The sequence below is a fragment of the Ursus arctos genome, unplaced genomic scaffold (genome assembly GCF_023065955.2).
Source record: "Ursus arctos isolate Adak ecotype North America unplaced genomic scaffold, UrsArc2.0 scaffold_4, whole genome shotgun sequence".
Lineage (NCBI taxonomy): Eukaryota > Metazoa > Chordata > Mammalia > Carnivora > Ursidae > Ursus > Ursus arctos.
In genome coordinates, this window is record NW_026623056.1 from 68,602,539 (window position 1) to 68,890,896 (window position 288,358).

Below are 288,358 nucleotides of genomic sequence, written 5' to 3' on the forward strand. Positions count from 1 at the left end.
GATTCATATGAAAATAATGTCAAAACAAATTCTGTTGCTTTTCACAAATGTTCTACAAGTTTGGCTACCATCTTAATCAAGGGTACAAGGTGTGAAATGATGGAATATTTCATCAAATGTATAGTTAGTCAGTGTATAGGGAATACCAATAGAAATAGCAAAATTTCCTATCAGGAGTCTGTATCACAATTTACCAGTAAAGACAAAAGATCAAAATATAGGTTGAACTTTTAAAGAATATTTATATTAAAATGTCAATTGTTATTGAGATATAACTGACATACAATATTACATTAGTTTCAGGTATACAATGTAATGATTCGATAATTGTTTCCATTGCAAAATGATCACCTCAGTAAGTCTAGTTAACATCCATCCCCATGGATCACTACAAAAGTTTTTTCTTGTCATAAGAAGTTTAAGATCTACTCTCTTATCAACTTTCAAATATGCAATACAGTTTTGTTAACTATAGTCACCATGGTAAACATTACATCCTATGATATTTACTTTATAACTGGAGATTTGGACCCTTTGATCCCCTTCACTATTTTGTCTACCCTCCAACCCCAGTCTCTGGCAACCACCAATCCTTTCTCTGTATCTATGAACTTGGGGTTTTTAGTTGGTGGTGGTTTTTTTGTGGGGTTTTTTTGCCCTTTTAAAAAATTTCACATATACATGAGATCATATCGTGTTCGTTTTTCTCTATCTGACTTTTTAAACTTTGCATAAAGCCTTCAAGGTGCATCCATGCTGTTGCAAATGGCAAGATTTCCTTCATTTTTATGGCTGAGTAATATTCCGTTGTATATATATACACTACGTTTTTATTATCCAGTCATCTATTAATGGACACTTACGTTGTTTCCACATCTTGGCTATAGTAAATGATGCTGCAATGCACATGGGGGTGCGTATATCTTTTCAAGGTAGTGTTTTTGTTTTTTCTGGTAGGATTGGTGGATCCTATGGTAGTTCTACTTTTAGTTTTTTGAGGAAACTTTATACTGTTTCCATAGTGACCGTACCAGTTTACGTTCCCACCAATAGTGCACAAGGGTTCCTTTTTCTCCGCATCCTTGCCAACACTTGTTATTTCTTGAAAACTTCCATTTCTTAGATTACTTTTTATTGTATTCTACACACATACACTGTTTAGAGATGCTTACTCAAGTTCAGTTAGGTGTGGTTTTTATGTTTTCAGCCAACTTGCTGTTAAACAGTGTTCATGGTAGACATACTTATTAACTTATCAAATTAATAGTGTCAAGTAACAAGTAGGTCACTATTAATAAGAACTATGTATATTTTTTCAATGCTTACTGCATCTTTTTGAAATTAAGCTTAGAATTTCATGCATTGCTGTATTAAATACATCCAACTATTTTAAATTTAAGAAAGTAGGTAAAATTGTTTACCAGAGTTTTCTAACTTCCAGAGCATTTTTACATGATTTAAGTTTTAAAAAGTAAAATTATAAATAATGCCAAGTTCCTTTTGAGAACTTTAAGAAGAAATGCACATAAAATAGTAAAAGAGAAATCAAATAGACTAAAAATCAGGGAAAAACTCTTTCCCATATAAGATGGACATGGTACTCTAAAGGAAGCAGAGAAGCAACTGGAACCAAACCCTGGATTCCACAGGACAAGTTGATAGGAAAGAATATAACGTAGGGTGTTCCTACCATGAGCGCTGATATCAGTTAGAATATTGTGCTTGCAAATAATAGAAAATCCAACTTAACGTGACATAACAATTAAAGAAGATGTGTTGGCTCATGAAACCCCAAACCCAAAGATAGGACCGTTTAGGACAGACTTGAGCTACAGGTGCAAGAGCCTCACTAAGGATCCAATTTCTTTGCCCTGCCAGCCTGCCTTCTGCCAAGCTGGTTTCATTCCAAAGATGACTCTTGTTATAATACCATGATGGAACCATATGGATCCACCTCTCCACCCTTCAATACCACCAAAAAAAAAAAAAAAAAAAAAACCCCAAAAAAACAAAAAACAAAAAAACCTGAGACCATGGGGAATGGGTGCTGGGAAGGCATCCAACAGATGCCATCAAAATAAACACATTAAATAAACATAATAATTGGTGTCATGAAAAATGTTCTCCAGTCATAAACATTTCACAAGATTTTGATCATTGGATATTAAATATTAAATCTGAGTATTATGAGGATGTTAATTATGCCTATATCAAAATATGCAAGTTGATAGAAAACACAAAGTAATATTTAATTAATAAATACTCTGCCAGCACAGCATGTTTTCACTGGTTATAACTACTGATATAACTAAGTAGCACTCCCCTGTACTCAGTGTTCTGCCAACAAAAATTCAATTATGAGGAAACATGACAGTTAAGGACTTCTATTTGGATAAAGGTTCTAGGAAACCCTGAAGACTTCTAAGTGGAATGCATTTGAAATTAGAATTTTGGAAGAAATATGAATTTGTGGTGAAACTATCAATAAAAAGTGGTTAGGACATTTTAAACAGATTAAAGAACACAGAGTACATCTGAAATCTATATGTAAGAAGGACAATTGGTAGATAATAGTTCTTGCTTGAAAGAAGGGTTGATGAAATTAACCTGAGGACAAAAATAAAATTTTTACATGTAGAATTCAGAGTAAAAGATGAGGACAAAATATTTTCACCCTTCTTTCATATATAAACTTAAAATAAAGTAATAGGAATAATGAACACCAACCTTGTGAATCAGAGCCATATCCTCTCAGTTTATTTATTTTTTTAACTTTTGTTGAAGATTCATTTATTTTAACAAGAGTAAGAGCACAAGTAGGGGAAGGGGCAGAGGGAGAGGGAGAGACAGAATCCTCAAGCAGACTTTGAGATTCAGCGTCATGTTGTTTCATAAATAAAAACTAACTATTAAATGCTTTCAGTGGTATCATTTCTCTATTGGGTTATATACATGCATTTGCATAAAGACCAATAATTTCCAAAACATTTTTAAGTGAAACTAAGTTTAAACCTACAGGCACTTCTGGCTAAATAATATGCTATTAAACAATGAATGTGTCAACAAAGACATCAAAGAAGAAATAAAAATTTCATGAAAATAAATGAAAATGAAAATACAATCCAAAATCTTTGGGATGCAGCCAAAGTGGTTCTTCCAGGGAGGTTTATTGCAATATAGGCCACCTCAGGAAGCAAGAAAAATCTCGAGTAAACAACCTAATCTGCACCTAAAGAAGCTGGAAAAAGAAGAACAGACAAAACCCAAACCCAAACAAGCAAAGGAAAAAAAGAGGAAGAGAGAGAAAAACCAAGAAATAGACTCTTAACTATAGAGAACAAACTGATGGTTACCAGAGGGGAGGTTGGTGGAGGGATGGGGAAAACAGGGGATGGAGATTAAAGACTGTACTTACCATGCTGGAAAAACAAATAAAATAAAACGATTTTAAAAACCATGGCACTCGTGTCCTTGAAAATATATCATCCTGTTGTATCATTGTGCTTTATTAATCATGATTAGAAAGATGCTTGAAAAATCATTGACATATACGTGGTATTAAACAGCTTTTAAATAATACATGTTTGGGGCACCTGGGTGGCACAGTTGGTTAAGCGTCCGACCCTTGGTTTTGGCTCAGGTCATGATCTCAAGGTGGTGAGTTCAGGCCCAGAGTCAGGCTCCAAGCTCAGCTCCGAGTGTGCTTGAGATTCTCTCTCCCACTCCCTCTGCCCCTCCTGCTTGTGCTCTCCTTCTCTCCCTAAAATAAATAAATCTTTTAAAAATAAAAATAAGTAAATAATACATGTTCATTTTTAAAAGTTCCAATAGTACCAAAGTATATGCACTGAGAAGTGAGTCTTCCTTCACAGGAGCTTGCAAAGTCTTGCACAATTTAAACTTAACTTAGCGACTGCCACCCCCCCCCCTTTTCCCGCAAATCCTTGGGAGAACTCATTATTCAGAATCCAACACTCCATTCCAGTGAGTACTGGATCTTTCAATCCTTCCCTTCCTATCGGCGGTGGTGATGGAGGGGTAGGGAGGTGGAAATAAGGGCAGCTGTGGTTATGTCTGCCAGATTTTATATCTTGCCTCCTCACCCACACCCAGTGCCATTTCCGTCTTGTTACAGATGAGGAGATAAAAACTGAGGTTCTTATAAGAAAACCATGAAAAACTTTTACTTATAGTAGCTGGTAGCTATGTCTAACTTTCCACATCTCTGAAGTTGCATGACATACCTCATGAGGAAATTTACAGAAGGTTGAATTTGTATGTCTACTTGTGCAAGCAGAGGGAAATGCTGTATAGATTTTTTTTTTTTAAAGAAAAAATACCTATACCACTGTGGAGAAATGACAAAGATTTTAAAACCGCTTAGGGTGGAACTGGATAAATATGCCAAAAAGGAATTTCAGGGGCGCCTGGGTGACTCATTTGGTTAAGCATCTGCCTTCGGCTCAGGTGGTGATCCCAGGGTGTGGAGATGGAGCCTGCTTTTCCCTCTTCCTTTGCCCTTCCCCCTGCTTGTCCATGCTCTCTCTTTCTCTGTCAAATAAACACATAAAATCTTTTTTTAAAAAAAAAGAAATTTCAAAATAATCTGTAAGTTGAAAACATCTCACCTTCACAGAAAAATATTCTGGGAGAAAGAAAAACTATAATAATTCATGTATTATTTTCTCATCAGAAGAATATTATAGAGTTCATATTTATTCCTGGGTTACTGAACTTTTGGATTTTATATTACATTTATTTTTCTACTCTGTAGCATTCAGATATTTTACGTGGTGCCACGTGGTAAGAGAGATTCCATTCCCTGGGCTTCTTAGCTGGAATTTGTAACCAAACTTATGGAGCCTTAAAGACTTAGTGGTATGGTGAGCAATTGGTTGCATCAGCTACAGGACTTTTGATGTTGTTTTCATACGTAAGTATTTTGAACTTTAGTTGCTCTGTATGTATGGTTTACACCTTCAAGTTAAATTATGGATCCCGGCGCTCAACACAGAGTCTGCTTAAGATTATTTTCCTCTCCTTTTGCCCCTCCCCCTGCTCACACTCTCTAAATGAATGAATGAATGAATGAATGAAAAATCTTTAAAAAGAAGAAAAAAAAATTACAGCTCTCAATGCTCACTATCATGATTGGAGTTGGCTATGATGTAGCCATTCTTGCTTTATCATAATAGTCATAGAACAGTTATACATTTTTTCTATATTTTTATCACAAATATAATATCCTGACTATGCCATGTATTAAATAGGCTTCTGTAGGTTAGCCCGGGGACTAGAGTGTTTACAGTAAAGTAACAGGTCCTTTGTTCCAAATAATCAGTTTAGAAGTTTACCTTTAAAACATAGCTAATTGATATGCTAACCTGCCTATATCAATGCACAGTTGTAAAAGGGATAGGTTTATTACTGCGTTACAGTGCTTAGCAACACTGAGCACTCTAAATCAAATTAAATTCAGGCCTTGTTTCTTTATTACAGATATTTTTAGCTGTTGGACTCTCTCTCACTAGTGCTACTTTGTTTCTTCCAGATTAAATTAAATCAAAGGCATGACAAAATATTTTGGCAAATATAATACGTTTTATTTATTTCTGAAGAAAAAGATATATTTCCCCTTTGGAGTTGCAATTGATGCCTCCCCCTGTCATCTAGCTTATTCCCTTATCTCAAAAGCATTGACACATTCACAGAGGAATGATTCTGTATCAACCGTGTTACAGATCCCCCTAGAGGAACCGCATAAGGAAGTAAAAATTGAGTCCATTTCTGTTTTTAGTAAATTAAACTGAGTCATGTTTCCCTCATGATCTTTTTTGTTTTCTGTTCCAAAATGATAATTCAGTCAACTAAAGGATCTTCCATCTAACACACATACAGATATGCTTTATCTTCTATGGGAAGGATTTTTTTCTTCCGTTTACATCTCTAGTGAGATTTAACCATTGATAGGAGGCTGTCTTGAATGCACTGAATGGAGTCCTTTCAAAAACCAAGTGATCCTTTAGTGCTTATTGGTTCTTCACTCTAGTAAGGAGAGAGAAAAATATTTCACCAAGATGCATTTACCGAGGCTAAATTATTCATTAAGATACAAACTATGTATTGAATATCTTAATGTGCAAAAATAGCACATTGTAATGAAAACTTCCTGAGAAATGCAATTTATGTGCAGAGATCCACAATACGTAATCTACAGTATGCATAAAGGAAAAAGCATTTAATCATGAAAATATTCACTACTGAGCTCAAATCTTTTCCTTAGAGTTAATTAATTATAGTTAATGTTTGTCATTAATGAATTTAATGAGGTCTTCGTGGATCTCTTTTGAGCTGTGTCTATAATTTAACAAAGTTAAGTAATTTAAGATTAAACTGATCTCATCAACACCAATTGTGAATGAAAATTTTCTTTTTTTTAAGATTTTTATTTATTTGAGAGAGAGAGCAGAGCAAGAGAGAGAGCACAAGCACTGGGGAGGGGCACAAGGAGAGGGAGAAGCAGACTCCCCTCTGAGTAGAAATCCTGACATGGGGCTTAATCCCAGGACCCTGTGACCATGAGCTGGGCCACCCAGGCGCCCTGTAAATGAAAACTCTCAAATGATTTTTTTCCATCTTGATATGAAGAGGAGAAAGTAAAATTCAAGATTATTCATTCCGGTTTTATGTCTGTTGCTATTTTAAGCAAGGTTTCCTTAGGCCGCCATAGCAAAGTACAACAGATTGGGTACTTTAAAACAACAGAAATGTGTTCCCTCACAGCCTTGAGGTTCTGAAATCAGGGTGTTTGCAGAAACTTGCTCCCTCTGAAGCCTCTAGAGGAGGACTCTTTCTTGCCTCTTCCAGATTCTGGTAGCCCTGGATATTCCTTGGTGTGTGGCAGCCTAACTCCAATCTGCCCCATCTTCACATGGCCATCTCCCCTGTGTATCTCTTCTCTTCATCTTATATTGATGACCCACCGCACTCCGGTATGATTGCATTTTAACCTAGACCAAGTAAACCTGCAACCACCCACCTGCTGCGTAGGGTCACGTTCTGAGGTACTGAGAGTTGGGACTTCAACGTATCTTTTGAGGGGACACAATTCAACTCTTAAGAGGGAGCTACCAACATAACACATTTGTTTCCCACATGAGTTCTGAACCAATGGAAAAAGAAATCTAAAGAGACGACAAATGGTGAGCAAAATATCACTTTTATTGACGCTAAAGCTCATTTTGGAGAATCTGATTTATCTGAAGGCAGATGAGCACGGTCCCCCGAAACTCTGAAATCACATTTACTTCACCTGTTCAGTAGCAGATAGCATTGGACTGTCACGGATTTCTTCATGTGATTGCTTGCCCAGAAGAACGAATAGCACGGAGGAACAGAGCAAATGTGTCCTCTCTGCAGCTTGGGCTAGTGGATCCACAAACCCACCAGAAAATAAAAGAGAGAGAAAGAGAAAGGAAAAAACTCATGTGTCATGTTAGTATGGCTCCCCCCACATGAAAGAAACATCAGGAGTAGGGAATAAGCTTCCCTAGGACAGTAATTGCGTCTGCTTACCAAGACAGTTTCATGACTGTGAATAGCCATCAGTAAGGCTCAGATCTTTTTTCGGGGGGCTTGATCTTAAAGATTTTTAAATATTCATATTATGAATGTATATATATTCTGTTCTATCTGTTCTGCAGAATTTTATGTTCTGTTTTGCAGAATTTTAGCCTAAGTTTAAAATAAGGCTGTCTATAGTATTTTGTGTAATAGAAAAAAGTTTGGAACCCCACAGCACTAAACCCATTCTATATTGAATAACTTCGAGCTTGTCACAAGAAAGTTTACCAGGAGGATCATTTGGCTGAAACTGCATGTTCATGAAGGGCCTCAAGCTTTGACTTTCATATATTTTCCAAAAGGAGTAACATAAACTCTTACAGGATTAAAAGAAACTATGTGTCTCATAACTTGAAATTTGTATCAGTACTAGACCATACCATATATAGTAGGCTACTAATAGCTTTTTGTAAATTCTGAAATTAGCTTGTTAAATAGAAAAATATATACATATTTGCATCCTGAAAGGGTTAGGTTGTATAATGTAAACAAGAAAGGTAAATTACAATTTTATTGACTCTTTGTATATACCTTTATTTTTAGTATGTTACAAGTGTTAAAAATAAAAAGAAGGGGGCCTTCTTCTCCGAAACTCTAAAAAGTACACAAATTTTTAGAAGGCTTTTGTTTCTGAGCAGGGAAATTTCTATCGAGGGCAGGATGTGGTAGGCAGCCTCTAAGACGACCACGTGTGAACCCTTGAGCACAAGCTGGACTTAATGACTTGCTTCTAATGAATAGAATGGAGTCAATCTGATGGGTATCACTTCCAACATTACATTGTAAAAGAGCATGGCTTCCTTCCTGTTGGCTCTATCATACATTCTCCTGGATCGCTTGCTCTCGGGTAGCCCTGTGGGAAGATTCCTGTCGTGAGGGAGCTTAGAAGATTTCCTCCTAGTTGAGCCTTCACAGGAGACTGCGATCCCAGTCAACAGTTTGATTACAACTTCTTGAGAAGCCTTGGTCCTAAGGTACGCAATTGAGCTATGCGAGGTTCTGATCCACAGAAACTGTGAGATAATAAATGTTTGTTCCAGGCCTCAAGCCACTAAGTTGTGAAGGAATTTATTATGCAACCACAGATAACTAAAAGGGGAAAAGCCAAAGATTCTGGTGTCATTTGCTGTTAAGATTATGGGTTTAGAAGTCAATTTGTCCAATAACTTAGAAACATTTTAAGTAATACGTAACATTTTCTTGTCAAAAAATTTCAGATATTGAAGAGATATAAACAATAGAATTCAATCTCCAATCTCCCTAAATTCACATCCCTCTTCTGAATTAATCATTATTTTTCCAGACCTTTTTCTCAGCATTAACATTTTCAAAATACATGGAGTTTTACTTCACAGAAATAAAAAAGAATATTCATGTTTTTTTAGTTAAACTTGTCCTAAAGATCTTCCCACAGCTGCACGTTAATATCTAACTTAGTCTCTTACCTTCTAGAGTAATCTATAATGGAACCATAGCACAACTTTATTTAATCCACCCCCTGCTGATGCATTTGAGTTATTTCTAGTATTTCACTTTGACCAACACTGCGGCAAGTACTTCTCTCTTTGTGCTTATGAACTGATACATCCCTATTCTAGACTTGCTTTCAAAGGACATGGGCATGGGATCTCATGTCAACTACAATTGAAATATATAGTGATTACCTAGAGCCCAGATCTTGGTCCTAAAAAATATGACATTCCTTAGAGATATGACTGAATCCACAGCTAGTACAGGGGAAGTATGAGATGGACCTGGAACAGCTTGGTACAGAAAGTATGGAAGCACTCAAAGAAGGATGGGGACATGCCAAGCCACACAGGAGCTGGCTTGAGTTTTTTGGATTTTAATAATTATATATCCTTCTTAGAAAATACACACTGGGTACTTAGGAGTCAAGCCGCAAGATTTCTGCAACTTGCACACAAATGGTTCAGGAAAAGTTGATTGATGATAGATAGGTAGATAGATGATAGAATGATAAAATAAATGTGACCACATATAAACAGTTGATCAGTCTGGGTCAATAATATATGGGAATTATTCATATGATTCTTGTAACTTTTCACTAAGTTTGAAATTATATCAAAATATAATTTACCCAAAAAACCAAGGTTTAGAACTTGTTTCTCATAATATTAGTAATTAACGTTCTTTGAAAATGGAATTTTTTTTTTCTCGAAGCATTTTGGCTATAGCTGTGTCTCTTAGATACTTAATTCAGCACAAAATTCACCATTTAATTCTCTAAAAAAAAACTTGGGAGCTCTTTCCTACAGTTAAATTTTCATTTCATCTTATGATTGCTATGAAATTTATGATTTATAGGTTTCAAATTGCTGCAAATCACAAATGAAATTAATTAAGAGTGTTCAAAATTAGGAGACTAGAGTAATATTCTAAAGCCCTGAATTTTGTTCTTCTGTTTGAACACCAGGCAATATAAATTAACCCTACTTTATTCATATGAATACTATGACTCTTACTGTTCTTGAACTCTTTTATACTTCTATTAACTATTTTTAATTACAATTCTCATTGCATATGTTGAGTTTTAATGTAGAAAAGAAAGTAAAACTCCTCCAGAAAATAATGGTGAGGAAGATACACATGTAGGCATATTTTTAGTCTTTATAAAAGCAACAGAAAAAGAACAGCCCTTCCTAGTCCACTCATTGACCAGCCTTCCTTGAAACCTCTGTTTTTTTATGCATGATAAAATTCAGAAAATAATTGGGAGAAATATCTCATTCTATAAAATATTAGTTTCAGTTTTCATTCAGGTTCAAACGTGAAAAATGCAAACCAGAAATATTATTTGTTCAATATTGTTAATTAAAACATTCTGTATCGGTGAGCTACAGTTTTCTGTGAATTACGCTTTCAGAGATCCAAAACAACAATGGATACATAGAGTATCTTTTCAGAAATGTAGTTTGTTATTCAAAAAGAGGAGAAATTTTGACATAGGCAATTTTGAAAATGGATAGATCATACCGTGTGAAACTGTATGGCTATGATTCTGAATATGGATGCAATTCATTACATATAAAAATAGTTGTGAAGAATTACTCTTCAGTGGAAAATATGATTTAGAAATTACTATTCTTTAAACATCATTTGCTGTTACTAAAGGTACTTGTGATCTTCTTTAATAGTCTTACAAATTCAATCCCATCTACAATGGCAATGTAAAATGTCTCTATTACCTAAATTCTAATTTAAGAAGTTGACAGAGTATTCGTGCGTTATACGCTGGTGATTCACAACCTTAAGATCTTTGGCCATTAAAGGAAAATAGGCTCTAAGCAAAGCCTATCATGAAAGGGTTAACCATACTATACAGGTGATTCTTGTAAACTGAAGCATTAGCTGCTCTAATGTGAAACGTAAATGCACTTGTCCGCAAGTGTTTTGAACAATTATTTGGGTAATAGGGTGAAATAAGAACTACAAAACCATTCTGTTTTCTAAATACTGTTTGGTAAGTACTTGGATTTAGAAAATACATTCCAAACTTAAAAATCTCTAGCCACAACCATAACATGATTTCAAAAAATGGCTTGTGGAGAATGGCAGTTACCCCACGGAATACCTTCTTGTGTAAGAATTCTGATTCATTTGCAGTATTCATGTGTCGAGTTGCATTTTGGTTCCAAGAACTTCAGCCCAGTTCCATGGCTAGTGTCCTGATTCAAGCAACTAGAACCTTTTCCTAAGGCAATATCCTCATTGATCTCTCTCCATCTTCTCTCACTCAATTTTAATTTATTTTCCATGGCAACGCCAGAGTAATTTTTTAAACATTACGTCACTGCCGCTCGAAACTCACCTGTGATTTTTCAATTGCCCTTAAAATACCAACCTCCATGATCTGGCCACAACCTCCCACTGTAGCTTCGGGCCATCTGGCTCTCTTTCTGTTTCTCTGTTACGCCAACATGGTTGCTGCCTTCAGTCTTCTGCATTCCTTATGCCTTCTGCTCCTCCTCCAGCTCTTTGCAAGGCATTCCTCCCAACATTTGGATCTCAGCCCAAGTGTGTCCTTTCTAGAACAGCCTTCCCTGTAACTATTCCAGTACACCCTCACACTGTCATCATAATATTTATCACTAGCATTCATTACCTTGTTAGTTTCCCCTCCTAAAAACAAAATCCATGAGTGTAAGAACATTTGTTCCTAGGAGAATGGGTGAGGATGCCTAGCATAAAAGAGGAACTCAATAAGTATTTGTTTTGTGAATGAATCTTCAAAGTAGGTATCATTTTTCTTCTGACGAGAAGCTGTTCACTTTGGTGAAACCCTGAAGTTCTCATAAAGTGCCTCTTGACTGTACATCGAAAAAGAGTTTCTTTAAAACTAAAATAGAAGTCTTCAGTTTTGTTTAATGTTTATATTCTCATTCCTTTTAAAATTAAATATATATATATATATATAGGTAAAATCTGTTTTGCGGGTTTAGGGGAAACATCAAAATGTCTGCTTTGTGTTCACATCCAACTGCAATGGAAACGTTATGGCTCGAGTGTTGTAAAGTGTGCAGGTATTATCTTTTAAGCATTTACATAACACAGATTCTTGTCATTGTTGAGTTTGCAAACAACACTTAGTTGAGAGGAAGAGGTGGCCAAGGCTCTGTCATGATTCACTGAAGTGGAATACTATTTATCTATCCTATTGTTTAAAACACAGAGCAGGCAGTCCACACAGATGTTTATCCTGGAAATGACATGAGTCAGATACTAACCTTGCCCTGGCTGCATATTCTCCATTGGAACCATAGTTCAGACACAAATGAAAACTGTGTGCAAACCTATCTCAGGTCACTTGAGCAGTCAGCAGGGGGTGTGTACTGGGCTCAGCTGCCCAAGGAGAGGAGCCCAGCCAGGTCCACACCCATATTTCCAACACCTGGCAGAGTACCTAGTGACAAATGAAAAATGAATAAACATATCATATGGGTAAGAACTGATCAGCTTCACATATGACTAGTTACCAATGAATTAAAAAAAAGCATTGTTCTAAAATTGCATTTCCAAGTCAGCCATTTTTGTATTAGAAAAGATGTCCCTGGTTCTAATGCTAGCTGTCTAGGCCCATTAAGAAAGCAATTTTTCCTTCGTTCCTTCATCAATATTTATCAGATGCTTTCTCCTGTGCTAGGCAATATGGGTACAGTGTGGGGGAAATAGACGTAAACCTGCCCTCATGAAACATATGGTTAATTAGGGAGAAAAAGTGTGGTCAGACAATCACCCAAGTATGTAATTATGCCCTGTGATAAGTGCATTTGAAGAAGCTCTGAGGGTACGCCTGCGTGGCTCAGGCAGTTAAACGTCTGCCTTCAGCTCAGGTCATGATCCCAGAATCCTGGGATGGAGCCCCGCATCAGACTCCCTGCTCAGTGGGGAGTCTGCTTCTCCCTCTGCCCCTCACCCCACTTTCCTGCTCTCTTTCACTCTCTCTCTCAAATAAATAAACAAATAAAATCTTAAAAATATATAAAGCTTTGAGAGTGCATGGCAAGGACTCACGATTTAGTCTGAGGAGTCGAAGAAGGCTCTCAGGAGATCATGGCTTTTGAGTTGAGATTGGGAAAATGATTAGGAATTAAAGTGAAGTGTTTGGGGAGAGTTGTATTTACAAAAAAGAAAAGCACCAACACAGGCCTGTGGTGGGAAGGAGAATGGGATATTGAAAGAACTGAAAAGAATAGCAGTGTGGCTGGAGATGAAACAAAGAAGGAGAGAGACTGCCACAAGGTGAGACTGGAGGGCGAGGCAAGAGGCAGACCACGGAGGGAGGAGGTCCTCGCGGGCGTTGTCAAGGGGACTTTGACATGCTTTGTACTAGATAATAGGAACAGATTTGTTGCACTGTTGTTCTGGCAACATGTTGGATGTGGAACCCTGCCAAATGCAAGGTTTCTACTGAAGGCTCGGAACCTCTCAGGCAATGACAGCAGCAGGAAAAGAAGCTAGCTAACGGCATCTGACCTCTTGATCCTATCTTTTCCCGGTACACGGATCAACAAGTCCTTGCAATAAGATAGTGGAAGCCGAATTGGAAACATATGCTTGGCCTACACACTCGGAAAATACACAGTTTTTCACGATCATGGAGTCATCGAAACAGAATTGTTTCATAAGGCCATCAGCAATTGCAAATAAAACTCATAATCTTAAGGTCTTGTCATTTTATTTGGATTTTCACTTCCAAATAATAATTTTAAAGAATTTTCTCTTTGCTCCGTAAACCAAGATTTAGTAAGTACATTATTTTGCTATATTTAATTTATAAAGGCATAGAATTCAACCATTAGATTCTACTGTGACCCTTAAGGTCTCCTATGACTTTGATGCTTGAAATATGGTCCAGGGACCAAGAGCATTATCATCATCTAGAAGTGTAATAGCAAGTTAGACTCTTAGAATCAGCCCTACCTGAACCTTCTGAATTAGAATCTGCATTTTAATAAAATCCCCATATGATTTGTTTGCACATTAAAGTCTGAGAAGGATTGTCTTAGAACTTTAGTCACATCCAGTATAGAAATCTCTATTTGAACAATATAAAGGGTTTAGACATAGGATGTTTAATTTCATTAAGCATAATACTCTGCCTTTTCAATATGTAGGTCTTTAATGCTGAGTTGTAAGAGTCAAACTGGAAGAGTTTGGGGGACAACTACAGTGTAATATACACAAACATATTTTAACATCTTCCTGGGAAAAAGATATTATTTCTAGAACCATTTGTTGGACAGGGTATTTGTGACAGAAATGAAAAACGTTCCCATAACTATGGTAAGAGAGCCTGAACAGGAGAGGGCTCTTTCCCATTTTCATCAAAAGGATGAATAGCTATTTTGTAAAGGAAAGTTTGTTAATGTTCATTTTAATTTGGCAAAGAAGGTCCCAGAGCTCAGGCTGCAGCAGATTTTGAGTAAAAGATTTAAGATATTTCCCATTAAAGTGAATTTGGATTTGTTGTCTTGGTTTTTGTATTAGTGTTCTATCTGTTACTGTAATGAATTATGACAAACTTAATGGCTTAAACAACACAAATTTATTACCTTACAGTTCTGTAAATTGGAACTCCAACATCTTAGGGAATTAAAGCCAAGGTGTGAGGAGTGCTGAGTCCCTTTCTAGAGACTCCAGGAGAAAATGCAATTTCTTGCCTTTTCTAGCTTCTAGAGGCCACCAGTATTCCTTGGGGCCCCTCCCATCTTCAAAGCCCTCAGTGACCAGTGGAGTCTTTCTTAACATTACATCACTCTGACACAGACATTGCTACCATCCTCTTCATTTTCGAAGTCCCTTGTGGTCACACTGGATTTTCCTAGATAATCTGAGATACTCTCCCTATTTTAAGGTCACCTGATTTGCAGCCTTAGTTGCCCTTTACCATGTTACATAATATATTCACAGATTCCAAGGATTAGAACATAGACATCTTGGAGGACCATTATTCTACCTACCACAGTCCTTGGTGGGAGGGGTAAGCTTCATGGCATGGAGAGAAAAATAAAGAAGTAATTTGAGGGAGAGAGAAGGCAAGGGCAGTTGCAAAGGGTGGCATATTGTGTTCTTATGAGAAAGATATCCAGTGAGAATTTCCCTATCTTAGGGATTGATTGTCAATGAGAATTTACACTGGTTTTTACCCTGCTTTTTAATATCCTACTTTGTGTTTTTTCCTTACGCATTCCTGCATTTCTCCATTAAGTCCTAATGTGCAACAAAAAATCTCTTACTTAAGATGACTTTTGGAATGAAGAGAAAGGATAAGTGGAGCCATGTATGCAAAACCTGGATGGAGTAAAGCCAAGTTCAGGGAGAAAAATAGCTACAGGGCAAAGACGATTAGAAGGGTTAGTGAATCAAGCAAGCCAAGACAGACATTCACAGCGAGAGGACAGGGAGATCACCTACTATCTCCACATCCTGCCACTCAACAGTGTTCATAGGACGTATGCATATGACAATTCATTTAAATAAGCAGAAGTGACTATTAGTTTAACAAATACAAACCCATGGATGAGGCTGTGAAATACAAAGGCAATTAAGATAAGCTTCTACCTCCAAAGTGCTTGCCATCTAAAGGAAGAAACTGAGGAGTAAATGCCTATTATCGGACAAAATATGCACAGAGCACTGCAAAGGGAGCATCTGGGAGCACGAGGAAAACTTCTAACGCAGACTACACATGCCAAGGAAGTCTTTCCAGAAATGCTGTTTGAGTTACATATGGGAATATGGCTGGGAGATATGTGTACTTGGAGGGAGGAAACTGGGTATTTCAGAAACTGCAAACAGCAATGTATAGAAACGTGCAGTTTTACTATAGACCCCAGAGACATACTCCAATTTTACTTTTGTTGCCCATTAATCCTTCCTTATTCTGTCACAACGGGGCAGAGTTTCTTTTCTTATAAAAATGAATCCCATTCGACCTCATCTGCTTCCGCCCAGGGGTTTTTCTGCTGTACTGGTTATCCCTTCTCCCATTCGAGTCTTCAGTCTTTCCCTCTCTTCTCTATCCTTTTCTGTACATAAGCAAGCTCTCTAATTATGTTAGTAATTTTGTAGTCTTTGTTCTAGCGCCATATCTCCATTCAGCTACTGCCTCCTCTCTCTCTTTCCCCCACCAAATTTCTTGAAAGGACTCCCACCACTAGATTTTTCTGCTTTCTAACATCCTGTTTGCCTCCAGCCGCCAGCTGTCTGCGTTCCAAAGGCTCCCTGCAAACCTGCCTAAAACTGCTTTCACTGAAGATACCAACTTTTGTTGAAATTAAATGGTATTTTTCAGTCCTAAATTTTCTGAACACTCTGACACATCTGAAACTGTCTCTAACTTCCTTCTGGGAATGTTCTCTACCTCTTTCTTCAGGGATGACAAGATTCTGACTTCCCACCTCCTTGGCCAAGCCTGCATCTCTTTAAGAACCAATGTTCTAAGGTACATTCATATACTTTAAAAAAATTATTTTAAAGAATATTTAATGAAATCGGTTTCTTGTTAAACAAATATTTGAAAGGTGTCTTAGAATTTATTCTAATAAGATTCAACCGATACAAGGTTGCTTCAAATATACAAATATTGCTTCATAGGGCTGACATTGTAATTAGAAAAACAAGTGAAATCTACAGAGATTGCAAATAGTTTTGTTATAAGAAATAAAGTATGAGAAATATGATGGTTTATGCTTGTCCCCAGCCATATTTTCTCTCAGACATTTCTATTACCTCTGTTTTATGAAAGCAAATAGGTCAACTTGACTTGGAAAATTCTATTCAAGAGTGTGGGCACAGAGGAACTTAGGGAAAGGGAGGGGAGAGGAAGAAATCAGAGAGAGAGACAAACTATTAGAGATTATGGACTCCAGGAAACAAACTGAGGGTTTCAGGAGGGAGTTGGGTGGGGGGATGGGGTAGCCGGGTGATGGGTATTAAGGAGGGCACGTGTTGTGATGATCGCTGGGTGTTATACGCAACTAATGAATCATGGAACACTACATCGAATACTAATGATGTACTATATGTTGGCTAACTGAACATAATAAAGAAGTGTGGGCAAAAAAGAGTGTGGGCACAGGATAGTACAACGTAGAGGAGAGACTAAGAAGTAATCATGGTTATGAACTTTAATTTGAAGTACTTAATGAGTTGCATAAGAATAATCAAAAGTAACTAGCTAACAATATTTAAATTTAACCCCTATTTTATTTTATTTTTTTAGTGAGAGGCAATTTTTCAGAAGAAAATATTAAATCACCAACTTAAAAAAAAAAAAAACAAAAAACCCTGCCATCCCTCATTCCTCTCAAATGATTGAGGTTGATTTTTTTTAAACACAATACATCTTTTTTAAAAAGTCCAGAGGATATTTTCTGGCATTTAGAAACATTTTACTACGTATAAGACTCTACCACAATTCTCTGCTCACATAAAATGTGGTTTTGAAATAAGAGTTCATTTTTTAAAACATTTTATTTATTTATGAGAGAGAGAGAGAGAGTGCAAGAGCACAACTGGGGGGAGGGGCACAAGGAGAGGGAGAAGCAGGCTCCCTGCTGGGAGATGTGGAGCTCCATTCCAGGACCCTGAGATCATGACCTGAGCTGAAGGCAGATGCTTAACCAACTGAGCCACACAGACACCCCAAGAATTTATTTTCTTGAGAAAAATAAAGTGCTTATACAGAGCTAGCCAAAACAAGTCTCTACAGATTAGATAGATTAAATGGTTGGGAGTACTGTAACTCCAGAGTGCCTTGCATGGGGAATCCAGTGTGAATGAATGGAGACCCTGGGCTTAAGTAATGGAGCATTACTCTTATGGTTATGGAGTTATTCCTCATGTGCTATAGCAACTTGATTTTGTAGGTATATCCCTGTAAGTGGAGATACTATAATCAAATGGTGTTTCCATTTTGACTTAAATGCTATAGAAACGCAGCAATTACACTAAAGATAAATGGCATTTGCCTAATTGCTGTATTCCCCAAGTTGGGTTGGTAAATTGAAATTATGTTTTTTAAGATTTTATTTATTTGAGAGAGAGAGCGAAAGTGAGAAAGAGAGCACAAGCAAGGAGAAGGGGTAGAGGGAGAGGGAGGAAGCAGACTCCCCGCTGAGCAGGGAGACTGACATTGGACTTGATCCCAGGACCCCAGGATCATGACCTGAGGCAAAGGCAGATGTGTAACTGACTAAGCCAACCAGATGCCCGGTAAGTTGAAATTATTTTGTGAAGGTCATCATTTTTTTAATATTCCAGATAAACTCAGTATTTTATGAAAACATTGATTCTTTTGAAATTTGAATTTGTTATATCCCTTTCTTTTTAAAGATTTTATTTTATTTATTTGACAGAGAGAGAGAGACAGGCAGCGAGAGAGGGAACACAAGCAGGGGGAGTGGGAGAGGAAGAAGCAGGCTCCCAGCAGAGCAGGGAGCCCGATGTGGGGCTCGATCCCAGAACGCTGGGATCACGCCCTGAGCCGAAGGCAGACGTTTAACAACTGAGCCACCCAGGCACCGTTGAATTTGTTATATACTAACATATCTTGTAAGTATGAGTTTTTTTTATGTCTGGCTCAAGCTAAGATTTCTTTTTTGTACTTTACAGTGGAGTGAAATTTTAGGTGTGAGCTCGGTTCTGGAGTGAACTTGAGATGTGAAAAATTACATGTAGTCAACATTGTCCTTGAAAATCCCTTAAATTGCTAGTAAAATAGACTCCATGGTAAACCATATTAGAATATAACCTCCCATATCTAGAGTCCAGTGCAGTCAGTTTTCCTTTAGCTTTGGACTGGATTTTTGTTCTTCAAATAACATAGTTTGCTTAAGTTTGAGACCACATTGTAATAAAAATATTTATATTTAAACATTTGAATCACAGCTCAATGAGGGAGATGCTTACAACTTGAGAGGGTCCTGAGAACAAAATAATTGAGGAAACAACAGATAAAATCAAGCAAACTATTTTGGAAGGGGTGCTATCTTGTACAGTATCTATTAGTTTGCTAGGATTGTGATAAAAAAGTCACATAGGCTGGGTGGCTTGCACAACAGAAATTTATATTCTCATATCTAGAGTCTAGAAGTTTGAGGTCAAGGTATCAAGAGGTAGGTTTCTTCCGAGGCTTTTCTCTTTGGCTTACAGATGACCCTCTTTTTTCTGTGTCTTTACATGCCCTCTCTCTGTGTATATCTGTGTCCTAATTTCCTCTTATAAGGACATGAGTCATTGGATCAGAGCCCATTAATTACCTTTGTAAAGACCCTCTCTCCAAATATAGTCACATTCTGAGTTACTGGGAATTAGAACTTTAATCGATAAGTTTGGGGAGGATATAATTCACCCAATAAAATAGTAGAATTTAATTATATTGTGTCTGATTGTATTAGATACATTTCTTTTTTTTTTTTTTTGATTTTTTGTTTATTTATTTGACAGACATAGACAACCAGCAAGAGAGGGAACACAAGCAGGGGGAGTGGGAGAGGAAGAAGCAGACTCCCAGCAGAGGGGCCTGATGTGGGACTCTATCCCGGAACGCCGGGATCACGCCCTGGGTGGAAGGCAGACGCCTAATGACTGCGCTACCCAGGCACCCCGTATTAGATACATTTCTGATGCACTAAAAGATCAGGTAGCCTAGTAATCAAATAGGTTCTTTCTATGACTTGTGGAAAAAGGCCACCATTACTATTATCTATCTATATCTCTAGGCCCGCTACCACAAACATCACCATCACCACCATCATCTCCTTCATCAAAACAACATGGCCACCATTCTACTACCATCACCATCACCACCACCATCACCCCATCCCCACCTGATAAAAACTACTCTGGATAATTCAGCCTTAAATTCTAAAAGACCTCAAGTAGAGGTTTAAACCAACTGTTGACCAAGTCAAAAAGTTTCCATGGAATAGATCAGATACATCAGGTCTTCAAATTGAATTCTACAATAATACAGATAATATCTCTTGGTTAGTGATAGCTTTTCTAAACATAACACTAATATCATAAATTATAAAGGAAAGTACTCACAGATTTAATAACATAAAATCCAGCATCCTTGGCATGTCAGAAATACAGCAAATAAAATTCAAACAATAACAAGTCTCGAGATTTTGCTTGTTACACATATGTGAGAAAGGGTTAGTAAAGTACACTTATAGGTTAGATAGAGTAAGGATGCCTGGTGCTACAACTTACTGAGATGGAAAATCTTGGAGACAATTAGGTTTGGGAGAGAGACCAAGCATTTTATTTAGGGAGTACTAGATTTGAGTACTAGTACCACATACAAGAGATACTGCGTAGATAATTGTGTATCATATTTATGTAACCCAAAAGGCATTCAAATTGTTATTTTTTGCTATTAAGATTTTACTTTTAATATGCCATGAAAATCTTGATTTTATATTTTTCAAAATATGTTCCCAGATGCATCTCTCAATGCTCCAAAGACTGCTCCCACTTTCTTGAGGCAATAGAAGATGCTGGATATAGTTCTGTCCTTCTCTTTTTATAATATTAAATATAACTTTAGTTGCCATATATCTTTATGTGATTAAAAAAAAAACAGTTTACAAATGTTAGAATCCCGGTTTTGAAACATTTCCATTGTTTTTAACCCACTCAGCATTTTGTGGGTTTTTAAAAAAAAGAAGACAGCAGTTTGAACTCAAAGCTTACTAGTCAATACATTTCTGCTGAAGGAAGGGTAAGATTGAAGAAAAGTAACTGTTCATTTCTTCACTGGCCTCAAAAGTGTACAATACCCAAAAGGATACATCAAAATGAAACCCACAATGATTATTTTGAAACTTAGACAACTACCAATTTTTACCCCAAGCAAACAATGTGAACAAGACACTAACTATGTTTGCATATAGTAACTATAATTGTACAGCTTCTTAAATCATCTAAGAAGGGTCTTCTAGTCAATAATCAAGAAATCATTCTAAATTAGTAGTTATTTTCATTTAAAAAGGTTTCCCTTTTTTTCCACAAGTATTCCTCACGAAAGAATGTGTTTTCTTACACAAATGTCATACATATTTGAAGCAGCAACAGTAGTCAGCAAAAATGTGGCATTTCTGTTTACAGTTGCTCCAGAGTATGTTTCGATTTCACAAAGCCATTATCCAGTGTGGCCGTAAAATAGACACTGTAGATTCTAGGGAGCAAAGATTATTTCTAAAATCAATGTTAAGTCAAAGAAATACAAAACAGGACATGACCCTAAATTTCTGAATCTAGTCACTAAGAATAAACACCTAAGAAAAGTTTCCTGCTATTTTCTCAAAGAAATAAAGACCTGAAAGGGCTTGTTTTTGATTGAACAATATTCTATGTGCTGTATGGATATGGGTTTTTTTTTTTTAAGATTTTATTTATTTATTCGACAGAGATAGAGAAAGCCAGCGAGAGAGGGAACACAAGCAGGGGGAGTGGGAGAGGAAGAAGCAGGCTCCTAGTGGAGGAGCCTGATGTGGGGCTCGATCCCATAACGCCAGGATCACGCCCTGAGCCGAAGGCAGATGCTTAACCGCTGTGCCACCCAGGCGCCCCTGGATATGGAATTTAAATAGACATACATTGTATCTGTCTCTGCTCTATTTCCTGATAGCTCTCCCTTTCCACCCCCAACAATATATACTACCTTTTACCAAGTTACAGACATGAACCGAAATCATCCCACATGGTCCAGGGGAAGAGTTAATGTAATGCACTGATGTAAAATGTGAGGGGAGAAAAAGTCCTTTTCAAGCTTCTCGAAAGCAAAATATATTTATATCACAAGTCCCTCAGGAAACACTGATGTCTTTAAATTTTTTGGTAGTATCTTTTTCCTGATACTATACTTAAATGTAGTTGTCTTAGTCAGCTTGGGCTGCTACAGCAAATTACCATAGAATGCATGGCATATAAACAACAGAAATTTATTTCTCATAGTTCTGGAGACTGGAAGTCCAAGATCAGGATGCCAGCATGGTTCTGGTGAGGACCCTCTTCCGGATAACAGGCTGATGACTTATATCCTCGCATGGTAGAGAGAAGGCAAGAAATCTCTCTGGGGGTCCTTTCATAAGAGGTACTAATCTAATTCATGAAGACTCCACTCTCATGATCTCATCACCTCTCAAAGTCCTCACCTCCTAATACCATCACTTTGGGGGTTAGGATTTCAACCTATGATTCCTGGGGGGACACAAACATGCAGCCCATAACAGTGGTTCCTATGAGGACTTCCAGTTTCTGCAGCTCTTCTCCCACCACTTCTGCCCCTTCTTCTTGAGCACCAGTTTCTAGAACTCGTCCACTTAACATCTGAATCAATATTCCTAACATTGGCTAATTTGCTGAAGTCTTTGAAGATTTTCTTTCTTTTTTTTTTTAAAGATTTTATTCATTTATTCGACAGAGATAGAGACAGCCAGCGAGAGAGGGAACACAAGCAGGGGGAGTGGGAGAGGAAGAAGCAGGCTCATAGCGGAGGGGCCTGATGTGGGGCTCGATCCCATAATGCCAGGATCACGCCCTGAGCCGAAGGCAGACGCTTCACTGCTGTGCCACCCAGGCGCCCCTGAAGATTTTCTTGACCTGTCTGTTGGAGGTAGCCATACTGGAAGCAGTGAAAGATTCTGCTGATTGATGTATCTTATCTCATCCAAGGTTGAGTTCATAAAAATTCAAGGGCAAGTCCTACAGAAGTTGCAGCTGTAGCCACTGCTCAAAACTGAGGACACCAGTTGTCACTGCTAAAGGAGTCAGCCATAGCCTGACTTTCTCTTTCCAGCCCTTCCCATGAAAGGATACTTGTGTGGTTGCAAAGAAGCCACAGACTGGGAGAAGATATTTGCAAATCATGTATCTGATAAAAGACATGCATGCAAAATATACAAAGAACTCTTTTTTTTCAAAGATTTTATTTATTTATTTATTTATTTAGAGAGAGAGTACACACATGAGTGGTGGGAGGGGCAGAGGCAGAGGGAGAGAGAGAATCTCAAGCAGACTCCACACTGAGCACAGAGCCCAACTCGGGGCTGGATCTCACCAACCTGAGATCATGATTTGAGCCAAAATCAAGAGTTAGACACTTAACTGACTGAGCCACCCAGGCACCCCTATAAAGAACCCTTAAAACTCAACAACATGGAAAGAAATAATTATAAAGTGAGCTAAAGGGGCACCTGGGTGGCTCAGCCGGTTAAGTGTCTGCCTTTGGTTCAGGTCGTGATCCCAGGGTCCTAGAATTGAGCCCAGCGTGAGGCTCCCTGCTCAGTGGGGAGCCTGCTTCTCCTTCTCCCTCTGCCACTCCCCCTGTTTGTGTGAGCTTACTCTCTCTTTCTATCTCTGTCAAATAAATAAATCAAATCTTTAGGAAAAAAAAAAGTGGGCTAAAGATCTGAACAGACACCTCACCAAAAAGATATACAGAAGGTAAATAAGCATTTGAAAGGATGATCTTCATCATATGTCATTGGGGAATTGCAAATTAAAATAATGACGAGATACCACTACACATCTGTCAGAACAGCAAATATCCCAAATACGGACAAGACCAATGTTGGCTAAGACGTGGAGTAACGAGGACTCTCATTCACTGCTGGTAGGAATACAAAATGGTATGGCTGCTTTGGAAGACACTTTGGTGGTTTCTTACAAAGCTAAACGTGTTCTTATTATATGATCTAGCAAGTGCACTCCTTGGTATTTATCCAAAGGAGTTGAAAATGTATGTTTCCATAAAAACCTGCACATGAATGTTTATGGCTGCCTTATTCATAATTGGCAAAAACTGGAAATAACCAAGATGCCCTTTAGTAGGTGAGTAGATAAATGAATGGTGCTGCACTCAGACAATGGAGTATTATTCAGGGCTAACAAGAAATGAGCTTTCAAGCCGTAAAAAGACATAGAGAACCATGAAAATGTATTACTAAGTGAAAGATATCAGTTTGAAAAGTCTTCATGCTGTATGTTTCCAACTATATGACATTCTGGAAAAGGCAAATTGATAGGGACAGTGGAAAGATCAGTCAGAGAGGGAGGAGGAATGAATAGGTGGAGCACAGAGAATTTTTAAGGCAGTGAAACTAATCTGTGTGATACTGTAACACTGAATACATGACTTCACACATTTGTCAAAACTCACAGAACAGTACAACATGAGGGAACCCTAATGTAAACAAAGGAGGCTAGTTAATAATAAGGAATATATCAATATCAGTTCATAAATTGTAACAAATGTACCATACCAGTGCAAGAAGTGAATGGAAACCATGGCAGGGAGAAGAGAGGTATGGGAACTCTCTCAATGTTTGCTCAATTTCTCTGTACACCTAAAACTGCTCTAAAAAATAAAGCTTATTAGTAATTTTTTAAATATTTGATAAAGTAAAAACGTACTTTACTGCTCTCTCAGGGTTGTTGAAATCAGCTCATTGACAGGATTTCATTGCCAAGGATTCATAAGACCAACCTGTTGCAAGTGCTCTTTTTGCACTTCCAAAAGGTTTTTACTGAGAATTCCCTAATGTGCCATTAGGTTGGTATTGGGCTAGTGGTAGTCACTGGAGTCTCCACTGGCTTCCATGTTTAAGTGCACAAGGAGATGCAGGTTCAGAAGATCCTGTCCGTGATGTTGGAGCAATGGGTACAGATCAGAAGTGGGAACTGAAGCAGAGACAGCTGGTGGACTTGAGCTAGAGCTACTACTGTGGATGAACCAACTGGAACAGTGGTCACAGGATTTGGTTTCTGAGTCGTAGCTGGGGCTGGTATTATATCAGTGCTTTGGGATTTGTCATCAGAACCATCAGGAACTTTTCCTCATCTTGATTATATTCTTTGGGGGCAGTTAATATCATTAAGAGTATTATCACCATTAAGGGCTTTGTCTACAGAAATTGATTTTTTCCCTCTGCTCTAAATGCATTATTCACCTTCAGTGCTGTTACTACAAAGCTGCAGCCAGCTCCACAGGGTCTAGTTGCCTGCACTTCACTGAATTCTGGAACCAAGGTCCTGACTGAGACTGGAGCCCGCAGTCCTATCACATTCCCAGAGCCAGACTCCCCAACTCCCCATCTATAGTACATTGTCCAGACCTCTAGAAAGCTCTGTTCTCAGACCCATTCCTGCACACAGCCCAAAGTATCCTTTAAATGGCAATAGAATCGGTATTTCTTGGTTTAAAAAGAAAAAAGGAAGAAGGAAGTCCTCTGTTAGCATGTTAATTTTCATCACCTTAAAATAAGAGAAATTTTCAGTTAAAGGAGCATAGTTCACACTGGAGAAATTATATCATACTATATTTTTAAAAACAAATTTTAACTATTAAAAATGGTTTTAAAACTACCTTTCTGTTTTTTGGCATTTAGAACCTGGCAAATAATAATACCCAAATGCATACAGTGGAAGCTTAGGGAAGAACAGATCTAATCAAGAGTTGAGTTTAAGACAATCTATACGTATGGTACTTGTAGGTATCCACATGGAGTTGTTGAGTAGGTAGACATTGATTTTAAAATTGTTACACAGATGGCATGAAAGCCATGTAAATAAATGGCATTACCTAGACAGGGAATATATATAGAGAAAAAAATTCTCTGTGGTAGACCAATGTAGAGATTACTAGGACAGAACCAGATCTTACAAAGGAGACCGGTAAGGAGCGGCCATTGAGATAGATGACAATCAAGAGCAAGAAGTCCTTGGCAGGGACTAAAGGAAGTGTTTCAAGAAGGAAGGGATAACCATTTGTGTCAAAAGCTATGAAATCATTTGTGTGAGTCAAAAGGTGCTTCTAGGTAAGGCAGCAACAGGACTGAGAATTGACGGATTTGGCAGTATGGAGGTCACTGGTGATTTTGAACAAACAGTTCTTGTGGGAGGAAAGAGACAGAAACAGATTTGGAGTAGATTCAAGGGAGTGTGGGAAAACAGGAAGTGTAGAGAATGAGTATAGACAATTGTTTTCAAGAGGTTACACTGCAAAGGGAAGCAGGGAAATGGAAAATGGAGCTGAAGGAGATGTAAAATCAAGAGTTTATTGTCCTGTTGTTGTTGTTGTTGCTGATGGAAGAGAGAGGGGACAATTGCAGGCATGAAGTCTCTGAGCAGATGAGAGGTGATGAGATCAGTACAGCAGAGGAAGAGTTGACTTTACGACAAAGTACTACCCATCCTGTTTAACCACAGGAGGTAATATAGGATATATGATTATGGATGCAGGCTGGCAGATTGATATTTTTCCATGAAATGAGAAACAAGGCCATCAAGTTAAGAATGAGGAAGAGAGATGAGGTGTTGAAGTCTCTTGTAGAGAGGAGAATGTGTGTAATAGCTTTGAAAGAGGGGGAGATTGAACTGACTCAGAGATATCTCATGCACTCTCCTCTTAGGCAAGTAACATACCTGTCTCGAGGGTTCTCAGACAGATAAAATAATTTGGGGCCTTTCGGTAGAATTTAATTTCATAGGAAAGAAGTGAGAAATCCCAATTTGTTTCCATTCTTCATAAACTGTATCCAAAAGTTCTAAGCCCCAAAATTTGCTTTCTTCATTGTCCTGCAGAATTTCAGGGTTGTAGTTTACTTCAACTAAGAATACAACACCATTTAAATTTATTTCTATTTAAGCCTATACTTATAGAGCAATTCAAGAAACCAGAAACCATGAAGGTGAGTCATTCAGAGGCACTTTGCTTCCCAGGACTAGCTGATTAAAACCACAGTCTTAAACAAAGTATCCCATCTCTGATCTACAATTGGCCCGGCATAAGACACAAGATATCACAGCAACTTTTTTCATGACACATCTTCAAAAGCAAGAGAAACAAAATAAAAAATGAACTTGTGGGACTTCATCAAGATAAAAAGCTTCTGCACAGCCAAGGAAACAGTCAAAAAAACTAAGAGGCAGCCCACGGAATCTGAGAATATATTTGCAAATGACACTACAGATAAAAGACTGGTATCCAAGCTCTACAAAGAACTTCTCAAACTCAATATACGAGAAACAAATAATCAAATAAAAAAATGGGCAGAAGATAGGAACAGACACTTTTCCAATGAAGACATACAAATGGCTAATAGACACATAAAAAAAATGTTCAAAATCATTAGCCATCAGGGAAATTCAAATCAAAACAACCTTGAGATACCACTTTACACCAGTTAGAATGGCAAAAATCGACAAGAAACAACAAATGTTGGAGAAGATGTGGAGAAAGGGGATCCCTCTTATACTGTTGGTGGGAATGAAAGTTGGTACAGCCACTTTGGAAAACAGCATGGAGGTCCCTTAAAAAGTTAAAAATAGAGCTGCCCTATGACCCAACAATTGCACTACTGGGGATTTACTGCAAAGATACAGACGTAGTGAAGAGAAGGGCCATATGCACCCCAATGTTCATAGCAACATTATTCACAATAGCTAAATTGTGGAAGGAGCCGAGATGCCCTTCAACAGACGAATGGATAAAGAAGATGTGGTCCATATATACAATGGAATATTACTCAGCCATCAGAAAGAATGATTACCCAACATTTGCAGCAACATGGACGGGACTGGAGGAGATTATGCTAAGTGAAATAAGTCAGCCAGAGAAAGACAATTATTACATGGTTTCACTCATTTATGGAACATAAGAAATAGGAAGATCTGTAGGAGAAGGAAGGAAGAATGAAGGGAGGGTAAACAGAAGGGGGAATGAACCATGAGAGACTATGGACTCTGGGAAACAAACTGAGGGTTTCAGAGGGGAGGGGGGTAGGGAATTGGGATAGGCCGGTGATGGGTATTAAGGAGGGCACATATTGCATGGAGCCCTAGGTGTTATATGCAAATAATGAATCATGGAACACTACATCAAAAACTAAGGCTGTACTGTATGGTGACTAACATAACATAATAAAAAATTATTATTAAAAAAATAAATAAAAGTTAAATTAGGCATTTGAAAAAAAAGGTATCAACTCATCATAGAACCATTCCAATGAGGAAATCTTCCTTATAATATGCCAAAATAATGATTATTTAAATTGGGAGAATATTGTTGATTTGTTAAAATACCTCTCAGTGACCACCTCACACTAAAAGAGAGAGAGAGAGGGAGAGAAATAAAACTTTATTTGTAATGTCAGGAAGAAAAACGATCTTTTTCCTTCTACCCATCTAGGTTTTTGGCTGGATCTCACAGCAAAAGACAGGTTAACAAGAGAAAAGCATATACATTTATTTAATATAAGTTTTATGTGACACAGGAGGCTTCAAAAGAAAGTGAAGGTCTGGGTCGCCTGGGTGGCTCAGTTGGTTGTGTCGGACTCTTGATTTGACTCAGGTCATGATCTCAGGGGGTGGATTGAGTCCCATGTCAGGCTCTGGGCTCAGGAGGGAGCCTGCTTGAGATTCTCTCCCTCTCCTTTTGCCCCTCCCCACTCCACATTCTCTCTCTCGTTCTCTCTCTCTCTCTCAAAATAAATAAATCTTGAAGAAAAAAGAAGGAGGAGGAGGAGAAGAAGGAGAAAGAGAAGAGGAAAGTGAAGATCCAAGGAGGCAGTTAAACCTGAATGTTCTTATGCTAGTTTTGATGAGCAGTGACAAGTTGTGGGAAAATGACGAAAAGGGTATTAGCTAAGTATAGTAAATCAGGGGAAGCTTAGCAAGACCCATTCATTCACAGTCAGAGATAAGGATACTTCTTTCCTTTGGGTGGTGGGGGGGACACCTCTCACATGAGGGTCTTATGACATGCTTCAGGGAAAAGAGTGAGAATCGCTCCAGCACCTGCTCTTTCTCAAATTCTTTCCGCTTAAAATATTCAATCTTCCAGGGGCGCCTGGGTGGCGCAGTCCTTAAGCATCTGCCTTCGGCTCAGGGCATGATCCGGCATTCTGGGATCGAGCCCCACATCAGGCTCCTTTGCTAGGAGCCTGCTTCTTCCTCTCCCACTTCCCCTGCTTGTGTTCCCTCTCTCGCTGGCTGTCTCTCTCTCTGTCAAATAAATAAATAAAATCTTTAAAAAAAAAAATTCAATCTTCCAAAGTGCCATATTTAGGGATAGCATGTTCTGAACCCTATCAGTAACAATACTCTCCCTTTATTCCAAGAAACTTCAATAAAGAGAATAATTCTTAGATTGTGACACTAAATGTAATTTTAAAAATATTTTAGGTTAAGAAACCAGAACAAATAGTTTCGTAAATATAAGGTGAAATGCTGAACTCAGAGCATCAAGATATGATTTATTTAAAGAAATGTATTAATACTCCAAACAAGTAACAAAAGAAGAGCAAATATTATTCGATTACCGGGAGTATACATCATGTAGCCTCTGAGGAAGAGTTCATGACGTGGCAGATTAGGATTGCTATATTTGTTCACTGAGAAGCAATTGTTCTATAAACGAACAAAAAACAATTTTCACTATCAACAATAGAAATTGCCAAAAATTAAAGCATTCATTTTAATATTAAATATTAATACTAATTTACTAATATTCAACATGGACAGCCTTTTTAAAATAAGCCTTTTTAGGTTTTAAAATATACTTAAATGACAAGATATGTAGTCTGGACAGAATACTCTAAAATCTTGAATTACATTCGCCTACAAGTTTAGAAATATCCGATTAGAAATAACTTATAATAACTTCTATGCTCCCAGCTTCAGCTTTGACATGTGAAGAACTTGGACGTTGTTACTGCTATCCTCACAACATGAAAAAAAAACTGGATAAACTGACATTCACGACTCTTCTTGAACTCCTCAGAGAAGTGAGGCCTCAGGGCAGATTGTCCCCCAGGAATCTGAACAGACAGGTTTATCCAGAGACACGCAGCTGACACTTGCTGATCGGAACAGAAGCCTCAGGAGCAGAACACAGGTAGGAACACTGTCACGGTAACTCTGGTGAATGGCTAGAAGCTGAGCAGGGACCAAGGTAAGATTGAGAACCGTCTGGGGCTGGAGTCTTAAGAGGGTCCCCCATTTTCATGGGCTTTGATTCTCCTGCCTGTACTAGGTTCTCACTGTGAAGATCCAAGAGGGATTGTCGTGGTCCTGGCAGGGAAGGGGCAGAGTAAGCACCATGAAATAAACCGCCAGTTTGAACCACAGTGAGGGACTGCTCTCCTGCCGGCGGAAGGGAATTCCTCCTTTCATTGCACCCACCTCTGGCCTTCCTGTTTCACCTAAAGAGGCAAAAACAAAAACCAACCCCCCCCCCAAAAAAAAAGTAGAGTCAACAAGGATCAGGACTTGAAGGAAATAGATTCCTACAGCTGCAGCCGTGGAAGGGAGTCCGGGGTGGGAGGTGGGAGAAGCTCTACCACTAGGGAAAAACTTGGGAAGGTCACAGTCCAAGGACAAAGGCCCACTAACACCCGGAAATGTAAAGATTATGGAATGCTTCCCCTTGCCCCCATCACACCGCTACACCAACAGGTTTCCAGTGTAACAGTGGATGACATCAGTAGGTTCTGCCAGGAACAGGCCTTTCCGGCGGTGGCGTACTTAGGGAAGCCCAGTGTCAACAGGGAAAATAAAACACAGACACGAGAGGAATTTGAAGCTTCTGGCATCTACAGCTACAGCAAAAATTAACATAAAGCCTCACACGAATGGCCTACTTAGCTCCGTTTTCATTATTCATGCATAGCATATTCCCCTTTCAACAACAAATTACAAGACCTACCACAGGCAAGAAAAAACACAGTCTAAAATGACAAAGCAAGGGGGCGCCTGGGTGACTCCATCGGTTAAGCTTCTGACTCTTGGGTTCGGCTCAGGTCATGATCTCAGGGTCATGAGAAGGCCCGAGTTGGGCTCCGCGCTCAGCAGGGGATCTGCTTGCCTCCTTCTCCCTCTCCCTCTGCTCCTCCCCCTGCTCACATGCACCACCCCCCCCAAATAAATAATCAATCAATCAATCTTTAAAATGACAAAGCAAATGTTAGAACCAGCTTCAGATATGACACGGACTTAGGGATTATCATGCAGAGAATTTAAAGTAACTATGATCAGCCTTCCTGTACTATCCAGAAAGGTCCATACAGCATTGTTCTGGGTTCCAGTTGTAACTTAAAGGGAAACTTTCGTAGTGTCTGGAGCCCTTGACATCTTGCAGATAAAGGAGGAGGATGCCCTCAGGTTCCATGCAGCAAGAACCCACTCCGTTGGCACTGACCTTGACTTCCAAATGGAAGGGTACCTCTACAAAAGGAGAAGTGATGGCAGCTATATCATCTGAAGAGAACCTGGGAGAAGCTTCCGCTGACGGCTCATGCCATCGTTGCCACTGAAACCCTGGCTGATGGCAGTGTCGTGTTGTCTGGGAAAACTGGCCAGCGAGCTGCGCTGAAGTTTCCTGCGGCCATTAGAGCTACTGCTGTCGCTGGTCTCTTCCTCCTGGAACCTGGACCAGATCCAGGCAGTCTTCCAGGAGCCCAGACTTCTGGTGGTTACTGATCCCAGGGCTGACCACCAGCGTCTCACAGAAGTGTCTCATGTTAACCTGCCTGCCACCGCTCGGTGTAACACAGACTTTCCTCTGCTCTGTGTGAACGCTGCCATGCTGTGCACTGAGGGCGCTCACTCAGTGGGTCTGAGGTGGTGGGTGCAGGCCGTGGAAGTTCTGCACATGCGTGGCACCATCTCTGGACACCCATAGGAGGTCATGTCTGATTTCTCCTTTTATAGAAATCCTGAAAAGAGATTGAAAAGGAGGAGCAAAGGGGTGTCTGGGTGGCTCAGTCAGTTAAATGTCAGACTCTTGGTTTTGGCTCAGGTCATGATCTCACGGGTCGTGAGACTGAGCCCCTGCGAGGGGGCGAGGGGCTCCACACCCAGCAGGGAATCAATTTGAAGATTTTCTCCCTCTGCCCCTCCCCCCACTCTCTCTCTCTCTCAAATAAATAAATCTTAAAAAAAAAAAAAAGAAAAAAGAAAAAGCAAGTCACTGCTGAGGCTATGTGACTAAGGAGGAATTTCAGGGTGAATGGACTGTTTCAGCTCCTAAGTTCACTGCTACTCGACCCAAGGTCACAGGCTGGTCCAAAGGCACGCAGGTGTCCTCTGTGCCCACCCAGCAGTTATCCACTAAAGACTGGAGCACTCCGCCTGCCACTTAGGACTGGTTGGCAGCTCCCACTGCTCCGGTCACTCAATGGGTAGGAACACTGAGTGGCCTTAAGTTGTTCATCCACAGACTCTCAAGCAGAAAATGGAAATAAGGTTGATAGAATAAAGTTTCTTAAAAAACTTCTTCAATAAAATAAAATAACTGATTAATATTGTAGCTGGCCAGTGGAAAAAATGGACAATGTGCAAGAACGTAGAGGTGATATAAGCAGAGAAATGGCAAATCTAAGAAGGATTGAAAAAAGAAATGTAAGATATCAAAAACACTATAACGTAAATGAAGAATGCCTGCTATGGGCTCATTTGTAGATGTGACATGACCGAGGAAAGAATCAGTGAGCTTGAGGATAGATCAATAGAAATAATTGGAAGAATCTAAGGGTTAAAAGAGACATTAAAAGTTGTCTAATATATTTACTCGTTTTCCTTCTGAAAAATTGGATTAAAAATTCATTCTCTTTCCTGATGGGATGTCAGTGATATAAACAATCATCTAACTCTTGCTCTCGGGACTTCTGCAAATAGAAGCATATAATTTAACAGAACTAGCATAGATGAAACAACTTTAGGCATTTAAATATCATTTGCCTCTAAAATGCAATGCAATACACGAGTTACAGGCAGTTGTGATTTAATTAAGAGAGTTAGAACAGGATCCTGCATTTTTTCCACTATTTTATAGCATCCTGACCAAAAATTTTTAACATATTTGCATTGTCATTGTTTGACTAAATGCCCTGCATTCTTTATGCTGTATCCTTTACACTTATCTACTGCGACTTTGATCCTTTCTGGGATTAAGGATTGGTTGTCAAACATTGAAACTAAAAGCTCTTATTAATGGCCCCGTCTCTTTGGATTTTAGTATTTAACATCCCTCCAGTCAGTGTTCAGTTTCAGTTCTGCTGTTCCTGTTTGCACTTTTTCAAAACTTGTTTCCAAGGATTCATTATGTTGAAACACTGAAGGTCAAGTTACTGCTAAGTGGATTTTTTAATATATATTGTAATGTCAGAAGAATAGTGCAACAGTTTAAGATTATTAGCTTTACCTACTTTCAGTGACTGAAATTAGTATTTGAGCTCACATTTACATATTTCTCATTCTTGTATTTCATTCCTCATATATGTAAAATTCTGTGCTGGTGTTGAGGTGGCTAAGAAGAGGTTTCCCTGTCTTCAAGGCATGATTAGGCTATAACTGTATATTAGAATTAACTTGGAAGCTTTTTAAAAATTCTGTCATTCAGGCCTATTTGAAGTGGGGCCTGTCTGAGTTGGGGTCCAAGTACTAATATTTTTAAGAGCTCCCCAGATAATGTATAAGCAAGATTAAAATTATTGAAAAATATAGTAAGAGAAATATCATACAGATAGATTTGAAAGTGATAGATAAGATTTTCGCTTACACACACATACTCATGAAATCTCAGAGGATGAGGAGTTCATTTCCAATGTCGCAATCAGCAACAAGGGTTTCTGAGCTTAAAGGGCTGTAATGATTTTGGAGAGTATTACCTGACTGAATGGAGATGCATGTCTGGCAGGAGGGCACTATGACTGAAAGAAGACAAAGAACTACTGGGTGTTTACCCCAAAGATACAGACGTAGTGAAGAGAAGGGCCATATGCACCCCAGTGTTCATAGCAGCAATGTCCACAATAGCTAACTCGTGGAAGGAGCCGAGATGCCCTTCAACAGATGACTGGATTAAGAAGTTGTGGTCCATATATACAATGGAATATTACTCAGCTATCAGAAAGAACGAGTTCTCAACATTTGCTACAACATGGACGGCACTGGAGGAGATAATGCTAAGTGAAATAAGTCAAGCAGAGAAAGACAACTATCATATGATTTCTCTCATCTATGGAACATAAGAACTAGGATGATCGGTAGGGGAAGAAAGGGATAAAGAAAGGGGGGGGTAATCAGAAGGGGGAATGAAACATGAGAGACTATGGACTATGAGAAACAAACTGAGGGCCTCAGAGGGGAGGAGGGTGGGGGAATGGGATAGACCGGTGATGGGTAGTAAGGAGGGCACGTATTGCATGGTGCTCTGGGTGTTATACACAACTAAAGAATCATCGAACCTTACATCGGAAACCGGGGATGTACTGTATGGTGACTAACATAATATAATAAAAAATCATTAAAAAAAAAAAAAGAAAGAAAGAAGGCAAAGAAATATACTTGACAATGACCTTTTTGGATGATGTAGAAAAAAGATGGCTTCAGAAGAGAACACTGTATGGAATCGTGGAAAATAGCTGAGACAGAGATCCCAAACCGTGAAGACCTTAAAAATTTCAGGGTGACTTACAGGTTGGTATCATTATTAGGTATTTTTTAAATAGGTTTTGTTGGTGGGTTTTTTTTTTTTTTTGGTATTATGTAAGTGTTCAGAAACTTAAATACGTGATCCTGTTAATACTTAGCTCAAAAATTAAACATTATCAATGCAGTTGAAATCTGAGTACTTCCTTCCCCGATAATAACTGTCCCACCCTCTGCAGAGGTAATTATCATCCTAAATTTGGTATTTATTATTGTCATGCATTTCTTAACACTTTAGAGACATAGGTGCTTATGTTACCAAACAAGATATATTTTCCAAGTTAAAAAATATATTGTAAAGTATGGAAGAGAATGAATATGGCACGATGAAAAAGGTGTTTCAGGATATTGGGCCCAGCAGCAGTATAGAGGAATCATGAAGGAAGGGCTGGTTTCTGGGAGAGTAACTATTGTTTTGTGGAATTGGGCCCTGTTGACCATTCCCTCATTGCTAAAGCACTCTCCTCCCTAGCCTTCTCCTGTACCTCCTTTTTGAGTTTATTTCTACCTCTCTCTTCTTTGTCAGTCTCTTCCATGGCCTCCATTTTTTTTTTTTTTTTTTTTTTTTTTACCACTTCTTACAGCTCTTACTTTGCTGGGTAGACTTCCAGGTCCTTAATACACAAATACTGATGACTTCCAAGTCTCTTTGGTCAACATGTGTGTCTCCTCAGCTCCAGGCCTGGATTGCCAATTGCCTGTGGTTATCTAGCTCCAAAACCATTTCCATCATGTCCAAAATCAATCTCAGTGCCATCTTACTCTCCTCCTGCTTTATTCATCTCCTTTATGACATATTTCCTTTCCCTTTACTTTCTATCTCTGCAAATGATCCCCCAAATTAGTCTTTTTACCCAAGCTAGAAAACTGGGAGACTTTCCCACACTTCTCCCTAATCATCAGTTGTGCTCAGCAATTAATGGCACGTCTTGCCAGGTCAACCTCCTTAATCATACTTGTATTGTCCCCCTCCCCAATTCTCTCCACTGCCCTAATCTCAGGGTCTTTTTGTCACTTTTCTACTCTGAGTCTGTAAACTTATCTCCCCAGCCCTCATTTTGTCCATTTTATCTGCCTCTCATCTGCTCTCAGAGTGATTTTCTTAAACACAAATCTGCTTATTTTCCACTCCAGGTAGAAAAACAAAACAAAACAAAACAAAACAAAGAACAACTCCTCTAGCTTCTACAGAGGCTTCCCATTTTGTTCTTTTGAGCCCTAAGGATTCTACAGAGTTGACTCAAAGATATCCAATGGTACCGAGTTAGGGCAGATGAATCTTTTGGGGAGACGTAGAAGAGTTGGGTTTAAAGCACAGACCCTTTTTACTCCTCTTATCTTCATATCCTGCTGCTAAGTAATTCATTCACCAAATATTTTTTATTTGATAAATTTCACACATAACAATTTGTAAATTTAAGGTGTACAGTGTATTACTTCGACATACTTATATATTGTAATTTGATTACCATTGAAGCAATATTTATCACATTACATCATTATAGTACAGAATTATTGACTATATTCATTATACTGTTTATTAGATTTCTGTGGCTTATTTACTATTCCTTACAACTCTGTACCCTCAATCAATATTACCTCCCACCTACTTCCCTAGCTGGTAACCAACATTTTACTCTTCCATTGTGTATGTATATCACATTTTTTTTAATCCATTCATCTGTTGATAACCACCTGAGTTGTTTCCATAGCTTGGCTGCCATTCACCAAATATTTATTGACACCTACCATGTGCGAGACACTCTTCTCTGTGCTATTTATATTAACTCTTTTAACTTTTACAACAACTCATGGATGTAGGTAATAGTATTATTCCCATTTTGCAGATGAGAAAACAGTGGGTATCAAATTACCCAAGGTCATAGCTTGGTACAACCCAGAATGAGGACTTGAACACAGGAAATTTGACTCTAGAATTTTGTCACCCAAAGTGGGGTCATTGGACCAGAAGAATTGTATCACTGGTAATATTATTAGAAATGCAGATCCTATGCCCCCATTCTAATCTTACTCATCAGAATTTCACTTTGTATGAGATTCCCAGGTGATGTATGGGTTCATTCATGTTTGAAAAGGACTTGTGTCTGAGTCTGGGTTTTTAACCATTATATTGCCCCCATATATCAAAAGTTACTCGTTCCTTCTTCTTCACCTCAGTTGGTTCTTTTCATGGGCCTGACAAAGACAGAAATAACAATCCCCAAATCTTGCCCCTTTTACTTTTCACTGAAGGGTTGATAGCAGGGTGAATGTTATGTGTGTGTGCTCTGAAGGTGAGCCCCCTGGAACTGAGCTAAGCCTCCTCCTTTCGGGGCTGCTTCTTCATTTGTCCTCAGTCTGGCATTTGATACTTTCAACAGAGCTAAGACGGGAAATTAAGAAGCTGGAACTTTTCTGGCCAGGGGAAATATGAGCTTGTATCCCTAGTAGTTATTATCCTAATCAGTTCTTGGTGTAGGTAAATTTTATAGCTCCTAAAGAGGGTCCGAAGGACTGACGTTCAAAATAACCCCTGGTCCCTTCATGGTTGTCCACAGTTGGTACGAATTCAGTACCAGTCGCTAACCAAGCAGGAGGAAGAGGTAAAAGCAGCTACGACTTGGAATCCAAGTAGCAGGGAAAGCTTGAGATCAGATGGCAGTATAGCCCTAATTAACAACACAACCATAACAGTTAGTCAAAGCGACATATATCTTCTAAGTTAATATGGCAGGAAGGGGTGGGTTTCAGAATAAACTCTAAATCACTCCATCTTCCAAAACTCACTCCTGGAGTCTTCTTGGCCAGCCTCACCCTTGGCTCCTTATCTACCTGGAGGCTGTTTTCAGCATGTTGTTGGATCTCTCACAGAACACTCAACACTCTGTCAAGCAGTAATGAGAAATGGATGGTTTGTTAAGGTTTTGCAGAGAGAAGGAGAATGTGTCATGTTACATACCACCCTGCAGAAACTTAAGCAAAATCTTCATTAGACATAAGCAAAATCTTCATCAGACATTAGACATTTCTGTTTTTCTTTCTCAAATGCTTCCTTCCCAATCTAAATAGTTTTCCCTCTTCTCTTTCTTTCCTCCTTTCTTCTTTCACACAGAATCTAGCAAACCTCTGTTTTGTTACTTGCATCAACTGCAATCCCAAGTTTAAAGAACTGGAACAAAACATAAACTGGAGAGTTCAGAGAGTAATGCATTTCCTAGCTGGCTTCACTAGCCACTGCATCCAACCTCATTCTCAGGACCCTTTCAAACAAAAGCAGGTCTCTTCCCAGGTGGGGGTAGAGGTGTCTAAATTAACAATAGACACCTTCCCCATATGGCTTCATTCTCCCCTCTTGCAGCACTTCTTCATGTTTTTTATAGAACTGGGAATAAAAGTCTTTATCCTGTTGGCAAAGGGCTGAGTGGACATGCCATCTTCAATGTTCAAAAGACAAGGTGCCTGCTCTTTGAACATATGTATTTATGTAACAAGCATTTGAAATAGGTCTTTGTATCACTATAGTGACTCTGGACACCTCGCACTCAATGAGAGAGGCCTCACTTAAGTATAATTTTATACATTGGCTTTCTACATGATTTCCTAGGAAAAGGAGCTCCAATTCTAGAAGTAGTTCTAAAAATATTGGAAACAAGTAATAGACAACATAATGTCTTACAAGCTTAACCTTCTTTTCCTGGTGAAAGGCTCTACATTTCCTGGCCTCTACCAGCCTTCCCAGCCTTATCCCACCATGCTTCAAACTGCCAACCAGCACCCTTGAGGTTCCCAGAGGGCACTTGATGCTTCAAGTTTCTGTGCCTTTACTTGTGTTCTTCTGTCCATTCACCCGGGAGCACTTACACCCATTTGGAGTACAATTTCTCTCAGTGCTGCTATGAAGACTTTACTCTCTTAGTCTGTTTTGACTGCTGTAACAAAGAGTCATAGACTGGGTGGCTTAAACAACAGACGTTTCTTTAATCACTGTTCTCAAGCTGGAAGTCCAAGATCAGGTGGTCAGGTTCCAAGGAAAGCATTCTTCTGGGTTCAGGCTGCTGACTTTCATTGAATCCAATGGTTGAAAGAGGGTGAGCGAGCTCTCTGAGGTCCCTTCTATAAAAGCATTAGTCCTTGCCTGAGGATTATTTCGTTCATGAGGGCTCTGCCCTCACAACATAATCACTTCCCAAAGGCCTCCACTTCTTAATACCATGACAAGGAGGATTAGGATTTCAACATATGAATTTTGTTGGGGGACACCAGTCCACCGCATTGATCTTCTCCATTTGAAGGGATCACATCTGCCTTTGTTACCTTGAACATATTCATTTCATTGCACCTATCCTCACTTTGTATTTACCTGTTTTGTCTCTAGTAGAAAATAAGCTTTTTGAGAGCAAGGACTATTGTCCTTATTTGCTCTTGAACCTCGGCCACTGCCTGGCTAATGTAAATATCCTTTGACTCTTTGGCTGAATATTCATTTGAGTGTTTATTTCCAAACTTAAATGGCAGCAGGCTTTGATGAAAGAAAAATAGTGTAGGTGTATAGTCTGCGTTAAGGCAGACTTCTGCTTGAGAAGAGCTAGTATGTCATGGGCTCTTTTTCCCCCCACTTTTGTATTCTATTTTTAAAGTGTGTTGGGTAAGTATACAACCTTAGTAGTTTAGTCAGAGCTAGCATCAATAGTGTATTACAGGATGAATGTGTGATTTTCAACTACTTCTTAAAGTCTGAGATGGCTCTCTAAAGTCTGGGGAAGAAAAATTGAATGGATCCTAATTTAAAACAAAGTTTCCTGGAAGTCTCCATTCTGTTGACAAATAGAATTGTTCTTATTAAGAATAATTTCATACACCTCCAGCTATAGTGTTGACTTATTAAAAAAATAAACAACCTCTCCACTATCGGAGTGTAAGTAAAATTGGCATCTATATGTATAACATGATAATTAGCTGGCAGCTGTCTTCTAGAAGTGTCATTAATGATCTAATAAATTATCAAACAGAAGGGCAATATTTCCCCTGTGTTACAAAAATCAATTTAAACTTTAAAAATATGGTTGAGATGCCAGGAAAAATTGATAAGCAATAAGAAAGACTTCTAAATTAAATCCCATTCTAAAAAATAGGACATACATTTGAGTTTGAATGTATGTCACTAAAATGGAATGCCTCACAGACAAGAATTTTGTGAAAAATTATCACTATCTTTTAAAAATGAGAACAGCCTGGGGCGCCTGGGTGGCACAGCGGTTAAGCGCCTGCCTTCGGCTCAGGGCGTGATCCCGGCGTTCTGGGATCAAGCCCCACATCAGGCTCCTCCACTATGAGCCTGCTTCTTCCTCTCCCACTCCCCTTGCTTGTGTTCCCTCTCTCGCTGGCTGTCTCTATCTCTGTCAAATAAATAAATAAAATCTTAAAAAAAAAAAATGAGAACAGCCTAAGCTAAGGCAATAAATCATTGCAGAACAGACCACTTATACCCTGGAATTAGCATAGACCTGAATTCAAACTTTGAGATTGTTAGAATTCTTTTTCAATTGTGGTGAAATGGGACAAATCTATTTCTAGCCCTGTGATTTATTCATATTCGTTGTATGACTCACATTTATGATTAAATTTAAGGCACTGGCTGGTTATTCATCAAGATACAAAGAGAAGGGGAAAAAAAGTCTGTTGATCACCTTAATAGAATTAGTAAAAAAAAAAAAAAAACCCAACAGATTAAGATGTGGAAAATGAGCAACTACTAATATGCTATTTTTCCAGAATATGAAAGGAAACTATTTAACTTTGTAAATCCAATAAATGTTTGTGTCACAAAATATAGGCAGAATATACTCACCCAAATGCCAACTTTATGTTCAGGGAGGACCAAAATAACAAAAAATAATAAGATATCTGAAAAATCTTTATACCTCCAGAGAGAAGACAATAATTCCCAACCATGTACATTTTAGTTGCATTCCACAACCACCTAGTTTAAGAATGAGAAAGTGTACTAAGTTTTTATTTAGCTGAGTTCAGGAATAAGAATATGTCAAATACCCTGGATTTTTAGTTATCAATCTAAATATAGTTTATATATCTTATTTTTGGCTTTGAGAACGTCCCTGAGTGCAACTTTTTGTCATTGTTTTCTTTTTCTTTTTCTTTTTCTCAGTTGTTCCCAAAGAGAATATCAATATTGAAACTCAGAAACCAATTTCAATTTGTTTTAGTGCATGCCTAGTATCAGAGAGGATTTCTTTTTAATATTTAAACACATTAATAAATATTTAAAGAACAAAGTACTTGTGCCGGGTAAATTCTAACTAAAGTAAGATGGAAACTATTTTACTGTTCCAGTGTTACTAACCATAAGTTGGGGATTCTCAGATATGAGGCTTTTTGATGTTTGTGTGCATGTGTGTGTGTGTGTGTGTGTGTGTGTGTGTGGTCCTTGCAGTCCATTCAGTGTAAAATATTTTCCACCTTAATTTTGGCCCAAGTTGAATAAACAATATAACTAGTTGGAAAATTAAGATGGCTCTTCTTAAAACTTTTGTTTAGCTATATGCTTTTGAACAAAATACAAATTTCAAGGGGAAAGAAAAATCCTTTTTATATTGAAATTTGTAGTTATTGATATTTAAGTCTGCTTTTTTCTTTTGCTTATTTTTGATAATAAATTAATATCTCACCATCAAGTATATAATTTAGACTTTAGAGAATAAAAGTTTGCAAACAAAATCCTTTGCAATTCTGTTAACTGTTCAGACAAATATCAAAAGTGGGAGTCATAAGAAGGCTAGTACTTTATAAGGGATAGTTATTTCCTGGGTCTTTAGGATCAAGGTCCCAGTGTACCAGCCAGTCCTGTAAGAATTCTGTATTTCAAATGAGCAATAAAACAAATCACAAACTTAGATTGATAGGTAACAATAAAGAGAATGTGGATTAAATGGGATTTGATGAAATCAGTGTGCCTCTAGTACAGAATTGCCCCCACTGAAAGTTGGAAGAGCCTAGCGCACACCACAGATTTTTACCAGTGTCTTCAATCTATGGAAATGCTTTGAAAGTCTGTGTGGGTTTTTTTTTCTCTTTATCTCTTCTGCTCATCCCCCACCCACCTTCCCTCTGGCAACCGCCAGACCTAATCACATGGGCCCTGTTCCAGAGGGTTAGAGCCTCTCTCCTTCCTTCCCCTCTTGAAGAAGGAAACTGCCAGCCTTGGGGCAGCCACACGGAAATGGATTCTGCCAACAACCATGGAAGCGTGGTCGAGGACCTCCAGCCCAGTGGAGACCCCAGTCCTGGTGACTCCTTGCTTGCAGCTGTGTGAGACCCTGAGCAGAGAGCCCAGGGAAGCTGGCCTAGACTCCTTGCTCACAGGACATGTGAGATAATACAATGAGTTATTTTAAGCCACTGAGTTTGTGGTTACTTATGATGCAGTACAGAAAACTAATGCCCAAGCCTCTGGAATATCATAGGTAACTATGACAGCTTTGTGTCATTATATTTTTACATATCTCTATTTTCATTCACTTCTTGAGAGCTGGACTCCTCTTTGGTTCTCTCTGTGTTTTCCTTCACGTAGACACAAGCATTCTTTGAATATTCCTTGAATGAATTAATTAGTGGATGAGTTCTTTCTTGTAGTATTCTGGTTCTTTTTATGTTCAACCCTGCTAAGAAACTGCTCTGCCCATCTCCTACTTTTATTCCTTCCTCTGCCTGTTCACAACTGGAGAATGAGTTGTATCCATTAACCAGCTATGTTTTGGTTATAATTAGCAAGCATCGGAATTGCAAAGTCTAGTGAAAGTTTATCCCCTTGGGTTTGGGAGTCCAGCTACTCAAATCAATGCATCTTTCTTCATATTCAACATAAAGACATCCTTCCTTTGGGATGCCATCACCTGTCACTTAACAATTGTTAAGAAATTCTTAAAATGCATTTTTTCATAGAAATTTTCCAATTAGAAGTACTACAAGATGCAATTACATTATACATTCTGTTACTTAGGGAAAACTGGGCCAGTTAGGGCTCCTTGTTATAAGTGACAGAAATCAATTCTGCCTTTAACAAAAAAGTGTGTTGGAAACCTACTTGGCAGCTGACAGAATAAAAGGTAGCAGAGAGAATTCAGCTTGGAAAATGAATAGGAACTAAGGTGTGGGGAAGGTTAGAACTCCAGTTAAAGAGATCACCTTCAGGCCACTGAGGTGTATTGCTACGTCCTTGGCTTGATAGTAGACACTATTCATGAAGCACTCATTATGACCACCACTTTCCATTACCCTCAATACTCCCACCATTAGAAAGAATTCTAAATTATCTCTTTCTTTGTCTCACTACCTAGAGATTCAGTGAGCCTGGGGGAACATCTGAATGGCAGAGTCCATTCTGCGGCTCTGAGATACCAAGTATCTGTCATTTTTGGTTTCTGTGGCAGTATGTGGGGCCCTACCTCTCACCAGGACACAATGGTCAATTGTCCAAACATGGGGGTCGGATAGTGGGCTGCCTTTACATAATGCCTGATACATCCAATACAAAGTGTTGGCATTTTCAAGAAATAGGCTTAGTTTGATTGTATTGTTGATAAAAATGTGAAGCAGATATGATTCGCAAGAAAGACTTGAAATCAAGTCAGAGGATTTTATTTTATTTTATTTTATTTTATTTTATTTTATTTTATTTTATTTTATATTTTATTTTATTTTACTTTACTTTACTTTAACGTAGGCTCCACACCCAACAAGGAGTGCAACATGAGACTTGAACTCATGATTCTGACATCAAGACCTGAGCTGAGATCAAGTGTTGGATGCTTAACCAACTGCACCACCCCGGTGCCCCTAAACTCAGAGAATTTTAAAACATAACAGTAAGATTATTTAATGGCCAAGTGTATGGCCATTTTTGGGCAGTAGTTACATGAAGAAGGAAATAACACAAAAGGGTTCTGGAGACTTCCTGTCTTCCCAGAAGTTGCTATTCATATACACAGCTGTGAATGATTCCATTTAATTGAAATGATGGTTCTGCAATGTTCAAGAAGTATGATTGCCATTCTTGAGGGTATCTCCTGTCCTTGTCCCCTACTCACCAGCTTAACTGTTGTAGAGACTCTGTCAACAGGATTTCCTGCTCAGCACATGTGGGTAATTGGATTAAAAAAAAATTACAACAGGTTCATGATCTTTTACTTCAAGTTTCTGTGAGGGAAAGGTTAAGTTTTTAGTAGGCTGGGACCTGAGGATCCTGTTGTCAATTACTTCTACTTCATTCTTTTTCCACAATGCCTATATCAAATGTCACCTCTGTGAAACCTTGCTTTATTTTCTCAGACTGAATCCATTTCTCCTTCCTCTGACTTCCAGTAATTTGTAAATAAATTTGCTTATTAACATCTGGTATTCTGTTATCTATATTCCTGATTTTCTCATCAGATTGTGAACTGTGTCAGAGTAAAGACCATCTTATTAGCAAGAGTTGGATTAATCCTATTCCTAGTTTCCTCATTACCTTGTACACTATGACACTGTGTTTGTAGCTGACTCCCCATCAGGCCATAAGCTTTTTGGGGGTAGAGATTGTTTTCTTTCCGTCTTTGTCCATGGTACTGAAATTCTAAAGAGCCAATAGGGTGGGATCATTGGTTTGTCTTAAATGGACTTGTCATAAACAAGATGTATACTAGGGGCGCCTGGGTGGCACAGCTCAGGGCGTGATCCCGGCGTTCTGGGATCGAGCCCCACATCAGGCTCCTCTGCTATGAGCCTGCTTCTTCCTCTCGCACTCCCCCTGCTTGTGTTCCCTCTCTCGCTGCTGTCTCTGTCAAATAAATAAAATCTAAAAAAAACAAAAACAAAAAAAACAACAAGATGTATACTAAACTACCATTTATTTGGCAAAATTATCATACTTTTGAAATTCCAGTGAAACTCATGTGTGTGTGTGTGTGTGTTCCTGTTTTTTTAGAAGTTAATCCTAACATGCCATGTGAAAGACAGTTAGCATTACATCACTAACTCTTTGAAGATGGAAAAAAAATAAATTTGAGGATTGACTACAAGCCCTCAATAAACGAATGCATATCATCTTCATCTGTTATTGCTCTCCTGACAAAGATCTCCATAAGTGAGTTCTAAATGAATACCCACAATGTGCCTTTTTGAATTCATTTTGAATAGTATTGGCAAGTGAAGCAGTGTTGCAAAATACATTGCCCTGAGGTAAGACACTGGACTAGGAATTAAAAGACCTGATTTTTTAATTCAATAAATATTTGTTGATGTATTATGCTAGGTAAAAATTTTAACACAACCACATACTTGCTGTGTACTCTTGGTAAGTCACTCAGCCACTCTGAGACTAGGTTTCCACATTTGTAAAATGAATATAGAGTAGGTCCTGCACTGTCTCCTATTACGGCTAGTGAGAGTCATACTGTATGTTCAAGTGACTTATATGTGGTAGAACACTTAAATGCAAAATTATTTTATTTATTATATTTGTTATAACACATATAATATAGTAATATATTATATTAGTGCAATAAAATTATATTTATTAAATAGCACTATGGTTATCTTCTAAAGCCAATTCCTAAGTACCATCATTTGATTACTACCAAAATATTATATTATAATAACTTATAACAATATGCATTTGAATCATCTTTTACCATTTTCAGGCCACTTTGAAATAATTCATCTTCGATCCTTTCAACAACAGATACTTCATTTTTTCACCCACACATTTCTAGGGCTCTAGTTTTCTGCATGGTAATTTCTAAACCTAGAAATAAACTAGTTTTTGAATTGTACTTGGATAAGTAAGAAATTTTGATTCAATTTAGTTCTATTTCAATTTCTTGAAGGATCACAATAGTGATACATGATCCCTGAGAGACATAAAGAGCTGTCAGATCAGTTTTATTGCTAGTTCTTCCAAAATGACTGATGACGATGGAAATCTAAAGCAGTGAGTCTCAACATTTTTGATCCTAGGACTGCTTTACATGCTTAAAAATTATTGAGAATCTCAATGAGGTTTTATATCTGTAAGTTATATCTATCACTCTTTATGGTATTAGAAGTTAAAACTGGGAATTTTCAAACATTTATTATTTCATGTAAAACCAAGAAGCCCATTACATTTTAACGTAAATATTACTTTTATGACAATAACTATATTTTTCAAAATAAAAAAGATCAGTGAGAAGAATAAGACTGCTTTACAGTTTTGCAAATGTTTAATGTCTGGTTTAACAGAGGACAACATAATTCTCTAATCTGCTTCTTCGTTCTGTTACCATAAATTGTTTGGGTTGAAGTATAAGAGGAAAATCTGTGTATATATACACAGATATATAGTTGGAAAAGGGAGAATCCTGCCAGCCCCCTGGAAGGGTTTTGAATATCTCCAGGAATCGATCAGCTACACTTAGAAAATGGCTGGTCCACAGTGTAGGGGGTTTAAATGCTGAAGTTTTGAAGTCAGACAGACCTCCCACCTGGGTTCACACCAGGTTAGTATGTTTCGGTTGTGTGTGCTTGGGCAATTTACTTAGTAAGTCACAGCTTCGTCCTCTGTGAAAAGAGTGTAATAATTCCAATTTCATGGGGTTGTTATAAAGATTAGGTTGTTTGAAGTGTGAAGTACTTAGCATGGGTCTTGGCACATAGTAAGTATAGAAAGAGTAGTAGTTGACTCTAAAGTATCATAGACTGTTTCTTGTATTCCCCTTAAAAGAGAAGGCCTAGAATAGCCGTTTCAACTCACCTGGCTGTGTGGCCAGTCTTGGAGCAAAGGTTCTGAAGTTGAAACCAATAGAATCTAATTTTAAAACATCCTACCCTGTTTTTATTTATACAGCATTTATTCCCAGTCAGTATTTCCATACAATTATGGATGTTTATAATATGATAACCCAAACTGAAAGCTATGGTATATTTGAACAGTACCATTTAACTACCATATGTTGTTCTTGATGAAAGACAGACCAAACTAATATGTTGAGACAATAGATTATTATTTACATCTCATTTTATAAAATGATATCAGATATACTAAACATACTAAAAACATTTCCCGAAAGCCTGAAAAGTGTGAAAGGAGATTTAAAAAATTTGTTTTCATTTTTGTTTATAAATTCTTTTCAATTACACATATTGAGCACCCTTTCAGTATGTCACTGTGCAGAACCAAAAATGAGTAGCATTTTGGCCTAATATTTAAGTTTTTCCCTTTGTTCTGTTTCTACTTGCTAATAATATTGCTCACCCAAAAATAAATTTTGATTTGCCGTATCTCTAGTATGTATTTTTAAAAATTAAAGGCGTTTACATCTGACCTTTGTGTCTTTTCTACTATCCAAGAAAGAATACAAATAATCACTAAGTGTCTGAAACTAGTGGTAAAGTAGTTGCCTAGGAATAACTAACCAGGTTCTTTTGTACATGATTTGATATGAAATTATTACAGAAATGTCAGTGAAACAGTCTCTTCTTAGACTGTAAGATTTTGTAAAGTGACCTCACTTAACTCTGCTTCATGTCTTGTTTTTCTAGACTAAGAATATTCAACCCTAGTTGAATATTCTTTTTGGTGCTCACCTAATGGTTTTAACTTCTCAATGTACAGGTCACAAGGAAAACCTAATAATAATAGTTATTATTATCATTATTATAAAAGCAAGAACCTGCTTACTTTTACTATGCACTCACTTTGTGCCTTATGGTGTTTTAAATACTTTATATGTACTTAATCATTTAATCATCAAAATAGCCCTATATTATTATTCTCATTTTATAGATGACAGAACTGACCCAGAGAACATATGTCAATAAAGTTCATGTCAGAAAAACAGAATACTCCCTCAATATTTAAATCAAGGGATACTTAATCCAAATAATTGGTTATATCAGTAGTGAAAGACCTAAGAAGCCAAACAGGGACAGGGAGTTAAACCAGTTTGGCAACATCGAGAAATCATTATGACTCTTAATTTGGAGGGTGATAGAAGGAGGCAAGATTTCCAGGGCTCAGGGACCTGCCTCACCAGGAGGACCTTGAGCCAGGGTAGGCCAGTTTGGTGGGAGCTGGACCCACCAAAGAGCTACAGCCCAAGGAGAAGCCACCCAAGGGGAGAGGGAGAAGGAGAAAGAGAAATAGCCTGGATTCTCTTTTTCTCTCACCCTCCTATACCCCACCTATGCCAAATCCCTTCTGAAGCCAGCTGACCTGAGAGCATAGGATATGCAAGGGTAGTCCTTTCTGTGATTCAGAGCAAAGCAATGAAGTGCAAGAAATGTACTGAAAGCAAATAGACAAGGATTACGCAGAAGGTTTAAGCAATCTGCCGAGATTACAGAGCTGTCTGTCTCTGGGTTGTTCTTTGGGATTTGTATATACGCAGCAATCATGTGCTCTGAATCATGTACTCTATCCCCTGTGGGATACAGGTTTTAGGAAGTGACATTAATCACTTTTGACTACATACTTTCCTCTGTCCATATACATGATAGGATACCTTCAGGGAAATGTGTGCCTACCACCATAGAAGCAGAAGAAAGGTAAGAAATGAGGAAGGGTCTGGGAACTGTAAGTCATTTTCAGTGTCAGAGTACGCTTTTGGGCTTGTTCAAAGTACGGGGAACAAGTGATTCATGCAAGAAATCTGTACTTTGTGCTGGCTTTCTGTTGATAAAGTCTAGTTTTTTTCTCCATATTGACCTTACTTTCAAAGTAGATCTTGCAAAGAAATAGTTCATATTAGATTGGATTCCTTTTTCAATTCACAGATCTTGTTCCCTCAAAACTACTCCGACTAGAAGTGTGAATATTGACAGAAAATGTGGAGGTACTATTCTTTAATGTTTTAATGCATTTCTTATTAATCTAAGGGGTTAGGAGATGGGGCAGGAAAAATGGTATTTGCTAGTACATAGGTATGAAGTGCAGGATTAAGTGAAGTAGATTGAGTATGACTGTTATGGGCTGAATTGTGTTCCTCCAAAATTCATATGTTGAAGTCCCAATCCCTAATACCTTAGAATATAATTATTTGGAGATAAGTTCTTTAAGAGGTGGTTAAGATGAGGCTGTTCGAATGGGGCCTTAATCCAATATGACCTTATAAGAAGAAGAACATACACCAGGTAAGTGTGTGCACAGAGGATCAACAATATATGAAGAGGCAGCAAAATGGTGGCATCTGCAAGTCCAGAAGAGATGCTGCAGGAGAAACCAACCCTGCTGGCACCTCCATCTTTGACTTCCAGCCTCCTCAACTGTGAGAGAATACATTTCTCTTGGTTGAGCCACCCGGTCTGTGGTATTTTGTTATGGCTGCCTTAGAAAATGAATATGCTGACCAAAGAAGCAACATCTGGAGACTCTCAGTGTATGAGGTACCACTGAAAGCTGGAAATACCAATATTGATATGCCTTGTCAGATAAACAATATGGCTGCTGGGACCACAGAGCTGTCCAGCTGGAATGAGAAGTTAGAGTTAGCCATGCCTTACAAAAGCATAAATAAACTTGTTTTCTCTCCTTCATGACTACCCATTTAATTCAATAGCATTTTATTGTACATATATTAGGCAGATAGTACTCTTACAGGTTCTAATTTATGAGTACCTTATCAGTGAATGGTACCATTGTGACATCATCGAAACCTCCTCTTTCAATGATTGTTTATGGTTCCCTTATTGGTGGAAATAAAATCATCCTTAGAAAGTCAATACACCTAAAGAAGGAAAATAACTCTGACTCTCCTCAAGAGGAGAGTTAGGAACCAGACTTTTGTCAAGGAAATTGTTCAAATCTACACTGCGATTGAAATGTTTCTCTCTTACTCATGGCTTACAAATGTGCTTTGGCAACATGTTAGACTTTTGGTGTTCAGAAATGGATATTCAAACTCCTTCTAAACAAAGAGAAATAAATAGTCAAGATAGAATACCAATTGCCTTGGGTCACACAAGACATAATATGGAATATTGTTAGAAACATCATTCTGATCCCACATAGAAAAACAGACTTGGTGTTAAAAACTAAAATTTTAATTTAATTTAATTTTTTAATAAAGATTTTATTTGTTTATTTCAGAGAAAAAGAGAGAGAGCACGAGCAGGAGGAGGGGCGGGGGGAGAAGCAGACTCCTCGATGAGCAGGGAGCCTGACTCAGGGCTCGTTTCCCGGACCCCGGGATCATGACCTGAGCTGAAGGTAGAGGCTTAACCAACTGAGCCACTGGGGAGCACTTAAATTTTTAATTGTAATGAATTCTGTCGCTTTAAGTGTTAACCTGCATGTCAAAAATCCAGATTAACACAATTTAGGAATTATTAAATAATATCATAAGGTTATATGCTTCTAATGACCATACATATTAAGGCCGACTCATGAACAGAAAAACTGACATTGGGAACTATTGTTGAAATGAATTAGGATATCTGGCAATGTGTCATATGTGCAAATTTATCTCAAATTTTCGAATTTCCGTCCTCTATTCATTCAAATAGGCTTTGTAAAAAAGAATGCCTATAAGGACACTTGAAATTTTAAAATTTTAAAATAAAGATTTTAAAATTTTCAGTAGGAAACCATCAAATGATGGTGGGCAAGTATGACTATCAAAGTGGGCAAGTATGACTATCCTCTAAAGAGATTTATCTAATTAATATCTGGTAACCGCTGGTAAAATAATATTTTTGTGGAACTAACAATTTAACTCAGAGGAACATTGCCAAATTCTTGAAACTTAACTTTAGTATATGGCAATATCTTTTTTTTTTAAAATCACAGTACTAGATTTTTGTTAAATTTAACTTTCTTGTATTCACATGTCATGAACTAGATAGAGTTCTTTTTTTTAAAATCCATAATACAGAGAAACATGAAGATGATATGTTGGAAAGAACTTTGGTCTATAAATGAGGTAAAGTGGGCTCTAGTTTGCTTTCTCTGGCAAGTAGCCTTCTTTGGGTCTCAGTGTTCTCACAACAAAATTGTGCATTCTATCAGGACTGTTGCATTATTCCTAAAATTCTGTATTTCCAGCCACTTCACAACTTTTCAAATTCCTCTGGCAAAAACATAGGATATCAAAAAATAAAAATTTGTAATATGTCAAAAATCAAATGAGCAAATACATATGAAGAATCAAGGGAAAGATCTCAAAAGGTGGTTGAATATATCTGAGGTGCAGAGCAAAGAGGGCTGTAAAGTGCACAGATTTGTCACAAAACCTTAAGAATCACTATGATCCATGATTATTATATAAAACCAGATAGTATTTCAGTGATCATTGCATTTGTGACAATATGCACTGATTATTCTGCCCCCCTCGCTGCCATACCCTCACCTCCTAGCCCCAGATTAGCTTGTGAAGCTAAAGATTTTTTTGAGGGTAGAGATCGCTTTCTCGTTGTAAAGTTTTTCTTATGTTTCCATATACGGTCAAGTATTCCATGCAGGAAGGTTAATTGCTAATTTTTTGGCAACTAGTATATTAGAATTATGTACCGTCTCGGCAGTGGTAGTTCTGTTATGTTGTATAGACCATATTCCATTTTTATCAAATCTTAGGGAAATAAACCTTATTTCTCCAGAGCCTCGCCGCGATGGGCACGTGTTTGAGTGAACGCAGTAGACGGAGAATGTCAATATTCATTTATGTAATGATTAGTTAAGGAGAAAAGTACATTCCAGCGTAAGGACTTGTGACAGCCCTTTGCTTAAATCACAATTGACTTTTCCCTTCGGGCAAGTTTACTGCTTGTGAAATTCCTAGAAAGGCGAGAGGAGAGGACCGGAGACATAAAAAGGAGCCGGGGTTCGGGACCCTGCACGGTTTTGGGACGTTACCAGACTCAAAGGGAAAGGTTATGTCTTGGAGGAGTTCGGAAAGCTGGCGATCCAAGTCCTGGGCACAGAAAGAACGCTGTCCTTGGGCCTCGGCTTGGAGCTTCACAGAGCCAAGGGCAGGCATCGCGCAACCTGCCGCAGGGGCGGCTCCGAGGCAAGGCCCGCGGGGCGCGCCCTCGCCCCACCCCGAGAACGCGGGGCCCGCGCAAGGCGGGGCGGGGCCGGGATTGGGGGCGGGGCTCCAAGGCGGCCCGGCCCCGCCCCGCCGCCCCGCGGGTCACAATATAGGGTTAGGGAGGCCGGCGGGCGGGGATCGGCGGGGGAGGAGCCGCGGGGCGGGGGAGGTGACGGCGGTTGGGGGAGGGGAGGGGAGGAGGAGTCGGGGAGGGAGGAGAACAGCGCCATTCCGGCCCGCCGCTCCCTCCGTTCCCTCTCCCTTCCCCGCAGTGGCCCGCGAGCCGCCAGCGAAGGAGCGCGCGCGCGTGACGCGGCCCGGCTTGCTTGCCCCCTCCCGCGCCCCAGTGTCCGCCGCCCGCTCATGGTCCCGGCCGCGGCGCACCAGCCGCGTTGAGGCGGGCAGCGTGAAGTCGTGGGGCCGCCGCCGTGGCCCTCGCTGTCCGCGCCTCGCCGCCAGCCCGCGGTGCCCGCGCACGCCGGCCGCCATCGCCTTCGCGCCTGGCTGGCGGGGGCGCTGTACTCCCCGGCGGTCCGCGCCGCTCCCTGGAGCTCGGCGGAGCGCGGCTGCCAGGGCCGGCGGAGGCGCGAGGAGCCGCACACCGCCGCCTGTGTCGCCGCTGGCGCCGCGGGGGCCATGACCGTGGAGCAGAATGTGCTGCAGCAGAGCGCAGCGCAGAAGGTGAGGCGAGCCCGGGAGCCGGCGCGGCCGGGCCCCGCTCCTCCTTCCGACGTGCTGTTCTCACCCGCCTTGGCCGGGACCTCCCCGGCCTTCCCCTCCACCCCTCGGGCCTCGGCTGCCCCGGGCTTGCTCCCCCGCCGCCCGTCGCCTTTGGGGGCGTCGCGCCCAGTGCGAGGCTGTGTGTGGGAAGTGGGGTGTAGTTAGTGGGTTTCAATCCACTTCCTTCTTGCCGATTGTTTTCCTGTAGCAGACAGTGCCGGCTGTGTATTGAGAGCGACCCTCACATTCCTACACTCCTCTATAGGGCTTCTGAATTAAACTTTATTCACTTCGTCCCCCCCCCCCACTTTTTTTTGAAAAATAGCCAGTTGTCATCTTTTGTGCACACAATTTGTATTTCGAAGGTGGGAACATTCCAGGCCTGCTATTTTGCAAAAGGGGTCGCCACTAGAATTGAGTTGCCCGCCTGGCGGGGCAGGTACATTTACCAGGTGGACTTTTGTAGAAGTAGAGAATTTGGTTTGTTCTTTTTCCTTTTTCTGTTTTCTTTCTGAGTATAGAAACTGTCCCTAAGAAAGGAAACCTTTCTGGCCATGTTTATTCCAGGAATCTTTTGTCCCCTAAGTTTGACCTTATTCCATCCTTCACCCTGTACTCTTGCCTCAGTCACATATTCAAATGGTCACTCACTTAAGTAAAAAAATAAAATCTGTGAATGTGAAGCTTCAGGTCTTTTAGAGTGAGTGGTGAGAGATGTTCCTTTTATTGGAGATTCTGTTTTCAGAATGTCAAGTGCACTATCATGGCTTGCACCATATCCTGAAGAGTTGTTGGCTATGACTTTTTTTTTTTTTTTTTTTTTTTGTTATTTTGTGAAAAGCATTTTGGGCAAAAGGAAAACATTGCTTTAGTCGTCTTGGAATTTGGGGGGGTAACTAGGGTTTACTGTGAGCAGCTGTCAAAGCTGTGTTTGGTTTATCTGGGTGAGTAATGAATGCCCCACCCTGTTGTAATTTTGGCGTAGTTTGTATCCTACCTGTGCTTGATTTCAGAATAAGGCCTGCTGTCCTAAAGCGGACTGTCTATACACTCACTGTCTGCTAAGTTTTTGCTTTGAGATTATTTTTAGAATTCTATGATAGTACTTGAGGTAATTGAAGATGCTCAGGAATTTTGGAAAGCAAGGATAGTGCATTGTTATTTTAGGCACTTTGAGAAAGTTGTCTTTGGAACTCTTGTGTAAGTTAGTTAACTGTTACCGGTAAATTCAGAAGATTGTTGCAGACTGCAATTTATTTACAGTGAAATAATTCTAGATTTAATAATGGGAGTTTAGAACAGTTTATCTCCTAATCCCCTTATTCTATTTTGAATACCTTAAACTTTAGTTTTTGATGTTAAGTATGTGATAAAGTGTTAATACCTAGAGCAGGATCTTGTGTTCATATGTATGCTAAGCAGTATTTAATAGGTTTGGTATCATTTTTGTTTATAGTTCTCTTCAGTGTTGAATATTAAAGCCTGATTGTTTGAAAGTGGGAAACGTGGCTCCTATTTTTCACATCTTTTAAGTTTGAACAATGGCAAGAAGTTTGCATTGTTTTTTTTTTTTTTTTTTTAGTTGATTTTGACTGAAGTACTTTTTAGCGTAGCATCAGATAATGCAGATCTGCCTGGTTCAGAGGTTTATGCATAAAATTGTAAGGTCTAGAATCAAATTACTGAAAATGATCTTGGCCATCAAATCCAGTTTCCTAGTTTAATGAGTACCCTCCTTACATAAAGGGAGTAGTTGTTAATCCAAAATATTACCATTATGATGCTGTTGTTAGTGTGTGTGTCAGATCATTTTAGAGATACTGGGGAATTTTTTTAGAGCAATATTATGCATTTATTTTTATACTTTCATAATGGTATTTATGGGTTTTTTGAAAAGAAACATTGTGTTTGTTTGCTTTTTGCATTAATATACTATTACTTTGTTACTCATATTAGAACTATTTAAAAATATTTATATAGGTGTAAGTACTTTAAACCATCCAGTACAAATAAATTGATAGATTAAAATTCACCAAATTAGAAACTAGGAAGGGGACTACAAGCTAGTAACTAGGAAGTGAACTTCGTACTTCAGAAGAAACAAAAGTGAAACTCTTTGTTTTCACTTAGAAACTTTATGAATTATCAGGAAAACAAGAAGTGTCTAGTGCATATTGCATAACCAAAATTTTAGCCTATTTTCTGCTGTCCTTAAAAAAGTTATGTATGTGAATGCACATGTGTATTAGTTTTTTGTATGTAGTTCTATTCTGGTGTTTGGAATAGTTTCCTGTATTTTCAAGATTCTATTTTTCTTTCTTCCAGAAGGATGATTAGTAATATATACACACACACATACACACACACACACATATGTATGTATTTTAAAGCAGCACAACACAAAGTTTTCATAGGTCTTTTGTTCACCTGCAAAGTAGCTTGTCATGGTATAAGGTAAGGGGCTGGCAGTCTTTTCCTCTGATGTGTTCTTTGCTTGATTACTGAAGTTTGGCCATGGCAGGGTGTTATGAGATGTAGTAAAACTGCAGAAAGGTCCTTTTCTGAGGTTTAGGCTATCCAGATTAGGTAGAGTTGGTTAAATCCTGTTCATAATTTTGGTCTTGAACAGTTATCTTCAACATTTGTGCTTGATATTTTACCTAAGTGTAGCATCCTTAGATCTCAAAAATTGGATACATACATAGCTTCAGGTCCCAAATGAGGATTCTTTAGGACAGCAATAGAAGGCTTGTTCCTAGGGACCAAATTGATTTATAGAGGGAAATGAGCTGGGTACTGTTACATTAAATGCGTCCAAGATTCATAAAGGCAGTATTTTGCCTATTTTGTTTCATCCTAGAGCTTAGAATGGTTTCTTGCACATAGTATGTTTCAGTAAATATTTGATGAGTAAAATAATGAGCGAATGTTTTCTAAAAGGAATGTAAGTGCAGTAATTATTTTAGTTTCCTAACTGAATCTCAAGATTTAATTATTGAGAAACTGTGGACTACTGTTGGAATATAGGCTGTGTAGTGAAAAGACTGTAGGGTGTGGTTTGGGTCTAAATCACCATTCTATGACCTTGGGCAAGTCATTAATTGCCTCTGACTCTTCCCTAAAAGCCTTAAAGTTAGTATGATTAGACACGAGCAACTCTTTTAGATCTGAGGGTTTAGTGGAGCTAAGCACGCATTTTTTTCTGGACAGGGGGCACAAAAAAGAAATAGTAGAGGATGAAGCAGAAGCAATTTTACGGATCAGCGATCAACTTTCACTTAATTACAGTGGGGGGTCAGGTGGCACAGATGTCACAGATCAGCCAATTTAAGAATTAAAGCAAAACTTGGAAAACAATACAAGCTGGATCCAGGGTAAATTTTTTAGTTAAATTATGTAGTATTTTCTAATTTAGGTATTATTTAAAGTTGTAAAAATGCAATATAGCATTTCAAAGGACAGTGAACATTATGTAAATCACTGTAAACATTGCATAAAAGGGATATTCCTTGGTACTAAATAGTTGATTATGTTGTTATTAGCATAAGACTTGGTTTGGGCAAAGAGACGGGGATCCAGCTGCTTGTTCGCTTATTCCTTCTCTTTCTCACCTAATTTTGATTTGTGTACTAACATTGTATCCAGCTGCCTTAATGAAGTCTCATCAGTTTTAATAAATATTCTGTTGATTTTCTTTGATATTTTGTGTATATAGTTCATGTCATTTGCAAGTAATTATCACTCTGATTTATTCCTTGTTAATACTCAGACTTTTTTCATTTTTTTGTTGCTTTAGCTAAGATTACAGAATACTGCTAGGATTAGTGTTAGTTTCTGTTATGTATTGTTTCATTATGATATGGAGATTTCCCTATAGTCTTAATGTTTTGAAATGTTTTGAAATCAGATTTAGATGTTAATTCTTTTTTTATAATATTTTTTTATTATATTATGTTAGTTCTTAAATGCCTTTTTCCTTTTTCAATTACTGATGTGATAATTTGTCAAAAAATAAACACAAAAATTGTAATAGATAATATATATGGAATATATTATATATACGTGTGTTAAGGAATTGTGCTTAGATTTTTAAAAACTTTTTATTCATTTAATCTTCCCAAACACATTATTATTAGGTGAGCATTTTTTTTTTTTTCCCTGCATGTTGTGGTTGAGGAAACAGTATTAGAGAAGAACTAAAGGAACATTTCATTGCTAGAATGTGTTGGGGTGGAATTTAAACTCAGGGTCTTGAGACTCATGGGCTCTTAACCATTATGCTATATTGCTGTCTGGTAAACTCTCATTTAGTCTTGATGCCTCCAGATTCAATATGCTAAATTTTAATCTGGAATTTAGTATCGGTATTCTTAAATGAGATTGGTTACAAAGTATGCTTTTGTGCATGCGGGCTATCAAGGGAAGGTTAGCTCATAAAATCATTAGAAAGCTTTTTAGGTTTTCCTTTGCTTTTGGAATTGTTTAGTGTAAGATTAGGTTAAATCATTCAAAATTGGTGGTATTTAGCCATGTTTTATTGTTTAACTTCAGTACTTATTACTTTGAAGATTTGGTGGATATGACTATAGTAGGCTGACCATTTATCTAGAGCAAGTTTTAGATAAGCTTTCCACATTTTGATAATTGACTTTTAGGTATTCTACCTCTTCTGGAGTCAGTTTTAAAATTTAGATTTGATTTCATTCAGATGTGTATGTATGTATATATGTATTGGTCTGATGTTTTCTGTTAAATCTGTCTATGTAGATAGACTCCATTCTTATTCCTGATTGTTTTGTTTTGTTCTCAGTAATGTTTGCCAGATGTTGATCTATTTTACTCATCTTTCTAAAATCCAGTTCTTTGTTTCCTTTATAAGTTCTGTTTATCTTCTAATTTATTAATTTTTGCTTTTCTGTTTAATATTTCCACCTTTCTACTTTTTTTGGGGTAGTTATTGTTGCTCTTTTTATATGTGAATTCAACATTTAGTGAGTTTCCCGTCATGTATTAGTAACAAGCATTTTGGGCTGTGGGTTTTCATCTGATTTTGTTTGGGATTTGACTTCATTTTTCTTTCATTGTTTAAAAGATTTTTTTTTTTTTTTCTGGTATACTACCTAAGATGTTGTATTTTTTAAATTGTTGCTTTTTAGTTTCAATGTATTGTTTAAAAAACATGATTTGTAATAGTTTTAGGAATTAAGATTTTCTTATGACTGTGAGGTTTTAATGAGCATATGAAAAAGATGTGTATTTGAAAGTTAGAGTTCTATATGTATTAAATGAACACTTATAGTTTGATTTGAATATTTCATGTTTTTTTTCTCTTGTCTTCTTAAATTCCGAGAGATGTTGATTTAATTTTAATGTAGTTTCATCAAATTCTTTTATTTCTAATGGATCTACTCTAAACTTGGGTGCTTTTGCTAGTCTTTTAGTAGGATTTCATCATTTATGTATGTGGTGGTAACTGATAAAAATAATTCTTTTGTCATCTGAGTTTCTATTAGTTTTGTTTTGCCCACTCACTTTTGATGGATTGATGAAGTTTTCACGTATCACCTCCCCCACCCTTGCCGCTTTATATTTTCTATGATTAGTAAATCTCTTTCTCCTTTCTCCTTTTTAAATTTTAAACAAATATATATCTAAATCTATATTTTTCTGATAGTGTCAGAATAGTTTTTCTCTCTTTCCATCTGTCCCCAATAAGAAAGGCTTTATAGCATATTTTTATTTACAACATTCCTGATTTTGTTGGGTTAATATGGAATTGTATTCTAAATGATGGCATTTTAAATTTCTTAAGATACACCTTACATCAAAAATATTACTTGCATTATAGGCACATTAGTAGCCAATTGGTTTTTAAAAATTAGGTACTTAATTTTATGTTTTTCTGGAAAATTTAATACTGTTTGATGTTACTCTACTTCTTTTTTATAGATAAGTTGTTAACTCTTTGTGTAAGCTTGTAAGATTTTCTCTTTGGTTTTAGAATCCAGAAATTGTGTGTGTTTGTGTGTGTGTGTATCTTCTTCTTCTTCTTCTTTTTTTTAATTTAAAGATTTTATTTATTTAACAGAGAGAGAGAGTACAAGCAGGGGGAGCGGCAGGCAGAGCAAGAGGAAGAAGCAGTCCCCCTGCAGAGCAGGGAGCCAATGTGGGGCTCAGTCGCAGGACCCTGGGATCAGGACCTGAGCCCAAAGCAGATGCTTAACTGACTGAGCCACCCAGGGGCCCCTGTGTGTGTGTATCTTCCTAACAGTTCTGCCTAGGATTTTTGGTCTGAAAACTTTCACATTGTTCTCAGGAAAAAGATACATATTTTAAAATTATTGTTACTACTCTATTCCTTCTCACCTGCCCTCCTTCTATAGTGACATTATTTGAATATTAAATAGCATTCATCTCTTACTTACTACAAATTTTATTTTATAATTTCTCTCCTTTTTTGTCCTACATGTTGAGATAAATTTTTAGTTTGATTGTACAAATTATTATTTTTGTAATGCCAGTTCTAAACGTACTACTTCCATGGATGGTCATATACTTTTTTGAGGGTTTGTTTTAGCAATCTGCATTTTAGTTGTGAAATAAGCAGAATTAGATTAATCATAAATATTGGTTATGATCAGTTTTCCATGCAAATATGTTTTCATTTATTTATAAAATGCTTATTAATTTTTAATACTCATGAATTTTTACTTTTTAATAATAAACACATGAATCCTACTTAAAACAAAAGCTATAACTTTGAAAGTAACCTATATCTAACCAAATAGTCTCCTTTTCATTTCCATCCCTCTATATTCATTTGAGATTGTAATAATCTAAAATCCTGTGTTTATCCTCCCTCTGATTTCCTTTTTATTGCAGCTCTATGAGTTCTTAAAGGTGTATAAATTTAATTTTCATTGTTTTAACTTTAGAAACTTTTCTCTACCTTCATAGCTAAAAGATATTCACCTGTTTTTTCTACTGAGAGTTTTAAAATTATGTTTGCAACATTTAGACCTTATTCCATCTTCGGTTGCTTTTTGTAGCAGGTGTGAGGTGGGAATCCAATTTAATTTTTATTATATATGATTTCTTGTTTTGGTGTTGTTAGTTTTACCTCATTGAAAAGTTAATGCTCTCCCCCACTGAACTGACATGCCATTTTTATCATATACAAAAGCTTTCCATGGTGCTCTTTCCCCCCTTGCACTGTCTCTTGTTTCATCATTCATTTGTGAGTACCATCCTGTCTTCATTGCGGTAGCTTCATAATAATCTCTAGTACTGGAAAAGTAAGTTTGCTTTTCTTCTTTCAAAGTGTCATGAAACTTTATTTTCCTTAGAAATATTAGAATAATTTTACCAATTCCTCTGAAAAACGCTTGTTTGAGATTTTTATTAATTCAAGTGGTTGTGTAGACCATTTTGGGATCATTAACATTTATGGTATTGAGTCTTTCTGTCCTCGAACAGAGTATACTTCTTTTATTTAGGTCTTCTTTAATATCTCTTCAGTTTAGAATTTTAACTGTAGAATTTCTGTACATCATTTATTCTAAATAGTTGGTAATTTCTGATAATAATTATATGGTGCTTTAAAATATTTGTTATTTGTTACTGGTGTGCACACATACAACTGGCTTTTGTATGTTGGTCTTGTATCTAGCCATCTTGCTAAACTTTTCTATTTTAATACTTTTCCAGAGATGATTTTGGATTTTCTGTGTAAAAGATTATATCATGAGTAAATTATGATAGTTTTATTTATTTCTAATTTTTATGCCTGTAATTTTATTTTTTTCTTTTTGTACTAGGTAAGACCTCTTAATGTTGCTTAGAAGCGATGATAATGGATATTGTCTTATTACGGATTTTAAAGGAAGTTCCCTACTTTGGTATCTAATGAGTTTTTACATGCGTTAGTTGTATAAACTTACATGTTAAAAAAAGAGTTCTGTTTCTAAAGAACTAAAGAATATTGTAGTATTTTAAGTTTTGATGTGTGCGTATACTTTTTCCTTTGAGTCCTGGTGACTCGTGAAAGTTTCACTCCAGGCCCCTGGGAGATAGTTGGTTTGTCAGGAGGTAGTTGGTTTGTCAGTTACTTACTTCTCTGTCATCCTGCCTCCTGTAAAATCAGACATGGTGAGTATGGTATCATAGCTTACAATCGTCATTAATGTATATAATATATGAAAGATCAAATTTGGCTTGTGAAAGCCATTTTGGAATGTCACTACGCAATGTGGCTAAGTAGAGGAAGTGAAAGTTGAACTTATAAAATGACCACTTGTGTTTATTTTGGCAAACTTGTCCTAATTTTCAAGATTATTCTCCTTGTCAGGATATCTTGTTTTATACATATGATGGGTAATTTTTGAAAGTTCTCTCCTTTTCTTCCTTCAATTAACTGTTTTAGCACAGTCTATCTGCTTTTTAAAAATTACTTTGTCTTAATATTTAAAAATGTCCAGCAATATTTTCCTTGTCTTTTTAACCTTGTGGATATAAGTTTAGATCAGAGTTTCTTATAGTGTGGTTTGTGGACTATTCATTTCCTGTAGTGCTTGCTAAAACTGTAGAATTCTGTGCCTCACCCCAGACTTATTGTTTCAAGCCCAAGGGTTGGACTAGGGCATTCTTAATGGGAATCCCAAATGATTCTTCTGTACTTAGAGTTTGAGGACCACTAGTTGAAATTAATTAGTATTCTTACCTATGAGAACTCTTTAGCACTTGTGTAAATTGACATGCAGGGCTCCTCCAGGGGTTGAATTATTACAATACACCCAATTTAACAGCGGAGCAGTCTCTGAACATAAGGCTTTCTTCTATTTCAGGTGTTTCTCCCCATCAGTTCACTGATATGCTTTCCTGTTGTAAGGGAAATGCCTCCTGCCTCAGGCTTTCATGGCCAACCTCTGTATGGAAACCCAAAGCTCTAGGTGCATAAGTGGGACACTTGCCCCGCACTCCCAACCTCAGTAGGGCACATTTAGTCTTTCTGTTAATTGACTCACACATCAAGGAGTTGGGAAACAATTGTACATGCTAAGGTTGCATGTCTTCCTGTTTTTCTCCTTTTTGGGGTGTGTGTGTGCGTATGAATCATTTCTGAAAGTTTGTGTGTGTGTGTGTGAACCAAAGCATATGAAAGCTTATATATATCTTAAAAAAATATAATAACATTACTACCCTTTGTACCATCTTAGGCATAAAATAGAACATCCCTTTATTCTGGAAATTTCCTTTGTGCCTCACTCTGCTGGTCCCTGGTCCCTTCCTTCCACATCCTGCTAGCTGCTATCATGACTTTTCCAAGTTAATGTTACTTTGGTATAGTTTACAAAAAATAAAATAAAAACACCCGTTTAAAATATATAATTAGATAAATTTTGGCAACTCCAAAAGATATCCTTGTGTCACCCTATTTAGTTTCTCCACACTCCTATTCCAGGTAAGCATTGATCAGATTTCTATCACTACAGGCCAGTTTTGGTGGTCTTAGATCTTCACATAAATGGAATCTTAAAATTCTTCCTCTTTTTTTTTTTTTTTTGCATTTGACATTTTTTTCTCAGCAAAATGCTTTTGAGGTTGAGCCACATTATTGCATGTATTAGTAATTTCTTTTTAATACTGAGTAATATTTCATTATATGAATATTACAAACCATAAACATGTTTTAGAAGAAGCAGCTCTGCACAGGCCTCCTGGGGTCAGTGGATACTCTTTGTGCCTATTCTAGTCATACCATATGGATTCTCAGAACTGACTTCTGGGCTTCTTCCCCAGTGGGACCAGGACTTCAGATCAGTGATAAAACTGCAGACCTAACAGAAAACTGACAGTATGTGTTTCCATTCTTGTTGGCGGAATCAGAGTAAGGGCACCCTTGCACCTGAGCATGTTACAGCTCTGGCTGGATAGATGAAGGCAGCATGTGAGATGGCCACGTTCAACTCTTGGTAGGAAGTCTAGATTTCTAGGGATGTGGGAACCAGAGTAGCCCCCTCAGGACATGGGGTCCTGTGTGAGGAGGTACGGTCCTAGGTCTCTGTGAACATTGATTCTATTTGGTGTTGCCATTGGCTTGCTCTTGGCCATCTTGAGGTTGGAGGTTGGCTCAGGCAAACTTTAGCCTCAAGGTTTACAGTTTTCTGATGGAAGCGAATGCCTCCTGTGCATTCTAGGCCGTGCCTGTGGTGATCAGGGACCTTCTACCACGTGTACTGCTGCAAGAGCTGGTAGAGTTCATAGAGCTCTCTCTGGGTTTAATGTACAAAGGGAGGGGGCTACCAACAGAACCTTTGTTCTTCCTCTTACTCCTCCATTAGGATTTCAGGGGGCTCTCAGTAGAGAAGAGGGAGTGGGGCTGTGGGCGGGTCTGGAGTCAGGCAGGGGGTGTGGTGGGGAAATACTGGGAACCAGCTGCCTCCATGTTTTCCTTATTGATCATTTTTATATCATGTACAAATAATTTGTATGTTGCTATTGAGTTGTAGGAATTTATATATTCTGAAAGTGTCTTTCATTATATGTATATATTTTTTTCTTAATGTGTATGTAGCTTGTTTTTTTATTTTCTTATCAGTTTTTCTGAAGGCTCAGTATTTTAACATTGATGTTAATTGTCCCATTTTTTTCTTTCACAGTTAGTGCATTGACCCAATTTTCTTGAACCTTAGTTTATAAAAGTTTTTTTCCTGTGATTTCTTCTAAAATGTTTTATTAGCATTTACATAGGTCTGTGATCTATGTAGAGTTTACTTTTGTGTGTGTTCTGAGGTGTAAGAGTCAAGGTTCATATGAAATAAATGAACCTTTGTGTTGTAGTTCATTTATACACCAGAAGTGTTCTATTGCTGATAAGTTATTCATTTACCTTTTTATGTTTATGGACCATTGCGATTTTTTTTTTTTTGTGGAATTCACATTTGTTTCTTCTTTTGGGTTGGTTTTACCTTTTTTTTTTTGTCGATTTGAAGGAGTCTGTTGTAGTCTAAATACTTTTCTCCCCCCATTTACGTGTTTTAAGAGTATCTTTTCCCATTTTCAGGAGGCCTTTTTTCTCTCTTTATGGTGCTTTTCATGAACAGAAGTTTATTTTAATTTGGTCTCATATGTAATTAGTTTCCTTGAACTTCCATACCTTTTTTCTTTTTTAAAAGATTTTATTTATTTGAGAGCCAGAGAGAGTGAGAGAGATCAAGAGGAAGAGGAAGAGGGAGAAGCGGACTTGCCGCTGAACAGGGAGCCGGATGCAGGGATGCGGGCTTGATCCCAAGACCCTGAGATCATGACCTGAGCCAAAGGCAGACGCTTAACCAACTAAGCCACCCAGGCGCCCTCCCCCCCATACCCTATTTTATAAAGATTCTCGCTTTTATTGTCCTCTGCCATTTTTCTTGTTTTGCCCTAGTATTTAAGTCTTATTCCACTTGGATTTGCATTTTACACATCGTTTGAGTATGTGGCCAAATTCACCTCTGGAAGAGCGGCAACTTTATTGAAAAGTTCGTCTTTCTCCCCATTAATACTCCATCCACCTAATGACAAGATTTTTATTCTTGACTTGAGACCTTCTTTAAAGGAAAACTGATCTTAGGGACTCTCAAAGTTTTTTTTTTTTTTAATTATAGCTTTACTGAAGTTTGCATAAATATAACTAGGCATAAATTTATTATGTTCTATTGTATGGCTCTTATGCACTAAAACCAAAAACCAACTAATAAATTAGATTAAGCAAAGCTAGAAAATTAGTAAAATTTAGATTAACACAGTTAACTTGACAGATGGGAGTGTTTTACACAAGCTAACTTAAGCACTTGCAACTCAATCAAGGAAATTAATAGATGTGTATCAGGATATTCTTGTAAGATATTATTCTTCAACTTTGGAAGTAGGTTTTACTCTGTTGTCATCCACATTACTTTTGTGACCCTGTTAGTCAGTTGATAGCCATTGTCCTAGAGTGGTGTTCTCCGCCTTTTTGTTGTAAAATCTTCACAGATGTACCTCCGTGTTTGATCCCACTTTAAAGTATTTTTGTCTTTTTATTTTTATTTTTTTGCTAACGCTCTATAAATGTAATTATTGCAGTATCTTTGAAGCAGAATGTTGAACTGAACAGGTTGTGTGATTTTAGTATAGAGTGGAGTATACTTCCTGTGAATCAGAGGTAACAATTATAGCTTACTTTTAAGTTAGTGCCCAATAAATATTGTTTATTAGAACCCGTGAGTACTTTGCCTTCAGAACATATCTTAGGGCCTGGACAATCAAGAGGATGCGATACTGCTGTGCGTGTGATAACTGCTTTTGCAGACACCTTGAGATAATATTATATACCGGAGGAATAATGTGTTGTAATTATTGCTACCTGCCTTAGGGGTTGTTGTACTTTCTCATGGTGAAGGTTTTAAATCTTTTCAAGTGTGCTGCCAAAAATATTTAGTGTCTGAATGCATATGACAAACACAAAAATGTTGAGAATTATTGGGTAAAAAGACAGCGTATAGGCCCAGCTATTGGGCAAGATTTCTGTGAGTATGTTAGTTTTTGCTAAGTGAGCTGTCAGTACATGTATATAAACTGTTCACATTTGGGCTATGTTGTACAGTAAAATTTGGCAGCTAATACAATACAGTGTGTTTGTACATGTTAACTGGGGGGATTTTCTAAGGTTTAGTCTTTGATTTTCTGCTCTCTTCCTTTGTAAGCTGTCTTTGAGAGATCATGTACTTTCTCACTCCAATATGTTCATTACACTGAGTCTGTATATTCAAAATTAATTAAATGTTACACGCTTGCATAAACTCTAGTTTCAGAATGTCAGTTGCCTATTGTACATTTTTGTTTAGATATTTAGTCATCTCATTATCATGTCCATGCATTCAGTTATTCTTTCTTTGTTTTAAGTAGATTGAGAAGTAAGTATTACACAGAAAGCTTATAGTTTGGTGGTGGTGGGAGCCAGAAATGCATATATGATATTAGAAGTTAAATGAAGTATTTATAAGATGTATTGGCAGGACTAAGAAGAGGATCTAAGAAGAGTAGGAAAGGCTTCGTCAAGGAGGGAGTGGTTGAGGGGCCCAGGGCGTGATGCCGGCGTTCTGGGATCAAGCCCCACATCAGGCTCCTCCACTATGAGCCTGCTTCTTCCTCTCCCATTCCCCCTGCTTGTGTTCCCTCTCTCACTGGCTGTCTCTCTCTCTCTGTCAAATAAATAAATAAAATCTTAAAAAAAAAAAGAAAAAAAGGAGGGAGTGGTTGAAATGAAAGGAAGACTGCTAGATAAATTGATAGTATTCTAGGCAGGGAAGTCCATGAGCAAGGGAAAACAAACAGAACAATTTGGTGCCTTCTGTTATCTACCAGTAGCTTCATGTGGCTAGATATGGTAAATAAAAAAATATTTAGTCTTTTTCCCTGGTTCCTGCCACAGAGTTTCTAGAATCCTTGGAATTTGCTGTCTTTTATATGCTAATGAGTTGACTCCCAGTTGGGAGACTAGGCAGCTTCTGGTGTTGGTTCTAAAACCAACCTCAGAAAACCAGCCACTTGTGATTAATTAGAGGGTTAGAATTTTCAGCCCACTCCCCAGTCCAATGGCCAGGAGAAGGGCTGACGATTGAGTTCAGTCACCAATGGCCAATGATTTAGTCAGTCATACTTATGTATTGAAATCTCTAGTGCCTTCCATACTTTTAATAAGTACTCAGTTAAAAAAAAATGCTCAATGGTAGTTCTAGGCTAGAACTTAGTATATATGGTTAATTTTTCCTTCCTAATTGTTTTTGAGACTTATTCCCTTAGAAATACAGAATTACGTCATTAATATATTGTTAGAATATGAAAATTGCTTTTAAGGAAGTTGTATTAATAAGGGTCCAATTAGGATACAGAAACCACACAGTAATTTGAATAGGGGAAGTTTAATATAAGGAAGTATTGACCAGTAACATATGATTGGCTACAAAAATGTAAAGAGAACTCTAAGAATAATGGAAGGAGTAAATTTGGGAGAGGTCTGCACTCAAGACTGAGTTTCAGTTCTTGCTGTAGATGTTGTGATCAAGGCCCACTGGATGGGCCACATGTTCGCTGAGGTGCTGAAGACTGGAACATTTCTGCAGATAGCTTTATGGGTCCGAGAAAGAAAGTCGTTTAGAGCATATGCTTTATTAAACTTAGCACTATGTCTAGGTGATTGGAGCTCCTGGTAGTCAGTAGGGTGTATTATGTATGTAATTAGTATGACCAAAAACTATATTTGCTTTAACAAAGGAATTAATTGTGACACATATAGCTGTGAGGAATTATATAGTATTCTTGTTTGAGAGTTCTATGTAGAGCATATTATACTAATAAAACAAAATATTGTTTTATTTTTGGGCTGCAAGCTCCTTATGAAAGTTTAAGTGAGAAACTAGTGATAACATGATTATATATTTTATTTAAACTTCAGATCTTATAGTTCAAAGATACGATTTCATTCACAAAGCTTTTGTTTACCCACATGTTTTCCAGAATATAGGCATTCTAATTTAAAAACATTGTCTATCCCAAAAGATTGGGATAGTTGGGGTTTTGGAATGCATGTTCCCATAGAAGTCATGTTTCATGGTATTGGGTTCTTATTTGTCCTGGAAATGTATTTAACTCTATGAACTTAGATTATAGTACTGTGTACAATATTTTTGGCGAAAAATGCATTTAGAATTTCTGTTTATGATGCATTTCTATTATCTGCCAGTTAATACGGAGGGGGACTTTTATTAGGGGCATGGACATCAGGCAGCTTTTAGATTGGTTGAAGAGTTGGGGTGGCAGGTAAGAATATGGACTGAGGTGAGGAAGGATGGAAAAAATCAACTGTATTGGTTGCTCTTAGCTACCTATCTCATTTCTTTTCTTCTTCCTCTTTTTTTAAATCTTTTAATTTTATTACACAAGTGCTTAAGATTGTTAGTGGCCCTGGGATTCTATAAAATGATAGGGAAAGTCTTTCTAAGCTCAGAATTTCTGGAATATTTAAGCCTAAATGTAAATAGCGAAGAATGAAAATGCATGCCTTCAGATTTATACACCCATAAAGGTATATGATTAATTTTGTTTTAAAGGTTTTATTTATTTATTTGACAGAGATAGAGACAGCCAGTGAGAGAGGGAACACAAGCAGGGGGAGTGGGAGAGGAAGAAGCAGCCTCATAGCAGAGGACCCTGATGTGGGGCTTGATCCCAGAACGCCGGGATCACGCCCTGAGCCGAAGGCAGACGCTTAACGGCTGTGCCACCCAGGCGCCCCTGATTAATTTTTTTTTAATGCCAAAGTGCTGTTAACCCAAAAAGATTGAGATAAGCCTTGACTGTGTGATGTTAGAAAATACAGCATAACCCCAACCATTATGGAGTTACTGTCTAGATTATTTGCAGTTGAAAGTTTTAACAATATTTTACTGTATACTCATGTTCAGGTAGGATTGACAGGACCAAAACTAGGAAATGAAGCTTTCTGTGGAGTTCTAGATAGACTGTAAGGGGGTCTGGAAAGTTTGTTTAGTAAGTGGGCCTGATTTATGTGTGCTTCTTTTTATCTCCAATAATCAGTATGTTCTTTCCTGTGGATGAGTTCAAGGCCTATGATCTGACCTACTCCAATTTATTTCTGCATACTCTGCTATAGTCATTTATTCAGTCAGTATTTCCTGAGTGCCTACACATGCCAGACACTGTACTAGTTATGAGGAACACATTGATGAGCAAAATAGTCTGTGCCCTCTTGAGACTTAGAGTCTGGTGATTAACCATGGTATATTATGATGATCTGTGGTAAGTTCCAGGAGACCCTCCAAACTTAACAGAAGGCAAGTGGTACGTAAATTTGGGTTGGTAGAGAAGGATAAAGAGAATGTGGAATAGGTGGTATCTTTTGAAATCAGTGTGGTTCTAGTACAGAACTGCTCCCATAGATTATTGGAAGAGCCTAGTGCACGTTGAAAGGTTTTTACCAGTGTCCTCAATGTATTGCAGTCCATTTTGTTTTGTTTTGGCTTATATAACTGGTTAGAGGCAGAGGCAGGTTTGGGGCTCACAAGCCCCGAGATGGACAAATTTATGTATTTGGAATTATCTGCCTAGTAAGTTTGGGGATTTCTTGTTATGGGAAGAGATAACATGAACATGGGCAGCTTAGTGTTATCAGGTAGATCCAGAAGGTATTTGCAAAAGTAGATGTATACACGTATGGTTGTGTGCCTTGAAGGTAGTGGTATGATTGATCCTTTCATTGATAGATGACTGAAATACCACATGGTGCCTGGCAGTGCTTTTTGGTGAATGTGATCCTGAAGTTTAAGAATGCCTTGGAATTTTCTATCAAATTAGGATTTTTTTCCTCTTTTTCTTAAAAAACTTGAAAATATTTTTAGAGGTCATTCTAAGAGTTGTCTTTTTTTTTCCTCCTGAAGATGGAAACCTTTGACTTTCTTTCTTTTGCACTAAACCAAATTTTATATATACTTGAAAATCCAGGAGCCATTGGCTTATGAGTCATTCTCCCCTTACTGTAGAAAGCTCTCCTGCCTTGTAGTCAGTGGTGTTCCACTTTTTTTGTGCCATTATTTAAGTATTTTACATGAAGATAATACTGGATTTTTGCACCAAGTTTTCATTTTTCACTGAATCTTTAATCTCAAAATCAAGTATAGAGAAAATTTGGAAAGGGCACAGGCCGCGGAATTTGAAAAACCTCTTTTCATTCCTGTCTCTGTACTTAATAATCTCTTGAAGCCTTTGTTAGCCATGAAATAAGAGTAACTTTTTGGAGGGTGTGTGTGTGCACGCATGTGTGCATGTATGCGCCTATTAAGTGAGATTATAAACTGGCAGCACTTAAAACACTTGGCATACAGCAAGAACATAATGAATGCTTACCTTCTTTCTTTGGTCTAAGCCAGTGATTCTTTTTTTTTTTTTTTTTTTTTTTTTTTTTTTTGCATTCTCAAGAAGTTGTACCAGTGTTAAATATGCTGTATATTTACTGAAACAGATTTAAAACAGACCCAACATTAGGTAGGGTCAATTGGGGAGGAAAAGAATTTCTGTAGAACTCTGATCTTAATTTATATTGGAATTACTGATGCTTCCTTTTCCCAGAAGTGTGTATACTACTGTATTTTGCACATAGTGGGCACTTAGAGATGTAATCATGCAATAAAAATAACATTGAGGAAGGAATCTGAAGGCCTGTGTGAAGTCTTGGCTTGTTAGCTTACTGAGCTCTGTGGTGTTTGCAGCTGCTGAATTTCTTTGAACATTGTGTCTTGCCTTTCTTGGTCCAGCAGTGTGAACAGATTGCATCCTCCTCCTTATATTTTAGTATATAAATTCATACAAAAAAGACCTCAGAGCTCAGAAAAGGAGCTCTAGAGAGGGAAGTGGGTTGGATCCATCTTGGATCCAAAGTTTCTAGTCCAGGAGTGGAGAACCCATATGCAGGACATTTTTAGTCGAGGAGCAGGGCATATGCAGACCGGAAGTGTGATAAATAGAAGGGTGCAAACCTTGAAAGAAAGACCAGGGTCTTAATTACAACAGAAATAGCAACCATAAAGACATATAATTGTAGGAAATGAAGGTGCAGGTTTTCAAAGACAGGAAAAGCACAGCTAGAAGATCCCAGTAACAAAGGAGAAAACTACAAATGAGGTGGCTTCTGTGCCATAAACTTAGAATTTTCCTCATAGCTCACCTCTTCTGATCTCTCTCCCATTTCTTGCTAACTAAACTAAGAAAAAATTTTTTCACCTTTTCTCCTTCCCACTCAGTCTTCTTCTCCACCTGTCATTTTCTCCTCGTTTCATTTTTTTGCCCAAATTCCCGAGATCATGAACTATGCTAGAGATACGCCTGGGGGATTATTTTTTTTTTCTAATATATTTAGTTGACTTTATTGAAAAGATAAACAAAACATCAAATTATAGCTACAGGCTATAAAATTTCAAAGACGTTGCTTCTCTTTAATACAATACTAAGTAGCTTATTAAAATTTAAATAATTTTAAATATAAAAATTGCAGTCTCTATCAGTCAACTCTCACCATAGCAGGCTACTCAAAGTTAATGGTGTACCACAATACTGTCATCATATTCGCAGATTTTCAGGTTGGTTGGGGTGGCTCTTCTCCACACGTGCCTCATTCTTCTGGGGCAAGTGGACTACCCAGGGTCACGTTCTTTGTAAGGAAGTTAAAGAAGTTCAGGAGGGAAGCGCAGTCATGCAAATACATTTCATATCTCCATGACTGTCTTTAATATGTCATTGGTCAAAGCATGTCACATGGCCTAGCCCATCATCAGTGCAGCAAGGAAATTGTCTCTCTAGTAGGAGGAAGTTAAAAGTGGCAAAGGGTATGGATACAGAGATGAGAGAATGGGAGTCTAACACCAGCTCTTTTCATGTTTACATTTTACCTTATAGTCATTAATGTGTATATATACTACTTTGTGTTCCATCACTTTAGCTAAATAGGATTTTGTGAAGGTAATTTCTATATAGGTTATATATTTGCTGTTTAAAAATATGCAGTTGTTTGCTTGACTCAAACTGTGCCTTTAGGTCTGTCTGTATAAAAATGACCTGAGATCCTTATTAAAACTGCAGATCCCTTAGCCTTCAACCCTGACCCCTCTGGAATCAGTCTCTGGGGCTGGGGCCTGAGAATCTTGATTATTCTTGAACTCATCAGGTTATTCTTCTGCACACTAAAGTTTAGGACCACTTCCTTAGTGGGAGGACATTTGTATTATTTCCATTTTTCCAGCATTATAAATAATAGCTGGTAACATTTGTATAAATGACTGATTTGGGGGAGATATTCAGTAGTTTTTCCCTGATCCATGACCAGGTGATTTGCAGTTGAAGGAAGTAATGCTCCGTGTAAAGAATGGAGTTTGGAGTGCTGGTTGTGGTGAGATTAGAGAGAGGCATATTTCTAAGTTTTTTGTGTTCAGTAAAATGAGACTTTAGATAAGAAGAATTTCTGTAAAATTTTTCTATATCTTTAATATTATGATGTTCAGTATTGAGTACCTTAGTCATGTTACCATTGGTAGCTATTGGTACTATTTTAAATGAACATAGGAAAGTTGACAGGTTTAAAGAGAATTCTTTTTTCACCTCTGTAAGTTTGACAATTTGATTTTTTTACTCAACTATTTTATTCTTCCTGGCATTTTATATGACCTTGTTTATATACATTATTATTTTTATTTTATTGTTAGATAGTCTTGGTTATTTCAGCTCTTTAATAAGGTTTTTGGAAATGAAAATTCATTGATGGCATGGTGGATACTACCCATGCTTATCTAATACACATTCTTTACTTTTCCTCACGAACAGAACCCTGATTTCATTTTCAAAGTGGCTTTTTGCTTAGCTGAAAAATACATTTCCCGGCCTTCTTTGCAACCTTGAGTGGCCATGCAGTTTTGTTCTGCTCAATGAAGCTTTAAGTGGAAGTCACTAGATGGGTCTTCTTAAAGAAGTCAGAATTTCTGTATTGGCTTATGCCCTCTGTCTTGTGCCCTTCCTTTTATCCTACCTAGAACTTGGACGGGATGCTTGAGGAGACCTGGAGTGACAGACGTTTGATGAATGTCACATGTAAGAGTGTTCAGTGGGAAGACAGAAGGCGCTTAGATCTTTTTTAACATGTGGGAGGCCTTATCAGATCTGGATTGCCCACCTCCAGTCTAATTATATTAGAAAAAAACAGACACTGCAGCACGTCGAAGCTGCTATTTAGATGGGACTCTGTTACATGTAGTTGAATATAATTTCTAACTTATACATGTGGTTTCTATAAAAGATTTTTAGATGTAGGTTACCTCAAACCTGATTTTCAAATGGCTCTTTATTTTTTCATTTCATTTTGTAATTTGTTTAGGACCCTTCAACTCTGAAAGTATATATATTATGCATATTTAAATTGTCAAGTATGTTTTGAAACGCACATTTTACAATTATAACATTAGCAAATCTATATACAGAATATTTTAAAACCTTATTTTGAAGTAATTTTAATTTAAAGTTGCAGGGTTGTACAAAGAACTTCTACAAGCTTTTTTTTTTTTTTTTTTTAAGATTTTATTTGTGTATTTGACAGACAGCCAGCCAGTGAGAGAGGGAACACAAGCAGGGGGAGTGGGAGAGAAAGAAGCAGGCTCCCAGCAGAGGAGCCTGATGCGGGGCTCCATCCCAGGGACCTGGGATCACGCCCTGAGCCGAAGGCAGACGCTTAACGACTGAGCCACCCAGGCGCCCCTACAAGTTTTTTTTTCTCTGAACTGTTTGAGAGTAAATTGCAAACATCATGCCCCTTTAAAACTTCAGGGTGTATTTCCTAAGAAAAAAGATATATTTTTACATGCAGTTCTAACTATAATGCAGTTATCAAATTCAGGAATTTAATATTAATAAATATTATTAGTAAACAATTCATACTCTTATTTCTCCAGTTGTCCCAGTAATTGTCCTGTATAGCATTTAGCGTTAGATGCAGTTTGTTTTTCAATTTGTAATTGAATTTGGTAATCAATTACATTTGATTATCATGCCTCTTTTGTCTCTTTTAATCTGGAAACTCACTCTTTATCTTTTATGACATAAACATTTTAAAGATAACAGAGGAATTACCTGTAAAATGTCCCTCAGTTTGGATTTGTCTGATGCTTCCGCAAGTTTAGATTCAGGTTATTGAATTTTGGGCAGGAATACCATAGGTGATGCTGTCGTCTTGGTGTATCACACAACGTCAGACGGCATATACTGTCATTTTATCCCATTATTGGTAATATTAAGTTTGATTACTTGATTGAGGTGGTATTTGTCGTGTTTCTTCATTATAAAGTTATACTCTTTCTCCCTTTATAATTTGTAGGAGTTTGAAACTGTGTAACTCTCCTGTTTTTCATCAAACTTTTACCCCGTAGTTTTATCATCTGTTGATTCTTGACTGATTCATTACTGAGATGAACGTAAAACATCTTTGAGAAAGATTTCAGCAGATCCTTTTATTCTAGTGATGACTTCTTTTCCATTTCATTTCCATTGAGCTTTCTTTAGTTTTACAGTTTTGGGGAACTTGTTTAAAGAAATACGGAGATGGAGGAAGGAACACGGTTGTTAATTAGGCATGTTCAGGGCAGCGTTTGATAGTGGAATCCCATCCCCTTTTCTCTTTTTCTCTCCAACAGAGTATAATAGGTCATAAAGACCAACAGATCTGAAGCAAATAGGGGCAAGTGATTAATTCTGTGTAGTATCTCTTATGACAGATTAGAGAGTGAGATGATCTTTTTCCTCAAATAGATTTTAGGATCCCCGTGATGTAAAATGCATCCCTCGTGCATGGCCTGTCCTTTGGCGTGTCTTTTTCAGACATCCTAGGTGACCAGGTGTTGGCTGACCCAAGGGGGCACAGGGAGATGCTAGAGCAGCCAGGATGTCATTTGGGGGCCTCAGCCCCTATTGAAAGTAGCCCATGGATAAAACTGGTTTCCTTAATTCTTCTTAGGCTTAATCATTGTGCATATCACTCCTTTTCTTGTTGGGAGGAATAAATTAGTCAGTGAGGAAGGGGCCAGAAGCCATGAATTCAGTAAGACTTCTTGGGAAGTAATGTAGAAGTTCCTTTTTGGAAACAGGAGAATGAAGTAAGGGCTCCCCACTGCATGGTTTATTTTTCCTGAAATAGTGAAATTTGTTGAGTCTTTCGTCAAGTTCTATATTTTTTCTTCTCTATACTAGTTTATTTTGTGTTTTCTGTTTTTTTTTTAACCCAAAGTTCATTTATTTTCTTATTCTTGTATATCTTCAGATTTTAAAAGTGTAATGGTTTCGGTTTTTCTCCTCTAGCACCAGCAGACGTTTTTGAATCAGTTGAGAGAAATCACTGGGATTAACGATGCCCAGATACTCCAGCAAGCCTTACAGGTATGGCCTCTGTTTCGCGGCATGCAGTTGAAGTTGCACTCTCATCCCCACTGCCTACGGTATATTTGAAAGGTTTTTAGTTACATTTTCTGGTGTAGTAATAGAGATAGAGGAAAGAACTTTTATAATGTAAGAGACTTACTTAGGCTGTAATTTTGAGCATGTTTGTTTTTAGCAGCCTAATGTTCCGAGATAACCTTGGAGTGACAGATAATCTTTCTCCATGTGGAACACTTTTCATGCAAAATGGAGGGATAGGAATCCAAATGCAGTGGCTGATTTTACTCAAGAGCTATGATGTTAGAGTTTAAATGGGGGTAGAGAGTGGGGTGGGGTAGAGAAATACGGGGAGGGAGAGGAGGAGAGAGAAAATAGAGGGTAAGAAGCTTACATTTTTTCCTTCCAAGGAGAAATAAAACTTGGCTAACATTGAACTGATTGCACCTTAAGAACATTCAACAGCAAGTTGAATGTTAGTATATGCAGTAAATAAAATGCCTCCTTTTGGTTGCATCTTCTGATGGTCCCTCATTTCCACATGAAGAAACCCAAGATGAGTCAAATCACATGGATATGCCCTCTTGAAAAAGATCAAGTGAATAAAAGATGTTTAAGAACTACGACTGCAGGGGCACCTGGGTGGCTCAGTCAGTTAAACCTCTGATTCTTGATTTCAGCTCAGGTTGTGATCTCAGGGTAGTAAGACCCAGCCCTGCCTTGGGCTCATTGCTCAGTGGGGAGTCTGCTTGAGATTCTCTCTCTCCCTCTCCCCCATACCGCCTTTGCTCTCTCTCTTATAAATAAGATATAAATAAATCTTAAAAAAAAAAAAAACGAACTGGAACTGCATTTTAAGGTTATTTCTATATTGCTCCTGAGGACTAACAGCAATATAGTATTTTTGCTGTTTTAAGGCATACATACAACTTCAGTCCTTTGGAACTTGCTCTATGAGATGAGTTTAATTATGTAGTTTTTGATTCTTTTTTTTTTTTTTTTTAAAGATTTATTTATTTACTTATTCGACAGAGAGAGACAGCCAGCGAGAGAGGGAACACAAGCACGGGGAGTGGGAGAGGAAGAAGCAGGCTCATAGAGGAAGAGCCTGATGTGGGGCTTGATCCCAGAACGCCGGGATCATGCCCTGAGCTGAAGGCAGACGCTTAACCGCTGTGCCACCCAGGCGCCCCGTAGTTTTTGATTCTGAGCCAAAAGTCCTTCATTTGTTTCTAGAAATAATCTTATCTTTTAGATTATTGTAATCAGGATAATAATAACTAGCGGTTATTAAGCTCCTATAGTACTGGTGCTGTTCAAAGTATTTTATGGGGCTAACATCCTCCTGTTAAGTCTGTTGAGGTAGGTGCTGGAAGAGCTGGAATAGAAACCAAGCAGCCTGAGCCTGGGTGCCACACTGAATTTCCACTTTTACTACAAGCTTTGCTTCATCTTTTTGTCCTATCAGGAAAATGATGAGACAGTACTGTTTAGAGCATTAATGCAGGGTTTATGAAGCAACTGTATTTGGAGAGGAAGCAAAAATGTCAGACCTCAGTTTTTATGATTATGACATTTAGATGATTGCCAGCCCTTTCTTTATTCTGATAAATATGACTCAGTCACTCCATGTCTGTTTTCAGAAAGTGCCTTTACCATTCTCCATTTCTGAGTGTGAGGCTATACCCATCTCTTGTCAGGGCAAGTTTGGGGAATTCCCTTTTTTTAACTTGGGAAACATGTAAAATATGTTCAATTAAATGAACATAAAGAGTTAATCAAATGAACTATTGTCCACATTTTCTTTGAGGTAAGTTGTGTGCTATAGTTTTTTTTTTTTTTTTTTTTTTTAACTTTGCTCTCAGTTACCAGTAGTTGGTGGAGGGGGGGGGGAGTGGTCAGTGTACTTAAACCTTAACCATCACCCAGTATAAATTTGTAAGATGTTTAATAATGAGTTGACTTCCTCAGTAATATACTGACGAAGAATCTACTTTTGGGAAACACGATGTCATTGATTTCAGTACTTTTAGTTTAAGAATCTATTTTTAGCCCTCCAAAGTAAGTGATCTTCAAGTTGTATAAATCTCTGTTGCATCCAATTTATTATTATTATATAAGATAGTATATAAAAAGCACTTAGCACATTTCTTGGCATGTAGTAAGTGTTCGATAAATGTAGCCATTGTTATTGTATGTTACTTTACCGCTATTTTACTTATCTAGCTATAGATTGTATTATATCTATATTTCTGGTGAGTCATTAAGAGTCTTATAATGGTTGTGATACAAAGTTTAAAGCAGTGGTGCTTTTCCAACTGCACTCTTACTTTTTTTTTCCTCTCTTCCCTGGGTAACTAGAATTGGAATTGGGGTGGGTTGGGGACCTCATTCTTCCAGTTGCTCAGGTTTCAAATCTTGGAATCATCCTGATCTTCCTCCTTGTGCCACCTTTCACATTTAATGTGATAACAAATAATGTTGGACTCTCTGCGTTAGCCCTTTCTCGCCTATTGTCTATTCTCAACACACAGCCAGAGCGATCCTTTTAAAATGTAAGTCATACCATGTCATTTCTGTCCAAAACCCTCCACTGGCTTCCTATTCCAGTCTCTGTGTATGCTAAGGTTCATAAGGCCTGCATAGTCTTAGGTGTTCTGGCCTTCTGTTACAAAGATCACTTCATTATTAATATCTCGTTTCCTAATATCGTTTCAATTAGCTGTCCTGGAGCTACTGTTATATTTATTATTAACTCTACAGAGAATAAAGAAATAGAACTGGTCATGTGTCTTCTCATTATTTTGCTGTTATAAAAACTCTTGGTTTTCTAATACCTGCTTTCTTCTAAATTAACTTCAGAATAATTTTGTCCAGATATGCTTTTGATGAGAACTATGTTAAATTTATATACTTAATTTGGGTAGGATTGTCACCTTGACAGGATTGAGTATTTCTGTCTAGTTCTGTGTGTCTCTCCATACTATCAAGCTTCAGAATGTTTTGCTGTTTTCTGCCTACAAGTCTGACATTTGCTTAAGTTTGCCTCTAGGTATGCATTCAGCAACCATACTGAAGTTTATAGTTCTTTGCAGAAGTACTGTTTCAGATATTCATTCTCATCCTTTTGTATGGCAAGTTCCAAAAAACATTTTTTAGTTTATTTGTTCAGAAGCATAAGTTTTGTGATTGACTTTAAGGAGAAATGAAAGTAATGGGAAACTAAGAAATTATAGAATTGATTCTTATATTAGTAGTCTTAATAGAAAAAGGAATTACTACTGATAGATTATACTTTGTTTATGATCAGTTTATAAAATTAACATCACATAGAATGATTTCAAATCTAAAAGTGATTTTTGCTATTAAGTATTTGTTGTTATGGAGAAAATTAAATAATTCATGTGAGAATGTGTGGAGTTATTCCAAAATGTTTGATGTTCCATTCTTGATATTTGAAGGATAGTAATGGAAACTTGGAATTAGCTGTGGCTTTCCTTACTGCAAAGAATGCCAAGACCCCTCAGCAGGAGGAGACAACTTACTACCAAACAGCACTTCCTGGCAATGATAGATACATCAGTGTGGGAAGCCAAGCGGACACAAGTAAGTTTACTTTTCTTTCTTAATATTTAATAAGAATGTAATCAAAAACTTTCCTTGGGAATATATTTTGTTTAAGCAGAGGTGAAGGACAGAGAACCACTTTACTTTAACCTTGGTTCTTTTTAGTGTAGTTGAAAAGAGTATATGTTTTTATTAGCTGCATTATTGTTTTCTCCAATTCAAGCGTAAAAGATTGTATTTATGTGTCCTTTCATAGAGCATTTCACTTAGTATTCATTGTTTTGAGATACAGAACAGCTATAGGTGTTACTCATGAAAGCAACAAACATTTCCAGGATTTTAAATGGGCACAAACATTTGTTTTATGGGTTTTAAGTGTTGGTAGAGGCCTTAGTAGTATTTTTGAAGGTAAGCTATTGTTTCTAATTAAGTTTACCACTTAACAGAATTTCCCTTCCCTTAACCCTCGCCCCTCCCCAAAATGAAGATTTTAGATAAAAGTGCGTTACCATGTAACAAAGTAAACACACACACACACAGACATATACACATATATGTGGAAAGTTTTATGTGGGATTCTAGTTTTTCTTTATAATGTGAATGGTTCATGCTTACATATAGTGCTGAATTTTTCAAAATATGTTTAGTTACTTCTGTATCTCATTATGATGTAATAACTACACTATATAAAATGTATTTATTTTATAAAATTAAAGGTATTTATTTTTATGCATTCTGTATTTAAGAAGTTTGATTACCAACTTGTTTGAAGAGAATTTCCGTTTTTTTTTTTTTTTTTTTTTTAAGATTTTATATTTAAGTGATCTCTACACCCAGGATGGGGTTTGAACTCACAACCCCCAGATCAGGAGTTGCCTGCTCTACTGACTGAGTCAGCCAGGCACCCCTCTGATTTTGTTGATAGACTTTCTCAGAGTTCGGAAACAACTAGGAAGAACACATTTACATGGTTGTTTATAACTGTTGTCAGTAAAGATTATTTTAATGTTTGTTGATAAAATATTTTAATTTTAAATTTTCAGGTTAATCTTAATATTTTTGTTCACAAATGATCTTATGTGCCAAAAGCTGAAATAGTCCTACCTCACATGGGTTATAGGTGATAGAAGAAATTTTATGTATGTGAGACAGACCTAATTGTTTATGTCTACGTTCAAGACAAACTGTGGTTTGGACCCTGTCTACATCTCTAACTTCATTTTCTACTGTTTTTCTCTTCTTACTTTATAAAACTGCGATAATTCAGGATGGCTTGGAGTTCTTTCCCATCCAGTGCTATTTAATTTCTTTGGTCTTTACACTTGCTGCTCCTTCTGTCTGGAATCCCCTCTAGCCTTTACCCCCACGTTAATTACCTCTGGTATTGTAAGAGTTAGGTCAGGAGCTTCTGGCTTTAGAATTTTTCTCCTGGCTTCTATGTTAGAGCAAGTGTTTCTCTAGCACCCAGAGCATACTTGGGTCTTAATAAGTACTGTCTTTTTTTGAAATTATTTGCTTGTGCCTTTCTTTCTTACCAAACAGAAAGCTTAACAGAGCGAAAGGCCATTGATGTGCTTATCATCATGCTAGAATAGTTTGCATAGTTTCTCGAAAAGTGTTCATTGAATTATTTTTGATAATTTGTGTAAAAAGCTGTTTCAGAACCAACGAAAAGGAATGAAGTTGAGAAGCTTGTTGCAAGAAGTTAGAAAAAAGAGAAGTAGTATAAATAGTGGAAGAATTAGTGTGTGAGAATAACATCTGTCTTTCAAGGTTCTGAGACTTGGGGGAAAATGAAATTAGGTAGAGAAAGGAAAAAAAGTTATTGACTGAAGGCAACTGGTTGAAGTGAAGGAAACAGGAAATTGACTAAACATGGTTCACTGTTCTAGTGGAAAGGATGACAAACTTTTAGACTGATAGCTGTGAATTCTTAATATAGATGGTAGACTTTGTGACATGAGGTAGTATATATAGGTAGGTGGGGGAATTAGGATTTATAAGACTTTCCTAAATAAAAGATGTCTGATTTGCTCTGTAAAGTCAGAAAGTATTGTTTAAGCCAGATGTTAACACCTCTTCAAGACTTTTGACAAAGAATAGTGAAAATGTTATGACAAAAGAGATTTGAATAGATGCTCTTAGGGAGAAGGCAAACCTAATATCAGAAGGTGTGTGTCCCATATGAATGATAATTAAAAATTGTGTGTGTGTCTTTGTGTGTATAACTCTTGAAAAATATTCATTAAATAATTTTTTATAAGATATATATTTGAGAGAGAGAGAGAGACTGTGTGCCCGTACATATGCGAGGGGGTTGGCAGAGGGAGAGGGAGAGACTCCACATTGAGCGCGGAGCCTAATGTGGGGCCCAATCTCACGAGATCACAAGATCACGACCTGAGCTGAAACCAAGGGTCGGTCGCTCAACCCGCTGAGCCACCCAGGTGCCCCTCATCAAGTAGTTTTATTTCACTTTAAAGAGATGGTAGAGAAATGGAGTTTCTGGTTTCATTACAACTGATTATCATATTGAGCAAATTGTGTGCTGTTGTGGTTTCTTTATCAATAAAATGTGCTATCCTTCTCACCAAGGTGCTAATTTATACTTAGTAATTCAATAAGTTGGATGGTGTGTCCATAAAGTTGTTTGCAGATTATTGAGAAAAACCCTTGTAAAAATATAATGTATCGTATTATACAATTGTATAATAACAGTATTGTTATTGTATTATAATAGTATCAAACTGAGAAAAAAATACCTGATGGGGTAACATTCTTTTCCATTTAACAGATTTGTACCATAGTTCATGAAGTTCTAAGTACAGTTGCCTTTAGGAAATAAATCAGCATTTAAATCTGGCAGTGTCACTGTAGTGGTATGTGGTGTAGCAGTGAGAAAGTAAGGAGATGTCATGCACTCAGCAGATACTTTAAATTACTGTGCTGTTAGTGCTAAGAAGAAATGAGGTCTTTGTGCATTTTTAATTCTTGGAAGGAGTGGTAAAACATGTGAGGAGGAGAGATAGGAGATAATTACCAATATATATTCAAACACAGACCTCTATTGAGAAAACTATGTAAGTGCTACAGGAGTGTGGTGTATTGGAGCAATCAGAGTGTGAGGAAGTTCTCAAGGGATTGTTCTAGATATAAAAATCCTTTTTGAGCATTTGCTCAATTTTATATGAAATACATTGTTATTTGAAAGTTGACCATAGTTTAACTTAATTTTTTCAAATATGGCATGTTTTTAATTAAAAAATTTTTTTTTATTCCTTTTCTTTTTTAAGTATTAAGTCTCTTAAAACCAGGGCTAAAACATAAAGCTGTACTAACTTTAAGTGTGCCATCTGTTGGTTATGGTGCTGACAAAAAACATCTATATTTTGAAATAAAAGTCTCTAATGCTAAATACATAAGATTCCTTGTTGATGTAAGCCCCTTAGAAGGAATAAAATACATCTTTTTTTTAATGACTAGAAAAGGTTAGCTTTTAAAGTAATATCCTATAGAAGTCTCATTTGGGGCTTGTGGGGAAATTTTCTGTTATACATAACTAGATATGTCAGAAGATAAAATTATATCACTTTATAAAGTTTCTTTTTTTTTTTTTTAAAGATTTTATTTATTTATTTGACAGAGAGAGAGAGAGTCAGCAAGAGGGGAACACAATCAGGGGAAGTGGGAGAGGAAGAAGCAGGCTCCCAGAGGAGCAGGGAGCCTGATGCGCGGCTCGATCCAAAGACCCTGGGATCATGCCCTCAGCCGAAGGCAGACACTTAACGACTGAGCCACTCAGGCGCCCCTCACTTTATAAAGATTTAACACGTATTTGTGAAGCTTCATTTAATATTGAAAATATAATTACATTTTCAATAGTAGGACTGTGATTATTCTTTCTACCTTTCATTTTTGAGAGAAAAAGAAAACATTTCAAGGAAAGCTTATACTCTGCATAAGAAGGAATTAAGTAGTGATGTACTTGGTGTCTTGTTATGGCATTTGTAATTTTCCGTACTCTACTGAATTCTGAGGAAAGGCCCAAATCATTTGTAATAATAGTAAAAATTTTAGGCATCTGTTTTCACTACTTAGATCTCTTGTCCAGAATTGGATATTGTGGATTGTCAAATGAATGCTTCCCACCTCCAGCTTAAATTGGAAATAAAATTGTGTTGGAGTTTTGCAGTAAAAAAATACTAATGCAGAGCGGACTAGGATACAATGCAAGATGTTGAGGTACCATAGGTATATGCTTAATAGATTCTGCTAAGTTTTTGTGTCATGGCCAACTCGGTCATAGACATGACCATGGAAGGCTTTTGCCCAATTTGAAATCAAATAGTAATATTCTTTCTTTCATGACCATTAAATTCTTTTGAACTTTTTTAAAACAGGAAAAAAACAGTACATGCCCACCAGAACAAGATGTACTACAATTGAGCAATCAAAGTGTGGATCAAAAGATGAGAGGGATTTGGGTAGGTAATTTTAACACAGAAAGTAATTCCACATATTAGCTTACGTTTTAGAGAAATTGGTATAACACATCAGAATGACCGTTAAGTGGTTGACCCTTCACAAATTTAGAATCAGTGTATTTTTTTCCCCCAAAAAGGAATTGAATTATTAGGTAAGGATTGCATAGAAAGTGAGAGGCTCTGTCTTAGAACTCTGGTTTTGGTTATATTGCTTGGCCAGCCTAACAGTGATTTAAAGCTCAAATGATAAATAGATCCAAGTCTAGTGCATTCGTCTCTAAGGGTAATTGCTTATGTTAAGCAGTTTAGGATTTTATTAATTGAACGCTTATATTTTTCCCATTCTTCAAATAATGTTAAACGAGTAATGATGGATAGAAAAAAAAATCAATGCGAAGAAAGTTAAATCTCTTTTTCCACAGAGATTTCTTTTTTTTTTTTTTTTTAGATTTTATTTATTCATTTGACAGAAATAGAGACAGCCAGCGAGAGAGGGAACACAAGCAGGGGGAGTGGGAGAGGAAGAAGCAGGCTTCCAGCGGAGGAGCCTGATGTGGGGCTGGATCCCAGAACGCTGGGATCACGCCCTGAGCCGAAGGCAGACGCTCAACCACTGAACCACCCAGGCGCCCCTTTCCACAGAGATTTCTTTCTTTTTTTTTTTTAAAGATTTTATTTATTTATTTGACAGAGATAGAGACAGCCAGTGAGAGAGGGAACACAAGCAGGGGGAGTGGGAGAGGAAGAAGCAGGCTCACAGCAGAAGAGCCTGATGTGGGGCTCGATCCCATAACGCCGGGATCACGCCCTGAGCCGAAGGCAGATGCTTAACCGCTGTGCCACCCAGGCGCCCCTCCACAGAGATTTCTAATGCATAAAACTGTTTTGATGATTCCCCAAAAGTCAAGGTTAAGCTTACAAATGAGATGCTACAGTGGTATGAAAGTTACTTGTAACTGGTTGGATGCAAGTAGGTTAGGTTTCTATTTTATTCTAAGCATTCTGTTAGACATGTACTGCAAAGTGACTTTATGAATTTTCTTAAATTTGATGGCAGAATGATAGCCATGGGCTATAGCTTTTGTTGACTAATACTGAACATTAACTTTAATTTTTTTTCACAATCCAAGTTGGAAAACCATAAAGTTGATGACAAAACTCAGGAACAGCTCCTTTACTATTCACTTTTCTTACCAATGCTGTCATTATAATTTCAGCAGCTATTATTAATTTATTTTTTTAAAGATTTTATTTATTTATTTGTCAGAGAGAGAGAGTAAAGCAGGGGGAGTAGCAGGCAGAGGGAGAAGCAGGCTCCCCGCTGAGTAAGAAGCTGGATGTGGAACTCAATCCTAGAGGCCTGAGATCATGACCTGGGCCGAAGGCAGACACTTAATTGACTGAGCCACCCAGCACTTAATTGACTGAGCCACCCAGACTTCCCTCAGCAGCTATTATTAGAAACAGAACAAGACCATTTAGAGCTGAGCTGTTCAATATAGTTGCCTATAGTCACATGGCAACTTAAATTTGAATATAAATTAAAACCAATGCTAAGATTTAGTTCTTCTGTTGCACTAGACACACTTTCAGTGCTCAGTAGGAGTCTCATGTGGCTGGCGGCTACCATGTTGGACAGTGCAGACTAATAGTGTATTTCCATCATCACAGAAGGTTCTTTTGGACCTCGCTGTTTGAGAGAATCTGAGTTCAGCAGTGAGAAGATTGGAAAAGTGGGAACATCTTTAGAGCTGACTGGGAGCAGAGGAGAATGGGAGAGTGGAGTGGAAACACAGTTTACATCGTGTATGTCTTCTTGCTTTTAAGTACTGTTCTTCTCTCATGATACTTTATCACGTTGTTTGTCCTTTAACTTACTAGAAAAAATTTTAGGTGGAAAAGCATATGTTCTTAAGTCTTATAATTAGTGCCACTGTGAAGATGATTCACTCATTTTTATCTCTATTCCATTGTCTAGATTTAGCCTTTATTTGTTTAACAAATATTTACTGATTGCCTCATCTGTATCAGGTAGTTTTTTAGGCCATTAGAAAACAGAGTCTCAGTTTACATAGGGGAAAGACAATAAACAATAAATAAATAATGTCAGGTAGTAGTAAGTTCATGAAAAACAGTAGAGGCGGGTAAAGGGACAAGAGGGTGGCAGGGATGTGGTTGAACGTCAGGCAGGAGACATACTAAGAGAGTCGATCGGGGAATATCTCTTGGACCAGTTTACATGTATATGGATACCTGAGTGAAGTTAGGGAGTAAACCTTGTGGGTGTCCGAGGCAGGTGCGTCCCAGGCTATACAGGATATGTTTGGCTCAAGAGATGAGTGGTGTGGATACAGCCATGGTGAAGCAGAGTGAGTGAGGGTGAGAATGGTAGTTTTCTTGTTTCTGATCTGCAGACCATCTCTTCATTCATTTTGCCTCTCTCTCCTAAGGGCATCCTCATTCTTCTCATGGCCCAGCGATTTTTTTTTTCTTTTTTTTAAACAAGCTCTACCTATTCTCCCAAAATAATCATTTAGTTTGCATTTCTGTCAGTTTTTGCATACTTTCCCTTCAGTTGCTCTTGCCTGGTATATATTATTACAATTCTTGTCAGACTCTTATTCAGTACTTTAACTGCTAACTCCCCAAACAGTTCTTTCTACTCATATCATTCCCCTGCCTAGAAATCTTTGCTGGTAGTAAATATAAACTTGACTTATTGGGGGGAAAAAAAGGATTTCCCTTAGGTTTAACCCTATGTAATTAAGGAAAACAGTGGAAGACCTTTTTTTTTCTCCTAAAATCAAAATCTTTACATGTGTTGTAGTTTCAACTATATTATGGGCTAAACTGACTTTTGTAAACTAACTTGGAAGCCTCATGTCATTTAACATACTGTTCTTATGGAAAAATTAATTATGAGTTATAAATAATGCATACATTTGAAGTCTAATTCATTGTCAAGTTCATGACTGCCTATATTTTAGAGTAAGCAGAGAAATGTTTCATAGTTGGTATTTAAGTTTTACTCAAATGGTCATTCTTTGGAGAGTGAAAGATTTATTAGGGTGAATGTTCTGTTTTGGTATATATATTTCTAACTTTACAGAAAAGAATGTTTTAACTTGGGCAGACTTGAAAATGATGGAGGCTTTTGTAACATGAGACTTTGTATAGTGTTACTCAGCTAACACTAACACATTTGTGCCCTTGAATTGTGTTCATACTAGTACTAGAGGGAGGGTTGTTTGAAAGAAAGTTTGGTGTTTCACTGAGGTCCTCCCTTGATACAGGTATAAAAATATTCATGGTACTCTGGTATTTGGATGGAATTTTAAAAAGACTAAATTTTTATAATTGAAATTAGAAATTGTTTCAGTTAGAAATAATTTATAGCCAAGTGCATTCACTGTTCCTTTTCGAGTGTAAGCATATAAGAAAGTCATAGAAGGCTAGTCTTCATTGTGAAACAAATATTCATTACATATTTCATGTTTTAGGAGAAATTGTTCTAACTCCAGAAAAAGAAGAAACTCATGTTTAACCATTCTATTGAAATAACACTTAATTTGTTAATATGTGGTCTTAAAATCATATGTATTTGGTATATGAGTAGGTTATAATAGTCTTTGAGGATTGCTGTATTGTTTTTAAATATCCTATGGAAAGAAGAAGCTTTATGGAGTAATGGGAACATCATGGAGAAAGTTATTGCAATTATAATGAAATTAAAAATAATAAATAAACCTCCATTGCTTAAAGGAAAAAGCCCCAGCTTTTCGGTTAAGGACCAATAATCTCTGATTAACCTATCATTCTAGCATTAAAGAATACTATTGCTTGTTTCTTCCTTTGCTTACACTCAAAATACTTCTGACACCAGATGTGTGAATTTTCCCACGCCTGACTGATTCTCCACGAGCTGGGTGTCCTACAATTCTATTCAATTCTGACACTCTCTGACATTAGCTTCAGATTCTATAAGCTAAGGGCTCTCAGTCCCACAAGACTGCCCCCACTTTAGATGGCAGGCACAAGTAGTGGGTCCCCAGGTTACCCACTCTTCCGTCTGACTTGGCTACAAATTGGGGGTTCCCACAGCCTCCTCCTCGAGTTTGATAATTTCCGCTAATGGCTCTTGGAACTCAGAAAAACACTTACATGGACTGGTTTGTTGTATAAGAAGAATATGATAAAGGATACAGATGAACAGCCAGATAAAGAGGTACGTAGGGCAAGGTCTGGAAGGGTCCCAAGCACTGGAGCTTCTGTCTCATGGAGGTTGGGTGTGCCAGCCTCCCAGCATGTGAATATGTTCACCAACTCAGAAGCTCTCTGAATCCTGTACTCTAGGGACTTTTATGGAGGGTTCATCAGGTAGGCATGATTGATTATTAGCTTAATCTCTAGGCCTTCTCCCTCCCTGGAGAAAAAAAGTTCCTCTCAAAGTTCCAAGCTTCTCATCATGGTTTGGCTTTTCTGGTGACCAGCATTCATCCTGAAGCTATACAAGAGTCCACCAGGAGTCATCTCATTAGAGCAAAAGATGCTCCTGTCACCCAGGAAATTCTAAATGATTTAGGAACTCTGTGTCAGGAAATGGGTCAAAGACCAAATATTAGAAACTTACCTTGCTCTTTGAATGGATTTAACTATGCTTGCTTTTATCATACCATGGAAAAGATTTCATTCTAAGTGTTGGAAGAATGTCTACATTATAAAACAAATCAAAATTATTAATATCACTTGATTTCTCCAGAAAAGCTTTTAGATGTCGGGAAGATGTGTGCATAGTGGTAGAAACAAGTTTTCCAAAGTTACCATTTTTGCTTGAAAAGTCCACATTATTCATTGGCAACACATACCATTATTTGTTCTCCCGCAGGTGACAGGCTCACTTTGTTTATTCTTGAGAAAATATCTGCCAAATTCTGAAGCTTGAGTAATCATAGTTTGTAGTTTGTTGTTTTTTTCAAGTAAAAATAGTGTTCCATGAAAAAAAAAATGCTTGCAACTCAAGCATTGCACTAGTGTTTTCTCTTGAGCGCAAGCTTACTTTGGATGCAGCAGAAGTACCATGCACACTTCCTGTTTTGTCATGTAGAATTAAAAGAACATGTAAACGAGTGTTTGAAATTTAATAAAATAAAATTTTCCTTTTTTATCAAAGATCTAAGAGAAATTGGCTTTTTTTTTAGTAGTGAGTATGCATAGCTTTAGTACAGTGAATTGCCCAAACAACTTGGTGCTACTGCCTCGATTTGTGCAAAGATGCCATTGTTTTGCATCATCAGTGCAAGTATGATATGGGAGAAAAGGCAAATAACATCTTAGTATTTTTATGAGAATATTTTTTACTTATGGAGCTCCCTTCTCTCTTAGGGTCTTAGGGGAATCCCCAAGACTCCATTGACCACTCTTGGAGATCTGCTAGTGTAGAGGAAAGATTTAATAGTTAGAAGACTTAAATTTAAAGCCTGTCCACGATTATTCTTAATGACGGTATACTTCATTTGTCACAACTTCAGTTTTTTATGAAATAGGGTTAAAAACACCTTGCCTTGTTTTTTGCTTTTATGTTGCTTGAGTTACAATTAAATTATGAAAAGCTCTAATTATAAGTTGTTGCTATTTCTAAATGAGTTTCTGCTCTAGCCAGTTTCTTTTACTTGTCAGACATGAAACAGTAAACACTCCAGATAGTTTCAAAGAAGAAATTTAATACAGGGGATTAGGTTCTTAAAAAAAGAAAAATCACTGGATAGACTGGAGGAAGGATCCCTAGCTCAGTCTTGTGAAATGAGTCCCAGATTCTTGCAGGACTGGCCAGCCAGGGAAGTTGCTCCCTCTGCCACTATCAGGAAGGTAGTGGATCGGGAGGCTCCTCTGGGACTACCGAGTTCAAGAACATACTTCTGGAGCTGCAGCCCCGAGAACAAGCAGGCAGGATTAGGTAACTGCCACTGAGCTATGGCTGAACATTGGAATGCAGAGTCTGGTTGCCACTTCTACTCTCTATCTCTTGACATTCCCGATTCTGGAAATTGGACACTGGAATGCTGTGGGGAACAACCTGTATCTGTTCAGTCATGCTGGAGAAAATAGCCCAAAGCAGCGGGGTAATGACATCCCCCTCACTTTGCCTTCTGTGTCCCCTGTTAGTGCATCAAGCTGGGGGAACCTAAATTCTATTCAGAACCATAACTGTAAGTGAACTGGGAAAATAGATTTGTTTTTTTTTTGTTTTAATCTTTCTACCTTCTGTAGTTGAAGAAAGCACACTAGGAGGATGAGGGAATGGAAGCTGAGTGCTAATTAATCATATTCCCCAAACCGGTTTTTCTGCTTCTTTGTGATTTTGGAATTATTTTTTTTACTTCCATTATTCTCTCTTGACTCACTTTTCTAGTCATTATTTAATAACTAAGATCATTCTCATTTTTTGAGGCGCATTCATGCCTCTCTGTCCTAGCTTCTTGATCAGTTTTTAAGCTGGACGGGATGGCTGCACCCAGGTGACATCCATCCCCAACTGCGATCTAGGTGGACTTGGGTCTTGTAAACAAGCAAGACTTAGGACACCTGCAGCCTGCTGGTATAGGGAGGCGTGCTCCATCATTCCAGTTACCTTCTTGTATTCTGTTCTACATTTTACTGGACTGAATTTTTTCGGACCCTACTTATTACATTTTCAGGAGGTTTTATTATACTCTCTAAAGACATAAAAAACACCTTCCATAGCCAGCTGTTATTTCTAATATTTTTAATATTCTTTTGTAAGCAACTGTTCAGAGAAAAAGTGTGGATAACAATAGAAGTAGACTTTTGAAACTGTCAATATACATTATGTCTTGCATATTCTTTTTGAGTAACTACATATAACCCTGGAGTCAGATGGTAAAATGCAGGCATTTTATTTTTCATCCCCTACCCCTTTTTATGTTTCTTTCCCCTCTTGCAAATTTTTTTTGCAAGATTACAAAGAAAAAATTTAATTTTTAACATGTCTGAAATACAAATAAACAAAATGAATATAAAACGTACCCAAAATACCTGTAAGCATAAGCCTAACCACGCAAAGCTATAGCATTCTGTCTTATTATACTGTTTTGTAATCGTCTACTTAGCAATATATTATTGTTTTTATGGTAATGGGGGTATTATTGCCATCTTTTGAGTGAAGGAAATTGACCAGTATATATTGGGAAATTAGATTAAAAAGTTTTTTCTGAACGTAGTAATAGCTGTAGCCTCTGTTCTTTGTAAAAAGAATACTTAACAGCATCAAGACTATTTTCTTTCTAACAAAAGAAAATGGTATCATTTATTTGTATATTTCTTTTTGTGAAATGAAAAGTTTTTTTAAATGGAGAGGATTGCATGTTCATTCAACAATTCGGATGGTAGAGAAGTGTTTAAAATAGAAAGTGAAAGGTCCTGATACTTCCTTCCTCTTCCCATAACCCTCCTCCTCAAAATTAACCGCTGTTAACAGTTTAGTACATTCTTCCAGTCTTTAAAAAATGTATACATAAACATTTGTGTTCATGTACTTATGGTCAGTTAGTTTCTGAAGCATAATTTTTGAGATCTCAGTTATTATATTTTGTTAGATAATGTCTAGGTAGTAGTATGCATGAACTGTAATGTGTGTATATTGGGATTAACTTCAGAAAGCATAAATGTAAATGTTTAATATGTTGATTTCAATTTTTGTTGGTAAAAACCTGTCTTTAGTGGTTTTTCTGCTTATCTTTTAATCAGAGGCTTCATAGTAAATATTTAGATTCCGGTGCAGTGAAAAATGTTTATGATCTTAATGCTTTAGGCATATTCCCTAGGGAAGAACATTAAGTTTTAAAATATAACCAATTTAAAATATGTTTGCATTCTCTTCAGAGAGGCCGTTATGGAGAATTATGTTGGTGCTGACTTTGGTTTGAGAGGATATGTTGGGTATAAAATCCCCATGATAAGAATTACCTTCATTTTGTTTGACTTTTAATTTTGAGAAAGATAGTTTTGCTTTTCAGATGTGATTGATCTCACTGGAGATGATAAAGATGATCTTCAGAGAGCAATTGCCTTGAGTTTGGCGGAATCAAACAGGGCATTCAGGGAGACTGGAATAACTGATGAGGAGCAAGCCATTAGCAGGTAAAAACATAATTTGTATAAAGTAGCTATAAGTACTATTTATAATAGAAATAATTGGCATTAATTTCAAGAGTCACAAAGATATACTTTGTTATTCTAAATAAACCCATTAATAAACTTTAGTATTGTTTTTATACTTTCTGTAACCAAAGTTTCATATTCTAGTTCCTATTGCATTTGGAGCTTAGATTTTTAGGATTTTGGAGTAGCATTAAGAGGCATTTAATTTAGGTGTATATTTTAATATTTTTTTGATTTGTTTTTTCTTTCCTCATCTCTTTTGGACACATTGTCCAATTCAGTGTCGTCATGTATAGCAGGGGTCAACAAACTTTTTAGTAAAGGGCCAATAAATATTTTAGGCTTTGTTGGCCATTTGGTTTCTGTCACGGTTACTCAACTCCAGTATAGTAGTGCCAAAGCAGTCATAGATAATACATAATTTAATGAGCGTGACTATGGTCCAATAAATCTTGTTTTAAAAAACAGGCTGCCAGCTGGATTTACCCCATGGGCCATAGTTCTCTCCATCTTCTGATCTATATAATATAATAATACTATGTTCATAGGGTTTTTTTTTTTTTAAGTTTTTATTTATTTGACACAGAGAGAGAGCACAAGTAGGGGAAGCAGCAGGCAGAGGGAGAGGTAGAAGCAGGCTCCCCACTGAGCAGGGAGCCAGATGCACGGCTCCATCCTGGACCCTGGAATCATGACCTGAGCTGAAAGGCAGCCCCTTAACGACTGAGCTACCCAGGTGCCCTTATAGGTTTTGTTTTGTTTTTAAAAGAAATAGGCAAGATTCTAAGATGTGGGATAGAATGCATCTTTTGATTTAATAATGAAAACTTTTTAGGTTGAAACATTTTGATTCGTTTATGGATCAAATAAAAATAAATTTGATTTTATCACGAAGCAATGTTCATTTAAAAAAAATCCTTAAAATACAACCATAATCTTCTAAACAACCCTATGAAGGTAGTGGTAACTATTTTATTGAAGAAGAAATTGATCTTTTAAGAGGTTAAATGATTTTCCAAAAGTACACAGCTAAGGTAAATCTTGTGACTCCATTGTTCTTTTCCCTATAACAACAAGTTGTTTGGAATGTACCAGCTTTCTCAGATAATTTCCCTTGGTATGGTATCAATAGTATACTTCTTTCTAAGTAATCCGAGATTAGTATATGGTAGGAGAGGTCTCAAAATGCTGTTTAGCAAAGGCACATAATTTTTCTTAGTAATACTTTTTAATGTCTTTAAGTGTTACTTTGGAAATGTTACTTCGTAAGACATTATAATAAGATGGAAAGACTTACATTAAAATTCATTGTCCTTTTCAGTTGGGATAATATCAATTAATGCCAGTAATTTTAAATGAAAAAGCAAAAATTTATACATTAGCTTTAGACATTGTAATTAGGCTTATTTTGTGAAGGATTTAGAGAAATTGTAAAATTAGTTTTGTCTCAAAAAATGGGTTGGAATGAAATAATTGTCTTGAATAATTATAAAGGTTGACTACTTAAACTTTGATGAGAAATATTTTAAACATGAAATACATGAGTTGGATATCATATTTAAAGGAAATGATCTATTATGTGTACAAGATTATAAATAGAATATATGCCATATCATATTTGTATATTATATATATGCACATAAATATATACCATAATATATACCAGATCTTGTTTTTAAAGGTATATGTATATTTTTGTTTAAATGAATTTATGTTAGTATACAAATAGAATAAAGTCTGGAAGCTTATTACCAAATAGTGTCGGTAGTTTTGTATCATGTGTTTTCAAGTTAAAACTGCATATACTAATTAATTAATAAGTAAAAGTAACTTGAAAGTTAAAGGATTAAAATTATTCTTAATCTGTTATTAAGTTTAATGTATATGTTTATATTGTTTTAGATGTTCATTTTTGTCCAGATGAAAACAAATATCTCTTAAGATAATGTTCTTTTTTATTCTTGATCTTCTAAATTTTAATATACTCTTAAAATAGTGAATACTTCATAAATATTTTTATTGTACATAACATTGCAAAGATTTGGTGTAATGTAATATGCCATAAAATGTTATGTAAAATTATGTTCTGTAGAAGTAAAAAGTCATATTAATTTAATTTACTGTTGCAAAATGTAAATTTTTTGTGGTACGTATAGATTTTATAATTTACAGTTAACAAAAAAATGTTAAATATAAAATGTGCAGTTAATAAGCACATATGTAAATCATTGTGTCAGAAAAAAGGAAATGTAAGAATTCCAGCTAAACATTTGGCAAAGAGATATTTGTTCCTATGGGTTTTATTAATAGGCTTAGGATTCTAAATTCAAACGGGAAAATGATGTATTTTTAAGAAAAAGTTTATATATCATGCTTAATATGAATAAATAGTTAAATTTATTCATTACTTAGGTTCACATAACAAAATTTTGCCAAATTCCTAGAATCATATGAAGATGGTTATATTTTAGCAGGCATAATTTAATATGAATTCATACATTTGGAATACTACCTTATAATTATATGAGTTACAGCCTGTCTTTTTGTATCTTACAATCCTCTGTTCAAAGTACTCATAAATTTCAGGGTGAAATTCTTAAGAAATTGAACATTTTTAAAGTGTGCTTCTTAATATAATTATTCCTTAATGTCAGGATTGAATGTATTAATTATAATTATCTCTTGGTTACTAATGCTTAGGTAGGGAACAAGTGGAATATGGATAGTTGAAATTTGCTAATAAACTACATTGTAATTGATTTGTGTCTGTGATGTGTTTGTTGTGAAAATGACTTGCCTCATGAAATGATTTTGAATTAGTTGGGTAGAAGATTGGGCTAGATTCTAGTTAAAGTTGTTACATACAACTCCAACTATTTCAAGAAAAAATGTGGTGGTATAAGGAACTTTCTAATGGAAGCAGCCAGAATGTATTGTTTGTTGAATATGAAATATTTTAAGATCTTAAAAGTATTGCAGTATTAAGATAGTAAAGACTAAAATCAGACTAAATCAAAGTGAAAGCAGGAACCCAAAGAATTAAGTTCAGAACACTGAAAGTCATTTTTTGACATGATATTTACTTGTGCATATAAACTTGAACTTCAGTTAATGATATCCTTGTTGAATGTGGGAAAAAGAAGTCAAAGGCCGTTGCCTATCTAAGGTGGGGATAATAGGAGATCATTTCCCTTATTAAGTGGTTATGTCAAAGGATGATGTATTTACAGTAAGGGTAAGGTCTAAGTATCCCCCCTTCGAGACCCTAGAGCACTACAAAGATAGTTTCTTTGGCTCTGACTACAAAGACAGTTAGAGGTGATGGGACTTGCTCCTGAAAGGTTGTACCGTGGTTTTGTAGCTGAAATTTGTGTTGATTTAGTGGTCTAGTGAGTCTCAACTTGGGAATTAAGCCTCCAAAAGCAGTTCTGAAAGACTGAATATGGGATGGTTGCACTGCCCCTACTGCTCCAAAATCAGTACGTTCCATTCCGGCAGTGGTAATTTTACCTTTTTTTAAAAAGATTTTATTTATTTAGAGAGAAAGCACATGAGCAGAGAGAGGGTTCAGGGAGAGGGAGAGAGAATCTCAAGCAGACTCCCCACTGAGTGCAGAGTCCAACATGGGCTCGATCTCACGACCCTGAGATCGGGACCTGAGCTAAAATCAAGAGTCGGATGCTTAACCGACTAAGCCACCCAGGTGCCCTTTACTTCTTTTTGTAGTAATTTTCTACTTGAACCTGACCTTTCATCCAGAAGGGTAGGTACAAGAAGGGAGAAAAGCATTTTTACGGAATTTGCAGGGACTCATTGTGCCTCCCATTTTGGCCTGCATGGACCACTGTAGAGGAACTAGGTGAGCAGTGTGCTCAGCCAACTAATCATTATCTTTACACTCCAAGACCAGTCCAACAAGGAAGTCCAGGTGTCTGAACTGGAGTTAAGTTTGGGAGCCACCTGGGGGTTTTCCCCACCAGAATGGCCTGGAGTTGTCATTAGGGCAAAGAAAATAGCATCATGTCCAGGAATGGTTAGGGTGGGATTCTGATTTTTAAAATAGGTTTTATAGCTCCCACCCTTTCCATCCTGATCATTATTTAGAAAGCTGTTATGAGGGGCACCTGGGTGGCTCAGTCAGTTAAGTGTCTGCCTTCAGCTCAGGTCATGATCCCAGGGTCTTGGGATCGAGCCCCCCGTCAGGCTTCCTGCTCGGTGGGAAGCCTGCTTCTCCCTCTCCCTCTGCCTGCCGCTCCCCCTGCTTGTGCTCTCTTTCTCTCTCTCTGTCAAATAATAAATAAAATCTTTAAAAAAATAAAAAAAGAAAGCTGTTATGAGAGGAAACTGCCTTAAGAAGATGTGTTGAACAAGAGTAGGTGAGGGAGGCAATTACAGATCTTTTTAAGTTGATTTGTGAAAATAATTCTAGGGCTCAACACTACCACATGCCTATGAATTATTGAAAATCCATAGAATGCTTATTATTCCATTTTTTGAGTGGCTCTTATGATAGAAAAGTATTGCACTGTCAGATTACAAGTGGTCTGGAAAAATTGAAAATATGAAACTAACCTGTTTCAAGGGCTACAAGACTGTGGCCAGAGTTGACTGATAAGACTGGAATAGCAATGCTGTAACTTGAAAAAATGTCAATAATGAGGCACCACTGATAGTTCCAAGAAGGGTTGGGGTGAGTAAGGGGAGAGTTGGGTGGTCAAAGTTCTATATAGTCAGTCTTCCAGAATTGGGCAGGAGTCACACCACGTACGGTGTATCCTTCCTCATTATGGTTGGCTTATTTGGCAGGGAGTGGTAGTCTCTGTCAGAAACACAGAGTCTCTTAATTTGTCCTCAGCATATGACTGGATATGTTGTTGCCTTGCTGGGTATGATGGTAGATTGCAGCAGTGGCAGTCATCTGGGTAGTGCATACTTGCTGAGCCATCCCATTAGAGAACATCACAATGGCTAAAATGAAGAAATACCAAGTGTTGGTGAGCATGTGGAGTAACTGGAATGGTCATTGTTGGTAGGAATGTATAATGGAATTACCACTTTGGAAAACTGGGAATTTCTAATGAATTTCAACTTATACTATGCTAATACTTAGTGTTTCCACCTCTAGGTATAGACCCTTGAGAAAGGAGTACATAGTAGCTTTATCGATAATAACTAAAAACTATAAACAATTAAAACTTGACACAAAAGAGTAATTGCTGTGTGATTCCATTTATGTGATGTGTAAGGGCACGCAAAACGATTTTGTGGTGATAGAAGTCAGAACGTTGATTTTCTGGCAGGTGGAGGGGACACTGTTGGCTGAAAAAGGGGTATGAGAGAATTTTCTAGAATAATGGAAATTTTCTATATCTTGATCTGGGTGGTGATCACATGGGTGTATACATATGTACAAAGTTTCACTGAGCTGTACATTTAAGACTTGTATATCTTATCATATGCAGATTATCCCTCTACAAAGTACTTTTTCCAAAAAAAGCATGTTTTGAGCTGTTTGATAATCAATATGCAAAAACTGTATTTCTATGTATAAAAAAGAATGATAGGGAGAAATTTTAAAAAGCTACCATTTATAACATAAAACTGTGAAAGACCAAGAATACATTTAATGAATGTGCAAAAACTTCCAAGAAGATTAGAGGATATCGTTGAGACACATTAATGAATATGTAAATAATTGGAAATGTATTTCACAAATTGGAGCACTGAACATTGTAATTTTTTGAGAGGGGGAGGGGCGGAGAGAGAGGGGGAAGGAGAGAATCTTAAGCAGGCTCCATACCCAGTGTGGAACCCCACGTGGGGTCAATCTCACGACCCTGAGATCTTGACCTGAGCCCAAATCAAGAGTCAGACTCTTAACTGACTGAGCCACCCAGGTATCCTGGAAAACTGAACATTGTAAAAATGGTCAGTTCTCTGTGAACTAACTCATGCATTTAGTGTGATTCTAATATATTTTTTTGAAAAAAGGAAATCAACAAAATGATTCATTCCTTCCTTAATTCCTTCCATCCCTCCCTCCCTCCTTCCCTCCCTGTTTGTCTCCCTTCCCTTCCTTCTTTCTTATTTTCTTTTTTGTTGGTCTCTACAGCTTAAATGATATGTATGTTTTTCAGTTAGTATGATGTTTCCCTAAATGTACTTAGATGATCTAAAGTGGGATGTTTTCAACATTACAGCTATAATGCAATTTAAATAATTTATATTTAAATAACAACACAAACATAATACAACTAGCATAAAAACCCAAAAAACAAAATCAGTACAATAAGAATTTAATGAGAAGGTGAACATTTATCATAAGTAAGTGCTTTAAATATTCTGTATAGAGTGTGGAAGGAAAAGAGCAAAACATTTTGTCATCCTTTTATGTTGCTGTATGGTCATGACTAGTGTTGGGAAGATAAGAAAGCAGATGATGGGTAGTGGGAATTGGTTTTTGATTTGTGGCTTTTGGGGTTGCCTCTCTTGGCATGCTATATTTTGTTATAAGCTATTTCTGAGCTCTCTGAGATTTGCAGTGTTAGTTTTGTTGTTGCTGTTGTTTTCTCTACTGACAGACTTAATACCTGGATTTGTAGCTATTGCATACTTTATACTTCAAAGCCTGGGCAGTATCAGTGGCTTCACTTCGGTGAGGCCGGGGAAGGAACCCTTATGCAGCACTTGGCCTTATAGAAAGTTTATATTCATTTTGGCAATACTGGACTACAGAAAGGGATTGGGGGCTTGGGAATAGAGTAATATTTGGGATAGAGGTTGGGCTTTTGGTAAAAAAAATAGCAAAGAGGTAGCAACATCTAATATCTTAATCATTCATTTCAAACTTTGTTTAGGCCCTAGTATTTATCATGTATGCTTTAGGAATGAAACAGCTCTGTGTTTCTACCCTCCAGATGCTGAGTAGTAAATAATTTTGATGCAATGTGATGAATGTATTTACAGATTTTTAGGAGCCAGGAAGAGGTGGCAGGAAACTCTTGTGTGTTGTAAGTTCCTGGTGATACAAAACTTTGTTATAAGCTCTAAATCAAGAAGACCACAAAGTCATGGCATTCTTCAATCCACATCTTTCAGTATGGTAGTTCTGCCATATGGTATGGTTAAGGAATATTACAATAAACCAGTTTTTGAAAGCCCGTATTATAATGAATGATGAGCTCTACCATATGACTGAATTGAAGATATCTTTTATATATGACCACCGGTGCTAATTTTTCTGTCCTGTTTGTGGTATTGTTGCTACTTTTCCCAGAATGCATGGCTTGTTTTAGTTCATTCATCTCTAATTACCAAGGTGGAAATAGTTTTCCCTTATTTATACTTCTAAATGTACATATACATTACAAAAAGAACAAAATCGTCAAGTGAAAATACTCATTATAGAAGTCAATAAAAAATTAAATATACCTTCTTATATACAGCAGTCTTTTGTGTGCTATTTGCCTTCGTATACTATGTATCCACTTTTCTCTTTTGCGCATAAACTAGTTGCCTTGTACAAAATCAGTTTTTTCCAGTTTATTCTTATGATATTATGCTGAACTGTACAACTTGAACAGTAGGAAGTCTTTCAGCTTGGCTTTTTGACTTTTTATCTTCCTCTTAACGTTCTTGAAAACTTGGTAACAGTGGGATGTTCTAGGTAAATTCTGATTTTCTTCTGCTCCAATTCACCTAACTAAGTATCTTCCATGGAGTTGTGGTACCTTTTAGTGGTAAATGGCTTATAAGAAAAAGCCTTCTAGGGGCTGTGGTTGCATGTGAGAGCTGATTTTTGGGTATAGAACTGCTGCTAATGTTGGGCCACTTTTAATAGTTTACAGAGGTGTAAATTGTTCATTTTTAAATGTGTGAATGTACTTTGATCTTTGCATTATAACATACCATGTTGTTCTTACCTGCTATTTTTTTGGGATGTGGTTTCATTGATTCCCAAAGAAAGGCTCTATCCTGTATTCACATAAGTTATTTTAAATAATGATAAGTTTGAATCCTATTGTGTGGTATCTAACATCATGTTGAAAATAATGCTGTTAGAGATAAAAATATAATTTACTTTTTCCCCATAATTAAGGAATATAGCTATATTAATTTGACATTAATCTGATAGGCCAAATCTTTAAAATAAGGATGATGTAGCATGAATGAGATTTTCTTAAGCTAAAATGTTGGAAAAACTCATTCATGCTGAGATTTTTAAAATTAACACAAAATTGATTAAGACACCCGAATATTACTTATGCTTATTTAGAGTAGCTAATAACATATGCCTTGAGCAGGCAAAATCCTTTGTTAGTTCAAATGTGGGAATCAGGATTTTCCAGCATGTTGCAGCATGTTTAAGAGCAAGAACAGCATGTAAATGCTACTTGAAGCAAAGTCGCATTATTCGTGCCATGTTGAGATGTATTTAAGATATTCTGTAGGTAAGCTTATTTTGAAGAGGTAAACCTTTTATTATTCTGATATGTATGTAGGTCAACTTTTGGGTGAAGAAGTAAACACATAAATATTCTCTTTAGTTAGATCTCTAGAACTGAAAGGAACCCTAGAATTTACCATAGCTTTTTTTTTTTATAGTAAAGGAAATGAATGGTCAGAGGAGTAAAAGAGCAGTTTGTTCAGTTTTTAATGTTTTCCTGATGATTCAAAGCAATTGTTATAAAAAACTAGTCATTATGTTATTTTGTAAATATTTACTACAGTGATTTCTTAGAAAACTTACCTAGGTGCTATATTCCTGGTATTAAACCTCAAATTTGTTGAAACATCATTTAACATATTTTCTGTTTTTATAACACTGTCTTTTTGCATTTGAGATTTCCTTTTTTCTTAGGAAAAAAGGCTACATGTCTCTTCATCTGTTTGCCACTGCTATATTCTTAAAGAAAATTAACTTCTGCTTGAGTCAAGTTAGTGTTTAGTAGTACTTCCCCAAATACATTATCCAGAGCTTATGTAATTAGAATCCTGTTTGTGGTTGGTGTGTTATTTCCCAGGGTATGGCATGAAATTAATACCGTATTTTTCTTTTTTTCATCATTTTCTCCCCATTGCTTAAGAGTTCTTGAAGCCAGCATAGCAGAAAATAAAGCATGTTTAAAGAGAACACCTACAGAAGTTTGGAGGGATTCTCGAAACCCTTACGATAGAAAAAGGCAGGACAAAGCTCCTGTTGGACTGAAGAATGTTGGCAATACTTGCTGGTTTAGTGCTGTTATTCAGGTAAGGATCTTTACAAAGATCTTACTTGGTGGGCATGATAGCAGCGGAAGGTGGGTTGTGGTTGTGTTTCTTTTAAATTGTGTACTTTAAATATAAGTGCAGGCAAGGTTTTAATATGCCCTTCTGTCTAATGAACTAATTTGTGGATTGTAGGACTCTTCACCTGTCCCTTGTCCTTACCCCCAGTATGGAGTTTTAACAGTAGAGCACTGCCTATGCCTTTCACTTATTTGGAATTAATCTCTCCTCCTTCCTAATTGTTGTGCTAATTATTAACAATTAACAATTGTGCTAATTGTTGTCAGAGTGGAAAGAGTGAAAATGTTTTTGTATGTAATTCTCCGCAAACTTTGAGAAGGAGATAACCAAGATATAAAACCAGATCTCTTCTTGTTGTTGTTGTTATTATTGCAAATTAAATCAGGTTTATTGTATAAAATGGCAAATGTTATTCATAGAATTATAGTTATTTAAATACTCTTAATATAAGGAGGCATTTTGTTTGAGGAGGGTTTAGATTGACATAATTCTCAGTGCATATGTGAGAATGATGTAAAGAAAATATATTGATAATCTTTTTTTTTTTTTAACTTGGAAGGCCCTTATGAAATGTTTCTTGAAATCCTTATTCTAAAATGAAATTTTTTGTATGCATAGTTATGCATCTTCTTAATGTGGACTAGTTTTCTTTCTTGTGTTTTTAGTTCTTTATGAGATATGACTATTGTCATAATTCTTTACCATTTTCAGTTAGACACTGATAATGTTACCCATCAGATTACAAAACATTGAATTAAATGATCTCCTTAAAACAATCTATGAATAATAACATCCTCTTAATTTTTATTACCCTTTAGGAAAATATTTTGTTTAATTTTCCTAACACAGTTGAATCGTAGCTTATTATTTAGTATTCCTGATGAGTACTACTTAAATCGTTTTGTATGCCATTTCTTCAAAATATCTCTTCATTCTGTAGCTTTCTAAGCCTGTATGTATGATGGCATAAACTTCTTTGTGATATTAAAGCAGCTAACTGGTTATTTTGTTCATTAGATTGTTAATTGTGTTCTCTAGGTGATTAATCTGTAGTTTTAAATTTTTTTCTACTTCAGTGTTATAATTTCCAACTTTCCCCCCACTTGTTTGCTTGGCACATAATACCGTTCAATTTGATATCCTTCGGTTTTCTAGGTTTATGTCTCACTCTTTAATATTCTGTGATATATACTAGTTAGTAGTATGCTACGCTATTTATTTTTCAGGCTATTAAAATGTTAAGGAATACCTGAATTAATATAAATCTATAATAATACCTTTGTTCCTATCCTTGATTAATTATTAATGAATACGTAGATATTCATAATATCTAAAATTTTATTAGTCTCTTTGTCTTGCTTTACTTGCACTGTAAGAGTTTTTACGTTTATTGTCCAATTTAAATTTCATAATTTAGACAATATTTAAAAGTATGAAGCACAGTTTTAAGGCTGTGATGTGAATCTTCATGAATACACTTTGCTTCTTGTATTTGGACAAGTAGATGCCAGCTCTATGCTATAATGGCCAATTAGTGAGGCTTATTGATTAGAAGCCTCTTTCAGAAAACTGTTAGAAGAAGGTACTTACAAATAATCAGTATTTGTTAGTTAGAATAGGTGCTTTTTATTTCTCTACACCATATTGTAAGAAAGGCCTGTTTGAAATTATAACTAAATTCATACTAACAAATGGGGATAACCACTTTATGTTTTCATAGGATAAACTTCTTTCAGTATCTTAGTTCAACTTTGAAACAGCTGTACATCTATTTCTACTCGAAGTGGTGTTTGCTGATCTTAGCTTTTGTTTTACTTTTCAAATTTTTGGTGTTTTTTTGGTGGGGAGGAGAATAGACTGGAAAAAATTGTTTGTTCTATTTAAAATTTGAAGTAATTTTACTGATTTCTAAATTTTACCTTAAATTAGTGGCTGTTTAACTGGTATAGCATCCTAACATAGGCTAGGATAGGGTTCTTGGGATTATTGTTATTAATATATTTTTTAATTTTTTTTGGAGAAATCTGGATACCTGGAGAAGTGACCTTTAGCCTTGAAAAACTTGGGTTATAGTGAAGTATTAGATCATTGGCTTTGGGTGTGTGGAAATACATTAAACTTCAGGTTTTGGAAAATTGTAGGTGGGAAGAAAAATTTGTCAAAAGATCACTTCAGGTTTTTTTTTTCTTAGTGTAATTTTACTGTATTCTGTTTAAGTAGCTTTTCATTTTCATCTCTAGTAATTAAAATCTTTTCTTTTTTTCATTTTGTGACGTTATTGTTTAATTTCACAGATACCATCTTAGATATAAAAGTTTATCATCATAAGTGGAATTTTTCACCTATGACAGAAAAGTTGGGCAGGAAATTTCTGTTAGTGTTGGAAGTTTCTTATTGTATTTTCCCAAGTGAATTGGAACTTGTTCAAACTATGATGTAAATGTACTGTAAAGTTTCAATTACAAAATTTTCTCAGGGGTGGAATTTACTTAGTTGGCAGGACTAGTGTGATACAATTGGGACTTCTTTTCCTTGTAAGTCTATCTGCCAATTATAGAAATTTACTTGGATAATAAAACTCTAACTGCAAAATAGGTAGCAGGGATAGGCTACAGAGGGTACAGCTTTATACTTGTTTTTTTTAGGTACTGGGACCAATATTTTGGGAGAAAAGGGACAGTATCAGAAAGGGACTATAAGCAAGGAGACGATGGGACAGAGGATGGCTTAAATCATCTTTTGGATGCTAGCAATATTCGCCTGACTGTCCTAGATTGGGCATTAACCCCTTATCTAGTCAGGAGTATTTTTATCCCAGAACTTAACATCTAGAAAGGACTAGTGGGGGCTGCTTTTTCTCCACCAGGGTATCAGTGAATGAGGTAGCTACTTAGAAGTATACTCCTCTCTTGCTAGTTTGGGGTATAATTCATGGATTCTCATGATGACCCTTGGTACCTTTCCCATTTGGATGCCTCTGAGATGCTCAGAAGTAAGGTGTTCATCCTTCTCAGTTTGCTTTGTACAGCTCCAGTTTATTTTTATCGTAGATGTACTGGTGCCTGTTCCTAAGTCGTAAAGCTCTCACACTCAAAAGGGTTGTGAGTTGGAAGATAAAGGATATGGTCACCTTACTTATAAATCATTTAACTCCGGGTTGACTAAAGTATGAGCATTCTGAAGGCGGAGAACACATCTTCTAGGTTATTGTTTTATATGAGTATGTAATACAGTGTTTGACACATTGAAGAAAGGAGGATATATTATTTATGGTGGAATTGACGACTTAAGATGCTTTTATCATTCTAATGATGAATGAAATTGAGAAAATGCTGCGTTTTCAAAAAAATATGAAGATATCATTTAACATGTTTATTCACATTATTTGCTCTTATCCTTAGTTTTCATTAAAGTATTTAAGTACCCAGTTCAAAGAGAAAATAAGTAATTCCATAGCGATACAAGGCTTATAATGAACAACAGAAGTGATTTGCCCCAAACCTCCCTCCTTCACAGTCCTGCTTCTTAATAGCAACTACAACCAGTTCTAGCTGTTTTTCCTTTTATCTTCATTTTTCTAAATGGCATGCCTTCCTGATGAGATAAATGGGGATTTAGCTGTCTCATTTCATATACCTAGACTTGCCTTTTCCTTCATTTCCAACATAGTTATATAACAAGTTTAAAATAGTAGTCAGTGTTTACCTTTTCTATGACTTTGTAAACGTTACAGTGATTTACTGAGAGTACCCCTTTGGAATCCTTTGTTTTCCTGGTGTTGTCAGGAAAACACCTTTTTTTCTTTCTATTTTCTATATACTTACTCTTAAAATTTTCTAAGTACTCTAACGTCTCTGTTATGGTCTTAATAGTATGTTCTATATGTGTAAACATATTAACTCTCTTTCTTTCTTTTTAAATTTGGTTCCCTTTACCACGGAAGGTTTTTCTCTGTCTCAAGTCCAAGCTGGATTCCTATTCTTTGTGTTTGAAGCACGATTGCTGGCTTTCCAAAGCAGACCTAAGAGAAAGGAGATTGTGGGAAGGTTGACTGGGGATCACTTGGCAGGATTTTTACTTAATCCTCCTATTTGTAGCCCTGAATCTTATTCCCTCTCACACACACTATGACTGATTTTTCTGAGCCCGAGTTAGTTCAGTTCAATTATATCCGAAGACTAAATATCGTATATCCCGCAGAAGGAGGTGGTATTTGTCTACCTTTCTGTATCTGGGAAGGACATGGGGATTTAACTGCTCTGTATACAGACTTTTATCTTTTAATCATGCCATCTGTTTTCAGTCCCTTCCTTACCTTGAACTTTAGTGATACTATTCCTTTTTTTTTTTTTTTTTTTAGTCCAGCAAGGAGAATTGATCTTGCTTCTCCTCAGTATCTTCATTATAGGAAGTTTATATCCCTTTGCTCTCTTATCATCACTCTTTGTTTTCCACAAGTTTTTGAAATCTCATCTCTCGTAGCTTTCTGTTATTAGCAAGAGTTTAGCCAAATTCCATTTTACCAAGTGCTCTTCAAAATATACCTTTTAGCTTTGGACCGAATGAAAGGATACTTGTTTTCAGGGTGTATCAATCACAAACACAATTTAGGCAGTAGTGACAATTACCCTTTTCCATCTTTCTTGAAAAAAATATGTTGACCAATACTATTATGTGATTGAGGATATAAAGTGTTAATGACTTAAAAACATTAATTTCCATGGTTTATCGTAATGGTCACAAGTTCTACTTTGGGTAATAGCTTATTAGGTTGTTTTAGACTGTCTACCTGGTCATATTTTGCTGGAAACTAACCCAGCCACACCAAAACAACAACAATAAATCAACTTTTGAAGACTATGTCACATAACACTAAAGCAGTGTGGGATTTTGAGGCTAAGCTCTGAGAGAACAGGATTTTTAGGCTAAGCTTCATTTGTTGGGTTGATTTTATCCTTGAGCAATTCCAGAAGTGGCCGCTGAGTGGCTAGGAAGGTAAGCAAAGTTTCATACAGACTTGGAGTGTTAATAAACACTTCCATTAAATTCTAGAGGGCTAGAACCTTGGATTAATGAGAACTGCAAATAGGCCAGGCTTCATAATTTTTTAATCCCAGCATCATCTCAGAATTGTTTGGATTAAGTTGATCTGGGATTGCAAATGGCCCCAGTTTTGCTGCCTGCCAGAAGGAAATGTAAATTCTTTTAGAAGGTAATATTATCTAGAACTTAGAATTTTCTCCACTTTTCACATAAAAATAAATGTTTAGCACTCAAATCAGTCATAATCAATCATACCGAGAAATAAAGTGTGTCTAAAAACACCAAGATAAAATAACCAGCAATGTGAAACCTGAAAATTGAATTGTTATAATAACTATTAATATGATCAAGGAACTAAAAGTAAGATTGAGAATTTCAGTAGAAAAGTAAACTATTAAAAAACAAAATAGAAATTTTAGAACTGAAAAAATAAAGTTAAGAAATTAATGGATGACTTCAGCAGTATATTTGACATAGTTGAAGAAAGAATTAGCCAACTGGACAATTGGTCTGAAGAACATTTTGAGACTAAAGCCATGAAATACAGATAAGAGCAAATAAGAGATATTTTGGGCATGGCGAATAGTTCTAACGTAGTGTATTTATGGTTCCAGAGGGAGAGTAAAAGGGAGCAGGGCAAAAAAAAAAAAGAATTGAAGAGATGATGAAGAATATTCCAAATTTGATAAATGAGATCAAGCCTCAGATTCTGGAAGCAGTAGGACTCGAGTAGTATAAATATAAAGAATACTGTGCCAAGGCACATCAAAATAAAATGGAAAAAACTGTAGACAAAGAGAAAATCCTAAAAGTAGCCAGGTGGAAAAGATGTACAGGCATACCTTGGAGATATAATGGGTTTCGTGCCATACCATCACAGTAAAGTGAATATCTTAACAAAGTGAGGCAAATGAATTTTTTGGTTTCTCAGTGCATATAAAAGTTATGTTTATGCTATTTGGTATATAGTAGCATTACATTTAAAAAAAAAACAATGTACATACCTTAATTTAAAAAATTTACTGCTAAAAATGCTAATTATTATCTGAGTTTTCAATGAGTCATAATCTTTTTGGTGGTGGAGGGTCTTGTTTCAGTATTGATGGCTACTAACTGACTAGGGTGGTGGCTGCTGAAGGTTAGGGTGGCTGTGGCAATTTCTTAAAATAAGATGGCAGTGAAGTTTGCCACATCAGTTGAATCTTCCTTTCACTTGAACACTTAGGAGCCCTTGTAGGGTTATAAATTGGCCTAATTTCAATATTGTTGTGTCCCAAGAAATAGCAAGTCCTGAGGAGAGTGAGAGAGAGAGAGAGAGAGGAATGGACACATGGTGGAGCAATCAGAACACCTACAACATTATCAATTAAGTTTGCAGTCTTTTGGGGCATGATTTGTAGAGCCCCAAAATAACTACATTAGTAACATCAAAGATCACTGATCATCGATCACCATAACAAATGTAATAATAGTGAAAAAGTATTCAGGAAGAAAGAAAATGTTCCTCAGTGGGAATTTAGAGCTAAGAAGTGGGATTGGGATTATCCTATTTTGTCATTATTCTCTTTCCTATTTAAATTTCTCCTAAAAACAGTCCATACTTTGTTCCCTTTTTAGTCTTTTTCTTCAGTACTCATTTCTTGCTCTTCTTCTTCTACCATTCTTCCCAATTGCCAAATCCAAAGATTATTTTTTTGCCCTTTATTGGATTTGGCAATATTTGAGTGTATAGATGGCCCCCAACTTGTTGTGGTTCAACTTACGGATTTTTGACTTATGATGGTACAAAAGTAATATGTATTCAGTAGAAACTTTACTTTGAATTTTGATCATTACCTGGGCTAGCAATATGTGGTACAATACTCTGTTGTGATGATACTGTGATCACAGTATCTCCTGCCCAGCCACGTGGTCGTGAGGGTAAACAACTGATAGACTTACAACCATTTTGTACCCATACAACCATTCTGTTTTTCACTTACAGTACAGTAGTTAATAAATTACATGAGATATTCAACACTTTCATTACAAAATAGGCTTTGTATTAGATTTTGCCCACGTGTATGCTAATATAAGTGTTCAGAGCACTTTTGAGGTAGGCTAGGCTAAGCTATGATGTTTGGTAGGTGAGGTGTATAAAATGCATTTTCAACTAAATGATATTTTAAACTTAAGGTGGGTTTATCTAGATGGAACTCCATCGTAAATCAAGAAGATCTGAATTGCTAATCTTGTCCTTCTTGAAATTTGCCATTGATTCTTTGATGTACTTCAGAGTTTTCTGTGGTACTTTATATCTTTGTTGAGAGGCTTCACAGGTATTTTTTGAAGTTCCACAATTACTCTGATACACAGCTATGTTTGAAAGCACATGCTTTTCGATTCCTTTTTCTTTTTAACTGTATACTCCTCACTTCCCATGCTATTCTTATTTTGTCAGAGACTCAGTATGTTTTATTTTCTGCTGCCTCTCTTGTGTCTGCATGTAGTCGGTGCTCCATAAATATTTATTAAATGACTGAATAAATGAATTATCTCATGTGTTCATATTGTTTAATTAAGAAATGCTTCCAGATTACAAGATAACCAAAGTATTTTCCTGCAGTTTCTGTTACCAGCTTTATGATTTTTCCTTTCATATTTAGGTCTTTAAACCACATCCATATGTATATATGTCTGTATCTGATTGTATTTCTTTATGTATAGTGGGCCAGTTTTCCCAACACCCAGCTCCTAAACAAAACTTTGTTTTATCATTGATTTGTGTTGCTACCTTTATCTTCTTTCATGTTGGCTCATACAGCTTTGCTAACACCTCGTACATTATTGCCTCCTCTATAGTGATTTTCAAGGTTAAGTTGTGACTCTCAAAAGGGAATACTTTTTACATTGTAAAGCACTTGACACGTATAGGTATGTGTAAAATATGTACAATGAAAATTTTGCAAACAATATTCTGTGGTGTATTTACCATTATGACGTCTTTTAAAATTTTCAATTTTATTTTATTTCTTTTTTTTTTTTTTTTAAAGATTTTATTTATTTATTCGATAGAGATAGAGACAGCTAGCGAGAGAGGGAACACAAGCAGGGGGAGTGGGAGAGGAAGAAGCAGGCTCCCAGCAGAGGAGCCTGATATGGGGCTCGATCCCACAACTCCGGGATCACGCCCTGAGTAGACGCTTAACCGCTGTGCCACCCAGGCGCCCCATTTTATTTCATTTTTTTAAACAAATATTCATCATGATGATAATGTGTTACAAGCTATAGTTTAAAAAACAGTTCTAGGAAGCCTTTCCATGGGCGTCTTTCATGTGCTCTCATACCCTGTGAGATCAGTATTATTGTATGTTGGAGTCAAATTTCTGTTGTTATAATATCTGTGTCCTTTCTAGGCTGTGTCTCCTTGAGCATAGAGATAATACGTAATTTCTTTATGTCCCTTTCACCTAGCAACTGGCTCATAAATTTATTTGTACTATATTTTTGTAGAATTGATACCTCAAGATAACTCAGTGAACATGTCTAAAAAGTTCTAGACTGCATTTGTGTACCTTTTATTTTAGGAAACTGCCTATTAAGCACCTAAAGAAAGACAGCTTTTAATAATATGAAATATAGTAGGTTTTTTGAATTGTCCACATATAATTTTCTGCTTTCCAGTATAATAAATATTGTTAATGATCAAGAATAGTGTGTCAGTATATAAGAAATTTGACGTTTTCTCCAGGAGAAGATAGGTCTTGTGCTAGTGGTAACAATCCTGTGAATAAGTAGTATAATCAAAAATAAATCTCTGAGGCCAGTCATATTTTTATAGTTCTGTTAATAGAATTTTCCCTTAGGTTATCTTAAATTTTTGTTCTTTTTCAGTCATTATTCAATCTTTTGGAGTTTAGAAGATTAGTTCTGAATTACAAGCCTCCATCAAATGCTCAAGATTTACCCCGAAACCAAAAGGTAAAATTATGAAAGATTTTTAAGCAGAGTATATATATACACACATATATACATATGTATATATGTATACATACATATATACATACATACATATATACACATGTATGTATATATGTATGTATAGGTCATCCTGTCCTTTTATCTGTGCTTGGTTTTAGGGCAGTTTGTCTCATCAAATCTAGAACTTTTAATTTTGAATATCAATCCATTAATCTCAGTTACTACAGTAACTTTCTATTCTTCATCAGTATGTTATAAATATGAATTTTTCTTCACACGTGTGTCAGTAATATGCCAATTTTTTGTGTCACTTTAGTAATTGCTTTTTTCCTTTTTTTTGGACTGTCAAATTTCAGTAAACTTTATAGGTTTCAATTTATAATTCAAGGTCTTTCTTCACTTGTCTCCTGAAAAATAGTGTGGGAAGAAAAACTTTTTTCAACTGTTTGTGTAGATGAGCCTTTTAAAGGATTAGTTTTGCATTGGCTGTCTTTGCAGTGCAAATCTATAACTTCTATTTTGTAAATTAATACTGTTAGGCAATATAATGTGACAGAGTGCACAGATAATCAGGGCTAGATTGCCTGGGTTTTCTGGCTGTGGACCTAGGGCTTGACCTGTCTGTTTAGTTTCCTTATCTGAAAGGTGTAAATAATAATAGTGATTATTTTATAGAGTTGTGAGAATGAAATGAGATAAAATGTACAAAGAGCTTAGAAGTGCCTATTGCATAGTAAGCAGCTCAGATGATGTTAGTTACTGTATTCATATTAGCTTTTCAGATGCAGAAATTTATGCTTAATGGAAAAAGTTAATTATGGGGATGATGTATGTGAATGGTTAGGGCTTTAGGGATCTTGTCATAAAGAAATTGTAGCCCTAAAGGTGACTGGTTGCACAAAGAAGTTAAAGTTTTAGGTTTCAGTAAAGTGTTGAACTTTGTGTGACTTACTGTATTAATGATACATAATTAAATCATGTTTCTCTTTTAATGTGTAATTTGAGAACCACTTGTTTGCAAACATGAAACATTTATAATGCAAGCTAGTGGGAATATAACAATTTATGGCTTGCTTTTTCAGGCTATAATCTTTGAGCTGTAAAGTATCAGACTGGTAAACAAGCCATTTTCAAAAGGGAGTCAAGATCACTTGACAACCCCACAGACTTCCAGAGAAATTAAGCAAAACCCCTTCACTCATTACCATTTTGCAGTGAAACTTTTTGGAATATTGCTTCTCTTTATTGCAACTTGTTAATAATCACTGTTCTCTCTTCTGAGATCTCAGTTGAAGTAGATTTATAATTTACATGTCATTATTTGGGAATATTGCTTCCAATTAGGTATTCATATGTATCTTGACCTTTTCTTTTTTTGTTTCTGGATTTTAGTGCTTTACAGAGTTAGTTTATTTTATTCTTCAAACTGTTGAGTAAGACTAAGTCAGCTTTATAATCCTATTTAAAAAACAGTTTTATAATCCTGTTTAAAAAACAGTACCAAAAAATGGTACATCCTTAAGTACCATGTACTGTATGTACTATAATTTTAAGATTGTTCAGCTGAGTACTAGGGAAATATGTAAATCCAATCTTTAGCACCTTTCTAGAGAAATTTGTTTTCTTGCAATGGAAGGGGCAGCATGTCCAGGGGTTCCTTTAGGTTAAGGAATTAAAAGGATCTCTACTTCCGTTCTGAAAAGGACACTTATTTAGAAGAATTCTGTGCAATTTTATAAAAGGTGGTTCCACAAATGAGGTTATTCTTTAATCTGGCATGGTGATATCAATACATAATATAACTTGACATTTCTGAAGCAAACATGTGTGACTTAGAGATAGTTATCAGCCACTGATTGGTGCTACATTCAGCTGAGATGATAAAAGACACAGGTTTTTAAAAAGATGTCAGTGTGACTTCTTGCTACTTATTATTTCATAATGAATTTATATCCAATTTATGTAATGTTTACTGCTACACTGAGTTTGAAAAATAATGTGCTAAGATACCCGATACCCTTGGGGATCACTTTGGTCAGATCACAGAGATGTCATTTGCATGCATTGCTAATCAGGATTTTTTTTTTTTTTTTAGGATTTTTTTATCAGCAGGTAAATCAGTCATAAATATTACATACTTATTGAGTGAGAGAAAGAGGTGGAGTTTTTGAAATCAGTTTGTATTTTAGGTAGACTTGGTTATTACTTATAGAAGTTGAAACTAATTTTATACATAAATACTTATTGTACTGTTTGTAATTTTAATGTCTAGGAGAATTGTGAGGTTACTAGAAATTTAAAGATGGATTCTCATTGTAAACACCTCATCCCTTCCCACTCCCACACATAGTGTCTTTTGGCTTAAAAAGCCACAAACTGATGACAAAACATGTTAAATGTTGAGAAAACAAAGATGCATAAGTTCATAATAGAGGTAATCTCCATATAAATAGCTAAAACCTTATTATTCATAAGGTTATATTAATTAAAGTCTTGAATTAAGGGCAAATATTTCCAAATAAACAAGATTTCCACACTTTCCACTACTCAGAGATGAGAAGCATTTGAACAGGGAATGTGTTTAGTTGAATACCAGTGAGCGAATACCTGAAGGAGTTTTGAATTTTATGAATAACAGAGGCATTCTGGAATTTCTGTCTTTAGCTATGAATAAAGTACAAGATTGGATTTATAAGTTTCAGTAAATCTTAAAGGATTCAGAGCATACAAAGTATGTTTTCTGACCACAGTGGAATTAAGATGGAATTTGACAACAGAGATATTTAGAAAATCCCCCTGAGAGTAGGGGAATTATGTAATATACCTTTAAATAACCCAGAGGACAAAGAGCAAATCAGAAGGGGGAAATTTTAGAATATTTTAAACAATAAAAATTAAAATATGACATAGCAGAATTAGAGGGAGGCAGCTAAGGCAGTGGTTAGTGAAAAATGCATGAACTAAGCACATTAGAAAATAAGAATGGTTTCAAATTTATGACATCATTTGGCACATCAAGAAATTAGAAAAAACACATTAATATTTGAAAGTAGAAGAAAGAAAATAATAAAGAGCTAAGTCATTGAAATAGAAATGAGAAAGACAGTAGAGAAAATTAATGAAATCAAAAGCTGCTTCTAAAGGTCAGTAAAATTAGTGAATTTCTAGGTAGACTGAGCTAGAAAAAAAAGGGAAGAAACAAATTAGCAATATAAAGAATGAAAGAGAGGGACATCACTACATATTCTCTAGACAATAAAAGAGAATAGTGGAATATTATACACAGTCAACATCCTTATATCACATTAAAAAAAATTGAATGTTTAGTTAAGAACCTACTCAGCAAAAAATTCAACAGTGAAGTTGTTTACTGGTGAATTATACCAAACATCTACGGAAGAAATAATACCAATTCTCTACATGTTTTTCAAGAAAGTTGAGAAAATATGAAACTTCCCAATTCTTTCTATGAGCCCAGCATTACCCTGAAACCAAAATAGAAAAAGATGTTTCAAGAAAAGAAAACTAAAGACCAGTATTCCTCATGAATGATTGCCAGATTTTTGGCAAATTGAATCCTGAGATATCAATAAAGGATGCTACTTCATTGGCAACTGGGGTTTATTTAGAACTGCAAAATTGGTTTAGTGTTTAAAAATCAGTGTCATTCACCATGTTAACAGAGTAAGAAGAAAAACCATCTGATCGTCTAAGTAGATAAAGAACAAGAATTTGACAAAAGCTAATGTATCTAAAATCTCACAGAAACTAGAAATTGAAGGAAGTTTTCTTATCCTGATAAAGATAGTTTATGAAAAGTCTACAACTAACTAGTATAATGCTTAATGGTGAAAGACTGAATGCTTTGCCCCAAAGATCAGGAACACGCAAGGATGTAATCCCTCACCACTGCTGTTAAACAGTGGCCTAGAGGGAATGAATTCAGCAAGGTTACATGAAAGAAGGCGAACATGGAAAAATCGATTATATTTCTAAATACTAACAACACACAATGGGAAATTTAAATTAAAAAATATTTATGTACAGTAGCATAAGTGTGGACTATTGGGGTAAAATTTTATGGAAAAATCATAAAATATTGCTGAGTAAAGAAGTAGATATGTTCAAGGATCAGAGGATTCAATATTGTTATGGTATCAGTTATCCCCAGTTTAATCTATAGATTCAGTGCAATCCCAACGGTAATCCCAGCAGGCTTTTTCATAGGAATTGACAAATTGATATAAAACTTATGTGGAAAATCAAAGAATATAGAATAGCCATCTTTAAAGAGAAAGACAGTGTTGGAGGAATCAACTCTCAGGCACTCTTATTGGTGAAAAGATAGTTCTATAGATAAATGGAACAGAACAGAGTCGAGAAATAGACCTATACATATAGGGTGAGTTAATTAAAATTGACAAAACAATTCATAGGCGAAGGAGAATCTTTTAAACTAATGGTATCATAGAAAGATAATCCTCAACCCTTATAGAACATATTCATTTATTTTTCAAATATATGAAAAAATAATGGATTATTGATCTAACAGAAAACTAAAACTTTAAAAATTTTTGAAGAAAACAGAAAATTTTATAGTTTTGGCTTAAAAGATTTAAGTGGGACTAAACAAGGGCACAAATCATAGAAGAAAATGTTAAATAATTGGACTTCATCAAGATTAAAAACTTGTAATCTTGAAAAAATTTATACAAAATTTATACAAAATTTTCTCCCAGCCACAACTGGGAGAAAATATTAGCAAAACATATATCAGATAAAGGAACTGTGTCTAGAATATATACAGAAATTGTGTAACTCAATAAGATAACCTATTACTATATTGGAAAAAATACTTGAACAGATACTTCACCAAAGAAAGTATGCAAACTAAATAACTACAGGAAAAGGTGCTAGACATTATTAGTCATAGGAATATGCAAATTAAAACTAGAGGTCCCACATTGGACTCACTGGAAGAACTGGCGAAAAATACAGTCCATATCCAAATATTGTAGAATGTGGATCTAGAACTTCCATTATGCTGTCGGTGGGAATATAAAATAGTATAACACTGTTGTAAAAATAGTGTGTCTTTGGTTGTGTCTTAAAGACATCTACAGGCCCTCTCCAGGTTTTTACTTTAGAGAAATGAAAACATATGTCCACACAAAGACACTTAAAGTAATATCCACAGCATCTGAAATAGGTCACTTGATAAATAAGTGTGGGGCATCCATACAGTGGAATACCACTGAGCAACAAGACAGAATGAATCGTCATGTACACAATCATGCGGATGAACCTCAAAATAATCACTTCTATTTTAAGAAACCAGATTAAAATGAGTACATAGGGTATGGTTTGATTTATATAACTTTCTAGAAGATACAAAGTGACCATGGTTGCTTTGGGATGTTCAGGGAGGGGAGTAAGCGTTGAAGAAACTTGTGGGAGTGATGGATAGTTACATTATCTTGACTGTGGTGATGCTTTTACGGCTGTCTACATGTCTGAAGCTCATAAAATTGTATACTTTATAATGTACAGTTTATTGTGTATCAGTTATACCTTGATAAGTCTTTAAAAAAGAAAGACTAAGCATGTGGTTGTATTTTCATAGTTTAGCCGTATGCGGGAGCTGCATTTAACATCAATTACAATTTAACATTTGAAATTCAAAAAGATTTTCTAGCCACGGAAGTTGGCTGAGAGCAAAAATGTTTCATTGATTTATATATATATATATATAACATTACTTTTCCAGTATGCTTCTGAGCAGAAATTCAGTTATTTTTCAAAAGTCATTTATTTCATCCTTGTTATTTAGGAAGGAATGTCTCAACTGCACTGATGTAGGAGTGTTAAAAGAAAGAGAAATTGATCTCAGGAAATTAGGGATATTTCTGAAATTTTTTCAGAAAATTCTGAAATAATTTCTGAAAATTATTTTTAGGATTAAAATTCTTTGAGTTCGCACTCTTAAAATCCAATATTTATGTAAGGCAATTGTGGGGGAGTAGAAAGTACAACAGAAAAATCATGGATTAGTTTTCTTTCATTTAGAACTTTTAAACTTTATCATTGATGATGGAATTTTTTTTAAAAAGATTTATTTATTTTAGGGAGAGAGTGAGTGCGGGGATTGGGGGGCGTGAGGGGCAGAGGGAGAGACAGAATCTCGAGCAAACTGCCCACTGAGCATGGATCCCTTTGCAGGACTTGATCTCAGGACGCTGAGATATCATGACTTGAGCCAAAACCAAGAGTCGAACACTTAACTGACTGAGCCACCCAGGCACCCCGATGATGGAATTTATTATACTTACATAAAATCCATGTTTTTCATAAATTAGTGATTTCATTCAGACAATGCACTTTGTGATTGCTGTAATGTTATATCATTTTTGGATCAAGTGACAAGTATTTGGAGTCAAATGTTTTCCTTTACACCTATTTTTTTCAGGACTCTTTTTTTTTTTTTTTTAATGCATTCTAGGAACAACTATTTCTATATTGATTATATTATTCTGGACAGCAACTATACTAACATATACACACACCCCTACAGTTTTATGATGTTGAGAACACCAACCATATACTTTTGGAAATTTTTTTCTAATATTTAAATAGATATATAAACTTTCCCTGTTAAAATTGTTATTGCAAGAGCTAACTATAGTAAGAACTGCTTGTTTGATTTGTTACCATAAATTATTTCACTGAGGTATGTGAATTACATTCTTTATAAAAGTCTCCTTGTTTTAAAATAAATTGTTCATGATTGATAATATTGGATTGTTGGTTTCTCTAAGGGTTTGATGAAATGAGATGTTCGTAAGAATTGAATGCCTGGTTTGTGTAGCAGAAAGTTATGGAAGAAATATAGAAGTTCTTGTGTTTGAGAAGTTTACAGTCTTATTGAGAAACAAAAGTTGAGATTTCACAGGAACACTAGAAGGGTGATACATTCGTTTAATATTAGTATCTAGACTAATCTTGTCTGATAATTAGGATTGTCCCATGACAGTGCCAGTTGGTGATTCATTGCTGAGTGAAAGACATTCATTTTAGTAGATGTGGAGTGTGAAGGAATCATTGACTTGGAGGGGTCTGGGAAAGCTTCATGGAGGAGGAGGGATCTTTGTTTAAATGGGCTTATTGAGGAAAAGTACTTAAACAGTGCCTGGCACCAAGTAAGCACTCATTGAATGTTGGCTGTTGTTATTGCTGTCCACAGCAGCTGGGCCTTGCTGAATGGAAAGGATTATAATAAATAGACTTGAATGAGGAGAGGATATTTTTGGCTGGGTAATAATATGATTAGCTATGAAAATGCGGCATTTGTGCTGAAATTGTGAGCTAAGCCTAGGTCTTCTGCTGTTTTCATCCTGGACTCCTTTGAAAAGTGTCCTAGGTCACAACACTCTTCTTTAATAATGATGTAGGAGTGCTGGACTCCTCCCTAATCAATATTCGTTAAATTTTTGGTTTATTAAAATGAATATCTAATCTGTTTTCCAGTAAAGATTTTGTTAATCTTCACCTAAGTGTTGTTTTCCCCCCAATAGGAACATCGAAATTTGCCTTTTATGCGTGAGCTAAGGTATCTATTTGCACTTCTTGTTGGTACTAAAAGGAAATATGTTGATCCATCAAGAGCAGTTGAAATTCTTAAGGACGCTTTCAAATCAAATGACTCCCAGCAGGTAGGTTTTCTTTATTTACTTACTTATTAACATTTGTATTTTATTTAATCTGATCATTCCTTAAGCAGTTTTATAAAGACACAGGACAATTGAAGATGTTGTTATTCCTCTTTATTAAAAATAAGTTGTAGCCATTTAAAACATTGTTTATTTGGAAGATTTACTTCTAAGTTAAGAAAAAAGTAACAGTGATCTTGGAAAGTGTTAAGATAAATGAAGCTGTAATTTATATTGTGATAGAAATTAATAAGTGAAAACAGTGGGTAAAATTAGGAATGTTCACAAATGTTAGTTATAAATCCTCACAAATATGTGATAAACCCATGGCCTATGTAGTATACATGTCTTTGGTATGCCTATTTTTGTTGGCGCAAAGTAGGTCCCTTAATTACTCAGAACTCTGAACTACATTAACTTTGTTATTGTTGCTTTAATTTTCCAATCGTTTTGTAGAATCTCATGTTGAGATCCTTACCTTAATTACATCTTCAAAGACCCATATTCTGGGGGCGCCTGGGTGGCACAGCGGTTAAGCGTCTGCCTTCAGCCCAGGGCGTGATCCCGGCGTTCTGGGATCGAGCCCCACATCAGGCTCCTCCACTATGAGCCTGCTTCTTCCTCTCCCTCTCCCCTGCTGTGTTCCCTCTCTCGCTGGCTGTCTCTATCTCTGTCAACTAAATAAATAAAATCGTTTTAAAAAAAAAAAAAAAGACCCATATTCTGAATAAGATTACATCCTGAGGTCCCAGGTGGACATATATTTTGGCGGGCCACTATTTAAACTACAACAGTTGGTATGGATGGATTTTTGTGCTGAGTTTAGTTGTCTTTAACTATATGGCTTTGGAACAATTTCCTTAAGCTTCTTAGATCCAAATTTTAATATTTTAAAGGTGAGTGGATTGACCCAGCTGCTCTTTAGAAAACTTCTAGCTGGAAAAATATATGATAGTAAACTTGTTCAATTCTTGGGGCTATTTTAGTAAATAAAGGCAGATTGCTTGCACTGATTCATCTGTCTTTGATGAACCAGTCTTATTAGTAGGATTGTTTTTTTTTCCTCCCTGGGTTCTGGATGAACCTATTTTCTGTGTTCCACCTCACATTATTGAAAGAATTATGGTAGTTGATGAATACAACTGCCACTGCCTGTTCCCATTTTCCCATGGTTGGGGAACTAGCACTGAAAGAAGGGATGGCGAAAGGTGATGCAGGTGCTAGTTCTGAATGGAGAATTCGTTTGAAGGTCATGAGATGGTGGACTCGGTAGTCAGGAGTCAGTGATTGATTAGACTAAACCTGTCCAGGTTAACATATCTTAGTAAAAGTGGATGTGGCATAAAAAGTTGTGTGTAAAAGTTGAATTAAGAAAATGAATTGCTGAAAAACATATCTTCCTTCTAAGAAGCCAGTAATAATCTTTATATAATGAAGAGCTCTTTGGTAATGTGGGTCTTTCATTTTATAAAGATTCGTTTGAGAACTCTTTTGGGGGTGATAATTATTTTTAAAAATAACATATGTAAGTTAGAATTTATATATTTGTGTGTATATATAATGTTGTATATATTATATATAACATAATGAATTTATGTTTATTTTCTCATAGTGAAACCCAGTCACTCTGATTATCGATATAATGCTTATTTTTCTCAGATACTGATTTTATTCTCTGGTTACATTATAAATATTTCTTGCATATGATGTGAAACATTTCATACGATATTTTTGTGAGGAGTGAGTAATTCTATGTTTGATGTGACTGGCTGTAAGTTTTATGTTGCAGTATTTGGTATTTTTATTAGTAGGCTCAAATATCAAAAAGACTTTTTTTTTCTTTCCACAGCAAGATGTGAGTGAGTTTACACACAAATTATTAGATTGGTTAGAAGATGCCTTCCAAATGAAAGCTGAAGAAGAGACGTAAGTGACCATGAAATTTAGCGATGGGGTTTTAGGAGACTGATAAATAACACTCATTTTTTCCCCTTTTATGTATCAGTGTCTATGGAGAAATAGAAAACTGAGAGATGTATGGGAACCCAAACGTTACTTGTATTGACAAGTTGTTTAAAATTTGTGGCCTAAATGCTGAGTAGCTTTAGATTTCTATTGTAAGATTAGAATCTTGCCAGAAAGATCTAAAAAGCAACCCATAAAATGGCTAATTCCACATGCCCAGTTCTTTCCCTTGGATTCAACAGTCTCTTTTTCAGGAGGAAGAATGAGTTAGTGGTGGGACAAGATTCCAGAAGTATTACTTCTGATGAAGTCCTTTCAGATGGAATCACAACGACAAGGATATGAAGTTCCTCCTTAACATTTTCTAGCTTTTTATTTTCTTTCCATTAGCTTGAACCAATAAGACTTTGGTTATTCAAGATATCTGCACACTTTCAGGATGGTCCTAGTCCCATTCCCAGGAGGCCACTCTCCTAATACCAACCCCTGGTTTTTTGTGTATCTTTATAAAACATTGGTTGATCATTTAGGACTTGCCACTATAGGCTCTGATGTGGTCCAAGAAGATACACGTAGAAGACCTGCCTAGAAGGTCTTCTACCAAGAAGACAGGTGGAAATCCAAGGCTGAAAATTCTCTCCCTTTTCTTTTTTCTTATTTTTAAATTATAGCCAGCTTTATTGTTCAGGAAACATCATTATAACAGGTCTGCAATGAGACTAAATTAAAATAAAATATATTCTACTTATACAGTGTTAATCAATAAGAGATACCCCCAAAAGTTAATATAGATATAGATATAGACTTCCTCCTTTCGTTCTCCAATTCTTAGGGGAAAAGTAAGTTTCCCATATCCCTTGATCTTTTTTTTCTTTTTCTCCTGAGAGAGAGAGGGAGGGAGAGAGTGAGAGCAGGGGGAGGGACAGAGGGAGAGGGAGAATCTTAAGCAGGCTCCACACTCAGCGTCAAGAGTGTGACACTTTCAGGCCCCTGGGTGGCTCAGTCGGTTAAGCGTCCAACTCTGGATTTCAGCTCATGTCAATGATCTTCAGATCATTCTATGATCACCATGGAATGGTGAGATCCAGCCCCTTGTTGGGCTCTGCGCTCAGTGGGGAGGCTGTTTGAGATTCTTACCCTCTGCCCGTCCCCTTGCTCTACACTCATGAGTGCTCTCTCTCCAAAATAAATAAAATCTTAAAAAAAAAAAAAAAAAAAAGAATCGGAGACTTAACCACCTGAGGTTCCCAGGTGCCCCTTCTCTTGATGTTTTAAGGTAAAGTGCAAAGAAATTTTATATTTGAAAAATCACATTTTTTTTGCCTTTGTGGTTGCAGTCTAAAGAAAAATAAAAGTCACTTCTGAGTTTCTAAGTTTGTTCAGTCTCAGCTACAGGCATGTTATTTCTGTGCCTGCATAGAGCTGGGATTCTGCAGCCGGTTCCCTCATGGGGGTGGGTATAGTTCCTTCTGTCCTTCTGATGTCAGTTTCATGCGCTTGAATTCTAGATTTCAGGGGGTTATTAGGACACACATGATTAACACTGAATGGTCTCTTACCTTTGAAATTTTAGAATTAAAGCAAAACTTCAGCCCTCTAGCTCTCAGTCCATGTATATAATATTCCCGGAACTTTGTGCAGTCCAGACTCAAGTTGTTGCCAAAGTCTGTAGCAGAAGTTTTAGGAGATGTCGTAAACAACAGATCAGTGGTTTAATTCTGCCTGGATGCCTGTCGTTGAGGGCCAGTTGCTTGCCAACAATTATATGTGAACTTAAACTAAGTTGGGAGAGAGATCTGAAGAGATTGATTATGGTGCTAAGTTTACAGTGTTTGAGGAAAAAAATTCTATTTTTGGTAAATTTTGTCTTAGAATGGGGCATTTGAATGCTGCTTTCTTCTTGGTGTGTTTGGAAGCTTATGACGCTGACAGCTCTGGTCCTCAGCTACTTTCTTGTCCCCAGAAGTTTTAGTTGCGTTTTCCTTAGGAGCTTCTTCAGTTTGTGGCTCCGAGTGCTGCACTGAGTGACCTACTTTTGTGCCACAGGGTTGAGCCCATTGCCTTTGGCCATGGAATTGTTTAGGCCTGGGAAACCTGCCTCTTAGGTTACTTCCTTCTCTTGTTAGCTTCTCACTTCATGTTCCTTTCATCTGGAAAATCGCCCCATCAGATTCCTGGAATGAATCTGCTGTTGCTGCTTGTGAAAGCTGGGTCCCAGCATCCCGTGAAGATACACTCTGTGCTCAGCTTTGGCATGTTCTAGGCCTAGAGTATGTCTCTCTCTGCTGCATTGTTTTCTGGGTGGCACATGCCTCTAAAGTTCACATACATTATATATATTTTTTATTCTTCTTTTAGGAAGGTTTGGCTGAATTTTCAACAGTATAACGTGCTTCTTAGCCTCTATCCCATGCAGAGCCAGCTCTGTTCGATGGATATGTGTCTTTTCTTCCTGTTCTTTGGGTTTGTTTTCTGGCCTTTACATTTGTTTTTCTCTGACTCGCTCCTCTGATACTGTCTCGATAGGTCCCTCATGATGAGAGTTAGTGATTCACGAATGACAGTCGTCCAGGCTGGTTCCTCTCTAGTACAGCTCATGTCCCTTGTATCTTTCCTGAGAGTTCTGATATCAAAATTCTTTGTGTGTTTCCTCAGAGTGTGAACAGTATCTGTATCCTTATCTGTGATAATGGAGTCTTTGAGGTTCTTTCAGTAATTCTTTGAATGTTTCACCCTGAAATCCCTAGTTCCTCCTCTCAAATCTATCCAGATTTTCTATAAGCACTTCATTTAGTTTATCCTGTCTTCAGTACATGACCCCCATTGCTTTTTATCTGTAGCCTCAGAAGAGTGCCTAAATCCATGTTCCTTCTGAGGGGGTCATTTTATGCTGATTTTGGAGATCTTGCTTATTATTTATCTACTTGTTAATTTTCTTTGGGTTCTAGTCACCTCTTCTGATCTAGTAACTAACAAATTATCTCCCTTTTTTCCTAACACTGTTTTAAAAGAAGCTAGAACTTTTCCATTCTAGTTCATCTGAAATCTTAAGTTTATTTGAAATATGTTCTCCTTGTTCATTTCCCCATCATTTTCTATCTGTTCTTTACTGTTTGTGGAGCTAAAACTGTTTTTGAATCTCTGTGCTCTCCCTGTTTAGAACAGAGCTTTCCAGTTGGTGTGCCATGGTTAACCAGATTATGGATTGTGGAGATACTGATCCTATATCTGTGATCATGAGAAAGTATATCTTTTTATCTCAAAGTTCTCTGCATATTATATATATGTATACATATATATGTACACACACAAATGTATACATATACATATATATATATATATATATATATATATATACATACACACACACATGTACAAAAAGATATATATATATATACACATACACCAATGGTATTAAAAAGATTGGGAAGCTCTAACCCAAAGCATTGTAGTTTGCTTTGTCATCTCCCCTAGACCTTTGAACTTCTGTGCCAGACTAATTCCCAAGGTAAGATGTCCCTGATACAAGTTTTCTATAGTGATTTCTTTTGGTTTTTGTTATTTGTGTCAATCTATCTTATCTACCGCTTTCATGTAAGTGGTGGTTCTCTCATTTTTTTTCTTTTTTTTAAAGGTTTATTTAGAGAGAGCGCGAGTGTGTGCACGTGTGAGGGGGTGGGTAGAGGGAGGGGGGTAAAATCTCAAGCAGAGGAGCCCAACGCAGGGCTCAGTCTCATGACCCTGAGATGATGACCTGAGCCAAAACCAAGAGTCAGATGCTCAACCAACTGAGCCAGCCAGGTGCCCCGGTCTCTCATTTCTATTATAGGAATCTCATGTCTTTTTAATTGCTCTTCACTTGTATTCCTTATATTTCTGTTAGCATAACCAGTCTGGGCCCCTGAGATTCACAGTTTAAATATAGGGCAAAGAATAGGACCTCTGAAAGGTTGGAAAGAAGGACAAGGTAAACAATTTCTAGAAGATTCCTATATGACTGTTTAGGGAAGGTCAGTGTTTCACAGACCAGTGGAGAGGAAGCGAAAATTCAGGCAGGAAGATTTGAGGAGAGATTTGGAAAGAAAATTCAGAATTCGAAGAGCCACTCCATATCTAGTTCGTTCTGGCAAAGTCACCAACCTCTTTCCATGGGGTATGTGTCTAGCAGTATGGAATGTTGATTTTCTACATAAAAATAAGAGGCCATGGGAAGGAGATTCCCATTAATATTTATATCTAAAGATTCATAGATTTTTACATCAAAAGAGAGAATCTTTAGATCGTTCTTCTAGCCCATGTCATTCTCAAGTCCTTTTTATTCTCACAGTATAAGATGTATAAGGTATGAAATAAATTTTTCCCATAGAGTTAAAATGCCCAAAGACTAAGTATATGTAGTGGGAGAGGATACATTGATTTTGGAGTCAGATTTAAGTTCACTTTGCAGCTTGATTTCTGACCAATTGTGTGAATTTGGACAAGTGACTTAACCTGCTCTACAGCTTTATATTCAGTGAAGTAGAAGTAATTGTACTATCTGTTATCAGTTAGCGTGGGCTAGATAGTCCAGTGGCAACAACCCCAAGACTTTGCAGGCTTATATTATATTGTTAGATGATGTGTCCAGTGCGTGTGAGCAAGGGGCTCTGCTCATTCTTTCAGTCAGGGCCCCAGGCTGACAGACGCTTCCCCTCATCACCACTTCTGGGGTTACCACGGCAATGAAAGTACACTGGCTCTCAAAGTTTCTACCACACATCACTTCTGCTCACATTTTGTTGGGCAAAGCAAGTCATGTGGTCTGCCTAACTTCTAAGTGAGTGGGAACACCTTACACCCATTAGGATGGCTACTATCAAAAAACCCCAGAAAACTGCAGGTGTTGACAAGGATGTGAAGACATTGGAACCCTTGTGCACTATTTGTGGGAATGTGAAATGGTGCAGTTGTTTTGGGAAACATCATGGTGGCTCCTCAAAAGATTAAAAATAGAATTGCTATTGGAGGGAATCCTTTCACAATGTATATGTATATCAAATCATCATGTTGTATACTTTAAACTTTGTCATTTATACCTCATGCAGCTGAAAAAAAGATCGACCATATGCTCCAACAATTTCACTGCTGGGTATATATTAAGAATTGATAGCAGGGTCTTAAAGAGATATTTGAACACCCCTGTTCATAGCATTATTCACGATAGCCAAAAGGTGGAAACCACCCAATGTCCATGGATGAATAGATAAACAAAATGTGGCATACATACAGTGCAGTATCCTTAAAAAAGAAGGAAATTCTGACACATGCTACCCCATGGATGCTAAGTAAAATAAGCCAGTCACAAAGAAGACAAACCGTATGCCACTTACATGATGTGTCCAGAGTTGTAAAACTCAAAGGAACAGTGAGTAAGAATGGTGGTTGCCAGGGCCTGGGGGAGGGAGAAATGTGGAGTTGTTCAGTGAGTGTAGAGTTTCAGTTTTGCAAGATGAGAAGACTGGAGATTGGTTGCACAACAGTATGAATATACTTAACCCTACCCACCAACCATTTAAAAATGGGTAGATGGTAAATTTTGTGTTATGTATATCTGACCACAATTCAAATTTTTAAAATTTAAATACAGCGTGAGTGGGAAAGTACGTCTTAACCACATACTGGAAGTAGAGGGCCAGAAATCTTTTTGAGTTATCACTACCTCAGAGCATTGTTGTGAGGATAAAGTGAAGTAATTCCCACCAGTTGTTTTAAGGAGTAAACAATGATGCATGTACTATATTTATAAAGAGGCATGTCTTTCCTTTATTTATTTATTTATTTATTTATTTATTTATTTATTTATTCGTTGATTGATTCATTCATTCATTATATCAGTTTTACTGGTTTAAACACAAAATTCATGAAGATAAATTCTGTACACAGTTGTGGATACCACACACTTTTATGTAGTAATGCCAAGATAAACTGTTTTCAGACCACAGAGAACAGAACATAAAAAGAAGAAGAGGTTCAAAAATTGTTAACTTCTGTTTGCCTCAATCGAAAAAGGAAAAAAAAAATAATGTGCATGTTAAAGAATTTGGAAAATTCACAAATGACTAATCGTGCCTGCAGCATGAAGGGTGGACTAGCTGCTGAGCTGCTTTGGGTCAAAGCTGGAGTTTTGCTCCTTCATTGGTGACAGCTGCTATTTTTGAATGGTCTGCACTCTCCTATTTAAATGTGGGAAATGACATGTTAAAGTTTTATGGAAATTTACTCTGATTAAGAGTGGCTTTTCTTTCTTCCTAGCAAGTCCAAATATAATCTGTTGCTCCAGACTAAAAGTGTGAGGTCGAAATGAACAATAATAATAGTTCACTCCGTGAACACAGACTGTGTCAGGTCCTCTTGTAATGTTGTCCCACGCAGCAGCTCATTTTAACCCTTACAGCAGCCCTTGGAGTTCAGTTGCTATTATTGTCCTCAGTTGACAGGTGAAAACATGGAAGAGTAAATGTAGTAAGTGCCTTGTCCAAGGTAATGTCAGTGAGTGACAGCCACATCAATGTCACCATCTTGGCAGGTATTAATGTTCTTTGAATGCTCTATTACTTACGAGTCCAAAAATTATAACCACATTTATGGTTTTTTTTGCCGTGCTTTAGGGATGAAGAGAAGCCAAAGAACCCCATGGTAGAGTTGTTCTATGGAAGATTCCTTGCTGTGGGAGTACTTGAAGGTATGGTTACACATGTTTGTGACATTTGAAGAGATATTATCTAATCGCTTTTGTCTTGATAGTGACTCCTTGTTGAATGGTTTTTAATTTTAATTTGATTTACTCTGTCTAGTAGCCTGTTGTATTGCTACTACTAATCATTTATAAGAAAAGATTGAATTGAGTGATGAAAAGGAAGGTACAGGGTACATTATCGCATGCTAATTGATAGTTATCCTGATGTTCTTTTCCTGAGAAAGCTTCTGTGATTCTGTGAATTGTTGGGGTATAGGGATTAAGGAGGCAATTGGTTTTGAAAATAATGTTGGAGTTGAATACTGGTTTGGGTATGATGGTTACTGTTTTTGAGGGTTTCAACTCTATGAATGTTGAAAGCTGCATTTAACAATTTAGTGTGGTGAAGGTATTACACTTTTCAGGTGATTATAAAATTCTTTAGGCTCTAGTTTTCAAGAAAGAATCGTACTCTTATCTTTTAAAAAATCATTTGAGAGTGATACTACTCCATCTATCCTAAATGCTTATTACTTAAAATCTGGGTCTGACCAGTTATTCTTTCATTTTCCTAATAAGGGAAGGGAACTGACTCATTAAGTATACTTCAAATAATAATAATTACTAAATCCCAAAGCATGAAGTTTTGAAAAAATCTGAAGCATTTGAAAAACTTTACAAATTTTCCAAATAGCCCAATGCTTCAGCTTTTGGAAAGTTAACCCAAATCACCTGAAGTATATAATTTGGAAAATTGGTTTTCCTCCAGGATTTTAAGTAATTGGTTGCTATGAAGTTTTGTTTGAATACAACTTTTAGAGTTTGGGATTCAGAAAAAGGCAGATAACAACTCAGGATTTAGTCAGCCATTTAAAATGTTACACTGAAGTGTTTGTACATTTCTTTTTTTGCCTCAAATACTAAATATTCATTATATAATGTCCTTTCCAGTTTGGGGTGTCCATACTGTCATACTGATTTTTACTTGAAGTAGAACAATATATTCGAAGCAGTAGAGTAGCTCTAATCAGGTGGTGACTATGCAGTATTTATACCCTTTCTACTTGTGTTACTTGATTATTTTTTTAAAAAATTTTTTATTATGTTATGTTAGTCACCATACAGTACATCCTTAGTTTTTGATGTAGTGTTCCATGATTCATTGTTTGCATATAACACCCAGGGCTCCATGCAATATGTGCCCTCTTTAATACCCATCACCGGCCTATCCCAACCCCCCACCCCCTCCTGTCTGAAGGCCTCAGTTTTTTTCCCAGAGTCCATAGTCTCTCGTGGTTCATTCCCCCTTCTCTTTATCCCCCCTTCATTCTTCCCTTCCTTCTCCTACCGATCTCCCTGCTATTTCTAATGTTCCACAAATGAGTGAAACCATATGGTAATTGTCTTTCTCTGCTTGACTTATTTCACTTAGCATAATCTCCTCCAGTCCCGTCCATGTTGCTGCAAATGTTGGATAATCATTCTTTCTGATGGCTGAGTAATATTCCATTGTATATATGGACCACATCTTTATCCATTCGTCTGTTGAAGGGCATCTTGGCTCCTTTCACAATTTAGCTATTGTGAATAATGTTGCTATGAACATTGGGGTGCATATGGCCCTTCTCTTCACTACGTCTGTATCTTTGCAGTAAATACCCAGTAGTGCAATTGCTGGGTCATAGGGTAGCTCTATTTTTAACTTTTTAAGGGACCTTCATGCTGTTTTCCAAAGTGGCTGTACCAACTTGCATTCCCACCAACAGTGTAAGAGGGATCCCCTTTCTCCACAGCCTCTCCAACATTTGTTATTTCTTGCCTTGTCAATTTTTGCCATTCTAACTGGTGTAAGGTGGTATCTCAAGGTTGTTTTGATTTGAATTTCCCTGATGGCTAATGATTTTGAACATTTTTTCATGTGTCTGTTAGCAATTTGTACGTCTTTATTGGAAAAGTGTCTCTTCCTATCTTCTGCCCATTTTTTGATTCGATTATTTGTTTCTTGGGTATTGAGTTTGAGAAGTTCTTTATAGATCTTGGATACCAGACTTTTATCTGTAGTGTCATTTGCAAATATCTTCTCCCATTCTGTGGGCTGCCTCTTAGTTTTTTTGACTGTTTCCTTGGCTGTGCAGAAGGTTTTTATCTTCTGAAGTCCACAAGTTCAGTTTTTCTTTTGTTTCTCTTGCCTTTGGAGATGTGTCATGAAAGAAGTTGCTGTGGCCGATGTCGAAGAGGTTACACCCTGTGTTCTCTATGATTTTGATGGAGTCCTATCTCACATCGAGGTCTTTCATCCATTCGGAGTTTATCTTTGTGTATGGTGTGAGAGAGTGGTCAAGTTTCATTCTTTTGCATATAGCTGTCCAATTATCCCAGCACCATTTATTGAAGAGACTGTCTTTTTTCCACTGGATGTTTTTTCCTGCTTTGCCAAAGATTAGTTGCCCATAAAGCCGAGGGTCCATTTCTGGGGTCTCTATTCTGTTCCATTGGTCTATGTGTCTGTTTTTGTGCCAGTACCATGCTATTTTTGTGATCACAGCTTTGTAGTATAGCTTGAAATCAGGCAACGTGATGCCCCCAGCTTTGTTTTTCCTTTTCAATATTTCCTCGCCATTATTATTCAACATAGTACTAGAAGTCCTTGCAACAGCAATCAGACAACAAAAAGGGATAAAAGGTATTCACATCAGCAAAGAAGTGAAACTCTCTCTATTCGCAGATGACATGATACTCCATATGGAAAACCCAAAAGACTCCACCCCCAAATTATTAGAACTTATGGAACAGTTCAGTAATGTGGCAGGATACAAAATCAATGCTCAGAAATCAGTTGCATTTCTTTTTTTTTTTTTTTTTTTTTTTAAAGATTTTATTTATTTATGTGACAGAGAGACAGCCAGCGAGAGAGGGAACACAGCAGGCGAGTGAGAGAGGAAGAAGCAGGCTCCTAGCAGATGAGCCCGATGTGGGACTCGATCCCGGAATGCCGGGATCACGCCCTGAGCCGAAGGCAGACGCTTTAACGACTGCGCTACCCAGGCGCCCCAGAAATCAGTTGCATTTCTATACACGAACAATGAGACTGAAGAAAGAGAAATTAGGGAATCGATTCCATTTACAATAGCACCAAAAATCATAGGATATCTCGGAATTAACTTAGAGAGGTAAAGGATCTATATTCTAGAAACTACAGATCACTGTTTAAAGACACTGAAGAAGACACAAAAAGATGGAAAACATTCCATGCTCATGGATCGGAAGAATAAACATAGTTAAGATGTCTATGCCACCCAGAGCAATCTACACTTTCAGTGCCATCCCGAGATCAAAATACCAATGACATTTTTCAAAGAACTGGAACAAGCAGCCCTTAAATTTGTGTGGAACCAGAAAAGGACCCGAATCGTGTTATTTGATTCTTTAAAGTGATTCATTGAAATAATTTGTTAGTCAATCAGTGCTGAAGTCCTTGTACTGGATATTAGTTGTTTCAAACAATTGTGCTACATAAATGTGGTTTTAATACATTTCCAGGTGAACTATGTATTTGCTTCAGTAAAAATGATTTGCTTTCAAGCTCTTTGTTAATCACTTTTACAAATATTTTCCTAATGCTTTCTTTTAGACCAACTCTCAATTGGAGGTGATTTTCGTTTGTTTACTAAAGTGCTCTCATTTCAAAAGTTCCTCAACTTTTCCAGAACATCTAATCCATTGACCCCTTCATTTTGTTCCTCTTGGCCCTTTTCTTTTCTTTATTCTTTGCCCATTATGACCACTCTTACAAACCTCTAACACTCCCCTTCCCCCGCCCCCCCACCCTGTAACTATTCTCTGACCACCACTGAGCTATTCATCTTCTCTCTCTGTGCACCGAGTACCTCAATATTACTGTAGAAAAATCACTCAGATGGGCTAACTGTAAATGGATCATGAATTTGTAGTAGATAACTAAGCTTCACTGGTCCAAATCCTGTAACACTACTGGCAATCATACTTGTTTTGTTAAATCACTGTCTTCTATCCCATTTTCTGCAATAATGATTTTTATCTTTTCTGCTTCTAACTTCACTGGCTCTTCATTCTCTGAGAAAAACCTTCCCACAGATTTTATGGATTTGCCATGAAGCTAGTGAAATCTAGCCATAGGTCCTGTGTAAGGTCCTGAATCTAATTTTGTGTTTGTAATTTTGTATCATAGTACGTAAACACAACTTTCTCAAATATGTGAGCTTCAGCCTCCACAACCTCGATCCATTCCTACCTCTACCGCATTCTTTTTATTTGTCCCTCCAGATAATACAGAATTATTCAGTTTTCTATCAGAAGGCTATTGTTTATATGTCCTCAGAATCTCATCCCCCCATGCTTTCACTCAGACCTGACTCCATTATCTTGCGTTTTTCTTATATCTTCAGCTTCCCCTTCTGTCTTCCTCATCAGTTTTTAGACATGGTCTTGGTAATTCACATCTTAAAAAAGAACTCCCTTCACATAGTCTTTTTCAGTTAATCTTATTCAGTTAAGCCCCTTTCAATAGAGGAGTTTGTTTTTGCCTGCTAAATCCCCATTTATTCAACCCATCCCACTTTTGCTTCTGACCCCAGGCCTCTTCTAAAAGGGATCTTTCTAAGGTTATCAATTTCCAACATGTGTTCAAGGCTGCCGGGTCCCACTCAGTTCTCATACTAAACTCTTTATCAACTATTCATGCTATTTACTCTTTCTTCCTTTTCCTCTTTCCTATATTCTGTCCTTAAAAACACTTCTCTGGCTATTGTGGCACCTTATTGTCTCTCCCCCCCCCCCCCCCGCCCTGCTTCTGTGGGTACTTCTTAGAAGTTGTAGTTAAAGCCTCTTCTTTTACCTAAAGGTGGGAGATGGCTGGGACTAAGCTCCTACCCCCTACCTTTTCCTGTCTGCCAGTTCCCTTGGCAATCTCATTCACTCCCTTGATTAACTGCTGTCAGTAGCCAGCGATTCTCTCATTTATAGCTTCAGACCAGAAGATTAATTTTAATTACAAACTCATATCCAGCTCTCTTCTCAACTTGAAATCCCACGGGCCATTCTAAAACAATGATTGCTGCTACTACCTTAAAACAAAAGGAAAAAAAAAATCGCTGCTCTTTTTTTATTGGAGCCCCTTTCAAGGCAGGTGTTGATGATAGAAATCAAGTATCATTCTTGATATCTGCCTTATTCTTCTGCCCCCCATCCTGCCAGTGAGCCAGCCACCAGGCAATCATATTTACTCCTTCTGGATATACGTATAAATGTCTATCTGTGTAATTTCATCTCCTTTTGTACACTTTTACTATTTTTTTTTAAGATTTTATTTATTTATTTGACAGAGATAGAGACAGCCAGCGAGAGAGGGAACACAAGCAGGGGGAGTGGGAGAGGAAGAAGCAGGCTCATAGTGGAGGAGCCTGATGTGGGGCTCGATCCCACAATGCCGGGATCACGCCCTGAGCCGAAGGCAGACGCTTAACCGCTGTGCCACCCAGGCGCCCCTGTTCACTTTTACTATTAACTCCATCTTCCACACTACCTTTATTTCTGGATGGATTCTATAATAATCTCCTATCACCCACTTAACACAGAAGCCATAAGGATGTTTCAAAGACATAAATCTGATCCTATTATTCTCAAGTTTAACTATTCAGTGACTTTGTTATATACAGAATATACTCAGAGAAAAAATTCTTAAGGGCAACTTTTTGGATTTTGACTCCCTACCTCATTCTTCATTGTCATCCTTCCATTGCTCCCCTAAGTTATAATGTCCTCCCCTTAGTTCTTCAAACCGGCCACGTTCTTTGCATCCTTAAAGCCTTTGTGTGTATTATTCCTTTGCCAAGAATTCTCCACAGCACCCTGACAGTCTGGCCTGGCTAACTCCTACTCACCATTCAAGTCTCAGTGTGAATGTCATTTTGCTATGGAAGTCTTCCCTGCTCTACCCTCCTGCTCTAAAGACTATGTTAGTGCTCCTTTTTATACCCTCTCACAGCACTGTCTCATCACACATTTTATAACACTAACAAGGATAAATAATTTTTTGTTCATAATTATATGTACAGTTAGTGTACATATAATGTAATGTACATGTAATGTAATGCTTTTCTTCCAAAAGAGGCTGAGAGTTGCTTCAGCTCAGGGACCATATATATCTCTTCTGTTTACTGCTATACATATTCTCAATGTTTAGCATAGTATCTTGTCCTTAGGAGGTATTTTTTGAAAGAATATATATACACACACACATACATGTGATTACTTACATACATGCAGGTGTGTAATTAATACCTACGGCTGGATGTGAATGTGCATGTAGTGCATGTATAAACCAAGGAAATGACAGTGGTAACCCTGTGGAACATAGAGTGGTGGTTTTCAGGCTCAGGAGGTAATTCATATACACACTTATTTTTAGTGACTAAAAGGCCATATTGAGTAATGATTAACTTTCCCTTCACCTATAGGTAAAAAATTTGAAAATACTGAAATGTTTGGTCAGTACCCGCTTCAGGTCAATGGATTCAAAGATCTACATGAGTGCCTAGAAGCTGCTATGATTGAAGGAGAAATTGAGTCCTTACATTCAGAGAATTCAGGAAAATCAGGCCAAGAGGTGAGTTTAACATCTTCATTATTCCTTTCTGCTCAGGTCTTTCTTACAGTGCAGTAAAGCACAGTTTAGAGCTCTAATTACATAGCTGCCTAATAACTGGGAGAATACTCGGAGCATGTGTTTGGATTTAATTATGGTAGTTTAGACATTTGGGAAACCGACACAAACAAGTCTGTAATCTATGTTAAATTCTCACGTAACAATTTAGCTTAAAATTTTCTGTTAAAATCCTCTTTTTTTGTTGTTGTTAAGTCTCTTTAGACTTTTTAGGGAAGGTACCAGTCACTGCAGCATGCTAGTCCTGGAAGTAAAAAAGAAAAGCACTGATATTAGGGTGGAATTTTATATAGACGTATGTTACTTATATCAAATAGTGTTGGGATTTGTCTAGATTCCTTAAATTTTTTTTGTAAAATTGCTGTGTAATTGCATGAAGGGCAGATAGAAGAACTTGCTTTCTCAAGAAAGATAAAACTCGAAAAATATAAACCTGTTTATTTGTTTCTACTGCTCTCTGTCTTGCCACCCATCTCTCTCTCTTTATTCCTGTCATTAGCCCCGTCTGCATATCCATCCACCCATACATATATTCATCCTTATGTGTTACTCTAATGCAAGGCAGAGGACAGATCATTTGCTCCAAAATCAGTTCTCATTAAGCAGTTGCTGATAGTTGTCTACTTGTAAGCTCCATGCATGAGGGTAGAGATCTTCGTCTTTGTCATTCTCTGTTATATTTCTAGTGGATAGTATGGTGACTGCAAATAGAATTACATAATACGTATTTATTGACTGAATGAATGAAATGTCTCAGTGTTATCAGAAAAGTTTCTGGGGACTTTATCCCCAAATGGGTGCTTAATCAATGTTAAGTGATGATACCTCTGTGTTTTTCTTTTTTTTTTTTTTTCAAAGATTTTATTTATTTATTCGACAGAGATAGAGACAGCCAGCAAGAGAGGGAACACAAGCAGGGGGAGTGGGAGAGGAAGAAGCAGGCTCATAGGGGAAGAGCCTGATGTGGGGCTCGATCCCATAACGCCGGGATCATGCCCTGAGCCGAAGGCAGACGCTTAACGGCTGTGCCACCCAGGCGCCCCCCTCTGTGTTTTTCTAAACAGGGACTGAATTCTTGTGTTTTTGAAAAGAAATTGCTTTTATCTGAATATGTGTTTTTCCAAAAAGATGGAATTAACTCTTTCCTGTTGTAACTTCATCCTCATTTCCTTCTCTTCCCTTATACACCTCCCCCCCAAAATAAATAAATAATACTTACTCTTTCCTGGCCTTTTTTTGTTTTAAGGGGGGGAGAGAACGGGAAAGAGAGAGAAAATATTTGAGATCGTTTTTCTCTCTACCTCATAGATCATCTACTTCAGTGATTCTCAGCAGATGCCTAGACCATACTTCAAAGCTGTCAAATCAGAATCTAGGGTAGGAATGTGGTACGTGGGCCTAAGAGCTCCACCAGTGAGTCCCAGATAGACCTCCAATTAAGAATATTTAAATTAAGCTTATTTATTTCATTGATTGGGACTAAAGATTGGGACTCTCTCAGGACCCCATAATGGAACAGGAAAGCAGACCCCTTGCCTAACGTGTGATTTCTTTTCTTTTAAACAAAAGGATGATGGGTTTGGGCAGGAAAAGGAGAGATGGCACTCTCCTTACACTATCACAGTAGCTTGTAAGTGAAATACACATTGGTTTATTGGTAAATAATTTAGTAATTAATTGGTAAATAATCTTTCTTACGTATTCCCAGCTTTTAAAAATGTGTTTTCTTATATTGAATCTGAATATCATTATTTATTTAAAAAATTCTAGTTTGTCCTCTATCTTTGGCTTCTCACTTTGAGTGCCCTATGTTGCATGTATATTTTGTGTCTAGGTTTTTACATCCAACCTAACAGATATAGTGGTTTGTCTCCGTCTCTGAGTTCAGCAGTTTGTAAGCGGTCTTAATAAGAGCAATTCAGTTACCTGTATTCTTATTACCAGTTGCCTAGATTTGTAGGACACAATAGTTTCAATAATAATTCAGCCTGGTTTAAGAGACTATTACTGGCTAAAGTAGACTATCTTAAAAGTTTTTAATAGTGTACTTAAATTATGGTCTTATTTCTTAATGTCCTTCAGGATAACTGTTCTGTTTCTTCTTAAGTATCTATAAACACCAATGAGTAACATTTCAGGCTTGTTTGTAAATTGACATAGTCCCTGATGATAACACCTTTTATCTCTTACACTATTATTTCGTAAAAGTTATTGATTTTACTTTGATACAGGAAGCATCTCTTTTGCTGAAATAGCTCTGGTTAAGTAATTTAGGGAGACCTCTAGTCTCCTGAATCACTCATGTTAAAATATCCAGTGGCCTGTAAGAGTTTAAATTTCTGGAATGCTATACCAAGAGACAACTGAATAAATTAAAAATGATTATATGTAAGATAACCACTTACAAAATATTTTTCTAAATCACAAATTTTAACCAAATGGAATGCAATTTATAGGTGAATCAAACTTTCTAGGAAACCCAGAGATTTTTTTTGATTGCCTATTGGAGCAAAAAAATTTCCAGTAGTAAATACTTTACTTCTCGTGTGGGTATTCACTACTACTAATGTGTTGTACATTTTCTTTTAGACTATTGCTATGTACATATAAGTGTTTGTATTTGTTCATACTGTCCTGTGACTTGCATTTTTCACTCACCAGTATATCACGAGCATGCTTCCACATCAGTATATATGGCTCTACACCATTCTTTTTAAAACCTGCATAGTATCACATAGCCTGTATTTCTAAAATTAAATTTACTTAATTCTTCTCTGAGACAGTAGTTGGACAAAGAATTATTTCAAGGAATGTCTTTCTATAAATACCCTTGAGAACTTAGGAATGAAGGATAGTCAGAAGTGGAATTTTTCGGTCACCAGGCGTACTCATTTAAAAATATAAGTACTGCCAAATTTCCCTTCACAAAGTTGTACTAAGTTATAGTCAAAGTGCTAACAGAAACTTTATGGAACTTCAAAAACTAAAGTAGAGAAACAGTACCTACATGTAGTGCCATATTAGATATATGTAGATGTTATATGGGAAATTTATTTTTTTGAGCGAAAGGGTAAATGGGTGAACCCAGTTAAATGACAAAAACTATTCGAGTTGGGATAGGAGCAGTTTGCTTCTTGTGCTTGATTTATATCCTGGTTTTGTTTGCTGTTCTGTGGGAATTTGAAATGGTAGGTCTGATTTTTCTGTCCCTTGCTTCCTGCATTCATGTAATCTCAGAAAAGCAAGGAACTTAAAATATATTAATAAAAAATCAGCTATTACAACTCATAAAGATGACTACATTCTCTCTTGAAAATATTTTTGCTAAGTTAAATAAGTTCAAGATCACTTTTGTTGCCCATGTTGATTATGTTTTTTATTCACTAACTGCCCTAATCTATTACTTCTGTAGGTTCATTATATAATATAATATGATAATAAGTAATAATAAAATGTTAGAGACATGGAAACTATAAGCATTATTTTTACCTTTAATGATCTATGTCTCACAGCATGGCATACCAGTTAGAGAAGCAAATATAGTTTTTTATTGAATGGAAAAATAATATTTTGAAAGAAAAACATCTCGTTGTATATTTAAAATTCTAGTTATATACTGCTATACTTATAATCCTAAAATCACAGAGCTAGACAAACCCATAATATTTTCCAAGATGAATTAAGGGAATGTCTGGCTGTCTCTTCTATCCCCATCAGCTTTAGAATAAGAAAGTGAAATCCTTCCACTCCTGTAGGAAAAAACTGTCACTGCTGTTAAAGGAAATACATTCACAACAGAGACATACTACATAATTATTATGAACATTCTTTCTTAAGGTATGGAAGTTATTTCCTGGACTTTTCATGGTCTACCGAGAAGCATACCCCCAATTTGGGTGATTTTATTTCTATTGACCATGGTAGGTTTCCATGAATTAAAGTATGTAACTATTCAATTTTAATGGTGACATTTAAAATACGGCAATAAAATATGAAAGTGATAGTTCTTGAAACCTACTTACTTATTTTAGTATCATAAAGTATAGTAGAGACTATTATCCTAAGGCATCGAAAGTTTCCTTTGTGATAGGTATGGAGTATATTTTAATTCTTAATAGTAAATTTAGGTGTGTATTAGAATTAAGTAAAATTCTTGCCAGTGCCATGTGAGAACAAAATAAATAAGCAGACTTTGCTCAAGAAATTTTAAGACTTAAGAGATTCTTCTGATACTAGATCTTTTATAACTTTCTCTAGTCAACTTCAGTTTTAATAGCCATATAAAACACATTTCTTAAACTTCAACTTTTGGTTAAAGATAAACCAAGTCTAACTCAGGAAATTTCAGTTCGCGTAAGCTTTAGCATTTTGGGAGGGAGAAATAGTTTTGAATAACCATTTTTATTAGCTTTATTTAGAGAAAAATAGCAACTTGCAAGAGCTTAGTCAAATCCAGTTTGCCAAATGTGCACTATTACTGCTTTTTTTGGATGTTTGAATTTAAATTAATGTACTCTTAGCTAATTGATATTTGTGTGGTGGCATTTTGTGGCACTTGAAAGTATCACACACAATGTAGTGTATGGCAATTACTTTTTACAGTAGTACATGATGTGGTTTATAATAAGCATTTAAAAATATTTGTTACATTATTTTATACTTCCGTATTTGGTGATTCATGAGTTTTGTTCATTTCTCTTTAAAAATACGTTTGTTTAAAAGTGAAATATTTTTTATGCAAATAATTCTCTGTTGTAGTTTTGTTACAGTGCATGCTTAACTGAACAGTTGCCAAGTTTGTGGAGGAATTGACTCATAGCAATGAGACATTTAATTCTTTAAACACTAGTCATTTAAAAACATTTTAAGTATAGTTATCATTAGTATAAACTCCATGTTAGTAATAGACCTTTTTCTTAAATTACTTAGAATTCTAGGAGGAAAGTTAAATTTAAAACAAGGGAATATCAGTTTCTAGATTTTAGTAAGAATTGTGATAATTTATGCTATAAAAATATATATGTGTGTGTGCGTGTGTGTGTGTGTGTGTGTACCGTATCTACAAGTTTTGTTGTCAAGGGTTTTGAAGTGTGGTTGATTAATAAGTATATGTACCATTCCTGGTAGTAATAGTGATGTAGTATTGAAGAAGCCAGAAAATTTGAGCTACTGAGCCATAATTTTAACTAATGTCTGTCACTTTAGGTTAGATATTTTAATGTAAAAAATTATTGTGGAATAAGGAGAGTTGTTAGAAGATTTTTTTTCTTTCCTGGTTGGGTATTATTCCCATCCATGGAATTTTCAAGAGGTGTGGAAAACTTTTGGGAGGAAGCTGGACTTTAACTAAATTGTGTACCTAGTCATGTACTTGTGGCGTCAGCATTGTGATGATACATATAAAAATGCCAGTGCTGACACCATGTGTCTAGCACTGCAGTGGAGAAAACAAAAAGGTGATATTAAGGGTTTTTGTTACTGTTTTCTTTCAGCATTGGTTCACCAAACTACCACCTGTGTTAACATTTGAATTGTCAAGATTTGAATTCAATCAGGCATTGGGAAGACCAGAAAAAATTCACAACAAATTAGAATTTCCTCAAGTGTTATATCTGGACAGGTATGGTTTGGTATACAGCATGACTTAGTTTTGAAACTGTTTAGTAACCAAGTAAAGAATTATTATTGTGTTTAGAGAAAGGTTTTGCTTAATTTCTTTAGAATTAATCTTTACCTTTATGCACAATATGTCTAATACTGTTTGTCAAGGAAAATTAAGTTCTCTTTCTATTTAGAAAAGTGTAGTTACTGGGAATAATGTTATAAGGAAGTTAAATTAATTTTTGTATTGGTATTACAGTTGTTAAGAATTTTAAGGAATACTCTCTTGTGTTGTCTATTTGACTCTAAAATTTTAGATGAATTGATCTTTTGTGGTGTTGGCTAGACTTAATATTGTATCTATTTCCATGATATTTAAAATGGTAATGATATTTTTCTTTTTCCTGATAGATATATGCACAGAAACAGAGAAATAACAAGAATTAAGAGGGAAGAAATCAAGAGACTAAAAGATTACCTCACAGTATTACAACAAAGATTAGAAAGGTATTGTAACTTTTATGAAATTATGAGCTAACTATAGGAAGTGATATTTTTAGTGACTGTCTGGAATCTTTCATTTTAAATTTGCTTTGGGTGATTTATAATTCTAGTAGTAATGACTCTGGATTCATATTTTGCGTGAATAGTTTAGTTCTGAGTTTTGTTAGAAACTAAAATAGTTCGTAGTTGGCATTAGTGATTATTTTAGTGTTTAAAATTAAATATTTTCATTGTCCACTGGTAATGCTCATGGTGCTGAAAATAGATACGAAATTAAACTAATCTTAAAAAAAAATCCAAAAATAGGGCCACCTGGCTGGCTCAGTCAGTAGAGCGTGCGACTATTGATCTCTGGGTCGTGAGTTTGAACCCCACATTGGGTGAAGAGATTCCTTTAAAAAAAAAAAAAAAGTTAAACTAATCTAAATTTTAAGGTTTCTTCTTGTATGAGACTAAACATCACTCTTGAGATTTCCATTAAAATGAATGGTGACTGAGTTTTTCTCCTTGATACAGAAGATACAAATTCATATGCCTACTAGGGCCTCATGGAGACTTTACAAAGAAGGGACGCAAGTCAAGTGTAAGCTGGTGGGCGAGGGGAAGCCTAGAGAGCTTATCTGCACTAGTGGGTGGTACCACGTGTGAATAGCTCATTGTTTTTGATAGCTTCCCAAAAGACGCCGGAATCTAGACAAATATTCTGTAATTCACACAGAAGTCTACAGGCTGGAATGTGGCTTGAGAGATCCCAGTTTGCAACCTCTGATTAATCTGTTTTAGTATTTATTTCAGTATTAATTTGAAAATTAAAAGCTCCAAATGTTTTAAACAAAAATAATGTATTATATTTCAATAATTTTTATTTCTAAAAGGTATCAGTAATCATATTAAAAACTAATCAGAGGTAAAATGTAGGAGGATAATATTAGTTACCATCCTAATCATGAGACCAGATGACAGATCTAAAAATAAAATCAGTCTCAGGAATGGAACTGTCAGTTTTCACTTTCCTATTGAGTTACACCTTAGAGCAGCACTTAAAATTTACAGCAGTATACAGACACATTCAGTTGTAATGAACTTTGTTTTCCTTAATTTGGAGAATATTTAAGTTATTTCTTGAATGTATCTTCAGTTTTAACATCTTCATTTGAAAACAAAACTAAGTGCATTGTTGAGGAAGATTTATTAAAGTGCTTTTATCACGTTTTATAACAATTATTAAAAACAACCAGATGTGCTTTATATACAACTAAAAGCATTTATACATTTTATGGTTAACAGATATTTAAGCTACGGTTCGGGTCCCAAACGATTCCCTTTGGTAGATGTTCTACAGTACGCGTTGGAATTTGCTTCAAGTAAACCTGTTTGTACATCTCCCGTTGATGATATTGATGCTAGTTCCCCACCTAGTGGTTCCACACCACAGACATTACCAAGGTAAAAAGTTCTGATTCAAGAGCCAGCCGGCTATGTTACTTACATTACATAGTAATGTAATTGATGCCTTTAAAGAAGGTTTTATAAAATGAACATTGTGATTTATTTTAGTGGACTCTAAAAACATTAGATTCACTTAGAAGATTGTATATCTTCTGGGTGCTTTCTTATTTCACTGTTTCAGTAGATTTTATGGTTGTGGATTGAAATTTTTATCACATTTTTTTCTGTTCAGAATTATATGTTATTTTTGGTATACTTCCACCTTTTATCCATGAAAATACTGTTAACTTAGTTTTTCCTGTAATGTAAGCTGGTAAGTATTATATAATTCCGGTACACATAAGATTTATTGAAACGATTAAGCCATTTCTTCTATAAAGCCACAATTTCATCCTGATAATAAATATATTCCTTGTATATTAAGAATCTCATTGGCTATTAAATTAATCCACATGTCTCTCTCTCTTTTTTTAAAGGTCTTTTCTTTTTGAAATTATATGCCAATTTAATGCTATGTGTTTGGCACAATTTTTGTCCAGAGCTTTAACTTGGAAAGTTAAATAATAAATATTTTATGCTTTAAAAATACAGCGCAACAGAACAACAGGGAGCCCCTTCTTCAGAACTGCCAAGCACATCCCCTGCCTCCATAGCTGCCGTGTCATCGAGGTCAGTAGTACATAAACCATTCACTCAGTCTCGGATACCTCCAGATTTGCCCATGCATCCAGCCCCAAGGCACATAACAGAAGAAGAACTTTCTGTGCTAGAAAGCTGTTTACATCGCTGGAGGACAGAAATAGAAAATGACACCAGAGGTAAGAAGCTTCTCACAGCATAGCTACTGTCGCCTCAGATGGATATGTATAATATTAAAATTGAGATGGGAAGTCACCTTTGGATTTCATATGTAAATATTATCACGTATTTTTTTTCCTAGAAAATGTTTTCTATAAGAGAAACTAGCCTGACTACCTGTTTTTTATGATCTTAACTTCAGATTCAGAGAGACCATCAGATTTCCTCTGGACTACTTAGTTGATTAATGACATAGCAGATGGTCTGATTTTCTTGTTTAGTGCTCTAAATTTATATCAAACTGGTATTCACAGCTACTCCATTTGCGAAACCTCATACAATTAAATTATGTATTTATCAATTACGTCCTTCCCCTAATGTTTGTGTAATGAGTTGAAGTGATAAAAATTTTGTTTTACGTTTAAGAATTAGAAATGTGAATCTTATTTATTTTTTAAAAGATTTTATTTATTTATTTGAGAGAGAGAGAAAGAGAGAGCATGAGTGGGGGGAAGGGCAGAGGGAGAGGGAGAAGTAGACTCCCTGCCAAGCAGGGAGCCCAATACCGGGCTGGATCCCAGGACCCTGGGATCATGACCGGAGCCAAAGGCAGATGCTTAACCAACTGAGCCACCCAGGCGCCCCAGAAATGTGAATTTTAATTTTAAATCTGCTCTAACAGAGATTTCCTGATATGATCTATGAGCTCAGTGCCAGTCTGTAATGTGTTTTAACTGGCATGTAGCACAATAAGAAAAATAAGGACAATGCTCTGTTGGGAGTATGAGAGTACGCGTGTGTGTGTATATGTGTTGGTGTTAAGTTGCCATCTGCCCTTTCTTGGAAGGAACTCTCCTTTATTCTGAAATTATGTCTTTGCTACTTTACTGTTGCTAAAATGTCCTTTTTCTTTTTTTAAATGAAGTGATGTATTTTATGGTAGATTTTATTATAATTTTTCCTTACACGGCAAAATATAATATCCTATTATTGTCACCCAATTTTATCCTTCTTTTATTCTATGAAAAAAGAAAAATCTAGGAGCTACTCTTTTATACCAAAAGATTGGAATTATTTTAAACAATATGGATTGTTGGATTTTAGATGCCCAACTTGACTCATTATAGACAATATGTAAATAGCAGTCCTAATATAATACAGTGTAACGTATATAGGGTGTGATGGCAACTAACAATTAGCCTTAATGGCTGTAAATGTTTCCCTGAGTATTTTTCATATATAAGGGAATATTTTACATTTGAATTCATTAGTAAACATTTATTGAGCACACTGTGTTTCCTGAACACTGTACTAGGTACTAAATAATTTTCTACTGGACTTGGCAGATTGTTTTTATAAGATGACATTCTGAAGGGTGGAAGGTAGGAAGCTTTTGACACCAAGGTAGTGGCATTGAGGGAGGAAAGAAATGAAGGGATATGATCTACTCTTTGGAGATAACTGACGGACGTAGGTCATTGACAAGAGGTGAGAGAGAAAGGGAGGAATTAGGGATGATTCCCTTAATTTTTCATGCTGGTATGAATAGATAGATGGAATGTACTTTGGAAAAGGGCAGCCTGGTGGGTGAGCAGGTCCCCACCTCAGGAGAGGAAGTAGGAATATGATGAGTTCACTTTTGGCCATTTTAAGTTTGAGGAACTTGAGAGACATTCATCCAATAAGGGTTTGGACCTTAATACCTAGTACAATGGATTGGGTAAGATTTTCCTTGGAATATTTGTTTCCTCTCTTTTATCTCTATTATTAGCTGTTAGCATTATTTTTTAAACTATTGTATAATATTCCAACATCTGAGTAGGATGTAATTTATTTAATTTCTATATTGATACTCACTGCAAATAGTGCTGGCCCTCTACATACATATTGACACACTTTTGTGAGTAGGATATATTCTTAAAAGTATCATTTCTGGTCCAGAGTGTGTATATTTTAAATTTTAATTGTTTTAAAATTTTCACTCCAAAACATTGAGCCAGTTTTTATTCCCACTAACTGTGTGGAAGAGCCTGTCTCCCAGCATCCTTCCTAGCCTTGGGTACTTTTTAAATTCTGGTAGCCTGAATGTTGAAAAAAATGTTGGTGTCTTAATTATGTTAGTGTCTTAATTTGCATTTCCTTGATTATGAGTGAAATTCTGTTTTTCTATAAATTTCTTGTTTGTGACATTCACCCATTTTTTTTTATATCGAACCATTTATCTTTCTCTTACTGCTCAATAGAAACTTTGGTGTTATGGTTATTAACCTGTTGCCTATAGTGTATGCTGTAGATTATTTTCTTAATTGTCTTTGTCACTTGACTTTTTTTGGTGTTGGTTTTGCCTTGTTTTTATAATGTAGATTTTCTTAAGTTTGGGGAGAGAGTCTTATCTTTTCCTTTATGGTTACTGGATTTTCTGTCAGGCTCAGAAAAAGGTCTTGCCCCACTCTGAAGTTACTAATATTTTTTCGTAGTCTTTCATGGTTTCTTCCTGATTCTTTCCCATAGCTTCATAGTATAGGTTATACTATAATTAAACCATTTCCCCATTAATAGGTATTTAGGTTTTCTCTAATTTTTTAATTGTTATGGGTAATATAGTAATACAAAATACAAAATAATTTTGTAGAATGGATTTCTACTGGAAGTAGAAGGAATAAATAATGGGAGTTTCAACATTATTTCCATTGGTGATTGTGGTAGATTTTTTATTCAATGACATATATATATAGAGAGAGAGGGTTTGTGGCAAAGTTATTTTATTTCATTCCGTAGTTTTCCTGTTTTATGTAAATATGTAAGGGGCTTTATGTTCCATTTTTATTGAAACTTTCCTTTACAGATTTGAATAAAGTTCACTTTTATAGACTCGGTACATTTTTTAAGTGAACCGTATTTGTTTTGGTTTTTAATTATGAACTTGTGCTATATATCTTTTATTAAGGACAACTATATTTCGTTTTGTTAAAGACTCCAAATAGTAATGTTTGTAAGAATACTTTTAGGAATTTTTCCTTATTCCTCTAACATACTGGTAGGAAAACCATTAGTTCCTATCTTATGTCTATTAGAGACGTACTTGAGGTTAATCATTTTAAATGACATCTTCTATCCTTAGATTTGCAGGAAAGCATATCTAGAATCCATCGAACAATTGAACTAATGTACTCTGACAAATCTATGATCCAAGTAAGTTAAATTTTGAGTTGGTAAGTACTGTCAAAATTATTTACATATTTTTATTTGTATGATTAACCTAATTATTAAGCTAACTCTTCTTAATGTTTGTTATAAAATTGCTGATCTTAAAGATTCCATATTAATATTTCCCACATTGAGTTATATTCTCATAGTATATTTATTGTTTCTTTTTTTTTATTTTATAGTAAAACTTAGCAAAAATTTTCAGAAGGTCTTAGTGTTTACAAAAAATCTTATGGGAGAAATTATATGATTGTTTAAGGATATTAAGATGGTGAAAGTATAGGACTCAGTTACATGTTAACTTTTGGTATACATTATGTAGGCCATATTGCTAATTCAGTCATCAATTATAATTGTGAAGGTTTAGACAAGTCGTGATATATACAAAATATTCATCATAAGTTCTTCATTTGAAAGAAATACATTTTCAAAGTTTCAAAAATCATCCTATTTATACACCTCGTTTACATGTCATTAGCTTATTTATCTCTCCCCTTTTTATTTCATAGTGTAATTTTTTTCAAAATTTTAATCACAGCCAGTTTTCTATATGGTATTCTTCAATCAGATAGTTTATGGATTTCATGGAATGTGGTATTAATAGACTACTTAACTGTGGCTTAACTCTTCTGTTTTCATATTTAGGTTCCTTATCGCTTACATGCTGTTTTAGTTCACGAAGGCCAAGCTAATGCCGGGCACTACTGGGCATATATTTTTGATCATCGTGAAAACAGGTGGATGAAGTACAATGATATTGCAGTGACAAAGTCATCATGGGAAGAGCTAGTGAGGGACTCTTTTGGTGGTTATAGAAATGCCAGTGCATACTGTTTAATGTACATAAATGATAAGGCACAATTCTTAATAAAAGGTAAGAACATGAAATATATAGGGTAGTCTATATTTTTAAATAAGTAGCTCTTTTAGGTGACTCCAGTCTCTGGTGTGATTAGTTAAGTGTAATTGACTCAGAGGGTGTGGGTATCATTAGAAAGTATGGTTGGCTGGGGCGCCTGGGTGGCACAGCGGTTAAGCGTCTGCCTTTGGCTCAGGGTGTGATCCCGGCGTTATGGGATCAAGCCCCACATCAGGCTCCTCCACTATGAGCCTGCTTCTTCCTCTCCCACCACTCCCCCTGCTTGTGTTCCCTCTCTCGCTGGCTATCTCTATCTCTGTCAAATAAATAAATAAAATCTTAAAAAAAAACAAAACAAAAGAAAGTATGGTTGGCTTATTGAAGAGTAGTATAATCAGGGCAGACAATTGGAATATATTTTGTATTCAAAGTTAACTAGTAACTGTTATAAAATGTAAATCTGACCTATTTCTCCTCGCTAAAATCCCTTTAAGGATTGCATCATGCACTGACTCCTATTTAAGCCACTTAAGCTAATATATAACGCCTCCATTTTCTGGCCTCTGTCTCTCAAGCTTCATTTATACCCATTGTCCATTTCAAACTGTATATACTTTACTGATATTTGAACTTCTTGTTGTATTCTCTTCACACCAAATGATTTCACACATTTATATCTTTAGTTTTTATGTTTTTTTATTTTTTGAGGTAATGTTCTTATTTCTTTCCTCTTTTGTCTAATTTCTGCTCATCTGTCAAGATTCCATTCATGTGTCATCTGCTCTGCCAAGGTTTTTCTGACCTCTACCAGAAAATATCTCTCCTTGTGTTGTCATAGCGTATCTCTCTGGCGCACTTATGTGTGTTGGAATTGTATGTTGACTTGTCTTTTCTGCTTTCTCTGATCTGCTCAAAGCCGGGGGCCATGTCATACTATGTCTTAATCGTTTTATTTCTTACATTCTAATATAGGTTTTGAATATAGAAAATATTTAATAAAGTTTTGTTGAAACTGATAAAAATCAACTTTCCTTTTGTGTTTAAACATTCAGCAACACTAGCTAGGTGGTCCACTTATGGCTGAAAGCTACGTAGTGTATTTTGTATGTGAGCGGTAGGGGTTCAGTAACTCTCTTAAATACTACTTCTGTAATGTTTTTGAAAATCTTGCTATATTGGTTAGTTTTCAAAATACCTGTAAGTATATTGATATGCTTAACTGCTTTGGATGAAAAAGAATTTTAGTTCTGTTTTGAGTTTAATAAGGTTATGAGTTATCATTCTCATTTTGTAATTTTTTGATTTCATGAATAATAAAACATCTAGTATTTCTTACAATGGAAAATATAGTACTATGTCAATGTTTGAGTAGCAAATGATTTTGGCTTTATATCCTGTTCCATTTTTTTTCTCTCTTAATCTAGAGATTAAAAAAGAAAAAGCTGAGAACATTTCCTATAATAGATTATCAAATATTTGCATCATTGCTTATCCAAACATTTGAGTTTTCATTTTGAATATTGATTTGTTAAATGGTAATAATTCATACTTTAAATCCCATTTGAAATGCATCCTATTTTGAGCTTTGCATTTTTCCTTTAATTCTTAATTTTATATTAGTTTTTGAAATATGATTTGCAGAGGAGTTAAATAAAGAAACCGGGCAGGCTCTTGTTGGAATAGAAACATTACCACCGGATTTAAGAGATTTTGTTGAGGAAGACAACCAGCGATTTGAAAAAGAACTAGAAGAATGGGATGCACAACTTGCCCAGAAGGCTTTGCAGGAAAAACTTCTAGCATCTCAGAAATTGAGGGAGTCAGAATCTTCTGTAACAACAGGTTAGTAAATTTTGATTAAATTGTGTTTTATTATCAATATATTTATTATTGATATTTTATTATAAAAATAATATATGTGCATTTAAAAAAGAACTTTTAATTATTTTAAAGTATGAAGAAGACAGTAAAAATCATCTGAAATTCCATCACTCCTCTGAGTTGCCACAGGTAACAATTTAGTTTACCCCTTTGCCAGGCACTGCTGTATACATATATACCTTTTTCAAGTTAAATTAGATGATTCTGCTAACTTTCTCTCCCTATCCTGCCTATTTTGATTGGGCCTGACCCTTCTTGGCCAGAAGCTTAGAAAAGCCATGAAAACCAGCAAGTTATCCAAATCTTTTCACTAAAGCTATCAAGAGAGTGAACTTTAGTACTAATTTTCCATTTGAACAAAATAGCACTATTGGTATATCTGTATATATTTTGTATAACACTTTATGTAATTTTTGTGTAATTATGCTATTATTGTAGAGCAGTTATTTGATTTTTTCAGAATTTTTAAAATTAAAAAAATAAGCTGAAACTAAGTATTTAATATATTCCAAGTTAAAATATGTATAGACCCATAAAACAAACAAAGGTCAATGTATAAAAATAGAAATATTTAAAAATATTCTAAAGTTATTAGCTGATGAAATTAATAAAATGTTCAGAGTAAACACAGTACAAAAATAAACATGTTCTAACAAAATTGAAAATAAAAGGCTTCTGATTTTTTTTTTAAAGATTACTTTCATCATCACAGACTTGTCAATATATTTTAGGGCAACATATTTTCTACTGTGAAAAAGTGCTATTTTTCTGTAGTAGTTGGAGGAATGAGAAGAGAAAAACAGATATTTTTGTTGAACTCATTTGTCTCTTTTGTAACTCTCAGTGGATCTTTTTGAGTGGCCTTTTTATGCAACATCTGCGTGTTTTGTTTTTATTTTTTAAGAAAGCATTTTAGGTGTTTGTTTAATTTCATCTTTTACAGACCAGTTCCCATACAGCATTACTTAGGTGAATTTTAGTGTTATCATTTGAACTTTAGAAGAAATTATTCTCTCAGTTCATGTATAGTACTGCAATATGGTATTGTGAATAAAGCAGGCACACACAGATCTGTCCAGACTTGTTAACTTGTTTTCATGTAAATTGATTAGTTGAGTCCTTGATCTTGATGTTAAAAGGCATTGATTCAGAATTTTTAGAAGACCAAGATAATGGTATTATACTGACAAAGATACAATATTATGATACTTAAATGCAATATAGTATATCTGAATACCACCCTTGTAGTGTGGTAAGCTCTACCATGATGCGGGACCGTGTTTCTTTCCATATGTTAGGAGCCACCGTGTAGACCACATGAAGGTCTGTGGTTTCACAGTAATGCAGTTTCTTTATAGTGACTTTGTCTACTTCCATAGGAAATGACTCAATAGATATCAAGAGATTTTTGTGCTCAAATCACAGTATATACATTATAATTCTTTTCATTTTTGAGCCAATTTCACCCCTTTGTGATTTCATCCCTTCTCATCTGTACATAATCCTCCTCAAATCGATCCCCAGAATTTACCCCAATGGAGTTGCTTTATTGTACGTCCACTAACTTTTATGCCTACCATTTGCATGTGGCTGTTCTTATCTTATTAGTGGGAGGACGTGGCTGCCTAATTGGCCTAAGTGATAGTGGTACCTAAGCTCTCAGATGAAGGTTAATCCTGTGTTCTTTGGTTAAGCTCCAGCTCTGTTCTTGGCTCACTTAGATTTTGTGGCACCAAACTATTAAGTGTTATACGGTCTCCTTCTCTTCATCTTGTCTCTTACAAGACTAAATTTACAGACTTAACACATTTTATTTCTGTTCATACTAATACATATTCCCCATTAGTATTCCTCTCTGACAGGACTAGCCAACTTTGCCCTACCATTTACATTTGTTAGCTTATATTCTCTCTGTATAAAAGGCCAAAATCTATATGCCCCATACTCTTTATCCTGATTAATACTTCCTACCATATACTTCAAATGCTGTTTTGTAATCTAAAAAGCCAGGAGTAGGTATTAGGCATATATTTTCATGTCTTTCTTTTTAGTATTTAAAAAAAGTACTTGAGAATGGAGATATATTTCTGAGAGGAATCAGAATAACTAAAAAAGAGAGAGAAATGGTCAATTCACATGTAACTGTTAGGATAATTATCTTCCAGATTGGGTTTCTAGAAGGCTGTCGCAGTAGCTGCCTCAGTGCAAACATTGTGTCCCCCCACAGGATTGCCGGAAACGCACACTTTGAGTGCGTAGGAATAGAATGTGCTAAGTCTGTAAATTTGGGGAGTGAGATCACTGTTTAAAAGATTGGTTTCTGTTACTGTATTATTTTATATACCCTCTTCAGAAGTCCGTCCTGTGTTGCAGGGCAATTTAACATATCACAATTGAATTAGGGAGCTCATTAATGTTTATTGGCACCACTCATCTCCCCAGTCATTAGTAGAGAAATTTTAATTTAATGCCCATGTCATCATCTTATTTCTCTTCACAGTTTCCAAAGTAATTTGCTCAATTTGGTATGATATTTTCAGCGTATTAAAGAGAACCTGTATTTAAATCTGTTAGGGGTGCACTAGAATTATGAGTGTCTAGTGGAAGTCATACAAGGAAGTCTTGTTCTTAAAATTCATCAGATTTTCCTTTCCTCTCAGATCTTCTCAATAAAGCTATAAAATGAGAACTACTGAAATCAATTTCTTCTGTGTGATACTCCAAATAAGAATATTAATTTATATATTAATTAAATGAGTATTTGTTCCACTTATGCTTACATGTGACCAAGAAATCCATAGACCTCACTTCTCTAGTACCATTCCTTGTCTTACTGAAACTAAGTAATAAATGATGGGACCAAAAATTATTTGGTCCTTTTCATGCTACCTCCTTAAATCTGCTTACTGCTGAACACTTATGTTTACAGATCTATTCAACAGTTCTTTATAACAGGGTATACGGTGTATACCTGGGGAATTTTTTTGTGAGTATAAACAGCACACCCCACCTAAGTAAGATCACCTAAGACTTAACTGGGATCAGAACGTCTGAAGGAAGTATCCAGAATATATATTTTTAAAAAGATCTTTAGATAATTCTGAGAAGTACCTCTGGTTAAACAGTGTGGCTCCAGGTTTTATTTATAAAACAGAAAAATTACTCAGGAGAGAAGAGCTTTGCATTTTTACTTGTGTTCCTCCTATCTTATTCAAAAACATTTTAAAAAAAGATTTATTTATTTATTAGAGAGAGAGAGAAAGAGCACGAGTGGGAGTGGAAGAGGTCAGAGAGAGAGAGACTCTCAAGCAGACTTGCTTAACCAACTGCACTACCCAGGCACCCTTAAAAACTTACTTTTTTTAAATTTAAATTTTAGTTAACATATGGTACAATATTGTTTCTGGAAAAACTATTGAAGTCCTCATAACCTGTGTAGCATACCCAATTTTTTTAAAAAGGTGGAAAAAATAAAGCACAAATGGTTAATATTGGTATGAAATACATTCCATAAGATTTCATAAACTTATGTAGCGGGGCTTGCAGAAATGGCCCTGGGACTTCTCTACAGATACTGTCCACAAATTAAAAACAAGCTGATATTCCAGGAAAGTACAGCTGGTTCCTGAGAGTAAGACCTGGTAGAATGAACAATGTCCTCAATATTCTCAAGTTCCTTTAAAGCAGGAACTGAGTGATGTTCTTATTTATATCTCCAGAATCTAACATAATAAATGACATATAGTAGATGACCCTTGAATGTTTTCTGAATTGAATTCATTTCCAATGGAGATTCCAATAATGAGTTCCCTAGAAGTGATCCTCATTGTATGGAATACTAACATTTTAGAAGTCTAGCCAAAATAAAGATACATTAGAGAAGCAGACTAAAAATGTGTGGTACAGATGCAGCTCTGTCCTAGGTAAATTTTAGGTTTAACTCTGGTTCCTAAGCCTCCACCCCCCACGTTCCCATGATTCCATTTGTGGTGGTACCCAGGAAATTGAAGTCCTAAAAGTTTCTCTCGTGATTCTATGCAGCCAGCCTACCATGGCTCTTTATAGACTGCTTTTGGGGAATCGTTGATTTTAAATACATTTCTAGAAATGAATGTTTTGCATATCTTTGAAGTAATCCTCTTTAAATATTCTTCTAAATGTGAGTGTAATAAGGCTCATCAGTAAGGCAAGGTATTAAATCTGAAAGAGGAGATGTTGCTCCTTTTTTTTTTTTTTTAATAGATTTAAGATAGTAGATTTAAGATTCTGGGGATGGGGATGGGGAAGGGTGATGGACATTAAGGAGGGCACATGAGGGGCGCCTGGGTGGCTCAGTCGGTTCAGCATCTGCCTTCGGCTCAGGTCATGGTCCCAGGGTCCTGGGATCAAGCCCCATATCAGGCTCTCTGCTCAGCAGAGAGCCTGCTTCTCCCTCTCCCTCTGCTGCTCCACCTGCTTGTGCTCTCTCTGTCAAATAAAATAAATAAAATCTTAAAAACAAAAAACGTGATGTGATGAGCACTGTGTGTTATACGCACATGATGAATTATTGATGAATCATTGAAACTAATGATGTACTATATGTTGACTAATTGAATTTAAATTTAAAAAAAGAAAAAGAAGAAAAAAGCAGATCCTTGTGCTGTAACAGAAAGCCAATTGATTATTGAATTAACTCTCCTCTTAAAATGTTGAGGAGCATAACCAGGAAATACACATAAATAGAACACTCCCAAACCCTCCCAGTCCCTTACTAATTATGAAGGTGGACCAAAGGAGCAGGCTCAGAGTACTTGTAGAATGTTGGGTCTTCTTTAACCAAATAGGTGAATGAAGACCCTCTATCTTGAACCTAGAGCATGGTTGGAAAATCTCTTATGTGGAGGATAACCATTTAAAAATCTTCGTGAAGTACCCATAGGACAAATAAATGATGTGAGAGATGCTTTAGATACATGGATATTATATACCTCCATAGAGAATTGGTAATCACCAGCTGTATTCCAAATTGAAGCCTGAAGAATATATTAAGCTGAGGGACCAATTAGTATATAAAGTGTCAGAATGCAGGTAAAGAAAATAGCATGGTCTCCATTAATTAAATTCCTACTATTTATACAGGCCAACGGTGATGAGGCTTCTATAGGGTTACAGGATGAACAAAAAGCACTGTATGTATTTGCAGACACACAAAGCCAAACTCTTTGTGCCGTTGTTTTTAACAAAGAAATGGACATTGCCTCCATGTGCAATAGGTAGAGTATGAGTTATATGAGACCTCCATACAGAAGAACACAGTATAACCAGTAAAAATTAGTATTGGCACAAAAAAAGTTTGTTATGTTAAAAACAGTATATTCAGAATCATTCCTTTTCTTTATAAAATGTGGGTAAAGTCTGGAAATATATAATACTAAAAATGCTAGTAGTGCTTATCTCTGGGTAGTGAAAGAACTTTTTATTTTCCTCATTTTGGTTATTTGTTCCAGTAAACATGTTTTTTACCTTTCTGGTTTGACAAAATGAAGGCAAAAACCTCTTTTCTTTTTCATAAGGACCATGTGTTATAATCTGACTCCCTTGTATTTCTTCCAAATCTACTTCCCTATGAATACTTTGTTTCATGTAACCATATTATTCCCCATTACTCTTCCTTGTGGGGAACTTTCCTATCGTTATGGCATTTCTCATGAAGCGTCCTTCATTTAAAAAATATCCTCTGATGATCAGTATTCTAGAAATTTTGTCCACTCTTTAAGACCTTCCTCATATCCCAAGGCCTTTACAAGTCCCCCTCATATATCCCTGTAGCAGCTTTTTTCCTCTTAATCCCAACTATTCTCACTACCACATTTATGTTGTACCTATATTTTGGTTTACCAGTGTAAAGGCTCATTAATAGCAAGAATATTATTAATCTTTTATCTGTTTTCAGTGACTTTTTGCATGTGCTTGTCCTTCTGCCTGGAATTTCCTTTCTCATCTACAAGATAATCCTCTCTACAAATTCTTCAAGATTCAGCTCAGTTGGCATTTGTTCTAGGAAATCTTTCCTAATATGCAACATCATCTCAAGTGTGTGTATTGGGCCCACAGTGCTCTGTGGAACCTCGTGTATAACTTTGTTATTGCATTCAATAGTTTGTATTATAATGGAGTATATATTTATCTGATTTTATTGAGAGTTCTGAAAATGAGTGAATTTTATGTCAGTTATCTTCATTGCTAATATAAATGGCACGGGCTCAGTAAACATGCTAGATGAAGTTTGGGTTTTTGTTTCCAAACTCCCAGATGTTAAATCCTTGTAGATTCACCTAGTGACTATACAGCACCATTCAAATGTAAGTTCCCAGGAACATACATACACAAGGAAAACTCTAGAAGAAATAGTTCTGTGTAACATTGAGGCAAGATCATTCAACATTACTCATTTGGTTGTGGACTTAAATCCCTGTGTGGGAAGGAATCTTGACCCTGGGGACCTAAGATATATTTGACTGTGTTGATCAGATAAAATTACTTTTGTTCCTAAGGACTTACTTTACATACTGTCCATGTTCGGTGTGTTAGACCAGTGCCAGACCAGATGGATTTCTTGGCCCTTGTTGCATTAAGTTCACATCCTACTATCAGCTGGTGGTATAGTCTGAAATTTTCTTCACCTTATCCATCATACAGGACACTGAAAGAACATTGCAGTGCAAAGTCAGGAAATACAGAAATGAGGGCATTTGACTTCTTTAAACTTCCCTCCTGTCATACACATTGTAAGCATTCCTTCCTCCAGTTTTCCTTGTCATAGTATATTTTACCTCCATCATCCTAGTTACTCATGCCAGAAACTTAGTCATTGTCACATCAGCCTCCAAACCTTTGTGTCCAAAGTACGTCTTCAATGTTACTAATTCTCTCTACCTCTCTTGCTGCCCCTGTTGTCCAAAAGCACCACCATCTCTTGCTCATATTGCCCTGGTACCTTCTAGTACTTCACTGACCTCTAGTTTTACTTTCTTCTCGAATCCCTTCTTCACACTGTAGCCAGAATAGTTTTTTTAAAACTTGCCACATTGCAGAGCGCCCGGGTGGCTCAATCAGTTGAACATCTGCCTTCAGCTCAGGTCATGATCTCAGGGTCCTGGGATCGAGCCCTGCGTCAGGCTCCCTGCTCAGCAGAGAGTCTGCTTCTCCTTCTCCCTCTGACCCTTCTCCCCACTTGTGCTCTCTCTGTCTCAAATAAATGAATAAAATCCTAAAAAGAAAAAAATCTTGCCACATTGCCATTATATTTAAAACATTTATTCACTTCCTTTTATCCTTAAAACTTTTATTAGACTCAAAGACCCTTTGATTTTGCCCTTATCATCTCTTGCTGTATCTCCTCTTATACTGTAGTTCAGCCACACTGGCCGCCTTTCAGATCATCCTTCCATCAAGGAATGGGATGATCGACCCATCATCCTTCAGCTAAAAAGTCAGTTTACCTCATATTCCGTAATCTAAGTTCCCCCCATTTTATACCTAGCATGTATTATTATAATATTGTCACAATTCATATGTGTGATTCTTTGATTAATGACATTCTCCATAGCTGACTCTAAACTTCATGGGGTGAGAGACTGGCTGCTTTGTTCACACTGGGAGTCCCATTGTCTAGCCTAGTGCTTGGCACATAGTTAAATACTTAATTAAAATTTATTGGATGGATGGATTACCATGCATATGTGTTGAAATTATAGTATTTTTTAAAAATTTAATATTTCACTTTGGGAGTTTTTAATTTTTTTTTTAAATCAGATATTGAAAAGGATGGCAGTAGTCCTGTTGTGTCAAACCAGTTGGTTTGGAAGGGCTCACTTAACCAATCCCAATAGCATTGTAGGACATTTTGGTGTACCTTCTTATTCCTTATATCCATTACTTGTTAATTCATTTGTTCCATTAAGTTATTGTGTGCTTACTGTATGCTAGGTGTTGAAGAAATAGCAATACAAAAAGGAGATAACATCCCTACTCTTGAGATTCTTAGTCTAGCAGGGGATATGGGCTTGAAACAAATACAATAGTAATTAAGTCATAATTGTGGTAAAGTGCTATTAAAAAGAGTAAGTCACTTTAGAGCAGTGGTTCTCATTCGAGAGGGACGTTGCCCCCCAAGGGACATTTGACAAACTGAAGATATTTGCGGTTATCACACCTGGAGGGACAGTATCACCTGACTACCCAGAGTGGGTAGTCAGGTGCACAGGACCACTCTACACCAAGGAATCAAAATGAACCAAAATGTCAGTAGTGCCAAGAAGCTGAGAAGCCCTGCTCTAAAATTGGTATAATCCAGAATACTTCGATAAGTGGTATTTAAACAAAAAGACATACAGAAGTTCTTTGATGGAAGACCGAGAGTGGGTTGAATGTATAGGCAGAGGGAAGAAAATGTGGAAAGATCTGAAGGTTGAAAGGAAAAACCTCCCTGACAAAGGAGAGCACAGAGTAAAGGATACAAAGTTATGTTGGAGAGATAGGCAGAGGCCCACTTATATAGAGCATTTGGGGTTGTCTATAAAGCATCTAGTGGGACGTTCAGAGTACATTGTCACATCGATGGGTCTGGAGCTCAGAGCAGATGATAGAGAAAACTTTGAGAGTTCTTTGCAAGGATGGTATTTGAAGTCTTGAATTTATATTAGTATCGGTTTGCCAGGTTATAATTGTTTTTCCTCTGACAACACTCAGTTACCAGGGCAGGTTCAGAAAAGATAGAAGGTTGGGTTCATTCGGGGTTAGGTTTGGTCAGGGAGGTGTGAAAAAGGATTTTGTAGCCAGAGAAACAGCTATTGTGTTCTCTGTGGAACCTCAGACCAGGATTGTTATACAAACTCAGTCTTTTTTTTTTTCTTTTTGGTAGGATGCTGATGATTTTCCGAAATGAGATTTTGGTATTTATCATGACAGAAAAATTTGCTATGAATTTCTAACCATAGACTATGAGACAATGAGTATTTTCTTCAGTAATTGACTACTCTTGAACCTGATTTTGGGGGTTAAATTCTGGGGTAGGTGCTATATGTTGAGTGGTATATTACATAAAAGTAAAATTGGTTACTCTATAACTTTGAATTAGAGTTAAATAGCAGATTCATCTTAGATAGCTCTCTGTGATTTGTATTAGATACACAACTGATTCTTTTCTTATGAAGCACAAGCAGGAGAACCAGAATATCTAGAGCAGCCATCAAGAGGTGATTTCTCAAAGCACTTGAAAGAAGAAACTATTCGAATAATTACCAAGGCATCACATGAGCATGAAGATAAAAGTCCTGAAACAGTTTTGCAGTCGGTAAGAACTTTTCTTTTGGCTCTCTGAACATAGCCATCTTCATGACATTTCCAGCCTTGTAATGGAGAGCAGCCTGCCTGGGAGTCAGGAGAGACAGGGCCAAGGGACAGCGCTACCAGTAACGTGGTCAGGGACTGTGGGTGTCACCTAACCCCTGAGCTGTAGCTTCCTCAGCTGTAATTTTTTTAATGCTGTCTTTTTTTTTTTTTTTTTTTTTAAGGATTTATTTATTTATTTTGAGAGTGAGAGAGAGCTTGAGTACCCAGGCAGCAGGAGGGGCAGAGAGAAAGAGGGAACCCTCAAGCAGACTCCCTGCTGAGCTCAGAGCCCGATTTAGGGCTCAATCCCAGGGTCCTGGGATCTTGACTTGAGCCAAAATCAGGAGCTGGCCACTTAACTGACTGAGCCGCCCAGGTGCCCCAAAGCTTCTTTTTAAAAATAAATTTCTGTATTCCTGTTAGAGAATGATGAAAAATCATAATCATAGACTAAATTGATCATTTGATTTGGAACTTAAAAAGAGAAGTATAAGATCTGGCATTATTTCTCTTTTTTCCCTCACCCCTTCCCTCTGTCTTTAGTCTTATTACATTGCAATAGTTGGGAATATAAGGTAGTAATTTTTATTGTCCCATAGAATATGTTTAATAGTAAAATACTAGAAATTCTAGGTTCGAGTATTATTAGCAGGATAAATGTCATCTTGCAAAGTGGTTTATATACATAAACCATAAAACCATAAACAAGTGTGTTGTAACTCTCAATCGTGTCTTTTTGTAACAATAAATTGAGTAGATTGGTATTGTACTGTGTTTTCAGTGTGTATGACCTGAGAGATGTTAATTCAAGAATTTCATACTACAAAAACATTCAGTTGCTGTAGTCACTTACTTTTTTTATTAGTGAGCACAAGCAGCTGTGTGCAGATTTCTTGATAGGTAATTTTAGTATTTGAAGATTACCTTCCTAGAGACCTAAAGGAAACAGGACATACAGTTCTTCTTTTTCTTTTTTTTTTAAGATTTATTTATTTGAGAGAGAGATTGAGAGAACAAGTGGGAGGAGGGGCAGAGGGAGAAGCAGACTCCCTGCTGAGCAGGGAACCCAATTTGGGACTCAAGCCTAGGACCCTGGGATCATGACTTGAGCCAAAGATGCATAACTGCTGAGCCACACAGGTGTTCAGGACATACAGTTTTTTTAACACAGTTTTCTACTTAGTGAACTTAATCTCAACAATAACCTGCTAATTGCACTGAGGTCTTTAATATGATAGGACCTTGATTAACCAAAATGTTCAATTAATGAGGTATTCTGTTATGTTTTGACAAATGAATAATCAGAAATTACATTTTTATTTCACTTCCTGTGTGAAAAATTTTGATTATATTATTTTACTATAAAAATGTTTTAGTATAGGTTTTTTTATTGTTCCAAATTTTGCAAATGCCCTGGAGATTCTGAATGTGCTTGAGATCAACCCCTGCTAACTCTGAAGCATTCCTGGAAAATGCTTCTGGTGATGGATCTGAGATGTCTTAACTTCTCGGGGTGTGGTAGAAGAGGAAAACTGAGGGAGGTGGAAAGGGCAGAGAAGTAGACACAAGGGAAAAATATTTTGCCTGATCTAAAAATGTAATTTGCTTGGCCCTTTGCTAATTAGGCATTTTATTTGTGAAAGCCTACATTATGGTTAATAAATATCGTCCTTTTAACTGTAATCAGAAAGCCAAAGGTATTATTTAACTTAATATAGAAACATGATTTTTTAGTTTGGCTAATCATGTATAACATAAATTTGCAGAAACCAGCACTTGAATATATTTTTATATATAATAATATATTCACATATATAATACATACATAATGTATATAACTGATATATATAATATATATACGAATATCTTTTTATAAGCCTACAATCTACTGCTTCACCTTTACTTAAGAAAGGAGGATGGCATTGAGAGAGTATGATAGACAGCTAGCACAAATTTTTTTCCATTTTGCGTATCCTCTGGAGTAGTACCATCAGTTGGCCCGAGTTGTTTGTATAAATCTTGCAACATGTCTAAGAATATGTTAATCATGGTTGTCTGAAGCAGTCTGTTCTTGGTCTCATGATTAGTTGCTTTGGATCCTAATAACCACATACTGGTTTTTCTCACTTAAAAATATACCTTAGAAACTAAATTGCATACATGAAAAGAGTGTTCAGACTTTGGGATTAGATAGTCCTGGGTTTTTGAACATTGGTTTTACTTCTCACTAGCTCTGCAAACCTGAATAAGGTGCTTAATTTTTCTAAACATCAGTTTACTTTTACATGAAATGGAGATCATTGTGGGATTAAGATTATTTTTTGAAAGTACCTAGCATGTAGTGTTTTGTTACTTAAATACAAACCATTTCACAAAAATGCAATATATTAAGTTCCAACGTTAGCTTAAGAATTCCCTAGAAAGCATAGTCACAGAAACCATAGAGAAGTAGTCTCTAAATGTATACATAGCTTACTGTTTAGGAGAATGTCTTTAATTCTAAATGAAATATTTTAAAATTTGAAAAATGCAGAAAAGTGTACTTTAAGAAAGAATCATGTGTAGTCCCACTACTCAAAGCTCTAATCATGTAATATGTTGGTATTTTTTTTTCATTCTTATTTTTATGTACAGGTTTGGGATTTATTTTTGTAGCTGAGATACTACTGCATATACAATTTTGTTTATATGTTGCCTTTTTTTCTTTAATCATTTAGCATTGTGACATAACCATTTCCCCATAATGGTTGGGTATTATTCCATTGAGTGATTAAATTCTTATTTATGTACCCATTCCCCTACTGTATATTTGTTTCTGCTTTTACATTATTATAAATAGGCTATTAGAAATGAAATTTTCTCCATATTTCGATTTATTTCTTTAGAATAGATTCCCCATAGTTGAATTACTGGTTTAACAGGTGGGGGGGGGGGAGTCAAAGTAGTTGTAGTTATATAGCTTTCTAAAAGCCCTTTCATGAAAAACCACTTTTTAAAACAATCCACTTAATGAATTTCAGGCAATTAATAAAAACCTTTGTATTTCAGTTATTTGGGGAATGTTTATTAACTGAAACACTTATTAACTCCTTTCAAGTTTAGCTTTTGTTAAGGTGTTTATATAGGGCCTGACAATAATAGAAAAAGATAAATACACATGTACTTTACTTTAAAGAGCCCTCAAGTTCTTTATATGGAAAATTTTTATGGTACCTCAGGATATCTAAGCTTGATGAATGATACAACAGAATTATTATATTCACCCAAAGTTTCTTTGGTTTTTCAACTTGCATGCATACAACTTGTACTATGCTGTTGAAACTCTTCTGTGGTAACTGAAAATGTTTATTAAACATTATTTTTTCTTAAGTGCAACTTTTTTTTTCAAAGGCCATATATTGTTTTATAAGGATCAGTATTCTAATACTGTCAGTTTCCCAGTTGCTATTTGACTTAAATTTATATTCTCTCAAGATAATATTGTTTTAGATTGATTTGATTCTGAGAAGCGTTTCACCACAAAGTCTAGACAGATCTTCTAATTTACCTGATCAAATTTCACTATTGTGGTTAGAGACCTAGCATAATTATTCTTCTTTCATATGCTAGAAGGATTTAAAATCCTTAATTAAGTGTCATGGGATACTAAGTATATCTCTCTAGGTATGTATGCTAGTAATACTGGGTTATTCTATTCAAATACAAGCACTTTAAAGTAGCATGATAGTATTACAATATTGGTAATACTTGTCGTTATAGAACAACTGTTATATATGAGGAATTGGATTAGCTGAATATTTTCTCTTGTGATCACAACCACCTTGTAGGCTGGTTATTTCCTCTTGAAAAGTTGAGGACTCAAAATAAGGAAATCTTTTCTTAAAAAGTTGTGTTTAAAAGTAGTATTTCTTTTGAAAGGGACAGTGTCAGTCTTGGCCAGTTAGTTTTGTTTTATTGTTTAAACTCTTTTTGCATATGTACTTCTGGAAAGTCATAAAATGTTCTCATCTCTAGAATTTACTTATGTTTCAGATTGAAATAAAACCCCTTTAATTGCTTTTTTAAAAATTTTGTTTATGTCAAGACTAAAGTTTATCTTTTGCTTCAGAAAACTGAAGCTGCAAATTGAAATTACTTAAGGAAGCTTCTTTCAAGCACCTTAAATACTTGTGAAATTTATTTATAGGTAAATAGTGAATATGCTAATTATAAATTTATTCAGTAATATAAGATCTCTGTGAAATCTGGACAGTATTTTGGATGAACCATATTAGTACCTTTGGGTGGACTTTTCTGGATTTCATACTGGCTTCTGTTCTATTAGTGTGGATTAGGGAAATTCATAGAATTTGTTACCAAAGAAAAGTAAAAAAGAAATCTGATTCAATTGTTAAAAATTTTATTAAATTGTTAAAAATTTTGTCACTTTCCAGCATCTTTTTCAGAAGCAAGAATTCATCAGACACACATATAAATACATCGTACAATACATTGTACAACACTGTCATAGGCTGTACAAAGTGAGTTAAACACAATAGAGTATCGATATAAATTGGATATACTATTAATTTATTAGAAAGGATAGGTAAAACCATAAGAAAGAAAACCTACAAACTCTCATGGGTTTAGAGAAGGTCATGTCTTATTTTGATGGAGTTATTAAGAAAGGATTTATAGAATTACTAGAATTAAAAAAAAATAAAAACTTTGGCTGTAACTTATAGACAGCAGTAGGAAATGCAAATCCAGTATATTATTTTTAAGGATTTGGTGTCCAAAATGCTTTGTGGGGAAAAAAAAAGAAAATTTAGTGGTTGAGTTATAAAAGGAAAGTTGTATATCTTATGTTATTACTTGATTAATGCATTCACTTCTAGTGTTGGTTTTAAGTGGTTTCATTTCATACTAAGCAAATGCAGATATTTTTTAAAGACTCAGGAATCCCTGCCCTTTATACTTGGTACTTCCATTGTTCTCTTTTCTAATGTTCATACTAATAATTTTTTTCTGCAGAAACCTGAAAATACCACAAGCCAACCACCTTCTAACCAGCAAGTTGTAGAGGTGGCGATTCCTCATGTAGGGAAATTCATGATTGAGTCAAAGGAGGGGGGTTATGATGACGAGGTACCTTTATTGTAGACCTGTGCACTATTCTACTTCTCTCTGGCTGTTTAACACACGTACTTTGGGCGTGCATGCACCTTCACATTTACTTGTATTGCTGCATAACATACAGCTTGGCCACCTACGGTCTGAAATTACCTTACCAACTGCTAACAGAACTTTGAATTTCAAATGAAAATTTTAATAGAAAGCTTATGGAATTTGTCAAAAGAATAATGTTTTAGAGTTAATTCTTTTATGCAGACTTACGATCAGTTTATTCTCAGGTTGATAGATTACCATAAGGTCTGTTTAATTAAATAGCAAAAAATTTGAACATTTAAAAATAATTTTTCCTGTTTTACTTGAATTATGTATTTTAATACTTTGCCTACTATTTCCTGCCAAAAAGTCCCGCAGCCTGATTGCGAAGAGATGGTGGATATTTTTGCCTCTGCGACCTCCGTGTGAATGTGAATTGAGCGATTCATCATTATTGAATGCCTTCCAGTGCTTTCTGCACTGTTCTTGAGCATCCACATGAAAATGTGCTATGGTCCTTGTCCCATCAGATCCCCCCCTTTTTCACTTTTTTCTTAAGACTCTTATATTTGATCTTTCTTATATTTGAGGGAAGGGCCAGAAAAGCTGTTTCTGAATAGTAACCCCTGGAAGACCTTGAATTCTATCATTTGTTAGTTTTTGCTGGAATGGATGAGAATGTAATATAAAGTAGTTTTTCAAGTAACTTTTTTTTAAGACTTATTTCAAAATTTCAAGTAAGCGATTATGTAAGAGTTAATCACCAAAACTAGAAGTGTCACAAAGACATTAAGATGACATGGGCCATAAGGAGAAGAAGAAACTGGTTTATGAGATAGGAACTGGTCAGATGACTTTTCTGAAGCAGATGTTAGTATATTGTGACTCTCAGTGTATAATCAAACTTTGGATGACAGGTTCAGTGAATCAGAGGTGATGGATGCAATTTCTCGATTGCTCTAATACGATAGTTTCGTAGTGCTTTGTGTTTCATTTTGCAGGGATTTAAAAATATGAACAGCTAAGAATGATAAGCTATTACAAAAACAAGTATTTTATTTATTTTATTTTATTTATTTAAGTATTTTATTTTATTAAGTATTTAATACTTAATAGCAGTGCCTTATTCCAGTTAACTATTTCATTACCATGTTGCTGCTTGAAAATTACAGAAACTGGCATGGTTTAATAAAAATGTTAATTTATTGACCAAGCACCTGAGTGCTTGTTTTAGAGTAAGCCTTCTGGCATTTTAAAATATAGAATTGTGATTAATCATTTAACACTATCTTTTGTGCAAATGCTTATGCTATTGGCAGAGATGCATTTTGTAATTGATTGGAGTGACGGTTTAACAGTGCATGTGCCCGGGAACTTTAGGTCGTATGGATACAGGGCTGCAGCTCATAGATGGTTAGGTTATACAGTCGTGCAAGGGTGCCCAGCCACCAGGCCAAAGTAGAGTTGAAATTGAGCTCATGCTGAGCTCCTCAAACCTTAAAGAAGAGGCACTTTTTTAAATAAAAAGAGTGTTGCTTGTTCTAAGTGCTTCTCAGAGAGCAGCACTTTTTGATTTGTTTGTCAAGAAGGAGGTGCCTTTAGAATTCTTCAGTTTAGAGAGGATGCCTTGTTGCACTTTGCACAAAGGCACCATCTGGAGCTAGCTGTGGCCCTGTATGGATGATTTTGAAAGATACTTACATGCATATTGGTTCATATTTGCCATAAAATATGCAGTGGTTAATCTATAAGTAGTAAAAAAAAAAAAAGAACTTTTAACTTGCATGCCAAGATATTATTTTGGTTTTTGATACTTTTTATGTTAACCATTCAAAAACTTTTACTTTAAATTCCTTGTGGCAGATCATGATGACACCGAACATGCAAGGTATTATCATGGCGATAGGTAAATCCAGGAATGTATATGACAGGTGTGGCCCTGAAGCAGGGTTCTTTAAGGTACAATTAACATTTTCATTTAATTCTTTAATGTTTTTAAATGAACTTCTTCAAATACTTTATTTCCTTGAGTTAAATTTAGTTTCCTATATAATTTCTCTTTTCCTATCTTAGCCACGGCCACCTGATATTCTGAGGGTTTCTACTATCCATGAAGTGAGAGTGATAAGTGATTTTTTTTTTTTTTTTGTAACTCAGATAATTCAACAAAAAGAACAAAGCATTTTACTAGAGTTACCCTATAGTGCACCGTTGGGTTGTTAGCAGAAATTTGAATTGTGTTTTTATTTGAAGGGAATAAAGGGATTGATGAGCGAAAACAGGAACCGAGTAATTACTTCTGATACAGTTTATTTTCTTCTCATTGGTGATACTATTAATCAATATTAACAATATTTTTTTCAAATTTCACTATCATTTGATTCTTAAACTGCTTTCTTCACTTGGTTGTTTCAAAACTGATTTTGTTCATTTATTTTTATGTTTCTTATTCACTTACGTTTTCTCCTGAATTAATTTATAATATCCTAGTCGTTTCAAGAAATGTGAGAGATAATGCTAAGTGAAATAAGTCAAGCAGAGAAAGACAATTATCATATGGTTTCTTTCATCTATGGAACATAAGAACTAGGACGATCGGTAGGAGAAGAAAGGGATAACGAAAGGGGGGGTAACCAGAAGGGGGAATGAAGCATGAGAGACTGTGGACTCCGAGAAACAAACTGAGGGCTTCAGAGGGGAAGGGGGTGGGGGAATCGATAGGCTGGTGATGGGTAGTAAGGAGGGCACGTATTGCATGGTGCACTGGGTGTTATACTCAACTAATGAATCATCGAACTTTATATCAAAAACCAGGGATGTACTGTATGGTGACTAACATAATAAAAAAAATATTTAAAAAAAAAAAGGTGAGACCATCAAGCAGTTGCATTATTCCATGACCAAATCTTTTTTCCCTTTAATGATGTGAAAATGTTGGGGTTCGGGAGCAAATGGTTAAGAAAGAATTCTTGAGACACCTTTGGTGCAGAACGGTGGTTTTATTAAAGCACGGGGACAGGACCTGTGGGCAGAAAGAGCTGCACTGGGGTTGTGAGGGGTGGCTGATTATAAACTTTAAAATTGGGAGGGAGTTAGGGATAGCATAAATCTCTAAGGAATTTAGAAGCAAGGTTTTCAGGACCTTGAGGGGCTAGCTGTTGTAAGGAGAAGGTCATTTATCACCATCTAGTAAAACGTTAGTCATGAGACCCTTCAGATGTATATCAGTGGGCCATATGCTTGGAGGATGATTGCTAACATATATCTTGGTGGGTGGTGGAGGTTAGAGATAAAGGAAGTTTCCAAAGGAATTTATATATATATATATTTTATAATTTTTATTTTGCTATATTAGTCACCATACATTACATCCCCCGTGGAATTTTTATATATTAAAGGAGACTTACAGGATCCTGGAGGTCAGGCTAATGTGAAGATAAGGTTGCCTTCGCCCTTAGCAAAGTAGTCACATCCGGGCAGTTCAATTCCTAGAGGAAGGTCATGTAGCTTGTCTCAAGGGCTTGTCAATGAGTGGGCTGTAAGTTGTAAGGAAGTTTAATTTTTTTTTTCTTTTGCCTTTGTTTGCCACATCCTCTAATACCAGATCTTTAATATATTTTAATTACAAATATTATTGGTTTTACATTTTTGAAAGATGAAAGCACTGTATATTTTGTCTTTTTATTTTGATTTACCAAAAACTTCAAGTTGTTTTCACTTCTCACCCTTTTTAGTGTTTTTTTTTTCCTAAAAAAACAAAAAGGCTTTATTGAGGTATACTTCACTATAATAAGCTGTATGCTCTCTTTCTTGATCTTAAAAATCTAAAATTTTCCTTAATTTTCTGTATTCTTCCCTTATCCAACTCAATCTTCAAAAAGCTGCTTATTTTCCCTTTCTTTCATTCTTTAATACAAAAAAAAAAGGCCTTGTGCATAGTAGCCTTATGTAATAAACACTTTTGAACTTGTTAGAATTACAGTGACCAGCCACCTTGGTGTGCCCAGGACTGAGGGGTTTTCTGGAATACAGGGTTTTAAGTGCTAGACAGACTGGTCCCAGGATGAGTTGATCACCCTATTAAGAAAGGTTGAAAAACTGCTGTTATTGAAAAAAATGAAAGAAAATTTTGTTTAAAAATTCACCTTATTTCCAGCTGGTCTACATTTTCATTTCTTAAAATAAACTGAATGTATGTCTTCTAAAGTTTTCCTCTATTTGTCATGTGGAAATTATCTGTCATTTACAGTGACATTGTCATTTTTTTTTTCAAGTTGGGTATCTTTATGTTGAATTGGGTATTTCACATTTTTTAGGTTAATGCCTGCATATATTTTAAAGAGCCAGCTAATTATATACACTACAAACAACAGTACACCCACCGCACCCCTGCTGTGGTAACAGCTTCCGGTTATTTTATCTAATCCTCTTGGCATGAATTCCATATCTTTAAGTAAACACAGAATGCTTGAGTTTTTGTGATTCTTAGTTTACACATTTCCTTTTGAATTCCCTACTAGGTGATGTGAACAATGTGCTCTCCTCCTGTCTCTGCTCCCCACCGTAGTTCCCACTCTTCCATCTATCTGTGACACACACACACACACACACGCACACGTGTAAAATTTTGTCATTTGGAGTAAATCCGAATTCTCAGTTTGTATTATTTCTGTGTATGCTATTCAGGATTAAGCGGAGTCATAAACATTACTTTGACTTTTTTTCCCCCCCTCAGCTTTCATTTTCCTTGGAGTTGTTTTATTTTTTGGTTTGCTTAGTTTTCTATATGTATTACTGATGTACTTCTAAACTCTCCGCCAGGGGCGCCTGGGTGGCACAGCGGTTAAGCGCCTGCCTTTGGCTCAGGGCGTGATCCCGGCGTTCCGGGATCGAGCCCCACATCAGGCTCCTCCGCTATGAGCCTGCTTCTTCCTCTCCCACTCCCCCTGCTTGTGTTCCCTCTCTCGCTGGCTGTCTCTATCTCTGTCAAATAAATAAATAAAATCTTAAAAAAAAAAAAAAAAAAAAAAACAACTCTCCGCCAGTCGTTTAAATCTTCTCATATTCCATTGTCAGTTTTACCTTCTTGGGGAAATTTATTCTGGATTAGACTTCTTCTGGAATAGACATCTTCTGTAAGTCTATTCCAGAGCTTTGTAACCTGCTGCAGTCTCCATTGGTTTTCTTTTACCCCCAGTGTATAACTAATATCTTGGGATCTTTATTCACCATTACCTGGGATGCCCTTTGTGTCTTGTCCTTTATGTATTTTCCATATTTCATATATTTCTCTTTTTCAGTTTACCCTCTGATTTTGAGGCAGCAGCAAATCTCTGAAGTTTATATCCATGTGTATTTATTTTCACCTATCTGTAATTGAGGGATATATACACACACACATGCACACGTATATACATACACACACCATACACACACACACATATGGAATCTCATGTAAATATTACCAGTTGTTTATAATTAATGTATATTTTTGATATAGGTAAATGATTAGCATTTTGGAAAATTCTAGCTGATATTATGTAATTTCAGAAAATTTGTCGTGTAAATAACAAGAATATGTACACAGTGCAGTCATTCAGTAATATATAAGTGTCTGAATTAAAACCAATAATGGCAGTCTCTACCATCGCTCTGTGTAACCACTGTTATTGTGTAACCTTTCTGATGTTTTCCTTTTGTTTATACAATCAAGCACATAATAGGGAATTTTTTTCATTTTTAAATTTTACTATTCATATTATTTTGTAACTTCTGTCACTCAGAAATATATTGTGGGCATTCTTAAAGTGAAGGCAGTATATCGACCACATTATCCTTTCTACCTGCATTTAGTACTCCACAGTATAGATGTGTATTTTCATTTGTTTTATATTACCCTCTTTATGGACATATATCCTATTTTTTCCCAGTCTGCCATTTTTGTTTGAGTTCATTTATGGTATCTTTTTTTCATAAAGAAATTTTTAAAACACTGTGCTTTCAAATCTTTCTGCTCCTTTTTGGATTCTGGAGTTTCATTGCTATACAAAAAGTCTTCTTTGACCCAAGCTATTATAAGTTTTCTGCATTAGTTTCTTAAAGCACTTTTCTTAGTAAATTTTTATTTTTATGAATTCAGATGTTTCCATCATTTACTCAATAGCATTTTATTCGGGTTTTTCTACATCATCTATTAATTGTATTTTTCTTTTTTGTGTTATCTTCATCAGGTTTGATTTTATGCTTATGTTTAGTAAATGAATTTGAAAGCTTTTTTGTTTTTCTTATACTCTGGTGTAGTTTACATAGGAATTACATATTTCATAAGAGTAAGTTAGAACTTGTAAAACCGTATAAGGCTAGCCCCTTTTTTGGTTGTAGGTTTTTTGAAAAATTTTTTTTGTTCCTTCTATAGTGATTGACCTATTTAAACATGTTCTCTTTTCTTGGCAATTGATTCTAATCATTATGAACATTCCGTATTAATTCACAAAATATATACGTAACCAGTAACTAACATATGATAGCTACTTCTATCTTACTGTTTCCTAAATTAGTTATAGTATATTCTTAATTTTTATTTTTAATATTTGTTTATTTTATTATACATAATTATAGATAAGTATAGTATAGTACAGTAATATAGACACAGCTGTATATCTTCTTCTTCTGTCGCATTACCAAAAATATCTTTATTGGGTTTATTTTTAGCTTTTTGGTTATGAGAAGTTTTTCAACTCTGCCTGTTTCTAGAAATGCACTTCCATATGTATTATGATTAGATCAATTTTCAAAATGTCCTATGTGTTTGCTAGTGGTAAACCATGTGATGAAATGTTGGTTTTTACTGATAAAAAGATAAATTGGAGAATGGAACTTGCTAAGTGGACTTGCTAAGGTTTAACCTCTTTATTAGGAAAAGTCACCAGCTCAATCACAGATACAATATTAACCACAGGCCCTCCCACATGGGAGTCTGCCCCCTATAAACACATAATATGAGAGTTAATATGCAGGCAGAGCTGGAAGAATAAATGAAGAAAGATGCTTATTTGGGTTCTTTTCCCAATTGACTATGTTATGATTAGTTTCCACTGTTAACAGAAAATCCCCAATTTATAGAGAAGTTTTTGCCATGTAAAGGTGAAATTCAGAGAAAGGCAGTACAAGAGTACTATGATGAGCAAATATAAAAACTAGAAGGAAAATATTCACAAAGTACTTGTTGCTTGTATGTGTTCATGCAGTGGTGGCAGTGGGAGGGTCATATCATAATTGTAATCATGGGATTTGTATACTTTTTTTCATTTACTTTGACAGACATTAAAATATTTTTGTGGGTTTTTTTGTTGTTGTTTTTTGCTTTTGTATTTGGTTTTTTTTTGGAGGGGGGCCTATACCTATTAAAGTGTCCTTAGAATTTTAATGAAGTACCAACAGTTCTGTATTCCTGAAACTTTTTTTCTTGGTGATCCTAACAATTGTTTCCAACAGTTGTTCCTAGATGACATAACTTTATCACTTTTTTTTACTTTTGAAATGCCTATTATTATTACCCCTTTGTTTACTCAAAAGATATAAAAGTATATTTATTACAATATAAAACATGCCAAAAAGTACAGTTCATTAGGGTGCAGCTCAATGACCACAGCGTGAATATGTCTGTATAATTCCCAGTCAGGCCTGGAACACTACAGTACTTCAGAAACGAATTTTGTTTCTCCTTCCTGTCACTCACTACATTCTTCCACTACCCAAAAGTAGACATTATCTGGACCTCTAACAACATAAATAAGTTTTCTTATCCTTTATACACTTGGGATCTTCTACTGTTGGTCCTTTTTTTGTCTGGCTGCTTAAGAACATGTTTGGGGTTTTAGCTGTTTTATTGGATATAGTTGTAGTTAATTCTCATGGTATTCCATTGTATGACTATCCTGTAATTTTTTCCCATTCTCTTGATGGGCATATCAAGACATATTTATTACCTGGTAATATCAGGGCACTGTCCTCAATCCAATGTATGTTTTATAATTTTACTTTATTAATGGTCTTAAACCTTTCTTGTTTGATTTATTCCTAGATGTATAAAAAAAGTTTGTTTTTATGAATTGAGTCACTTACCCCTACTTTTTCTACCAAGTCATTGGTAGGGTAGGTAGTGCGAGAGCTAATTAATTTTATTTATATTGTATCTAGTTACCTTATTGGGCTCTTATGTTTTCTAATAATTTTTTAGTTGATTCTTGTCATTATTTCAGTATGTACACTGGCGCCCAATAATTATCTCATAACTGGGATAATTTCCATTATACTTTTTATTTCATTTCTGTTTTTATTATGTTAATCAGACTTTTCAGAATATAGTTAAATATGAAAATAATGTTAGAAATAAGCTCCTTTGCTTACTTTCTGATTTTAATGCATGTGTCTCTAGTGTTTTATTTTCAAGTATGATGTATAGTATTGGTTTTTTTTTAATAGATTTCCCTTTACAAATTTAAAAACACTTTCTCAAATTCATAGTTAAAAGATTTTCTTCTAAACCGATTGATGTTGGAATTTAGAAATATTCTAAGGTATCTGTTTGAAATGTGAACAGATTGCTTTGTAATTCTTAATCCTTAGAATGTAAAGATTTTAACATTGACCCCCCCCTTTTTAAACATTGTAAACACTGTTTCTATATATTCTTTTTGTACACAGTGTAGTTTATCAAAAATGGTTGAGTGTTGGCATCTGTGTTCATAGATGAATTGATCTCCAATTTCCTTTTTTATATTTGTCAATATTTTATATTCAGATTATGCTGGCCTTGTGTAATCATTAAGGAGACTTTTCCCTTTTCTCAGGCTTTGGAGTAGTGTAGATAGAGAAATCATTTGGTCCTTGAAGATTTGATGTTAACAGCACAACTTTAAAACAATGTGGGCCTGATTCCTTTATCGGGTACAGACCTTGGGCAACCTTTTCAGTTCTTCTGTAGCTGTACTTGGTCTCTTCAAGAACTTGGTGGTTTTTCTACCTTTTAAAACAATTCTGGTAATTTGTATTTTCCTAAATGATCATCTGTTTAATTAAAAATTTGTAGTTTATTGGCATAAGTTTCATGTATTATTTTTTAAAACAATTTTTAAAGCTTTTTTTTTTTTTTTTTTGTATTTTTGGTATTGTCACCTTTCTTATATGCGGTGGCGAGTTTTCGCCCATGCTTTGGTTTTGCATCAGCTTTTTGGAAAGAAAAGCTTTTGACTTTTTTATCTAGTTGCCACATTATTTTATGTCTTCTACCTCACTTTAGTTTATTTTCTCTATTCTTCCCTTTTCCCCTCCAGCTTCTTGAAATGTACTTTGGAAAATGTACTGATTAAATTGGAATTTTCCTTTGACTACCAGTCTGGCTATGTCCTTATAGGTTTTGATATCTTATGATCCCAATATTAATATAATTTCGATTCCTTTGGCCCAAGAATAACTTAAGACAATATTATTTTAATTCCTAAGAGTTTAGTTTGGGAGTTGTCTTTATTTTTAATTCTTGTATGTATTGCATTTTGGTCAAATCATGTAGCCTGTATGATTATAATCCCCTAGAATGTGAATTAGGTTTTCTTCCATCTTTTGGTACACTGTCAGTTTTTTAAAAAATAGTCTATAAGCATTTAATTTATATGCACACTCACACATACATACACATTGTGAAGTCAACTAACCTTATTTCAGAGATAAGAGCATTAAGACTTGGAGAACTTTGTAACTTGTTTTATATTGCAATTAATAAGTGGTATACCTAACTTTCTGAGTCTTAGTCTAACTGCTTTTCCCTTAGATCTTTCTGCCTCCAGAATATATTGTATGTTTGTATATTTGGTATCTTCCAATGTCTGTATATACTACAGAAAAATAAAGTCTGTAAAAATTATACATTTAGAATATGATTTTATAATATGATTTAGAAAGATAGAAAAAGTCTAGGTAGTAATCATTTGGGTCTTTGCAACCGAAGATTTCAAAAAAGAAAGAAACTAGTCTTATTGAATGGGTTATCTGTAGATAGATGGGTAACAAATAATAAAGGACATAATGCGTTTAGAGAACTTAGGAAACGAGGGCATGTGTGCATCTGTGGGAAGACAAGCCTGACCTAAGTGGAAGGAAGTCTTTGTTGAAGAGTCATAGGGAATAAGACTGATAGGTAACTCTGACTTTTAAAAATTAATTGCAAAGCAGTTCTATCACCTAATGACCAGTATTACATTTCATTTTGTAAATGTTTGGTAGTTTCATTGCAGTATCTGTGGCAGTTAATTTAAATAATTACCTTCATAGGCAGCCAAAGTATGGAAAGGACAAGAATAATTCTAGGGCAGGATTCTGAGGAAGTAGTATGAATCAAATTTGACAACTCAGCAGTGTTAACTTTACTCCTAACGATAAATAGTGAGGAACTCTGCTAAATATACTGACATGGAACATCTGCTGAAATTTTGAAGGAATAGATCTGATTGCAGTATATTTTAAACAGAAAAAGTTTTTAGAAGGAAGTTCATAAATAAAAATAATTGATAATTATAAAAAAATAATTTGTGCTGGTAAAAAGTGTTTTTTGTGTGTTTGAAAAATTGTAGAAATTTAGATGTGCCTTTAACCTCTGCTAGTTTAAATATCTATAGATTTTAACTTTGGCATTTACTTGTGCAAATTAGGAGTATCTTAAATAGAACAAAATTAAGAGATAAATATAATTTTAGAATTAAAGAGGGATATGTATTCCAGCTTGCTACTAGAAATCTCTTTGCTCCTTACGAAAAATAAAGTTCCTATTTTGAATGTAGGTAAAAAAAAAAAAAAGATGTATCCATTTAGTGTTATAATTCCTTATCTCTAAACCTACAATATTACTTTAAGAGACTCAATACAAACTTATTTTATTTTGGTCATATTAATTTTGGCCAAAAGCATGATACCTGAAATATTTAAATATTGAAAACTTGGAATAATTTATGACAGTCATTGTCTGAAGACCATAATAAGGAAGAACAGTTATTGATTGGTTTTGTTTTATATTTATTCTGAAATTCAGTATAGTTTGGTTATTAAATTATGTGCGCCTTTTTTTTTTTTTTCCAAATTGGGAAAATGGGAAGATTTTAGAGTTCTAAGCAAAGCTTATGTGTGCTAGTTAGGTATGCATTGAAGTGCCTTAATAATCCTACATGTTAAATATAGTTTTCATGGCTATTTTAACCACAGTATGTATAACCAAAAAAAAAAAAAAAAAGGAACACAACTTATTTTAGCTATAAAGTAATAATTCTGTTTACAATGCTAAGTTATATAGAAAGAACTTATTAGCCTTCCCTTTAATGAAATATAAGAATGTATAACTAGAATGTTTCATTTAATGTTTGTCAGTTACATTTTCTCCCTTTTATAAAATATAGCACAGTATCTGGATGGCCAAGAATTGCTTAAGAAAGGCATGCTTTTAAAACAAACAAACAAAAAAACCAACAAAAAAAAGTAACCTTTCTAATAGAATTGATTTTTTGTGACTTATTTTGCATGTGGCCCCAAAATGCTTTCTGGTTTATAGAGCTAGGATTTAGATATAAGTCCAATATAAATGAATATTATAAAATGTATTATTTTTAATCATACAGGTTTCTTGTATACAGCAGTATTCGATATATAACCCTACATTTGTTTCTGTATGAGCCAATATTTTCCAAATGGTTTGCTCGTGTGTAGAAACATGTATCAATATTATTTCCTGTTATAATTAGTTATAAATTCTGAGGTGTTCTGTTTATAAAGAAAAAGGAAGTTCAAGTATAAGGTGATAATAGTGCTAATATTCATTATTATACGAATGAAATTCAAATATCTTTGAAGCAACAAGGAATTCATTCTGTGGTAACTCCGGTCTCAGGGCTTACTTTTTCATTCTTTCTTTTTAGACTCTTCAGCTAAAAGGTAATTATAATGGTATTATTATGCATGTAAGAGCCAGCCATTTTCTTTCAGATATGGGTATTCCTGGAAGCTGAATTTCAACCCTAAAATTTGGGATATTCAAGATACACATGAAACTGATACTGGAAAGCATAGGATAAGAGATACTGAGTATCGCAGTTTTAGGATGCTTCTACTCAGACCACCAGACTCTGATAAGTTTTACAAAATTATTCGCGTAGTGCACTTAGGTTATTGTTTAGTTTAATACTTCTCTACGTGAAAACAAAAAAACATTATTACAATGAAGGGATAAGGAAATACACATATGGTCAGTTTTAGAAAATTCTTTTAAACTATGGAATATGGGACAGTAGTTTATAGATGTATTACCTTGTTTGTAATACTTTAAAAGAAAAAATGTATTTGAACACAAGAATAATTAAAGCTGTAATATTGAAGGATTTTAATTATTATAATTAACCAAAATTGGCATTTTGTTACATTTTCTAGGCAATTAAGTTGGAGTATTCAAGATTGGTTAAATTGGCCCAAGAAGATACCCCACCAGAAACAGATTATCGTTTACATCATGTAGTGGTCTATTTTATCCAGAACCAAGCGCCAAAGAAAATCATTGAGAAAACATTGCTAGAACAATTTGGAGATAGAAATTTGAGTTTTGATGAAAGGTAATTTAAAAATGTGAAATATCGAACTTACATGCTCAAATTGTCTTTTTAAAATAGTTTTCTATGCGGTTTTTTAATGTTTATTTTATACCTACAAAAAGACCTATTTCAGTAAATACAGCACAAAACTTAATTTGAACAGTTGCTTTGTAATTTCTTTGGAGTTTATAGTCATGACCTTTAAAAGTTTGAGCTGAAAATAATTTAGATTGTTTTAGTATATTTTAATTATTGACCAAGGTACTGAGCTAAGCAACATAAAGATGTATAGAGGGATATAATATAATCACTGCCCTTTGGTGGGGACTCAGTATTTTAGAGAAATAAAGAATTTCTCAATCTCTGCACTATGTGTATTTGAGTCAGATAGTTCTTTATTGTGGGGGGCTATCCTATAACTTGTAGGATATCTAGCAGTGTTCCTGACCTCTACCTGCTAAGTGCTGGTAGCACCTCTCACAAGTGGTGACAACCCAAAGTATCTCCAGATATTGCCAAATAATCCTTTGAGGAACAAAATTACCTTGTTTGAGAATCACTAGAGAAAAGTATTTAATTGTATACACAAGTAAAATAGTTTAATGCCCTCTGATATCAAGAGAAGCCTTAAAATGGTTTAATTACAGTTCACCCTTGAACAGTGTGGAGATAGGGGCGTTGACTCTCCGTGCAGTCAAAAATCTGCACATAAAGTATATAATTTTTGACTCCCCCAGAACTTAACTGCTAATAACCTACTGTTGACTGGAAGCCTTACTGATAACATAAACGGTCGATTAACACATATTTTGTATGGTATATGTATTATATACTGTATTCTTACAGTATATAATATTACTAAAGAAAATGTTACTAAAATCATAAGAAAGAAAAAACACACAATACTGTAAAAAATCTCTGTGTAAGTGCACCCTCAAAACCCATATTGTTTAAGCATCTAGTGTATTTTGGTTTACCCAAAAATGTTTTCCCATAGAAATTTGTAGAAAATCCCTAGAATTTTTTTTTTACTAATATTAGAAAATTAAAATATAATCTAGTTAGAATGAATACCATTAAAAAAAATTAGGCCTTGGATAAAGATCCAAGTATCGGACGTTATTTTAGCCTACAGAAACATTTATGTTATCTTGGAGTTCATTGTAGTCCATTTTAATTCTGAAATAAATGATTATCTTTTCATGAATATCTCAAAAATACTGAATTAAAAACATGTATAGCAGAAGAGAATATGTGGAAATCAAAGCATTCAGGATTAAATTCCTGCTCTACCATGTGTCTGCTGTGAAATTTCAGATTAAGAGAAATAATAACAAATAAATGGCTTGAATGGTATTTGATAGCCAATAAAGTACTCAGTGAATGTTAGCTATTACTATTTTATTAGCAGTAGTAGGAACATCACTTATTTTACATATAACCACCACAAAGAGCTCAGGAATATGACTGATTATGACCCTTATTACTTGGGCTGTTGGTACACCATGTTCCAATGTATATATGCTGTTGAATTTGGGGAAAATATTCGTGGGGTAATCACACCGACTTTTCAGTCTTTTGCAATTTTTGTCCTGGGGACTGCAAATTGGTCAATTTGTTTTGATAGTCTAATTTCTCTTATACTTGAAAGACAGAGCAAGATCGATGTGATAACTAAATATATTCTGCAGAGATTTCTTTACCAGTGATTCTATGCATGAGAATGTCTCTGTTACCTGAAATGATAGGCACATTTTGGATTCCTTTTTTGCAATTTGTGAATAATGCCATTTGAAAGGGGAAAATGAGATTTAATGTTTCTTAAGCTTGCTTAAGAAAGCAAAAACACATTTCATTTTTTTACTTATACAATATGTATTGATAGAATGTAATTTAAAAGCCGTGTGTAATATAATATGGTACATTTGAATTAGAATTATTGATGCTGTCTTTTTTATGTACTTGTAACTGTCCGGCATTGATCCAAAAACCATTTTTAGTTAAGGTCGTTTGGGAGTTGCTTCCTCAAAAACGTATTGCTTAGTGACAGTGGATTTTATTTTCATATGTGTTGGGTAGTTTAGTTTTGTGTCACATATTTTTTCAGTTTTTATGAATTTTGCTTTTGATTTAGGAATGCATTTCTTTTATTTGAAGGTGTCACAACATAATGAAAGTTGCTCAAGCTAAACTTGAAATGATCAAACCTGAAGAAGTAAACTTGGAGGAATATGAGGTAATGTGCCCTTTGAGAGGTTGAACTGTAGATTGAGGAATTCTGTAGTTCCCTGATCTCCCTTTCATTTTACACAGCTGAGCACAGGAGAGAATAAGGCAGAGAGAGGGTAAAGTAACCTGCCCAGAGCTTTCACAGCCAGCAGATCACAGCTTGGTTAACACAACCTGCATCCTTTTTTTTTTTTAATGTAACAGAACCTGCATTCTTAAATGCCGTTATGGTCACTGAAGCCATGCTGTATTTCTTCTTTGTTTGCCTCATCAGATTATTTTAGGGAGGAAGTTGCAAGGTTGCTTTACTCACCGTATGCCATATACATTTGTCATATTGGACAGTGTTGTACATGTGAGCTAGAGCATGCATGCACACTCATGTCATGCTTACGGTAATTTTTGTACACAAAATACTCTTTGTGTTCTTTGGCTTTAAAATTAATATATTTTTTTTAATTTACCAATTCAAACACCTAGTATTTCTTCAGCCTTTTAAATTTAACTTTATACATTGTCTTTTTTTATTAAACTTTTTTTTTAAAAGATTTTATTTATTTGTCAAAAAGAGAGAGCGAATGAGCACACAAGCAGGGAGAGCAGCAGGCAGAGGGAGAAGCAAGCTCCCTGCCGAGCAAGAAACCCGATATGGGACTCGATCCCAGGACCCTGGGATTATGACCCGAGCTAAAGGCAGACACTTAACCATTTGAGTCACCCAGGTGTCTCAACACATTGGCTTTAAATTTATAAATTTAGTACATTTTAAGTTGATTTCATAGTGTCTTTGATTAATATTTGATCCCATTTACAAACTTAATTACTTTAGATTTCCTTAAACAATTACTGTAATTCACCACATTAACATATAAGAAAAATATTCATTTTTGATGAAAACCCTTAGCTAACCTGTAATACAAGGTGTAACGCTTTAATCTGCTAAGGAGTGTCTCAAAAAACCACAAAACTAGCAAATATATAGAATTGTGGACATTGAAAGCTTTCCTTTTGTAATCAGGAAAGATAGAGATGTCTGCAGCCACTTCTATTCAGAATTTTACTGGAAATTCAAATGGGCAGCAAGGCAACAAAAATAAGCAAAAAGTAAAAGATTGGAAAAGAAAAAGCAAAGTTATTATTTGGAGATTTTACACCTAGAAAATACAAACAAAATCTACAGATTAATTAATTGAAGCTAATAAGAGAGCATTGCAACATGCAGAACCTATGTCAAACACCAGTTTTATTCCATTAACCCAGCAGCAGATAGTCAGAAAGTGAAATTTTAAGAAATGACATCATTTATAATAGCATCAAAAAGTGTGCAGTAACTAGAAATAAATTTAGCAAAAGATGTGCATGACTTCAGGAGACATTAAAGAAGACCTGAATAAATGGGTATACATACCATGTTTGGACAACTTGATATTGTAAAGGTGCCATTTTACCCCAGAGTAGCTTATTGATTCTGTGCAGTGCCTGTCAAACTTCTAGCAAGTTGTTTGATGTGGCTTGAAAAGCTGATTTCAAAAATTTTATGAGGGGTGCCTGGTTGGCTCAGTCAGTGGAGCGTGCAGCTCGATCTCAGCTTCATGAGGTTGAGCCCCATGTTGGGTATAGAGATTACTTAAATAAAAGTTAAAAAAAATTATGAAATGCGAGCATCTCAGTCTGGCTCAGTAGGAAAGCTTATTCTACTAGAAATCAGGAGATACCATTCTTAACCATTATGCTTTATAATAATAATAGCATAAGGGTAGGTAATTTAGAATAATATAGCAGAATGGAAAATCTGAGAACATACGCACAAATAAATGTACACATGATATATGCCAAAGATGCCAAGCAAGTGGGTTACTTGCTCTGTTTGTCCCCAAGATCCAAGTTGCATGGGACTTGATTTTTAATTATGATTTGACTCTGCAGTCTCTCCGGAGCCAGGGTTGCTTCATCCGATTAGATTCAACATATTTTTGTTCTGAGCACTCCTCACATTCTAACTGCAGAGCCATTAAATCTGACACGTATTTACGTGGCATGTTTTCAGATTTGGTGTGTCCTGCATATCTTTATCTTGCTCTGAGTGACGACCCAGCAAACCGTGGCCCACAGACCAAATCCAGCCCACCGCCAGTTTTTATAAAACAGTTTTATTGGAACACAACTATTTGTTTACATATTGTGGACGAACGTTTTCACATTTCAGTCGCAGAGTTGAGTAGTGACAAGAGACTGCGTGGCCTGCGAAGCCTAAAACACTTACTGGCGAGGCCTTTACAGAAGAAACTTAACAACTTCTTAGGCAGTTCTGGTGACAGTAGAGTGGCAATTTAAATACTTTCCCAGAAAAGCTAACTTTAATTATTTATTAAATCCTGTATTGAATTTAGTTATGGTTTTCCTTGAAGTAGTTTGGTTTTTTTTTTAATAAGTTAAAGAAAAATCCTGATTTTGTTTTCTAGTTAGAGGGTGTCAATTCTGAATCGTTGAATCCTATTACATGCCCAATAATTGGGTTTTTGGAAGGAGGGGCAGTTGAAATGTGACATGCTTCTATTCTTTTCACCATATCTCAGATGAATAAACTATTCAGCTACCATATTTAAAATAAAATGTAACATAAATTTGGTAAAATTAAAAGGTTAAATAAATTTATTATAACGTTTTTCTTTTAGTTCCTTAACATTCTTCATCAAATAGTAGTCTTCTGCATCCAATGTGATACACATCTATAATAATATTTTAATAGTATACCTTTATACAGAAAAAATTTTGAGAGGCAAAAAACATGGTAGATTATCTTGCCTTTGTATTTCTGTTACAGTGAATCATGATTTAATTCCTCATTCATTTCCAATAATTTTTACATTTATTATTATACTAATAAAATAATCTTGTGTATCAAAAATGAAAGTCTTGATTTAGGTTTAGTTTATCTTAATTTTGAATTGGATAATTCAATTTGGTTCTATTAATGTGAATACTTGTCAGAACAATGCATTACTTTATGAACAGTTTTCATTGTGGTTTTAATATCCTATTCTGCATTCTTTTAAAATTTTTTTTACCTACAGGAGTGGCATCAGGATTATAGGAAATTCAGGGAGACAACCATGTATCTCATAATTGGGCTAGAAAATTTTCAAAAAGAAAGGTAAGGCATAGTAGTCAAATATTATTTTTTGTACTTAATTCTATTCAGATATGACTTCATCTGTAGAAAATATTCACAATACATATTTTTGATAAACTTTTAACTTTATAAGTTTTAGATTTACAGAGAAACTGTATAGTTTACAGAAATGTTCCTGTATACCCCATATATTTTGTTTTTCCAATTAAATCTGTAAGGTTGGCATTAGTTAGTCTTTGTTTTTATCAGCTCTCAAATATTACAGTTGAAGTTTAGGATGGAATAGAATTAGATTGAAGCCTAGAAGTTTGCTTGGGACCAAAGAAGCTGGTAGCCCAGCACAGGGAATTTGTGTTGTGTCTTCAGTCTCCAGCCGTTTTCATATTCTTTCTGAGTCTAATCTTGATTTCAGAGCAGAGATAGTGTTTTTCTAATCTGTCTCTTTGTCCAAACTTCCAGTTACTATAAAAAAATATCGCTGTAGAGAATTGATCACTTGTCTTCTAAGTATTGTGACTTCAAACATCATTTTTCATTTAGATTACAGATGGTTTTAAAGGAATTTCTGCTTGTTAAACTATTATTTACTTTTAAATGTTATTAAGAAGAAAAGATGGATATTTATTTACTTGCGCATTATTCACTAGTTTGTGTTTACATTTTATCCACATATTTCTTAATTCATATTCTTTAACGTGAATGTACTTGACTAGTGATTATTTTTGAAAGTGCTATATTTTAAATATTCTCTAATAGTGCATTCAAGTAAAAGGGTTATTGAATTCCTTCTTTTCTTTCTTTTCTTCACTTGTTTTATATAAAGTATAGGAAACCTCCACTGAGATGTTAATGCAATTTTGTTTTTAAATGACAACGCAGGCTGTTACTTCTAGAGCTTTGCTGGCCATCCTGGTAGCCACCAGCCCTATGTGACAATTTAAATTTAAGGATTTTAAAAGTAAAAACTCAGTTTCTCAGTCACACTAACCACATTTTGAATGTTTATTAGCCACCTGTGGCTAATGGCTCCGGTATCGGCCAGCACAGACACAGCACTCCCATAAAAGTTCTGTTGGACCACGTTGCTCTATTTGTGGGACAGGGCACAGTGCCATCACTTTTACACTTAGCAAGATTTTAGAAGTTACCCAGAGTTAAAAAATAATGTTAATACTTGGATACAAATTATTAAAGTCCTAGTCCTTGTGTAATTTATTTATTTTAATTTAAATTGGGTTAGTTAACATACAGTGCAATATTGATTTCTGGAGTAGAATTCAGTGATTCATCACTTACATATGACATCCAGTGCTCAGCACAAATACTGTGTAATTGAAGATAATTCACTTTGGTCAAAATAGAAAAGTATTTTCATTAGTAGCTCCATTTTATGAGTTTTTTTATTTTGGTCAGAGTTTTATTTCTATAATAGGAATATTCAAATTCACTTTAGGATATCTAAGATTAATATTTCTGAGAAAGATAGTCATGTGATCTTATAATTGAACAGAGTATCTAAGATGAATAAGCCATTTCCATTTTATAGATTAAAGTGTGTTTACTTACACATATCTCCATAGAGATGCAATAACTTTTTCAAGGTCACATAATTAACTAGGGAGAGAAAAATTGAAATAGAGAGCTGTATTCTTGTAAAATTTAATGAAGTCAGATAGTACAAGAAGTATTTATTTTTCTCACTAAGAATTAAAAAGATGAAACTGACACTTTCTTGCTCTCTGCATTAACTTCTATATTAGCTTTTCTTAGTTAACATTTGTTAAAGGACTTTGAGATACAACTTGGAAATATGTTTTAATTTCATAATTTGCTTATTCTCAAATATATACTTATTCAGAAAGTGAGTATTCTGGTGTAGCAGATGTTATTGAATTGGAAAGGTCAACTAGAAAATTAGTAATGGTGACAAATAATATTTATGGAATATTATAAAAAGAAATGTTAATTTTACACTTTAAATATAGCAGTTACCACAGCTAGCAGGTTAGAAAATATTGCCAAAGGTTCTCTCCAACTTTTTTTAAAAATAAAACCATAACACTTGAAAGCCTTGAATGGAATACTGATTGATAGTCCATTGTCAAGTCTGAGAATAGTGAAGTGAAATCATGTTTTTAGGAACCGTAATTTTACAGTAGTATAAATGAAGATAATCTACAGGCTACATGGTCTTGTTTTATCTTAAAATAAGAATATGGTACCTGGACTGCTGAGTCTTATTCTCATTTGTTTGAATATACATTTGTAGGCACTTTAGAGGTTGTTGATAAAATATGGAAGTTGTGTACTTCAGTAAAAAATTGGAACAAGGTCATGGTTTCAGAGCTATTCTTAGAGAGGTGTGACTCAGGTCTTGAAGACCAGATAGGAATGTCATTCAGCAAGACTTTTAAATAGGAAACTTAATGGCTATAAAGGAAAAGGTAGATGTGCCAGCAGACTTCCTCAATTTAGTGGTGTAAAACATTTAATATTATTATCACTCCCTTCTTTTTTTTCTTTCATAAATAAAACAAAAAGTCTTTAGCTGAGGCTACATTTGTATTATTTCAAAATAAAATGCCATATTCATAAGTTTTCACAAAAACAAATTCCTGGTAGAAGCCTTTTCAAAAAACTATATGAAATAACTTATTTTTTTTTTTTAAGATTTTATTTATTTATTCAACAGAGATAGAGACAGCCAGCGAGAGAGGGAACACAAGCAGGGGGAGTGGGAGAGGAAGAAGCAAGCTCATAGCGGAGGAGCCCGATGCGGGGCTCGATCCCAGAACGCCGGGATCATGCCCTGAGCCGAAGGCAGACACTTAACCGCTGTGCCACCCAGGCGCCCCTGAAATAACTTATTTTTTAAGAAATAGTTTCAGGTGTATAATTTAAGTTGTCATTAATTTCAGTTCTACATTTAATATTTGAAGTGTAGAAATGATTTATATTTGAGCACATGAAATTGAATAATAAACAGTAAAACTTAGTGTAACCTAGAGTTTTAAAAGTGTTTTATAGTATTTCACCTTTTAGGATGTTTCATTTTTCTGAATTAAGCCATAAGAAGGTATGTTATGATTAGAAAAACTCATACAAAGGAGATAGCTTATATTGTTCGTATTTCAGTTATAAATATATAGCTAATTCATTTCTTACAGCATATGAACAGAGGATAATTATTTTAGAGGCAAATAGAGTACTCAAACATTTTTACCCTCCTCCCTTTTTAAAACCAAGTTTGAACTTCATAACCTCTAGGTTTACATTAATGTAACATTAATATTACTAATATCAAATGTAAAAGACCTCACTGCCAGCTTTTATGTTAGTATGCTCTTTTTTTGTTTGTATCCCACTAGATGGTGTTTTCAGATTTAGAAGGATTCTTTTCCCTTTCTACTTACCCTGGGTCTCCTTAGGATATTCTCCCCTCTACCAGTTTACATTTTTCTCAATGATGAGAACTGTGGCTCCACATAGAGAAAACTTGAATGGTCACTGAATGAAACAAATGATGTTTGTGATAAAGAAACAGAGTAACCTGATCCTTCCTTCAAACAAAAATGACATAATGTTAAAAAAGGAGATTCTGAGCTTTCATATCAGTCTTAATTTTGACTATAAATGGAAGACACGATGTAAACAATTACCAAAGAAGACTGGGAACTATCTAAATTCAACAATTATGGCCTTTTTCCTCCCAGTCTTTTCTTAATCCCTAGTTCCATTTTTTGTTTTTGTTTTTTTTAACTTTGTTTATGACATAACTATATAACTGGTTTCATATGTGGCTGTTCCTAAAAAGATGCTCTCAGGCTTGTAGTGCATCAGATGATATTTTTATTGTAATGTTCTGAATAATCAAAACATAAATGTATACTTAAAATATTTTATAATTATAGTTGGCTTTTTTTTACGAAGATGAAATACTAATGCTCTGTGTCTCTTTTAATCTTTAAGTTATATAGATTCCCTGCTGTTCCTTATCTGTGCGTATCAGAATAACAAGGAACTCTTGTCCAAAGGTCCAAACAGAGGACATGATGAAGAATTGATATCACATTATAGAAGAGAATGTTTACTAGTAAGTTGAATGTTTGCTTTATCGTTTTGTTTTACATTGAACACATTTTCCAGACTCGTGCAAGTGATCGACTACAAATTCTGATGGGGAAAGCATTGTCTTGGTGTCTATAATCTGGGTTTAATCCCTTCAGATGTGAGGATGCACGCAATTCTTTTTTTATCCCTTCTCTTTATTGATCCTAAATATTGCAGGTGATAAACCAGAAATGTTCTTAAAATGGGATCAAAATAATTACAGTTTCATATTTAAATTTCTTCATCATTCTGCTGTTCCCTTTTTTGATGAGAGAAGAGGCGCTGCACAGGGCATGAGGAATTATTACTATTATTCCAGAAAAATAATAGAATTTTCTGAGTTTTTATAAATAGTATATTTGGTATACATAATGTCAAAAGATTTATTGTAATACAGTATCCTTTTTTCTCACCTAGTCGTCGGTAGTTTTTTTTTTCTTCAAGTATTTTTACTATCCATGTGCAGAAATATTACTATTGTTGTATAAACTTTAAAAAATGTTTTTAGCAGTTTTTTTGCACCAGATTACTTTCTAGATTCTGGAGTACTTTGTTACTATTTGTCTAGTTAGCTAATATGTATAAAATCACAAATTCCATCTTTATACATTTTTCTCATTGAATTCATTCTTAACTATTAACATCACTCTGTTATATATTTTGAACACCTAAGTTGTGATTTTTTTTTTCCTTTACAGAATACACACACATGCACAAAAGTATTCAAGAATGTATGATTTTTGAACCTATTATAAGTTACATGGTTTAAGTGTAAACAACTTTAAGTAGGTGTGCTGATAAAATGTTTTCTTTCAGTTGAACTTCGTAGTATAAGCTAATTGTAGTCTTTAATATTAAAGTCTTTAAAATTTTTGAATAAGAATATTAGGAGGTTGTGATCTTACCATTTTTCTCTCAGTTGCTTTTATTGTATCTGAGTGTATTTTAAAACTTGAAGTGTTAGTGGTTTGTATCCATGGAGGATAGTTCTTAATTTGGCCAGTTTCAAAAGGTTTTTGTTTTTGTTATTATGCATAGCTTTTTCTAAGAGACTTCATGCTGGAATAGGTTGAGATTGTTTTTCTCGATTGCTATTTGTTCTAATATTGTTCGTAAACATACTTACGTTGTCTTCAGTATTAACACAAGTATTTGTATTTAATTAAAAGAAACAAAACTCTTCCTTTCCCCCTTGCATTAAGAAATTAAATGAGCAAGCAGCAGAACTGTTTGAATCTGGAGAGGATCGAGAAGTAAACAATGGTCTGATTATCATGAACGAGTTTATTGTCCCGTTTTTGCCCTTGCTGTTGGTGGATGAAATGGAAGAGAAGGATATACTTGCCGTGGAAGACATGAGAAATCGATGGTGTTCCTATCTCGGACAAGAAATGGAATGTAAGTTTAACCACTGCGAGTGGACACCTCAGTTGTTGGGGTTAAGTGCAGTTAGAATGAGACATTATTTATCCTTATAATTTTTTATGCTCTGTAATATTTTTACATTCGCATCATTACTTGTTTTCCTTATTTACAAACCAAGTTGTGCCTTGCCATTTATATTTTACCTCTCTCCACCAAATGGTGATGATTTTGCATATTTTGAAATGAAACCTCAGTTGATTGCTCTAACAAATCATGTTAAAGATGGTAATTTCCCACTCTGTCTTTAGCTACATCTAATTGTTTGTATTTACAGCAAACCTCCAAGAGAAGCTGACAGATTTTCTGCCAAAACTGCTTGATTGTTCTACTGAGATTAAAGGGTTCCATGAGCCACCGAAGTTACCTTCATATTCCACCCATGAACTGTGTGAGCGGTTTGCCCGAATCATGTTGTCCCTCAGTCGAACTCCTGCTGATGGAAGATAAACTGCACACACTTCCCCTGAACACACTGTATAAACTTTTTTTAGTTCTTAACCCTTGCCTTCCTGTCACAGGGTTTGCTTGTTGCTGCTACAGTTTTTAACTTTTTTTATTTTAATAACTGCAAAAGACAAAATGACTATACAGACTTTAGCCAGACTGCAAACAATAAAGCTGAGAATCGCATGGCGCTCAGACTTTGTTTTAACCAGAACTGATGTATGATTACAAACTGATTGATTTCATTATGGCAAAACCATCCTTTTGCCACCTTTCTGTTACAGTATTACTTTGCTTTTATCTTTTCTTTATCTACAGCTTTCCATTCAGTCTGGATCCTTCCATGACTACAGCCATTTAAGTGTTCAGCACTGTGTACAATACATAATACTTGGTAGCTTGTAAATGAAATTAAAGAATAAAGTTTTATTTATGGCTACCTACGTGTTTGTAAGCAGGTATATTGTATATTAGTGTATCACTTTAGTTATATATAACTGAATTTTGTCTGGGGATTGTGTAAGATTGGATGAATAGATAGATTAATACAAACTTTTAATTTTTCTCTGTTAGCACATTGGAAATTTACTAAGTATTTGACACTTAAATATATCTGTATTTTTGACTAAGTTGTTAAACTTAGTATGACACCTAAACCTGTTTTGAATTCAAATCAGGTTTTCACTGAAGTGAGCGGCTGATATTTAAGTCAACCACACTGAAACTTTTAACTTTTTCTTAGATTAACCTTTTATTTTTTTATGTATTTACAAATAATATAGCAAGGTGATTATTTCAAGAGATACCAGAAAAAAGTACTTGAATAAGGGCTATTTAATAGTGAAACTTATAAAAAATCTGTATATGTATATACACACACATACACACAAGTACACACACATTCTTCATAACGGAGGACAATGTTTTGCATTATATAATCATTCTATTTTTGTAAATTGTATACCACTTTAATTGAAAATGTTCTCTACTAATCAATGCTGTGAAGTGAAGTTGATATTGTTGAACTAGAAATTATGAGTATCTTCCTTGCTTCTATTTTCCTCCTTTTCAAAAAGAAAAAGCTGTAGAACATTTTGTAGATGGAACTGCTGTTTAAGATGAATGAAGTCATATTGTGAATCAAAATCAATGCTCTAAAGGTAATCATGTTACCAATAACCTATTTTTGAATTTATAAAAATTTCTTTATAAATGATACTTTGTTAGCATAGTAAAATATATCATTATACTATGTGTATGTTTGTTGTAGCGTCGCCAAAACTAGAACTCTGTAAGTGCCTCTCATAAAAGATCCTCAACAGAGGAGGAAGAAGAAAATATTAAGCCATTATATAATGTTCCTTATCAAGGTATCAATGACTACTGAGGTGTTAATGACAAGGAATTGGTACTGTTTCTGTTGTAAGGTTAGATTTTGCACATTGAAGCTATCAGAACGTATTTTGGTTTAGATTTAAATTCTCTACCGAGCAGAAGTAATATTCTACATTGGTTTTCAGGTCCTGTCCAAAGTTTTAGAACTGCATAGGTATCATCAAAGCATTTGTAAAGTATCTTCAGTATTTTATGATATTCTACCCTAATGGTAAAATTGGTTGTGTTTATGTGTGTAATTGACTACTGAGACACAAAGTGTCCAAACACCGTATGGAAATTACTCCCTTCCCAAGGCACATCCAGGGAATCATATGTGGCTCTTGTGCAAAAGGTAAGTATTATTATTGTATTTACTTTTCTACTTGAAAGCCAGTTTATTCATTCCTATTAATAAACCTGAACTACTTATTTTAAAAAGTGACTTTTTTGAAGACCTGGGGAAGCAACTTGTTTTTGCATCAGTAAGTTTCAGTCTGGTCTAAACTAGAACCAGGGCACTAGATGAAACAGTCAGTAACATTTTATGCACTTAAATTGATGCTGTTTAACTTCCATTTACCTCTGATCCCTTGTTTGTTGGAAACTTTTCAGCATTTCCTTCAGTTGCAATTTCAAGGAAGTAACTAAAAATTTGTTTTCTTAGTTTTAGATTTATTGAGACTAAGCTGGATTTTCTCCTCCTATACCTAATTCCCCAGAGTTCAGTGTCTTTGTCTGTGATTCAGAGATGTTGACTTCTGGCTCTGAATCCTACTGCCATCCCCCAAAAGTACAGTCACTCCGATGCTTGCGGGCAGTGAGTAGGGATAGCCTTGTGTAATCATTTTTTAAAAAAATTATTGTACATCATTAAGCAGATCAAATATCATTTGTTGTGCCCATGATAACTTCATCCAGAGTATGTATATTCTCTCAGGGCTGCCGTAACAAAGCGCTACAAACTAGGCGGGTGGCTTATGGAACAAATTTATTTTCTCACAGTCATACCGGGTGAGGACCCCACCCCCACCCTTATGACCTCATTCAGTCTTTTTAAAAAGCCCTATCTCCAAATGCAGTTACACTGGGAGGAGTGGCTTCAACATAAAATTTTAGGGGTAGGTGACACAATTCAGTCCACAGTGTGTGACGGCCTAGTTTATGTACCTCCTTTCCAGACACAAAAGTATGCTAGCCTCTTCCCTTTAGCCTCATGATTACAATGCACATATCTAAAATTCTGCTGTTACATCTGCTTTATTGTTTTCTTTTACTTTCATGGTGTTCTAAAACTATTTTAAAGTTATAGCAGACGAAATTAGGAATTGCTCACAATGCATTCATCTAATCAGTATCAGTTCAGTGTGTTTTCATTGAACAGATCTTTACTGAATGAATGAAGTAGTCTATGTTGCTCTGCCCTTATTTATGTGGGTTTTCTTCTTCTTCTTTTTTTTTTTTTTTCCCATCAGTTCCACTTAGTACCATGGATCTGTTTCTATTTTGCTAGTGTTTTTATTTTTACCTGCTCCACTTCCCTTTTCCATCCCCCTTCCCACCCCCAGCCTGGAGGTAACTATTGTTCACCACTGTGGCCGCATGTTTTTCCATGTTTGGGTAATGTTATGCAGTGTATACACAAAAGTGTTGGGTTTTTGTTGGGGAGCAGAAGAGGAAAGGGTCATCTATTTTATGCATCCTTTCTTCTCCTCTCTCCTGTACTTTCTGGCCTTCAGTTCCTTCTTTTTCTAATGAACTTTGATAGAAGTGGCAGTGATCAAATAATAATAAAAACTATGACACTAATAAAAGTAAATGAGTCATGACTGAGGGAACTGTGTGCATAGTTGAATACAGACATGCATACACATTGGAATTCCAAGTATCCTTATTCATTCTACGCACAGGTTTTCTCAATGGCTAGTTCAAATCACTGCCATCCTCCACTTCCTATTCGATGCCAGCTCCAGTAAAGCAGGATGATTTTTCCTTTGCCTCACCAAGGAAAGGGACCATTGGGTATGATACCCTTCAACTATAACATCATACCCACACATTTACAGTTAGTTAACCAAGATGTACTAAGTGATGGGTATTATTGATAACCCACCGTTTATGAGGAAAATATAAAATCAAATGTAGTGTAAAATGAACTTACACATTAAAAATTAAAAGTACATCCATTATTTGGGAGACATGGTTGCTCTTCTGTAAGATTCAAAAAGCTTAACTTTTTGCCTTATACTGGCCCAAAGCCTATAAAACATCAGTTTGCCATTTAGCAAATGGTTCTCGCTTTTTCAGTAATCTAGGGCTAGGCAGGTATTCTTAACCCTGGTTGTGCATCAAAAGCACATGAGGAGTGTTCTTTAAAAAAGGGGTCTAGGGCCTATCCAGCATGCGGATTCTTAAAAGACTTTTAAGTGAGAACTAGTTTGAAACCATTTGGTAGGTGTTTCTCCAACATTAATTTTTCTAGGAATCAACTCTGCTCTTACCCTGAGAGACTGATTAAGCCTGGCTAAAGCAGGATGGAAAAATTTGCTTTTTGCATTCTTGTATGTCACATGAAAAGGGAAAGGACTTACATTTGCTGATGGCCCCCTCAGCCATAGAGCATGTCCATTTTAGTATGTGCTGTAGCCAAGGTATGCGTAAATGCTTTTCAGTTCCAACTTACTGAACTTCTCGCTCTTTCCTGAGTGGTTAAGAGTGCAGGCTCTAGAACCAGACTGCCTAGTGTGGATCTTGGGTCAGCTGTTTATTTGACCAGCTATTATTCTTGGACCTTTCTGTGCCTTGTTGTAGTTGTTCATCTCTAAAATGGGACTGTAATATAACATACCTTACTAGGACTCTTTTAAGAATTTTTTTTTATTATTTTTTAAGATTTTATTTTTATTTATTCGACAGAGATAGAAACAGCCAGCGAGAGAGGGAACACAAGCAGGGGGAGTGGGAGAGGAAGAAGCAGGCTCATAGCGGAGGAGCCTGATGTGGGGCTCGATCCCATAATGCTGGGATCACGCCCTGAGCCGAAGGCAGACGCTTAACCGCTGTGCCACCCAGGCGCCCCCTTACTAGGACTCTTTTAAAAGTTTAAATGGGTTTCTATATATAAAATTCTTGGAAAATGCCACATAGTAAGTGTTCAATTAATGTTAGCCTTTTTAATAATTTGTCGCTATTGTTTACTCCTGATTTTCAGAATCTGCCTTCCTGAGGTTTCTTTGGGCTACTCTCATTCCTACCTGCATTCCCTGTCATTTCTTTTTTTTTTCCTATTCCTTAAATATGAGTGTTGTCAAGGTTCTGTACTTGACTCCCTTCTAACTCTTCACCTTTTCTGGATGGTCGTGTCTACTAGTTTGTCTTCTTGTACTGCCTGCGTGCTGATGATTCACAAGTCTGTGTCTCTAATTTCTAGCCAAACCAACCTCATGCATTTTAGACCCATATATGTTTCCAATTGTCTGGTCAACATACAGACTTGGATATTTCACAGGTACTTCAAACTTTGCACATAAACTGAATTCATCACTTCTTCCCAAACCTAGTTCTTTTATATTCCCTTGGTGAATGATATAATAATCCAGACATGGGGAATTATTCGCAGTTCTTTTATTTCCCATTGATTAACAAGTGTCAACAGGTCAAAATTGCTCATGCATTTCTTCACTAGTACTGTTGATGAGATCTCTCATCTCTTAATTTGGACAATTAGGTTTTTTCCTGAATGGCCCTCTGTCAGTTCTTTGTTTTAGGTGAAATACAGTTGGTACACTGGCCTCTTTGTCACTGATCTTGCCCCTAAAGTCCATCTTCTACACTGTTGGCAGAACGATCTTTCAAAGAGGTTTTACATGTTTGTCTTGGATTGCTGGACAGAACTCCTTTAGAGAGAAATAGTATTGTGGTTTGTAACCACAGCATCTCTTAAATTATCTGGCAACTTAATATTGAGTACTGTAGTCTTACAGGTTCTCTGGCCTTCTAGCCAGCCATCTTTGACCTACATTGTTCCATATGATAACCACTAGCCACATGTGGCTATTTAAATTTAAACCAAATAAAGTTAAAATTATTTAGTCCTACTAGCCACATTCCAAATGCTCAATAGATACGTGAAATTACTGGCAACACATTGGATAACATGTTTTAGAACATTTCCATTACCACAGAAAGTTCTATTGAACAGAGCTGCCAAAGACCCTTGCTGATATGGACATTTTCCTTTATTGACAGCATGAGAATATTCAGGCACCTTTAAAGCGCTAACCTGAGCAAACCAGTCTTTAGCATTTATATCTTTTATCTTGATCCTGCCATTAATCACTTTTCTGCATTTGCTCTTTAGCTAGCACCTCTCAGCGCATGTTGGGAGAGCCCACAGTAGGTGTTTCAACAAAGGAGATGCGGTGGAGGCATAGAGGACAATCCAGAGATCCTAACTGCAGGAGGTAGCCACTGTTCCTAGGGGTGAGGAAATAAGAGGGCGGGGGGGGGGGGGGGGAGTTGGGGTTGACAGAACCTTGGAGCTCCTAAACAGGAGTCCTCATGGACTTAGTGCACAAAGCTCTGAGACAGTTCACCACCCACCTGCTCTTGCTACTTCTGAGGGATGCAGTGAAGATAGTTCCAGACCTTCGGAAAGTAGTTGAAGACTGGAATCAACTGACATTATTAGGTCCACACTGGTAGGCTGGGCAAGCAAAGATAAAGAAGTAAATCTTGTTTTCCTCTTCCTACCTTCCATCTTCTCTCTAGTACTTACTGGCAGAATCTAAATGGAATGCAGCAGTCAAGGGGGTCAGGAAAATGCAGTTTATGGAGTCCCAGCCCCAGCATCACAGAGCAAAGGATAGAAAGGTGGAACTGGAGCTGAGAGATAATAGGTAAAGAACACATTAGTTTCCTTTTAAAAATTCCTTTTTGCCCAAAGATGTTAATCCCGAAAATGCTAAATATTCAGCAATATATTTGTAGACTATCTCTGGGACCTCAAGAGTAAATGCACTGGTTCTAATTGAAATCATGTTGCTCTTTTCTATCAAATGAAACCTTTTAATGATCCATTTGTGCTTTATTTTTAAAATCAGTATCAGAAGGAATTCACTCCCAACCATTCATTCACATATATATTTTTTGTTTTCTTTTTTTTTTTTTTGCATGCATGCCACATACCACACAATCTACCAGGAGTACATACATAAGACAAACTTAGCAAGACAAAAGTAATAATCCACCCAAATCCATCTACCTGAAATTAGAGACTATTCACATTTTTATGTTGATCCTTCTGCACATCTATGTATGTGCACATGTACACATGCACATAACCAATGATTTTCATTAAAAATATAATGTAGACATTTTCAAGAAAAGGTGTATAGATCTCTCACTGCTCTACAGCATTTGATTATAAGGAAAATGAACTATAGCTTATTCATGGACATATAATATAGGCTGCTACTTATGTCTATGTGCCTACTAATATTGTTTTCATGCCTTTTGTCATTCCAGTAAATTTCTAGTATAATTTCTGAGTTACTGAGTGTCCACGTTTAAAATTTTGAGCTAAATTGTCAAACGGACCTTCACCAAAACTATCTGAACTGCCACCACTAGAGCATGGGAGTCTGTTTCCACAGGTTCAACATAGAATATTACCAGTTTTTGATAGTTTTCAGTAACAAAAGATTTTTGTATTATTTTTTTATTTTTAGTGAGAGTGAACATACTTTAATATGTTAATAGCTGTTTGTATTTATTGTGTGTAGTTAACTGCTTTGCACTTTTATGGGGGTCGTTCATGTCTGAATTTATAGTAGCTTATATTAGAAATCATTAATTATTATGCACATTGCAAAAATTTTTCTTCTGTCATTTATTTTAAGCTTGCTTATAATATTATTGTTTTATGACTTTTTATTTTTATGTAATCAAATCTGTTGACCTGCTTTATAGTTTCTGCCTTTGATATTCTGTCTACAAAGAATTTTCCCAGGCCAAGATTATAAAAATACTCATCCATGTTTTCTTCTGATATTTTTATGATTTTATTTTTTATGTCAATTCCTAATGCAGTTGGAAATTTTATTAATTTAAGGAGTGAGGTAAAGATTCATAAATTTCTGCCAAGATTATCTAGTTGTCTAATACCATTTATAAAACAATTCCTCTTTTCCCTTACTGATCTAAAATGTAATCTCCACTAGATGATAATAAATTTTTATATTTGATATTTATAAACACTCAGTTCCATTTATGTTTTTGTCTATTCAACTGTCATTACTAATTTAATCACTATTGTTTTAACATTGATTTAAAATATTTGTTTTATAACTAATAAACAATTTCCTATCTAATACATCAAGTGTTACTCCCCAGCACGTACACCATTAATACTAATTTTTCCCCAGAATTTTCTATACTCTTACAGATAAACTTTAGAATTATTTAATCTTCAAATAAATTTTTTTTTGGCATTTTGATTGTAATTACTTTGGCCTACCTATATTGGCATATAGAGAAATCATGGTTCCTTCACAATATTGAATCTTACTATCCAAAAAGAATATTGTCTGTCTTTTTATTAGGTTCATAGGTTCCTCAGTTGGAGTTCTGAAATTATTTTCATTTGTGTTTTAATGTTTTTATGGTGGTTATGAATGAGCTTCTCTTTCTAACTTAAAAAAAAAGTTTTCTAATTGAATGCTTTTGGAATGGAATTTCAGCTCTCAACCTTTTTGGTCTCAGGACTTCTTCACACTTGAAAATTATTGAAGACCTAAAAGAGCTGTTGTTTGGGCAAGTCATATCTTGATAATACCATATTAGAATTGAAATGGTAAAAAATTGATAATATCAATTTTACAGTGATAAAATATCAACAGAACATTGATGTTAACAAAAATAATATATTTTCTACAACTACCCTAAGACCAGCAATTGCACTGTTGGGTATTTATCCAAAAGATACAAACATAGTGATCTGAAGGGGTACCTGTGCCCTAATGTTTATAACATCAATGTCCACAATAGCCAAAATATGGAAAGCACCCCAGATGTCCATCAACAGGTGAATGCATAAAGAAGATGTGGTGTGTATTTATATATAGAGAGAGATTACTTAGCTATCAAAAAAATGAAATCTTACCTTTGCAACTATGTGGATGGAACTAGAGGGTATTATGCTAAGTGAAATAATTCAATCAGACAATTACCGTATGATTTCACTCATGTGGAATTTAAGAAACAAAACAGGTGAACATAGGGGAAGGGAGGGAAAAATAATATGAAATCAGAGAGGGAGATAAGCCATGAGAGACTCTAAACTACCGGAAACAAACTGAAGGTTGCTGGAGGGCAAGTGGGTCGGTGTTGGGATAACTAGGTGATGGGCATTAAGGAGGTCATGTGATGTAATGAGCACTGGCTGTTTATGCAATTGTTGAATCACTAAACTCTACCTCTGAAATTAATAAAATACTATATGTTAATTGATTTTAAATATAATTTAAAAAATAATATATTTTTGAAAAATAGCTGGTTTTTTCCTGGTCCTTCTTTTGGAGGCTGGTGTGCTTAAATCATAAGCCTGAGTCTTGAAATAAAGTACTAACTACAATAGCCCCCAACACTTATTTAAAAGAATTATGGTGTGTTCACACTTCCATACAACACATAGAATTAAAATTTGGAGGAAGGGAGGGAAAAATAAAACAACATGTAATCCAAGGGGGAGACAAACCATAAGAGACTCTTAACCATAGGAAACAAACTGAGGATTGCTGAAGGACTGGGTGTTGGAGGAATGGGGTAACAGGGTGATGGGCATTAAGGAGGGCACGTGATATAATGAGCACTGAGTGTTATATGCAACTGATGGATCACTGAACTCTACCTATGAAACTAATAATACACTATATGTTAATTGAATTTAAATTTAAAAAATTTTATTGTGTCAGATGAAAAAAACTCAGACTAGCAAACACTAAAATTGATTTTAAAAATAGGAATAATTTTTCAAAGAAGTCATTTCATTTCTTTGAAAAATAAAAATTGTCCAAGTTTAACAATTTGGAACTTTAGTACTCCTTCAGTAGTCCTGGAAATTTCACAGTAAGACAACTGCTCTTTGCTTGGGTTGCATTTCCTTTACCACATATTTTGAAAATGTCTAAGAAAAAAGCTTACCTACTGCCCTCAATTACTGCAACCCTGTACTGTCCAATATCCAAACACTGAAAAGGGTTGCTTCATATTTTTCTATCCAGTTATGGTTATTGATGACAGGAAAGTTATTCTGTTATCAAATGTTCCATGATGGCTAAACCACAGAAGTCTATAAATTCTTGGGAGGATAGCATAGAGAGGAATATTGTTAAGATCTTGGAATAACAATGCATTTCTTAACAGAAAAAGAATTTAACATGAAGGAAATTTTTGATAAATTTAATCACATTAAACTAAGGATTCTATCCATCAAAAGATTCCCTAAGGAGAATGAAAAGACAAGACAATGTAGTGGAGGAAGATATTTGCAATATGAAAGATGACAATGCATTAATAAAATGTTGTAAGAATGGACTTACGGCTTGGGTAAGATAAATCTGACATACTTTCTGAAATGTTCCCAGATGCTTACCATTAAAAAATCGACAAAGATCGCTAAGAAAAACCAATAGACAGCATTTTTCAACAAAACTAAGTGACAAAGCATTCTCATAAAGTACAAAATACAAGTATATGGAATCAAACTATGGGGGACCACAATATTTTGGCAAGACTTGTCAGGTTTTGCAGATGTGAGGAGTTAGCAGAGTAAAGAAAAAGGGAAATTCCGTGTGTCCTAAGACATCCAGAAAACAAATTACCATTAAATATCCATAAACGGAGAAGATCCCCAATCTGGAATCTTCTCCAAATAGATCTGAGAACAATTAGCAAAACAGAAGCCTCCATTGGCTTCAGTATGTGGGTGAGTACAAAAGGACATGAGCACTAAGGTGTTGCAAGAAATCAGAGGGGGCTGAGGCAGTCTAACCCTCAAGGAAATTGAAAAAAAATGGTCAGAAACAAAACTCTATTTCAGAAGGACAAAAATCATCCTGGGGGAAAAGCTGCTGGGAATAGAATCCAGTTAAGATGGACCTAACCCAAAACTATTAATCATCTGACTTGCATAAATTCCTACTCTTCCTGATGTAGCATAACAGCGCTCTTGTGTTCCTAGGAATTAGTGAAGATACAGTGTCTATTATACCTGAAGTGCTCAATTGTATCTTTCCCCCAGTGCACAGTCACGCTGGTAAATGGAGACTGGTCCCTTTAGGGGAAGGTTATGACTTGGAGTATTTATATTTCTGCCACACTATTGGGAACTTTATTCAGGGGACTAACTCTCCCCTTATTTCAGGTTGCTCTGGGGCTACAAACTCTTGCATTTTGGGATTGGCTGAGGGCCCATGACTTCATTTTGGTCATTCAAGTTGAACTCCCATTCAACAGATTTACAATCTTTTCTTCTTTAACTGGCCACTTAACTATTTCAGTCCTGGGACACCATAACAATTAGATGTTGCCAAAGATCACATCTTCCAGTTCCTTTGACTTTGGCTGTGGTGCCATTAAAGTAACCACTCCCACCTTGTCTCCGCTACCTCAGTGATCTACATGACTCCTACCTCTCTGTGATCCTATTATTCCCATTGAATTCTGGGAACCTATTTCTAGGACATTTCCCATTGTCATTTCTGATGCACAGAGACTAGCCCCAAGAGTTTGTCAAGAATGTTGGTGATGACTTCACTAATATGTTTCCCAAGGATTTGATAAGCAGAGTATTCGAGTATTTCCTGGACTCTCCAGTAGACCTAGTAGGTGAGTGAGCAGGTCTTACATAGTAAATCTACTTCAGCATTGCAATCTCCCTAAACTTTTGGCAACTCCATATGTGGTATACCAAGCAAGTTTTGGCATCTCAATTTTGTTCGGTGTTGGCTATGTGTGAGTCCAAGTTTCAGACAAATAACCAAGAAAATTCTAGAGCTGCTCCTAGCCTTCATAGCCAACAATTGAGTCCAGAGTCTGCTTGTGCTTCATATCAGTAGATTCCGCCAAATCCAACAGCATATTCCCTCACCCTGATCAAACATCCATTTTCACACATAGTCCTTTGTATTCTGTCAATATAAATTGACAAAATTTTGCATTACTTTTATGTGTGTGATGTCTCCTCTTAGGTCACACTTCACAGCTGAACCCTGGGACCTACTGGGACTTGAGTCTGAACATAGACCTACAAGCAATAAGAGGTGGTAAGTGTGAAAATGTTGAAAATGATCAGCAGTTTCCTACAAGGCAGCTGCCTCAGGTTCTCCAAGCAAGGGATATCCAGCCTCAGACAGGGGAGGGAGGCTGCTCTTATTTAGTAGAACTTAGGGTTTAAGGCCCTCAGCTTCTTTGGAAACTGCCCATGTCCCCATTCCAATTTTCAGGGTCCTACTCTTTCCCAATCAATGACCTAAATATTAACATAAGAGTTCCTGTAGTTCTGTGAATTCAATTTGCTTTTTAATTCAGCCACCCACAGAATTAAACTTCAGGTATGGTTTTAGAAATGGCCTTGAGGCTACAGGAGACAAGGGTTTCATGTAAGATAGTTGCAGCTTTCTTGTCCTTTACCCAGACTTTGAGGTGGCAGTTTAAGGCCCCGATCTCATAATTTTCTTTCTTCAAATTCTTCAGAGCACTGGGTATTATACTCAGCTAATGAATCATTGAACACTACATGAAAAACGAATGGTGTACTATATGTTGGCTAATTGAATTTAAATAAAAAGTAACCAATCAGTTCCTTTTTACTCCAATTTCACTAAAATATGGCAGCAGCTACTTAGTTACAAGTCAAAGTCTTGCCTTCTAGAAGCATTTAAACATAGGTGATTTCAAGTAATAATTTAAGTCACAATTTTGCCATTGCAATCAATGGATTACCAGTGTCCCCTTCATACCGGTGCCTTTATGATAAGCAACATTAATTCACTTTAATCAGATTGGGGATAAAAATTACAGATTATCACACTGAAGAGTCTGTGACCCTGGAACCGCTTTTGATACCAATAACTGCATTTATGAGGTAGAATGAGGGAGGCAGAACCACTATGAGTTGTGAGATAAAAACACTTATGATAATTAAAACTACACAATTTGGGGAGGATCCGAGAGTGAAATTCTAGGAGAGAAGTTGAGAAATCACAGAAAATGTCACTGATCAGTCAACCTGGGAAGCCAAGCATGCTTCTGGGGAGAAGCTCACAGGGAGATCTGTGAGACGGCATGCCTGTTTAACTACCACCTCCGCCGTGGTGATGGTCCTGGGGCAACTGACAGCAGAGTTAGCGAAGAGCTGAGTGTGGAGTGGAGGAGACCAGATACAAACTAGAACATATTGGCATCTCTGCGTGTGTTAGTCACCACATCTAACCAGTGGCCTTCAGAGAAGAAAGGCCAATTCTTCTACTTTCCCAATCTTGTGATTCGTTTGACCAATGCTAACTAGCAACCACACAGAAAAGGAAATTCTGGATTGGAATTCTGGAAAGGACTTACAGCTCTAACAGGTGACACACCTCAGGCTATGATGAAGGCACGGAAGGGAAATAGCCACAAAGCAAATGTGTGTGTGTGTGTGTGTGTGTGTGTGTGTGTGTGTGTGTACATACATACAACATATGTTATATAAAAATGCCTGAGAAGCCAATAAAAAAGTGAACTTGAATAGTGGTTTTACAAAAAATCCAAATTACTGGTAAATATGGAAAAGTGCTCCACTTCATTAATAATCAAGAAAATGCAAATTAAAACCACAAGATACCACCAAACACCCACAAGACTGGCAAAAAAAATTAACTTTTGGCACTACCAAATGTTGGTGGGATGTGCATGTAGCAACAGGAACAGTCAAATTATGCTGGTGGGCGTGTAAATTAGTGTAAGCACTTTGGAAAACATTTTTTTTAACATTTAACATTATTTTAGAATATCTAAAGTTACAAGTACATTATACAGCAATTCCTAAGTATTTTTCCTAAAGATGTTTGGGTATATGTGTATCAGCTTACACACACAAAAGTGTTCTTAGAAGCATTGTTCATACTAGCAAAAACTAGAAACAACTCAAATAGCTATCAACAGTAAACTGATCAATTGTAGTATATTTCCATAATGGAATACTATACAGCAATAAAAGGAGCAAACAACAGCTGTGTATGTCAACATAGGTGAATCTTATGTGATAACACTGAGTGAGAGAAGCAAGACAAAATAATATACAGTCTCATTCTATTTATTTAATGTTCAAAAAAACCCTGGGTAAAATCAAAACATATAGGAATTCATTCATGAATGGCAACATTGAAATAAAAAACAAGAAAAGGATATAAGTCAGGACAATGGCTACTTTGAGGAGGGAGGAAAGATGTGTGATTGGAAAAGGACATCAGGGAGACTTGCTTCCAATTTCTTATGATCTGATATGTTTTCATTTTCTGTATGTATGTAAGTTTGCAATTGGAGCTTGGAGCAGAATTGTCCCCTGGAGATATAAATTTGAGAATCACCTCTGAGATGCAGTTAAAGTGAAGGGAATTTCCATGATATGTAATAAGATGATGTAGAGAGAAGAGAGGAGGGCCCAGGGCTGAGTTTTGAGAAGCATAAATGACCTGTGCTCGAGGGAAAACCAGGAAATAGACAATATCAAATGAAGTAGGAAATTCTTGTGTCTCTTAGTCTAAGACAGAAGAGTTTTTTACAAGTAGGAACTGGTCACTTATAAGAAGTGTTTCTGAGTGAAATGGGGACAGAAGAGTCAGTTATCTTGACAAGGGTTATCTCAGTGGAGTGGCGGGGACAGAAGGCATGATAGCACGTCTTCAAGAATTCATCAGGGACTGTGCAGTTAGAAAGCACTGTCATTAACAAGATACTTACAATATTGGGTAAAATATTAGAGCAGTTTTAATGCATCCCTCAGGCTGGGAAGAAAGGAATACTCTCAATGGCCAAGAACCATGTAAGCTTGGATCCATTCAGATCAACTGTGCCAAAAGGAAGACTAAATTACTTTTTTAGTCTCCCCATAGAAAATATTACAAAATCATTAACATGTGAAGAGATGTGGCCAAAAATGTCAGAAAAAAATTATTGAGATGACTGGATTTAATTATATTTTTTAGTATTTGTCATATTTTTATAATTTTTGCTATTTCTTTTCCTCTTCCAGTAAATACTAACTTTCCTACATAATTTTACATTTTCTGTTTAAAAGCTCCTCCTCCCACCATAAATTGGATCTTTGGGCCCATAAAATTTAATTCAGGCCAGGAAGCTGGGGAAAGAACATAAAGCCCAGGAAAAAGAAAAAGCATTAGGGAAAAGAAGAAAAACTTTCTTCCCAAAGAAGGCAGTAAAGAAATGTGTCTTTTTCATCCTTTGCTCTGGATGGAGGGAGAAATTCACAGCCACAAGCTGCTTGTCTGGGGACACGGTTTGAGGGTAGAACTGACATTGCATCCATGGTCTGAAAAACTCAAGATGAGAACTTTTTCCTTTGAAGTGGTGCCAGGTTGATAGTGGCAGCAGGAATCTGGCAGCAGGAGTAAATTCAAATCCTTTGTGCATCCAGCAACTGATACCCAGAAGGACTGAAAATAGAAAATGAAAAATGTTGGCCCTCAGCAACATGGTTTTTAAATTGATTTTATATAAGCCATGACCAAGAGGTAAATATAAACATTTGCAGAAATTGGCATAAAGAACCCTTTCAGATGTTGATGCTGGAAAAGACTTTGTCCCCGTTTTGATGGCAGTTAGGCATTAGGAAGGAAGAATTTTAGCAAGTAGAAGGGTTGAATAGCACAACAGATATGATCCCATTTATCAGATTGATAAATCTTCCAATAAACGCAGACTTAAAATATCTTTAGCAACTCTCTCTTATCCCACATTGAGGTGGGTACAGAGGGGGACGCTGCCTAGATTCCCTTGGTAGGGTGCAGTCCTACAGGGTCTGCCTCAGGGCAAAGGGCTGCTTCATCCAAGGGCAGGCCCATCCTGGCCTTGCCCACAACTGGGGTCCCACAGATGCATGGGGTAAATAAAGGTCATGCCATTTTGGCCCAGTGCAGGGCCATGTATGCTCCAGACTCTCCCAATGGCTTGGCAAAGGCTTTGATCCTCACTCTTGTCCTTCTCTCGCTATCTACTTCTGGCTTCCCCATCACTTCCACAGGTGATCATCTATTTTCTGCACACAGACTCTGCCTCAGTGCAAGCTTCTGGAAAAATTCAGTTGGTGACATTGTTTACCCAATTAGATGTGATAGATAGATTTCTCAAGTATATTGATGCAAAAATAGCACTAAGTTCATTTTATAAGAGTTTATCTCTCATTACAGGTTAATAAGTCTGTGTTCTGGTTAATAAATATCTATAATCAGTTTCATTAATCCAAACTAGTGCATCTAGGTATGATCATCCTGGTTAATAGTACCCAAAAAAAGCAAAGACAAGTGATTGAACTAGAGGCTCCCTTAACATGAAAATTTACTCACAATTTTGTTAAATTTTTCTATGCCTTCGCTGGTGTGTGTTTATTGGGCATTCTTTTGATCACTTTATTGATAATTTTAAAAGCACTTCTAGTTAAAGAAGGGATAGTTACACTGCAATAATTTGATTGTTGTCTTCTAAATTCCCAGTAGGTGGTGTCATAATACTGTATTTAGGGAATAGATTTTTTTAAAAAAATAAAGTGGAAAAAAAAAAGAAAACGCTAATATACTTGCTCAACTATATGTACTTTCATTTTAGAAGCTTCTTTACTTTTTCTTCTAAAGTGGCACTATTATAAACACCTTAATTCTTTGTGAAATGTTTTAATTCATATTTTTACAAAAGGTATGTAGTAAGTGACAGCATTTTATTCTTTTATTCTCTGGAGTTATACAAGACTACACAATCAGAAGAGTAGGACGGCCAAAATGTTTCCAAAATTTTTTTTTTCCCGGAATCTTTCTTTTTGCTCTTATATCTTAGACTTATGAAAAAAGAAACTATTTTTGTTCTGGAATTCAAACAGGAATGCAGGACCTGTCATTATGACCATTATAACCTTTATTTTGCACTGAAAATGTTTTCTACTTTTAGCTACACTTTTGAACTATCTATATCATAAGTGATTGACCTTGCGGGAAATCCAGCTATTTCTAGCTGAATCGGTTGTAGTCTTAATTTTCCTACCTTACTCTTTAGTAATCCTTACATTTGCTTGGACAATATACTCATGCTAATGTATTATAGTTATAACTCAGAGATAGTATGGCCTCAGGGTAAGGATGACTCTCAACATGCCTTGTAACATTTCATGTTCTCGGCATCTCCCAGCTAGATGATACACCCCTTGAAGATAGAGCCCATGGATTAGTGGGGTTTGTTTGTTTGGTAACCCCACAAAGGTTTAAATTTAAATACTTAGCTTCTCCTTGAAATGTTCCCATATGCCAGAGATTAGGTATCTACAGCATGAGGTCTATTATTTTGGTAATTTAATGCTTGTGATACTTCAGTCATCAGGAATCTGTAGATGTATGTTCCCCATAGGGTTGGTCTTTAATGGAATGATATAAATTCTTTTGAAAAAAGTTATAAGTATTTCACTTATTTTTTAAAAGTCTGCTAAAGAAGTTAAAGCATTTTTAACTTTCTATTTTCTGAAATTAAAAAATTTAGATGAGATCATTTTAAGTTAAAAAAATAGTTTTCAAAAAATACTGAGATGTCCCATTACTTTCAAGAAAATGTTGAACACTCAGGCCCTTGCAAGGGCAAAAAGTAAGGCAGTCTCAGGGACTTAGCCCATAAGAACCATTGACATTCATTGGGGAAGTTGTCTCTACACATTATCACTGAGCTTAGTGGTTTGAAGAACCATTTCCTGAAGGCTCCATAGGAGTCCTCTGGATTTGACCCTACGTTGTAATGGCCACCAATGTAGAGAAATAATGATATTTCTCCTTGAGAGCCAAGATCCATTACCCCAGGTGTTATAGTTGAATTGTGTTTCCTTAAAATCCATAAGTTGAATCCAAACTAGTTCATCCAGGTGTGATCATCCTGGTTAATAGTACTCAAAAAAGCAAAGAAAAATGATTGAACTAGAGGCTCTCTTAACATGAAGATTTACTAACAATTTCGGTAACTTCCCATTTCCTCAGAATATGGCTGTATTTGTAGGTAGGGTTATTAAAGGGTAATTATGAGAAAATGCAATATACACAGACACGTAGAAATGGAAGATCATGTGAAGACAGGGAGAAGATGGCCATTTAGAGGCCCAGGAGAGAAGCCTCAGAAGAAAACAATCTTGTCAACACCTTGTTCTTAGACTTCTAGTCTCCAGAAATGTGAGAAAATAAATTCCCATTTTTAAGTCCCTCAAATTGTTGTACTCTGATATGGAACCCTCACAACCTAATAAACCAGCCAATGTTTGGATGATCTTTTTGGTTTCTTCCTTTAGTGCAAATGTTCTCAAATCTTCCCTTTGCTTAAAAACGAAAGAGGAACTTTGTAGAATGCAAATCTAAGCAACACACACAAAGATTGGGTCAGCAGATTTGATTCTAAGCAAGGCGGTCTCTTGTGGCATGAATAGGCCAATATTCTCTTTTTTGGATTCCATAAAACTGGTGGGAAGTGACTCTTACTTGAGATAAAACAAAACCAAAAATAAACAAAAATAACTCTCCCAAATTGATTCAGAAAACTAAGATCAAGAACAAAATTTCCGAGTGAGATTTTATTTGGGGGGAATGGCATAATCAGTTGCTTTAAAGCAGTCATTCCTGCTTGGAAAAGAAAAAAAAAAAAGCTGCACAAAATAAAGCACATATAGCTATGTGAAGGCATTGGAGAACTACCTAAGTAATGCAGATGGAGGGTTTGCACAGGCTTGAATCCAGGAAAGAATCAAGTTGGATAAGCCCAGCATCAGGTGCTGCTTTTCTCTTCGATGCATTTACTAATTCCTAAAGAGGCAGCTCCAAGGTGGTGTAGCTGAGCAGTGCTTTTGGCTGACTTCAGAAGCTTGAGAGGATGGGAAGGATTGCAGTTCGGGACCCATATAGAGGGAGAGACCTTGGAAAACACCTTGTGCTGGCACTTTGAAAGGTTATACTTCAAGAACAAGGGTAAAGAGAAATAGGCCCTCGGAGGGACTAAAGCCCAGGTTTGAGTCTTTTCAATGACGATGAGATTACTGTGAATTGCTAGCATCTCTAGCTGGGTTGTCTGCTAGAAATAAAAGATACATCATTCAGAGCCTGATATGGTCTCTTCAAACTTTACATACGATGTCAAGCAAGCTGAATCAGACAAAGCAAATAAGTACAAGAAAAACTAGCAGAAAAGAAGACACAACCTTGAATTTAAATGACAAGGAAAAATCAGTAGAAAAAGATACATGGGAGAACCAGATCATGAAAAGATCATGCAAAGACTTTAAAAATTTTAAGTGTTATAAATAGGTTCAAGGAAGGAATTCATTGGCAAAATAGAAAATTTCAAATGGCAATTAGAAATGTAAGAAAGAATGATGAGCAAAATTAAAAGTAAATATATGGGAGAAAAAACACTTCTGGAATGGTGGAATAAGAACCTTTGAAAATATATTCCTCCAGAAAAACTATCAGAACATTACAGAAAATGGTCAAAACCAACTTTTTTTTTTTTTTAGCACTCTGGAAATTAATCAAAGGATTGTAACAATCTGAGGAATGTATATTCAGCAAAAATGACAATCTAGGTAAGAAGAATGAGCTCTGTGGCATTTTAACCTGCCCTATTCCCATCCCCCTCCTCCCACTGCATAGTAGCCTTGAAAACCAGGGGCTAAGTAACTGCTGAAGGGGACAGAATGGGTTTGGTACTCTCCAAAAGCCTCATCCCAAGATAAATGTTACTACTTCACCTGTCTGGCAGCTACCTGGAAGTCCACTTCAAAGGATTTATCTTTAGTTGAACTGACTCAGACTTTGCTCAGTGGGAAAGGTCCTATGCCCAGAGCATTTGTGAAAAACAGTGACAATTATTTAACATCCAGGTAGCTGACTGAGGTGGTGATACCAGCTGGGGCAAACAAGAGCCTGCCCCAAAACATAAAAGGGCGATTTGGAGAATAAGATGTTTATACGAGGTTTTAAAAAGCTCTGACAAAGTCCTGGGGATGTAGAAGGTCAGGCACACGGGCAAGGCTATGGTATGTCCAGGCCAGGAAAGATCTAAGAAGACCTTAATCTCTCACAAAAAGAAAATCAAGCGGTGTATGATGGTCTTGGTAAATTGAGAAGGCAGAAATTAGAAGGCACAGAGGCTGAGATTGCTGGAATTTGTCCAGCAGAACACATATGAGAAGAGGGCCATTTTGAGTTTGTTCAGAGGTTAGAGATATGGATTTTATGTTCTTTTGCTGTCTCTTTCCTTCCCAGAGTCTTTTCTCACTTCAGTGGTATTTTCCTGGTATCAGTTTTCTGGCTCTTCTCAGCCAGAAATACAGTGTGATTTTTTACAAGTGCCCCCACTACCGCTGGATGGCCTCAAGGACTGCAATTAACTTTAGGCTAAAAGTGCGTCCTTCTAATTGCTCCACTACCTTCCCTTGAGGGTATACTACACATCCTGTTCTGTCTGTCTCAGGTCCCTCTCCATTGCCTTTCTGCATTAGTCCAAGTTTTATAGGTACTTCTTGTGAGGTGCATCCTCTGATAGAACTTTCCTCCACCATTAATGGAAAACTTGATTGATTAATCTCCAGAGTTCTGAAAAAATTGATATCGATAAATACCTGATAGAAAATTTGTAAACAAGTAAGATCTGTTGTATACATCTAATTTATTCTGAATATAAAGGCACTGATAAGGTTGATGTTAATTTTTAACCAGTCCATGTAAGGGCATATCAAATATGCCTAAGTCCGTAATTAGCATAAAGTGCTTAGCCTGACACCCAACAGACAAGAACAACACTGGACTCCCTGCCTGTCTCCAGAATGCACTGATCTTGCTGAAGACATTTATGTGAGGTTATTATGACCACCTACTTCTGTTTGGGCAGAGAATACTTGTGAACAAAAGATCAGCTGGAAATAAACAATGGCCGAAGGAGATAGAATGTCTGGTCAAATAATAAACATAATGTAGTACATCCCTTCCCAGTCTATCAGCTGTCATGGCTTGTTTGCTTAATTGATTGATTGCTTAATTTGTTGAATGAAGTAAATTCATTTCATAACAGTAAGTAGTTTCCTTGGTTATTTCTTTTAACAGGCATCCCCAGCCAGATCTTTGCTGTAACCTGTGGTAGAATCTAAATTTCGAGTGTACACATTAAACTGGCTGATGACTTAAATACAACTGTAACAGCCTTGCAACTCCTGTGCTGTAGCTACCTAGTAGTTTAGTTCTATTCCTTTTTTTAATTTTTAAAAGTAGATATTATCATTAATAATTTATACAGGCAAGTTATTTTATATTTATAAGCACATTAATCATTGTATTTGTCCAATATTTCTTATGTTGCAATTGTCATCCTCTAATAATTTTCTTCTTTTTGAAGTACATCTGAAGTTCCTCTCATTAAGGTGATAAACATTCAGAGATTCTGATTTCTAAAATGTCTTTACCCTTGTTCTAATAACAGAGTTTGGCTGGGTACACAATTCTTGGTTGATGTATTTTCTCACATTTTGTCTTTCTGGTATATTCTGCCTTCCCTTATTAATGTTGGAAATTCTATCATTAATCTGTCTATCATCAATCAATCTTCATGCCTTTGTAGGTGGCCTGCCTTTTCTCTCTGATGTTTTTAAAATCTTCTTTATTTGTTTGGTGTTTACATTTTCACTACAATATTTCCAGGTGTATATTTCTTTGTATTTTTCCTGTTTGAGATATACTGACAGATATTTTTCACCTGCATAATCATTGAGGGACTCAGTTCTTTCTTTTTGTGTCTCAATGATTCACTTTTCATAGCCTTCAGCCAGCCAGCAGAAAGGAAAAGAAACTGTTGTGAAGGTATACTAGCTTTTTAGTATCTTTGGCCCAGAATGACATACGTCAATCATTTCCACTCATTTTTCATTGAACAACACTAGTCGCAAGACTACATCTAGATGCTAGTGGGGCAGCTGCTTCATAATCCATCTTTTTCTTTCCAGTATAGAACACATTCACCCTCTCACCAAGGAAAATAGCCTGGAGTCATTCAGCTATTACATTATTAGACAAAAGTCAAAGCTCTCTAGGTGATGCTCAGTGTAGTAGGCTAAATAATGGCCACCCACAGATATCAGGTCCTAATCCCTAGAACATAACAATGTTACCTTATAAAAGAATAGAGTCTTTGCCTATGTGCTTAAATTAAGGATCTTGACATTGGAGATTATTCTGGATTATGTGAATGAATTTTAGATGCAATCACAAGTGTCCTTATGAGAGAGGGAGAAGGAAATTGAGACAGAAGAAGAGAAGACAGAAAAGGAGAAGACCGTGTAAAGATGGATGCAGAGTGATGGGACCACAGCAAAGGAATAGCAGTAACCACCAGCAGCTGGAAGAGGCAAGGAATGGATACTCCCCAAGAGCTTCTAGAGGAAGCACAGACTTGCCAACACCTTGATTTCAGCCCAGGGAAACTGACATTGTACTTCTGGCCCCAACACATGTAAGAGAATAAATTTGTGTCAGTTGAAGTCACCAAGTTTGTGGTAACTTGTTAGACTAATTACAGGAAACTAATACACTCAGGGACTCTTTGAGCGTCTTTTTGGAGTGGGTCCTAAGGACAGTGAAAGGACAGACCTCCTTTGTCCTCCTTGGAGAACATTCTAGTCATGGATGCTATATTATCATGTCTGATGTTATTGGCTGGATGAAGCATGCATGAGCAACATGCAAATTAGGTTTGTCCCTTCGGTGGTTTTTTTGGGTTGTCATCTTACTCTTTTAACATAGATAGCCCACAAGGAACTCAGTTTACTAGACTGTGAACTATTATAGTCAATTACTATTGGAGTGTATTTCATCTATCACTTTTCTGTTAGCTGTGATGCTTAAGGAATGAGAGACTTAATCTTGATGGTGTATATAGTGAAAAAGATTTTTGAGCTTCCAGTATCCTTTCACCCTATTTCAGCTAATGTCATCCTAATTTCCATTGAGTTAATTAACTCTCCCAATTTGTGTCGTTTTGGTGAGACTGAAAGATCACAATGCTCTCTCTTCCAAGCAAGGAATGGGCATATGGCTGGGGAAACTGGGCTTCCATCCTGAGAACTTTGACTTTTGAGTAGAGAGACTTAAGGACGGAAGAGTGTTCGTAACTCATTACTTCTTGCGGGTATCCTTGACAGGATTATTGAGTATGCCTGCTGCCTGGAACTCCAGAGAAGCCCTTGGTCCAAGACTCTCCAGAGCCTGACCCTCAGACTTCCCAGAACCCGACTTCCTGCTAATATTGTAAACTGCCCAATAACATTAAAGTCAATTTCATACTTGCTTAAATTGGACAATGTAAGTTTCTGTTGCTTGCAACTAAATAACCTTAGATCTACAAGAAGTTACAAAACTAAATTTTGACATCTTGACGGTATTCTGCACCTGGAGGAGAGGTGTGAAATTATGTGAAATTATGTGAATAATGTGAAAATTATGAAAAGAAATGTTAACCTACATATTTATTTGGCTAAAGGCAAAAGTTGTCCTTAATATCTCTAAATATTATCCCAATTCCTTTGCTCCGTGTGCTTTAAAATGTCTCCATTAGTGATAGCATTGGCAGCCTTCTATTCTGGCAGGTTCAGACATATTTTAAATTATATAATCTAACATATAAGCAAATCTACTTCTTTTTAAAAGTACAGAGTCGATCTCATTTCATTTGGCCTTTTTACTAATCAATACCTGTGTAGATATTTCAGCAGCATTTCCTCTAAACGAAATTTTCTTTCAAACAGCAGAGATCAACAAATTAGTTTGATAATATTTATTCTATTAAATGGTATATTTATGCTGGCAGTAAGTGGATACTTTAAAAATAATGTCTACTTAAAGAATAACTGTGGGATCATATTTTTTTAAGATAGTGTTTTAGATTTTCTATGTTATTATGCCATGATTTTTTTGGAGACAATTTCGTGCTTATATTGGCAGGTACTATTGAATTAAAAACTGGGTCATCATTCAGGGTCCAATAAGGAGAGAGGAATCGCATAATTTTAACAAAGAAACTTTAATATGAAGAATAACTATAATCAATGCCGGTTACTTGCCACAGAAAAAACTGAAGAATAATAGAACAACAGATACAGGGAAAAACTGTTACCTATAAGCTGGAGAGGCAAAGCACAAGGGAACAAATCTGAAAGAGAGACTCTTCCCCTCCAATGGAGTGGTATGACTATGGCCATGACCCATTTGATGGTGAGGTTCTCTGAGGTACAACGCCAGCAGAAATTGCCAGAAAGCCACCTTCCAGGTGCTTGGAAAAGTGTCCATAGGGAAGTATTACTTCATGGAATTTGCTGGGAAGCTGCCCTCTGAAATGCTAGAGGAAGTTCTCCATGGGGAAGTGCCATGCAGCAGAACTCAGTGGTGGGGAGGGGACACCACTGGGTGTCTTACACACTGCTGGATATTGTGCAGCACAGCAGCAAGCAGAGAAAAACACAGTGGAACGAGCCTCGCTTTTCCTGCAGTGTTCTTTCTAGCCATCTGCTGACAACATTTATTATTGTGTCACCTGAGAAAAGGGACATGTTTATGGGATCCATCTCCAATATCATAAGTAGGGTGATGGCAGATGGATTTGGAAATGAGACGCAATCAGTGGATCACCGGCACGAGATCAGTAAGATTGTTTCCTTTTTCCTAAGTAAAAGCAAAGGATTTTTTAAAACTTAGAGTCCATTAATTTATCCTATCAGAGCAATCAGTCCTCAAGTAGAATTTTACATAGAGCTTCATATAGGTGTTTAAACTAGCAAAAAAAAAAAAAATCATGCTTAAGTTTTGGAATATTCTTTTGAAATATTTAGGTACATTTATGCAAGGAAAATACTGGAATTCTTAGTTTTAGTCTGTGAAAAGCTCTGTTGGAGAATAATTTTCTTATAAGGGAGACAGCCTGCCCACAAACGGTCCATTCCCTAAGGGGAAAATCTGTGGTTTCTTAAAAATTGAGTTCAGATTGTATTTGCATGGTGAAGGCCAAGCTGATTTTTATGTACTGTTGATTCATCTAGACATGGAATTGTATCCCATCCAACATGATTGGATGGGAATAACTAGGCCATTGGCTAAGGTTGCTTGTACAACATGTTGTAAACTGTAAAGCAGTATGTAAAAGCTGTTCCATAAGGATTTCTGTTTTGACTTTGCTTTCTCTAATGTCATTTAACTCCCATAAAATTGTTCCAATTCTACTTTCAGAAATGATTCTTAAAAGCTGTTGAAGCGACATGGCAGTGCTCAACAGGTGGGCCAACTAACAATTTACTCTTTATGACTCTGGGACTCTTGGAACTTACTATAAAGTAACAGATTCTCGATATCATCTGCAGGAAAACTAACTCCTGCCCGAGTGGGTCTGAACATTATTAGAACTTCAGACAGCTGCCACCTCCCCCAGGCCTTTTTCTGGAAATCCCGGCATTTCATCCTACCCTCGTAATGTTCCGAATCCTCATTGTCCAGAGTTTGTTTTGAGGTGACTGCAGAACCAGTCAGAGAACTTGATTGGAGCCGAGGTTTGCTATTTCCCAAGATGTTACACAGAAATATGACTAACCCAAAGATCAGAAAGAAAGTTTTCTAAGTTCTTAATTTTGTGCTAAGATTTCCAGAGTTTACCTACCAACATAAGGATTAACCTTATCTCAAAGTTAATTCATAAAGGTTTAAGAGTTTCTAGACATCACTACCATGTTCCCCAATTCTCATGAATTCCCAATTCCCATGATTCCCATAATCATTAATAATTTAAGCAGAAAGGAAATATAGCATGGGTAAAGCCAAAGTGTTTGCATCGCATATTTCCATCTAAACTGTATAGCTGTAAGGGGGGATGTCTCGGGTACCAGAGAGTGGAACGTGGGCTGCTTAGCACATGCTGGTTTCTATAGAATTTCTGTAACAGTGTTGTTATCTAATTAAGTAGTATAGATTCGCCCTCTTTAAATTAATCCCTCCCAAACTCCTCATCTTTTAATTACTATAAAAACTGGTTTCATTTTGCTTGCAAGTAATTTTCTGCTTCCTACGTTTTTGTGGTTTGCTAATTTGGAAAGAATTATAATCAGTGTACTCTACCAGAGAAAACTGTAATACGACTGAGTCCAGGGTAGAAAAGTTCCATTTTCTGTGTTTTGGGCAGCTTTCAAGAACTTTATTCACAGTTAGTTAGTTCAGTCAGATGGTCTTATTTGTTTTATAAGACAAGAAACAATTCCTTACAAATATGGTAACATGTTAGAGCTGCTACACAAGAAAAGAACTGACTCCCTCCCTTCCTCCCTCCCTTCTTCCTTCCTTCCTACATTTCTTCCTTCCTTCGTTCTTTTATTTTATATTCAGGTTGAATGTCCTCCTTCTTTTTCATTACAGGACCCAACCCTGAGATTTACAAAACTCCAAGGAAAACTGATAAAAGTGGAGAATGATAAATTTATCTTTTTATATTTGTTTAAATGAAAAATTTAGTCATCCACATTTTTTTTTCTCTTGAGATTAAAAACCAGGTGAAAGATATCATGTTAAGACAAATGACCATGCAATTGAAGCTATCCAACGGTTTTGAAACCCTAGCAGGTTCTGCCAACTCTTGCTTTTAAGAGTGGAGAGGTTTATGAGAACTTTCATAGTCTTATCTTGGAGGGAAAAACAATCTATAAAAAGCCTTGTATTGCTTCTGAATCATGACATTATTTCGTAAATAAAGACTCAATAAAATTTGACTATAAAAGGAGAGAGAGAGGAATACTATTTATAGTGAAATGGTATCTTAAAGATTATCAAATTCAGTGAAATAATTTGGGGCTTGTTTTTCAAAGAACTAGGTACAGAAAACTCTTTAAGGAAGGAAAGTAGTTTGGAACAAATACAAAATTAACTATTTAACTTAAAGTTTGTGGCCCACTTGTCTTTTGTGTTGTGTATCATCCTGACTAGAGCACGCGCAGATTTTTGGCTAAGCACTGTTTCTGGGTGGGTCTGTGAAAGTGGTTCGAGATGACATTAGCATTTGAAGTCTTAGACTCAGTAGAACAGATCGCCGTCCCCAGCATGGATGTGCATCATCCAATCCATTGAATAGGACAAAAGAGGTGAAAGAAGGGACAGCTTGCCCCTTCTGCCTGACTGCTGAACTGAGACATCGGTTTTCTCCTGCCCTCTGGTTGGAACTCACACCACACATTGCCCTAGTTCTCAAGCCTTTGTACTCTGACTGAACTACGTCATCAGCTACCCTGGGTCTCCGGCCTGCCAACAGCAGATAGTGGGACTTCTCAGCCTCCATAATTGTGTGAGCTAATTCTTCATAATGAATCAATCTCTCTCTTTTTTTTTTTTCTCTCCTTCTCTCAACATATAGAAATAGTTATGGACATGTAGATGTATAGATAAAGATAGATGGAAAGATAGATGATAGATAGATAGATAGATAGACAGATAGATAGATAGATAGATGAGAGATAGATAGATCCTATTGATTCTGTTTCTCTGGAGAGCCCTAATCTTCATTAGGTTCCATTCTCAAAAAAATAATATTCATAATTGTGTTTGACTGTATCTGAATAATTCTAATTTATAAGCAATTAGATAGTCACTTGGAAGTGATTATGGAATTTAAAAGCAGGGTTGGGAGAGATGGTGAAAGAGAATATGGAAGTAAGTGCTTATGGACAAATGAACCCCAATCCATATAACTCAGTGGACAATGATTTGATAATAATTTGTGTAGATGAGGTAAAACATGGATACTTTATTACCCTGGTTCTTAATATTTTAACCTATATTCCAGTCTCATTTTGTCAAATGCCATCATTAATTGCTGTCATTAACTTCTTTATGGTTGCTGATAGTGAGTGACCATTTTTACAAATACATTTCATTACATGTGAATTGTATTTCGTTAGACTTATTTTAGGTGAGCTTCCCACTTCACTGAGAAACTGTTTACAGTAAATCTGCTAAGAATGACACTAAATTCTTTGTCAGATAATTCCAACATCTGTGCCATCTTGCTATTGACATCTATTGACTGTCTTCTCATTCAAGTTGAGATTTTCCTGGTTCTTGATATGAAGAGTGATTTGTGATTGTATCCTGAACATTGTGAATATTATGTTATGAAACTGGATCTTATAAAAATCTTTTGTCGTAGCCTTCTCTAACACTGGCAAGGGATATGAGTACCTCTTCAGTAATGCTGGGAGAAGGTAGAAATCCAGGTTTCCCACCAGGCCTCTATTGACACCCTAGTTGGATGCAGGGGGTGGATTATTGAAGGGTACTTTAGTGTACTTCTGGGTTAGGGTGAAAATTCAGGTTTTCCACTAAACCTTTGCCGATACCTCTCTTGTCTAGAATGCCTGCTTATTGTTTCCTACGTGGCCTCTGTGGATATGTGGGGCAAGGATAGAGGTGGCTTCATTACCTCTGAGCAGTGCTAAGGTTTTTTTTTTCTTTTTCTTGCTGACAATAATTTTAATCTCTTTCATATAATTAGGCAGATGGGTCTTAGAGGCAGGTAACATGGTCAAAATGTAGTGTATCATCCCATAAAATAAAAGGTTCAACCAGAGGTTATATCCCAGTTTAGGATAAGCCCATTGCTTTGATCACAAATCCTATGGCTTTCATGGCATAATGACAAGGATTGGTTGTGACCACACATATGCTTTAGTTTTCTTTATTAAGATATGATCCCCACTGATATGGTCTCTGCAATGAGGTTGTATGATTCTCCTAATAGACACCAATTCTATCCATTCAACTAAAACCATCACTTCAATAATACCTGGGTAACTCTGGAAAATACTAATTAACTCAAAGAAACAAGAAAATCAATACTAAAAATAAAAGATGCTACTTTAGAGCTAAAGTTAAATTTTTATTCTATTCTTACTAAATTATACAATTCTGACAATTCAAGTACAAGAATAATAGCAAGGTAAGTAATTTAATGTATACTGCTCTGGGGACACTGACAGTAAAAAAGATGTAAAAGCAAAATTTTGGCTTTCCACCATTTGGAAGATGATATATTTTATGAAGGGAGAAAAAACCAAATAAGCTTTATTAATAAATAAAAGAATTAGTGAACATGTTATGAAAAAAATAATGAACATGTTCCAATACATTTTGAGGAAGTTGAGTAGACAAGACTCAAACCCAATTATTCTCTCTACTGTATTTGACTGATATAGATTATCTATTATTTATTGGTTTGTAATCCATGATTCTTCTTTATTTAAATGCATTTGAAATGACAGTTTTATAATATCAAAGCCACATGATATTGGATCTGTCTAGAAGGATTATAGATTATTTTTCCTTCTCTAATTTTTAAAAGTGCTAAGGGTTCTGACTCTCCGCTAGTCCTTATCTGACACCACTGAAACATGGGGGGGAGGGGTACTTTATTACCACAGTGTTGGGGGTAGAAGTCCAGAGTTTACTGACGCCTGCAGAGTAGGGTGGAACTCATTAATGCTGGAAGGAGATGGATTTCCCACCTCCTCACTCAGTCTTCTCCAACACCACACCAACAGGTCAGGGTCAGGGTGGAAGTCTAGACGTTTCAGTCAGCCCGTGTTGACCCAGAGGTGTGGGGTTGGCATGGGGGTGGCAGTTTTTTTCTGTGGCATTTGTTTTGTGTTGAGTTGTGACTGTCTAAGATGCCCCTTTCCTGGTCCTTTGGGCAGAGAAAAGTAGACTGGCTGAGGCTTAGTTGTCTGTGCCCATTAGCATTTCCTGTTTGCCGTCTTTCTCGGTTGCAAGTCTGGGGCATAGGAAGCAGAAAGAAAACCCAGGGATCTCACCGTGGTATCATTCCTTGGGTTCACAGTCTTTAGCCAGTTTGTCTTCTTTCCACTGTTCAGAGCCTTCTTTTGTTACATATAGTATCCAGAATATTTAGCTGTACCTAGTAGGAGAAACAGGGAAAAGTGCCTCTAACCCATCTTTCCAAATTGAGAATGAGTTTTTTAGTGATTAGTTGTAAAGGTATTAAAGAAAAAGAAAGGAGGCTTGAGCCACATGGGAGTAGGATGGAAAGGAAATCATTTAAAAAGTGGGGGCAAAAAAGTGAGAGACAGGAGACAGGGATGAATTTGACTGAATACGGTGAAACTGTACATTGGCTGTTGTAACCAGCATGTTCTCACAACGGTATTTCCCAACCCTGGTCATATTGTCCACAAATATGCAGACTTACCCCTAGGCCCTCTCTTGGGACAATGGGATGGAAATGCCCAAATCTTTGGGGAGAAACTGGCTAACGCAATAGTAGTGGCTCACCGAAACTTTCTCCAGGATTCTTGCTTAAGTGCTGGGCAGACCTGGCACCAGGGTTATTGCGTGCCTGCTTGGTTACGGGATAAACAAGCGTTATTTGTTTATTTTCTTTTTTCTATACCCATTTGCAAATTTGACTTCCCTCATTATGGTTCCAGGTAAAAGCAATACAAATCTTGGTGTTGCCAGAAATTCCATTTAAAAGAGAACTTCATGGTTTTACCAGACTTGTGAGCCCTGAGCTTTTATTTTAACCCACAGCTCATAACCTCAAAATATCCCAACCCATGCAAATCAAGTTGTTTTTGGAAGAAGGAAGTTCCCCAGAAACCTAAAAATCCCCTGGCCTTCAGTTCTCCAGTGTTCCATCATTGAAGTCACAATTTTCATGTAATAAAACATGAGAATCATATCTGATTTTCATTTCTCACTCTCTTAGCTTAGCCAGCTGGGTTGAGAATTTGCACAGTACGGATTGATGTTTAATACCAAGAGAGATTCATGACTGAGAAATCAATAAAATAATTATTTTAGGAAACTTAACACCCAATGTATCACCTGGGACCAGTGTTGGAATTTGCTCTGCATATTTAATCAGCAAACTAGGATTTGTCCAAGCATGTGTCAAGTATACAGTTTGAATGTGTGCTCCCTTACTCAAGTTTAGGAAGTGAGGCCGGCCTTAAGAGAATTTGAGGCAGTTAGCAATTTTCTTAGATATCTGAGTCCTACACCACAAAACTTCAGGTGTACTTCTGCAGAGGATGGGGAGAAAAGAAAATGTGTCACAAGTCAAGAACTGGACTTGAGGGGTTCTGTTTTCTAGAAGTAATGCAAGTAATAATAATACACTCATATTGTCACATCTCAGCATACCTAGATGTTTCCAGGTGTACCTTAAATGAATTTATAAAAACATCTGTGGAAACTTATAAAAACTTGCCATGGTCTCTGTCTTGCTCTCCCCTTTCAGTGTGGGTCATGCTTGAAGGAGGGAGGGTATCTCTATGGGCTACTTGTATTTTGAAATAAAATAGAGATTGTTGGTTTTTCACTACAAATATTTGTACTTCTGAAGATTTCAATAACTAGAACAGTGACTGGTATATATACTAGGTATTCAGTAAACATGTGTTCATTGACCAAATTCCTCACTATCAAAAAATAATAATTTTCAAATATCACAGTTCCCCACATTCTGGGTAGAGCTCAAGTCTATCACCAAGACCCTAAGAGATAATGCACTTCTTAGGTGTGTGATTTATTTGACAAAAAACCGCAAATATTATGGGTTAATATTTGGAATTATGAATAGAAATTCTCTTACCTTTGTTATTTTTTATACTCTCTCAATCAACTAGAACATTATTTTTATTTCCTTACTTATTTCCAAAGTATTTAATCAATTATGATCTTTTAATCTCTTCAACATCATTTTTATTTATTTTTTAATTTTATCATGTTCAGTTAGCCAGCATATAGTACATCATAAGTTTTTGATGTAGTGTTCAACGATTTTTTTAAAGATTTTATTTATTTATTTGACAGAGAGAGAGACAGCCAGTGAGAGAGGGAACACAAGCAGGGGGAGTGGGAGAGGAAGAAGCAGGCTCCCAGCGGAGGAGCCTGATGTGGGGCTCGATCCCAGGACCCTGGGATAACACCCTGAGCCGAAGTCAGATGGTTAATGGCTGAGCCACCCAGGCGCCCCCTGATGTAGTGTTCAATGATTTTTTACAAAAAAGAGTATTTGATGAGTAACCCAAAACTTTCTACCTACCCATTGAAATAATAAAGGGTCTTGGAGCTGGAGGGCGGGGAGGAGAGCAGAATAAGATAGAGAAGAAATGAGTGGATAAATAACAGGAGTCCTTTAGGAAAAGGGAGATGGCTCCTTGTCCTGGTGGAACTCAGGGGTTCATTCAGACATCCCAGATAAGTTTGAGGGATTGGAGTACAAGTGATACCTGTATGCTCTTTCCCAACACCCCGTGGTGACATCAGCATTACAGAATAGAAACCACCGTTTAGCATATTAATCAGATGGCTCTATGTATTAGTTAGGATACACTAGCCTGTGGTACAAAACAGATTTAATCTAGTAATCTAGATTTAATAAAGTAATGGCTAGACAAAAACATAATGCTTCTTCTTTTTTTTTTTTTTAAAAAAAAGATTTATTTATTTATTTAAGAGAGAGAGAGCAAGGGCAGAGCGAGACAAGCAGACTCCCAGCTGAGCATGGAGGCTGACACAAGGCTCCATCTCATGCTCCTGAGATCATGATCTGAGCTGAAATCAAGAGTCTGACCTTAGCAGACTGAACCACCCAGGCATCTCCAACAGAAGTTCATTTCTTGATCAGTAGCAGTCCTCATGGGTGTTCCGGGTTATGACTCTCATTTAGGAAGCAAGGCCCTTTCTAGCTTGTGCAGCTTGTATCTCTGCAGCTTCTAGGGCCTTTCCTGTCTGTGTCACGACAACAGAGGGAGGAAGAACATAGAAGAGCCTGTGTGGAAGGTTTGGGGGTAGGCTGGAAGTGGCCCATATGATCTCTGCTTGTATGTCCCATTGGTTAAAACTCAGTTATATGGTCCCCTCTCCCAGCAAGGGAGGATGGAATATTGGTCCAGGAAAAAGATAAAATGAATTCAAGTGGATAAACATCTCTGTTCAAATGATGACAACACACACTTTGTTCACACCCTAGGTTAGTACCTGAGAAATAGAAACATCCCCTGAAACGAAGAGGAGCAAGGAAGTGATGAGAGATCATAGATAGCCTCTCATCTTGCAAGTCTCTGTGACTTGTGAGATGAGGAGCTGCGGAATGATCCTACATACCCGAAAAGATGTGGGAGGTAGCCTCGAGAGAGGATGTGTGAAAGAGGCCTCTTGAATGGGAGGGACCAATGACTTAGCAGAAATTGGGCAGAAATTGATGGAAAATGACTTATGAATTTTTCAGCCAATTCCAGGAGATGCCAGCGTGAATAGAATGTAATACAAGGGCCAGATGCCCAGCAACTCCTACCCACCCACCCCAGTGATTTGGATACTTAATGAATATTAAATTTTTGTGATCTGACTACTTAGAAGCTTATTACAGAAAATTAAGTAATAGAAAAATAAAATTGCATTTTGTGCACACCTGGATTTTTATACTGTGTTTTGTGCCTACCACACATAATTATTTAATTGTATTGCAAAAGAAATTAAGGATTTGTTAAATTTTTTTAATATGCTAGCTTTCTAAATGCTTTCATTGGCTTCTGAAAAACTTAACTGACATAGGTAGTTCTGAAATTTATATAAAGTAATATATACCTTAAAATACATTCTTCATCATATCATCGTATGATGGATTAGAGTTTTAGCTATCATGTTTTACTCAGGTTTAATTCCCAGGCCTCCGACAGAATAGTTTTGTGACTTTGGGTAAGGTACAGTATCTTTCTGTGCTCCTGTTTTCTCATCTGTACTCCTGTTTTCTCATCTGTACAATGGCAGTACTGAAGCACCTACCTTTTCGGATTGTTGTAGGCAGTGAATGGGGTACTATATTAATGAGAGCACAGTGCCTAGTGGAGAGCGTGGATCCTGTAAATACTACTTACACTTATTTGTACTTCTGGGGTTTTATGTGTCCTGTAGCCACTGCCTGGGATGCTTTCATTACTACCTCCCACTCCCCCCTCAGGCTTTCTTTCCACTCAAATAATTGCTACTCATCCAGTTTGTCAGCCCATACCATATATTACCTTCTTTTCAAAATTGCAACCATTCTCTCATGTCTGTTAACAAAACACTTCCTACCTATTTTATTAGGAATGATGGTGTTGATAAAATGAGAATAGCAACGATTTTTGTTTCTGTCGCTGTGATTTTTAGCTATTTTATTACGAATCTTCAAATTCCCCGATAATCTTTCAAAGTCTGTTTTATTGTTTGCATTTTATGGGTAAGAAAATTGACACTCTGAGATGACAGGTAACTTATTCAGCATTATATTGCTAATAAACAATGAGTCTAGAACAAATCTGGTTTATCTGGTTTCTATTTACCATATTACTTTGCTATTATTTCTTACTCGCATGTCTCCTTCACAAAACTGTGACCCCGTTGGTACTAGGAGGCATATTATTCATCTTTGGATTCTTTATTCCTAAATAAGAAAAGGTTGAGTAACCTTGGAACTAATTTATAGAGTGAATATTATTTTAAAAAAATTTTTATCCATTATGTCTGAGCACGTGTGTGCACGTGTACGTATGTGACTGCTAGAGGAGACTGCCAGATCTCCTCTCAGTAGACAGGCATTTAGTTCCTACTGGATTATATTAGTTATATAATCATTAGTTATATTAAAAACATTTTTCTTAATTAATTAATTAATATAAATTAATTTATTTAAATTTTTTTCTTTAATTTCTTCATGCCTCATTTTCTTCATCTATAAAATAGGATCTGGGAATTGCCCAAGGGTAAGACTCACTGTCTTGCTCAATATGTGCAATTTGAGTGCCCAAACTGCAGCACATACCGGAAGGAGCTCTGCTGAGTGGGCATAACTCTGTAGAGCATTAGCTTGACAGTCTTGAGAAAGATTTTGTGTTGGGTTGTACCAGTTATAGAGGCACGAGTGGGTTGATGTCAATCACAGAAGCATGTTGCTAATGGAATCAGGAGGGTGATGGCATTCTGAGAGCCTGATTTTTCTTGGTTATAGAGAGATATTCACTGAAGTGAATTGTCACCAACCAAGTAGACAGATTTAAAACCGATTGTGTCACCATTGTGGTATAACTGTCACTGGTGGATCAGATGCGTTTAAGACCAGTTCCTGTGGTTATATGGCCCCGTGACTATAGAATCATCAGTATTTCCTTTGGAATCTGTGGCCTTTTAATTCTCAGGCTCTCTTTCTATCCCTCCTAAACCAAAGCTGCAGAAGCAAACACTGGCATCCACAGGGGCCAACAGGTCCTCACCATTGTTGTTGATTCACCTTAAAGGTGGGCATAAAGACATTTTAGACTCTGGCAAATGGGTGATAAAACAATTATAACAAAAAGTTCTATAAGAGGGGACTAGAAGGCAGTTTTCAACCATGACACATTATTCCAGTTCTGACCAAGAAAACAAGTCTCAGGGACATTCTGTATCTACATTATTCAGGGTGCTGTTTTGTTTTTCTAAATACAGTTTATTCAGGCATAATCTCTATGCAATAAATTGCACTTGTATTAAGTGTACATGAGTTCTGACAGACATATGTACCTATGCAAACACAAAATCAATCAAGATATAGAACATTTTCATTATCAAAAAAAGTTCCCTCCCGTCCCTTTGTAGTTAATTCCTCCCTACCCACCCTACCCAGGCAATCACTCACCTGCATTCTGCCACTATAGATTAATTTTGCCTGTTCTAGAATTTCACACAATATCCACATTTTTGTATCTGGGTTCTTGGAGAACGTAATATTTTTGAGATTCATCCATGTTGTGTATGTCTGTAATCTGACTCTTAATTCGTGAGTGGGGTTCCGTTGTATGCATATACCATTACTTATTTGTCCATTCAATAGTTGGTGAGCATTTGCATTGTTTCAAGCTGTTATTTTCAATAAAACTGGTATAAACTTCCACTTACAAATCTTTTTTAGATATCGGTGTTTTACTTATTATTGGGTAACATGATAGGTGATGTTTGACTCTATAAGAAGTGGCCAAAGAGTTCTCTAAAATTCTTATATAACTTTACACTTTTACCAGTAATATTTGAGATTTTTATTGCTCTACCTCCTTGTCAGCACTTGGTATTGTCTGCCTTTTAAATTTTACCTATTTTGTAAGAGTGGAATGATATCATATTGTGGTTTCAATTTGTATTTCTTCGATGATTAGCTATGTTGAGCATCTTTTCATGTTCTTGTTTGGCTACTCATATATCTTTATGAAATATTTATTCAAAATCTTGCCTTATAAATATTTTATTTTATTTTACTATTGAGTTGTAAGATTTCTTTATATATTCAGGATACATGTGCTTTGTCAGATATGTAAATTACAGATATTTCCTCCTAGACTGTGGCTTGCATTTTCATTTTCATAATGGTGTCTTTCTAAGAGCAGATGCTTTTAAATTTGATGCGGTCTTTTTATGTTTGTATCTGTGGTCCATTTTAAGTTAATATTTTTGCATAGTATGATGTGAGCAACGAGGATAGTTGGTCCTAAACTGAGACCTCGTTGCTTCAGCACTGTTGAAAACACTATCCTTTTCCTGTTGAATTACCTTCCTATCTCTCTTGAAAATCTGTCAATCATATATATGTGGGTCTATTTGTAGACTTTCTAGTCTATTACTTTGATCTACTTATCTGTTCTCACTTTCACCAATATCTTAATTACTGTAATTGCTCTAGTAAGTCTTGAAATCAGTAGCTTAAAAGTCTTCCAAATTTGTCCTTCTTTAATTTCTCGCATCAGTGTTCTGCAGTTTTCAATGCTTGAGTTGCTCATGTGTTGTTAAATTATTCCTGAAGTGGTTTTGTGTGTGTGTAATAAATACCTCATAATGCATTTTATTTAATTTAATATGACAGATGATTTCTTTTCCTGAAACTAAAATGTTGCTTATTAGGGTATAATTCTGATTCCTGTTGTATATTTAAAAATATTTAGCATGTCTGTATTTCCATGTATTGCATGGTTTATAAATTCTCCCAGGCCTTTCTCTCTTTTCAGGAAACTTCATGTATACAGTATATGTTGATTTCATTTGCCTTTCACTTTGTGTGAACACATCAGTTAAGTCTTCTGTTGGTTTCTGCTTTCCCGTTGTCTGTACTAGGAAGTGTATCAGTAGAGCTTACATATGAGGAGATGCGGGCACCAAGACCAGAACAGAAGGCAGTGTTGGTGCTCATGCAATTAATGACTTTGAGATTATCATCAATGTGATTTAAAAAAATTAACAAATAAAACAGGTTTTAAAATATTCTGGAGAATTCACAGGGCCTCTGTTGTTAAAAAACTGATTCAGATGGCACTAGTGAATGATACAGAACATCATTTCAAATGTAGTTATCCGTATGGAGTGGTCAGTCTTTCCTTGCACTGATCTGATTCTGAAATATACTAACTGCTTTGTAAACAGCTGCTGACCCTTATTTAGGTGATGTGACTTGTATTATGAAATCACTCACAAATTGGGGAAAATACAGAAAAAAACAATACCACTTAATAATTATCTTTTTATCACACTTTCTCAGCATTTTTGCCTTAAAATTTCTTTGAGCTAAATGAATTTTGATCACTTCCTTGTCCTCTACATAGGAAAATTGTGTATGTGTCTCTGTTTCCGCATTTGAAAAATAAAAATAATAAAAGCTGACTCATATGATTATTGTAAGGACTAAATGAGAAAGTACTTAAAAGTTCCTATAAAAAAGAAGATGCCAGAAATATTAGCTTCCTTTTTTTTTTTTTTAAAGCTTTTATTTATTTTTTTCACAGAGCTAGAGAGCACAAGCAGGGGGAACAGGGAGAACAGTAGAGGGAGAGGGAGAAACAGGCTCCCCGCTGAGCAGGGAACCTGATGTGGGGCTCGATCCCAGGACCCTGAGATCATGACCCGAGCCGAAGGCAGACACTTAACCATCTGAGCCGCCCAGGTGCCCCAGAAATATCAGCTTCCTTACTTCCTTGATGCCAGTGGGTGAATAACAGAAAAGAAGCTTTAGCTAATTTTGGTTAAAAGCCAATTTGGCTGAAGTAGTAAAAAAGATGCTTTAGCTATTTTGGTTAGAAGTGATCATGATTTTGTCCCTACAGCTCCATGAATCGATGAATTTTAAAGTTTCATATATATTTTTAAAAATTGTGCTCAAGTTTTTATTAATTCAGTGGCATAACAGGAACATTTCACAGATATAAGCTCCATTGTTTTGGTATCCCACACTTGGCTACTGTATCAAAAATTTGCCAACTACCATTTAACTCACTCAATTGAGGATGATTGCATGAACAGCCTGCTGAAGACTTTTCTTCCTTTCATACGGAGTTAACATTGATTGGGAGTAAGTGCCTCAGAGTAGCCGGGATGATACAGCCTAGAGTGAAACAGTCATCACTTAACCATGGCATAAATTCAATTATAATTGTATCTTATAAGCTATAATTAGGCAAAAATTAGGTTATGATTTCAGTTTATTTAATTACTGTAGTAAAAGATATAATGTTTGAGTTCAGTAAGGCAATTGTTTTTTTCTGTGTTTTTGCATTCCAATTCTCTGTTACAGTTTCTACTTGCCACGAGTGGTTTTCTGTTATCCCCCAACCCCCCCTTTTAAAGTCGCAATACACATTTACTATTTCATTCACTCTCCACATAATTTCATTTTCTATGAGAGAGCAAGCAGCTCAGCAAGGAAAAGAGAACTACGGTGTGGGTAAAACTCACAGTCACTTCCCTTTCATCCCTGCTTGGATTTCAAGTCACTTCAATACTTCCTGAAAACGATTTTGTGTCCAAATGCCCATATAATGTGAAGACCATCTGTATTGAAAATGTTGCAGCCTTAATGCAGTTAGGAGAATAAAACAAGATTATGTTTTTGATTATTGAATAGTACATAATATTTTGATTAAATTATTATTAATATTCAGAAGGAAGAGTCAGTAAGTGCATGGCATTTTGTAGTCTCTGATCAAGAAAAGAGGCAGATAAGTTGAAAGTATTTGTGTGGCATTTCTAAGCTTCCTCAGATACTATTCCTAACTTATACTGACTTTAGGTGTTGTATGTTGGAATTGACAGCACATATAAAGATATGGATTTTAAGCTGTTGATTTGCTGGAGTCATTAAAAATCCTTGAGTTTGAAAAATGACAATAATGCTAGCTAATTGTTAGGTAGTAGGTATTTTCAAGTTAAAGGTAATTGCTACATTTTTTTAGTGGCATCTTTTTAAAAGTCTTAACGTAATTTTCAACACATCACTACAAACTATTAGCATCAGAAAAAACAGCATAAGATATGTTTCATATTTGTCTTTCTCAAAATTCCAATCATAGCTGAGTAAACGTTTTTTGTTTCTAGAATCATTTGACAGAACAGTCTACCGGGTTCTGATTCACTTCGGTGTATTATCACAGCTTTGTTTTTAAAGATTGATACCCAATAACTAATGTCCCTTAGGAAGCTCTTTGGCTTTTTGGTAATCTCTTTCCCTATTGAGTAAAACCTTAGAACTCCTTTGACTAAAGGACATTTGCATTAAGACTAAAAATTCATTTGGTTCCTATTCAAAGCTAGAAAAATGAAGTATGAGGTCAGAGCTCATTCTGTTATTTATTTGATAATTGCATGAAATTACTTCAGCATTTATTTCTACTTTAGAGTATCTACGGAAGTGCTCCTCTTTTACAAAGTCTGCAATTCACTTTGAGATGGTTGTGATTGTGGCCATTGTGTGACGAAGACACGAAAGTGTTGCCTCATGGTGGTCACATCGTCCTGAGAGCAGAGAACGGTGCGCAGGTCCTCTGATCCTCAACTCCCCCCTTCACACAAGACTTCGCGGCCAAATCTGACCTCCCCTCGTTTTTGTTGCCTGGTTTCCTTTTCATGTCCACGCATAAGCAAGGGTAATGCAGCTTTCAGTGTTTTTGCAGCTGAGGGAAGTGAAGTGAAGGGGTCACCGAGGTCGAGATGACAACGGAACTCTTAGTGTTTTGCTCACCAGGCGGCTGCCCAGTCCTTCCCGTCCTGCTGCCTTTGAAAATACACTTCTTGAAAGTAACTCCTTCCATTCCAACTGTTCAAAGGTGGACAAATCTTGTGAAGTTTAATAAACATGAAAGGATCCTCAGTTTCATGTGAACAGTTTGCAAACGGTGGTAAGAGAAAAGACTGTGCATTACTGTGTCTCCTACGGCTGTTCAGGGTGTGGTGACAGAGGATGAAATGATCACAAGTAATTAATAAATATCTATGCAGATGAGGGAGAAAACTAATGGATTCGTGGGGACCCCCTTTCCACTGTCTGAACTATTGATAAGAATGGTTTCTTCATAAGGGTAATGGGAGAGTATATTAAAATTCTTCCACAATCCCTTTTTTTTTTTTAAAGATTTTATTTATTTATTCAACAGAGACAGAGACAGCCAGCGAGAGAGGGAACACAAGCAGGGGGAGTGGGAGAGGAAGAAGCAGGCTCATAGTGGAGGAGCCTGATGTGGGGCTCGATCCCATAACGCCAGGATCACGCCCTGAGCCGAAGGCAGACGCTTAACCGCTGTGCCACCCAGGCGCCCCTTCCACAATCCCTTTTAACCCAAAATTGTATTGTTAGAAAATGTTTTTATAAAACTAATGAAAATGAAGACATGTTTACAGAACCGACTTAGGTAGAACAGACACTGCAAAAACATGCTAAAGAAACGTGGGTTATTCTGAATGTAAAGCTCAGGCAAAATATAAACTCAGGATGCTCAACGCTAAATAATGTTATCTCAAGCAAATATCAGTCATTTCACACAACCTTGTTGGATTTTGGAACTGGGGGAACTCTTGTGTCTGGGTGGCAATTTAGAAAGCAGCAGACTTTTGTCTCAAGAGCTTTCTTTTCCAAACATATACCATTAAACTATGTTTGCCTAACAGAGTCCCTGCTGGTAAGGTTAGAATATGCCATATCATTGTAACAATTAATAAAACAATGTTTTATAAACATACTCACAAATCCTAAAATGTAAGTACTTATGTCAATATCCAATGCAATTGAAATTCTACAACTTTGAACTTATGCGTGTTACTCAGTAAAATTTTAGCAAAAAGCAGAACACCTGGTTGGCTCTGTCGGCTAAACGTCCTACTCTTGATTCTGGCTCAGGTTATGGTCTCGGGGTTGTAAGACTGAGCCCCATTTTGGGCTCTGCACTTCGTGGGGAGTCTGCTGGAGATTCTCTCTCTTCCTCTTTCCCTTCCCCCACGACCCCACTCTCTCTCCTTCTCTCTCTCTCTCAAATAAATAAATAAATCTTTCTTAAAAATTAACCAAAAGTATTGCCTTAACAATGAATATCTTTATATACGTACTTGGTACTTTGCAATTTAATGTTTTTCATATGTTATATTTTATTTACTGAACTATCAGAATATAAGTGCTATGAAAAACATATGTGCAGGAATTTCACTGCACAATTGGAGATAAAGCTCACTACTGTTTTTCCCCATTCCCCCATCCACGTCCATACTTTTTGTCCAAATCATTCAAGTAAAAAATATTCAGGCTGAGCTGAAGTTAGGAAGGAATGTAGAGGGGGTGGGGCTGACGGGAAGCAGCCTCTGTCTCAGCCTTATTCCTTATGAATGAACTTCACATACGACACTTCATTCAGATAAATGCCCCAAAGTGCAGTTGTGAGGTCATACGGTTGTTATGTGTGTAGCTTCATGAGAAACTGCAAAGTTATTTTAAAGAATGGCTGTATTATTTTACATCACCCCCAGCAATGTATGGGTGACGGTTTCCCCAATGCTCACCAGTATTTGATGTTGTCACTATTTTTGATTTTAGCTATTCTGAGATCTATGTAGTGATATCTCATTTTGGTTTCAATTTGCATTCCCCTAGTTGCTAATGATTTCGAACATCTTTTCATGAGCACATTTGCTGTCTCTGTAAGTTCTTCAGTGAAGTATTTGTTCATGTTTTTTGTCCATTTTCTAATTGGATTGTTTGTCTTATTACTGTTGGGTGTGAAAGCTGTTTATATTCTACATATTAATCCTTTCTTGGATATATGTTTTGCAAATATTTTCACCCAATCTGTAGCTTGTCTTTTCATCCTCTTTAAAGGGTTTTTAAACACACAAACGTTTTAAATTTTGATGTGGAGCAGTTTGTCAGTTTTTCTATTTATTGATTGTGCTTTTGGTATAAAGTCTAAGAACTGCTTGTTTTGTCCTAGATCCTGAAGATTTTCTCCTGTGTCTTATTCCAAAAGTTTTATAGTTTTAAATTTAAGTTTGTGACCCATTCTGACTTAATTTTTGTATAAGATAGGAGGTTCAGGTTGAGATTCAAATTTTTGACTTTGGAAGTCGAATTGCTCCGGAACCATTTGTTGAAAAGGTTTCCTCACTGAGTTGTTTTTACATCCTTGTAAAATATCAGTTGGCAGAATCATATCCCATTGGAAGGATATATCACATTGATTTATCCATTCATCAGTTGATGGACACTGGAGTTGTTTTCTCATTTTGGTTCCTATTAATAATTCTGCTATGAATATTTGTGTACAAGTATTTGTGTGGACACGTTTTCATTTTTTTTGTGGATATATACTGAGGAGTAGAATTACTGGGTCTTACGGTAACTCCGTGTTTAACGTTTTGAGGAACTGCCAAACAGTTTTCCAAAGTGGCTGCACCATTTTATATTCTGACCACCAATGTGTGAGAGTTCCAATTTCTCCACGTCTCTGCCAATACTTGTTATCTGTCTTTTTCATTATATCTATCCTCATGGACATGAAGTAGTATCTCATCATGGTTTTAATTTGCGTATTTCTAACGGCTAGTGTTTCTAATGTTGAGCAACTTTTCACGTGTTTATTGGTCATTTGTGCATCTTCTTTGAAGAAGTGTCGATCCAGATCTTTGCCCATATTTTACGTGGATTGTTTGTCTTTTTATTAATGAGTTGTAGCAGTTCTTTATATATTTTGGGTATAATTCCCTTATCAGATACATGACTTAAAAATACTTTCTCCTCCTCTGTAGGCTTTTTGCTGTCTTGATGATATAGTTTATAGCCCCAAAGCTTTTAAGTTTGATGAGGTTCAACTTATTTAATATTTCTTCTGTCACTTGTGCTTTGTTGTCATTATCTCTGAAGGCTCTGCCTAATCCAAGGTCATGAAGATTTACTCCTATATTTTCTTTTAAGAGTTTTATAATTTTAATTATTACAATTAGGTCCGTGATCATTTCAAGTTTATTTTTATGTGTGGTATAAAGAAGAGTTCCAAGTTTTTTGTTGTTGTTATTGTTTTTTCTGTCATGTGGATATGCAGCTTTTTCAGAACCCTTTGTTGAAAAGAATTTTCTTTTTTCATTGAATGGACTTGGTACCCTTGTTGAGTATCAATGGACCATAAATGTAAGGGTTTATTTCTGGACTCTCCATTACTGTAGTTTTTTGGTAAGTGTTAAAATCAGGAAGAGCGATTCCTTCAATTTCACTCTCCTTTTGCAAAATTGTTTTGGATGTTCTGGATTCCTTCCAATTCTACATGAGTTTTATGATTAGCTTGTCAAATTCTAAAAAAACAAAACAAAACAAAAAACCAACAAAAAAACAACTGGGATGTTGATAAGGATTGTGTTGAATCTGTAGATCAATTTTTGGAATATTGCCATCTTAAAATAGTAAGTCTGTACCAATTGATTTTTGACAAATTGCTTAGGTAATCCAACTGAGAAAGTCTGGTCTTATCAAGAAATGATGCTGGACCGTGGACCTAAATGCAATAGGCAAAACTATGATACCTCTAGAATAAAAAAAAAAAAGAGAAAATCTTCATGACTTTAGGTTAAGCAAAGATTTCCTAAAGAAAGCATCAAAGGCATAATTCATAATAAAAATTTAATAATTTAAACTTGAACAAAATTAAATGACCTCTACATGCCACCATTAAGAAATTGAAAAGACAAACCATGGGAAGTACTATCATGAATGCTATCTGTGCTCTCTACTGCATGCTGCTTCTTCGCTTAGTACCCCTGAATCAAAACAGGGCTGGTTCCTTTGTACTGCCTGCTATTTACCTTTCTCTTAATTCTGTGTTTTAGTCACTGACATATGTCAACTGATCCTCCACCTGTATAATTCTTGGTTGACTCTTTCTTGACCATCAGTCTCCTTAATACAGATTAGTTTAAGCAATGTTCAACATGGTTGTATCCTGGCCCCTTATGATAAATATATCCTGTTATCCTCTCATGTTTTAGTGATGGGCTTGGCTTGAGTGAAAAGTGTGAACTGCATGTTCAGGTAGGATTAGAAAGGCCAGTTTTCACAGGTGAATGTTATACTTTGGAGTATAAGTATAGTCTTTCTTCAAATACCCATTGCTATAGTCACTATTCAACTGTCTATCACAATTGAAATATGCCTCCTAGACATACATTTTGCCTGTAGCTTTGCTTAAAAATATGGCTCAATAAAATTTCTTATGGCTATGGAGCATTCAGTTCTGTTGGCAACAGTGATTTTCCACCTACTATGTATTGTTTGTGACTGAGCTTCAGTGAATCTCTACTCACGTTTTTTTCTCTCTCTAGTTATACTTACCCATTTTTATCCTCAGTACTACAAGTGATATTACTGCCAACATTTTTATACATTCAGCTCCATAGTTTTAACTTATTTTCCAATGAAAGACTCCTTATGATAACAGACTGGCAATGATAATGTTCAAAGATACTGAATAAGAGCACAGGGGAAGGGATTCAATATGGCATTTTTAAAAATTAGGAATATAAAATTAAATATATAAAAATTATGTCTTTGAATTCTTATATTCTTGTGATTCAAGATACATATACGAAATATGTTTTTAAAATATTAGCTGTTTTTTGGTATTTCACATCTTTAATTTTGAATATTATTTCTCAAAAGGCTAACCTTACATGGCAGGAGGGTGCCATACCAGGACTTAAGCCACAGATAAAATTCAAAATGGTGGCTTCTGGTTATAGTTTATTTGCTATAACTAGGATTATTATGATCATAATTTTAATGACGCTGCTGCTAATATTGTTGATGATGACTTTTGCCGTGGGGAGAATGGTGGGCATATTGTTCTTGAATGTCACCCGGGAAAGTCTTTGAGAATTACAGAGGCTTGAACAAAATTCTGGTAATTTACCAATAACATAGACATCAATCAACAGAATAATGAAATGTATGCTATATCTTATAAACTTATAATTTCAAATGGCAATATTTTAGATGTGCCCTTATATATCTCTCTGTTTAACAAAATTAGCTAACTTAAATTTTCATTAGGTAATTTTCTTAAATCGGTAGACACTTCCATCCTACTGGGTCTGATAAAAGTTTATTCCATTTCAGAATGTACCTTATCACAAAGAGAGGAGATGAGTATATTTAGTTGTTATTAGTTTAGGATGCTATGTTGGTAAGTAACTCTATCTCCCTATTTTGTCACCCACTACACTCAGGTCTGAAGATTATGCGAGATTGTTTCTGTTGGTCATACTGTCATCCAGGCACTGTACTGTAACTTCTCTCTTAAAATAGCTATTGAGTTGTGATTACAAAAACTTCAGTATTTGCTTAGCAAAGAGAAAATATGAATTATAATGGAAATCCTCAAGATATGACATTTTTATGTCATTCTTACATGTAACAAGAATTGAATATTATATAATAGTTAATAGTTACTCGTTAAAATACCTTTTTTTAATTTTTAATTTTAATTTTAATTTTTTTTGATGTAAAGTTCGATGATTCATTAGTTGCGTATAACACCCAGTGCACCATGCAATACGTGCCCTCCTTACTACCCATCACCAGCCTATCCCATTCCCCCACCCCCTCCCCTCTGAAGCCCTCAGTTTGTTTCTCAGAGTCCATAGTCTCTCATGCTTCATTCCCCCTTCTGATTACCCCCTCTTTCTTTATCCCTTTCTTCCCCTACCGATCTTCCTAGTTCTTATGTTCCATAGATGAGAGAAACCATATGATAATTGTCTTTCTCTGCTTGGCTTATTTCACTTAGCACTATCTCCTCCAGTGCCGTCCATGTTGTAGCAAATGTTGAGAACTCGTTCTTTCTGATAGCTGAGTAATATTCCATTGTATATATGGACCACATCTTCTTAATCCAGTCATCTGTTGAAGGGCATCTCAGCTCCTTCCATGATTTAGCTATTGTGGACAATGCTGCTATGAACTTTGGGGTGCATATGGCCCTTCTCTTCACTACGTCTGTATCTTTGGGGTAAATACCCAGTAGTGCAATGGCTGGATCATAGGGTAGCTCAATTTTTAACTTTTTAAGGGACCTCCACACTGTTTTCCAGAGTGGCTGTACCAACTTGCATTCCCACCAACAATGTAGGAAGGATCTCCTTTCTCCACATCCTCTCCAACAATTGTTCTTTCTTGCCTTGTCTATTTTTGCCATTCTAACTGGCGTAAGGTGGTATCTTAGTGTGGTTTTGATTTGAATTTCCCTGCTGGCTAATGATTTTGAACATTTTTTCATGTGTCTGTTAGCCATTTGTATGTCTTCATTGGAAAAGTGTCTGTTCATATCTTCTGCCCATTTTATGATTTGTTTATTTGTTTCTTGTGTATTGAGTTTGAGAAGTTCTTTGTAGATCTTGGATACCAGTCTTTTATCTATAGTATCATTTGCAAATATATTCTCCCATTCCGTGGGCTGCCTCTTAGTTTTTTTGACTGTTTCCTTGGCTGTGCAGAAGCTTTTTATCTTGATGAAGTCCCACAAGTTCATTTTATCTTTTGTTTCTCTTGCCTTTGGAGATGTGCCCTTAAATTTGTGTGGAACCAGAAAAGGCCCCGAATCGCCAAGGAATTGTTGAAAAGGAAAAACAAAGCTGGGGGCATCACAATGCCAGATTTCGAGCTGTACTACAAAGCTGTGATCACAAAGACAGCATGGTACTGGCACAAAAACAGACACATAGATCAATGGAACAGAATAGAGAACCCAGAAATGGACCCTCGGCTCTTTGGGCAACTGATCTTTGATAAAGCAGGAGAAAACATCCAGTGGAAAAAAGACAGTCTCTTTAATAAGTGGTGTTGGGAAAATTGGTCAGCTATATGCAAAAGAATGAAACTTGAGCACTCTCTCACACCATACACAAAGGTAAACTCTAAATGGATGAAAGACCTCGATGTGAGACAGGAATCCATCAAAATCCTAGAGGAGAGCATAGGCAGCAACCTCTATGACATCGGCCACAGCAACCTTTTTCAAAATACCTTATTTTTTAACTAAGGTCAAAAGGTTAATATATTTAATTCAATATAAATAGTGATAGATTATAGTGAAGTATATTATGAAATTCTGTTTTTTTTTTTTTTTAAGAAATGACCAAATAGAACCATGGATTTTCTACTCTGCCTTTTAAAAATATGACTTTTAGTTGAAACAATTGTTCTCAAATCATCCCATTCCCTCCCCTATGATGGTGAGCATGCTGGACAGTTGAATTAGTGCTAGGATTTGGGTCCCAGAACTAAAGAGCCTGAGTCTTGCATTTATTCACTGTCAATGATGTTGAAAATATTAATGCCTCATGAGACAAGCTAGATTAATGGAATAAGACTGGAGTGAAAAAATATTAGCCAATGCAATGAATAATTATTTTAGAAAAATTTTTGTATTTAGCAAAAAAATCCTGCAACTTTTTGTAATTGATAATGAATACTTAATTATTCCTCTACCTTTTTGAATTGAAGTATAACTTGAATTCCATAGTATACACATTTATTTCTTTAACAAGCTGTCACTATGTGAATGGCTTAAAACCAACAAATTACCTTAGATTTTGAGGTTTAAAAATGTAACTTTCTTAAATCACAGATCTATAGCATACAAATAAAATTTAAACAATCAATATTTTTATAATTTTAACATTTTGTCTTATTGCAAACATAAATATTCATTGTAGAATATTTAGGAAATAAAATTAAGCCAAAAAAAAATCCCTAAGATCATTCATAATCCCGCTACTCAGAGATAATCACTTAATAATGTCCCCTACATCATTAAATTTTTAAAATATGCACCCAGATTTCTCCAACAAAACTGAAATTGTTTGGTATATGTTATAATATCCTACTTAAAAAAAAACACCTTTGATTAAATTCATGTATCTTTGGGCCTCATTTGCCTTTGGGTAGAGATAAGGGTACTCTGAGTATGATAACCTCTAGAATTTTTGTCTTTTGCCTTCATCTTCTTTATAGAACCTCAAGTCTTATTCAAATTGCAGCAAAGTTTTGTCAGAATATGCTAGTGGATACTTTGCCCCTAAGGTGCCCTTTTGCATCCCTCCCAGTGCAGTCCTTGGTATTACCATGTCCTACTAGTACAAATGTATCCCTCCAGCCTGCTGCAGAACATTCCTGTCCCTACCAGGCTTCTCTGTTGGTCCACTGGGCATTGCCACTGATTTCATGTGGTCCCGCAGGGCAGATTATGTAGGGAATTCAGTGGTGCAGTGGGAAAGCCTGTCTTTTCTCTCTTCGTGGTTGTAGTGTGTTAGAGGGATACTTAATGAATACTGCTATACCCCAGTATTGCAAGGGGAAAGAGTAAAACAAGTTAGTAAAAGGAAAAGAGTAAAATAGAAAAAACAGTAAACACAAATAGACAGTAGAATGCAGCTGTTTAAACTGGTACGACTATCTCTCGGTGCTCTATTACATGGCCGCAGCCTTGAGTCTTCAGGCCTTGTGAAGTTGGAGGCACCGGCTACTGGAAGGTGCTCCAGGCCCTGGCTCAATCCACAAAGGCTTGAACAATATGGTGTCAGGTGAACAGACTGACTCTATGTCAGGACAAGAGAATGACACAGGATTTGCTCCAATCCAATTCTTCCCACTAAAATCTCTGCCCGTCCTCTAATACCTTGGCTCAGTGACTCTGAAGACTCTGTCTTGTTCTTGACTTTTTTCACATCTCCTTTTCCTTGGGGGTGCACTGAAAATATGAGGGTAAACTTGAGCTTTCTCTAGAACGTGCCTCGGTGAATGCAGACCTCAACTTTCCTGAAAAGGCTCAGGTGGTGATTTGGAGGTCAGATTAAGTAACATTTTGTTCTCAAGTGCTTTCCACAGATCTCTGCTAAAGCCCTTACAAGGACTCACATTCTCCTTACAGGACCAGATTCCTGATGATACATACGATTGTGTTGCTGTTTAAAAATACATTTCCCAGAGGATGGCACGTAGTAGGTCCGGGTGGGTATTAGGAAACACTGATCATCAGGCAAGGATGGAAAACATTCTTACAATTCTTATTACCTTCCCTTTGTCTGTAGACTTCAATTTACAGCCCTGGCTGAGTTTTAGAGTCACTTGGACCTCACTCCCAGAAATTCTAGTCTAAAGAGCCTGGGCATCAGATTAAAAAAAAAAAAAAAAAAATCCTCAGGCAGTTCTAATAGTCAGTACTGACAACCATTACCTTAGGAAATGCAAACATCAACTGTTTTGTAGTAATATCATTTGTTCTACTGCGAGTACCCTTTGGCGTATCTATTATAGAGTTTTCAGACTGTTGAGATTGCTTTTAAAATTGAAATTTGCCAGGCAAATTTGAAGTTCTTTTAAAAAATGAATTTTCATGGATTTTTGAAATAAAGTGCTGATTCCTTCATCCCTCATGCCTAAACATGTTGGGTTTCAAGCTATCTTTGTTTATCTGCTATGCCTCCAGCTTTAAGGGAAAATTGGTCATGTTTTCTTGTTGTGCTTTTAAGTACGAAACTCTGTGATTAGATCCATTTTAGGATTTGGGGGATGAAAACATGTCTGAAATAGCTGCTAGTTAAGCCTCAGCAGCAGGCATAACTTGCAACATGCAAACCCACAAGGAGGTGATTTGAGGACTGATTTTTTTCCACTTGCTGTTGTTGGGACCAAGTCAAAATTTGTCAGTCTTTGAATGAGCCCTATGGATGTATTTGCTCTGGCACTGCTAGCCAAACTAAGTCTACCACTTTGGGCAAGAAGCTCACTACATTTATTCTTACTGGTTGACAGGTTTATTTGTGGTCCCTATTTAAAATGGAGAAATTGAGCCCAGCCCTTAAACCTTTGGCTTTGGCAAAACGGCTTTGGACAAGATACAGAAGGCTAAAGATGGAGAGCTTGGAATTTTTCCTTAATAAACCTTTCCTTTGTAAAGTTGGCAAACTATAACCTACTAAATGGTGGGCAAGTTCAAGCATGTTGTTCAAGGCCAGTGTGAGCTAGAATTTCTTTACCGGTAAGCACACTAGCTCCTTGTCACTGACAGTGTTGGTACTTTCCAGCCACACATCCCAGACGAATCACCTTAAACTTTTGAAATTTTATAAATATCAATTTGTGGCTTTGGCTTACGTGTGGGGAGCCATATATGGCTTTGTAGGTGCTTGATAGCTGTTTGCAAACTTTTTTCTCCTAGATACAACTTAGAATAATGAGTCAGCAGTTAGAAAATATTAAAGAATATACTGAACAACTTGCATTTGTAACAAGAAAGAAAAAGTCTTCTCTAATTTTTATAGTTTTCATCCTTGCATTCCTGGTATATGAATAGCAAGGTAAAATGGTTTGAAAAAAAAAAAAAAAGACAAGAAGAAACCGTCCCTCATAGATTAAAGGGTGTATTGGAAAGGATGCTGGCAGCCAAGAGGAATAGCACTAGAGCAGTAATAAATATTGCACTCAATTCAGCATTGTTTTTGTCTTTATTGAAATATAAAGGGACAAACAGGGAAAGGAATTTATGAGTGAGACTCAAACTATTCTGTTCTCTTTCAAGAATTCAAAGGATGTTCATTTTTGGTAGTATTCTATAAATGCAAGATTGGCCCTCATTTCACCAAAACCTGTCTAACAATGCTCTCCCTATTTGTAGACCAGTTCTAGAAGAACACTTAGCATACCAACACTTGGCAGTTGTGGAGTCCTAGGCCTATTTCCTGGTCTTAACAAAGTGACCAGTGCATCTCCCAGTGAATCCTCCATTTTGCATGGACATTAACTGGGCTCTGCCAAACTCCACCCTACAAGTAACTATTTAAAAAAACTATTTGTAGCCTTGAAAAGATTCATTCAATTGCTCTACAAATATTTATAAAGGGTCTATTTACTATGAGCCAGGCACTGTCTGGGTGCTAAGGATCACTCAGTGAACACAACAGATAAAAGTCACTTTCAGATAAAAGGATTATATTTTATCAGAGAAAGAGAGAGACAACACCTAAAAGATATAATAAATGAGCAAGATAGTACATTAGAAATTGCTAATTGTTATGGAGTAAAATTTGTGCAGGGATAAGGGTGATTTGGAGTGTGAAGTTGAGGTAGTTTGCAAGGGTCAGTAGAATGATCAGGGTAGACATTTTTTAAAGAGCAAAATACGGCAAAGAATTGAAGTGAGAGGGTCCTCTGGATATCGGGGGGAGGAGAATTCCAGATGAGGGAAAAGCCACCTTGACGTATGACACTGTAAGTTGTGAGTTTTCAAGGCACGAAAGGAAAGCAAGGGTTTACAAAAGCAGCTGATGTCATGTGTGGCTGGGTCTTACTGGCTGAGTGGAGACTCACAGGCAGACGGCAGATGATGGAACACTGTGTGCTGTGCTATCGTATTTAGACTCTGTTCTGTCAAGGTCAGCTCATCTTCCATACAAGGAGCAGTCCGTAGGCAGAGATGGTTTGTACATGCTGCAGACCTTTGGATGTGGGAGATGCTCAGTAATGTCTAATGAATGAAAAAATACATGGTTACAAAAAGCTGCTAATAGTTCAGGGGTGGAAGAACTTTAAGAAAGTTAAACTCCTAACTGTGTTTATAAAAAAGAATATTGATGCTAAGCTTAACCAGAGGTATCATTTTCATAAGGAAAAAAATTTTTTTTCACAAAACATCGTGTGAATGTATTTTATGTCTGTAAGCATTTTCTTACTACCGCCACAACAAATTACCATAAAATTAATGGCCTAAAGCAATACAAATGTATGACTCACAGTTCTACAGGTCTTATGTTCAGAATGGCTTCATAGGTTTCTTTGCTCTGGGTCTCACAAAGCAGAAATCAAGAGCTGGGCTCTTATCTGGAACCTCTGGGAAAGAATCCCCTTCTAATATCCTTCAGGTTGTTGGCAGAATCCGGTTCTTCATGGTTTTAGGACCAAGATCTCCATTTCCTTGCTGGTTGTTGGCTGGGATTTGCCCTTAGCGCATGCTCTCTCTCTCTCTTTTTAAAGATTTATTTATTTATTTATTTATTTATTTGAGAGAGAGAGAGAGAGAGAGTGCACAAGCAGGAGAGGCAGGGAGAGGCAGAGAGAATCTCAAGCAGACTTTGTGCTGAGCATGGAGCCAGAGGGAGCCAGACTCGGGACTCGATCCTAGGATCGTAAAATAATGACCTGAGCCAAAACCAGGAGTTGGAGGCCCAACCGACTACACCACCCAGGCACCCCCACTAGCTCTTAGAGATCTTTCTCAGGTTCTTGCCTGTGGGCCCCCACATCTCTGAGCCAGTAACGTGTACAGTCACAGCTTTCTCCTGCTTGGAATCTCTCTGACTTCCTCTTTCTGCTATATCTCTCTTCTTTCTCCTCTAATGCTCCAAGCTAATTCTTCTATCTTTCTCTTCATAGGGTCATATTGAGCTCACCCAGATAATCCAAGATAAACTCCCTATTTTAAGGTCAACTGATTAGTAACCTTAATTACATCTCCTAACGGTGCCTAGATTAGTGTTTAAATAATCAGGGGATGAGAATCTTGGCAGGGCAGATTCTCCCACCAATTAGAACATAATTCTAATGTTTAGAATTATCCCTACCATAATGCCACATCCTGGGATAACTTCATGCCAAATACTGATGGTCTTTCTAGAGCCAGGACAGAGCAGAAAACCTGTTCTTCACGTGTTTGGGTGTCAGCACAAAATCTGTTCTCTGGGGAAGAAATGACAGGGGCAGTGCTCAGATACAGATGCTAATGGTATAAGGGGATGAATTTTGGGTGCTCCATCTTTGAGGAGCGTTGCAGTCTAATTTGCAGTGCAGATAGTAGTCATTTTCCAGTCAGATCAGTAGCAGGTAAATCAGAAAACAGTAACTACTGAGAGCCAAGTGTACAGGTGGTCACTGTAGAGCCAAACTGTCTGTAGGCATAGGTCTCCCTTGCTGGTTAGGGTTCAGGCTATAAGCATGGGCATGGGCTATTAAGCAGGAAGCGGGTCAAAACCCAAATTATAGAGCCAAATTACAGAATACGAAGACTGTCAAAGCAAAGGGATAACAATGGCAAGTTAGGAACAAGGAATCAGGTGTGTGCAACCCTTGATGACACCGATTTCTGGTTCTTCTGCGAAGTAAATATTTTTTCCAAAAAATGCTAACAGTTTCTCAGTAGTGCTGTATGAATACAAATGTCTAGTCTACATCCTTCTGTCTCTAGGAAATGCCCTATTTCTCCCTTATAAATGCAGTGACAGTTTACTTATTATGTATCAGGGTCAATATCTTTCTATGTTTTGAAGGTAGGAGAGGGCAACATTCCTCAGCGAGATTTTATTTTATGACTTTAAAACATTATCTTATGCCTGCTGTTTTACTTTTACCATGCATTATCAAGAATTTTAGGAGACAAAATACGAATGCGAATGGTCATTTACAGAGTGAATAAAAAGAAATTTTCCCCCTCTTAGCTGTAAGTGCTTCAAAATATTAGATTTTTTTGGTCTGAAAAAAAAAGGACCTAGAAGGATTCTTGAATCTGGGAAGAGAATCCTAATTGGTCCTTTGAGGACACCATCATCAATAAACTTAGGGAAGCAAAATGAAGATTTTCAGAGTGTCTGTTTTTTGAGCTCTTTCCTGAGACACAATTCCTGGACCCTTTGCTTGTTCATTTTGTGGTCAAAAATATCCATCCATTATTAGATGTGTGTTGAGGGGGCCGGTTGGAGGAAAGGTGATAATTACTAAGTAGTATTAGTCTGTTTTTAGTCACCTCACACCTCTATAATGAGCACGTTTCTGCTTCACCGTTTTCCTTCAGCTAGCTGACCTGGCCAAAGCTCAGTCTAGCAGACGATTGAGTGTGGCAGTAGCCAACACCATACTGCTTCCAGCTTCCTGTCCTGGGCTTCCTCTCCTGGGTTTATTATATTTCAAGTCTGATTCTCCTCCAGCTGGCTCACGACCCCAAATATCGCTCTGATTGTGATATGGACAGACCATAACGTGAGCTAAATTTCAGAAACGTCAGAAATCCTTTATTTTATCCATCCATTGATGGTCTCTGAAAGTTACTTAACAACCTGTATTTGAATCTATACATTTTTGTACCAGGCAACAGGAAAACTAATGCCTTAATTGGTGTTGATTAATCTTTTAGATCATCAAAAAGACATAAAATGCTCTGCATTTTGCTAAAGATTATTGAAATTTTTTGCTAAGCAAACGTAAGTCAATGTTACAGTAATTATGATTAGTGTAACAGGTAGTCAAAAAGAAAAACAACAGGAAAAAGACGATGATTAAATTTTTAAAATACATGAGAGAATAAAAAGGGGGTCTTGTCTCAGTATGTTGCTAGCATTACCCAGAGATCCATGTCCTCCCTGGCAACCAAGTGAGGCTGCCTTATTGGATAACGTCTGGGTTGGTATGAGTTGGCAGTAGGTACTAAGTAGGCTAAAGTTGAAGGTTCAGTCTCCCAAATTGGCCATAGGTCATACCTTCATTTTCCAGATTGAGTTTCAATTATATTCTATTGGTAAAAGGCTATTTATTGATTGTTCAGCACAATCTATCTCGAATTCTAGAGGAATTACTAGGGTCCTCTTATTAAGAGTAGACGAATGACATAATTTTCAGATTCAGAGGACAGTGTGGGATAATGGATGTGAAAGGGTGAGGAAGAGGAATGTAGCCAACATAAGGCGGCTAGCCCTCTGGAAGTTTTCTGGTTTGGAAGGCCAGAATCGATATATTATCAGTTATCTAATCTAAATTCACAGGGGTCTAAGGCATAGATTGAAATGTCAATTTCTGTTTGTTTTTAAAAAATAAGTGTTACTTCTATACAGCCAGATAAGATATTGGCAGGCTATAGTGTTCTTTACTTATAGGCACCTTAATCAATCATAATTGGTAGTTCACTTAGTGAGTAAAGAATCAGAATAAGAGATATTCTGCACAAGAAAACTTACTTTAAATACTCTGTAGACAAGGCCTTGCTGATGTGGCCTTAATGTTCAAGACTCTGCTAAAGAGTGTGGAGTAATTCTGGGCCCGACTCGATAACTCTTACCCCAAATAATCTATTTGGACTAATTCTTTTGCCGATAACCTTAAAATTATGTTAATAATATTGCCTACTTTCAACTCAAATTTGGTCACAGAACTCGTTTCTTGATTAGAATATTGATGAATTCCTTAGCCAACCATTTATAAATTGTTGCTTAGTTTGATCAATTAACATATGGCCAACTCTAGTCATTACGTGTTGATTACATTGAATTAATTCTGAGTAGTGAGATGAATCATTATCACCCCTGTGTTTAAGGCTATAAGCAAGTGAAAGATCTTTAACTTAACTTGAAAGACTTCATTTAGCTTCTCTGTGATCATGCTTTTTTACCCTTAGAGCTGTATAGTCACTAGAAAACTCTGATCTCTTAGGCTTTACCTAATTGCTCCTAGCAGTACTATTAGGCAAAGAAGCCTCTAGTTTTTTAGACTTCTAGCATATTTAGAAAAAACTCTATAACTAGTTACAGAAAGTTATTAAACAAAGGGTTTGATGATGTAACCTATTCATTCATCATTTTCTCGTACTGTTATTTAGCTGCCTATAAAACTATTTCCCATTAGATGTAATAGCTCCCAAAGAAATGGAATATATCAAATCATGGCATCTCCTGAGAATTAGAGATTTAACTAAACAAAAATAATGAGATTGTGAGACATAAGATTTCCCATTTACTTTTGTTTCTATATGATTCCTTTTACTTCATTAATGACTTCTTTTTTCATATAATGACTTTTAAATGTTGTAATAGAGGAAGACAGGCTGGCATCCTATTTCTTCTTAATATACTTGTTTCACCTGGTGGCTGTCATGCTGGGATTTCCTGGTGCTGGTCAGCTTGGAAGGGGTCTTTTTGGTCTCTGTTGATTTCTCATCAGCGATTAATGTCAGTGCCTTCCTGGAGTTTGCGAGACTTATGTCAATCTTATGCCAGCACGTTTTCCTCCTTATTCTCTAGGAGTAAAAGGTCAGTTATTCTGCAGAGTGCCTATAATTTAATCTCATAACTCCTACTGAGAGGGGCTTCTACCTTCCACCAGAAAATAGAGATATTTTATTTTACGCACAGCTATAAACTCATTACCACATTCTTACTTGGTCAAATATAAGAAATAACTCCTGTCCGTATTCCAAATATGGAGTAGATTGCCTTGGTAGATAGTCACTAGAAGCCCTGGACATCAGGCCAGGCAATTTATCTGATGAAACTGACAAACTTTTCTCTAGTAAGACGTTCCACTCTATCACTCTTCCTTTGATTGTTATCCTGTTAAAATTTTTTTGCCACATCTCATAAGTTTCATAGAATTATTACACAATACACTGAAGAAATGAAACGTGAAAATGTTGGCAGTCATCCATTAAGAACAACATGCAACTCTCCATTTTCTCTTCTTTAAGTTTTAGCGTTAAGTCTTTTCACAATGGGTAATTTGCAGTCACTGACTAGTAAGCACAGTGGCTTAGTCAATATCCATTTCTATCTTCTTCCTTGCTACTAGATTCCTGATTTGTGGCGGATGCCAACATTCCCAGCCCCACATGATAAAATATTATTGGTTTACGCCACACATGGCATTCCTCTTTTTCTTTGCCACATGCTGGCCCTATTATACCTAGGGGGATCATGTGACCAAATTTCAGCAAGTAAGATCTAAGAAAAATCTATTGATGGATTTCGGGATAGATTTTGTTGAAAGTGAGAGGCATATATGATGCTGCTTTCTTTTTCCCTTTTATTTCCTAGAATGTAAATGTGACTGTTGGAAGTGTGGTAGCCATTTTTTTCTCTTTTCTTTTTTCTTTTTCTTTTTCTTTTTTTCTTTTCTTTCCTTTTCCTTCCTTCCTTCCTTCCTTCCTTCCTTCCTTCCTTCCTTCCTTCCTTCCTCTTTCTTTCTCTCTCTCTTTTTTTTGCAGCAGGAAGTTATATGCCTGAAAAAAAAATCTTACCGTGTAAGGATGAGAGAACAAAAAGATGGAAAGAGCCTCTGTTCTTGATGTTACCCTAGAGTAGCCAGCCTAAATCCAATACTAACCTACCTGCAGACTTGTTGCATGAGATAACTGAAACCTTATATTTAAGCTACTGTGATTTTGGACACTTTTTTTCCTAGGACATTGCATTTTAATTGATGAACTAAACTAGTCATTTAAGACTTCAACATGAATTATTTATAGGATATTAGTATTATTAGGTTTTACTTTGACTCGGAGTATAGACAAGACCTATTAAGCAATGTTAAATAATTTATCAAGCAGCTCGGTGACTTTTATATGCTCAATTATTTTGTGAAGAACTTTAATAACAACAAAAAAAGTCTTCTATATTTACAAATAATTTGCAATGCTCTTCATTCTCTTGGGTATATGAAATTACATCTTGGTATTATTTTTCTTCTACCCGAAGGATTCTTTAATATTTCTTATAGTACAGATATGATGAAAGTTCTTTCAGAATTTTTGTATCTGAAGAAGTCTTTGTTTTGACTTTGTGTTTGAAAGCTGTTCTCACTGTATATAGATTTCTAGATTGTTTTACCTTTCAAGACCCTAAAGATATTGGCCCACTGTCTTCTGACTGTCATTAATACTGATGTCAATCTGCTGTCATCTTTAACTTTGTTCCTCTGTATGTAATGGTTTTTTTTTTTTTTTAATGCTGACTACTTTCAAGATTTTCTTTTTCACTAATTTTACAGAGTTTGATTATGCTATAGTTTGGTATACTTTTCTTTTTGTGTCTTGTTTTTGGAGTCTGCTGAATTTACTGTCTGTGTAGGTTTATAGTTTTCATCAAATTTGGCAAATCTTTGATCATTATTTTTTCAAATATTTTTTTCTGCCCTCTCCACTCATATACACATATATTAGCTGCTAGAATTTGTCTTAGAACTCATTGACACTGGAGCAACTCTCTGGTTACATGTAAAAGGCTCATCTTGTGTCTCATAATCTCATAATTATTTTTGTTTAGTTAAATAGTTTTAATTCTCAAGTGGCTCCATGATTTGATATAGTCCATTTCTTTGAGACCAGTCATTGAACATTTTCTTGCATCAACTGCTTTTCTCTAACTCTGTCAAGATATGTGTGTGTGTGTGTTTTAATTTTATCTGGGATTTTCTTGTTATTGTAATCAGAGAAAAGCTCTTCTAAGCCCTTCAAAATCCAACTGAAAGTGAAAGTTTATTGGTCTATCTTTTTACTTCGTTTTTATTTTATTATTATTTTTTATTGGTCTATCTTAATATTACCATTTGATATCACTCAAAGAACAATGATAGGTGGGTGGTAGAAGGCAATATCTTTCTCACTTCTGATAATTTTCATATTTGGGCAAGTTTGTTATCATAATATTCCTATACCTCTGTGTTCTCTTCTTTATTCTCTCAGAGGCAGAGGAATACCATACTCTAATGAATTTGAAAGAAGAACCTAAGGAGGTCTTGTCAAGACTCTTTCTTTTTCCTTTTAGAAACAACTTTCCTTCTACCCCTCCAAATGCTATATAACTTGCAAGTCCTAGTATGTCTATAAATGAGTGGGTAAATCTAATTCTTGGGTTCAGTATTTTACTCAGCATTCCTGAATGCAATGCCTACTTAATCCAACATCAGCATTTATTTTATGCATTTAATAAACTAAATTCCTAAGGCATAAGGTTAGAATTATGTTAGTAGGTATTTGGATTATCTATGATTACATAATAAACTAGTACTATACATAGTGGCTTAAAGCAGCAACCAGTTTTATTAGTTCTCACAATTCTGTGAGTTGACTGGACTCAATTACGTGATTCTTCTGCTTCACTTGATGGATCTGCAGCATCTGGAAGCTTGACTGGGCTGGAATATCCAAGATGGTGTTCTCGTATGGCTAGCAATTTTTATTGACTGTTGGCTGGTAGCTCAACTCGGGTTGCTGACAAAAGTGCCCTTACTGTTTTCTATGTGGTCAATCCATGTGGCTTGAGATTCTCACAGGAGGTAAGAAATTAAGGCTGTCATTCTTCTTAAGGCCACAGCTTGGAAGTCCCAGAATATCACTTCTGTCGCATTTCATTGGGCCAAAATTAGTCCCAAGCCCAGACCAGATTCAAGGAGACAGGAAATCAGATTCATTTCTTGATGTGAAGAGTAGCATGTACAGATAGAGTGGGAAAAATTTATTGGGGTTATTCTTGGAGATTAGCTTACTTCAGTAGGAAAAAGTTTAGTATCTTATGTAGTTTATTTGAAGGAAATTAATTCCCACAGTGTGAGAGATGCCTTACTTTAGATAACTTAGATGATTCAAAATGCAGCCTGAAGTGGAAAACCTCATATCCCCATTCAACAGACACAATGAGACCAAAGCTCCTCCATCTTTACTGCACACCTGATGGAGGAGAAAAGCCTTGGAAAGTGTCTGACAGAGTCTGTGAACTTTATAAAATACACAAGAGGAGCAGGGATTTAGTCACTGTTTCAAGATATTGTTGGGAATTCCAGGAAAATGTGTGGTTGATTGCCAGGTGTCTGTTTCAGATTGTATTTGCTACTTTTAATATCATTCTTGAACTCTGTGCAACTTTAAATTAAGAACAGCTTAATCTGTCATTGGGATGTAATGTCAATTCTCTTTGGGAAAAGATGGAAGATGAGGTATAAATGACATACAGAGGAGAAGTCTCTCCTTTCCTTCCCAGTCAGCTCACATCATCATCATCATCATCAAACACCAACATCGTGACTGCGGTGAGGAGTAGATGATTATGGTTTGAGGAATCACAAGATCAATGCCCTTTACTGTTTCCTCTCCCAGTCTGTATAGACTCCATGTGTAGAGATAGAATGGAGCCCTAGGTTATCTGGATTACAGTGGCTCCTGTAATTGCAGAATTTTTATAGAGAAAATGGTATATTCAGGAGAGAGCCAGGTTTTAAGTAGGGTGAGAAGAGAGAGTTTATGCAAACTGTTTAAACATGCAGGAGTGTTTGATTTCAGAAGTGAAGGGCAGGGAAATACATTTGTAAGTGAATGCGTCTATGATGAGAGGTGAGGGAAAGAGGATATGATGGAGGTGGGGCAGTGGGATAGGGGAAAAGGAGCAGATGCAGCTGAAAAAGGTTGTATTCCATTGTTGATTAGGTCTCAGGGATAAAAATTATATTTGGGATGGCCCTGCTATGCTACTATTTAATTTTAGTGTTAAATATTTTATTTGACAAGTAAATAATGACCTGTACAGTAACTTGATAGACAACAGCAGGAAAGGAGTGTTTTTAGTATAGTATTTTAACAGGTGCAGAGTTGGGACAAGTGATTTAAAATTCTGCTTTCAAGAGTTCTTAATTTTTTAGAAGTTTAGGTCACTGTGCTATTGGGGTTTATTTTTATTCACTTTGGGATTTATATTTTTACTCCCTTTGGAATTGATATTTATTCAAAATAACTTCATTCATTGGAGAAATAAGATGTAATGGATAATTACAATTTCAAGAGATGACTTGATTAGTCAGGGTACACATTTCACTTTAAAAACTTCTAGTAATTCCTTGGCTGACCCTGTAAATATTAGCATCATTTGGGTTTCTTTGGTGGATAACCTTTCTTCCCTAAATGCATAAAATCTCCCTCTCCATATGTCCTACAAAACAACTTTTGTTTTTCATGCTAATCCTTAAAATCAGTTATAGTCCTTTTTTCAGATTTAGAAAATATGAGGCATTGAGCTGAATCGACTCTGTCATACAAGCATACCCTGAACTTCTTCCTGTATACATTTCTCATTTGAACTTACTTGAACTTCCTGTTTTTCATCAATAGAGGATGCAATGTCTGACTGCATCTGTGAGCTATGTAGATAGCTCAACTGAAGCAAAGGCTAAAGCAACCTTTACTTAGGCTGTTTTTGGAATCAGAAGATTGTGATCCTCATTTTAGCCAACGTCCTTTGCCATTTTACCAGCATTCAAGTATATGATTACCTTATCAAGAGTAATTGTTTCAATCACTTAACCAACCTGACTAGCTTCAGATTAAAGGAGGCATAAATCATCATCTTACAAAGTTTTAGGAACTGTTTTATAAAGAAGATGAGAAGTCAGGTTTCTTCTGAAGTGGGGGCAGTGCCTACACTGGCCTCTTCCCTGGCTCCTGGAGCCACTGTGATTTTTTCCCTTCAAGAGGGTCAGATCTCTGGGTGGTGGGTATGTGGCTATGTGAAATCCTACTATCTAGGAATAAAACTGGATTATTGGATCATTTCACACATAAGCCAGAAGTTAGTTTCTATAAAACCAATTTCATCACTTGATAGTTTCAATAAAAACTGGAAAAGCCATATGAATCATTAAATAACACTTGGTATTTTTGGAATTTCCACCTTCATTTTCACACTCAGAATGGTCACTGAGCTGCAACCTTTCATTGCATATCTTAACCTGTGACGTCCTCGATCTTTGGTAGCGTTTTTTTCAGGTAGAAACAAAGTTGAACTACAGATAGTATCCAATTTTTTAAATATAAGCATCTTGAAAAACCAGCATGCTTAAGATGCATGGAGTAATTAAAGATAAAAACCCACATTTTAATTTTTTTATAGTGTTTAATCTCAGAGGACAGTTTAAGAAAGGTACCTTAGGACACAAAATTATAATTTTAAAGGGATTTATTCATCCCCAAATTCCAGGTATTTCCCCTCACCAGCCACCTCCAGGCACCACCACCATCTACATGGTTTCTCATTTTGTTTTGAGTTGGATCAATAAAGTGGACTCCACAATCTCATGAAAGAGTCAGCCTTGTATATGATGCCAACAGAATGCTCCTGAGAGGTTCTGGCCTTGAAGCACATTCTTTTCACAATGCAGGGGGAGTTCACAACCTCTCTTGTCGGTAGAGATGTTGTGCTCCAGTCAGATGTACAGCTTTGGATGGTGCATTGCCCATTTGGGTGTCTTATCAACAACTTACAGGGAAGTTCCTCTCCAATATGTCCAAGGTTCTTCCCCAATTTATCTTGGGGCTGGGTGGGATCTGGGTAAGTCACTTTATTTCTAGAAGTCTGTTATTTGATGGGAAGTACTGATAAACCTCTCCTTCAGACATCCTGTCTCCTAGCAGATTCCAATGATAATTTTACCTTTTCTACAAACATATAAATGCCCTCCACTGGTCTAAGATTTTTATTTATTTTCTGATATTGGCATCAATTCATTTTAATAATAATAATGACAATAATTATTATTAACCAACATTATAAAAACTAATATAATTCCTATATAACTAATTATTATCTAAATAATAGTTTTTGTTATCAATAATTGAATATCATCCAGTACACTGTTCAATTGATTTCATATAATCTTATCCCATTTGCTGAATCTTGGAAGAAGATATCACTTCTGGAATAGAAAAATATTTTATTAACATTTAAATTTTCTAAATTAATAAACTTTTTCTGAGAGATTCTTTTTTTTTTTTTTAAGATTTTATTTATTTATTTGACAGAGATAGAGACAGCCAGCGAGAGAGGGAACACAAGCAGGGGGAGTGGGAGAGGAAGAAGCAGGCTCACAGCAGAGGAGCCTGATGTAGGGCTCGATCCCATAACGCCAGGATCACGCCCTGAGCCGAAGGCAGACGCCCAACCGCTGTGCCACCCAGGCGCCCCTTTCTGAGAGATTCTTATTCTGTAGGGGAAAGGGATGGTGCGGTCACTAAATTTATTGCTGGAAAGAAACCAACATGTCATTTAGTCCTAAAGTCTTTTTATTACAAATGAAGGAACTTTGTTGACTGACTCCTTACCAGGTAACTGACTTCCTATTAACAGGATATGCCGTTTTGAAGGAAAGCGTAGACCGAATACACAGAACTCTTTCTGAGAGATGAGCCTTCACAAAAAATTGAATGCTAATTATTTGTATTCACCAAAATTTGGTTAAGATTGCAATGGTGTAACTTATGATTCTCTCAGGAGAATCTTTAATAAACTAGTTAGGGCCATAATCACTCCTGAATGAACTTTGTACAGAGTGGGTCCAAAGGCCCAGCCTGTTACAGTGGGGACTCTGCTTAGAACAGTGGATTTGCTATAAAATGAAAGGAAGAACACATGATTTAAAATGAGTATATTTGGCTTCTGGTTCTGCATTAACCTCTTTTTGTATAATGGAAATGATTAAAGAGAAAAAGTACTTGCATGGGGGCGAGAGGTAGAGGAGACATCTTTGTACCTTCCACTCAATTTTGGTGTGAACCTGAAACTGCCATAAAAAATAAAATCTGTATATAAAAAACAAAAATATCAGTGGTTGCCAAGGGTTTGTGGGGAGGGAGGGATGAATAAGCAGAACACAGAGGATTTTTTTTTTTTTTTAAAGATTTTTTATTTATTTATTTGACAGAGATAGAGACAGCCAGCGAGAGAGGGAACACAAGCAGGGGGAGTGGGAGAGGAAGAAGCAGGCTCATAGCGGAGGAGCCCGATGCAGGGCTCGATCCCAGAACGCCGGGATCACGCCCTAATGCCAAAGGCAGACGCTTAACGACTGAGCCACCCAGGCGCCCCAGAACACAGAGGATTTTTAGGGCAGGGAAACTATTCTCTATGATATTATAATTGTAGATACATTGAATATGTTTGTCAAAAGCTATGGAATGTACCCCATCAAGAGTGAGCCCTCATGTAAAAACAGTCTGTATTTTTCAAAAAAAGAGAAAAAGTAGGAAAGACCTGAAAAACTTTGTTATTATTTTAAATGCTAAGGAAGACATGGAACGTTTATAAGAAAAAGGTTTGCATCACATGTTAGGTTCCAATTTCTATTATGGAGTAAAGATGAGAACTTTCCTATGAGTAGAATTTAGATTAAGTATGAATCCAAATATTTAATTGAACTTTGGCATATAATACCAAAATATATGATAGGTTATCCTTTGCAGTGTATATATTTAAATGCCTTAGATATTTTGGGATCCCATTCTACTCTATAGCTCTGTAATTTCTATGGTCATAACCATGTGTGGTCCTCTTTTGTTAAATCAAGGTTTACAATCAGAAATGATTTTAAAGTTACCACTCAGGGTTGCCTGGGCGCTCCGTTGGTTAAGCGACCAACTCTTGATTTTGGCTCTGGTCATGATCTCAGGGTCCTGGGATCAAGCCCCGTGATGGGCTCTCCACTCAGTGGGGAGTCTCCTTGAGGATTCTCTCTCTGTCTCCCTCTGTCCCTCACCCTGCTTGTGTTCTGTCACTCCCTCAAATAAATAAACAAATCTTTAAAAAATTGAAGTTACCACTCATGCATTTATTCCTCCTTTAATGAAATATTTATTGTATAATGGAGTACTCAAGGACTTCCCAGATTCTGAGAGGCAAGAAGAGGGGGCGGCTCTGGCCTGGCCCATCAGAGCAAGTCAGGCACACAATTAAAATGCAGCCTGAGAAGTGTTGTGATGCAGAAAGAGTACTATAATGGAGATTCTGATGAAAAGGATATAAGCCAGATGGGGGGAAGGGAAAAATGTTCTCTTTTTCTGAATAGCCAAGGGTTTTTACAACTTTGAACTGATAAATGCATAGATTCAGGCATAACTGAACTTGTATGTTTCCCTTATTAATGTGCAAACTCCTTAAAGGATGGAGCCCTGTATTCTTTTTTTCTATAGTATCTAGCATAGTACTTTGCATACAGTAGATACATATATGAAACCATGATTCCCATAAATTGCTTTCCCATTATGCCTGATACACGGGATATGCTCATTACTAATGCAGTTTATTTTCACTTGAGAAGTAGTGTATGGATTGTAGCATGCATAAATTTCATACCTTTGTATGATTTTCTTTCTTTTTTTCTATTTCTAAAAACAGTAAGTTATGAGGGATTTTTTGGATGTGCTTGGGATTAAAACCTGATTCTTTGGTTTTAATAATGTTGATAAAGTGGTGAGATTTGTTCATGACTGAATATAAAAAGAGACTGTTTTTAACTTAACCTAAAACTCAAATTGCAATCATGAGAAATTTCTTGAATATGCTGGTGATTAAAATCTGATTCTTTGGTTTTAATAACATTAATAAAGTAGTGAGATTTGTTTGTGAGTGAATCTAAAAGTAGGTTATTTTTATTTTACATAAAATTCAAATTACATAAGTCTTGGCAGAATAGTGATGGTGTAAAGAGAGTGTCTGAACTTGCAACCTGTTCTTTTATCTAACTCGCCCACATTTATCAACATGGCCTTATCCACTAGAATGCCCTATACAAACATGTGCACCTGCCAAAACTCAGACTGAGATTTTTATTTCCAAAAGCTGCCTAAAACGCTATCTTTTTTAGACAATCACCCTAGAAGCAAATGTTTCCTTCTCTGAATGACTACAGTCCCCTGGTTCTTTTGTTCTTAACTTACTTATCAGATTGTTTTTATTTTTTGCTTGTGTATATGTACACGTTAGCATCTAACCTAGATTTTAAATTATTTCGAAGGCTGAGAATTTGTCTCATTTACTTTGTATCTCCCATGGTGCAATCTCAGGACATGTTACAGGTCTTTACCAAAGTTATGAATAAATAAATGGTGAGATAGTGGGGATTTTCTTAGGCAAAGTTACATATATTGTAGGTAGTTAAAAATTAAATTGAAGATGTTAAGACAGTTAAAAAGATTTTTTTCCCCAGACTTTTAAGAATCATGTTTCTCTAACCTAGGTTAATTCCTATGATCATACTTTCAGGCCTTAGATTAAAGGTTCAGCTTCATAGTCTGAACTGACTTGTTATGAAAACCTTTTGTGGATGAGGGTCAGATAATGGTCTTTCTTTCCTCCTGGTTTCACAGATAAATGACTGACTCTGTGTTTGTGTTGATCTGTATTAGATGGTTTACTCAGTTGATACGAAAGAAGAGCGAGTTTCAGATAGCATTCAGGACCTGGTGTTTAGAAACAGACTTTGACAGTAGATGGCAATTTTCATCATAAATGTTTATATTTCAGCACATATGAGTATATTTAATAATAATAAAATTATAATATGAAATATAATGTTATATTTTAATATTTTATAATTTGATAATTATGATTTAATACTAATTATTATAAATATAATAAATTAAAAAATTTAATAATTACATTTTTATAATAATTTTTCTGTCATTTCCAATTAGCTGTTAACTTTATCCAGGTACTTCCTCCTTTAATATAGTTTACTCTTTGGTTCTAGATATTCCATTTTATTCTTTCATAGATTTTCACTTTCTCTGCTATAATGTTCCCCCGTTCATTGATTATGTCTGTATTTTTTCTTAAGTCCTTGCACATTTTCATAATAGGTGTTCAAACGCTTGTCTGCTATTCCAACATCTGGGTTATTCAGGTGAAGGGTTGGTCTATTGTCTGCTTTTCCCCCTGAGAGACTCTGGGTTTTGAAACCTTGAAGAGTGCTGATTTTTGTCCTAGCAGGTAGTTCATTTTTGACTGGGTTTAAACTCGAAACTGACCTGAAATAAGCCGCTAATGAAACTGCTTCGTTCTTTTAGCCTCCCCAGTCGTTACATTTGACACAAAACCTCGAAGTTCCTGTTGGAGGAGGCCGTCCGGAGGGCATGACCGCTGGTCGACCTGAGAGCTGGACCCCCACAATGGGAGGCTCCCCCCTCCCTTGCCCGTGGAATGTAGATTTCCCTGACGTTTCCCACACTAGGGGCCACCTCAAGGACACAGCCTTGAGAGAGGAATGTGCTGCGGCTTCCGGGACGTATATGCGACGGACCCGCGTTACAGCTTCTATATACCACGTCTACGCATTTCGCAGCCACCCAAGAAAAGCCCCGTAAGTGCCCTTGCTTTTTAAACCTGCCACCTACCAATCTGGAGCGGCTGCCACTTTCTTCGGTCTCTCTCTGCCCTTCATTTTTTGGCCAGTTTCCGATCGCACCAGCGGAGCTCCCGAGGTGGCAAACCAGCAGCTCCCCATCCCCCACCCAGGCTATACCCAGGGATCAGCCAGGAGTTTTGGTCGGAGTGTATATGCGGTTTCGAGGATCTTTTGCTCTGTGGTGTTGAGCTTTGGTTTTTCCCTCTCGGTGTTCAGCCCTTTAGCAGCCCAAACTTGACGCTCTGACTTCTGCAGTCCGCAGGCCTGAGCCTGGCTTGAGCGTCCCCACCCCTCCCCCCCTCCCCGAGGTGCTGCCTAGACTCAGTGCAAAGCTAGCGAACAACGACTTGTCCTGGTGCAGCTCCTTTCCTTCCTGAGAGAGTCAAATGCCCTCCAGTTTCTTCCTGCTCTTGCTCACTCTAACGGGCCTCCTAGGAGTTACTTCTTATACTTGGTGCAGAATTCTGAATAGTTACCTGTCCATGGGTCCAATATAGTACCTGGGTCTATCACACTCCTAGAATAGATTTAACTATGATGGTTCATATTAGCCTTCATCCTTGAGAAGGATATCTGAAGCAGAGTAAAAGAGCTTAAACTCTCTGAGATTGCAGCATTTATTATTAGATGATACAGAGAATTAACCCAGTGGAAATACTCTGCTATCTCTCAGGGAAATTTAATTTTATTGTAGACTGGCATGTAAATTGAAATTTAATTATTTTTTCAGTTTTACTAACATATAAAAATTGAATATTTTATTAAAGATAAAGAAGAAACAAACTAATAAGCATTTACTCAACACACACTTAGTCCTTTAAAAAAACCACATTTCAGTTCATAAAGAGAATGCAGAAGATTCCTCGTCTTTCTTGGTCCTCTGTATCATAAAAAAAACAAAAACAAAAACCGAAAACTCAAGGTTTTGGGAAGATGGAAGCAGTGGCCTAAATTTCGGCTCTCCCTGAATCTTCCCACCAATACAGAGACAGAAAACCAACTGAAAAGTGTGGAATCTGACAACAGCAAAGCTAGAGGGGTTTCTCTGGATCTGATTTACTAGTTAGTGGGTGGCAACCACTGTAAGGTCTGGACCCCAAGAATACTTGATAATAAAAGATGGAAACTTTCTTCCAGGTCAAAGTCTTGAACCAGGAGAAAATTCTGGCAGTAGAATCCAAACTGAACAGGACAATGACAACAAGTTCAAGAGGAAAATGTTGACATAGGTTTCAGGAGATGGCAAACTTTCTGGAAAGGGCCAGATAGTAAGTATCCACGCTTGACTGTGGGCCATATGTATTCTCTGTTGGATCATCTTCCTTCCTCCCTCACCCCTCCCTTTATTCCTCTGCTCTCTCCAGCCCTGCCCCCTCCTTTCTTTTTTTCCTTCCTTCCTTTTTTCTTTTCTATTTTTTTAAAGAATATTTTAAAAACATTCTTAGCTTGAGGGAAGTACCAAACACAGGCCAGAGGTCCATATTTCGTTCACCTGCTGTGGTTCACCTCCCTTGATCTGGGTAAAAATAGGAATGGGAAGCAAAGGCAACTAATCTCAGACAGTAGGACTCCATGTTGTTTTAATCACTTTGTGAAAGCAACAAAAGAGGGCGCTCTAGAGCCATGAAGTTGGTTCATCCCTTCTTTCGAAAAGGACGTGAAAGCTCATTTTACTTAAAATTGAACAACAGAAAAAGTGAATTGTGTCTCATACCAATTTAATATTGGAAAAAGGAGAGTAAAGAGTAGCAGAATATCCCTACAGATTAGGAAAACACTCCAGAGGCATGCCCACCAAGAAATGAAAACTGACCTAATATTTCAAAACAAAATACATTAAGAATATAGTAGAGAATATGGATAAACAACATAAACTAGAATGCTGGAAATGCAGAAATACACAACTCTGAAAAAAACTGTTAGCAGAGTGTTGTTGTTTTTTAATATATACATATGTGTAAACTGTTAAATGCTGATTCCAACTTTCTAATGTGGGCATAAGAAAGTAACCCTCCCTCTCTAGTCTCTTATGTCTTTGGTTTTGTAAAAGATAGACTCAAATACTGCCTTAACACTCTGTTCCCTCTCTTTCTGGGTATTTGGCCTGAGAGATAATTTTATCTTCTTTGAAGTCATCCCATGACTAAAGTATGTATTAACATGGTAGGAATTTATTTTGTGGGGAATTTTATTTAATATGTCATGATAATAGAAATAATTTTTAAAATTTCAGAAGTTAGAATAAGTAGGCAAATTATATGGGTGAGGTGTTTTTAATAAGCAAATTATATGGGTGAGCTGGATATTATTTATTTTTTTACTTCATTGTTGTTTTGATCAAACCTCAGGGGGTGATTAAATCTACTGAAATTTATCAAATTTATCATTTATCTGAAAGATGACCTTTCCTAAACTACCTAGTGCACTTAATCCATTTTATGAATGTACACCATTTCGGGAGGAAAGGATTTCCATTTTTCTAATATTACCCTTCTTGCAATCAATGCTATTCTCAAGAGGATTTCTTTTTTCATGGACTAGATGTTCTTTGTAAATTCGCAACATGACCTAATATAAAAATCAATACATCTTTAGGCAAGTTCATTTCTATTATTAGATCTTAGTGTAGCTTCACACTAACGTGTTTTGGGATATAAGCAGCGCCCTACCACAGGGGATGGCTCTTTCCTGGTAATGCATTAAATTTCATTATGGTAAAAACCATTATTACAAAATAAAATCCACCACAGGTTTAAAAAAAGTCTCTCAGCTCCAGCCAATTGCCAACAATGTTTATGCCTTAATGTGCTCATTACAGTATTAGTCTTAATTAAGTTAAAAAGCGCTTTGGCTGGGTTTTTCTCTATTCATGATGTCCCCCCATGAAAATGGAGCACAGGTTTTTCTAGCTTAGCAAGGACTAAAGGAAGCATTTACGGTGACACTGAGTGAACAGCTTCCCTGGAAGCCCACAGCAAAAAGAGGAAAAAAGCAAAGCAGTACACGCCGCGTTGCTTACATGATAAATTAGCATGAGCAATTTCTGTCATGGAGTAACGAAATGACGGTTAATTCTGTATTTTGCATATTCATGAAGGAACCTACTCAAATTAAAGAAAAGGTGCCAAGAGAAGTCCTGGGGCACTTGAGGTCTGTTTTATTTTAGTCCAATCCTGACTGAGAAGGTGATTAATTATCCTGTAACTTGGTGTTTCTAGCCATCATAATTAGAACATTCCAGCACCAAGAAAGAATTCAGACAATCTTTGAAGTGGTTGTGGAAGGATTTGCCTTGGACTGTAATTTTTCTAGAATCTAGAGCACACAGAACATGTCAGTGGTTGCATTTTCTATTGATCTTCCTGCCCCGTGCGAGCACTTTCCGTAATTCTCACACGTATGTGAAGCTGTGTGGCTTTCTATTGATCACCCACGTTTTTCATTGTCCATTAAAAAAATTTCACTTTCATGTTCTAGGCTTATTAGTTATGTGCTTGACTGAAATACCCATTTTATGTTTTTCAAGTTTAGCATAGCAAGGAGAGAGATACTTTGGAAGCAAAACCGTTATTATACATGTTCAGGAGAGGTGTGAGTCAGCAAGTTTGCAGAAATTCTTTGGGCCTGATCACATGCCAGTCAGAGAGGTGCTCTCCTGAAGAGCTGGAAAGTGTTGTAGTGGCAGTTATGGGACACAAGGGGGAAAATACATCTTCAAAGCTTTATGGTAAAATTTCAGTACTTACTTTGAAGTATTTCCAGAACATTAGACATGCACAAAATAACTACATATAAAAATAGTCTTAAAGACAAGTAAGTCATTCTTGGGTTGTCCACCAATTTGGATAATAAGATCTCCCATGTCCTTTGATTAGCACTAATTAGAGTTTTATGCTGCTGTTGAAAATATACTGTATTTTTTCATTGGTTGGTGTCCCGTCATTAAAAATTTGTAAAAATCGTCTTGAATCTTAAAAGCACACATATACAAAATATGCCTTAAATTACCATTGCTGGATGCAACAAACAGCTTTTTAACATTTCATATCTTGTTGCTTCAGGGAAAAGCATTGTGCTAATCATAATGTTAATATTAATCACTCATGGGAGATGTGATGCAATATTTTTTGTCCTTTTCTTATCCAATATTCTATCCTATTTTTATTAAAAAAATGAAATATTTTTATTTAAACATGGCTTCTTAAAATAAGGAAGAGAATCCCCGTGGCTGTCCTAGGATATGGTGAGTCTCCTCATGAGGAAATGGAGTGAGATGGAGGGAAACTCTTTCAATATCTTCAAGACCACTCTGTTTTAAGGCTTCTTTCTCTGAGGAGTAGTGGAGATTCCAATGACTGTCTTCTCTTGTATTCTTCAGCTTTGCCTCACAATGGGCTAGCAAATTTTCCGATATGATACAATTTGTCTTGATCCCCATGAACAAATGAGAAATAGCAAAGATTAATGAAATCTATTACAAATTTATATAAAAACATAAAAGTTTGAAGACTACAGCCATCCGATGAGAGACCTAGATGCTGCAAGAGATTCAGTAGCTATCTATTTGAGCCATTGGAACTTTTATTAAGTGGAAAGAACATAGATGAAGACATCAGGAACTCAGTGATTTTAATCCTAATCTGCCAGTTACCAGTGACATGACCTTGGGAAAGACCATCAGCATTTCTGGGTCTCCAATTACGTGAAAGGTCAAATAAGAATTCTCAGGCGACTTTCCATTATACCATTCAGTGAGTGGTTTTTATTTGTCATATTGTTAGAAGATTTGTATATTTTAATTTATAGGGAAAAATCACTTTCATTAAGGACATGTATAAAGAGATAGAGACACAGCCCAACACAATCCTTGAGAGGCCATTTCTCTCCATGTCTCTTCTGGACTCTACAAATATAGTTGACAGATTCAGGAAAAGAGAACAAGAAGAAAATTAGTGCTGTTCATTGTCATATCTCTCGTTGTCAAAGAATTATTTAACATTTTAAGATATTTCCTATCAAGATTCTTGACTGGTCATGGAATGTTACTAAATTCATCATTTTTTTCCCCATAAAAACATTGACTTTTATGCTAATAAATGTCTTCGTTCAATTACTGGACAAAAATCTTTGTTCTTCAATAGTAGGCTTTTTCTAAGTCTGTTGTGTAATTGCAGTAAGGCATCTCCGAGGATTTATCTCTGCTGATGCATGCCAGCAGTATGTGGCCTTTTCTTGAACCCGTCAGAATTGTGACTTTTCTTTGAACTCTTGGCTGCTTGGTGCTACTGACCTTGTTGCTCGTTTATAACTTGGGTGCCATTTATCACTCCCAGACTTACAGATATTGTTGTGGAAAGAGACTGAATGCAATCGTTCATGCCATTGCCTCTTTCTAGTGGTGCCTTTGCAGCTTCCTTCCTCACAGGGTAACTGATAGGGAGAGATTAGTGACAAAGCTGTAATTCTACTGAGGGATTGTGATGTAACTATATCATAAACCATGAAGTGAGACTCAAGAGGTTTGAGATCACGACTGCTGAGATTAAGTTACACCAGGCACAGTCAATCTCTGTCAATATGTGTTTTGGGATGGTTTGTAATCTGCCTGTAAAATATTAGCTACCTGTAGAAAATACCTTTTTTCCCCCTAGTATTGACTTTATTATATAGCTTCTGCAATTTCAGAGCTTAAAGGAAACATTGATTTTTATTTTCATAAATACATACAGACATTTTGGAGACCATTTAGAAAACTTGCTCTTTGATTTGGTAATTAAACTTGAGGTATAATCGACATAGCATTATATTACTTTCAGGTGTGCAACGTAATGAGTCGATACGTGTGATAATACCTGTTTTAAATCTGTGAAACTTTTTGTAGGTTTCTCATACAACGCTTGAAATATTTAGATTTAATACTTCGAGGTTGAACTTTTTATGCATTTGTGAACTTTAAAAAGATAATTTATTGAGGTTAAAATTCACATAATCTAAACGGACCCATTCTAAAGGAAGTACTTCAGTGTCATTTAGCACACTGATAATGTTGTACAACCCCAAGGTAAAACTCTGAACTCATGGACGGTCTCCCCCCCGCTTCCCCCACCCCGTAGCCCTATGTGTGAAATTCTCAAGGTAGAAATAAATCAATCGACTTGATATTTTACTTACTCAACACTTAGAAGGCATTAAAGCCATTATTTTTTAGTTATCCATACATATTATTTTAGTTACCTTGTGCCTTTAGCAGCACTTTTGTAAGTTATTTTTGGGAAGAAGGTGGTCCATGTAACACAAGTCTGTGGGGGATATTAGGAGATGTCACTTTTTTTTTTTTAAAAGATTTTATTTATTTATTCGACAGAGATAGAGACAGCCAGCGAGAGAGGGAACACAAGCAGGGGGAGTGGGAGAGGAAGAAGCAGGCTCGTAGCAGAAGAGCCTGATGTGGGGCTTGATCCCATAACGCCAGGATCACGCCCTGAGCCGAAGGCAGACGCTTAACTGCTGTGCCACCCAGGCACCCCAGGAGATGTCACTTTTTAAGTGTGCAAAGAAACTGGTTACGCTAGTATATGCAGATTTTTTTTTTTTTTTTTTTTTTTTTGCTGCAGGATTTTCAGAAACCTTTGGATGTTCATAGACTCTGCTTCTCCTTAGTTTAGAGCCATAGCATACAGTGTTTCCTGAATTATTTGCATAATTTTTCCTGGAGCATTCTGAGTGTGCTGTTGAGACCCATTCCATGTCAAACAGTGATCTAGGCCTAATTATGCAGTTGTTGGAGGACATTATCAAGAAATAGGAGGTTTTTACTAAAAGGATTTAAGAAATATGAATCTCACTTTTATCTTTTTTTTTAAGATTTTATTTATTTATTGGAGAGAGTGAGAAAGCACAGAAGGAGAGGGAGAGAGAGAAGCAGACTTTCCACTGAGCAGAGAGCCTGATGCTGGGCTGATCCCAGGACCCTGAGATCATGACCTGAGCTGAAGGCAGACACTTAACTGACTGAGCCACCCAGGCACCCCTGAATCTGACTTAAAACTCATATTGACATCATACTCTTAGAGCAAAAGGCTGAGATTCAAGGTTTTTTTTGAATTTTGTCTAATAAGTAAAAATAGAGTTAACATTTTAAAAGCATTTTTAAATATTATCTGTATTTCTTTTTTTTTTTTAAAGATTTTTTATTTATTTATTTGACAGAGAGAGACAGCGAGAGAGAGAGAGAGAGAGAGAGAGGGAACACAAGCAGGGGGAGTGGGAGAGGGAGAAGCAGGCTCCCCACTGAGCAGGGAGCCCAACGCGGGGCTCGATCCCAGGCCCCCCGGGATCATGACCTGAGCCGAAGGCAGACACTTAACAACTGAGCCACCCAGGCGCCCCTAAATATTATCTGTATTTCTGTCAATAATCCTGAAAGCTAGGTATCATTGTCCTAATCTTATAGATGGATAAATTATTTAACTTTAGTCACATTAAAATATCTTCCTTTGGGATTACATGATTTGTCCAGTATCTCACGCTTATAAATAGTGGAGTAATGATTTAAGTTCAGATTCCTGGAATTACAGTCTTACCTTTTACTTTGCAGCATGGCTGTGGAAGCATGAGCCTGAGACTCTAGCTTTCTGGGTCTTCATTTTTGTATTTATAAAAATGAGGAAACGAGATGATCTCTAGGGTCTGGTCTAGCTTCAAAATTCTGTTGCTTAAATCCCGTACTGTTTCCTAGACTGTCCAAAGGGCTTAGTAAAAAAAGAAATTTTATATCCCTATATCAGGAATCCCAAGATCTCAATAAAAATGTTAAAATACTTTCCCATATAAATGAACAATTATGACAGCTGACCTTTATACAAACCTCCCAGAACTCAGAATGAGTTATAGGATCAAGGGAGGAACTCTGCTCTGCTTTTATAAATATAGTTAAGACCAATGTAAATACATGACTTGCCTTGAACACTAGGGTTTCTTCATAAGAACATAGAAACATAGATTGAGCTTGCAAAGAGGTTATGTGTATGTTTGCCTTTCCCTGGCCATCCTTGTTCATCAGATAAAGGAGCCAATTTTAGAGGCTCGGTCTGAATCCAGGTGGGAGGGGAGAGAATGTCAAAATAGATCCACCACCTTTAAATCAGCTTATTTGTCATTTGATTAGAGGAAACGATTAGAGTGAGTAGATTTGGTCAAACCTCAAATGACTAGATGGATTTTATTTGCTTTCTCCCAACTTTAAAATATTTTTGCCTGTTTACAAATACCAGTGTTTCTCCCCCTTTCTCTACTTACAGGCAGCTTAGAAAAAAATTCTCAAATTTCCCTTCTTTTTAATTGCATTAAATAAACCTTCTTAAAAATCACAGAATTGTATGCATATTACCACTTACAACATTTCATAAGCTTTCTTTTCTGTAGTTTATATTATTTACTACTATGATAATAAAAAATATTGTTTGTTTGCTTTGGTAATATTTGGTAATATTTTGGAAAACAATGGAAGTTTCCTAAATTCTCTTTTTCGCTCTTCACCTTTTGATACTTAAGTCATTTTCTTTTGAGTCAATTTTTTTTCAATTAGTAACGAAAGTAAGCCAGCTGTGTTTTCATTGTCAGTGTCTGTGCATATCGTAAAAGCAGCCCTCCAAAATCACTTTCGTGGACTTCATGAAACCCCACATCTTTTACAAAATTTGTCATTTCACTTAGCAATCAGTATCCACTGTCAGATTGTCATGACTTCTGACAAGAAACTGATAGGCTGGTTCCATGAAGGGGTTGGTGTGATGGATAGGAATGGACGTTAGCATCATGTGGGAAGGACAGTTTTGAGTGGAGTCTAATTTGTTAAGTCTTGATATATTTATTTAGGTTTTTTTGCTTTATGACAGTCTTGGTCAGAAAATAAGTGTCCAGATGTCACAAACACCTTTTAAGCCACAGATCCTTCTGGAAAAATAACTTCTGTGGGTTTGATACAGTTTATTCTTCATATCTGAATATTTCTAATGAGACTGCCCCTCTTCTTGAGTATCTCACCACCATCCAGAGTAAGCATTTGATTCCATGTATGTGCCCACCTAAATTTATCCCTCATTCATCCCCAAAGAGAGGGGCACCAGGAGTGAATATACAATGAGGGTCACTGATAACAAGCTCTTGAATATATCCAACACTGACCATAGAATATGTCAAACACTTCATCTGAGTCATCCTAGATATTGACCTTCCTACCTACGGACAGGGGACACCGTAGCGCAGCAGCACATGGAGGTCTGTAAAACCCTCTCAGGGACATGTGGCTGGTTCTGATGGAGGAAATGGATCTATGCAAGGACTCATAAAATCTGGATGATTTATCCAAAGTAAACACTGGGATATTGCTCCCTCTGGTCCTTTCTATGTGGGCGAGACATATAACAAACCATCCTTGCTTTTCACTAGAGGGTGTTCTTGGAAATTGTCACGACTTATTCCATTGTCAAAAAGATTGATTTTTCCCATAGGAACAGCTGTGATGGGTGGTAGGTGCTGCACTTCTGACCAGGGGCCCAATGGAGAAGTGATCCAGCAAAACATACACCTGTAAACATCTACAATAATTTTAACTTTCAAAATCTGGCTTGAAATCGTAGACCAGGGAAAATATACTGAACATCCAGTTACATAAATAAAACTTTTATTATAGATTTGACTAAAAATGTATAGCTAGTTGTGATAAACACTTACTAAATGGCTGTTTTATTTGCTTTCTTAGAAATTAGAAAGTATTCTTTGATATGATTTGTTTTTCTCAGCTGGCTTTAAAAGCTGTCCGGGGACATTTGAATCAATGTCTTATTTTTCTTTCCACACCTTTTTTTCTGTAGCAAGCAGATGTGTTTTACAGGAATAATCTACAGTTTCTTTTATTTTGCCAAGCCAGTGTATCATTAACTATTGAGTGAGACTTCCAAGGGCGTGAAAATTAAATAAGCGTCGTGGTGAAATTTACCCAAAGCAGTCAGTTGACGCACAGTGAGGGCCTCATACAAGAATATTCAGGCAATGTCCTTGGAAACAAATTTTTGTGCTTAGTAGTGGCAGTGTCGGCTTTGTTTATGGCGTGTTCAGGTCACCAGAGCCCTCTGTGGAGATGGGGTGATTTCAGGAGGCTGCCGGGACAATGGCTCTCTGTAGGCCTTGGCATCCTCCCCTCCCTGCTCCTTGCAGTTGAGTACCTTGGCACCAGCTCAGTATTTACTCCCTTCCATCTCAGAGAGGACAACAGAGTGTTCTCTGTGACTGACTCGCAGGAGCCAGAAGCATTCTGCTCATCTCTCCTGGCCCTTCGCTGCCGTACCTTCCCTAAAATATCAGCACACTTCTTGTCCGGCCTAAGATCCCGTCTTGTTCAGCGGAACACACTTATTCTAAAGAAAAGATTGGTGCACAATAAAGGAGAGCGTGAGTTAGCTTCCGAGATCATTTTACCTATTAAACCACTGAAGTATAAGAAGAATCAGGTGTGAAATTAGCAGCCTGGTGTGAAGGACAGAACACTAGGCTAGAATTCAGGGAAGGTGTGCTACTGAGGTCCTGCCACTGATTTGCTGTATATCTTTGGGAGAATATTTAAACTCACTACATTTCGTGTTCCTTATCTATGAAGTGGACCAAATATCACTTCCATGATTGTATGTTGCTAGATGGGATTTGCTTTTGTTTCCTTATGCCGTATCTCCCGGCCAAACATAAAGACTAGTTAAAGTGTGTGTGAATATTAATTTAGACATTCTCTTCTTAGTTACCTTATTAAATTCTGCCTTGTTTTTATCAGTTGTATTAGGGTTCTGCAGAGAAACAAGAATCAATAGAAAAAAATCTTTCTCTACATAGATGGAAAGATAGATTTTTTGGTATATATATGTACATATATAATTTTATATTTTTATATATATATATCTAGATAACTATCTATCTGTAGAGAGATTTGGCTCATATGATAATGGAGGCTGAGAAATCCCAAGATCTGCAGTCAGGAGGCTAGAGACCCAGGGGAGCCTCTAGTCCAAGTCTGAAGGCCTAAGAACCAGGATAAATGATAGACAGACTCAGAAACCCATGAAGAGGCAATGTTTCAGTTTGAATTTGGAGGCAGAAAAAGACCAGTGATCCACCTCAAAGTGTCAGGCGGGAGAAGTTGCCTCTTTCTCATGGGAGGGTCAGCCTTTTATTGTATTCAGGCCTTCAACTGATTGGATGGGGCCCATTCAAGCAGGGGAGAGTAATCAGTCTGCTTTACTCAGTCTACTGATTCAAATGTTAATCTTCAAATCCCAAAACACTACCACAGACACACCCAGAATAGTCTGACCAAATATCTGGGCATTGTGTGGCCCAGTCAAGTTGACACATAAAATTAACCATCACAATCAAAAAAGAAACCATTTGTGTAGTGCACATTTGTTCCCAATCTTTGGGATTTGATGTTGATATCTATTTTTCTAAGAGGTTTTAGAGATGTTTGAGAAACTAAGTACATCAGAATCATATAGTCTCCGCAAAAGTCCATCCAAAGCCAGAGCATCTGACTTTCATAAGACCCCTTATGAGGAGAGGATGGCCTTCCCTTTCTTTGATCTTTACCACAAGAAGTGGATATTAGAACCTTATTAGAAGTAGATACAATTTCTTCTTCATAAAGATCTCTCATCCATGATGTCATTTAAGCTTTCTTGAAACTCCTTCCAGGTTGATGAAACCCACTGAATAAAACTGTGCATTCATTTTCCAAAAATACCTCCTTCAAGTTTCCAGAACATGGTTCCTTTTTGGTACCATGGGCTTGAAAACAAACATGTCCTTCACGGTTTCATATGTTTCAAATATATTCATCACATGGTCTTTACCTTTACGACCCCAACATCTTAAAGTGCTTTTATTCTATTTTCACCTAGAAATTTGTATGTCACATGGCTTATTTTAATTGCCTTCAAGTTATAATAACCACAACTGCTACTGTACATGAGGAGGTAGAAATCGAGAAACAAGGATGCTGGATAACTAACTAGAAAAGAAAGATGGTGACGTCAGGGTCCGAACCTTGGGTTCATGGTTAGTGCTGTGGGGCTTTGAACTCTTGCACAAATTCTTGCCCACAGTTCTTCCCTGCTTCATGAACACTAACTGATTTTCTAAGAGTCAGCATTAATATTCATGTACCTTGTGATGCCTTCCTTGAGCTTACCTGGTACGATTTGGTTTCCTTTTCCATTTCTCCATTCCATAAATGCGTATTTACTATGAGGTAAAAGATAGTTCAGTTGCAATTAGTTACGATTTGAGCCTTGTTCTACTAGACACAGTCACTAAGCATTTTTAGGATAAAGCTAAGGGGAAGACATTTAGCTATTATACGGAAATACTTTTTGGAATGCTTTGATCTAACAAGTGAGACATTATAGATAAATTGAGGCATTTATATTTAAAAATGGGAGAAACTTCATGTAAAAATAATGAAATATGCAAACAAAAGCAAAAAAGGGGACTAATTAACTAAATTCACTAAAATTACCTAAACTTATCTTGACAATGAGAAGCAAATTGTAAAAAACCATGTTCAAATCATACTTAAAGTAGTAACTTAGTAAAAGAGGGAGATATTTTCCAGGGCAAGGGAATGAATAGCTACGGAATCATTAGATAATCAAATTAATGAAAAAGAATGAGTCATAGAAGCCCATTGGAAAAAGACTTAAATTTATTACTGATTGGACATCATTATTGACTCTGATGAGGATAACATGAAACTCCTAAAGACATCAAAGCAATGAAGATGTTTGTGACAAACTGGCTGATACGTGTTGTCAACTCAGAAAATGTGAGATGCTCCATGTATATTTGCATACTTGAAATGCCTGAAATCTTATTTGTATGAAAGAAACTTGATAAAAGACTCTCTAAATTGGGTAACAATCCTAAACATTTTTATTGCATTACTAATAACAAGTTGTGAAGATATAAGTTTTCTCAACTATCAATGCTGGAATAATTTCAATAAATTATAGTGGAGAAAAGACTAATCTTTATACTAGAATTACCGAATCTTGTAAAATTTGTAGTATTTTCAGCTTTTTAAAAATTTTGCAGTTTTTCATGATTTATCTTCTCATCCTAAATATTCACATACACGCCTACGTTTATATTTGTAAGTTTATATTCTCTTTCATAAAAAATATCCCTCAAATAGAGTAAGTTTCAGGCCCTACAAAACCTGGATTATCCTGTGTCGCAGACTTTTCATACCTAGTAAGCATTTATTTTATTTTAATTATTTTTGCTGTCTGTGTGTTGGTTCTTTATGGAAGGAAGCAAGAATTTTGATCTTTAAAAGTTGGTACACAATGGCAGAAGTTGCTTGATAAAGGATTATAGGATGCATGTGTGTCCAACAGAGCATGGGGATGATCTAGAGAGATCCTTTCAAGGAAAGTCTAAGTCCTCTGCTTTCGCTAGGGGAATGATTGAGCTATTCAGATGGATGCTTTAAAGACTATATTTTCAGGGATCATTTCTATAGTTCATTAGATGAAAGCTTTTTATGATAGTAATTCATCATTTTGAAAAATTTAGAAAATGTTCATTTGAGTAGTTTAGATAATTTAGATAAATCCTCCAATAAAAACATAGCTTTGTTTGGCTTAGTAAAGACATTTTTAAAGATGTTTAATTTCATCCTTCCCCAGTGTGATTAAAAACATAAATTCTCAAAAGTAATAATGACTATTTTGAATGCGAAGACAAATTTATATCAGAAAAAGTCCTATCCCTCAACTTTCTTTTGACTTAGAGTGCAAATTCCAAATAAATTCTAATAAGATCTTCCTTTAACTTAAGCATATATTTAGATCGTGGATTCTATTAGTATTATAACTGATTTTTCTGCCTTTTGAATATATCTGGAATTAGGGTGAGTCAGTACTTTCAGTCATGGAAAGTTAAAAACAAAACAAACTTAAGAGAGTTCTGATTTTTGCTTTGGTAAAGGTGAGATATTTTCAAAGAGGAGAAAATTCAACTGCAAATAGATTTAGTTTATTTTGTATGCATAGCAAGTAAGTTTTAGGAAAGGAATGATAAGCTCAAATTAAACATGTTTGAACTCCATTCTTTTGACAGAATAATGCTATTTTGTACTGCAATAACTATTGAAGTATGAATTCATATCATAGATGTACAATGAAACGAAATACATAAATCTTGTTGTTCTTTAAGCTTAGACATGTGAATTGAAAAAAATTTCTTTAAAATTTTATTGTACAAAGTTATGTCTTTCCCTTTATTTTAAAAATATTGTTATTTAGAGTATGCAATTAAAAGGATACTCAGTGATAGGTATTTCCTAGTTTGTTTCTTTTCAAAAATTATTGAAATAAAATATAAAAATGGGGGATTCAAGCAATATCTATTTCTTGAAAGCTTTAGGATTAGTTCTCACTTATCTACCTGGCCAGACTTAGATATGCTTCTCTCCTTTTAAATGAAACTTCTAATTTCCTAGCAGGGCACTAGAGGATATGATGACTTTTAAATTCCCCCAAAGGAAAACATCCTAGAGAAGAAAAAAATGTGCTGCTTGAGTGCTTGACTTTCAAGACTGGGGAATAGTGGAAATCTAAAAAGGCTTCTCAATGACCCACTATGCAGATATTCCCATTTCTACTCTTCAGCTAGATGTAAAAAAATGAAAAAGAAACATTATTTCTCTCCCAGCCCCTAAAGCATTATTTTATACAAATCTCACTCACTGAATTGGTATTTATTGAAAGCCTAACACTATAAGTGCTAGACACCACTGTATATTATAGTAAGGATGTGAAGAAACATAAAAACATGCCTTGCCCTTGATTAAATGTTGGTCTAATTTGCAGTAAATATTATGATAAACACTAATATTATAAGCAAGAATCGAATGCTCTAGGCAGAAAGAGGAGCACAATGACTTGGCTGTAGTGAATCAGGAAAAGGGTCATCAAGCAGACTGAGCACATGTTACCATTGGAGTCATACAACTTTGGAGCCAAGAGGGAATTTAGAGATTGCCAATATATAGATTAGGGACAAATTTATAAGATTAAAGTGTCTAGTACAAAGTTGAAACTTTTTATTGATTTATTTGACAAATGAATATTGAATACCAACTATTTGCTCAGCATAGTTCTATGCACTGTTATTTACACTGTTTAAAAATCCAACAAAAAGAAGCTGATTGGATTAAGGTGACGTAAGAGTATCCTGAACTCCCCTCCTCTCTGGGACATGCCAAATGGACAACGACATACAGATCAATTACCTATGAAAGAAATGCAGAAACTAGTTGAGTGACTCTTACGCATTGGGCAAATGAGAAAATACCCACCTCAAAATGGGTAGAAATGATGAAGGCACACTTTTACCATAAATCCTGCCCAGGCACAGAGCCTCCAAGAGACTCACTTTAGCTTTGAGGACACATATAGCCTGAAAGTGAGGGGATGGAAGAAGATATTCCATGCAAATTGAAACCAAAAGAAAACAGAGGTAGCTATACTACCATCAGACAAAATAGACTTTAAAACAAAGACTGTAATAAGAAACAAAAGTCATTATATAATGATAAAGGTGCCAATTCATCAAAAGGTTATAAAGTTAATAAATATGTATGCACCCAACATAGGAGCACCAAAATATATAAAGCAAATATTAACAAAATTTAAGGGAGAAATAGATAGCAGTACAATAATGATAGGGGACTTGAATATCCCAATTTGAACAATGGATAAATCCATCAGGCAGAAAATTAGTAAGGAAATATTGGACCTAAACTACACATTAGACCAGATGGACTTAACTGCCATTTATAGAATATTCCATCCAACACTGGCAGGATATACATTATTCTCAAGTATAGAAGGAACATCCTCCAGGATAGATCATATGTTAAGCCACAAAACAAGCCTTAATAAATTTAAGAAGATTGAAATCATATCAGGTGTCTCTCATCAAGCCTCTCTCTTGACCACAATGGTTTGAAACTAGAAATCCATTACAGGAAGAAAACTGGAAAAATTGCAACTAGGGGATTAAACAACATGCTGCTGAACAACCAATGGGTCGAAGAAAAAATTGAAAGAGAAATCAAAAAATATCTTGAGACCAAGGAAAATGGAAACACAACACACAAAAACTTATGGGATACAGCAAAAGCAGTTTGAAGAGGGAGGTTTGTAGAAATAAATGCCTACATTGAGAAAAAAGAAATCTTAAATAAACAATCTAACTTTACACCTCAAGAACTAGAAAAAGAAGAACAAACTAAGCCCAAAGTTATCAGAAGGAAGGGAATAACAAAGGTAAGAATGGACATAATGGACACTAAGAAGTCAATATAAAGACAATGAAACTGAGACGGATTTCTGAAAAGATACCTCAAAGAACAAATCTTATATGTAGAATCTTGAGGGGGGAAGTTGAACTCATACATACAGAGTAGAAAAGTGGTTGCCAAGGGCTAAAGCGGGAAGAGGGGAGAGGCAAAGGGAGAGAGGGGTTAAAATATAAAATCTTTCAGTTACGAGATGAGATGAGTAAGTTCTGGTGATCTAATGTATCATATGGTGACCATAGTGTATAATGGAAATCTACTAAGAGAGTAGAACTTTAATGTTCTCTCACACACACACAAAAGTGAGGGGACGGATTTGTTAATTAAGTTTTTGGGGAGAATCCTTTCAAATATACAACATATCAAGCCATCACATTGTGCACTTTAAAAATCTTACAATTTGTCAATTATACCTCAATAGAGCTAAAAAAAAAAAAAAAATAGAACCTTAAAAGAACCCAAAACCAAAACAAAACCAAATCAAAAATTTCTTTCCTGATGGAGTTTACATTCTCATGGGGGTGGGAATCCCACAACCAAACCTACAGTACGTTAGATGGTGATAAGTTAATAACTGCCATGGATCAGCTGACAAGGAAGGGGGTATAGAGATTATGAGAGGTATTATAATTTTAGTAGTTTGGCCGGGTGAGACCATTGAGCAAGACCTGAAGGAACTGAGAGACAAACCATTAGAAGAATCTGGGTGTATTAGGCGAGGGTTGCAAAAGAATCTCTAGCAAATAGAAGAGCCCAACATAAAGGCCATGACATGACATCATATCTGCAGCTCCTAAGAACATCATGGAGACCAATGTGCCTGGAGCAGCGTGCATGACGAGAAAGCACAGGAAATGAATTTAGGGAAGGAATAGGGAGTTAAAACACATGGGATCTTATCAACAATTGCAAATCTTTTGAATTCAGTTCTTAGTAAAACAGAATATAAATCTTTTGGACAAGGGAAAGACAAAATATGACATGTATTTGAAAATGCTACCTCTGGCTTCTCTGTGGCTGTAGACAGTAAAAGAAGAAAAGAGATTCTCTTAGAAAGCTGTTGTAGTGACCCATGTGAGAGGGAACGGTCAGGGAGGAAGCAGTACAGGCGGCTGGACTTGAACTCTGGATCTGTTTGTAAGGTAGACTCTGACTCCACAGGGCTTGCTGGATGAACAAATGTGTGTATAAAAGAATGAGTGGTCCTAGATGATTCGCAGGTGTGGGGCCTGAAGAGCTAGAAAGATGGGGAAGACAAGATGGGGAAGCCAGGAGACAGAACACTTCTGAGCTAATAGCAAGAGTTTGTTTTCATACATGGTAAGCTTGAAATGCCTAATCGATGCTCAACTGAGATGTCAAGTAGGCAGTTGGGTATAAAAACACTGGGGAGGAGAAAAGAGTCGGACTTTTAAATTCATTGGTTCTCAATAGGGAGATGGTGTTTAACGCTCTAAGAATGATTGGGAACCAGAAACGAAATGAGCACAGAGGGGCAATGACTGAGTACTGAGCGTCAGCTGGAGCTGGTTAGAAGGGATAGGCCAGTGAAGGGAATGGAGAGGGAATAGCCACCAGGGAAACTTTATCCTGGAAGTGACGGAAGAGTGTGTAATGAAGGGAGGAGCTGTCAAAATTCCGCCACTTCCACCAAAGGCTGTGGAAGCCTGAGCACTAGCTGTTTTATTTAGGGTCATGCCAATTATTGGCAACTTTGAAACACACAATTTCAAGGACATGATTGTAGTGGGGGAAATCACAAATGGAGTAAGTTCCAGAGAAAATGAGGAAAGAAAGTGAAAACAGCCAGTATAAATCCTTTTTTGAAGAGTTTTGGTATCAAGAAAAACAAAATGAAGTGTTGATGAGAAGGGGGTGTGATTAGGAAAAGTTTTTCATTTTAATTTTTTAAAGATGGGACAAATGATGGTTTCTATGCTTCCCCGAATATTCAGAGGGAAAAATTATTGATGTAGGAAAAGGGATAGTGATTCTTGGTAGATCTTTGATATGGCTATAACTTCCTCTCACTGGAATGTAAGGATGTAATTTTTGAGTTTCTTGACGGAATCAATTTTGAGTCTCTTGACTGAATTTTGAGTCTCTTAGCTGCTTCTTAATTAGTGGGATAAACGAAAGCAGTGGTTCTCAATCTTGTCTACCCAGTTGAGTCACCTGGGAACTTAAGTAATCAATGCCCAAGGCCCACCCCAGGGCAGATAAATGAGACCGATTCATCCCATAGTTTTCAAAAGCTCCCTCCGGTTTCAGATCTAAAGATTTTCTTGCCTTGAGAACTACAGAAGTAGAGTAGCTAGAAAATAATTAGTAATGAAGATAATAAAATGCACTAAGGTACAGACTTTTTTTTTTTTTTTCCAAGTCTCAGCCTAATAGAAGAAAAAGTAAGACCACTACTTCACCGAAATATCTGCAGCGTAGAAGATTCTGAATCATTTAATTTCAAAAGACAGTCTAATCTAAACATTTGTTTTTATTACGGGTTGATTTCAAGATGATATTTGCTGAGTCCTGCAGATCAGAAGAGGGGATTTCTGAAGAAGTAACAGGCAAGTAAAAAGTCAAATCTTATGAATGGACTGTTTTGCAGCCAGAAAATTGAAAGGGAAGATCTTAGAATGATTGAGAAAAAGGAGAAAGAGATTCGTATTATAAATGGGCTCTCCTATGGAAAAGTTTTTTCTAACTCTAAACAACTGTGAAAATATAATGGTGCTATCATTGCTGAGGGTTGGCTACTTTGTTTGGGGGATCTGATTTACGAAGTGTTTCTACTGTGTTTTGCCCTTTACCCTTTTGAAAGAGTGATAAAACCTGGACTCAAACCTAAAACTTGGGCTTCCAACTCTGAAGTCTGTATTTTTTGCACAGTTGTTGAGTAATCTTATGAACTAAGTGCCAGTTAAAGAAATAAAAATTTATAAATTATAAATATAATTAAAAAGCCCTTGACTTCTCAGAGTTACTGAATGAAATGGATTGTTACTCTTTTTTTTTTAAGGGGGGAGGGGCAGAGGGAGAGAGAGAATCTTAAGCAGACTCTGCGCGGAGCCTACCACGGGGATCGATTCCAGACCCTGAGATCATGACCTGAGCTAAAACCAAGAGTCAGTTGGAAATCAAGAGTTGGACGCTCAACCAACGGAGCCACCCAGGTGCCCCTTCATTTGCTCTCACTCCATGTTCTTGGAGAGAATATTTTGTCCCTGTTTTCTATTATGCATTGGTTTATGATACAGTACTGAGTTGCAAAATCAATTAACTAGGGCTTAAACAGCCTTTTTAAAAAAGAAAATAGAGAATATAAAGTATAATGTATAGCATGCAGTAAGGGTAGGTGTGTTTTATAAAACATTTTTCCATTTTATAATTTCATATATATATATGAAGTTTATATATATATATATATAACTCTACATAATATATATACACACACACATAAGTACATACAGTTGGCCATGATGTAAAGTATATTTTTTACTGGAGGTCACAGTAAAAACTTGAAAGCCACTGGAGTAATGAGTGTTAAGAACTTGATAAAATTGTGTGGAATTATTTTGAGTAGCATATTTTAGAAAGCCAACCAAGCATGGGCCATAAGCCAGGGTTTATGACTATTTTCCTTATGGTGATTATTTGTTTTAAAATTTTTGTGGTAGCAGAATTTGGCCTTGTTAACATTTGCTATAATGTTCATTCATATTAAGTATATTCAAGTTGGAATGGGCTCAGTTCACAGAACAATTTGGCCCTGAGGAAGAGGTGAAATGAGGGGAGATTTTTTATATTCATACCTAAAAGCTCAGACAGCTTTCTCCTTTGAGAGTTGCCTTCCATCTCCTTATGCACATACTCTTACACACTGCACAAGATTTACTTTAAAGGCTGTTTTCCTCATGAAAAATTTCCTTACCAATAATTCATGTACCAATTTACTAATCTTAAATGTTTAACATGAAAATGACAGGTATGGGTTTGTATTAATAAAATGATAGTGTTGCCCACTCTTGTATTAGAATTAAATGTTTCATTCTTTTCTTTACCTTCTTCCTCCAGTAACTACTGTGGGAATAAAAGTGAGAAGTACTATTTAAGTTCTTATTTTATATTTAAGAAATGCACCTCAGAGTTTCGTCTGAAGTAAAGCGGGTAAAAACTCTAAGTACCAAATAATTGCTTGATTGTGTTTAAAGCTGACTTGGTGATTAATCAAGAAATTCCTGAGAACTTACTGTCTGGATGGCAGAATAAAAAGTATAATTCCTACAATGTAAGGTTTACCGTCTGGGATGAAATAATTTAATGAATAAACATTAGACTGATAATAAACATTAGAAGACTAATAAAAGACAATATTGAGTATAGATATTTATACACATGTATCCTTCCCAGTTGCCCCAACCTTATAAATTCCTTGAACATGAGCTGGCAGTGAATAAATATAGTCCATTATTATATTGGGGTACTCAAAGAATATTTTTTAGGAATGTAGAGTGCCTCTGCTTTTGCGACTTAATAAACCTCAGCAGAAACCACGCACAAACACAGACTGTGAGAATAGGAAGGGCCGCAGAGGTCCCATTTTAGGGATCTGGACACCGTGACCAACAGTCCAGAGGTTTAGGGCCTTGTCCACAGCCTTAAACTCAGTGTAAGAGGGATCCTTAAACCCAGGCTTCTGTGTCTGACGGGGTGCTCCTTCTCAGCAATGGTCATTTCAGATCTCTTGAAATACACCCGGATAGGCTGTGATCACATAGCCCCAAGGAAAGGCCACAACCAGACATGGCCAACCGCAGACACAAGTCAACCATATAGTCATATATCCAATCACAATTTTACACAAAGGTGTGTATTCTATGTAATCTATTTAAATGTTTCAATTAAATACACTTAGGTGAATCTTACGTGCCAGGAAGTCAGGTGAGCTGTGTTTTTACTCTGACTTGGTGAATTCCCGAACACATCATTGCATACCTCTGAGAGCATGTATGTGCATTACCCCCTTGCTGCTTTAACTTCCCTGTGTTAAGAGAAGACAAAGAGAAAAAAAATGGGTCATTTCACTTCATTGCAAGATGATGCTTGTTGGGTTGTGGTATTTAAAATAGAACCTCCATTTTAATGAGTCTCTAATCCTGATAATTTTCTATGCTTTTTAAATTTGTGCAGGATTATATTACACCAATTAAATTTTAAACTGATACAGTACACTTTTAAAAGTATATTTGGTTCATATATCCTCTCTTACCTATTTTTAGTTGCTGTGTTCTCACTCTGTCTTGATTCCAGAGAACTCAGATATATTTGTATGATTTACCAAATCTCCAATAATCTGCACTTTGAGTGAACCCATCCATCACAAGAGATACCCTTTCAAACTGGTATTGACTTGCAACTATCTGTACCAAGCTTTGTAAATCATCACTAACATTTTTAATAAGTTTTAATTTTTTATGAACCGTTTTTAGTGGCCATCTAGGATTTCAAATAATGTAGAGAGAACAAATGAGTTATGATGTGATTCTCAGGGCTAAGAAATAAAACAGATGCTTTTCAAGTTTCTGTCTATGGTGCGATTTCAAGCCAAATCATAAGAGCCTGAATCTTTTCAAAATGTTTCTGAAATTAAGAACTCACATGATGGGCTCTACTTTTGCCATTGTAGCCCTCCCCACACTTTACTGTCTGGGCTTGATAATCGTTACTCTCTCGTAGGAGACTACAATCTATGACCTCAGGCAGGCCTGCTTTCTCCTGCTCTATCACTTGGCATTTCTATCAAGCACATGTCAGGTATAAGACAAATTTTGTTGAATTAGTGAGGGCCACTTTGACTCGTGGTAATATTTCACCTATTTTGTTTGCATATTGGTTGGGACATAATGTTATTTGAGTGGTACCATATTTACTAATCAATAATAATAATAATAATAATAATAATAATAATAATACTTTAGGGGCCCCCGCCTGGCTCAGTTGGTTGAGCCTCCAACTCTTGATTTCAGCTCAGGTTATAATCTCAGGGTGGTGAGACCGAACCCCACGTTGGGCTCTGTGCTCAGCAGGGAGTCTGCTTGAGGATTCTCTCTCTCTCTCTCTGCCCCTACCACCCCTCCCTATCTCTCTAAAATAAATAACTAAATCTTAAAAAAAAAGAGAATAATAATACTTTGTGTGCATTTTTTCAGACTTATTTCTTGAATTATCTAAAAGTGTCTGAAGCTATCTAGAGTGTCCAAAGGACACAGCTAGCTAGCTCTGCTATGAGGTAGACTGCCCAACAGAAAGCCTGCCTGTGTAAGTTTCGAAGACCCATTATGATACCAGGTGGCATATGCACTTCAGATTTTATGCAAGTCTATTCTATATATTCTATTTAAATTTACTTGTCTAAAAAATGTGTTCATTACTATTTAATGTTAAGATTAATACCAGTACTGCATGTAATTTGCAAAAAAGTATGATAACTGGGGGAGAGCACTGTGTTTTTTTGTGACAAATACAAGTATGCGATTTAAAAAAACTGGAATGTTATTGTATAAGACCACCATCGAGATATGTATAGAATACCAAGAAAATGTGAAATACTAAATGGTGGTGCATGAACACATTTCCTCTTCATTGACATAAATGCAGGTTATGTAAACCATTTTAAATCTGCATTTAAAATTCTAGAAACTATATGAAATGACAGATACAGACAGGAACAGAATAGAATGGAGGAACCTACAATACAGGTGATATTGAAAGCCAATGAAAAAATGAAATTTCCCAATTCTCTGGGAAATTCCCCTAAATCGGTGGTGACAAAAGCCTGACTCAATTGTTAGTGGGGCAACTTATTGGTAAATAGCTAAATGAGCCAGAGAGGCGAGCTGGAGTACGGAGATGAGTGGTATCAGTAGCAACAATGGAAACTAGAAGACTAGAGAGTATTATCTCCAAGGAGTCAGGGAAAAGAATTATTTATCTGGAATGGATTTCTACGGAACCTTTAAAGAAGGACAAACTAGAGATTTTTGCAAATAATAATAGGGAGCATTTCACATCAGGTCCGCACTAAATATGAAGTGATTTCAAGGGAAAGTCTGACATGCAAGGAGGAAAGCAATTACATGAAATAGAAAATGCCTGTGTGACTATTAGCCAACATTTACCATATGAAATAATCACATTTTATAATTGATGGGGTAAAAATAAGAGAAATTAGTGTGGAACCAACAAGAGACTCCAACTTGAGAAATGACTAGTTAGCATTAAAGCACTCTGGTTCCTTTACTCAGGAGCAGTATAACGACTTTAGTATTTAAGTGAAATATACAGGTTACGTAGTTTAAGAAAACAGCTAATAGAATAGAAACAACGTTTAAGTACCACAATGTGGAGGGAAAAAACTGGATTTTATATGAAGCGATTTAACTATTAAACATGCAAAATTATAATACAGACAGCAGAGGGCAGGGTATCCTTGGTACTGTGTTGATAATTTCTTGAAATTGTAAAGCATGTCTAATGTTATCCCTGAAACAGTATGTGTCTTGCGTCAAGCCAGATATTAGAGATATTAGGTCTAACAAAATACTGATGACACAATTTACTCTTTATTAAAAACAGAAATCTTGATATGACCTGCATAATATTAGGGCATAGCTTCTAGGCAAAGAAATGTACATATTATTAGTCTTTGGATTAAGGAAATCTATTGAATTTTGCTAATACATTTTGAGAGTCATTTCTCTTTTCCTTGAAAATAGTTTTGAAGTTTCTTGGCTAAAAAGGAGAAAAGAAAAAAGTGCTTATAGAAAGGCATGGTGAGAGCCCCATCTTCCCAGGTTAAAGATAACCCCTTAATAATGGCCATCATTATTTCTGGATGTGATTCTCTGATTATATGTTTTCCTATCCTGTAAATAACTTAAACATTCTTTAGGATTCTGAATTCCTTATACCATTTTTGTGATTTCGTGCAGACAAAAATTAGTTTTATATCCTGTTTTAATTGTGTTAACGTATAGGAAACATTAAAATGCTTCTTTCTGAATAAATGAGATGTTTTATCTGCTGCCATCTTTATATTATTATAATTAAAGTGTCAAAGTACAGCATGTAATTGGACTTTGGTGTTCTCTAATTAGTCACTTAGGACAGCCTAGATTATCCTGTGGTAACAGGTAACCTAAAATACCATGACTAGCAGGAACAAAACTTTATTTTTTACTCATTCTACATAGTCTCATGGGTGGTCTAGTGCTGCTGTTCCATGTTGTCTTCACTCTGGACCCCTGCTTGATGGAGCCCTTATCTGGAATAATCTAGGCTTCTAGCACAGAAGTAAAGAGAAACTGGCAAATTATAGTGGCTCTTAAATATCTACTTGGAAGTGACACATGTTACTTCTCACTTTTCACGAGTCATATGACAAAGGTTGACATCAGTGAAGTGGGGGAGTATAATCTTTCCCAAGAGCTGGGCTGCAAATATTTAGAAAAATAACACAATCTGTTACAGCATCCTTATGATATTGGAAATCTAGCTAAAATTTTAGTTAATCGCTTTGTGTAAACTACTTAAAACAAATAATTTGTGTTCTTCTAAATGTTCTTGTGATTTAGTCTTTATTTAGCCTTTGAGAAAACGTTTAGGAATCTAGTAAGTAGAATATTTAGAGATGGTGATTATCAATGGTAAGGAAAAAATTTTAAAGGTCCTGAAAACTGAAATGGTAATAGGATTATGGGTTGATTTCGCTTTTTCACAGTGATAGGCTGGCCTAGACTCGGAACTCTGGGTGTCTTCTTTACTATGTTTCTGGTGAAAGAAATTACAGTTAAGTGAAAGATAGAAGAAAAAAAAAAGATATTTCTTTTTGTAAAAATAAATTGTAAGTTTTAGACGACTACCTTAATGAAGATAGTGTTTTAAATCTACAAAGTGACTTTCTGCATTTTTTCATAGAAATTTCACGAAAGCGCTGGTCAGTTAGCAGGTGATTATTAATGCCATTTTCCCATGGAAGATTCAGATTTAAAGAGAATGGCTCAAGTCGGTTGACTGGGCCATAATAACATTAAGGCTGAGGGTTTAAATTTCTGACTCTTCTTTTTCCTGTCTATAGATCATGTAACTTCTCAATTATTTTAGCAGTCTTATGTAATCTTGATGCATTCTGTATTCATGGATGTAGCTTTCAAATAAATTCTGCTAAAGACCTTATTATTAAAAAATCAAATAACTGGCACAGTTTTTCAGTTATTTTTCAATGCTACTCCATAAACTCCAGAAAAGCTAAATATTATCAAAATGTCTTTTGCTCACAACTTTGAATTTTCAGCAATTTAAAATGAGTACAGCTATGTTTCCCAATATTATTATACTTAATGAGACAAATTTGCTCAGTGATAATAGTTTTGAAGTTAAGGAAAAAGTATTGAGGTCCTAAGACTTGTTAAACTAAATATTTCTAAATTAAGAATGGGCCCCAAATCATCTCCTTTCCCCCTCCATTTTCAAAGGCCAAGTATTGCCCAGATTTCAGGTCTGTACGTCTATCCTGATAAAATATGGCTAAATCCCATTTTGTTAGGAAAGCTACCTACCTTGTTGATGCCCTCTGGGAATCCCACTCTTTTTGTCCACCAAATCACAGTAAGTGGCAACTCACATTAAGTGGTCAGTTTCCTTCGAACAGGACTGTATGAGAGCCAAAAGAATACTTGAGAAGGAGTGAGCCCAGACTATGGAAGGAGAATCACATTGATTTTATTTCCCCTATTGTATGGCAGTCTAATTATGACAGGCACAGACTTAGTTTGAGTCTTGCTCTACGACTTTCTAGGCCACGGGTTGGCAAACCACAGCCAGTGAACCGGCCACCTGTTTGGGTAACACGGCCACGTTCACGGGTTTGAAGACTGTCTCCACATGCTTTCACACTCTGCAGCGGAGTCGGACCGTTGTGCCCGAGACCTGATATCAGCAAATCCAATATTTACTCTCTAGCCCTTTAAGAACTTTGTCGACCCCTGTTCTAGATGCACGATCTTGGCCAAGCTACCTAAATGTCTGTGCCTCACTTTTCTAATTATAAAATGTGAATAATCGTCTTTACCAAGCTGGGTTTATATGAGGATTAAATGAGTCATTCTGTATAAAAACTTAACATAGTGTTAGGATGGAGACGAAGTGCATCACCAAGACTGATAAAACCATAATCATACCCAGAAAATATAAAATCACAGTATTTCCTCTCCACGAAGGAAAGAATTGGTAAAAACTCATGTAAGAGAATAAATCTCTGGTTGTTTGGTGAAGGATCTGGATTCTTTTTGCGTTGTTTCATTTCTGCTCAGTCTCTTTTCTGTGTCCCATGTAATTCTAGCCTCCTGCAAGTCTGTTTCGGACTGTCACTTCTTGTAGCCGGCCCGTCTTTATTATTTGTGGAAAAATCTGCACGTCTACATCTGGAATTGCTCAAAGGTCACTGTAAGTATTGAGTCTTTATTAATGATTTGTTCCCTTGCAAGACGCTTTCCAAAATGCCTGCAGCCAGGATTAGAGCTAGCTCTGAGAGCTAGTTTCCTCTGTTTTCAGAGACTCACCGTTTTGCTTACTTGTCTTCTCAGTGGAGAAGAGAAAGGTTTTCTTCTGTTTGCTGTTAGGCATGAAGACATTTCATGAATTAGAACAAGCCCTTTGTTGGGGAAAAGGTAGTCCAGTCTGGTATGTTTGAATATTCCTGATTGGGGTACATTAGGCGTTTTCTGTTTTATAATTGTAGGTCTAATATCAGGCAAGCTACAAAATATGTGAGAATATGTTTCTTCAGCTTTGTGATTTCCAATATTTCCTTAACCTACTGGTTTTCAGATTATAACTAAAATTTGCACAAATTCTGGGACATTTAGCAAATATAGAAAAACATAAGAGATAATTTAAAAATTTTGCTCTAATCCTTTCCCTAAGTATGCCACATCTTGACACACATATATATTATACAACATTGTTATTCCTCTCCACATATACATATAATAATTCATATACTGATATATCCTATCAATGGTATGCTTTCTTACATCTTGTATCTTGTTTTACTTGATATAACCCGATGTGTAGCTTGCCATGTCATTAATTTTTGAAACACAGTATTTTAGTCGGTGGAAAATCCCATAATTTATTTAAACACACTCATATTGGAAACTTTGGGACAGAGTAAATTGTTACAACTCTTCTAGAGGGTAATTTATTAATATAATGCAAAATATTAAATTTAGATACTGTTCAACATAGAAAATTGCATTTCTGTGAATTTACCCTAAGGGAAGTAATAGGGCAAACTCACTCAAATATGTATACTGAAATGTTCATGTTACAGTGGAAAATGGTGAAAATAATTTTGTAGCCTCAGTGTCCATCAGTAGAAGATGACATAAATAATTTATGGCATATACTCCAGTGGAATGCAATGTGGTTAAAAGGGGGAAGATCTCATTTTTACCTGTGTACATTAAACTTGTTTTTATTTTTAAGTGAAATAGAGCAAATTAAAGACTAATTTGTTTAGTAGATCTTAGTTTGGTAAATACACACAGATACATGAATATAAAAATCTGAGGTCACGTACTTCACAATATCAAGAGTAGTTGTCTCTAAGTACTGGCATCATGTTTCTTTTAAGTTCTTTCTTTGTGAAATTTGATTGTGATTCATGGTTACTTTTGTGAACAGGGAAGAAAGAAAGATAATTTCAAAAAGAAAAAATATTAGCTATGATATTCTTTGCAAATCTATGTCTTTCACAATAGTTGAGAGTGTATCAGAATTGAATTTTACATCTTAGTGGAATCTTCATTTTTTTTAGTACCCACGAAACTTTGTAATTTGTAATTTATTCTACTTACAGTTCAAAGGTATTAGGAAAGTATTTTTATGCAAAAATTGTTGGACTTATGGACCGATGGGGATATTAAAACTCCTCATATGGGATGGACAGTCCTATGGCTAGAAGTACATGCTTCTTCCTTTTGCTTAATATGATTTCTTCAGAAGCTTCTTAGTCCATGGGATGAAGGAAGGTGATAAGGGGGAGACTGAGTAGGAGACATCATAGTCCCATTGTTAAGAACTCCTACTACTAGAAGAGAGGTTGTATGACTTTTCCCACTTCTTACCTATTTTTGTTCTCCAGGTAAATAATGGGGCTAGGAAGGGGCATATATATTACTAAATAAATCATTATTATGGCCCCAAGAAGTATTGTCTTATTCTCGATTCATCTCTAAATAGCTTTTGGACTAATTCAAGTTCTAAAATTCAAACTAAATCCCATGCATCCTTGGTAAGAATTCCAAATTCTAATTCTATGTTTTTGGACATGTGCGTGTGTGTGTGTATAAAATATATGTCTGTGTCTGTACATACACACACATATATATGCATTTGATCTACAGAAATGTTGTGAAGCTTATGTCAGTATGCTCTCCCTCCTAGTCACATATCATGCTATTTTATAATATTTTAGGGAAAAATAGATTTCATTGTTTTCCTTTGCATCCCTTTTATTACTAGTAGGGTTGAACATTGTTTTGCTTTGACCAGTTTACTTTACAATTTTGTTACAATTCTTGACCCTTTCCTCTATTAGAGCAGGAGTTGGCAAACTATGGGCTGCTGGCCAATTCAGCCATGATCTATTATTGTAAATTAAATTTCACCAAGACACAACCAGGCCCATCATTTATGTATCATATCGTCTGTGTTTTTTTCTTGCTGCAGCAGCAGGGGTGAGTAGCTATGACAGAAATTGTGTGGCCATCAAAGCCTAAAATATTTACTTTCTGATTTTCTACAGGAAGAGTTTGAGGACCCCTCCTCATGTTTTAGAGGTCTAGTTTTTAAGACCTGCTTTTATCAATTTGAACAAGCTATTTATTTAGTAAGGATTTTAACTCTTGTTTGAAATATTTCTTGCAGATATTTTATTTCAAGTGATTTTCTTGCCTGATCAGGCCCAGGCGATTTTCTCCTCTAAGGGATTCCTGTTCCCTCTTTCTCTCAAACCCCCTGAGCCTGGGGTGCTGGAATGACACATGTAGTGTTCATTAACTTAGAAGGGCTGCTATTATCCTTTCTACAATGACTATGGGTGGGCCAATTTTTTTTAATCTGATTCGTCACTTTCACACCAAAATGTTCACAACCCTCATTCTTGACCTGGATGTTAAGAAATATCCATTTCTGGGGCGCCTGGGTGGCTCAGTCGTTAAGCCTCTGCCTTCAGCTCAGGTCATGATCCCAGGGTCCTGGGATTGAGCCCCACGTCGGGCTCCCTGCTCAGCAGGTTGGTCTGCTTTTCCCTCTGCCCTCTCCTACCCCCGCTCCCCCCAGCTTGTGCTCTCTCTCTTTCTGTCAAATAAATAAATGGAATCTTCAAAAAAAAAAAATCCATTTCTGAGAGTCATTTAGGATCCTTCTATTTGTACCGAACCTTGATATCCTAGCTATGATAACGTTTGGTGCTGTAAAGCATTGTTTCATATGGACTTCTGGCTTTATTAAAAATAACTCCTTGGGGTGCCTGTGTGGCACAGTCGGTTAAGCGGCGGACTCTTGGTTTTGGCTCAGGTCCTGATCTCGGAGTCAGGAGATGGAGCCCTGCATGGGGCTCCCTGCTCAACAAGGAGTCTGCTTGGGATTTTCTCTCTCCCTTTCCCTCAGCCCCTCCCCCTGCTCACTCTTTTTTTCTCTCTCTCAAATAAGTAAATCTTAAAAAAGTAATCCCTTATGTTTTATAACACTCTAAATCTTTCTTGAACGTTTTTATATGGTTTCTCTCTTTCCTTTCTCCTTTTCATTCATTTTTTTCCTCCATTTTTTTCTGCTTCTTATTATTTCCTGCTAGTGTCTGCTTTTGTTCAATCTGTTTTCCAAGTTGTATCATTAGTTCTGAGGGAGTCTTTTTTATTTTTTTTAAATTAAGAGCCAGTTAGATTGTTACGTAGCTTTTTAAAATACCTGTTAGTCCCTAGGTATTTTTATACCTGAGGAAATGGATCAAATTCGTGCTTCCCAATTATACACAGGATATGATCCAATACTTTGACAAATATTTCTCCATCACGGTGATCAAATAATGTTACTGTGGCTTCTTTGTGTTTCCATATTTATCTGAACATTAAACATACAAAGAGAGAGAAATAGCTAGACCCCACAACATTCAGTTTTCTTCTCCTTCCTTTCCCCCTCCATGTAAATTTCTACCTACTTTGTCATTGGGGCAGGGTCATGTGTCTAACTGTGGACTTTGGCTATGAGAGGAAGTGACATGCGTCACTTCATGTCTGAGGTATTTAAGCATGATTTTGAGTTCCTCTTGACCAATGTTGGGAGCCACAGGTTGAGATGGCAGAGCTGAAGACAATGTGGCCACCAATAGCCTGGTTCCCTGAGTGACTATTTGGAGGAGAGTTTCCTCATAACTTGTACACTTACCTGAACAAGAAATGGACCTGTGTCCATAGAATCTAAGCCACTTAGATTCTACGACTAATTTGTTGTGATTATATAACCTCAACCATTCTCATCAACTTAGAAATTAGTATTAGACATGGGGGGGCTGTATTATAATTAAATTACTTGATGTGTACTTGAAAGGCAGTGGACATACAGTGAGAAAAATGATCCTGGAGGAGACAAAAAAGAATATGTATGTAATTGAGTGGAAAAATATTTGGTGAAACTACTGTAGGTCAGAATTTGGAAGGCAGATTGTGTGCTTAGGTAAATTTAGCTCCTGTGGAAGAGGTAAAAACAGAACCAAAGTAGTGGCTGCTAACTGCCATTGGGTTTGGCCAGGTACAAAGGTAAAGGTGAATTCAGGAAAGAACTTGCTGATTCACAAGCAGGACTGAGAAGAAATAAAGGGGATATAGAAATACAGATTCCTACGGTATTGGAAAAGCCAACTGCTTCTAGACCCAAACAGAACACAAAAAAAGTTTATGTGCAACAAAACCTTTCAGCTGAGTATAGTACTTAAGGCAGAGAAAGTTTTAAAAGGGAGGTCTTCCTATCTGTTATTACAGATGAGCTTTAGGTAGCCACCATCAAATTGGTAGGAAAAGATAGGGGGTCAAGAAAGCAAAGAACTACCGGAGATTAGAACTAGGTATTTTATTTATTTATTTTTTTAATTTTTTTTTATTTTTTAAAGATTTTATTTATTTATTCGACAGAGATAGAAACAGCCAGCGAGAGAGGGAACACAAGCAGGGGGAGTGGGAGAGGAAGAAGCAGGCTCATAGCGGAGGAGCCTGATGCGGGGCTCGATCCCACAACACCGGGATCACGCCCTGAGCCGAAGGCGGAGGCTTAACCGCTGTGCCACCCAGGCGCCCCTATTTTTTATGTTATTTATTTATTTTTAAAGATTTTACTTATTTATTCATGAGCGCAAGAGAGAGAGAGGTAGAGGCAGAGGGAGAAGCAGGCTTCCCACTGAGCATGGAGCCTGATGCGGAGCTTGATCGTAGGACCCTGAGATCACGATCTGAGCCGAAGGCAGATGCTTAACCAACTGAGCCACCCAGATGCCTCGAGAACTAGGTATCTTAAAGTGTGGGTGTGGTTACTGCACGTGGAACTAATTGGAAACAAATGGAGAAGAAACCTCTTAAGTATTGGGGAGAAATGTACTGCCTAAGAAACACAAGCCTGGACTAACGACACCTTTGTATGAAGCTGACAATGAACTTTGTGCACACAACCTCATGTGAGCAAGGACACGGTGCAGCCCTGAGGACACTTATTTCACACAGTCAAAGAAGGGACTAGAAGTAAAAGAGAACTTGTCATAGGGTGGAGACCGAAGTCACATACTGGTAGGGGGCCTTCGCTGCATGCTCAGCAGGACTCAGGAGTTATAGGAGCTGCTGATTGTGTCCCATTTGTCTTCTTTCTAAAAGTGAGTATATTATTGTAGTTATCCTGACCCTGTCACACCTTTGTGGATTGAGTGTGCGTGTGTGCGTGTGTGCGTGCGCGCGCGTGCGTGTGTGTGCGCGTGTGTGTGTGTGTGTGTGTGTGTGTGCGTGTGTAGGAGCAGGTCATTTGGCTTAAATTCCTAGGTCTCCAAGCCACGAGAAGCCACAGAGGAGCTTGAATTTTATCTAGAGGGGCTGGACTGGATGGTCTTCAGGCTGTCTCCTTGCGGAGCTGCCGAGTGTGTGTTATGCGTGGGAAGAGGAGGGAACTGAACATTTAGTGAATAGAAGGCGATAGAGATTACCAGACTTTACCATCATTGATTATTTTTCCCTGTGCTTGATAATTTCCCAACATCCCTTGGAGTTTATGTCAATGAGCTGTGAACAGAAAGGATGTGCTTTTCCTGGGAGTGGCCGATTTCTCTCAGCTCTTTCTCCCCTTGCTCTGGCAAGTGCTGAATCCCTGGGTAAGATCAGTCTACCCAGGTCAGACTTGAACACTGTGTGCAGGAAGAGAACTTTGTGCTAAGCCATTGAGATCTGGAGTTAATCTTTTTTTTTTTTTAATCAATTTTACAAAGGTTTTCTAGTTGGAAAACTTACCTGGAGTTGTTTCCACTAAACATTGGTGTAGATCACTTAAATAAGAAAGTAAAAGCTGCCCCAAACAAAAAAAAAACTGTCTAGTATAGATTTGAGCTAGGAGAAAGCTAAAAGCTCCCATGCAGCAGATTCTGACCCCCTCCCACTGTATTTCATGCCCCTGACAATTGTTCCTAAATCACAGGGAGGTCAATTTGATTCTAAATACATCTAATTTTTTTTAACATTTTAGCCATCCTAGAAGACTAATTAATACTGTATGTCTTTTCTTTTTAGTACAAAGTATTGGTTTTCATCTATAATTATGGACAGGTAGAAAGCTACCCAGCATGTGATTTAATTAGGCTGGCCTCATTTTGTAAGTTAATTTATTTTTACCTAAGGACACCAGAGTAATTTGTTAAATATTTTATAAGAATCTGAACGAGCAGCCGTGTTTACGTTAGGGAAATAAAGCATTTGCTTATTAAAAAGGTTCAAAGGACATAAGTCTGCCGCAACACCAACAAAAATTGTGTGCGAGTTTAATGTGTAATGAGGAGTCGAGAACCTGGTGCGTGCAACTGCACCAGAACATTTATTTTTCTGCTTAATTATTGGTGCAAAGTTTTAACAAAGAATGGAACTTCCTATGAAAGGAGACGCGAAGGCTAAGTAAGAGTGGATGGTGTGTGTGCAGGGGACCTTGGGAAATTGAAGCAGTTTTACAAGAACAATGAGAAATTCAACGGGTAAAACTCACCTTGAACGTGCTTCTTAGGAAATACTCAGACATATCATTTTCATTTACATAAATTATCATTTCTCACTGTTATATATAACAATGTAGAGATGGTCAAATTTCAGTATTTGCAGGTTAAAATGTGCACATAAAATTGCCTGAATAAGAATTTCCCCAAGGTTTTTAAGTTTCATTTGCTATCGTGGAGTCTTCTTTTCTTGCTTAAACTCAGCTTTTGCTTTAGAGTCCATCTTTCATCTCTCTCTCAAGCAGACTCCGATCTATTCAACCTGCCCACAAACATAAGACAGATGGAGATAAATAACCCACTAGAAAATCCACTTGGCGTGAGTACTGCAGTTTATGTCTTAGAGGACTGGAAATGGGTCTGACTTTGAAGTCAACGAAGGAATGTATGATGCTTAGAGAAAATAAATCTTTTTTCCCCCCTCCCTATGGAGCCAGAGCTTGCTGGGCTTCAAGCTCCATGTAATAGAGTTCACTGATACTGCATTTGCAAGGTTGATGTTTCTAGGAAAAGGATGTTTACTACAATTGGGTAACATGGTTCTCTTCAGGTCAGAGAGGCTCTCTAAAGTTGTACTTCACATGGGAAAAAGAAGTGAGTATTATTCATTTTTAGGAGTAGGTTTGTATTGCTGTTTTGCAATCTGAATTTATAAATGGCTTTAAAAACTCAATATTCATGCTAATAGTAACAGATCAAACACAATATTTTTTTATTCCATGAGTTACATTAATTGCAGGTCATTTGTGTATGTTTCCTAGTGAGGTAGAATGGGAGCCCTCAGATTCCCACTGCAATGATATTACATTAAGGATAACTGTTTGTTGAGATGATTTAAATGAATTTCTTTGCTATTGTAATAAATAAGGCTTAGTGATCCACAGTCCTTAAATTATGGAAAACAAAAGCAAAATTATATTGGAATTTGGGACAAATATTCCACCAAAACTGTTTACTCTAAATCTTGAAATTAAAACAATATTTCAAAAATGATAAGGATAATTAGTGAGCTTACTAAAGAAACACTCCACTGAGCTAACTTTAGGTAAGTGACAAATAGTTGATGGTTTAAGTAGTCAGATGCCTTAGATAGTACAATTTAAGATACTGGTATTAGCCTTTCTTAGACTCATACTTGAGCATTTTTAGGCAGATAATTTCCCTGCATTTGTACACGTTTGATGAGGAACATCTCTATATCTTTAGAAAGCTTGAGATAGTTTCACTTTGAGGGGTATTTTATCCATACTCCAAAACCAAATAGAGCCTCCTAACTGATCAATTTGAATATTGCAAGCATGAATACAAATTAAAACTTTTCTCCCAACCAAAACTTTCTATTTAACAAAAAATAAGCAAAAGTAGCATGCTTATTTTTATTTAGAAACACTATCAAAATTAAAACAAGAGAACCAAATGTCAGCTATGCCTTGCACTGTAAGCAATTTCTAGAACAGTTTATGGAAAAAAGGATCTGGTTTAGTAGATTACTTGAGAGGTTCAGAGTATATCCCTTACGAATTTTTATGTATTTACATGAATGAGAAATGCTAAAATTGAAATGCCTTTTTAAAAGATGGTTTTTTTTACCTTCAAACTCTAAACCTCTGGGGTACATGGGTAGCTCAGCCAGTGAAGCGTCTGCTTTCCACGTGGGTCCTGATCCTGGAGTCCTGGGATCACGCCTGGTGTTGGGCTCCCTGATCAGTGGGAGTCTCTTCCTCTCCCTCTCCCTCTGCTCCTCCCCTGGCTTGTGCACTCTCACTCTCTCTCAAATAAATAAATAAAATCTTTAAAAAATTAACAAACAAGCAAACAAAACCTCTACATCTGTAACTTACTTAACTCTCCTGCAGTCTGTTCTTCCTGCCCTTAGATAATGATGTGAGCTCATTGTTCATGCTGTTGGAACATTTTTAAAAATATATTTTAGATTACTTTAGGAACTCTATTTAGAAGAACTTCTTCGTATGCTGAAAACCAAGTGCAGGACTCTGGTGTATCTTTAAGAGACAGTGGGATTTTCATAAAAATAACTTAAGTAAGAATCAGTAAATAATAAATGGGAAGAAAACATTAGAGATATTTCCATTACTTAAGAAAGAGAAGTTCATGTCACTGAAGGCCACTAAAGATATTTAGATTGAACATAAAAGAAATATTTTTGATTATGAAATAGATCATGAGCAGAGTAGTCTTTCTCTTTTGTGATAGGGATATTAGTAGAGACAGCGGAAGTATTTAGGGTAATAACATCTATTGAGCACTTACTGTATACTAAGCACTATGCCAAATGCTTTACAAGAATTCACACTTAATTCAGTCCTTGCTACAAATCTGGAAGTTTGTTTTATCCTCAAGTTAGACATGAGGAACTGAGGTTTATTTTAGAGGTGTTTACTTGTCCAAGAGTTATGGAACTGAGACCAGAGCAGCCAAGCCAGTGGAAGTTATTAAATTCTCTGGGTCTTAGATTTTTCCTATGTAGAATGAAGATAATAAGGCCCATCTCTTATGAGGTTTGTAGTAGAAAATGAGGTAACAAGAGTGCATGTGGGTGGCTCAGTGGGTTAGGCATCTGCCTTCGGCTCAGGTCATGATCCTAGGGTCCTGGAATCGAGCACCATGTCAGGCTCCCCACTCAGCGGGGAGTCTGCTTCTCCTTCTCCCTCTGCTGCTCCCCCTGCTTGCGTGCTCTCTCTCTCTCATTCTCTCAAATAAATAAAATCTTTTAAAAAATCGTTAAA

At 36.3% G+C, this 288,358-nt stretch overlaps 1 protein-coding gene, 1 long non-coding RNA gene and 1 pseudogene across 7 annotated transcripts; 2 read left to right on the forward strand and 1 right to left on the reverse strand.

Annotated features, from left to right (window-relative positions):
• Positions 1-5,593: 5,593 nt before the first annotated feature.
• LOC125281476 (uncharacterized) lies at positions 5,594-11,573 on the reverse strand. Of its 2 annotated transcripts, none has more exons than XR_008957361.1 (3): positions 11,489-11,573; positions 7,313-7,425; positions 5,594-6,045 (listed from the first exon to the last, which is right to left on the reverse strand). It is a non-coding gene; the product is annotated as an uncharacterized LOC125281476 (long non-coding RNA). The 2 variants fall into 2 exon arrangements; XR_007188737.2 differs by having other exon boundaries at positions 11,456-11,571.
• A 15,270-nt stretch (positions 11,574-26,843) lies between these two features.
• Positions 26,844-32,402, forward strand: LOC113257002 (40S ribosomal protein SA-like; annotated as a pseudogene).
• A 19,525-nt stretch (positions 32,403-51,927) lies between these two features.
• On the forward strand, positions 51,928-186,070 carry USP25 (ubiquitin specific peptidase 25). 5 transcript variants are annotated; one of them, XM_026484522.4, is made up of 26 exons: positions 51,928-52,385; positions 74,352-74,429; positions 77,888-78,032; positions 90,511-90,634; positions 99,742-99,904; positions 108,860-108,946; positions 116,518-116,655; positions 118,502-118,578; positions 125,265-125,338; positions 131,827-131,975; positions 137,525-137,652; positions 138,045-138,140; positions 139,425-139,583; positions 140,178-140,404; positions 143,506-143,576; positions 144,237-144,465; positions 146,092-146,292; positions 155,529-155,668; positions 160,720-160,833; positions 162,718-162,813; positions 173,323-173,501; positions 175,638-175,716; positions 178,784-178,863; positions 182,812-182,935; positions 184,155-184,350; positions 184,652-186,070. In XM_026484522.4, the coding sequence occupies exons 1-26, from the start codon at positions 52,341-52,343 to the stop codon at positions 184,822-184,824; spliced, it is 3,372 nt and encodes a 1,123-aa protein (XP_026340307.1). In that variant the 5' UTR covers positions 51,928-52,340; the 3' UTR covers positions 184,825-186,070. The 5 variants fall into 5 exon arrangements, with proteins under 5 accessions (XP_026340307.1, XP_044236259.1, XP_044236242.1 ...); XM_044380324.3 differs by having other exon boundaries at positions 77,893-78,032; XM_044380307.3 differs by lacking the exon at positions 162,718-162,813.
• The last annotated feature ends 102,288 nt before the right edge of the window (positions 186,071-288,358 follow it).

Bases quoted from the DNA above. Each gene is read 5' to 3' on its own strand.
- USP25 (XM_026484522.4), top strand. From the start codon at position 52,341: ATGACCGTGGAGCAGAATGTGCTGCAGCAGAGCGCAGCGCAGAAG. The intron at 74,430-77,887 runs GTATGGCCTCTG...TGATATTTGAAG, and splicing joins TACTCCAGCAAGCCTTACAG to GATAGTAATGGAAACTTGGA. The intron at 146,293-155,528 runs GTTAGTAAATTT...TTTCTTATGAAG, and splicing joins AGAATCTTCTGTAACAACAG to CACAAGCAGGAGAACCAGAA.